The sequence below is a fragment of the Bombina bombina genome, chromosome 4 (genome assembly GCF_027579735.1).
Source record: "Bombina bombina isolate aBomBom1 chromosome 4, aBomBom1.pri, whole genome shotgun sequence".
NCBI classification, from domain to species: domain Eukaryota; kingdom Metazoa; phylum Chordata; class Amphibia; order Anura; family Bombinatoridae; genus Bombina; species Bombina bombina.
Window position 1 is genome coordinate 336067228 of NC_069502.1, and position 288358 is coordinate 336355585.

Consider the following 288358-nt stretch of genomic DNA (forward strand, 5'->3'; position numbering starts at 1 on the left):
AGTAGACTATGCTACACGTTACCCTGAGGCAATACCCATGCGTACTACTTCAGCAAAAGCAATTGCTAAGGAGTTAATGTTAATGTTCAGCCGTGTTGGGATTCCCAAAGAAATATTAACAGACCAAGGCACTCCATTTATGTCGAGAATTACAAAGGAGTTGTGTAATCTTCTTCATATAAAGCATCTGAAAACATCCGTATATCACCCACAAACTGATGGTCTGGTAGAGCGATTTAATAAAACACTAAAGGCTATGCTCAAAAAGGTAATTGATAAAGATGGAAAAAACTGGGATTTCCTTTTGCCTTATTTAATGTTTTCCATCCGAGAGGTCCCTCAAGCTTCTACTGGGTTTTCATCCTTTGAACTTTTGTATGGAAGACACCCCAGAGGGTTGCTAGACATAGCTAAGGAGACTTGGGAACAGGAGTCAACCCCTCACAGAAGTGTGATTGAACATATAACTCAGATGCAGGATCGGATGACAGCCATTATGCCCATAGTTAGAGAACACATGGAAAATGCCCAACAGCACCAGCAGAAGAGCTATAATAGAAATGCCAGGGTTCATGTGTTTAATCCAGGAGACAGAGTACTAGTCCTGGTTCCCACTGTAGAGAAAAAATTTTTGGCAACATGGCATGGGCCATATGAAGTCATTGACAGAGTGGGGGAAGTAAATTACAAAGTAAGACAGCCTGGGAGGCGAAAGGAGGTACAGATTTACCATGTGAATTTACTTAAACCGTGGAAAGAAAGAGAAACACTTGTGGCTATAAAAACAGCACACCTCCCTACAATGGAGGAACATGAACCCGTAGTCAATATCTCAGAAACCCTGACTATCCACCAGAAGAGGGAGGTAACAGACTTCATTAGATTAAATAAAGATGTTTTCTCCTCAGTCCCAGGAAGAACTACGATAATAGAGCATGACATTGTCACTGAACCGGGAAAAAGGATAAATCTAAAGCCATATAGAATACCTGAAGCCCGGAGGGAAGCAATCAAATTGGAAGTAAAGAAAATGCTGGACCTTGGGGTAATTGAAGAATCCCAAAGTGAATAGAGTAGCCCAATTGTGCTTGTACCAAAGCCTGATGGCACAATCAGGTTTTGTAATGATTACCGGAAGCTGAATGCAATATCCAAGTTTGATGCATATCCCATGCCAAGGGTTGATGAACTTGTGGAGATACTCGGGAGAGCCAGGTACCTTACCACATTGGATTTGACCAAGGGTTATTGGCAAGTGATGCTTACAGGACGGGCAAAGGAAAAGACTGCCTTCTCTACTCCAGATGGGCTCTTCCAATACAAGGTGTTACCTTTTGGCCTACATGGTGCTCCAGCAACATTTCAAAGAATGATGGACCGGATCTTAAGGCCACATGCTCATTATGCTGCAGCTTACTTAGATGACGTGGTCATATATAGCGAAGATTGGGAGTCTCACTTGCCAAAAGTGCAAGCTGTCCTTAATTCCATAAGAAATGCCGGTCTGACAGCAAATCCGAGTAAATGTACCATTGGCTTGGAGGAGGCCAAGTATCTTGGCTATTCCATTGGAAGAGGAATAGTAAAGCCACAACTTGCTAAAGTTGAAGCCATAAGGAATTGGCCACGACCTATGACGAAGAAACAGGTAAGAACATTTCTTGGGCTTGTTGGCTACTACAGAAGGTTTATCTCCAACTTTGCTACTATAGCGGGTCCTTTAACTGACCTCACTAAAGCAAAAGCTCCAGTAATAGTGAAATGGTCCTCTGAAGCTGAACAGGCATTTCAAAATCTCAAGGAAGCCATCTGTAGACAACCAGTGTTAGTCACCCCTGATTTTTCAAAGGAGTTTGTTTTACAGACGGATGCCTCTGATGTAGGGCTTGGAGCAGTGCTTTCCCAGGAAAGTCAAAGTGAAGAGCACCCAATACTATACCTGAGCCGTAAACTTCAACCTAGAGAAAAGAACTATTCGATTGTTGAAAAGGAGTGTCTAGCAATTAAATTGGCAGTTTAAACTCTCAAATATTATTTGTTGGGCAGAAAATTTAGACTAGTTACTGATCATGCACCTCTCAAATGGATGAGTCAAAATAAGGATAATAATAGTAGAGTTACACGCTGGTTCCTTAGTTTGCAACCCTATCTCTTCTCAGTAGAACATAGGGCAGGAAGTAAACAGGGTAATGCTGATGGCCTTTCACGTATGCATACGCTTTTGGCCATGGTCGCTCACCCCACTAGGTCTGAGCTGGCGGGGAGGATGTGTGACAGAACCCAAGGCATAGTAATGGAAGGTGTCTATATTCCCTCAAAAGTGCTGCAGTGTGGGGTATGGTCTGACAACCCCAGGGAGAATTGTTATGTTTGTTTGCCACATAGAGAAAACATGTGATTTATTTCTGTGTCCCTGGGGTGGAGTATTTGGAGAGTAGGGTGGGCCAGTTCTCCACCCCGCAGTTTGCAGGTAGCACATTATGTCAAAGTCCAGTCCAGGAATTCTGTCTGACTCAGCTAGCTACTCACCTGCATGTGGTAATTGACAGCAGGTGCTAATAAAATCCCCAGTCAGGGTTTGAGAGGTAGATTTTGCCAGCAGTAAAGGGAAACTGCAAACACTCTCCTGAGAGACTGAGAGGAATTATCTCTAAAGGACAAAGTTTGAAAGGTCTGTGCAATATTACTTTTGTGAAAAGCTACTTAGTGCAGACAGTTGTACTTGTTAGTAAGTGCTCAGTGGAGCAAGCCTCTTTTGTTTTGTTTATGTTTATTTTGCCTGTTTTTTGCCAGACCTGATAATAAACAGACTGTATTTTATAAAGCTACAACCTTGTGTGGTGTTTCCAGCTTTGAGGACTGTGTGTTTCCAAGATCCCAGGTCACAATAGGAATAATTTAGTTAATAATAGTAATATTTATTTAGATTTATTTAAATTATATTTAAGTTAGGGGGTGTTAGGGTTAGGGTTAGACTTAGGTTTAGGGGTTAATTACTTTATTATAGTGGCGGCGGTGTAGGGGGGGGGCAGATTAGGGGTTAATAAATATAATGTAGGTGGCGGTGGGTTCCGGGAGCGGCGGTTTAGGGGTTAAACAATTTATTTAGTTGCGGCAGGGTATGGGATCGGCAGGATAGGGGTTAATAACTTTATGTAGGTGGCGGCGGTATAGGGGGTGGCAGATTAGGGGTTAATAGGTATAATGTCGGTGGCGGCGGGGTCCAGGAGCGGCGGTTTAGGGGTTAATATATTATAGTTGCGGCGGGGTCCGGGAGCTGCGGTTTAGGGGTTAATAAGTATAATGTAGGTGGCGGCGGTGTAGGGGGGGGGCAGATTAGGGGTGTTAGACTCGGGGTACATGTTAGGGTGTTAGGTGTAGACTTTTTTCATAGAAATCAATGGGATATCGGGCAGCAGCGAACATGAGCTTTCGCTGCTGTCAGACTCCCATTGATTCCTATGGCATCCGCCACCTCCAGGGAGGCGGATTGAAAACCAGGTACGCTGGGCCGGAAAAGTGGCGAGCGTACCTGGTAGGATCTTGATAACTTTCAAAAGTAGTCAGATTGTGCCGAACTTGCGTTCGGAACATCTGGAGTGATGCAACCATCGATCTGTGTCGGACTGAGTCCGGCGGATCGTATGTTACGTCACTAAATTCTACTTTTGCCGGTCTCTAGCCTTTGATAACTAAGGCGAATCAGGCTCGCCACAAATACGCTGCGGAATTCCAGCGTATTTGCGGTTGACAGCTTGATAAATAGAGGCCCTAGTGCTGTCCCAGCGAGATTTATCTGATGAGGTTATTAATACTTTGATTCAAGAAACTTGTCACCACACATATTTATCAAAAGATTTGCAAAACTTTTTTTGCCTAATAGGAACATTATACTCCCCTTTATAATTTTTCCCCTTTAATGGTCCCAATGGTCAATTTTTCCTGCTGAAATGAATTTATTTGTTTTTAAGCAGCTCCTTTACCTTTATTTTTTTATTTAAAATATAGTTACCTTTGTCTTTTTTATCCTCATTTATACTGAGAATATGAGTAACACACATTTTCTCTGTAAAAAGCTATATAAACAGAAGACAATTAATCTGCCAGTGTTGAGAAGAGAGAGAGATATTTTGTATCTCTGGTTGTGCTTATTCAACCCCAGCTATAATTAGCATTTTCATACATACCTGCAGAGCGGCAACAACTGACAGCTTCTAAGTTCTAAAAATCCTGTTGTTGGCTAAGAACTGAGAGGCATACAATCAGCACCTTAGGAGTAGTAGTCAGAATAGTAGATTAGTAGTACAACTCTCCACAGGAGAACAATTTTAGCCAGGGCTTGTGGAGAGCTAATTAGAACAATAAAGTAAAGTAAATTACTTTATTGAAAGCAAATGCTGGGTTCCAGCAGCAAGGCTTTTTTTTAATGAAACTGCTTATATAACTGGCTGATATAAGCATGACATAGCCTACCTTTCACAATTAACATGGCATATACATGTTCAAATAATTGCTGCAATTGATTGTTAAATGAAAGTTCAGCTATATAGCCAACATGTATATTTACCATATAATGAGCAACTGTTGGTTGGTTTTCCTTCACTCTCTGTCCCACATAAGATGGTGTGCAGTGTTGCTGCAAAATGTTGTAGTAGCCATGCTGGTTAAGTGTGCCCTCAATTCTGACTATGAAGTCGATCACAATCTTGAGGCATTGAGTGTGGAAGTTTGTCTGATATTGTCAGCATGGGTTTTCAGTGATCACAATCTGCAGATAAAAGGCCTGAACCTCAAAAATGTTTTTCACAAAGTGTGTTCTCTGTTGTTAAGTTTTTGATATTGGCATTGAAAAATAAAATGAAAATGACAAATAAAATTGCAATTAGGCAGGTTTACATATCACATTGATCCCTTTGTACATTGTTTAATTATATTAATAAGTAAAATTGTATTTAGGATAATTTAAAAGGACAATCTAAAATAGAATTTTTATTGTTTTAAAAGATAGATAATCCCTTTATTACATATTCCCCAGTTTTGCATAACCAACACTGCTATATTAAAGTGATGGTAAACCCTAGCATTTGGGAAACGCTAGGATTTACAATCGTAACAAATAAAGGGGACTTTCATTCATGAAGTATAAAATACTTCATTCTGAAAGCCCCTTTATTTGTTATCAGCGTTTGCTGCGCTGAGCTGCTAAAGGCAGCCCACGGCAGAACGCAATTTGGCTGAGAGGTGACGTTTCCACCTCTTAGCCAATAGCCGTGCAGGAAATACAGCTTGGCACCAGGTTTTGTGGCGCCAAGCTGTATTTCCCGCACGGCTATTGGCTAAGAGGTGGAAACGTCACCTCTCAGCCAAATTGCGTTCTGCCGTGGGCTGCCTTTAGCAGCTCAGCGCAGCAAACGCTGATAACAAATAAAGGGGCTTTCAGAATGAAGTATTTTATACTTCATGAATGAAAGTCCCCTTTATTTGTTACGATTGTAAATCCTAGCGTTTCTCAAAAGCTAGGGTTTACCATCACTTTAATACACTTTTTACCTCTGTGATTACCTTGTATCTAAGCATCTTCTGACAGCCCCCTGATCACATGAAATTGTATTTATTATTTATTGACTTGCATTTTAGCCAATTAGTGCTCCTTGGGCGTGAAAACAATGTTATCTATATGGCCCACATGAACTAGCATTCTCCTGTTGTGAAAAGCAAATAAAAAAGCATGGGATTAGAGGCTGTCTGTAGTGGCTTAGAAGCTGGCAGAAATTTAGGTTTTAATGTTATAAAGTATATTAATATAACAATGTTTGTTGTGCAAAGCTTGGGAATGGGTAGTAAAGGCGTTATCTATCTTATTAAACAATAGCAATTATAGTATAGACAGTCCCTTTAAGACATTTGAACAGGAGCATGATGAGTGATGATATAGTGGGCATGTGTGTTTGATTGACTATCTATGTAGAAAGCATTTCTCTGATTTGACTTTAGTCTATAATCAAGAAAACCTGTGCTCATTGGAAGCAGTTATCCTACCAATAATTATCAAACAACAAATTGTGATAAGTCCTTAAAGGGCAGTAAAGATAAATTAAATGTTCATGATTCAGATAGAGCATGCAATGTTAAACAACTTTATAATTTACTACTATTATTTCATTCACTTCTTTCTCTTGATATCCTTTGTTGACAATTATACCTGGGTAGGCACAGGAACAGAAATGCACTACTGGGAGCTAGCTGCTGATTGGTGGCTACAGATATATGCTTCTTGTCATTGGCTCACCCACCGTGTTAAGGGTTGCTGCCTTTTCTTGAAAAAACCCCCACCACCATGCTCATTAGCATAACTTTGCATTAATCATTATACAGCATGCGGAAATAAAGCTGATATGATTGATTTTAAATGATAATTTGATTATAAGTAGATTGTAATACACTTTGACCATGACAATATGTGTATTTCTATATTTAATCTTTATTTCTCTTGTTAAGTGTATCCAGTCCACGGATCATCCATTACTTGTGGGATATTCTCCTTCCCAACAGGAAGTTGCAAGAGGATCACCCACAGCAGAGCTGCTATATAGCTCCTCCCCTCACTGCCATATCCAGTCATTCTCTTGCAACTCTCAACTAAGATGGAGGTCGTAAGAGGACTGTGGTGTTTTATACTTAGTTTATTTCTTCAATCAAAAGTTTGTTATTTTTAAATGGTACTGGAGTGTACTGTTTATCTCAGGCAGTATTTAGAAGAAGAATCTGCCTGCGTTTTCTATGATCTTAGCAGAAGTAACTAAGATCCTTAGCTGTTCTCACATATTCTGAGGAGTGAGGTAACTTCAGAGGGGGAATAGTGTGCAGGTTTTCCTGTAATAAGGTATGTGCAGTTAAAATATTTTTCTAGGGAATGGAATTTGCTAGAAAATGCTGCTGATACCGAAGTAATGTAAGTAAAGCCTTAAATGCAGTGATATCGACTGGTATCAGGCTTATTAATAGAGATACATACTCTTATAAAAGTGTATTTTAAAACGTTTGCTGGCATGTTTAATCGTTTTTTTACATATTTTTGGTGATAAAACTTATTGGGGCCTAGTTTTTTTCCACATGGCTGGCTTGAATTTTGCCTAGAAACAGTTCCCTGAGGCTTCCCACTGTTGTAATATGAGTGGGAGGGGCCTATTTTGGCGTTTTTTTGCACAGCAAAAATTACAGACACAGACATCCAGCTTCTTCCTGCATGATCCAGGACTTCTCTGAAGGGCTCAAAAGGCTTCAAAAGTCGTATTGAGGGAGGTAAAAAGCCACAGTAGAGCTGTGGCAGTTGTTGTGACTGTTTAAAAAACATTTTTGTCATTTGTTATTCCGTTTTTGGTATTAAGGGGTTAATCATCCATTTGCAAGTGGGTGCAATGCTCTGCTAACTTATTACATACACTGTAAAAATTTCGTTAGTGTAACTGCATTTTTTCACTGTTATTTCAAAATTTGGGAAAATTTGTGTTTCTTAAAGGCGCAGTAACGTTTTTTTATATTGCTTCTAAACTTGTTTTAAAGTGTTTTCCAAGCTTGCTAGTCTCATTGCTAGTCTGTTTAAACATGTCTGACACAGAGGAACCTACTTGTTCATTATGTTTGAAAGCCATGGTGGAGCCCCATAGGAGAATGTGTACTAAATGTATTGATTTCACCTTAAACAGTAAAGATCAGTCTTTATCTATAAAAGAATTATCACCAGAGGGTTCTGTCGAGGGGGAAGTTATGCCGACTAACTCTCCCCACGTGTCAGACCCTTCGCCTCCCGCTCAGGGGACGCACGCTAATATGGCGCCAATTACATCAGGGACGCCCATAGCGATTACCTTGCAGGACATGGCTGCAATCATGAATAATACCCTGTCAGAGGTATTATCTAGATTGCCTGAATTAAGAGGCAAGCGTGATAGCTCTGGGGTTAGGAGAGATACAGAGCGTGCAAATGCTGTTAGAGCCATGTCTGATACTGCGTCACAGTATGCAGAACATGAGGACGGAGAGCTTCAGTCTGTGGGTGACATCTCTGACTCGGGGAAACCTGATTCAGAGATTTCTAATTTTCAATTTAAGCTTGAGAACCTCTGTGTATTGCTTGGGGAGGTATTAGCTGCTCTGAATGACTGTAACACAGTTGCAATTCCAGAGAAATTGTGTAGGCTGGATAGATACTATGCGGTGCCAGTGTGTACTGACGTTTTTCCAATACCTAAAAGGCTTACAGAAATTATTAGCAAGGTGTGCCCTTTTCCCCACCTCCTATATTTAGAAAAATGTTTCCAATAGACGCCACTACACGGGACTTATGGCAGACGGTCCCTAAGGTGGAGGGAGCAGTTTCTACTTTAGCAAAGCGTACCACTATCCCAGTTGAGGACAGTTGTGCTTTTTCAGATCCAATGGATAAAAAATTGGAGGGTTACCTTAAGAAAATGTTTATTCAACAAGGTTTTATTTTACAGCCCCTTGCATGCATTGCACCTGTCACTGCTGCGGCGGCATTCTGGTTTGAGGCCCTGGAAGAGGCCATCAAGACAGCTCCATTGAATGAAATTATTGACAAGCTTAGAATGTTAAGCTAGCTAACTCATTTGTTTCTGATGCCATTGTTCATTTGACTAAACTAACGGCTAAGAATTCCGGATTCGCCATCCAGGCGCGTAGGGCGCTATGGCTTAAATCCTGGTCAGCTGACGTGACTTCAAAGTCTAAATTACTCAACATTCCTTTCAAGGGGCAGACCTTATTCGGGCCTGGCTTGAAGGAAATTATTGCTGACATTACTGGAGGCAAGGGTCATACCTTTCCTCAGGACAGGGCCAAATCAAAGGCCAAACAGTCTAATTTTCGTGCCTTTCGAAATTTCAAGGCAGGAGCAGCATCAACTTCCTCCGCTTCAAAACAAGACGGAACTGTTGCTCATTCCAGACAGGCCTGGAAACCTAACCAGTCCTGGAACAAGGGCAAGCAGGCCAGAAAGCCTGCTGCTGCCCCCAAGACAGCGTGAAGGAACGGCCCCCTATCCGGGGGGGCAGACTTTCTCTCTTTGCCCAGGCGTGGGCAAGAGATGTTCAGGATCCCTGGGCATTGGAGATCATATCTCAGGGATATCTTCTGGACTTCAAAGCTTCTCCTCCACAAGGGAGATTTCATCTTTCAAGGTTATCAGCAAACCAGATAAAGAAAAAGGCATTCCTAAGCTGTGTGCAAGACCTCCTAGTAATGGGAGTGATCCATCCAGTTACGCGGACGGAACAAGGACAGGGATTTTATTCAAATCTGTTTGTGGTTCCCAAGAAAGAGGGAACCTTCAGACCAATCTTGGATCTAAAGATCTTAAACAAATTCCTCAGAGTTCCATTATTCAAAATGGAAACTATTCGGACCATCCTACCCATGATCCAAGAGGGTCAGTACATGACCACAGTGGACTTAAAGGATGCCTACCTTCACATACCGATTCACAAAGATCATCATTGGTTCCTAAGGTTTGCCTTTCTAGACAGGCATTACCAATTTGTAGCTCTTCCCTTCGGGTTGGCCACTGCCCCGAGAATTGTTACAAAGGTTCTGGGCTCACTTCTGGCGGTTCTAAGACCGCGAGGCATAGCGGTGGCTCCGTATCTAGACGACATCCTGATATAGGCGTCAAGCTTTCAAATTGCCAAGTCTCATTCAGAGATAGTTCTGGCATTTCTGAGGTCGCATGGGTGGAAAGTGAACGTGGAAAAGAGTTCTCTATCACCACTCACAAGAGTCTCCTTCCTAGGGACTCTTATAGATTCTGTAGAGATGAAAATTTACCTGATGTAGTCCAGGTTATCAAAACTTCTAAATGCTTGCCGTGTCCTTCATTCCATTCCACGCCCGTCTGTGGCTCAGTGCATGGAAGTAATCGGCTTAATGGTAGCGGCAATGGACATAGTGCCATTTGCGCGCCTGCATCTCAGACCGCTGCAATTATGCATGCTAAGTCAGTGGAATGGGGATTACTCAGATTTGTCCCCTCTACTAAATCTGGATCAAGAGACCAGAGATTCTCTTCTCTGGTGGCTTTCTCGGGTCCATCTGTCCAAGGGTATGACCTTTCGCAGGCCAGATTGGACGATTGTAACAACAGATGCCAGCCTTCTAGGTTGGGGCGCAGTCTGGAACTCCCTGAAGGCTCAGGGATCGTGGACTCAGGAGGAGAAACTCCTCCCAATAAATATTCTGGAGTTAAGAGCAATATTCAAGGCTCTTCTAGCTTGGCCTCAGTTAGCAACACTGAGGTTCATCAGATTTCAGTCGGACAACATCACGACTGTGGCTTACATCAACCATCAAGGGGGAACCAGGAGTTCCCTAGCGATGTTAGAAGTCTCAAAGATAATTCGCTGGGCAGAGTCTCACTCTTGCCACCTGTCAGCGATCCACATCCCAGGCGTAGAGAACTGGGAGGCGGATTTTCTAAGTCGTCAGACTTTTCATCCGGGGGAGTGGGAACTCCATCCGGAGGTGTTTGCTCAACTGGTTACGGATCCAGGTCCAGGGACCCGGGAGCAACGCTGATAGATGCTCTAGCAGCTCCTTGGTTCTTCAACCTGGCCTATGTGTTTCCACCGTTTCCTCTGCTCCCTCGACTGATTGCCAAAATCAAACAGGAGAGAGCATCAGTGATTCTGATAGCGCCTGCGTGGCCACGCAGGACCTGGTATGCAGACCTAGTGGACATGTCATCTCTTCCACCATGGACTCTGCCTCTGAGGCAGGACCTTCTAATACAAGGTCCTTTCAATCATCCAAATCTAATTTCTCTGAGACTGACTGCATGGAGATTGAACGCTTGATTCTATCAAGGCGTGGCTTCTCCGAGTCAGTCATTGATACCTTAATACAGGCTCGGAAGCCTGTCACCAGGAAAATCTACCATAAGATACGGCGTAAATATCTTTATTGGTGTGAATTCAAGAGTTACTCATGGAGTAAGGTTAGGATTCCTAGGATATTGTCCTTTCTCCAAGAGGGTTTGGACAAAGGCTTATCAGCTAGTTCTTTAAAAGGGATCTCTGCTCTGTCTATTCTTTTGCACAAGCGTCTGGCAGAAGTTCCAGACGTCCAGGCATTTTGTCAGGCTTTGGTTAGGATTAAGCCTGTGTTTAAAACTGTTGCTCCCCTGTGGAGCTTAAACTTGGTTCTTAAAGTTCTTCAGGGAGTTCCGTTTGAACCCCTTCATTCCATTGATATTAAACTTTTATCTTGGAAAGTTCTGTTTTTGATGGCTATTTCCTCGGCTCGAAGAGTCTCTGAGTTATCTGCCTTACATTGTGATTCTCCTTATCTGATTTTTCATTCAGACAAGATAGTTCTGCGTACCAAACCTGGGTTTTTACCTAAGGTGGTTTCTGACAGGAATATCAATCAAGAGATTGTTGTTCCATCATTGTGTCCTAATCCTTCTTCAAAGAAGGAACGTCTTTTGCATAATCTGGACGTAGTCCGTGCCTTGAAGTTTTACTTACAGGCTACTAAAGATTTTCGTCAAACATCTGCCCTGTTTGTCGTTTACTCTGGACAGAGGAGAGGTCAAAAAGCTTTGGCAACCTCTCTCTTCTTTTGGCTTCGGAGCATAATACGCTTAGCCTATGAGACTGCTGGACAGCAGCCCCCTGAAAGGATTACAGCTCATTCTACTAGAGCTGTGGCTTCCACCTGGGCCTTTAAAAATGAGGCCTCTGTTGAACAGATTTGCAAGGCTACGACTTGGTCTTCGCTTCACACCTTTTCAAAATTTTACAAATTTGACACTTTTGCTTCTTCGGAGGCTGTTTTTGGGAGAAAGGTTCTACAGGCAGTGGTTCCTTCCGTTTAAGTTCCTGCCTTGTCCCTCCCATCATCCGTGTACTTTAGCTTTGGTATTGGTATCCCACAAGTAATGGATGATCTGTGGACTGGATACACTTAACAAGAGAAAACATAATTTATACTTACCTGATAAATTTATTTCTCTTGTAGTGTATCCAGTCCACGGCCCGCCCTGTCCTTTTAAGGCAGGTCTAAATTTTAATTAAACTACAGTCACCACTGCACCCTATGGTTTCTCCTATCTCGTCTTGTTTCGGTCGAATGACTGGATATGGCAGTGAGGGGAGGAGCTATATAGCAGCTCTGCTGTGGGTGATCCTCTTGCAACTTCCTGTTGGGAAGGAGAATATTCCACAAGTAATGGATGATCCGTGGACTGGATACACTACAAGAGAAATAAATTTATCAGGTAACCATAAATTATGTTTTTCAACTTTGACCTGAATCTTATGAATACTAGCCATGTCGGTAAAATTCTGGCTGGGTGTCAACCCTATGTTCAGATATCTCCCACTAGTGCATTCCTGCTCTTTCAACCAAGGATACCAAGAAAATTAAGCACATTTTATAATAGAAGTAAATTGGAAAGCTGTTTAAAATTGTATTTTCTATCTGAATCGTGAAAGAAAACAATTTGGCTTTCATGTCCCTTTAAATGTTCAATGGTGTAACCAGCAACACATTCCCACAAGATCACGCCTCTCCCCATTTATTCATAGTGGGAAAATACTGACATCACCCATTTACCTTCTCTGCGTCTCACGAAGATATAGTGGTTGGAACAAAAAATCTCAAATTTGGACCCATCAGAACAGGACGGATTTCCACTGGTCTGTTGTTCACTACCTGTTTTCCTTGACTTAAATGAGTCTGTCTTTCCTTCTTCTTTGTCACCTTCGGTAGTGTTTTCTTTACATCAATTCGGTCATGATGCCCTGATTCATGCATTCTCCTCTGAACAGTTGATGTTGAGATCTATCTGTCTGCTTGAAGAGTGTATTTGGTTTATGAATCTAATAAGCGTATCCTGTGCAGTGGAGGTAACTCTTGATTTACATTTCCTGTAGCCATTTTCATGAGAGTCTATTTTGATTGGATCGCATTGATTGGCCTTCATTTCTGACAATAGACTTTTGTTTCTTTTTCCTAAGGCATCTACTTATCAAGCCGTCAACTTTTTTGCATTCAACGGCACCAATACGCTCACCTAAGTTCGCCTAACATCGCTGCCGCGGACCTGAATACGTTCTCCAAAGTTACCAAAAAAAGCTGTCAAAAAGCCGCGCACCAAGTACAGTGCGATGAGCAGCGGACTGTTGTTAACTAACAGTCATCAATCTCGCTACTCTTCAGCTTTTTTACAGATTTCTTGGTATACTGTCACTAAACACCCACACTATACTACACTGTTTTACCCCCCATACCGCTGCCCCCGGACCCCGCCGCACCTAAATAAAGTTATTACCCCTAATCTGCCGCTCCCGGAGCCCACCGCGACTCTAATAAATGTATTAACCCCTAAACCACCACTCCCGGAGCCCATCGCCACCTACATTATACAGATTAACCCCTAATCTTCCGCCCCCTATACCGCCACCACCTACATAAAGTTATTAACCCCTATCCTGCTGCTCCCGGACCTCGCCGCAACTAAATAAGGTGTTTAACCCCTAAACCGCCACTCCCGGAGCCCACCGCCACCTACATTATATTTATTAACCCCTAATCTGCCCCCCTACACCACCGCCACCTACATTATATTTATTAACCCCCTACACCGCCCCCACTATGTCGTTGGAAGAAGATGCTCCGCGTCGGATGTCTTGAAGATGCACCCGCTCCACGCCGGATGGATGAAGATAGAAGATGCCGTCTGGATGAAGACTTCTGCCCGTCTGGAGGACCTCTTCTGCCCGGGTTGGATGAAGACTTCTGCCCGGCTTCGTGGAGGACTTCGGCCCGGTTGGGTGAAGACGTCTCAAGGTAGGGTGATCTTCAAGGGGTTAGTGTTTAGTTTTTTTTTAAGGGGGGATTTGGTGGGTTTTAGAGTAGGGTTTGTTGTGTGGGTGGTGGGTTTTAATGTTGGGGGGTGGGTATTGTACTTTTTTTCATGTAAAAGAGCTGATTACTTTGGGGCAATGCCCTGCAAAAGGCCCTTTTAAGGGCTATTCGTAATTTAGTATAGGGTAGGGCTTTTTATTATTTTGGGGGGCTTTTTTATTTTATTAGGGGGATTAGATTTGGTGTAATTAGTTTAAAAAAACTTGTAATTATTTTATTATTTGCTGTAATTTAGTGTTTTTGTTTTTTGTACTTTATATAATTTTATTTAATTTTATTTAATTGTAGTTAATGTAGGTAATTAATTTAATTATAGTGTAGTGTTAGGTGTAATTGTAACTTAGGTTAGGTTGTATTTTACAGGTAAATTTGTATTTATTTTAGCTAGGTAGTTATTAAATAGTTAATAACTATTTAATATCTATTGTACCTAATTAAAATAAATACAAACTTGCCTGTAAAATAAAAATAAACCCTAAGCTAGCTACAATGTAACTATTAGTTATATTGTAGCTATCTTAGGGTATATTTTATAGGTAGTATTTAGTTTTAAATAGGAATAATTTATTTAGATTTATATAATTTATATTTAAGTTAGTGGGTGTTAGGGTTAGACTTAGGTTTAGGGGTTAATACATTTAATATAGTGGCGGCTGTGTGGGGGGGGAGATTAGGGGTTAATAAATGTAATGTAGGTGGCGGCGGTGTAGGGGGGGCAAATTAGGGGTTAATAAGTATAATGTAAGCGGCGGTGGGCTCCGGGAGCGGCGGTTTAGGGGTTAATAAGTTTATTTAGTTGTGGCGGTTTATGGGGTTAATAAGTATAATGTAGGTGGCGGCGGTGTGGGGGGGGCAGATTAGGGGTGTTTAGACTTGGGGTACATGTTAGGGTGTTAGGTGTAGACATTACCATAGGAATCAGTGGGATATCGGGCAGCAGCGAACATAAGCTCTCGCTGCTTTCCGACTCCCATTGATTCCTATGGCATCCGCGGCCTCCAGATAGCTCAGTATGCTAAGGCACTGTGGCTGAGCTCTGTAGCAACCCAAGGGTTGCAGGTTCGATCCCCGGCGAGGTCCACTCAGCCTTTCATCCTTCCGAGGTCGATAAAATGAGTAGCGCCTTGAGACCCTTACGGGTGATTAGCCACGCTTTACAAGTACCCAATACAATATAATACAATACAGGGCGGCGGATTGAAAACCAGGTACGCTAGGCCGGAAAAGTGCCGAGCGTACCTTCTAGTTATTTGATAACTTTCAAAAGTAGTCTGATCTGTAGTGACGTAAGCATTGATCTGTGTCGGACTGAGTCCGGCGGATCGTATGTTACGTCACTAAATTCTACTTTTGTCGGTTTGTAGGGTTTGATAACTAAGGCGAATCAGGCTCGCCACAAATACGCTGCGGAATTCCAGCGTATTTGCGGTTGACGGCTTGATAAATACATGCCTAAGTGTTTATGAGAAAATATTTTTTAAATGATAATTTTATCATTGTCATTAAAGGGACATGAAACTCAATTTTTTTTTTCATGCTTCAGATAGAGCTTGTGATTTTAAACAACTTTCTAATTTACTTCTATGTAATTTGTTTTATTGGTATCCTTTGTTGAAAAGGATACCTAGGTAGACTCAGGTGATGCTGATTGGATGCTGCACATATATGATTCATGTTATTGACTCACCCAGTGTGTTAACTAGCTCCCAGCAGTGCATTGCTGCTTCTTCAACAAAGGATACTTAGAGAGTGAAGAAATTAGAAAATAGAAGTATAATGGAATGTTGTTTAAATTTGTAGTCTCTATCTGAATAATGAAAGAAAAAATGTGTGTTTCAGGTCCCTTTAAACATTATCCACCATTCACTGAAGATCTAAATGGACCTGTTGTGGGGTACATTTCAAAAAACGTATTTTTAGTAAAATTTTAGTTTTGTAACAACGATTATACATAGGCATCAACTTCACATTTTAAATTTGTCTAAAAATAATTTCAGACATTTAATGGGATATGAAACCCAATTTTTTTCTTTTGTGATTCAGATAGAGCTAAATGTAGCCACCAATCAGCAAGTGCTACCCAGGGTACTGAACCAAAAATGGGCCAGCTCCTAAGCTTAGATTCCTGCTTTTTTGAATAAAGATACCAAGAGAATGAAGAAAAATTGGTAATAAGAGTAAATTAGAAAGTTGCCTAAAATGTATTGCTCTATCTGATCCGGGAAAGAAAAAAAATTGGTTTCATATCCCTTTAAGCATAATAATTTAGATCAAAAGGTGTTTAAGGTAAGGCAAGTTTAAACTTTTGATTTGTGCATTAGTAATATCTATATATGTAGCAGTGTGACACACTATTCTGTGTCTGTTCTCCAGGCCACACTATGAAATGGAAACTGTAGACCTCATCTTGTATGATCTGATTACCCAGGCTAATCTGCAACAAATTTTAATTTGTCATATCAGATAATGTAGTCCTGTAAAATTAGAAATACCAAGATGCTATATATTTTTTTTCTAAAGCAGATAATTGAAAAATGTAAAATCTATTATATTATAGGTCAATATTATCTTTTTATGATTGAATAACACCTAATTTACAGTTCACTGGTGCTTTGCGAGGGTTTGTCAAAATACTTTAAAGGGAATAACAGTTCAGTATGACCTCTGAGAGAAAACTATTCAAATAGACTTGTTAAATTATATGGAACTTGAACCAAGACCGCTGGAAAAGGGAGTCATGCAACCTTAGTACTAGATGACACTGAATGTCTTAGGTTTTCAGTTGGTTTCTTCATTCAACTATTAGTCCACATATATTATTAATATTATATTCCATTTTGAGCTATTTCTCTTGTGATGTGTTTATGCTTAAAGGGATATGAAACCCAAAAACTTTCTTTTTTGATCATATTTGCAAAGTTGTATCTAAAGTCACATACTTGGATTTATCTATGATTTAAGTTTATTATTTCAGATATTACTGCTGTTAAAGGTTTCTGCTTCCTCCATCACTAAAAGATCAAGCCAATGTCCTCTCCTAATAGGGGCAAGTATTCTCTTTTTCTTAGTAACGGTGCTAGTAAATCCTCTGAAGTGTGAAGAAAGTTTTACATAGCAGGTTTAAAGGGGTTTGATATTTAAAAAGATATAAAGGTGGAAATGAAACTATATTTTAAAACTGTAGTCTGAAAAAATTTAAATATTTATAATTCAACCTTTATTTCCTTTAAAGTGGTTTCCTCACTTTAGGAAGCGTGTTGAGATTTTTTTCAGGAATCATACATTTAAAATATTTTAGATTCAATCTGGTGCGATCACAAGACTGACCTGGATAATTGTAGACTGGTATGGCACTATTGGGAAGGCTACTCGAAAAGATAGATGCATATGTACTGATCCATGAGTTTCTTCACACTTTATGAAGAACCATATTAGTTTAGCTGGCCAATGACCAGGAGCATTTACACGTCACCAGAAGCATGTGGGTGTATAGCCATTCCTATATACTGTATATCTTACTACTTGCTTGTACAAGTTAGTTCAGCCATTTTGATATTCTAGTCCAAAGTTATGACCGTTAGAAAAGTCAGGTTTATAATGAAGCATTCTGATAAAACTTAAACTGTATGGCTGTCACATATATACAGAGAAAAGTGATTATCTTTGGCTGCCATGTTTCTTGTTCAGAGGAGGATTTCCTGGTACTTTGTGGCTGGACCTTTGTTTTTCAGCAAGATTAGACTAATAGACATCAGTAAAGTTCTCCTCTGTGAGAACCACAGTTGGGCTATTAGAGGCTGCTACCAGGTGGTGACCTTCCAAAGGACAAGCTACTGAGCTGGTGTTCATTCCTGGTTGAGCACTTCTCTCTCTGTATATATAGATGTATAGATATCACAGTTAGGGATTGACTATTTCCCCCTCCCCCCAAGCAATCTGGCCAATAGCAGCTGATTGACTCACATTTATAATATAAAAAGCATTCCCCACTTGCATGCATAATGCTAGTTTAATTTTATTCATGCAAATTACCTTCACATTGCATTCTAATAATAAGATCAATAAATGCACATAACGCATTTCCCACACTTTGGCTCAGACTCGCCAGCTGCAAGGGCCACAGGTAGGATGAGCTGTGAGACGTGGTAGTGCCAGCTGTGACATCACTACATTATGTATGCTCCCACTGACTGCCTATTGAGGTATGGTTTCTGTGACTAGCATTGCATATTGAGCCACACCAAGGGAGTGTAAGTCACAATATATTTAAACAATCCAATATTAAGATCATAGTACTTTTGATACTGCATCATATTTGCAGAGTTTTATCTAAAGTTACATACTTGGTATTATTTATAAATAAAAATTACTTCTATAAACATTTAATATTGAAATTTTAGTGTGTCATAATTTTTTTTTAATAATGATTTTTGAGTGTAGTTACTCTCTTAAGGCCAATAAATTGTTGATCTGGTAAAATATGAACCATGTCTGTGTTCGGTGTTTAGGAATAATACATTATTTGATTGGGATTATATTTAAAAATACATATCAAAGACAATAATTTAAATATTGTTTTGAAATCCTTTGAATATATTTTTGTGCATTCACTGAAATAACATGCCATCTAACCAATGCTTTGGGTAAGTTGTATCCTTATGGATTGCTTTCTCTAAGATCTATCAATCAAATTTCTTTTATATTGTGCTGAATTGATTTCTGATCCACCTTGGACAATTGCAGTTTTCTGATAAGATGCAATTACTGACATCAGTTATTTTAAATTATAAATTTATTTTGGAAGGATATTTCCACTTCAATAGAAAGACTAGGAAATTATAGTCCCTTAGCTTTATAAAATATTAAGAGTTACCCTTTACTGATTAGTGTTTTGCTTATCTAAAATGCAATTAATTCCTTATCCCCCTTCCTTCCATTAAAAACAAATTAACATTGCAGTAGAAAATTACACTACTGGTTTTAGGTAATAGCCTTTCCCAATAGCATATTTAAATTCAATTATTGGTGACAGTGCATAGTAAACTTTTGCATCTCTCAGCTCAAATCCTACAATTTCTAAAAGAAAATGTACAAAATTTGTTCAGCTTTTCACATGCATCTGGTCAGCGCACAAACAAAAACTGTTTACTTTAAACTTGTAATACGAGCGCTACTCGACACGTGCAAAAAGCTTACTTCTAGCGTATTTTAGTGCAAATTTTCCATCATGCGTATGTTTTTAAAAAAAAAATATCAGTATTATTTTTAGCAGACCTTTTTTTTTTTTTTTAAAGCTTACATTATGTACGATCTTACAAGCATGAAGCAATCTTGTGGAATCTACAGTCACTACAGTTTTGTGCGGCATGTGAGGCACAAATTGTAGTATTTGTCTCTTTGTATTGGCCCTTTTCCCATATTGTAGATTGTGATTTAACCCAAATGGTCTTTAAACTTAAGTGCTATTTACAAAAGACATTAGATCACAATAATTTGAACTTCACACCAAGTAATTATTTATATTCCTCCTTTCTTGTATAAAGCGTTAAATGAGTGGTATTTAATCCCTTCCCTTTTGCTAAATTTGCCACCAGAGTTCTCTGTAAATAGTGTGAATTTCAGCAGGATTACTTTGGCACCACAATGCTGCAGTAATGCTTTTGTCCCCAAAATGCAAACTAAGACCACCCTGGTGTTCTGATGAGAATCAAACTGTAAGAGTTTCCCTTTTACACTTCACACTTATATATTTAGATCCCAAATCTGGGTGGTAATCTGTCAAAGCTGTGCTAAAGATACATTTTTCAAAACGTGTTTAAGAATAGTCACAAGCAAGACCCTCATAAACCGTTATATCTTTTTTTAATTTGCAAAGCCGTGTACAGAACATGTAATCTGGTATTATTTGGAAATACTGAGCAGTGCACTGTGGTCAGTTACAGGTGCTGCTAGCATTGGCACAAGGATATAGCTTATCCATATAACTGCTTACTGCCTACTGCTCATGTGTATAAATAACATCTGTTCTTAATTTATATGAGAAATGCAATTTGCAACCTTACCATATAATTATAGAAACCAAACTACTAATTATATCTTTCTTTATACAGATTTAGAAAAACAGTTGGAGACAGCTGAACTGAACTTACAGAACGCGACCAACGAAATTCAACACCACAAGGAAATTTCCATGTAAGTGTATGTATGTATATATATATATATATATATATATATATATATATATATATATATATATATATATATATATATATATATACATATTCATTAAGTTACTCATTGCATTACAAGTATAAGCAACTTTAAAGAAAATACACTTTCTATTGCAAATATCTGTTTACAAACGGCTAGATTACGAGTTTTTTGTTTTGAGCTGTGCGGTGCTAACGAGCAGTTTATGCTCACCGCTCACTTACAGACAGCGCTGGTATTACAGGTTTTTACAACCCAGACAAGAAGTGAGCGTTGAGCAAAATTCTGCTCCTTACCGCACTCCAATACCAGCGCTGCTTACGTTAGCGGTGAGCTGGTGTAACATGCTTGTGCACGATTTCTCCATAGGAATCAACGGGGAGAGCCGGCTGAAAAAAAGTCTAACACCTGCTAAAAAGCAGCATAAAGCTCCTTAACGCAGCCCCATTGATTCCTATGGGGAAATCAAATTTATGTCTACACCTAACACCCTAACATGAACCCTGAGTCTAAACACCCCTAATCTTACACTTATTAACCCCTAATCTGCTGACCCTGACATCGCAGACACCTACATTATAATTATTAACCCCTAATCTGCCACTCCGGACACCGCCACCACCTACATTATACTTATGAACCCCTAATCTGCTGCCCCCAACATCGCCGACACCTAAATTATATTTATTAACCCCTAATCTGCCGTCCCCTATGTTGCCGCCACCTACCTACATTTATTAACCCCTAATCTGCTCTCACCAAAGTCGCCGCCACTATAATAAACATATTAACCCCTAAACCACCGCACTCCCGCCTCGCAAACAGTTAAATATTATTAACCCCTTATCTGCCGGCCCTAACATCGACACCACCTACCTACATTTATTAACCCCTAATCTGCCGCCCCCAACGTCGCCGCCACTATATTAAAGTTATTAACCCCTAAACTTAAGTATAACCCTAAACCTAACAACCCCTAACTTAAATATAATTAAAAGAAATCTAAATAAAATTCCTACCATTAACTAAATCATTCCTATTTAAAACTAAATACTTACCTATAAAATAAACCCTAAAATAGCTACAATATAACTAATAGTTACATTGTAGCTAGCTCAGGGTTTATTTTTATTTTACAGGCAAGTTTGTATTTATTTTAACTAGGTACAATAGTTATTAAATAGTTATTAACTATTTAATAACTACCTAGCTAAAATAAAGAAAAAAGTACCTGTAAAATAAAACCTAACCTAAGTTACAATTACACCTAACACTACACTATAATTAAATATATTAACTAATTTAACAACAATTAAATATGATTAAATAAATCCGGTTCGGCAGATTAGAGGTTAAAAAAATTATTTTAGTGTTTGCAATGTGGGGGGGCCTCGGTTTAGGGGTTAATAGGTAGTTTATGGGTGTTAGTGTACTTTTTAGCACTTTAGTTAAGAGTTTTATGCTACAGCGTTGTAGTGCAAAACTCTTAACTACTGACTTTAAAATGCGGTACCAGTCTTGACAGGAGAGGGTGTACCTCTCACTTTTTGGCAGAGTCGTAATACCGGCGCTATGCAAGTCCCATTGAAAATATAGGATACGCAATTGACGTAAGTGGATTAGCGGTATTTCCGAGTCTGGCCAAAAAAGTGAGCGTTTCACCTGTACCTTCAAGACTCGTAATACCAGCCTAACGCACAACTCGTAATCTAGCTGAAAATGACTTAAAATAATTTAACACTGTTATTTTGTTGCCAAAATTTACAAGATTTTGCAAATCAACAGCAGTACAGGGAAATACCCTTTTAAAAACATGGTGGATTTCCTGTTCCTAATCTCCTTTGCTGTTGCCAGTAAGGGACAGATTTTATGCTCTGATCTAACCAATTACTGTGTATAACTCTGTGTTGCAGGGTGAAACACATGTCACCATAATTGAGTCATTTCTGTCTCTCAGAAGGGAGTACAATGAGTTTTAGAGGTATTTTAAAGTAAAATCAGAAAAATGAAATATTGAATGCATATCAGAATGTTAATTTATTGTAATTAATTAAACATTTATTGACTATTACATTATGAGTTTAATTTGCATTTAAGAAGCAATTTCTCATTTCAAGACCTACCAGCAAATAAGAATGCTTTGCGTAGAGTCAGAGCCTACACTATATCCGACAGTTAGTGGCACCCTATTATATAATACATTTAGAGCAGTGATTCTCATTGCCTTTCTTTACACTGACTCATACGGGTACTGTACTGTATTAAATGTATATTCTGTGATTGTCATTACCCTTGTATTTTGATAGTACCTTCCTTAGGGTAAATTCAAATCTTGCCATTCTGAAATAAAGTGATTGTTAAGAAAGTATTCCAGTTATGTGGGATTCAATACTTTAGATTTAAGAAGTACAAAACACTTCTTTCACCTCTCCACCTCCTCAGAAGTGGCGAGACCATTTGTTCGGGGTGATTGGCATACCCTGCTCTCACGCAATTGCTTCCATCTCCTTGATTAACATGGATCTCATGATCTAATAAAAAAAAAAATTGTCAATCAGTTGACACCTGTTTTCCTGTCATTGTTACATGTAGACCAGGTGGGTTTTAATGTTTGCAGATAAGGGATTAGACATTGCGAGAAGGCTTCTTAACAACTTTTCGTAGGTGCTTGATACAGGAACTCACATAGTGTCCTTATTGTTTGATGCAGAAATGGCATTTAATAGGGTCTAGTGGGACTACCTTAGGAAATTTTAGCAAAACGTGGGAATTCATAGCTCTTGTGCTCAGCTATAGGAGCATTGAACTCAGATTAATTATAAAGCTTTCTGTTTTCCTGAAGTTAAATTTACTAATAGGAAGAAACAGGGATGTCTTCTGTTTCCCCTAGTTTTTAAACTGGTCATGGAGCCAGTTACTCAGCTAACTATGGATAATTCTGACATAAAATTTGGTGCCTTAGGAACCTCTGTACAGAAATATTTTTTTTTGTAGACCATGTGATACTACTCTTCACTTCTCCTGAGGTCACTCTATTGAAAATGTTTATGCTAATTTAACAATTAAATTAATTCAGTCATTATGAAATGGAAATCTGCTCAATAAATGTAGAAGAGGATGACTGATTGAAAGAGACATTAGACATTTAGTTGTCTTACTATCTTTTGACTTTTGTCTGGTTATTACTAATATTATTGAGAGCAATTGAAGACCAGTTAGTTAAGTGGGACTACTAAGAAGTATCTTAAATATGTAGAATTGCAGTGCTGAAAATATATTTTCTCTTGAAAACTGCTTATATTTTATATTAAATTCTAATCTTGGTTCCTAAAGTTCTTCTATACCAGTTTGATGGGTTCTTTTTCAGACCTGCTTGGAAGGGGAAAGAATTGCTCAATCCACCATGCAGAAATTGATTTGATAAAGGGAATTGGGCTTTCCTCATTTGCTTTATTACCACAATGGGGCACAATTGATCAAAATATTGGCATGGGAGCAGTTGGGAAAGCATGGGTTGTAAACGTTTGGAACAGGAATCTTTACATATAGATCTCACTCTTCAAGATTTTTTTGGATCCCAGAACACAGAAAGACAAATTTACAGATTTCAAATAGATTTGTCTTGGGGAGTTGCATGAATTGTTTTGGCACTCGTTTAGACATTCCTTTGGTGTCTCCCCACACCTCTCTAAAATGAGCCATCTGCCCAACCTCATCTACACAATTGTGGATACGCATTAATCTTTGTGGAGAGATCTTGGGTTATTGCAAGTTGATCATCTCTACCAGTGGGCCAACTTTGTTCTTCAGCTACCTTAACCTTACCAAATTATCCTCTAGTCTGGTTAATATTTGAGCACTAAAGACTGACAAGTCTTGTGGGAATTCCCATTGCTTAATCCCAGACTGCCTAATAATTGAGAGGAATAATAGAGGGGGTGGGGTTTCTGATTAAACCGAAGTCATTCTGTTACTCAACCCTTATATGATTACAAACAAACCTTGATAAATTTTGATGTGGAAGTGGGATGTCTGTTAACACTTCCTGTTAATTAGAATCAGCTTAATGAGAGACTAAGAAAGTCTTATACTGTGTGAGTATACTGTAGCTTTACCATAATGCCCCATTGTAGTGACTTTTGATCCTTTTGAAATTTAAATAAAATATATCTGGCACAGATGCCCTTTTGGAGAGAGTTTGAGTCGGCATTCACCTACATATACGTTGGATTCTTCAAAAATGCATGCTCTTTGAAACAATGTAGTCCATCTATGCTCCACTCTGGGTGATCCAGTTTGAATGTACCCTTCCTTGGTGGTGATTTTAATATAGTCAGTGATATTGTGAAGACTCATACTCACTTGCTCATTTATATCCTCCCGGCAGTTAAAGTATGTACGGCTAGGAAGTGGCTGAAGCTGTACTTCCCTCATGCTAGCAGATTACTTCCATAATTGATTAGATATCTAGAATGAAAAATGATTCTATAAGTTTCAAGACAATCTCCAGTTGTATTAGGACACCTGGGTAACGTGGATGGAATTCAAATATGAGTACAATTGTGTGGGGCTGAAGAGGTGATTTGGAGAACAGGAGTACTAGGCCCTACAGTAATTTGTATTTATAATTATTTTATTTGTGGTCTATATTTAGTTAGGCAGTTTTGACTGGCTGTAGGAGACTGCACATATTGCAGTATTAAAATTACATTTCTGAAACAGTAATGTTTTATTGTCCTTTAAAATGTCTGAAGCCATTTGGTATTTTCCAAAGTTTAATAAAGGAAAAGGAAAAAGAAATAGGAGCGCCTAGAAGATGAGGCTAATCCTGCTGCTAATACAGTTTAACCCCTCAGGCCACTAACGCTCTTATTTCTCTATCCCTCTGAATGCGGTCAGAGCCGCTGAGGGGATATTTTAGACTGAAATATGAAATAGGCCTAAATTGGTTTTTAAAGATTCCTGTCACAAACTATTTAGACGATCAAGGCTTCTAACATTGATCGCCATATAGTCATATTTGTTTTTACTACACCCATGCTGAGTTTTTAATTGTTCAATTATATTTTTTTATCATATTGCTATATTTTGCTTACTGTTAGGAGACGTCCCTATATTAATTGTTTATTCATCATTGTTATCAGATTATCGATTGTGCAATTTATTGTTTTGCTTTGTACCATATATTACATTTTGGATTGTACTAACACCTTACGTATATATTTCTTTTACAAGATATACCGAGTCCACGGTTTCATCCTTTACTTGTGGGATATATTCCTCCTGCTAACAGGAAGTGGCAAAGAGCACCACAGCAGAGCTGCTATATAGCTCCTCCCCTAACTCATCCCCCCAGCCATTCTCTTTGCCTATGCTAGCAATAGGAAGGGTAAAGTTTATATGGTGATAAAATGATAGTTTTAGTTTTCTTCAATCAAGAATTTTTTATTTTTAAATGTTACCAGAGTGTACTATTTTTCCTCTGGCAGAACATAGAAGAAGAATTCTGCCTGGAGTCTGATTATCTCAGCAGTTGTAACTGAGGTCCATGTTGTCATTATTTCTGAGGAGACTATGATGTATCAGAACTGACTGACATAATTCCCATAGAGGGGAGGGGTAAGCAGTTATTCTGTTCAGTGAAAGAGGTTATTACTGTGATCCTGTATGGTTTAATGCATGGTGAGACACTGGGGCAGCCTAACGTTTTATTAGCAATCTAACATAGGTTATGGCTGGTGGTTTTTAATTTTTGGGGGTCCACATGGCTAATACTGCACTAGTTTTTAGTGTTTTTTATACCCACATGGCTTGTTTGGGATGTTTTTTCATGCTGCGTTTGAGCTTAACATACATCGTAGTAGATGGGCGCAACCTGTTTTCGCGCCTCAGTTGCACAGTTTCCTTACTCACAGGCAGTAGCATTCGGTTGGGCCCAAATTAATCACTCTTGTACCGGAGTGATTTGGAGTGTCTTCTAACATCCCTGGGGGCAGGTAGGCGCCACAGAGGTGCGGATAAACGTTAATAAGAGTTTTAGTCAAAACGTCATTATCCTTATTAAATAATTTGTTTAACTGTCCTTACTTGGGGTGCAATATCCGGATGCTTTTTAGGGCAGAATTATCTAAAATTGTGCATCTGTGTTTAATTCTTAGCGGTTTTGCAGAACTTTTGCGCTTTTTTAATTTCTTAAAGGCGCAGTACCGTTTTTTTGTTAAACTGTTTTATACTTTCAAATAAAGTGTTTAACTTTTCTGTGGTGTTACATAGCCTGTTCAACATGTCTGACATTGAAGAAAGTCAATGCTCTATGTGTTTAGAAGTCGTCGTGGAACCTCCTCTTACATTGTGCCCCTCTTGTACTGAAAGGGCCCTACACTGTAAAGGTTACATTTTAGGTAATTAAAGTGTGTCTAAAGATGATGTTCACTCTGATATGCCACCTAATTCTTCCCAAGTGTCTCAACCTTTAACGCCCGCAAAAAGTGACGCCAAGTACTTCTAGTGCGTCTAATTCTTTTACTTTGCAAGATATGGCTGCAGTGATGTCTACTACCCTTACAGAGGTATTGTCTAAAGTGCCAGTTTTGCAGGGTAAACGCAGTAGGCCGGGTTCTGATGTAAATGCTGAACCCTCTGATGCCCTAGTGGCTTTTTCCGATACACCCTTACAGTGTTCTGATATGGGGGTCAGGGATTTTATGTCTGAGGGAGAACTTTCAGAATCAGGAAATGTATTACCTCAGATAGATTCGGACGTCTTGTCCTTTAAATTTAAACTGGAACACCTCCATCTGTTGCTCAGGGAGGTTCTGGCGACTCTGGATGATTGTGACCCGATCACGATTCCCCCAGAAAAATTGTGTAAAATGGACAAATATTTGGAAGTACCTACTTAGACAGATGTTTTTCTGGTTCCTAAGAGAATTTCGGAAATTGTTAAGAAGGAATGGGATAGACCAGGTATACCGTTTTCTCCCCCTCCTACTTTTAAGAAAATGTTTCCCATATCTGACACCATGCGGATTTTTGTCAATTGATTCCCAAGGTGGAGGGAGCTATTTCTACTTTAGCTAAACGTACAACTATACCCATTGAGGACAGTTGTGCGTTTAAAGACCCTATGGATAAAAAATTGGAGGGTCTTTTAAAGAAATTTTTTATTCACCAGGGTTTTCTCTTACAGCCTATAGCTTGCATGGTTCCAGTAACTACTGCAGCTGCTTTTTGGTTTGACGCCCTGGAAGAGTCTCTGAAGGTTGAGACACCTTTAGTGGACATTTTAGACAGAATTAAGGCTCTTAAGCTAGCAAATTCTTTTATGACGGATGCTGCTTTTCAACTTGCAAAGTTAGCAGAGAAAAATGCAGGCTTTGCCATTGTAGCATGTAGAGCGTTATGGCTAAAGTCATGGTCGGCTGACGTATCATCTAAATCTAAGCTTTTGACTATTCCCTTCAAGGGTAAGACCCTATTCGGGCCTGAACTGAAGGAAATAATCTCTGACATTACTGGAGGTAAGGGTCACGCCCTACCTCAGGACAAGCCCCTCAAGATGAGGAGTAAACAAAATAATTTTCGTTCCTTTCAAAATTTTAAAGGAACATCCTCTGCTTCTCCTTCCTCCACTAAACAGGAAGGGAACTTTGCGCAATCCAAGGCGGTCTGGAGACCTAGTCAGCCCTGGAATAAAGGTAAACAAGTCAAAAAGCCCGCTGCTGCTACCAAGACAGCATAAAGGGGCAGCCCCCGATCCGGGACCGGATCTAGTAGGGGGCAGACTCTCTTTCTTTGCTCAGGCTTGGGCAAGGGATGTACAGGATCCCTGGGCATTGGAAATTGTGGCCCAGGGGGGTATCAGTTGGATTTCAAAGACTCCCCCCCCCCAAGGGGAAGATTTCATCTTTCACGATTGTCTGTAGACCAGACAAAAAGAGAGGCGTTCTTACGCTGTGTAAAAGACCTCTACACCATGGGTGTAATTTGCCCAGTTCCAGATCGGAAACAAGGGCAGGGGTTCTATTCAAACCTTTTCGTGGTTCCCAAAAAAGAGGGAACCTTCAGACCGATTTTAGATCTCAAGTGTCTAAACAAGTTTCTCAGAGTCCCATCGTTCAAGATGGAGACTATTCGTACAATTCTGCCTATGATCCAGGAGGGTCAATACATGACCACGGTGGACCTGAAGGATGCGTATCTTCACATCCCTATCCACAAGGATCACCATCAGTTCCTGCGATTTGCATTTCAGGACAAACATTATCAGTTTGTGGCCCTGCCCTTCGGGTTGGCCACGGCTCCCAGGATCTTCACAAAGGTTCTAGGGTCTCTTCTAGCGGTTCTCAGGCCGCGAAGCATAGCAGTGGCGCCCTATCTGGACGATATCCTGATTCAGGTGTCGACATTTCATCTGTCCAAATCTCACACGGACATTGTGTTGTCATTTCTGAGAACTCACGGTTGGAAAGTGAATGTAGGAAAGAGTTCACTAGTTCCACAGGCCAGAGTTCCATTCCTAGGAACTCTGATAGACTCAGAAAATATGAAAATATTTCTGACAGAAGTCAGAAAATCAAAGATTCTAAATACTTGCAGGGCTCTGCAGTCCATTCAGCGGCCATCAGTGGCTCAGTGTATGGAAGTCATCGGACTAATGGTAGCGGCAATGGATATCATCCCGTTTGCTCGCTTTCATCTAAGACCACTACAACTGTGCATGCTCAGTCAGTGCGGATTATGCAAATTTATCTCCTCAGATAAATCTGGATAAAGAGACCAGAGACTCTTTTCGGTGGTGGTTGTTGCAGGACAATCTGTCCCAAGGGATGTGCTTCCGCAGACCATCTTGGGTAATAGTAACAACGGACGCCAGTCTTCTGGGCTGGGGTGCAGTTTGGAATTCCCTGAAGGCTCAGGGTGTGTGGACTCAAGCGGAGTCTCAATTACCAACCAATATTCTGGAACTGAGAGTGATATTCAACGCGCTGCTGGTGTGGCCTCAGTTGGCTTCGGCCAAATTCATAAGATTCCAGTTGGACAATACCACGACTGTGGCTTATATCAATCATCGGGGGGAACAAGGAGTTCTCTAGCAATGATAGAATTACCAAAGATAATCCAATGGGCGGAGACTCACTCTTGCCATCTGTCTGCGATCTATATCCCAGGAGTAGAGAACTGGGAGGTGGATTTTCTAAGTCGTCAGACTTTTCATCCAGGGGAGTGGGAACTCCATCCGGAGATGTTTGCAGCCTTGATTCATCAATGGGGCACACCGGAATTGGATCTGATGGCATCTCGACAGAATGCCAAACTTCCACGTTACGGGTCTAGGTCAAGGGATCCCCAGGCTGTACTAATAGATGCTCTAGCAGTACCTTGGTCGTTCAACCTGGCTTATGTGTTTCCACCTTTTCCTCTCCTTCGTGTGATTGCCAGAATCAAACAGGAGAGGGCTTCAGTAATTTTAATAGCGCCTGCGTGGCCACGCAGGACCTGGTATGCAGATCTAGTGGACATGTCATCTCTGCCACCGTGGAGACTGCCATTGAGAAAGGACCTTCTCATTCAAGGTCCGTTCCAACATCCAAATCTAACTTCTCTGCAGCTGACTGCTTGGAGATTGAACGCTTGATTTTATCTAAAGGGGGTTTCTCTGAGCCGGTCATACCCTGATTCAGGCTCGCAAGCCGGTCACTAGAATAATTTACCATAAGATATGGCGTAAATATCTTTATTGGTGTGAATCCAAGGGTTACTCATGGAGTAAGATCAGGCTTCCTAGGATTTTGTCTTTTCTCCAAGAAGGATTGGAGAAGGGATTATCAGCTAGTTCCTTGAAGGGACAAATTTCTGCTTTGTCAATTTTGCTTCACAAGCGTCTGGCAGATGTCCCAGATGTTCAGGCATTTTGTCAGGCTTTAATCAGAATCAAGCCTGTTTTTAAACATTGCTCCGCCATGGAGCTTGAATTTAGTTCTTAATGTTCTTCAAGGGGTACCGTTTGAACCCATGCATTCCATAGATATTAAGCTGTTATCTTGGAAAATTTTATTTTTAGTTGCTATCTCTTCTGCTCGAAGAGTTTCTGAGCTTTCTGCATTGCAATGTGATTCCCCTTATCTTATATTCCATTCTGATAAGGTGGTTTTGCGTACTAAACCTGGATTCCTTCCTAAGGTTGTTTCAAATAAGAATATTAATCAGGAAATTGTTGTTCCTTCTCTGTGTCCTAATCCTTCTTCTAAGAAGGAGCATCTGTTACATAACTTAGATGTGGTTCGTGCTTCGAATTTTTACTTGCAAGCAACCAAGGATTTCCGTCAAACATCTTCTCTGTTTGTTGTTTATTCTGGGAAGCGTAGAGGTCAAAAAGCTACAGCTACCTCTCTTTCTTTTTGGCTGAAAAGCATCATACGTTTGGCATACGAGACTGCTGGACAGCAGCCTCCTGCAAAGATTACGGCTCATTCCACTAGAGCTGTGGCTCTGTTGAACAGATTTGTAAGGCTGCGACTTGGTCCTCCCTTCATACTTTTTCCAAATTTTCCAAATTTTATACTTTTGCTTCTTCTGAGGCTATTTTTGGGAGAAAGGTGCTTCAAGCAGTGGTGCCTTCCGTTTAGGATCCTGTCTTGTCCCTCCCTTTCATCCGTGTTCTAAAGCTTTGGTATTGGTATCCCACAAGTAAAGGATGAAACCATGGACTCGGTATATATCTTGTAAAAGAAAAGGAAATTTATGCTTACCTGATAAATTGATTTCTTTTACGATATACTGAGTCCACGGCCCACCCTGTCATTTTGAGACAGGATTTATTTTTTATATAAACTTCAGTCACCTCTGCACCTTAATGGTTCTTTCCCTTTCTCTTCCTATACCTTTGGTCGAATGACTGGTGGGAGGAGTTAGGGGAGGAGCTATATAGCAGCTCTGCTGTGGTGCTCTTTGCCACTTCATGTTAGCAGTAGGAATATATCCCACAAGTAAAGGATGAAACCGTGGACTCAGTATATCGTAAAAGAAATCAATTTATCAGGTAAGCATAAATTTCCTTTTTATATTAGAACTCCTATCCGGGCTTTTAGCGCTGCTTTACACACTTTTTGCACCATTTTCCAAAGTTGGGACTGACGTACAGATTGTGATGGTCTGAACTTTAAAATAGGCCTATGTTAATCTGTTTGATAAATCTTTTGTCATGACTGCAGTAGAACCCTTTGTGTAAATAAATAAAGTTAGGCACCACTTAGTTGAGTTATGTAATTTGCTATCGAATGCAGAACATTTCCGGCAACTACCATTATTACATTGTCACGTTTTAACTTTATTCTACCTATTTTACTAGAATATCCTTATAGACTCCTGAATATTATTTTCTACTCTATCCCTTTTTACCAGTGCAAAATATATATACTTTTTTTTTTTTGTTGTTCAGCAGTATTTGCTGATAAATACAGTAATTTCATTCTTAGTATTCAATGTGTTCCCAAGATACCTGAAACAAAGTTTCTTTTGTGGATTTTTGTGCTGGCTCTATATTCATAAGTTGAAAGACTAAATACATAACAACCTGCAAATATTTAGAATGCATAGCAACTATTTTTGTAAGGGTAATAAAAATTATGTTTTCATTTGGAAGCATCTTTATTCATTGAACTGGGTTTGTATATTACATTTAAAATTACAATTGCTCAAACCCTAAAGTAATTAATACATTTTTAAATACCAGCATATTATATTATTTTAAAGAAGGTTACAGTTGAAAAATAAATATAACGACAAGAAACATGGTAAAAGTATACATTTTGTAACCAGAGCAAAAAAAAACCAACAAAACAAAAAAATAAGAAAAACTTCTTAATACTAACAGTACTTAGGGTTAAATAACGAGCGGAGTGCAAATTAACATTCCCGCTTGAGTGTTAATTGCGCTAGAATTAAGATTGTTGCGTTTGTATTTTGAGTTTAAAGTAAACTGTTTCCTCTCTAGTGGTAACCTGACGTGCGCAAAAATCCAAAGTTAAAATATTGCGTGCGCGCTCACCTATTCCCCCATAGAAATCAATGAAAGAAAAAAAGTGTGAAAAATTGCGCCACTCTCGCGCAAACCTGATCGCATATTCTCATTTGCGATAACCTAACATGAAAATATGATTATTTCATATTCATATTACATAGCAGAATATGTTCTATTTATTCATAAATACATATATTTCTGCATATATCTGATGTTATTTTAGTACAATATATATCTATACATATATATATAGGTACAGATATATACAGATATATATAGGAATATCTATTTAGAAATACATAGAATATATTCTGCTATGTGCAGAACATTGAAATGGGAAATATTTACAGTAAATAAGTAGTTAAAACCTTTATTAAAAATGAATATTGCATAAATATGCTTTTACATGTTTTCATCTACTTAACGCCAAAGGACTCCAATGCCCTTATATATAAATGTCTATATATGTATACATATATATTTATGTGTTTATATGTGTATATATGTATGTAAATACATGTATACATATATAAATACATATGTGCACATATATATATATTTATATACATCCTTAGACATGTATATTTATGTATCTCTATGTTAAAGCCCCTTGTCTGTCTTTTTATTTTTTAACCTCCTACCTTTGAACCTTGTAACGTTTGTGTGCAATATTATTATTGAATAATTTGTATCAGATAGTGTTATTATGGGTGTAAGTGTACTTTATAATGTATTTTTGATGTGTTTTATGTTTCGCGAAAACAGTTACCTAGAGCTCTGAAGTCACAGTAATCTTTCTAGCGTAAAACGCGATTGCACTTATGCGTTTGCTTTGCTTTACGAGCACTAAACCTGATGAGCGCAAACCCTTGCGACAAACCCCTTTTTTGCTCGGGCACAAACATTTGCGCTCCACTCATAATCTGGCCCTTAGTCAAAGAGAAAAGAAACCCAAAATATTTCTTTCATGATTCAGACAGAGCCTGCATTTTTAAACAACTTTCTAATTTACCATTATATGGCAGCAGTTTTGCAAGAATATTATCCATTTACAAGAGCACTAGTTTCCAGCACTATTTCCTGCCATGTAGGGCTCTAGATGCCTACCTAGGTATCTCTTCAACACAGAATATCATGGGAAAGAAGCAAATTTGTTAATAGAAGTAAATTGGAAACGTTTTATTAAGTAGTATGGTTTTATATCTCTTTAAGCACAAAAAGGAAATGTAAGTGCTCTGTGTAACGTAAAATAATTTTCTTAATTGCACAAAATTTGAAATCATTGATAATAAAATATAGACAGCAGTGTCATATATCTTATGCATTTTGGCTAATTGCTATATCCATAGATGTAATTAGACATCATATAAATAGTATCCCAATCATTTTATTATTAATAAATTATGCCACAACAATTGTGTAAAATAAAGTAAAAGGATATAGTCCCACAGGTTTCTCCAGATTCTTTTGAGTGCTGAGTTAATCCTGGAAATAGACCTCAGGGGGAAAAAGAGATACAGACAATAGTGAAGTCCGTTTTAACAAACCAATGTTTTTATGAGTGGTCAGGTGCTCACACAAACACCTTTGAGCTATAACTTAGCTTAGTGGTTAGGCAGGTTGGTACCAGACCCCTCGCCACACCCTCTTGGTGTAGGTCTTCCAATTAGGCAGAGAAATAACACAGAAAACAAACAATAGTGAAGACCATTTTTTCATAGGGGAATATAGTTTATTGACTGGTACTCACACAACAATGAGCTATAAGTGATTAAACAGGTAGGTATATTTAGCTCCTCAGCTTCCTCCAGATAAAACAGGAACAGTAGCTCATAAGAATAAAATATTTACTAACAATACATAAAATTTACAGGACAAAGGACAATAGTGTGTACAAGCATAACTGCTTATAGCTTCCGCTCAGTAATATTTATCATGAAAATACCACATGCACAATGAACTGAAAAGTGGAATAGCCAAGCAACCCAGCAGCAAAACAGTCCTTACAATGTCCTTAAAAACAGCAACCTCCAATGATTGTTTCACCACTTTCCTAGTGGCTTTTTTAAGGATAATTGCTTGTAACAGCTGTGTTCCTTTTGAAGGTTGTAAGGCAAAATGATTGGATGGTCCTTTCTGATGTCATAATTAACTCCTGTTATGTGATTGGACACAGACCACTCATAAAAACATTGGTTTGTTAAAACTGACTTTACTATTGTCTGTTTCCCTTTTTCCCGTGAGGTCTATTTCCAGGATTAAAGGGACAGGAAACCCAAACATTTTTTTTCATGATTTAGGTAGAACATACAATTTTAAACTACTTTACAGATTATTTCTATTATCAAATTGCTTCATTCTCTTGGTATCATTTGTTGAAGGAGCAGCAATGCCCTACTGATTTCTAACTGAACACATGGGTGAGCCAATGACAATCTGAATGTATGTGTGTGTATATATATATGTAGCCACCAATCAGCAGCTAGAACCTAGGGTTCTTTGCTGCTCCAAAGCTTTCCTAGAAAAACCTTTCAGCAAAGGATAACAAGAAAAGGAAGCAAATTAAATTATAGAAGTAAATTGGAAAGCTGTTTAAATGCGTATTCTCTGTCTAAATAATTAATGTCTAATTATGACTTTACTGTCCCTTTAACCCAGCACTCAAAAGAATCTGGAGGAAATCTCAACCTGTGGGATTGAAGGACTATCTCCTTATTTTATTTTATTTTACACATTTGTTTTGGCATTTTCACTATTTATTTGTGTATAAGTTTATATTTGAGTGTATATATATATATTTTCTAATACTGTTAACTGCACGGAATGGGAACGTATAGCGAGGGCTGTATGTGATAATAAGAAAGACAAAAGAAGACTGGTACATCTATGTAACTTCACCTGTGTTAGGAGGAAAAGCAGTCCGGAGGATTGTCTCGCTCTCAGTGTCTCCCCTGGTATTTCCACAGCCAGCAGCACTATTTCTGTGTACACGTAACAGCCTCGTTCTCGCTAGTGATCTCAGATGCTCTGAGACACCGCAAGGATTGTCTGCTTCAAACATTCAAACATCCGCGGTTACAACCGCACCACGCCATTTAAAAACCGCAGGGTTGTCAGACCTCCCACTCTGTTCGTACAATTTTGCAGCTCCTTATTTTCCAATCTATGTTGCGTTTCTGAAGGAAGCCAGCTTGGTTCTTATGGATGACGTCACCCATTTCTGCTTGCAGTCTCTGAGCTAAGATAGATGTATCTTTTTTCCCCACATCGTTGGTGAAGTGATTACCCAGTGAACAGCTGATTTCACCCTCTAGCGAGTCAGCCGAGCGGCTCTGAAGCTTCGGCTCACCTGTTATTGCACTGCATGTGCAAACATCTTTGTGAGTATTACTCTGAACTGTTAGTTTAGAATCATTTGTAGCCAAGGATCATCTGCACCAGAGCGCCTCTTCTTTTTTTGTTTCTATACAGAACGCAGTCATCTATATATATATATACAGTTCAAGTGAAGGATAAGCACTCTTTAACCCCAGGCTGGGGTAAGCATGTACCAGGGTGCATATGTCAAATATAAACAGTCCAAAGCAAAGACAGCACTCGCTGGATTTAAATAAAAAGTAACTTTTATTGAAGAAAGTTAAAAGCAAAGTCCCATGACGTTTCGGCGTCCACTGATACCTTTGTCAAATGGCATCACCCAGCTTAAGGACCGTTGTGTAATTCTGAAATACGGGAAGCAGAGTTCCTCCCCGGATTTCAGGATTACACAATGGTCCTTAAGACTATGTTTTATGAAATAATAATTATCATTTTTCAGGATAGTTTTGGCCACAGATAAACTCTTTAAATTCTAAACAATCACTGTTAGTCATTTTCCATTGTTTTTTGGCCTCAAAGACTTATTATCAGCTCATTGGAAAAATATAACTCACAATGGCAACATCTAGGAAACCTGTTTGTCAAAAGCGTGGTAAAAATCCCTTTATTTGGTTTAATACTCACATTTCTGTAATGTTCTGTAAGTTATAGTACTTTTGGTTTTGAAAATGGGATTTGTCTTCGAATTCACGCCGCAAAGAAGATCTTATTCTTCAGCATTACGTGTTTTTATTGTCATTCTAGATCAAAATATTATTTTAGCACTGTTTTATGCAAGTCATACATACAAAAGTAATATTACCCTGTTGTTATACGTTGCAGAGTACAGTATTGAAAATATATTTGTATGATTCGTAAACGGTAGAGGGCCCAGCCCATGCATCACAACCGTTACATGATAAACCTTCAGATATGTGACGGGACTTAATAAAGTGGAAGCTGAAAAAATTTCCCTCAAAAAAATAAAAAATGCCAAAACAAGGGGTCACAATCTTAAGTTAGATGGTAGCAGATTCAGGAGAAATGTTAGGAAGCATTTTTTATTTTTTATTTTTTTTTTAACAGAAAGGATAGAGGATTCATGGACTAAACTTCAAATTGAGGTGGTAAACACAAAGACTGTAAAATAATTACAAAATGCCTGGGACATGCATATGGCTATCCAAAGAAAAAAGTAACTTGTAATATGAGTAGACTTGATGGGTCTTTTTGGTTCTTATCTACCATCAAATTCTACATTTCTATGTTTCTATGAGATGATCTATAGGACAGATTGACTTGTATTCTTGAAAAACAGTTTTTTTTAAGATGTAAGGTTGTTGCATTAGTTCTATCCAAAATACAAAACTTTTTCTAAAAGTGTTTTCTGATGGATTAGTGAGAGTTTTCTATACCAGTGGATCTCAAACTTTTCCAGAACGTGGCACTGTGGTCTTAATGCTAGACTCTTTTGTAATTAAAGGGACAGTCAACTCAAGAATTTTAGTTGTATAAAAAGATATAAAATCCCTTTATTACCCATTCCCCAGTTTTGCATAACAACACAGTTATAATAATATACATTTTACCTCTGTAATTACCTTGTATCTAAGCCTCTGCAGACTGCCCCTTATTTCAGTTAATTTGACAGACTTGCATTTTAGCCAATCAGTGCTCACTCCTCTGTAAATTCACGTGCGTGAGCTCAGTCTTATCTGTGTGAAACACATGAAGTAATGCCCTCTAGTGGTGAAAAACTGTCAAAATGCTTTCAGAGGCGGCCTTTAAGGTCTAAGAAATTAGCATATGAACCTCCTAGGTTTAGCTTTCAACTAAGAATACCAAGAGATCAAAGCAAAATTGGTGATAAAAGTAAATTGGAAAGTTTTTTAAAATTAAATGCCCTATTTGAATCATGAAAGTTTTATTTGGACTTGACTGTCCCTTTAACTGTAAATTGATTGTATTTTACAGTTTACACTACGACTATATTCAAATTCTATTACAATATATATTTTTATAAATAACAATAGAAACATTAAACAGCGCTCAAATAATATTGTTCAATAATAATAGAATATTATTATTATTTATTAAAATAAACATATAGGGCCAGATTATAGTAGAAGGCTAAATACATTTTTTGCTCATGCGCTAACTGTGCTGAAAGTAAAAATATATTGGGTCTGAGTTAGCACATGTATTACAAGTTAAAAGAAAAAAGTTAGTGCGAGAGCAAAAGACTGATGCGCCCTAACCTCAGGACTTTGGATACTGATATCACTCTAATTACTCAATGAAATAGGCCCTAGGCCAACACTGTGCCTCACGCCACACCCTTATATTAGTCATACATTATTCTAGGTCAGACTCTCACACAACCATAACCAACCATGTTAACCCATACAGCTTGTGGTACGTGATGATATAATCTTATTACCAGTGGTCATTTTGTGGTGCTTTCGTTTAGCATTTAACTAAACCAATGTAACAAACTAAACCAAGGTTACATACACATTAGGCTGGCAATAGTTTTTATACATATCTAATTGTATAAATAGACAAACGTGTATTTAGTTTCACACCTTAGCTGTCTCGAGGCACAACAATGTGCCATGGCGCAACGCTTGAGAAACTCTTTACAAAGTATTTGAAAACTTTTTTTCAAGTAGGAATGGCTTTGATTCTGAAAATGTAATATCACAGTACAAATTACTGAAAAACTCTTGCAACAGATTTAAATCAAATCCTTTGTTTGGCGAGTCTGATGAAATACTGTTTATCTGTCTTTAAACGCACTGTCATAGACTGCCGTATGTTCAATCAAATTATCATTAGACTTATTCTCTTGTTTACTTCTACTGATTTCATTTATATTTTTTAACATTGCACAGTGATGACAATTTATGCAACACTTCATAGAACAAATATACATTTGTAAATGTAATTTCAACTTTGGAAACAGATGGCATGTAGGGAAAGAAAAGCAGGCCTTAGCGTTTTCTAAAACATTACTAACATAATTATTTCCTTGCAATGTCAAAGGATTATATTAATATAAATTTGGTGTTTTAAGATAACACATCTTATTCTTCCACTGCCTCGAGAATAACCTTCATTTTTTTCTCTAGCTTTTTTTTTTAATTATTCCCTTCATGTTACAGTCAAACATGATTATTTATCAGAGTAAAAAAAATAAAATGTTAAATGTACTGTTCTATTTTATGGAGCCTATTAACTCAAGAAAATGATGTGGTTGTGAAGGTTTTGATAATTATTTTTGATATGTTTGTTTTAGTAAATCATTTAGTACAAAATGCATTACTACACCCTTAAAGGGACACTGAACCCAATTTTTTTATTTCGTGATTCCGATAGAGCATGCAATTTTAATAAGCAACTTTCTAATTTACTCCTATTATAATTTTTTCTTCGTTCTCTTGCTATCTTTATTTGAAAAAGAAGGCATCTAAGCTAAGGAGCCAGACACATTTTGGTTCATACCCTGGAATGCATTTGTTTATTGGAGGGTTTATAGTGGGTTTATTTATCCACCAATCAGCAAGAACAACCCAGGTTGTTCACCAAAAATGGGCCGGCATCTAATTTAAATTCTTGGTTTTCAAATAAAGATACCAAGAGAATGAAGACAATTTGATAATAGGAGTTAATTAGAAAGTTGCTTAACATTGCATGCTCTATCTGAATCATAAAAGAAAAAAAATTGGGTTCAGTGTCCCTTTAAGACAAGTGGCTGGCTTATTTATTTTGCACATATAAATCATTAGGCAGTCAAAAATATGTCCATAAACTAAACTTCCTGGTGTTGCCAAGTCACATGACATGAAAATATGCTCCCTTTTATAAATCATTATAGTATACACTTATTGCACATACAAACTGACAACCTTGTTGGTTACATTGGTTTTCTTGTGTATTTGCATATTATGCACCGTAGTGTTTACCCATGATGAGTATTTTTTAATTGCTAAATCTTATTTAAACAAAAATTAGCAAGATGATTTTCTTATAGTTGTCGATGACCCTTTGTGCAGTACAATGTAACAACCATTCACACTACAACTAGCCCGTACATTTTTTTCAAAACTATGCTTACTATTTCAAATATCTTTATTTTACAGTTTTCTATGTCATTTCTGTTGCCAGTGAGGCAGCCCAAGCAAACTACAGAAGTATGTAGTTTCTCCAACATAGGTGTGTCCGGTCCACGGCGTCATCCTTACTTGTGGGATATTCTCTTCCCCAACAGGAAATGGCAAAGAGCCCAGCAAAGCTGGTCACATGATCCCTCCTAGGCTCCGCCTACCCCAGTCATTCTCTTTGCCGTTGTACAGGCAACATCTCCACGGAGATGGCTTAGAGTTTTTTAGTGTTTAACTGTAGTTTTTATTATTCAATCAAGAGTTTGTTATTTTGAAATAGTGCTGGTATGTACTATTTACTCAGAAACAGAAAAGAGATGAAGATTTCTGTTTGTATGAGGAAAATGATTTTAGCAACCGTAACTAAAATCCATGGCTGTTCCACACAGGACTGTTGAGAGCAATTAACTTCAGTTGGGGGAACAGTGTGCAGTCTCTTGCTGCTTGAGGTATGACACATTCTAACAAGACGATGTAATGCTGGAAGCTGTCATTTTCCCTATGGGATCCGGTAAGCCATGTTTATTACGATCGTAAATAAGGGCTTCACAAGGGCTTATTAAGACTGTAGACTTTTCTGGGCTAAATCGATTCATTATTAACACATATTTAACCTTGAGGAATCATTTTATCTGGGTATTTTGATATAATAATATCGGCAGGCACTGTATTAGACACCTTATTTCTTAGGGGCTTTCCCAAAGCATAAGCAGAGCCTCATTTTCGCGCCGGTGTGGCGCACTTGTTTTTGAGAGGCATGGCATGCAGTCGCATGTGAGAGGAGCTCTGATACTTAGAAAAGACTTTCTGAAGGCGTCATTTGGTATCGTATTCCCCTTTGGGTTTGGTTGGGTCTCAGCAAAGCAGATACCAGGGACTGTAAAGGGGTTAAAGTTTTAAAACGGCTCCGGTTCCGTTATTTTAAGGGTTAAAGCTTCCAAATTTGGTGTGCAATACTTTTAAGGCTTTAAGACACTGTGGTGAAAATTTGGTGAATTTTGAACAATTCCTTCATGTTTTTTCGCAATTGCAGTAATAAAGTGTGTTCAGTTTAAAATTTAAAGTGACAGTAACGGTTTTATTTTAAAACGTTTTTTGTACTTTCTTATCAAGTTTATGCCTGTTTAACATGTCTGAACTACCAGATAGACTGTGTTCTGAATGTGGGGAAGCCAGAATTCCTATTCATTTAAATAAATGTGATTTATGTGATAATGACAATGATGCCCAAGATGATTCCTCAAGTGAGGGGAGTAAGCATGGTACTGCATCATTCCCTCCTTCGTCTACACGAGTCTTGCCCACTCAGGAGGCCCCTAGTACATCTAGCGCGCCAATACTCCTTACTATGCAACAATTAACGGCTGTAATGGATAATTCTGTCAAAAACATTTTAGCCAAAATGAACCCTTGTCAGCGTAAGCGTGGCTGCTCTGTTCTAGTTACTGAAGAGCATGACGACGCTGATATTAATATCTCTGAAGGGCCCCTAACCCAATCTGAGGGGGCCAGGGAGGTTTTGTCTGAGGGAGAAATTACTGATTCAGGGAACATTTCTCAACAGGCTGAACCTGATGTGATTGCATTTAAATTTAAGTTGGAACATCTCCGCATTTTGCTTAAGGAGGTATTATCCACTCTGGATGATTGTGAAAAGTTGGTCATCCCAGAGAAACTATGTAAAATGGACAAGTTCCTAGAGGTGCCGGGGCTCCCAGAAGCTTTTCCTATACCCAAGCGGGTGGCGGACATTGTTAATAAAGAATGGGAAAGGCCCGGTATTCCTTTCGTCCCTCCCCCCATATTTAAAAAATTGTTTCCTATGGTCGACCCCAGAAAGGACTTATGGCAGACAGTCCCCAAGGTCGAGGGAGCGGTTTCTACTTTAAATAAACGCACCACTATACCCATAGAGGATAGTTGTGCTTTCAAAGATCCTATGGATAAAAAATTAGAAGGTTTGCTTAAAAAGATGTTTGTTCAGCAGGGTTACCTTCTACAACCAATTTCATGCATTGTCCCTGTCACTACAGCCGCATGTTTCTGGTTTGATGAACTGATAAAGGCGCTCGATAGTGATTCTCCTCCTTATGAGGAGATTATGGACAGAATCAATGCTCTCAAATTGGCTAATTCTTTCACCCTAGACGCCACTTTGCAATTGGCTAGGTTAGCGGCTAAGAATTCTGGGTTTGCTATTGTGGCGCGCAGAGCGCTTTGGTTGAAATCTTGGTCGGCTGATGCGTCTTCCAAGAACAAGCTACTAAACATTCTTTTCAAGGGGAAAACGCTGTTTGGCCCTGACTTGAAAGAGATTATCTCTGATATCACTGGGGGTAAGGGCCACGCCCTTCCTCAGGATCGGCCTTTCAAGGCAAAAAATAGACCTAATTTTCGTCCCTTTCGTAAAAACGGACCAGCCCAAAGTGCTACGTCCTCTAAGCAAGAGGGTAATACTTCTCAAGCCAAGCCAGCTTGGAGACCAATGCAAGGCTGGAACAAGGGAAAGCAGGCCAAGAAACCTGCCACTGCTACCAAGACAGCATGAAATGTTGGCCCCCGATCCGGGACCGGATCTGGTGGGGGGCAGACTCTCTCTCTTCGCTCAGGCTTGGGCAAGAGATGTTCTGGATCCTTGGGCGCTAGAAATAGTCTCCCAGGGTTATCTTCTGGAATTCAAGGGACTTCCCCCAAGGGGGAGGTTCCACAGGTCTCAGTTGTCTTCAGACCACATAAAAAGACAGGCGTTCTTACATTGTGTAGAAGACCTGTTAAAAATGGGAGTGATTCATCCTGTTCCATTAAGAGAACAAGGGATGGGGTTCTACTCCAATCTGTTCATAGTTCCCAAAAAAGAGGGAACGTTCAGACCAATCTTAGATCTCAAGATCTTAAACAAGTTTCTCAAGGTTCCATCGTTCAAGATGGAAACCATTCGAACTATTCTTCCTTCCATCCAGGAAGGTCAATTCATGACCACGGTGGATTTAAAGGATGCGTATCTACATATTCCTATCCACAAGGAACATCATCGGTTCCTAAGGTTTGCATTCCTGGACAAACATTACCAGTTCGTGGCGCTTCCTTTCGGATTAGCCACTGCTCCAAGGATTTTCACAAAGGTACTAGGGTCCCTTCTAGCGGTGCTAAGACCAAGGGGCATTGCAGTAGTACCTTACCTGGACGACATTCTGATTCAAGCGTCGTCCCTTCCTCAAGTAAAGGCTCACACGGACATCGTCCTGGCCTTTCTCAGATCTCACGGCTGGAAAGTGAACGTGGAAAAGAGTTCTCTATCCCCGTCAACAAGGGTTCCCTTCTTGGGAACAATTATAGACTCCTTAGAAATGAGGATTTTTCTAACAGAGGCCAGAAAAACAAAACTTCTAGACTCTTGTCGGATACTTCATTCCGTTCCTCTTCCTTCCATAGCTCAGTGCATGGAAGTGATCGGGTTGATGGTAGCGGCAATGGACATAGTTCCTTTTGCGCGCATTCATCTAAGACCATTACAACTGTGCATGCTCAGTCAGTGGAATGGGGACTATACAGACTTGTCTCCAAAGATACAAGTAAATCAGAGGACCAGAGACTCACTCCGTTGGTGGCTGTCCCTGGACAACCTGTCACAAGGGATGACATTCCGCAGACCAGAGTGGGTCATTGTCACGACCGACGCCAGTCTGATGGGCTGGGGCGCGGTCTGGGGATCCCTGAAAGCTCAGGGTCTTTGGTCTCGGGAAGAATCTCTTCTACCGATAAATATTCTGGAACTGAGAGCGATATTCAATGCTCTCAAGGCTTGGCCTCAGCTAGCGAGGACCAAGTTCATACGGTTTCAATCAGACAACATGACGACTGTTGCGTACATCAACCATCAGGGGGGAACAAGGAGTTCCCTAGCGATGGAAGAAGTGACCAAAATCATTCTATGGGCGGAGTCTCACTCCTGCCACCTGTCTGCTATCCACATCCCAGGAGTGGAAAATTGGGAAGCGGATTTTCTGAGTCGTCAGACATTGCATCCGGGGGAGTGGGAACTCCATCCGGAAATCTTTGCCCAAGTCACTCAGCTGTGGGGCATTCCAGACATGGATCTAATGGCCTCTCGTCAGAACTTCAAAGTTCCTTGCTACGGGTCCAGATCCAGGGATCCCAAGGCGGCTCTAGTGGATGCACTAGTAGCACCTTGGACCTTCAAACTAGCTTATGTGTTCCCGCCGTTTCCTCTCATCCCCAGGCTGGTAGCCAGGATCAATCAGGAGAGGGCGTCGGTGATCTTGATAGCTCCTGCGTGGCCACGCAGGACTTGGTATGCAGATCTGGTGAATATGTCATCGGCTCCACCTTGGAAGCTACCTTTGAGACGAGACCTTCTTGTTCAGGGTCCGTTCGAACATCCGAATCTGGTTTCACTCCAGCTGACTGCTTGGAGATTGAACGCTTGATTTTATCGAAGCGAGGATTCTCAGATTCTGTTATCGATACTCTTGTTCAGGCCAGAAAGCCTGTAACTCGACAGATTTACCACAAGATTTGGAAAAAATATATCTGTTGGTGTGAATCTAAAGGATTCCCTTGGGACAAGGTTAAGATTCCTAGGATTCTATCCTTCCTTCAAGAAGGATTGGAAAAAGGATTATCTGCAAGTTCCCTGAAGGGACAGATTTCCGCCTTGTCGGTGTTACTTCACAAAAAGCTGGCAGCTGTGCCAGATGTTCAAGCCTTTGTTCAGGCTCTGGTTAGAATCAAGCCTGTTTACAAACCTTTGACTCCTCCCTGGAGTCTCAATTTAGTTCTTTCAGTTCTTCAGGGGGTTCCGTTTGAACCCTTGCATTCCGTTGATATTAAATTATTATCTTGGAAAGTTTTGTTTTTGGTTGCAATTTCTTCTGCTAGAAGAGTTTCAGAATTATCTGCTCTGCAGTGTTCTTCTCCTTATCTGGTGTTCCATGCAGATAAGGTGGTTTTGCGTACTAAACCTGGTTTTCTTCCGAAAGTTGTTTCTAACAAAAACATTAACCAGGAGATTATCGTACCTTCTCTGTGTCCGAAACCAGTTTCAAAGAAGGAACGTTTGTTGCACAATTTGGATGTTGTTCGCGCTCTAAAATTCTATTTAGATGCTACAAAGGATTTTAGACTAACATCTTCCTTGTTTGTTGTTTATTCCGGTAAAAGGAGAGGTCAAAAAGCAACTTCTACCTCTCTCTCTTTTTGGATTAAAAGCATCATCAGATTGGCTTACGAGACTGCCGGACGGCAGCCTCCCGAAAGAATCACAGCTCATTCCACTAGGGCTGTGGCTTCCACATGGGCCTTCAAGAACGAGGCTTCTGTTGATCAGATATGTAGGGCAGCGACTTGGTCTTCACTGCACACTTTTACCAAATTTTACAAGTTTGATACTTTTGCTTCTTCTGAGGCTATTTTTGGGAGAAAGGTTTTGCAAGCCGTGGTGCCTTCCATTTAGGTGACCTGATTTGCTCCCTCCCTTCATCCGTGTCCTAAAGCTTTGGTATTGGTTCCCACAAGTAAGGATGACGCCGTGGACCGGACACACCTATGTTGGAGAAAACAGAATTTATGTTTACCTGATAAATTACTTTCTCCAACGGTGTGTCCGGTCCACGGCCCGCCCTGGTTTTTTTAATCAGGTCTGATATTTTATTTTCTTTAACTACAGTCACCACGGTACCATATGATTTCTCCTATGCAAATATTCCTCCTTAACGTCGGTCGAATGACTGGGGTAGGCGGAGCCTAGGAGGGATCATGTGACCAGCTTTGCTGGGCTCTTTGCCATTTCCTGTTGGGGAAGAGAATATCCCACAAGTAAGGATGACGCCGTGGACCGGACACACCGTTGGAGAAAGTAATTTATCAGGTAAACATAAATTCTGTTTTCTGACAGTTTGGACAGATTACTAGAGGTCGTATCTACTGTATTATAGCAAGTACAGTACATAGTCAAGTAGAGACTTTGTCCAGAGGTCTCTGCATGAAGTATGATTTATTACATTCAAATATTCTAACACATTCGAAGCTACGAAGCACCGTTTCTTTCATCAAATTATTAGCTCCATGAGACTTCACGTGTGAGAATTATACTCCCGTCCACTAGGAGGAGGTAAAATCACCCCTATATACAAAAGCTTAAATTCCTCCCAATCTCCCTGAATCCTCAGTAAAAAAAATTTGCCTCCAAGATGTAGTGAGGTAAATACTGAATTGCTGATCTACTGATTGATGAAAGAGTTTCTCTAACTGATCTGAGGTCCATTTCCCCATCAGAGTGCCTATTCTGGGGAAGACAGGAGTTTTAGCCAGGCAGTGAAATCTTTTTCCTAATGTGAAAATTTCACAGGCCTCAAAGGTCAAATGCAGGTTTATCTGCAAGTCTCCTGGTGTATAGTGCACTGCTTCTTGAGTGATCCTCACCCCTCCCCAGGTGAAATGCTGATTTATCTGCCAATCCCCCAGATTTTAGAATAATATTCCTGAGACTTTTGACACTGTGCTTGCACTGACTTGGATGGGCCTGTCTTCTGGAAGCAGTCATCTGCGGCTGAAGTAAGCACAGTAGATGAAGGTGCTGACAGGTAAGTACTATGCACCTTCCAGGGGCGAAACTACAGCGGGTGCAGGGGTCGCAATTGCGACTGGGCCCCAGCTAAAAAAATAAATAATTTTTTTTTACAATAAAAACTTAGACCTGCCACTGCCTGCACTGATAGCATGCAAGTGTGACATGATGCTTCACTAGTGTCTCTGACTACAGGGGTTAGTGTTTCTGTTTTACCCATTGGTGTTTATGTGTGTGTATGTATGTATGTGACTGTGTGTGTATTTATGCATGTATGTGTGTGTGTGTGTGTATGTTAATGGAACCAGCAAATTACAGACCTTGTTACTACATCATGGGGGGGCGGGGGGTAAACAGTGTCACTATACAGTACCACTATATACAGTACGGGGGGGGGGGGGGGGGCTGGACCATGTCACAGACTACTGTTGTCATTTTATAAAGTACTGGGGCGGGTAGGGGCGGGTAGGGTCAGGCCTGCCATCTCACCGGCAGATTACAGACTGTCACGGACTCACTATATACAGTACTGGTGGGTTAAACAGTGTCACTATATACAGTAATAGGGGGTCAGACCATCTCACAGAGTCTGGCAGGTACAGGTGTACCGTTCACTTTTCTTCCGCGACACGAGCATACCGCAAATCCCCTTACGTCAATTGCGTATCCTATCTTTTTAATGGGATTTTCCTAACGCCGGTATTACGAGTCTTGGAAGAAGTGAGTGGTAGACCCTCTCCTGTCAAGACTTCTACCGCATTTACAAGTCAGTAGTTAAGAGTTTTATGGGCTAACGCCGTAACATAAAACTCTTAACTAAAGTACTAAAAAGTACACTAACACCCATAAACTACCTATTAACCCCTAAACCGAGGCCCCCCCACATCGGAAACACTTTAATAAATATATTAACCCCTAATCTGCTGACCGGACATCGCCGCCACTTTAATAAATATATTAACCCCTAAACCGCCACACTCCCACCTCGCAAACACTAGTTAAATTTTATTAACCCCTAATATGCCGTCCCTAACATCGCCGACACCTACCTAAATTTATTAACCCCTAATCTGCCACCCCCAACGTCGCTGCTACTATATTAAAGGTATTAACCCCTAATCCTAAATCTAACCCTAACCCCCCCTAACTTAAAGGGACAGTACACTGTAAAATTGTTTTAACATAAATGTATTTTAAATGACTTGTTAAACCAACTGCAGAGTATAACATATTTGAGAAATTGCATTTTCGGGTTTATTTGTGTATCTGAAGTAGCTGGTTTTGTGCTTTGAAACCACAGCCTATTACAATGGATTGAGCTTCAGGTAATATCAGATCTCATTATGTTATCACTTTCACGTACACACACTTGCTTCCTTATCTTATATTTGTCTGGAACACCAAAGCTCAATACATAGAGAGAACAATGGAAAATTATCATTTTATTACTTAGCTATCATGCCCCCACTGAGGGTGTAATCTCTTCTGCTGGCTGTGTTTACTTAGGCTTGTCAATAGCATATACACCAGTATCAAAACTTTCAGTATAGGTTGGGAAACCACAAGCTAAATCAGCTATTTCAAATGCTGAAATATGAGTAAAGGAGCTACTTGCAACCAATTTAATACACTCTAGCAGGTAAAAAGGATCATTGGGAATAATGTAAAGGGGAGAAAGTTTTTGGGTGAACTGTCCCTTTAAATATAATTTAAAATAATCTAAATAAAATTATTACAATTAAATAAATTAATCCTATTTAAAACTAAATACTTACCTATAAAATAAACCCTAATGCCCCGCAAAAGGCCCTTTTAAGGGCTATTTGTAATTTAGTATAGGGTAGGAATTTAATTATTGGGGGGGGGGGTTATTTTATTAGGGGAATTAGATTAGGTCTAATTAGTTTAAAAATTTTGTAATTACTTTTTTATTTTCCGTAATTTAGTGTTTGTTGTTTTTCGTACTTTAGTTTATTTAATTTAATTGTATTAAATTGTAGGTAATTTAGTAAATTAATTTAATGATAGTATAGTGTTAGGTGTAATTGTAAGTTAGGTTAGGATTTATTTTACAGGTAAATTTGTACTTATTTTAACTAGGTAGCTATTAAATAGTTAATAACTATTTAATAACTATTGTACCTAGTTAAAATAAATACAAAGTTGCCTGTAAAATAAATATAAACCCTAAGCTAGCTACAATGTAACTATTAGTTATATTGTAGCTAGCTTAGGGTTTATTTTATATGTAAGTATTTAGTTTTAAATAGGATTAATTTATTTAATTGTAGTTATTTTATTTAGATTTATTTAAATTAAATTTAAGTTAGGAGGTGTTAGGGTTAGACTTAGGGGTTAATAACTTTATTATAGTGGTGGCTGTGGTGACATTTTTATCACAGGGATATTGGAATATAGCTCACAGATTTTATAACTGGCAATTCACATAGCTGGTTTATTCAAGTAGTTCTTTTGTCTAGTGTCTGTCTAGAAAGACACACCCAATGGTCTTTTTGAGTGACATTTGATAAGCCACTCCCTTTTGAATTGGGGTATAAAATACTGTAACACCAGAGCCTCTGTCTCTCTTTTTATCCTGGGCATGCTGTAAAGATGGCTGAAACTCTGAAGAAATATGGCTAAGTACATTCCTATGATTATTTTAGCAGTATTGAACAAATTGGGGTTAGTGTAGTAAAGTTGCCCTGTATCTTAAAATGTGGACTGTATCTGTAAAATATATTTATATATATATATATATACCTGTAAATATTATTAACATAGATTGATTCCTAAATAAACTGTTTGGCAAATAATGGAAGCCCTCTCATAGAGTTTATTTCACAATTTATCTGTGTTGGTTTTAGTTGTTTCCCCATAGAGATTTAGTATATTATATTTAGTAGAAAGTAAAGATATTTTAAATTAATAGATAACCACAGTGGCGACGTTGGCGGCGGCAGATTAGGGGTTAATAAATGCAGTTAGGTTGCGGCGACGTTGGGGGGGGCAGATTAGGGGTTAAGAAATATAATGTAGGGTTCGGTGATGTTGGGGGCAGCAGATTAAGGGTTCATAGGGATAATGTAGGTGGGGGCGGTATTTGGAGCAGCAGAGTAGGGGTTAATAATTATAATGCAGTTGTCGGTGATGTCGGGGACGGCAGATTAGGGGTTAATAAGTGTAAGATTAGGGGTATTTAGACTAGGGGTTCATGTTAGGGTGTTTGGTGTAGACATAACTTTTGTTTCCCCATAGGAATCAATGGGGCTGCGTTAGAAGCTGGACGCTGCTTTTTTGCAGGTGTTAGGTTTTTTCAGGCGGCTCAGCCCCATTGTTTCCTATGGGGAAATCGTGCACGAGCACGTTTAGCCAGCTTACCGCTACCGTAAGCAACGCTGGTATTGAGGTGAGATGTGGACCTAAATTTTGCTCTACGCTCACCTTTTTGCGGCTAATGGTGGGTTGATAAAAACCTGTAATACCAGCGTTGTCTTAAGGGTAGCGTTAAAAAGAAAAAAGACTCGTTAGCAACGCACCCCTGTTACCGCAAAACGCGTAATCTAGGCAATAGTTTTCCTGTATGTAAAGAACATTGAAATTTGAAAAAGGTACACTAAATACACAGTAAAACACATTATTAACCCCTTAACGACCAACGACGTATGGGGTACGTCCTGCAAAAAAATGCAGTTAACGACCAAGGACGTACCCCATACGTCGTTGGTCTTTGAAAGCAGTGGAAGCGATCCTGATCACTTCCAACTGCTTTCATGTTATAGCAGTGATGCCTCGATATTGAGGCATCCTGCTATAACATTTTTTAGCCGTCCGATGCAGAGAGAGCCACCCTGTGGCCCTCTCTGCATCGGCCATTGATGGCCATGTTCGTTGGTGGGTGGGAGCTTACCCAGGGAGGCTGGTGGGCGGCCATCGGTGGGAAGGGGGGCGGGATCGAGTGCGGGTGCGCGCGCGTGAACTGGAGCGGGTGCGCGCGCGCGGGTGGGAACCCTACACTATGGAACAATAATGGTACTCGGTGGGAGCACAAGGTTTTACTCGGTGGGAGTGAGTGTGGGCATTTAAATTTTTTTGAGCAATCTGGCAGGGGTTGGGGGGTTGGGGGTTGAGGGAGGGCAGCTACACTACAGAAAATAGTATTTTTTAAAAAATAAATAAAAAAAAACCATATTTGATTTCAAACTGGGCACTGGCAGACAGCTGCCAGTACCCAATATGGCGCAATAAGGCAGAGAGAGAGGGGTTAGAGAGCAGTTTGGGGGGGATCAGGGAGGTTGGGGGCTAAGGGAGGATACTACAGAACAGAATTATTATTTAAAAAAAAACCAACCCAAAAAAAACCTCTTATTTTAGTACTGGCAGACTTACTGCCAGTACTTAAGATGGCAGGGACAATTGTGGGGTGGGGGAGGGAAGAGAGCTGTTTGGGAGGGATCTGGGGGTGTGATGTGTCATGTGGGAGGTTGATACCTACACTAAAGCTAAAATTAACCCTGCAAGCTCCCTAAAAGCTCCCTAATTAACCCCTTCACTGCTGGGCATTATACACGTATGGTGCGCAGCAGCATTTAGCTGCCTTCTAATTACCAAAAAGCAAAGCCAAAGCCATATATGTCTGCTATTTCTGAACAAAGGGGATCCCAGAGAAGCTTTTACAACCATTTATGCCATAATTGCACAAGCTGTTTGTAAATAATTTTAGTGAGAAACCTAAAATTGGGAACATTTTACGTTTTATTTTTATTTGTTCGCATTTGGCGGTGAAATGGTAGCATGAAATATACCAAAATGGGCCTAGATCAATACTTTGGGTTGTCTACTACACTACACTAAAGCTAAAATTAAAACTACAAGCTCCCTACATGCTCCCTAATTAACCCCTTCACTGCTGGGCATAATACACGTGTGGTGCGCAGCGGCATTTAGCGGCCTTCTAAATACCAAAAAGCGATGCCAAAGCCATATATGTCTGCTATTTTTGAACAAAGGGGATCCCAGAGAAACATTTACAACCATGTATGCCATAATTGCACAAGTTGTTTGTAAATAATTTCAATGAGAAACCTAAAGTTTGTGAAAACATTTGTGAAAAAGTGAACATTTTTTTTTATTTGATCGCATTTTGTAGTGAAATGGTGGCATGAAATATACCAAAATGGGCCTAGATCAATACTTTGGGATGTCTTCTAAAAAAATATATATACATGTCAAGGGATATTCAGGGATTCCAGACAGATATCAGGGTTCCAATGTAACTAGCTCTAATTTTGAAAAAAAGTGGTTTGGAAATAGCAAAGTGCTACTTGTATTTATTGCCCTATAACTTGCAAAAAAAGCAAAGAACATGTAAACATTGGGTATTTCTAAACTCAGGACAAAATTTAGAAACTATTTAGCATGGGTGTTTTTTGGTGGTTGTAGATGTGTAACAGATTTTGGGGGTCAAAGTTAGAAAAAGTGTGTTTTTTTCCATTTTTTCCTCATATTTTATAATTTTTTTTATGGTAAATTATAAGATATGATGAAAATAATGGTATCTTTAGAAAGCCCATTTAATGGTGAAAAAAACGGTATATAATATGCGTGGGTACAGTAAATGAGTAACAGGATAATTACAGCTAAACACAAACACCGCAGAAATGTAAAAATAGCCTTGGTCCCAAACGGACAGAAAATGGAAAAGTGCTGTGGTCATTAAGGGGTTAAATATTAATATTGAATAAATATGATTTTTCATGTTTTCTGGTGTTTGACTGCAAAGGACTACAATGTGTATATTTGCTGCAGCAGGAAAGTATGTTAAGGTGTGCTAACCTTTTATATATATATATATATATATATATATATATATATATATATATATATATATATATACGTTGATTGGAGTAGCCGTGTTAGTCCAGAGATTTAGATATCAAAATAACAAGAGTATTGCATTGAGCAATGATACTTTTTTTTATTGGACTAACTATACATTTATAAGTTGACAAGCTTTCGGAAGAGTTCCTTCCTTTATCAAGTCTAAAGCAATAGACAGACTAGTATTGCTTTAGACTTGATAAAGGAAGGAACTCTTCCGAAAGCTTGTCAACTTATAAATGTGTAGTTAGTCCAATAAAAAAAGTATTATTGCTCAATGCAATACTCTTGTTATTTTGATATATATATATATATACATATATATATATATACAGTATATAAATATTGATATATGTGTGTAGATATATGTACACACATGTATGTATGTATATATATATATATATATATATATATATATATATATATATATATAGCGATTTTCTACTTTGGGAACATGTTTGTCCTATATTGGTGATGTTAGCAGAACATTTGACAAAGATGTCATAACGACATCGAAACGTTATGGATGTAATTGCTTTTTAAATCTATGAATTAAAAGTTGTTTTTTACTAAAAGACCAGTGAGTGCCTTCTTGCAAACGAGGAATGGATACAATTTATATGAAGTGCACCCTGGCAGTTGTGGTAATGTAAGACTGTGCTTATCTCTCTTTGGAGGATATATATATATATATATATATATATATACTGTATATATATATATATATATATATATATATATATATATTTATATATACAGTTGTAATCAAAGGTATTCAAACCCATTGCAAATCAGGTTTATTGTCAAAATGTACAGACTTTAAGCTGTTTGCAATGAACAAATCAAACAAAAGCAATTGAAATAGCTCAACACAATGAATGCTTCAAGTGGTTTCCCCAAATTCAACTGAAAATTCAACTTTCAATGAATTCTACAGTCTCAACATTATTCAACCCCTTCATGACAAGCATCCTTAGTACTTAGTAGAGCACCCGTTTGCTGTTATAACTTGCTGCAAATGAGATACATATCCAGACACCAGCTTCTGGCAGTGTTCCTGTGGAATCTTAGCCCATTCCTCATGAGCAATGGCCTCCAGTTCAGTAATATTTTTGGGTTTGCGTGCTGCAACCGCATTCTTAAAATCCTAACAGAGATTTTCTATGCGGTTCAAGTCAGGTGACTATGATAGCCACTGTAGAATCTTCCAGGACTACTTCTGCAAGCAAGCCTTGGTGGAATTTGAGGTATGCTTGGGATCATTGTCCTGTTGGAAGGACCAATGATGCTTCAGCTTCCTCACAGACGGCATGACTTTTTTCCTAGGATTTCCTGATACTTCAATGAATCCATCATTGCCTTTGACACACTGCAAGTTTCCAGTGTCAGAGAATGCAAAGCAGCCCCAGAGCATCGCTGAGCCACCACTATGCTTAACTGTAGGCAACGTGTTCTTTTCAGCATATACTTCATTCTTCTTCCTCCAGACATACAGCTGATCAATTGGGCTGTAATGTTCCAGTTTTGTTTCATCGCGCCACAGAACAGAATCCCAAAACTTACGTGGCTTATTTATAGGATTTCCTTCTTAATACAGGGCGAGTCCACAGCTGCATTCATTACTTGTGGGAAATACAGAACCTGGCTACCAGGAGGAGGCAAAGACACCCCAGCCAAAGGCTTAAATACCTCCCCCACTTCCCTCATCCCCCAGTCATTCTTTGCCTTGTGTCACAGGATATCTCGGATTCTGGAGTGGGCGGAGACTCACAACTGTTCGCTGTCAGTGATCCACATTCCGGGTGTGGACATCTGGGGAGCGGATTTTCTCAGCAGACAATCCTTTAATCCGGGGGAATGGTCTCTCCATCCCGAAGTGTTTTCGGAGATATGCAACAGGTGGGGAACGCCTGAGATAGATCTCATGGCGTCCTGTCTCAATACCAAGCTACCCAGATATGGGTCGAGGTCCAGGGATCCTCAGGCAGAGCTAAAAGATGCATTAGCGGTGCCTTGGAGATTCAATCTAATTTCTCTTTTCCTGCCATTACCACTTCTTCCTTGAGTGGTGGCTCGAATCATACAGGAGCAGGCATCAGTGATACTGATTGCTCCATCGTGGCCGCTAAGGATATGGTTCACGGATCTAGTGGGGATGTCATCATCTCCTTTCTTGAAGGTTACCTTGTCTCAGGGGTCTGCTGGAACAAGGCCCCTTTTCTTTATAAAAATCTAGATTCTCTGAGGCTGACTGTGTGAAGATTGAACGCTTAGTCTTAGCCAAGAGAGGGTTTTCTGAGAGTGTTATTGATACTCTAATTCATACTCGAAAGCCGGTTACCCGTCGCATCTATCATAAGGTGTGGAGGACCTACTTATTCTGGTGTGAAGAGCGTGGTTTGTCCTGGCACAAAGTAAAGGTTGCCAGGATCCTTTCTTTTCTCCAGGAGGGACTGGAGAAGGGCCTCTCAGCTAGTTCCTTGAAGGGACAGATTTCATCCCTGTCTGTTTTACTGCACTAGAGGCTCGCTGAACTTCGGATGTACAGTCTTTCGTTAGCATTCAGTGTCCTCTGTAGCTTGGGTATTGTTTCCCACAAGTAATGAATGCAGCTGTGGACTCTCCCTGTATTAAGAAGGAAAACATAATTATGACAGATAATTTCCTTTCCTTCGATACAGTCCACAACTCCCGCCCCTGTTCTCCGATGGGCGGTCTTAAATTTATTTTGTTTTCTTCTTGCATCCTTTTCACCCTTATATTTCTCTTACTGTTTCCTTGTTCCCTCTGCAGAATGACTGGGGGATGTGTTTGGCTGGGGTGTCTTTGCCTTTTCCTGGTAGCCAGGTTCTGTATTTCCCACAAGTAATGAATGCAGCTGTGGACTCTCCCTGTATTGAAGGAAAGGAAATTATCTGCTAAGTCATAATTTATGTTCTTGAGCATATTGGAGCCAACTTTTCTTGTGCTTTTGGGCCAGTAGTGGTGTATGTCTTGGACTTCTGGCATGGAAACCTTCTGCGTTTAATATGTGCCTTATTGTGCAAATTGAATCCTCAGTGCCTGTTGCCACCAAGTCTTGCTGCAGATCTTTTGTAGTCACTCAAGGGTTTTTCTCAACCTGCCTTCTCATAAATCTGGTTGCAGCCGTTGATGGCTTCCTTTTCCTGCCCCTTCCAGGTAGTGTAACCACTGTTCCTCAAATTTTTTTTATTAAATATATATTTATCTGATAATGTTAAATATATTTATCTATATATATAGTCCCCGATGTCAGAACATATCATCTACCTGATTCGTGGCTGAATCCATTTGAAAAAGGTGCCAGTCAGACACCGAAACGTCATGGGATTTTGTTTACCTGATATGCTTCAATAAAAGCTACGTTTTACTCAGTAAATCCAGTGAGTGCTGTCTTTCTACATATGACTATATATATATATATATATATATATATATATATATATATACAGGTGTATATATATACAGTTGTATGCAAAAGTTTAGGCATCCCTGACAATTTCCATGATTTTCATCTATAAATAATTGGGTGTTTGGATCAGCAATTTCATTTTGAGCTATCAAATAGCTGAAGGACACAGTAATATTTCAGTAGTAAAATGATGTTTATTGGATTAACAGAAAATGTGCAATATGCATCAAAATGAAATCAGACAGGTGCATACATTTGGGCACCCTTGTCATTTTGTTGATTTGAATACCTGTAACTACCTAGCAGTGATTAATTGGAACACACAATTGGTTTGATGAGCCCATTAAGCCTTGAACTTCATAGACAGGAGCATCCAATCATGAGAAAAGGCACTTAAGGTGGCCAATTGCAAGTTGTTGTTGTTCTCTTTGACTCTCCTCTGAAGAGTGGCAACATGGGGGCCTCAAAACTACTCTCAAATGACCTAAAACTAAGATTGTTCAACATTATGGTTTAGGGGAAGGCTACAAAAAGCTATCACAGAGATTTAAGCTGTCAGTGTCCACTGTGAGGAACATAGTGAGGAAATGGAAGACCACAGGCACAGTTCTTGTTAATGCCAGAAGTGGCAGGCCAAGTGAAATATCGGAGAGGCAAAGGATGGTGCGAACGGTCAAAAACAGCCCACAGACCACCTCCAAAGACCTACAACATCATCTTGCTGCAGATGGTGTCATTGTGCATCGTTCAACAATTCAGCGCACTTTGCACAAGGAGAAGCTGTATGGGAGAGTGATGCGGAAGAAGCCTTTTCTGCACACATGCCACAAACAGAGTCGCTTGAGGTATGCAAACGCACATTTGGACAAGCCAGCTTCATTTTGGAAGAAGGTGCTGTGGTCTGATGAAACAAAGATTGAGTTATTTGTCATAACTAGGGGCGTTATGCATGGTGGCAAAAGAATACAGCGTTTCAAGACATACACTTGCTACCCACAGTAAAATTTGGTGGATGTTCCATCATGCTGTGGGGCTGTGTGGCCAGTGCCGGTACTGGGAATCTTGTTAAAGTTGAGGGTTGCATGGATTCCACTCAATATCAGCAGATACTTGAGAATAATGTTGAGGAATCAGTCACAAAAACAAAATTGAAGTTACGCTGGGGCTGGATATTTCAACAAGACAATGACCCAAAACACTGCTCAAAATCTACTCTGGTGAGGCAGAGCTAAGAGCCAAAGGAAATGGACGTCTGTGTGAAGAGCTCCCGGCTCGATTATGGTTAAAGGAATATTTAATGGTCCCTAAACAACCCTATGTTTACTGTGAAGAGACATCCTTGAGGTCTGTCGAAGTTGGGGACACTAGCAAATGCTTATGTGACTTTTTTGGCTTTTTGTGTGACTCGGAGAGGTAGCCATTATGGAGGCCTTGGTCGGATGGGAACTAGCGGTGACGCATCTCCTGCATGATCACTTCGCCAGTTTAACAAAGATACTACATGAGTGTTGCATCGGCACTGTAGTAAGGGATGATAAGCTTGTACAGGCGGAGGACTCGCATATTGCTATTATCCTAGAGAGTGCCGATGCTTCTTTAAACCGGAACAACTTTGTAGACACACCCGATCCTGGGGACCCGTGCTGTCAGGCTAAATCCTTCCAGCGAGTGGATGTTTCTATCTCTCTTTGTGGAGAGAGGTTAAGCCATGCCCTATCCAAGTGCACGGGTTTAGAGGAACTGAGCGACTTCAGTGTGGATTCTGTCCTGTTTACGCCTATTATACAGACACGCTCCTTGAGTTCTGAAAGTATACTGTCTCACCCAAATTGGGATGATGTGGGCACGACAGTCATGGATGGCTGCTCTGTCTGGGACATTTCCCCGGTTTCTTACATGAATAAAGCCGTAGACAATGAGTTGAGACTTTGCCCCTTATCTGACCAAAAGGATGTCGTTATGGTGGGAGCTACCGCAATTATAAATCCCTTCACCCGATCTCAGGACTCAGAAAAATCTATGCTGAGGTTGAACGCATTATCAGGTCACAAAGGGAACTTTCACTGGGATCTTGGAGGTGCGCTCTCACTCGTGGAGCTATTATTCAGGCGCTCTATAACCAGAACTGGGACCCTTATTTTGAGTTTCCAGTGTATTACTTCGAGCTTTCAGTGTATTTCTTTGATAAATGGAGTGGGTAAATATTTCCCTGCTTAAGTGTCTCTGCTGGCCCTGCAAGTCTGTTGCTGCGATAAATTCAGACACCATGTTTTCTCAATTATTCTTATGGGACTTAATCGTTACAAGCTGAATGCAGGACTTACCATGCGCTTCATTATAAGTACTGAGGGGGTGCCAGAATCCCTAACTCACTATTAGCTTTGCTTTGTTACTGTCAGTTTAATTTGCTTGCATTGTGTTTTATATTTTTTGTATGGTCTCCTAGTAATAAGTATATAGTCTCATTACTGATATATATTAAATTATGTATACCTATTTCACATGAGCTACTTCCATAAAATTCATTCATGCTGTAGGAAATGGCTTTAAAGCAATATTCATTGACAGAGGAGGTAATGTCATTCTCCACCACTAGAGGGGAGTTACAGTTGGAGTATGAACCATATTTAAAGAATACACAATGTTCACATACTTATTGAGCAGGGGTTTTACAGCAGTTTTGTATGTGTATGCTAGTAGAAGTTTGATAGCGTATTCTGATAGCTTAACATTAGGCGTCATGTGTATTTCCTCATGGTTTGCTTGCTGTTGGGTGTAGGGCCCACACCCGGCTGGCAAGATTTTTGATTTTTTTTACGCTGGCACATTTCTGCTTGCGTAGCATATATTACAGCTTGGAAGCTGGTACACTTCTACAACAGAGCTAATCCGGCTCGGTTATTGTTTTTTCCCCCTGACCTACACTCCTTATTGTGTATCCTTTATTTGCTGAGTGGTTATACTCTTCAACTTTTAATACAACAAACAAAAAATCCAGCACCTGGAAGTAACAAGGTGTGCACGCTTCAGGAATACTGCACTATACTCCACACAATATAAAGTCACAAAGAAGAAGCAGCACCAACCAGTAGTTTCCAACAGATTTATTCGTGCAATATGCACAGTGAACAGCCAGACCAACAAACAGCAACGTTTCGGACGTTGCTGTTTGTTGGTCTGGCTGTTCACTGTGCATATTGCACAAATAAATCTGTTGGAAATTACTGGTTGGTGCTGCTTCTTCTTTGTGACTTCAACTTTTAATGGTATCAGAGTATGCCGTCAGTCTTATGTAACACTAATAGCAGTTGTTTGGTTGAGGGCTGTAGTTTTATTGAAAGTCTATATAATTGTTAATCCCATCACACACTTAGATACGCCATAATGGGCTAAAATAAGCTTCTAAGATTAGCGGAGAATCTAGGCACACCCTCAGTTTGGTAAACCATAAGACTAATCTCCGCCCCCCCCCTTTCCTTTTTCATCACAACTCACTAATCTATTAGAAATTTTGTATACTGGCATATAGAGTGTCCAATTTGATGATGGATAATAATATTTACATACTTCTCAACAATATAGATTGTACGTTTGTCCATTTCTATATGTCAGTGCTTTTATATTTTATATCCTAGGTATGCGATAATGCTAGTGCATTCCTGTGCGGTTTCCCTTGAAACATACCGCGTTCAAAATAATATTTTCTTTAGATATTTTGTATACTGACGTATAGAATGTTTAGTTTGATGATGGATAATAATATTTGCATATTTCTCAATAATTTAGTTTGTACATTTGTCCACTTTTATATGTCAGTGCTTTTATATTCTATGTTGTTCCAAAATTGAAAAAGTGAGGTTAAGCTTATTCTTTATTTGGTTGGATTATTCTGTGATGAAACAGAAATTACTTCTTGTGTTTAATAATGTGCATATTGTGTTTTTTCTTTTTTCTTCTGTATCCATGCATATTCTGATGTATCACAGTGATGTATTGTGACTTTAACCTCAATAAAAATTATTTAAACAAAAAAAAAATCTACTCTGGGATTTATGCAGAGGAACAAGTACAATGTTCTGGAATGGCCAGTCTAGTCTCCAGACCTGAATATCATTGAAAATCTGTGGGGTGTCCATGCTCGGCAACCATCAAACCTAACTGAACTGGAGATGTTTTGCATAAGGAATGGTCCAAAATACCTTCACCCAGAATCCAGACACTCATTACAAGCTATAGGAAGCGTCTAGAGGCTGTTATTTCTGTTAAAGGAGGTTCTACTAAATATTGATGCAATATTTCTGTTGGGGTGCCCAAATTTTTGCACCTGTCTAATTTCGTTTGGATGCATATTGCACATTTTCTGTTAATCCAATAAACCTCATTTCACTATTGAAATATTACTGTGTCCTTCAGTTATTTGATAGATCAAAATGAAATTGCTGTTCCAAACACCCAATTATTTATAAATGAAAATCATGGAAATTGGCAGGGGTGCCTAAACTTTTGCATACAACTGTGTGTGTGTGTGTGTGTATATATATATATATATATATATATATATATATATATATATATATATATATATATATATATATATATATATATATATATGTGCGTGTGTGTGTGCATTAGAGCCCTTTGCCATTAAGTAGATGAAAACATGTAAAAACATATTTATGCAATATTCATAATTAATAAAGATTTTTATTTACTGTAAATATTTAACATTTTCTAATGCGAAAATGCAATCGTGTTTGCGCACAAGTTGGGTGTAAGGATTATATTAAATTTTTTTTTCTCCATTGATTTCTATGGAGCAATACGTCCACGCGTAAGCGATAATTTAAGTTAGGATTTTTGCACTATTCGAGTTACCGCTTGCGCGAAATAAGTTTTTTGTTTGTTTTTTACTTGTAATACGAATGCAACCCGACTAGTGCATAAAGCTTAACTCTAGCGGAGTTTTCGCGATCACGAAAATAAAAAATACCGCAACACTTGTAATCTAGCCCAAAATGTTTTAGTACACTTCTATTATAAAATATTCCTCATTTTAATTAAAATGTTTGATAAATTTATGATAATTTCTAAGTCCTCTGTAATACTCTTTATACATGTACTATCACAGAGGCCAAGATCAACATTTTCTGATAATGTAGTTGTCCTCAGTGTTTGCACTGATAGAAAGTAGAGGTCTTGTGATTGGCGCTCAATCATGATTTTAGAGCTGACTGTTGAAATTCGCATGCGCACAACTAAGGGACAACTGCGCATGCAGTTGAGGACAAACCTGCATAACATGAAATATACAAATATCTCATTATTGGTATTGCTACAATTAGATGTAATAAAAAATATGTGTTGTCTGCAGTTTAAGGCATTCTTGAGCTTGATAGAAAAGGATATGTAGATAACTTAGGGTTAGGTTTAGGGGTTAATATATTTATTTAGTGTTAGTGATGTGGGAGGCCAGAGGTTTAGAGGTTAATCACTTTAGTATAGTGGCGGCGGCGACGTTGGGGCGGCAGATTAGGGGTTAATAAGTGTAGGTAGGTGGCGGTGATGTCGGGGGCAGCAGATTAGGGGTTAATAAATGTAGGTAGGTGGCGGTTATGTCGGGGGCTGCAGATTAAGGGTTAATAAGTGTAATGTAGGTGGCAGCGTCATTGGGGTGGCAGATTAGGGGTTAATAAATTTATGTATGTGGCGGCGACATTGGGGGCGAAAGATTAGGGGTTAATAAGTGTAATGTAGGTGTCAGCGATGTCGGGGGCGGCAGATTAGGGGTTAATAAGTGTTATGTAGGAGACAGCGATGTCGGGGCGGCAGATTAGGGGTTAATAAGTGTAATGTAGGTGTTGGGGCAGCAGATTAGGGGTGTTTAGACTCAGGGTTTATGTTAGGGTGTTAGGTTTAAACATAAATTTTCTTTCCCCATAGGAATCAATGGTGCTGCGTTACGGAGCTTTACGCTCCATTATTGCAGGTGTTAGGCTTTTTTTAGCCGGCTCTCCCCATTAATGTGCATGGGGAAATCGTGCACAAGCGCGTAAAACCAGCTCAAAGCTGCGCTGGTATTTGTGTGCGGTATGGAGCTCAACGCTGCCATATTGCCCACAAACGCCGTTTTTTTTGCAAACCTGTAATAGCAGCGCTATTAAAGGTGAGCGGTTAAAATAACTTGCAAGTTAGTAGCGAGCCACTCATAACGCAAAACTCGTAATCTGGCCTTAAATTGTTTATGCTTATTGAACATTTTTATTGTACTATCAATTTAAACAGTGACAAAAATAATTAAATGTACTGGCCCTTTAATAACGAATTGAGCCATGTTTGCATCTAATTACTTCAATGCTGTATAGATGATGATAGTAGATGCTTATGTAATTTATTACTAATAATAATATGTTGCTGTCATTCTGGCTTTCAGCAGAGCTCACAGATATTAATTGTCTCCTTAAACAATGCAGAATGTGCTCACTATCGTAAATGGAAAAATGTGAAAATACTGTACGTCCAACATAACAATAGTAAACAACTCTTCTGTCTACAAAAGAACATATGTTGTCTGTTTTCCTTTTTTAAAACTAAATGCTCATTATCTCCATTTGCCATTAACTGGCCTGAGCCTCTCATTACCGTACACCTTTTTGGGTGCCTAAAGCAAAAGCAGGATACAAATCCTGTTTTGTAGTAAACTATTTACTGTAATGATGAAAAACATACTTGCTGTGTAAACCCTTGGTGCTTTTATTTATACCAATTAGAGTTTCCTATAAATATTTCAATATACGAAAAATAATATCCTGCAACTAATGTCAACTATTAACTGAGTACTGGATTGAAGCATAATTTAGATGAAAGTTACTGCTTTGCTGTAACTGCCTACAGTAATGCAAATAAATCCTATTTTCTGGATATACTCTTAGACAGTCCCAGCCGACATAGGCTCAGGAGAGGCTGTTAGTGTAAATACACATAGATTTCCATAGCAACCTCCATGGAGTAGACAATTTATCTCGGTTTACAATGGGAATATTACCTATAGCGGCAGATCTGGCCTGTACTTATTGACATGCCTTGTCCCATGAGTGTAGTCATTTCTTTCCCAGTCAATGATTTATTAAAACAAACATATGCAGTACTTTGCGATAGCTCAATATCTTACATCTACTTTCCAGCCATGCCTTTCTTTAACCACTTGACAGCCAGATAATGCTGCTACAAACTGCATAGCAAAGGAACACAGTCCTCTATGCCAGCAATTGTGTTTTAATATTCTATAGGGCTTTGACCCGAATGGAAACATAAAAATCCCACCCATCATGTTAATTGGTAATTCACTAAATAGCTGGCAGCACTTATGGCAAATGCAGACTTAAATATTAGACAAATTGTGGGCTGTCAAAGATCCACAGGACAGGAAATGAATAATAGAGCATGAAGTGAACACATGTAGTTCACTTGTGCGTCTGGATTCACTGTATCCCTTTACATGATAGTTTAATATGTTGTCTTACAGAAGATTCATTAACAATAGAATACAACAAAGTTTTAACCCAAAGTCTACAGTCTGTTAATTTGAATTATTACAAATTCTCACACAGATGTCCTACAATAGGTGTATTTATATATGTGTAATAATAAATACATGCGTAATTATATAAATGTTATCAGCATTTAGCTATGTTACATCTATGTAGGTGATGACAATAGACTTCAACATAAAAGATTTGTTTGACATCTGTGTATGTCCGTTGCTCGTTAAAAAGCTGCTAGCCTGACCCACCTGGGCCCCATCTGTCATTGGTTCTCTGAAGAAGCTCTAGTTTGGTCAGCTGATTTATGGTAGTGTGGCAGCTCTTTCATTTATTCATGTAGGATCTTCAAATTTGAAATGTGCCTAATGAGACTAACTGACATGGTCCTCAATTCTTTACAGTTTATATAACTGCCTTTGACTATTGTACCTTATCATTATACCTTTGGACCAGATTACGAGTGCCCCGTTAGCAATTATGCACAGTCAAAATGGAGTTTATCGCGGCTGTTTGCACAAGCCGGGTTTACTGCTCATATTACAAGTTGAAAATAAATGCAAACGCGTGAACACAACTGCAATTTACGCTAGAATGATTACCGTGTCCTCAGAGCTCTGGTTAACTGTTTGTGGAACAAAAAAGTGTTACAAAACACATAAAAAATACATTAAAAAGTACAGTTATACTTATAATAACACTATGTAATAAAAATTATTTTTTTTAAAATATTGCACAAAAAAGTTATAAGGGCTCAAAGATATAATGTCTCAGGTGTAAGGAAAAAAAGGCAGGCAAATTGCTTTAACAGAGAGGTATATACATGTCTAAATATGTATATGTTTATATGTGTGTATATATGTATTTATATGTGTATCTGTATTTACCGCTAGCTCTCTCGAACCTCTCCTCTCTTCCATCCTCATCACTCCACAGAGACAACAATTGTCAAGGTTACCAATGACCTACTTACAGCACAATCCAAAGGGCAATTCTCTCTGCTTATTCTCCTTGATCTGTCTGCAGCCTTTGACATTGTTGACCACCCTCTTTTGCTCCAAAACCTCCAATCCTTCAGCATCTGCGACACAGCTCTCTTGTGGCTCTCTTCCTATCTAACCGTACCTTTAGTGTAGCCTTCTCTGGAGCATCATCTGCCCTGTTACCACTTTCTGTTGGGGTACCTCAAGGCTCTGTCCTCAGTCCCCTTCTATTTTCAATCTATACGTCATCATTAGGTTCCTTAATAAAGTCCCACGGGTTTCAATACCCAAATCTACCTCTCTGCACGAGACCTACCTCCCTCCTTACTAACCCGTGTCTCTAACTGTCTTTCTCATATCTCATCTTCGATGTCCTCTCACTACCTTAAGCTAAATCTCTCCAAAACTGAATTCCTTATTCCCCCCCTTCTTCCAAAATCTCATCCCCCTTAATTTTCTATAACTGTTGATAATTCCATCATTACCCCTACCCCGCATGCCTGATGTCTTGGGTTCACACTTGACCTTTCCTTCAATCCTCAAATCCTGTCCTTGGCTAAAGCCTGCCTCTTCCACCTTAAAACATCTCTAAAATTAAACATTTTCTTACACAAGACACAACTAAGATTTTAATCCACTCTCTCATCCTTTCCCGTCTCGACTACTGCAACTCCGTCTTCTCTGGTCTACCTAGCTGCCGCCTAGCTCCATTACAATCCATAATGAATGCCAGGCTCATCTTCCTTACACGTCGCTCTTCATCTGCTGCACCTCCCTGCCAATCCCTTCACTGGCTTCCTCTTGCCTCCAGGATTAAACACAAAATCCTCATGCTGACATATAAAGTCAACTACACTGCTCCCCACTACATTTCAGACCTTGTCTCTAGATACTCTCCCTCTCGCCCCCTTTGCTCTGCTCACGATCTTCTAATCTCCTCCTCTCTTGTTACTTCCTCACATTCCCGTTTACAGGACTTCTCCAGACTGGCCCCCATCCTGTAGAACTCCCTGCCTTGCTCCACAAGACTCTCCCCTAGTTTTAATAGCTTCAAGCACTCCCTAAAGACTCTACTGTTCAGGGATGTATACAACCAACACTAACCTTTCCTAACTCCATCGCTTTCCCATTGAACCCCTTAGAATGTAAGCCTATGAGCCCAGCTGTTTGTAGATCGCCTTCATAAGAGCCGACTACAAAAGTGCAACTCTAGGGAGGGCCCTCTACCCATTTGATCCCTATAAATGTTATCCTGTATATCAACTATGTTTATAGCGCTGCGGAATATGTTGGTGATCTACAAATACCTGTTAATAATAATAATAATAATACAGACATATATACACATATAAACACAAATATACATATGTATATGTATCTATATATATATATATATATAGAAGAAACAAAGGAGAGTTCAGGATACAGTTAGTTGTTAGCTCGAGTCATTTGTCAAAACAAAACAGATTGATGGTAAATGAGGCAGCCTGTGTAACGCTGTAAGCTAAACAGTGATCGATTGTGGAAGGAGGGGTAATACTTGCTCTCACCAAATATCCGCCTGTTGGTACCGCCACCGCCGCACCCCAGGAAGACCGGTCAAGCTGCTTCCTCCACACCTTCTACGAACTTTGCTTCTGAGAACCAGGCTCAGACTTCAGCACACAGGTTCAGGCTTCAACCACAAGACACGCAGGAGACGTCCGTGACGTGTATCAATCTGCTCCTCCAATCCAGAGGGTGCTCCAGTATAAGGTAAAGGGAACCAAATATATATATATATATACAGAGAGAAGTGCACTCACAGGACGAACAACTGGCTCAATACCATTGTTGGCCTGTTCTATGGCGATTTACCACCTGGGTGCAACTTTTTAGCCCATTATTGCTTTTCACAGAGTGGAACTTTCCTGTAGTATATCAGTCTGATCCCGCCTATTACGGTCAGTCCAGCGCCGAAATATCAGGCAATTCCTTTCTGAACAAGAAACACAGCAACCCCAGACGATCGTTTCGGCCTGCATTGGGCCTCGTCAGTGAGGTGTAGCCATATTCCTCTAAGCACACTGAGCAAGGAGTCCACGTCTGGTTGCCCCTTTTTCCCATAGGGAGACTAAATACATACAGAGAGAAGTGCACTCACAGGAACGAACAACTGGCTCAATACCATTGTTAGCCTGTTCTATGGTGATTTACCACCTGGGTGCAACTTTTTAGCCCAGTATTGCTTTTCACAGAGTGGAACTTTCCTGTAGTATATCAGTCTGATCCCGCCTATTACGGTCAGTCCAGCGCCGAAATACCAGGCAATTACTCTCTGAACAAGGAACACAGCAACCCCAGACGATCATTTCGGCCTGCATTGGGCCTCGTCAGTGAGGTGTAGCCATATTCCTCTAAGCACACTGAGCAAGGAGTCCACGTCTGGTTGCACCTTTTTCCCATAGGGAGACTAAATACATACAGAGAGAAGTGCACTCACAGGAACGAACAACTGGCTCAATACCATTGTTAGCCTGTTCTATGGTGATTTACCACCTGGGTGCAACTTTTTAGCCCAGTATTGCTTTTCACAGAGTGGAACTTTCCTGTAGTATATCAGTCTGATCCCGCCTATATATATATATATATATATATATATATATATAGACAGTCACACATATAAGTGCATTGGAGCCCTTTGCAGTTAAGTAGATGAAAACATGTAAAAACATATTTATGCAATATTCTTTTTTAGTAAAGTGTTATATTGTATTTCCAATCTAAAGGGGAGGAGAGTCCACAACTGTTGAGAATTAAGAACCTGGCCACCAGGAGGAAGCAAAGACATGCCAGCCAAAGGTTTGAATACCTCCCCCACCTCCCTCAGTCATTCTTTGCCTTTCGTCACAGGAGGACGGCAGAGAAGTGCTGAAGATCGGAGTAGTCTCTTATGGAGGGTAGTACACTTCGGAATGGGACTGGAGTTTTAAGTAGTCCTGTCAGCCTCTTAGTGAGAGCCTAGGTGAAAGTTAGAGTCCGGAGATGCAGGGAGAGTCTTTCTGCGAACCCATCCTGACCCATAATAACAGCTCCACAAGCAATCAGCGTTGACGAATTTCGCTGCCTGCTTTTTACACTCAAGTCCATGTCAGTAGCGATGCTACTAACCTGCCACACTTGAAGGGCCGTGTTCCTGTTCCATGGCGTAGATTCTGGTAAGATCGTTTCATTTTTATCATATAATTATAACATGGAAGACAGGGTCACAGTGTGACACCTTTTATGTTTTAAGAATCAAAGGCTAATATTCCTGGAAAGGGGATTATTGAACAGGGGGGTTTATACATGATATTGTTTATTGTGTCATTGCTGTGTTATGTGCGAGATGAGGCTCTGGCAATGTATGGAACTTCCAGGTGTCTTACAGGAGTATGGCGCCGCCCTTTTTTGGCGCGTTTTCTCCTTAGGCAGGGGCGGTTCCTGCCGGGCATTCCATGTGACCGGGTGTGGCCATCCAGCTTCCTCTGTTGATCAGCAGTGCAGGAGACGAAACGGTTTCTGTAGCCGGGTCATAGGAGGTGGTGAGTGCCCAGCCATTGAAGGTTATAAAAATGCCTATTTATTAAGTTAATCTAGTCCTTAATATCAGCGCAAACTATGGACGCGCTAGAGAGCTCGCCCTCTTTAACTAGGTCTCATTCCTCTGTTTATTGTGAGGAGGTTCTGGTAGAACAGCCTGCTCAACTATGTTCTGCATGCCTTAATAAAGTTACGACATCTAAGAGCAAACAGAGCCGTCCACATCTCCCTGTCCCATGAGGTGCGTTCCCTGCATCCATCTCCTATTGTACATGCAGCGCCCCAGGGTCCAAACATTACTCCTGCAGGAGAGATTTGTTGGCCGTCAGATTTTAAAGATCAACTGCACACGGGCGGTATTGAAAGTCATTCATGCCTTACCATGTTCTGCTAAGCACGAGCATAGGGCATATCATGGTGGCCAGGCCCAGGGGGTGTCTACGCCTGTGGATATTTCTGAGGCGTTATACGATGACGAGGCCCGCTCCGACTCTTTGAAAGAGGTCCCTTCTGGGTCGAGTCCGTGTCATCTAAACCTGCGGCTGCGGAAGAGCCTGACTTTATGATGGGTAATTTGCGCTTTTTGCTGAAACAAGTGCTTGCTACTCTGGAGGTTCCAGAACCAAAACTTCCAGAAGAACCTGCGATTCCTAAGCTTGATAAGGTATAGGAGGACAGGGTGGTGCCTCAGGCCTTCCCGGTTCCTGTTAAGATGACAAATATTAAGAATGAATGGGAGCGATTAGGTTCTTCCTTTTCCCCTTCTTTTACCTTTAAGAAACTGTTCGCCATCCTGGACTCTCAGCTGGAGCTGTGGGAAACTGTCCCTAAGGTGGATGGTGCTATCTCCATGCTCGTGAAGCGGACAACTATTCCCCTGGAAGCTAGTTCGTCATTTTAAAGAGCCCATGGATAAAAAGTTGGAAAACATGTTAAGGAAAATGTATCAACAGGGTTTGTTTTTCAGCCGGCAGCAGCTGTAGCCGCGGTCGCCAGAACTGCAACATATTGGAGTGAATCCCTGTGTTAAATGGTCGAGGGGGAGACTTCCATCAACGAGATACAGGACAAGATTAAGGCGCTGAAGATCGCCAATTCTTTCATATGTGATGCCAATATGCAAATTATTCACCTGAACGCTAAGGTGTCAGGTTTTTATGTTTTAGCTCGCAGGGCTCGTGGCTAAAGTCGTGGTCTGCGGACATGACCTCTAAGTCGAGGCTATTGTCCCTGCCTTTTCAAGTAAAGATCCTGTTCAGTCCAGGTTTGGATTTGATCATATCCACGGTTACGGGAGGCAAGGGAGCTTTCCTACCACAGGATAAGAAGGCTAAGCCTAAAGGATCTACTTTTCGTCCCTTTTGTGTGGACAAGGCCTAGCGCCAGCAGCCCCCCGCGAAAGCGGACCAATCCAAGGGATCTTGGAAACCGGCTCATTCTTGGACAAGTCTAAGCAGAGCAAGAAGCCCGCCAAGAAAAAATCTGCATGAAGGGGCTGCCCCCGACCGGTCTCCGGACCAAGGTGGGGGGAGATTATCTCTCTTCTCAGAAGCATGGTTGCCGGACATTCAGGATCCTTGGGTTCTGGACGTTGTCACCCAGGGCTACAGGATAGGGTTCAGATCCTATCCGCCCAAGGGACAGATTCCTCCTATCAAACCTGTCTTCAAGACTGGAAAAGAGAAAAGCCTTTCTAGAATGTGTGAGAGATCTCTCCTCTCTAGGTGTCATCGTACCAGTACCCCAAGAAGAAAGGGGTCTAGGGTACTATTCAAATCTTTTTGTGGTTCCAAAGAAGGAGGGCACATTCTGCCCGATTCTGGACCTAAAATGTTTAAACAAGTTTCTGAGTGTTCCATCGTTCAAAATGGAAACAATCAGATCTATTCTGCCCCTAGTTCAAGAGGGACAGTTCATGACAACCATAGTCTTGAAGGAAGATTATCCTTCATGTGGCAATCCACAGGGACCACTTCAAGTTCCTAAGATTTGCGTTTCTGGACCAACACTTCAGTTTGTGGCCCTTCACTTTGGTCTGACGATGGCGCCGAGAGTCTTCATAAAGTATCTGGGGGTGCTACTTGCAGTGGCCAGAGCCAGAGGCATTGCTGTGGCGCCCTATCTGGATGACATCCTAGTCCAGGCACCGTCGCTCAGTCTCGCAGAGGATCATTCGAGGGCTCTTCTTCTTTTGCTCCAATCTCGCGGATGGAAGATCAACTCAGGAAAGAGTTCCTTTATTCCCAGTAACAGGGTGGAGTTCCTGGGTACGATAATAGACTCTATGTCCATGAATATTTTTCTGACAGACCATTGACACAGGAAGATCGCGTCCTCTTGTCTTGCCCTTCAGTCCTCCTCAAGCCCCTCGGTGGCTCAGTGTATGGAGGTGATCGGACTCATGGTTTCCAGCATAGACGTCATTCCATTTGCCAGGTTCCATCTCAGACCTCTTCAATTGTGCATGTTGAGACAGTGAAACAGCGATCATTCAAATCTATCACAGCAGATATCCATGGATGCTTGGACTCGGATCTCCCTCTCGTGGTGGATACGTTCGGAGCAACTGTCCATGAGGACATCCTTCTTGAGATCGTCATGGGAGATTGTGACCACGGACGTGAGTCTGGCAGGATGGGGAGCTGTTTGGAGTGCCAGGATGGCACAAGGAAAATGGTCCCGGGAGGAGTGTCTCCTTCCGATAAATATTCTGGAACTCCGAGTAATCTACAATGCTCTGAAGGCATGGCCTCTTCTGGGGTCGTTCAGCTTCATCAGATTCCAGACCGACAACATTACCTTGGTGGCTTACATCAACCACCAGGGGGGTACGAGGAGTTCCCTAGCTGTGAGGGAGGTGTGTCTGATCTTGGAGTGGGCGGAGTCCCACGACTGCTCGCTCTCAGCGATTCACATTCCAGGTGTGGACAACTGGGAAGCAGACTTTTTCAGCTGCCAATCCTTCCATCCGGGGGAATGGTCTCTTCACCCCGAAGTGTTTGCAGAGATTTTTTCTCAGGTGGGGAATACCGGAGATTGATCTCATGGCGTCCAGACTCAATTGCAAGCTACTCCGATTCGGGTCGAGGTCCAGGGATCCCCAGGCAGAGCTGATAGATGTCTTGGGGGTTCACCCTAGCTTCAATTTTTCCACCGTTACCACTTCTACCTCATGTAGTGGCACGCATCAAACAGGAGCGAGCTTCGGCCATTTTTATTGTTCCATCATGGCCGCGGAGGACGTGGTTTGCGGAATCTGGTGGGGATGTCATCCTCTCCGTTGTGGAGGTTACCCTGTTGCAGGGATCTGCTGGAACAGGGCCCCTTCCAACATCAAAATCTCGATTCTCTGAGGCTGACTGCATGGAGATTGAACGCCTAGTCTTGTCCAAGAGATCCTTTTCGGAAAGTGTGATTGTGATTGATACTCTAATTCAGGCAAGGAAGCCAGTCACTCGTCACATCTACCATAAGGTGTGGAGGACTTTCTTGTCTTGTGAGAAGCATGGATATCCTTGGCATAATATGAAGGTACCCAGAATTCTGTCCTTTCTCCAAGATGGTTTGGAGAAGGGTCTTGCCGCTAGTTCCTTAAAGGGACAGATTTCGACATTGTCAGTCTTGTTGCATAGGAGACTCGCTGAGCTCCCTTTCTTTGGGGTTTCTTCCCAAGGTGGTTTCTAACCATAACATCAATCAGGAAACAGTGGTTCCTTTTTGTGTCCTAACCCTTCTTCCTCTAAGGAGAGGTTACTTCATAATCTGGATGAGGTTCGTGCCCTGAAGTTTTATCTTTAGGCTACAAAGGATTTCAGACAGTCTACATCTCTTTTTGTGGCGTATTCAGGGAAGCGTAAGGGGCAGAAAGCCTCTTCTACTTCTTTGTCCTTTTGGTTGAGGAGCTTGGCCTATGAGACAGCGGGGCATAAGCCTCCTCAGAGGATCACAGCTCATTCAACTAGAGCTGTGGCTTCTTCTTGGGCCTTCAAGAATGAGGCCTCTATGGAGCAAATTTGTAAGGCGGCTACCTTGTCTTCTTTACGCACTTTTACAAGTTGTTCATTGAAAGGATTGGTTCCCTGAAGTACTATCAGAGTCACGTCATAGACTGAGCCGAGTGACATTAACAAAGAAGCTGCTGTTAATGTCACTCGGCTCAGTCTATGACGTGACTCTGATAGTACTTCAGGGAACCAATAATTTCAATGAACAATCATGTGACTTGATCATCCATACACAAGAGGTCACGTGATCAACAAGTAACCAATCACTTCTGCTTTTAATAATGGGGCGTGTCGCCGCTCAGTTTTAAAAGGATTCCTTGCCATAGCAGACGGTAGGATCCTCTGAGAAAGAAGGCTTACATTTGATACACCTTCAAAACGCATCAGGATACACCTGTCTGCTGATATGGAATACACAGGACTTGCTTTCAGTCTGTATATCCAAATCTATAACAGGCTTTTCTCATTAACCAGGACATTGGTCAACTTATAATCTGGATATATCCATACCTATATGTCTTTTGATCACCTCATATGCCATTGAGGTCTTTTAATGTGAGCACCTAAAATCATAATAAATATTTGTGTTTGACACATATATACAGTGTTGTACTATTATTGCTCTACTTTCTGTTTTACATGAGAATTGCCATATGATGGGATATTGCAGCTGCACTCCCCATCTTGAGTTAACTGTCCTGGGTGCTTTGGAAAGATTCTCCATACACTGTGCGACACTTACCTCATATTGATTGGGGGTAAGGAGTGTAAGTAGATACCCTGTGGGGGACTTTTCTTTTCTTTCCTGACACTTTGGACTAATTTATTTGTCTCCTGGACTGAATACATGAGATCTGTTGCACCCTTTGCATAGTGGATTTTAATTTGACAACTTTACAGCATATTTCTCTTATTTTATATTATATTATACTGTATACCCTACAGTATATTTATGTTATATTTATCTGAATGTATGATACCTGTTAAATTTTATTGGTTTCTATACTCAAGTGCATTATATATGAAGTGACATTATATTACAACTATTGTGCAGTCTCTTTCTCACTTATATTTTTGAGAAACTGTGTACAATATCTAATGTGGTTCATTCTATTTCATTTAAATGTACATTATATTAATTGAGACCAAGCTATAACTGCATATAACTGCTGAACACTGGCTACTAATATATGTGATACCTATTTTGTTAGAACTCTAGGGTGCGATCCGATATAGATCGTAGTTTGTGGTGCAAGCGAGGGAACCCCCGCCGCCCGTAGTTTCAGCTTGCAACTCGAGCTATCCAATATACCCCGCCTGCAGTTGCTAAAGTGCCGTAAGTCGGATAAACCAGCCATGTCCAGAAATCTGCGTAAGTACAAATTTCTTGAGTCGCCAGTGACTTACGGCACTTTAGAAACTGCCGGCGCCTACAAAACCTGACTAAGTTATTAAATCTCCCGTACTGTCTAACACGCCTCCCAAACTTAGCCCGACACGTCTAACCCTCTATCCGCTATCTCCCCTCGCTCTCCTAATAAAAAAAAATGTATTAACCCCTAAACCGCCGCTCCCGGACCCCGCCGCCACCTAATAAAGTTATTAACCCCTAAACCGCTGCGCCCAGACCCCGCCGCCACCTAATAAAGTTATTAACCCCTAAACCGCTGTTCCCGGACCCCGCCGCCACCTACATTAACTACCCCCTAATGTGAGCTCCTTACACCGCCGCCACCTATATTAAATAAATTAACCCCTAATCTAATCCCCCTAAAGTAATCACCTCTATTACCAGCCCTTAAAAGGGCCTTTTGCGTGACATTGCCCCAAAGTAACAGCTCTATTGCCAGCCCTTAAAAAGGCTTTTTGCGGGGCATTTCCCCAAAGTAATCGGCACTTTTACCAGCCCTTAAAAGGGCTTTTTGCGGGGCATTGTCACAAAGTAATCAGCTCTTTTGCATCAAATCTAAATCCCCCTACACCACCGCCACCTATAATAAATGTATTACCCCCTAATCTAATCCCCCTACACCGCCGCCACCTATATTAAATAGATTAACCCCTAATCTAATCCCCCTACACCGCCGCCAGCTATATTAACTATATTAACACTAATTATATTAGGGTTAATATAGTTATTATATCATATATATTAACTATATTAACCCTAATTATATTAGGGTTAATATCGTTATTATATTATATATATATTAAGTATAATAACCCTATCTAATTCTAACATCCCTAACTAAATTCTTATTAAAATAAATCTAATTAATATTAATATTATTAATTAAAATATTCCTATTTAAATCTAAATACTTACCTATAAAATTAACCCTAAGATAGCTACAATGTAATTAATAATTACATTGTAGCTATTTTAGGGTTTATATTTATTTTACAGGTAACTTGGTATTTATTTTAACTAGGTACAATAGCTATTAAATAGTTAATAACTATTTAATAGCTACCTTGTTAAAATAATTACCAATTTACCTGTAAGATAAATACACCTACACTATCAATAAATTAAATAAACTACAAATATCTAAACTAAAATACAATTAAATAAACTAAACTAAATTACAAAAAAAACCCACTAAATTACAAAAAATAAAAAAGATTACAAGATTTTTAAGCTAATTACACCTATTCTAAGCCCCTAATAAAATAATAAAGCCCCCCAAAATAAAAAAAAATTCCTACTCTATTCTAAATTAAAAAAAGTTAACAGCTCTATTACCAGCCCTTAAAAGGGCCTTTTGCAGGGCATGCCCCAAAGAAATCAGCTCTTTTGCCTGTAAAAAAAAAAAACACAATACCACCCCCCAACATTACAACCCACCACCCACATACCCCTATTCTAAACCCACCCAAACCCCCCTTAAAAAAACCTAGCACTACCCCCCTGAAGATCTCCCTACCTTGTCTTCATCCGATCCGGGCGATGTCTTCAATCAAGCGGCAGAGAAGAAGTCTTCCAGGAGCTCACATTAGGGGGTATGTAATGTAGCTGGCGACGGTGTAGGGGGATCACATTAGGGGGTTATACTTTTAATGTAGGTGGCGGCGGGGTCCGGGAGCGGCGGTTTAGGGGTTAAATACTTTATTAGGGATTGCGGTTGACAGGTAGATAGACATTGCGCATGTGTTAGGTGTTAGGTTTTGTTTTGTAGTTTAGGGAGTTACGGGGCTCCAATACACAGCGTAAGGCTTACTACGGCTGTAATTTGTGGCGAGGTGAAAATGGAGTAAGATTTCTCAATTTTCGCCACATAAGTCCTTTCTCTGTATATTGGATACCAAAGCGCGGGTTTGGTATACCTGTCTATGGCCTAAAAAACTACAGGCGAGGCAGAAATATACGAGCGTAACTTCTAGGTTACGCCGTATATTGGATACCAAACCCGCGCAAAATTCGGCGTTGCTGGCTTTTGCGGGCGACGCTGCGTATCGGATCGGGCCCCTAATTTGAATTTCAATTGATTGGTGATAGTCAAGTGCGCCCTTAGTTCTATCATCTCTCTTTGTTTCTATATACACATGTGTGTATATCTATACCTATATATAATCATGCATATATAAGTATAAATATATATTGCACCAAAATACCATTATATATATATATATATATATATATATATGTATGTATGTATATATAAATATGTATTTCTCCAACATAGGTGTGTCCGGTCCACGGCGTCATCCTTACTTGTGGGATATTCTCTTCCCCAACAGGAAATGGCAAAGAGCCCAGCAAAGCTGGTCACATGATCCCTCCTAGGCTCCGCCTACCCCAGTCATTCTCTTTGCCGTTGTACAGGCAACATCTCCACGGAGATGGCTTAGAGTTTTTTAGTGTTTAACTGTAGTTTTTATTATTCAATCAAGAGTTTGTTATTTTGAAATAGTGCTGGTATGTACTATTTACTCAGAAACAGAAAAGAGATGAAGATTTCTGTTTGTATGAGGAAAATGATTTTAGCAACCGTCACTAAAATCCATGGCTGTTCCACACAGGACTGTTGAGAGCAATTAACTTCAGTTGGGGGAACAGTGAGCAGTCTCTTGCTGCTTGAGGTATGACACATTCTAACAAGACGATGTAATGCTGGAAGCTGTCATTTTCCCTATGGGATCCGGTAAGCCATGTTTATTACGATCATAAATAAGGGCTTCACAAGGGCTTATTAAGACTGTAGACTTTTTCTGGGCTAAATCGATTCATTATTAACACATATTTAGCCTTGAGGAATCATTTTATCTGGGTATTTTGATATAATAATATCGGCAGGCACTGTTTTAGACACCTTATTCTTTAGGGGCTTTCCCAAAGATAGGCAGAGCCTCATTTTCGCGCCGGTGTTGCGCACTTGTTTTTGAGAGGCATGGCATGCAGTCGCATGTGAGAGGAGCTCTGATACTTAGAAAAGACTTTCTGAAGGCGTCATTTGGTATCGTATTCCCCTTTGGGCTTGGTTGGGTCTCAGCAAAGCAGATACCAGGGACTGTAAAGGGGTTAAAGTTCAAAACGGCTCCGGTTCCGTTATTTTAAGGGTTAAAGCTTCCAAATTTGGTGTGCAATACTTTTAAGGCTTTAAGACACTGTGGTGAAAATTTGGTGAATTTTGAACAATTCCTTCATGTTTTTTCGCAATTGCAGTAATAAAGTGTGTTCAGTTTAAAATTTAAAGTGACAGTAACGGTTTTATTTTAAAACGTTTTTTGTACTTTGTTATCAAGTTTATGCCTGTTTAACATGTCTGAACTACCAGATAGACTGTGTTCTGAATGTGGGGAAGTCAGAATTCCTATTCATTTAAATAAATGTGATTTATGTGACAATGACAATGATGCCCAAGATGATTCCTCAAGTGAGGGGAGTAAGCATGGTACTGCATCATTCCCTCCTTCGTCTACACGAGTCTTGCCCACTCAGGAGGCCCCTAGTACATCTAGCGCGCCAATACTCCTTACTATGCAACAATTAACGGCTGTAATGGATAATTCTGTCAAAAACATTTTAGCCAAAATGAACACTTATCAGCGTAAGCGCGACTGCTCTGTTTTAGATACTGAAGAGCATGACGACGCTGATATTAATGTTTCTGAAGGGCCCCTAACCCAGTCTGATGGGGCCAGGGAGGTTTTGTCTGAGGGAGAAATTACTGATTCAGGGAACATTTCTCAACAAGCTGAACCTGATGTGATTACATTTAAATTTAAGTTGGAACATCTCCGCATTCTGCTTAAGGAGGTACTATCCACTCTGGATGATTGTGACAAGTTGGTCATCCCAGAGAAACTATGTAAAATGGACAAGTTCCTAGAGGTGCCGGGGCTCCCAGAAGCTTTTCCTATACCCAAGCGGGTGGCGGACATTGTTAATAAAGAATGGGAAAGGCCCGGTATTCCTTTCGTCCCTCCCCCCATATTTAAAAAATTGTTTCCTATGGTCGACCCCAGAAAGGACTTATGGCAGACAGTCCCCAAGGTCGAGGGAGCGGTTTCCACTTTAAACAAACGCACCACTATACCCATAGAGGATAGTTGTGCTTTCAAAGATCCTATGGATAAAAAATTAGAAGGTTTGCTTAAAAAGATGTTTGTTCAGCAGGGTTACCTTCTACAACCAATTTCATGCATTGTCCCTGTCGCTACAGCCGCATGTTTCTGGTTCGATGAGCTGATAAAGGCGGTCGTTAGTGATTCTCCTCCTTATGAGGAGATTATGGACAGAATCAATGCTCTCAAATTGGCTAATTCTTTCACCCTAGACGCCACTTTGCAATTGGCTAGGTTAGCGGCTAAGAATTCTGGGTTTGCTATTGTGGCGCGCAGAGCGCTTTGGTTGAAATCTTGGTCGGCTGATGCGTCTTCCAAGAACAAGCTACTTAACATTCCTTTCAAGGGGAAAACGCTGTTTGGCCCTGACTTGAAAGAGATTATCTCTGATATCACTGGGGGTAAGGGCCACGCCCTTCCTCAGGATCGGCCTTTCAAGGCGAAAAATAAACCTAATTTTCGTCCCTTTCGTAGAAACGGACCAGCCCAAAGTGCTACGTCCTCTAAGCAAGAGGGTAATACTTCTCAAGCCAAGCCAGCTTGGAGACCAATGCAAGGCTGGAACAAGGGAAAGCAGGCCAAGAAACCTGCCACTGCTACCAAGACAGCATGAAATGTTGGCCCCCGATCCGGGACCGGATCTGGTGGGGGGCAGACTCTCTCTCTTCGCTCAGGCTTGGGCAAGAGATGTTCTGGATCCTTGGGCGCTAGAAATAGTCTCCCAAGGTTATCTTCTGGAATTCAAGGGACTTCCCCCAAGGGGGAGGTTCCACAGGTCTCAGTTGTCTTCAGACCACATAAAAAGACAGGCATTCTTACATTGTGTAGAAGACCTGTTAAAAATGGGAGTGATTCATCCTGTTCCATTAAGAGAACAAGGGATGGGGTTCTACTCCAATCTGTTCATAGTTCCCAAAAAAGAGGGAACGTTCAGACCAATCTTAGATCTCAAGATCTTAAACAAGTTTCTCAAGGTTCCATCGTTCAAGATGGAAACCATTCGAACTATTCTTCCTTCCATCCAGGAAGGTCAATTCATGACCACGGTGGATTTAAAGGATGCGTATCTACATATTCCTATCCACAAGGAACATCATCGGTTCCTAAGGTTCGCATTCCTGGACAAGCATTACCAGTTCGTGGCGCTTCCTTTCGGATTAGCCACTGCTCCAAGGATTTTCACAAAGGTACTAGGGTCCCTTCTAGCTGTGCTAAGACCAAGGGGCATTGCTGTAGTACCTTACTTGGACGACATTCTGATTCAAGCGTCGTCCCTTCCTCAAGCAAAGGCTCACACGGACATTGTCCTGGCCTTTCTCAGATCTCACGGTTGGAAAGTGAACGTGGAAAAGAGTTCTCTATCTCCGTCAACAAGGGTTCCCTTCTTGGGAACAATAATAGACTCCTTAGAAATGAGGATTTTTCTGACAGAGGCCAGAAAAACAAAACTTCTAGACTCTTGTCGGATACTTCATTCCGTTCCTCTTCCTTCCATAGCTCAGTGCATGGAAGTGATCGGGTTGATGGTAGCGGCAATGGACATAGTTCCTTTTGCGCGCATTCATCTGAGACCATTACAACTGTGCATGCTCAGTCAGTGGAATGGGGACTATACAGACTTGTCTCCGAAGATACAAGTAAATCAGAGGACCAGAGACTCACTCCGTTGGTGGCTGTCCCTGGACAACCTGTCACAAGGGATGACATTCCGCAGACCAGAGTGGGTCATTGTCACGACCGACGCCAGTCTGATGGGCTGGGGCGCGGTCTGGGGATCCCTGAAAGCTCAGGGTCTTTGGTCTCGGGAAGAATCTCTTCTACCGATAAATATTCTGGAACTGAGAGCGATATTCAATGCTCTCAAGGCTTGGCCTCAGCTAGCGAGGGCCAAGTTCATACGGTTTCAATCAGACAACATGACAACTGTTGCGTACATCAACCATCAGGGGGGAACAAGGAGTTCCCTAGCGATGGAAGAAGTGACCAAAATCATTCTATGGGCGGAGTCTCACTCCTGCCACCTGTCTGCTATCCACATCCCAGGAGTGGAAAATTGGGAAGCGGATTTTCTGAGTCGTCAGACATTGCATCCGGGGGAGTGGGAACTCCATCCGGAAATCTTTGCCCAAGTCACTCAGCTGTGGGGCATTCCAGACATGGATCTGATGGCCTCTCGTCAGAACTTCAAAGTTCCTTGCTACGGGTCCAGATCCAGGGATCCCAAGGCGGCTCTAGTGGATGCACTAGTAGCACCTTGGACCTTCAAACTAGCTTATGTGTTCCCGCCGTTTCCTCTCATCCCCAGGCTGGTAGCCAGGATCAATCAGGAGAGGGCGTCGGTGATCTTGATAGCTCCTGCGTGGCCACGCAGGACTTGGTATGCAGATCTGGTGAATATGTCATCGGCTCCACCTTGGAAGCTACCTTTGAGACGAGACCTTCTTGTTCAGGGTCCGTTCGAACATCCGAATCTGGTTTCACTCCAGCTGACTGCTTGGAGATTGAACGCTTGATCTTATCGAAGCGAGGGTTCTCAGATTCTGTTATCGATACTCTTGTTCAGGCCAGAAAGCCTGTAACTCGAAAGATTTACCACAAAATTTGGAAAAAATATATCTGTTGGTGTGAATCTACAGGATTCCCTTGGGACAAGGTTAAGATTCCTAAGATTCTATCCTTCCTTCAAGAAGGATTGGAAAAAGGATTATCTGCAAGTTCCCTGAAGGGACAGATTTCTGCCTTGTCTGTGTTACTTCACAAAAAACTGGCAGCTGTGCCAGATGTTCAAGCCTTTGTTCAGGCTCTGGTTAGAATTAAGCCTGTTTACAAACCTTTGACTCCTCCTTGGAGTCTCAATTTAGTTCTTTCAGTTCTTCAGGGGGTTCCGTTTGAACCCTTACATTCCGTTGATATTAAGTTATTATCTTGGAAAGTTTTGTTTTTAGTTGCTATTTCTTCTGCTAGAAGAGTTTCAGAATTATCTGCTCTGCAGTGTTCTCCTCCTTATCTGGTGTTCCATGCAGATAAGGTGGTTTTACGTACTAAACCTGGTTTTCTTCCAAAAGTTGTTTCTAACAAAAACATTAACCAGGAGATTATCGTACCTTCTCTGTGTCCGAAACCAGTTTCAAAGAAGGAACGTTTGTTGCACAATTTGGATGTTGTTCGCGCTCTAAAATTCTATTTAGATGCTACAAAGGATTTTAGACAAACATCTTCCTTGTTTGTTGTTTATTCCGGTAAAAGGAGAGGTCAAAAAGCAACTTCTACCTCTCTCTCTTTTTGGATTAAAAGCATCATCAGATTGGCTTACGAGACTGCCGGACGGCAGCCTCCCGAAAGAATCACAGCTCATTCCACTAGGGCTGTGGCTTCCACATGGGCCTTCAAGAACGAGGCTTCTGTTGATCAGATATGTAGGGCAGCGACTTGGTCTTCACTGCACACTTTTACCAAATTTTACAAGTTTGATACTTTTGCTTCTTCTGAGGCTATTTTTGGGAGAAAGGTTTTGCAAGCCGTGGTGCCTTCCATTTAGGTGACCTGATTTGCTCCCTCCCTTCATCCGTGTCCTAAAGCTTTGGTATTGGTTCCCACAAGTAAGGATGACGCCGTGGACCGGACACACCTATGTTGGAGAAAACAGAATTTATGTTTACCTGATAAATTACTTTCTCCAACGGTGTGTCCGGTCCACGGCCCGCCCTGGTTTTTTTAATCAGGTCTGATAATTTATTTTCTTTAACTACAGTCACCACGGTACCATATGGTTTCTCCTATGCAAATATTCCTCCTTAACGTCGGTCGAATGACTGGGGTAGGCGGAGCCTAGGAGGGATCATGTGACCAGCTTTGCTGGGCTCTTTGCCATTTCCTGTTGGGGAAGAGAATATCCCACAAGTAAGGATGACGCCGTGGACCGGACACACCGTTGGAGAAAGTAATTTATCAGGTAAACATAAATTCTGTTTTATGAATAAATAGAACATATTCTGCTATGTGAAGAACATTGAAATGGGAAATATTCATATTTTCATGTTGGGTTAACGCACTTGAAAATATGCGATTGGGTTTGCATGTGAGTAGGGTGTGTTTTTCACTTTTTTCTCCATTCACTTCTAAGGGGGAATGCGTTTTTGCACATGCATCGGGTTAGCACACAGCAAAAACTGTTTACTTCTAACTTGTAATACGAGCGCTACCCAACGTGCGCAAGAAGCTTACTTCTAGCATAGTTACCGTTCAAGCAGGAGCATTAAATACCGCTCCACTCGTAATCTGGCCCTTAATGTCAGAGTGCTGTGTAATATGTTGGTGCATAACATAAATGGTACAATAAATTACCACAATACATATACAGTGCTCTATAAAACCCTCTTACTGATGGTCTGCTTCTTAGTCCTGCTCTTCAGACCATGTGACCTAAAACAGCAGTAAGTTCCTTAGAACATCAGGGTGATATAGCAGGTGAGGAAAATCTAAGTAGCTCTCTGCAGCTAAAACTGCACGGAAAGCATAAGGAAATGAGATAAAGGATGAAAATGGGAATTAAAGGGAAAGTCTACTCCAGAATTTTTATTGTTTAAAAGAATATATAATCCCTTTATTATCCATTCCCCAGTTTTGCATAACCAACACTGTTATATTAATATACATTTTACCTCTGTGATGTTATTACCTTGTATCTAAACTTCTTCAAACTGCTCCCTTATCTCAGTGCTATTTTAGCCAATTACTGCTGACTCATCCGTAACTCCACAGGAGTGAGCACAGTGTTATCTACAATCACTTGCAGTGTCTTGCTGTGAAAAACTAATAAAATGCTCTGAGACAAAGGTGGCCTGCAGGGGCTTAGAAACAGGCAGAGCTTTAGAGTGAGTTTATAAGGTTAAAAAGTATATTACAGGTTGAAAACCCATATTACAGCTTTTGTATACAGAAAGGTAATCTTTGTTGTTTTACTTAGAGATTTTTTTAAATTTAAGAACACGAAAATCAAACAAAAGACAGAGAAGATTGTGACTTATAGGCAGGGGGGAAAAAGTATTTTTTAATCATTTTAAATTTAGAAAAATTTTAATTAAAAAAGTTTAGATTTCAGAATTCCGGATTTGGGAAGTTGTACCTGTAATATAACAATTTTGGTTGTGCAAAGCTGGGGAATAGATAGTTATCTGTCTTATTAAACAATAACAATTTTGGAGTAGACTGTCCCTTTAAATAACAAATATGGATTTGATTAATAGAAGACAATATCCCCTGCCCCTTCCCACTAGTACTTGGCTCAATTCTTAACTATTTATTTTTTATCAATCTTTTTATTTTACCATCTAGAACTGCACCAGAGCACAGTGTCAGACAGTTTACTATATTAAAGGGACATGAAACCCATTTTTTTTCTTCTTTCATGATTCAGATAGAGAATACATTTTTAAACAACTTTACAATGTTCTTCTATTATTTAATTTGCTTCCTTCTCTTGTTATCCTTTACTGAAATATGTATCTTGGCAAGCTCAGAGGCAGCAAAGAACCTAGGTTCTAGCTTCTGATTGGTGGCTGCATATATATACTGATTGTCATTGTCTCAACCATGTGTTCAGTTAACCAACAGTAGTGCATTGCTGCTCATTCATAAGGTGTACTAAGATAATGAAACAAATTAGATAATAGAAGTAAATTAGAAAGTTGTTTAAAATTGTATTCTCTATCTGAATCATGAAAGAAAAATTTTGGGTTTCATGTCCCTTTAATGCTAACATGTCATATACATAGGGCATACACTTAGGGCAAGATCTTAATCCTGTAGTTATTTGTGATGCATACCAATTTATCAAATTGTTAAGCTACCAGCAGCTACATAATGACAGCACAAGGTTAATACGGACAGCTATAACTTTCTATGGGAGATGGAAAATTCCATTTGCAAGAACATCTCAATCCTGACACTAACTGTGTCCTAAGCTGTTTTCTTACACCAATCCAAAGCTAGTATGACATCTTTACTACCAGCTGTTACTCTTGAAATGATGAATAGAAGAAGAGACTAAAATACATTTTCATGTCCCATATTTATGGTTATAATAATTAGATATTTTTTCTCTGTGAAAAGGCATAGTGTGCAAAAAGAGACTGCACCCTGAGTGGCACTGGCCTTGTGGACAAGCACGGAAGTTTTTCTAGCTATTGTTCTGTCTCAGTGAGTGCGTCTCTCTATTTTCTTGATTTTATGTAAATTGCTCTTAGGTCTCCCTAAGAGTAAAAGGGGGAAACCAAACGTGGACTCCTTGCACACATGCCCTAGAGATATGCAACTGCACCTCACTGAGGAGGCCCAAGAGAGGCCGAAACATACGTCTGGGGTTTGTTGTTTGTCTTGTTCATAGAAGAATTGCCTGGTATTTCGGTGCTGGACTGTCATTGGGCAGGATCAGACTGATATGCTACAGGATATTTTTTCTCTGTGAAAAGGCAATGTGTGCTAAAAGAACGTGCATCCTGAGTGGCACTGGCTATTGTTCTGTCTCAGTGAGTGCGTCTTTCTATTTTCTTGATTTTATATAATAATTAGATGAAATATATCAGATATTTAAAGAAAATAAAATCATTATTTTTTAATTTCATTTTTGTATGCAATTACATACACTTTGTACTGTAATAGTTAGTTTCTGATGATAACTAATTGTTTTTAAATATTTGTCTTTGTATTATATTATATTTTAAAATGTGTTTTTAATATTAGTGGCTTTGTATGGCTACTTTTTTGATGCAGTTGAACCTTGAACCAGCTTTTGCTTTAAGCGCCAGTCTCAGTTGTGTTACAGTTCAAAAAGGGAAAGTGTGTGTATTTTGGTTGTGAGAGTCTACAAAATCATTATTCGTATGTATGGCCCCCACCAGAGCATACAACTATCCCTCCTACTTCCCCATCCCTCCCAGTAGTTCTTTGCATCACCTAGGAGCAGGCAGAGATAGAGGAGCTCTGCAAGATTCATTTCTTATTGAAATCCTCAATGAATAGTTTCTGGAAGAGAGGGTTAGGCGAGGTATAGCTGATCATGTAAATCTCTTCTTTAGAGTATTGTGAATCAGCAGGCCATGGGGGTCTCTGGGAAGTTCCCAAGCCACCTCCCTGTGAGACAGTGGTCCTATTCTGTCAGTTATCGTGTAGACTGGTGTTCTATGATACTTATGTACAGTGAACCTGCTGGAGGGTAATCCTCTTTGATGACAGACTGGTAAGTTTCATTAAGGCTCGACCCTGTACTCTTTCACCATTATAAAGGCTAGTTACATTACATGGGTAAGACAATTTGTGCATGGTTTGTTCATCAGGAACTTCATCAGTATCTCAGATATGCCTTTCTAAACAAGCATTTCCAGTTTAGGGCTCTGCCTTTTGGTCTAGCTACTGCTACATTGGTCTTTACCAAGGTGCTGGGGGCTCTGCTAGCAGTGGTCAAATTGCAGGGCATTGTGGTTGCTCCGTACTTGGACGATATATTGGTTCAATATCTCCACAGTTAGCGGCCACTCACATATAGAAGTTACTTTGGTATCTTCATAGTCACGGCTGGAATTTAAATCCGGAAAAGAGTTCCCTCACTCCTCATACGAGAGTGAGTTTTCTAGGAGTCATTATAGACTAAATGGCTATGAAGATTTTCCTGACAGAGCAGCACAAGTTATCCATCGGTGGAACAGTTTATGGAGGAAGTGGGTCTTATGGTGGCAGCATCAGATTTAATTTGCTCGCTTTGATTTATGACCTCTACAGTTCTCCATGCTAAGTCAATGGAATGGGGATTATTCAGACCTGTCTCAGGTGATAGATCTTGATCCTGTCACCAGGGATTCTCTCTCTTGGCAGATGTCACCCAAAACCATAGGGTATGAGCTTCCTTCCCCCATTCTGGGAGATTATAACCATGGATACAAGTCCGGTTGGGGGGCTGTATGGGGCATTTGGAGAGCTCAGGGTGTATGGCCCTCACAGGACGTGACTCTTCCCATAAACGTCCTAGAGCTCAGAGCCATCTTCAGTGCCTTACAGGCGTGGCCCCAGCTGAGTTCGCTCCATTCTAATTGATTTCAGTCAGACAGTTTCACCACGTGGCATACATAAATCATCAAGGGGGGACCCACAACTCATTGGCAATGCAGGAAGTGGCACTCATCTTATCCCGGGCAGAGAGTCACCAATGCCTGAGTTGTAAGGGTTTTCACTCCACCTGAGTGGTCCCTTAATCAGAAAGTCTTCAACAAGATTTTACTTTGGTGGGGGTCTCCAGATATAGACCTCATGTTGTCTCACCTCAATTTCAAACTTCTGATCAAGATCACCGATCAAGATCACTGCCACATTAGCAATGTCTTGGGATTATAAGCTAGTTTATCTGATTCCCCGGATTGTGTTTCTTTCACAAATTGTAGCACGGATCAAACAGGAGAAGGTATCCGCCATTCTTATAGCCTCTGCATGGCCACACAGGACTTGGTACGCAGATCTCATAAGGATGTCATCTGCTTCTCCATGGCGTTCTCTTCAGAGATCAGACCTTCTAGCTCAAGGTCCATTTTTTTAACAAAATAATAGGAGCTCTAAAGCTAACTGCCTGGAGTTCGAACAATTAGTTTTAGCTCAGAAAGGTTTTTTTGAGTCTGGAATTGATACTCTTATAAAAGCATGCAAACCTGTCACCAGACCCATTTATCATAAGGTGTGGAGGGTTTACTTGTCCTGGTGTGCTGAGCGCAGATTCTTGTGGCATTGGGTGAGAATTCTGAATATTCTTCTACTGTTCCTACAGGAGGAACTAGATAAGTGTCTCTCAGCTAGTTCTATTAAGGGACAGATCTCTGCTCTTTCTGTTTTTTTTTGCATAGAAAGTTGTCACGATTGCCAGATGTTCAATCTTTTGTTCAAGCCCTGATACAAATCAGGCCAGTTTTCAAACCTATTGCTCCTCTTTGGAGTCTTAATTTAGTTCTTAGAGTTTTACAGCAGTCGCCATTTGAGCCTTCCTTAGATATTAAGTTGCTGTCTTGGAAGGTGCTATTTTGTTGGCGATCTATTCTACTCAGAAAGTTTCAGAATTGTCCGCTTTTGCATGTGACACACATTATCTGGTATTGCACCAGGATAAGACCATGTAAAGAACTAAATACGGTTTCCTGCCTTAGGTGATGTCTGCGGAAAACATAAATCAGAAGATTATTGTGCTGTCCTTTTGTCCTAATCCCTGTTCTTCTAAGGAGAGATTATTACACAGTCTGGATGTCGTTAGGGCATTAAAGTTCTAACTCCATGCTACCAAGGATTTTCACAATCATCTAGCCTGTTTGTGCTGTTTTCTGGTAAACTCAAGGGATAAAATGCTACTACTGTTTTATTTTCTTCTTGGCTATGGACCCTCATTCGCATGGCTTACTTGGAGGTGGGTCAGCAACCTCCTGCCTGTATCACTGCTCACTCCACTCATTCTGTCTCCACGTCTTGGGCGTTTAACAATGAGGCTTTCGCTAGAGAAGATCCGCAAGGCTGCTACCTGGTCTTCTCTGCGTACATTCACAAACTTTTAGCAGTTTATTGTTTTTGCCTTAGCTGGGGCATCTTTTGGCAGAAAGGTTATTCAGGCAAATGGCTGATTGCCTCACTTTTCAATCCCACCCAAATTCTTTGTGGATTACATATCTTGGGTATAGATTTAAGGATTTTGTGGACTCTCACTACCATTAGAAAGAAAAAAAAAATGTATTCTTACCTGATAAATTATTTTCTTTTTTGGTAGTGAGAGTCCACAAACCCACCCTGTTATTAGGTGGAGGCAGTCCTAGTTAGCACCTCTTTCCAAATTATTTTCTTTTTTGGTAGTGAGAGTCCACAAACCCACTCTGTTATTAGGTTGAGGCAGTCCTAGTTAGCACCTCTTTCTCCTTTTATCTCAATTACTTTTCCCTATTCTCAGCTGTGAGACTACTGGGAGGGAAGGGAAAGTAGGAGGGATAGTTGAATGCTCTTGTTGGGGTGTCTTTGCCTCCTCCTGGTGGCCAGGTGATGTATTCCCATATGAAAGAATAAGGATTTTGTGGACTCTCACTACCAAGAAAGAAAAACATTTATCAGGTGAGAATACATTTTTTTACTTATTTATACTACCATTAAAAGAAGCTCTCATAGTATAGTCAAAATGTAACTTTATCAAAACAACAAAAAGTGCAAAACTTCTCAAATTTATAATAGAGTATCAACTCATCAACAGTGCCAAGCTAAATTTGAGAAGTTGACACGTAAATTCATTTTTGACAACACTTAATTGCAGAAGACCTGTGAGTGCTTCTTTTAATGGTAGTTTACTTAGATGAAAGGAACTGGCTTATGAAAAATATTTTTGAATACAAAAAGTTATGATTCTGCCTTTATGAGGCTATTGTTGCAGACCCATAGCTCATATTCATTATAAGGCTTAGCAAGACAAATTAAATTCATCCAAAAAAGGCTGCATTTATTTTGATGAGTTATATATATCAGGACTGAGGTCTTGCCCTAAGTGTATAACACATTTTCTTACACTAAGAGGTGGGTGTTGTATCTGCCTGAACCCCCATCTTTTCTGTATGAAGAGGCTTGACCAAACCTGGGCTCACCAGAATAAAAATATTTTCATAGCTATTTGGTTGTGTCTGCATTTCTGTAAATTGACATAGATTATGCACCTTACAAAAATACACAGGTCATGAAGTGCTTTTATGAGTACACTTTCTTGACAATATTGAGTAAGCAGAACTAATTTCCTTCTAACAAGCTCAATAATATGAGCTAATTTAGTAATTATGTGTATTTACTGTAACTTCACGTGTGGAAACCCATCATGAAAGCATTCATGCACGTCAGACAAGTTAAGTTTCAAGACTATTGCAGTTTCCTGGTTCAACAACTGTATTTAGCATCTAAAAACACAGTCAGTAGCATAATTATACCCTTGAGGGTTTAATGAAAAATGAAAAAGCTTATGTTGCCTTTAGCAGAATGAGAAGTCTTTTAGTGACCTTTCAGTTTCACCCATAAAGTAGCTGTTTTTTAAATGACTGTAGAGAAATCAAAGCATTGAACGCATTTTTGATTGATTTGACTGCAATTTGTTAGCTATATTTTATAGATATGGTAATCAGATCAGATCTCTGGTTAATTTTCTAAATGTGCCCCAAATGCCCCCAAAATACAGTGTACTGTATTGTATTTTATTAAAAAAATAAAGACAGCAGCATCATTATTTTTTAATAAAATAGCTTCACTTGGCAGTATTTTGGGGCTAAAGTTGGTGGGAGTGGGGTGCATTTACATTACTGTGTGTTCCCAGTAAACATATATGTATATGCTTCTATAGTATACATATATATTTATGTGTATATACATATATATATATATATATGTATATAACCATATACATATATATTTAAATGTGCTGCCATCGCTGCACTACTTAGGTTCTGATGCCGTCTCCCATTGGACCCTATGGAAGCTCGCTCTCATATGTTCGCTTTGCTGACAACTTGTAATACCAGCGTACATTAGCGTGCCGTGGTATTACACAGCTAAGAGCAAATATCACTTTTATAAAAGCGATATTTAGCACTCCACTTGTAATCTGGCCCTAAATAAATCCTAGATAGTCTGAGAATAACATGTAGATGCATTTTTTAAAGTTTCATTAGTTGTTTAAATAGTGACAAAATAAGTGTAAAGTTTTAATGTCTATAAAATAACGGGGACTGCCATGTTGTAACTTAGATTACTTTCTCTACTGTGGCCAATTAGGGACAGTTATAAATAGGTCACTAGAGTGTGCAACCAATGGCTATGTGCAATATAACAATGTTCTGCAATTCCATTTCTAACAGGAAATGAAAAGCTCACAATTTCAGAATGCAATTACAGGAAAAGGGGACAAAATAAATAACTGAAGTATATTGTAGAGTTTTTTAGATATACACAATTGATTAATTTATATTAACATCCCTTTAATTTGTGTAATTCTCTTTAGGCTTTTATGACCCTGTATCATACAGTACATACCAGGGCATAATGTTTATGGAAAGTGCCTATGTATGTCACAAACAGGCTTCCTTACTCTCTGCTGAACTGCAATATCATTAGAAATACCATTACATTAAAGGGATATGAAACCCATTTTTTTGAAATTTCAGTTCAATCAACTTTCTAATTTACTCCTATTATCAATGTTTATTCTTTCTTGTGCTATCTTTATTTGAAAAGCAGGAATGTAAGTGGCTCCTAAACTTACATTCCTGCTTTTTCAAATAAAGATATCAAGAGAACGAATAAAAAATGATAATAGGAGTGAATTAGAAAGTTGCTTAAAATTGCATGCTCTATCTGAATCATGAATCATCATAATTGGGTTTAATATCCATTTAAATGAATGTTAGAATGCTGTACAAACATTCGAAATTCGAAACAAACAAACAATTTTAAAATCTATGCTCTACCTGAATTATAAAAGAAAAATTAAAATGTGAGAGAGTTTGCAGCTGGCCAAGCTAGAGGAAAGCAGAAACCAACAAAGTATCTGCTCTTTTTAGCCTGCAAAATATTCATCTAAAGACCCTGGGAATTTTTACATAGCTGCTGAAAATCCTGCCAAGTGAAAGTATATCTTATCTTATCTGATGTGATAGCTAATAAGTGAGAGCAAACAGTTGCACTGTGTAATCTAGTTAATCACTTCTTAAGATATATTTCTTTCATGTAATTGGCAAGAGTCCATGAGCTAGTGACGTATGGGATATACAATCCTGCCAGGAGGGGCAAAGTTTCCCAAACCTCAAAATGCCTATAAATACACCCCTCACCACACCCACAATTCAGTTTTACAAACTTTGCCTCCTATGGAGGTGGTGAAGTAAGTTTGTGCTAAGATTTCTACGTTGATATGCGCTTCTCAGCATTTTTTAAGCCTGATTCCTCTCAGAGTACAGTGAATGTCAGAGGTATGTGCAGGGAGTATCACCTATTGAATGCAATGGTTTTCCTCATGGGGATCCATTTCATAGGTTCTCTGTTATCGGTTGTAGAGATTCATCTCCTACCTCCCTTTTCAGATCGACGATATACTCTCATATTCCATTACCTCTACTAATTACCGTTTCAGTACTGGTTTGGCTATCTGCTATATGTGGATGGGTGTCTTTTGGTAAGTATGTTTTCATTACTTAAGACACTCTCAGCTATGGTTTGGCACTTTATGTATTTATATTAAGTTCTAAATATATGTATTGTACTTATATTTGCCATGATTCAGGTTTTCAGTATATTTCCTTTTTGCAGACTGTCCGTTTCATATCTTGGAAATGCTTTTTTATGAAAATGTATTTCTTACCTGGGGTATAGTCTCTTTTTCAAATTGACTGTCTTTTAAATTCGCGGGCAGAATTAGGCTCGTGAGGGCGCAAAATGCCAACGTTTATTGCGTCATTCTTGGCACAACATTTTTTGGCGCAAAGTTACGTTCTTGACGCAAATTCGTCATTTCCAACGTCTTAGTTGACGCCGAGTCCTTCACAAGGTTGCGTCATCTATGACACGAGTGTGTCGTTTTCGATTTATGTCGCGAGTGTATCGTTTAAAGATCCTTTAGATAGGAAACTTGAATCTTATATAAGGTAAGCTTATTTATATTCAGGTCATCTTCTTAGGCCTGCAATTTCTTTGGCTGATGTTGTAGCTGCTTCAACTTTTTAGTTGGAAACTTTAGCGCAACAAGTATCGGATCATGATTTGTCTAGCATTGCTAAGTTGATTCAACATGCTAATCATTTCCTTTGTGATGCCATTTTTTATATCGTCAAAATAGATGTTAGACATATGTCTTTAGCTATTTTAGCTAGAAGAGCTTTGTGGCTTAAATCTTGGAATGCTGATATGACTTCTAAGTCCAGATTGCTTTCTCTTTCTTTCCAAGGTAATAAATTATTTGGTTCTCAGTTGGATTCAATAATTTCAACTGTCACTGGGGGGAAGGGAGTTTTTTTGCCTCAGTATAAAAAACCTAAAGGTAAATCTAAAGCTTCTAATCGTTTTAGTTCCTTTCGACATAATAAGGAACAGAAATCTAATCCTTCCCCAAAGGAATCTGTTTCCAATAGGAAGCCTTTGTCATATTGGAATAAATCCAAACCATTTAAGAGATCAAAGCCAGCCCCCAAGTCAGCATGAAGGTGCGGCCCTCATTCCAGCTCAGCTGGTAGGGGGCAGATTAAAATTTTTCAAAGATGTTTGGATCAATTCGGTCCAAAATCATTGGATTCAGAGTATTGTTTTTCAGGGGTACAGAATAGGATTTAGAGTAAGACCACCTGTGAGAAGATTTTTTTCTCTCACGCATTCCAGCGAACCCAGTAAAAGCTCAGGCTTTCATGAAGTGTGTTTCAGACCTGGAGTTATGAGGGGTAATCATGCCAGTTCCATTTCAGGAACAGGGCCTGGGGTTTTATTCAAATCTATTCATTGTCCCAAAGAAAGAAAATTAATTCAGACCAGTTTTGGATCTAAAGATTTTGAATCGATATGTAAGAGTACCAACTTTCAAGATGATGACTATAAGGACTATTCTGCCTTTTGTTCAGCAAGGGCATTATATGTCCACAATAGACTTACAGGATGCATATCTTCATATTCCGATTCATCCGGATCACTATCAGTTCCTGAGATTCTCTTTTCTAGACAAGCATTACCAATTTGTTGCTCTTCCTTTTGGCCTAGAAACAGCTCCAAGAATCTTTTCAAAGGTTCTCGGTGCCCTACTCTCTGTATTCAGAGGGCGGGGTATTGCGGTGTTTCCTTATTTGGACGATATCTTGGTACTCGCTCAGTCTTTGATTCACGTGCAGAATGTAACTAGTGTTGTTTCTTTAAAGACATGGTTGGAGGATCCATTTACCAAAAAGTTCTTTGATTCCTCAGACAAAGGTAACCGTTTTAGGTTTCCAGATAGATTCAGTGTCCATGACTTTGTCTCTAACAGACAAGAGATGTTTGAAATTGGTTGCAGCCTGTCGGAATCTTCAGTCTCAGTCATTCCCTTCAGTAGCTATGTGCCTGGAAGTTTTAGGTCTCATGAATGCAGCATCGGACGCGATCCCCTTTGCTCATTTTCATATGAGACCTCTCCAGCTTTGTATGCTGAACAAATGGTGCAGGGATTATACAAGGTTATCACAATTAATATCCTTAAATCCCAATGTTCGACTTTCTCTGACTTGGTGGTTAGATCACCATCGTATAATTTTAGGGACCTCTTTCGTTCGTCCAACCTGGACTGTGATCACAACAGATGCGAGTTTTTCAGGTTGGGGAGCTGTTTGGGGATCTTTGACAGCACAAGGGGTTTGGAAATCTCAAGAGGCGAGATTACCAATCAATATTTTGCAATTCTCAGGGCTCTTCAGTTTTGGCCTCAGTTGAAGAGAGAACCTTTCATTTGTTTTCAGACAGACAATATCACAACTGTGGCATATGTCAATCATCTGGGTGGGACTCACAGTCCTCAAGCTATGAAAGAAGTATCTCGGATACTTGTTTCGGCGGTATCCAGCTCCTAATTTCTGCTGTTCATATCCCAGGTATAGACAATTGGGAAGCGGATTATCTCAGTCGTCAGAAATAAATCTGATGGCTTCTCATCTAAACAAAAAAACTTCCCAGGTACCTGTCCAGGTCCAGGGATCCTCAGGTGGAAGCAGTGGATGCGTTGACACTTCCTTGGTGTTATCAACCGGCTTATATATTCCTGCCTCTAGTTCTTCTTCCAAGAGTGATCTCCAAAATCATCATGGAGCAATCGTTTGTGTTGCTGGTGGCTCCAGCATGGCCCCAGGTTTTAGTATGCGCATCTTGTTCGGATGTCCAGTTGCCAACCTTGGCTACTTCCATTAAGGCCAGACCTTCTATCTCAAGGTCTGTTTTTTCCATCAGGATCTCAAATCATTAAATTTGAAGGTATGGAAATTGAACGCTTAGTCATAGAGGTTTATCTAACTCAGTGATTAATACTATGTCGCAGGCTCGTAAATCTGTTTCTAGAAAGATTTATTATCGAGTTTGGAAGACTTACATTTCTTCTTAAAGACACAATGAGTCCACAGATCATCTTCATTACTTATGGGATTTTCACCTCCTGGTCAGCAGGAGGAGGCAAAGAGCTCCACAACAGAGCTGTTAAATAGCTCCTCCCTTCCCTCCCACTCCAGTCATTCTCTTTGCCTACGTTAGTGATAGGAAGAGGTAAAGTGAGGTGTTAGATTAGATTCTTCTATCAAGAGTTTATTATTTTTAAAGTGGTGCCAGAGTGTGCTGCTTTGTTCTAGGGTGTAGCCGTAGTCCATATCAGTCTCTACAGTAGAGCTTTTGGTGGCTTTAAAGCAATGTGAACTTGTTGGACATAATTCTCACTGCGCCTCCCATACTGATGCTGCCCTGACTAAAAGAAAACCTTAGTGATATTTACTCAGGACTTTCGTTTGTTTCGAGGTCCATGGGAGGGAGAGGACCTCTTAAACCTGAGGACTGCCTTGCTGCCAGAGTTTGGGCACTTTGTAAAAAAAAAAATTCATTTCACCTCAATGAACTTGGACTCAGATTTCCCTAGTGCTATTAGGGGGAAAGATGGTAGTAAGGAAGCAGGCACTAGCATGTTTTACTTAACTGTGCAAATTCGTATGCTTTATGACATGTGGAATATCAGTGAGATTGTCTTTCTAGCATAGAGAATACAGACCTGGTGGAGATGTTGTCTCTACCTCCTTGGAGGCTTCTGTTTCGAAAAGACCTTTTGATTCAGGGACCCTTCATTTATCCAAATCTAGATTCTCTGAAGCTCTCTGCTTGGGGATTGAACGATTGATTCTAGCCAAGCGAGGTTTTCAGACTCACAAGCCTGTTACTAGGGAAATTTATCACATGATTTGGTGTAGATACCTTTATTGGTGTGAATCCAAGGGCTACTCTTGGAGTAGAGTTAGGATTCATAGGATTTTGTCGTTTCTCCAGGAAGGATTGGAGAAAGGATTATCTACAAGTTCTTTAAAGGGTCAAATTTTCCGCATTGTCTATCCTGTTACACAAGCGTCTTGCTGATGTCCCTGATGTTCAGTCTTTTTGTCAGGCCATAACCAGAACAGGCCTGGGTTTTAGACCAGTTACTCCTCCATGGAGTCTTAATTTAGTTTTCAAAGTTCTTCAAGGGGTTCCGTTTGAACCTATGCATTCCTTAGATAACAAGTTGTTATCTTGGAAGGTTTTGTTTCTGGTAACAATTTCTTCTGCTCGCAGAGTGTCTGAGCTTTCAGTCTTTCAATGTGAGCCACCTTACCTTATTTTTCATGCGGATAAGGTTGTCTTACGTACGAAATTTGGATTTCTCTCCAAGGTTGTTTCTGATAGGAACATTAATCAGGAGATTGTTGTACCTTCTTTGTGTCCTAATCCTTCTTCTAAGAAGGAGAGGCTCTTATACAGTTTGGATGTGGTTCGTTCTTTAAAGTTCTATTTACAGGCGACTAAAGTCTTTCGCCAGTCTTGCTCTTTGTTTGTGGTATTTTCAGGCAAACTTAGGGGACATAAAACTACAGCTGTTTCTCTTTCTTTTTGCCTAAAGAGTATTATACGTTTGGCGTACGAGACTGCTGGACAGCAGCCTCCTGAATGGATTGTGGCTCATTCCACTAGGGCTGTTGCTTCATCATGGGCATTCAAAAATGAAGCTTCTGTGGAACAGATTTGCAAGGCTGCAACTTGGTTTTCTCTTCACACTTTTACAAAGTTTTACAAATTTGATTATTTTGCCTCGGCTGAGGCTGCTTTTGGAAGAAAGGTTCTTCATGCAGTGGTGCCTTTCATTTAGGTATCCTGTCTTGTCTCTCCCGTATCATCCGTGTACTCTAGCTTGGGTATTGGATCCCATAAGTAATGAAGATGATCCGTGGACTCATCGTGTCTTTAAGAAGAAAAGAAAATTTATGCTTACCTGATAAATTTATTTCTTCTTAGACACGATGAGTCCACGGCCCGCCCTGTCCTTTTAAGACAGGATGTTATTTATTATAAACTTCAGTCACCTCTGCACCTTGGCTTTTCATTTCTCTTCCTAACTTCAGTCGAATGACTGGAGTGGGAGGGGAGGGTGGAGCTATTTAACAGCTCTGCTGTGGTGCTCTTTGCCTCCTCCTGCAGACCAGGAGGTGAATATCCTATAAGTAATGAAGATGATTCGTGGACTCATCGTGTCTAAGAAGAAATACATTAATCAGGTAAGCATAAATTTTCTTTTCATGGTGTTTTTCTCATAAATTCTCTTGGCATTCTTTTAGAATTCCTAGAATTTTATAGTTTCTTCAGGATGGTTTGGATAAAGGTTTGTCTGCAAGTTCCTTGAAAGGACAAATCTCTGCTCTTTCTGTTTTATTCCACAGGAAAATTGCTAAACTTCCTGATATTCATTGATTTGTACAGGCTTTGGTTCGTATCAAGCCTGTCATTAAATCAATCTCTCCTCCTTGGAGTCTTAATTTGATTTTAAAGGCTTTACAGGCTCCTCCATTTGAGCCTATGCATTCTTTGGACATTAAACTACTTTCCTGGAAAGTGTTGTTGCTTTTGGCCATCTCTTCTGCTAGAAGAGTTTCTGAATTATCCGCTCTCTCTTGTGAATCTCCTTTTCTGAATTTTCATCAGGATAAGGCAGTTTTGCGGACTTCATTTAAATTCTTACCTAAGGTTGTGAATTCTAACAACATTAATAGAGAAATTGTTGTCCCTTCTTTGTGTCCTAATCCTAAGAATTCTTTGGAGAGATCTTTACATTCTTTGGATGTGGTGAGAGCTCTGAAATATGTTGAAGCCACTAAAGATTTCAGGAAGACTTCTAGTCTAGTCTAGTCTATTTGTTATCTTTTCTGGTTCCAGGAAAGGTCAGAAGGCTTCTGTCATTTCTTTGGCATCGTGGTTAAAGCTTTTGATTCATCAAGCTTATTTGTAGTTGCGTAAAGCCCCGCCTCAGAGAATTACAGCTCATTCTACTAGATCAGTTTCCACTTCTTGGGCTTTTAAGAATGAAGCTTCAGTTGATCAGATTTGCAAAGCAGCAACTTGGTCTTCTTTGAATACATTTACTAAATTCTACCATTTTGATGTGTTTGCTTCTTCGGAAGCAGTTTTTGGTAGGAAAGTTCTTCAGGCAGCTGTTTCAGTTTGATTCTTCTGCTTATGATTTAAGTTTTTATTTTTATTTTTTGAGAATAAACTTATATTTGGCTTGTGGATTTATTTTCTCCTACATTGGTCTGTCCGGTCCACGGCTTCATCCTTACTTGTGAGAATATTCTCTTCCCTAACAGGAAATGGCAAAGAGAGCACAGCAAAAGCTGTCCATATAGCTCCCCCTCTGGCTCCGCCCCCCAGTCATTCTCTTTGCCGCTCTGAACAAGTAGCATCTCCACGGGGATGGTAAAGAGTATGTGGTGTTAGTTGTAGTTTTTTATTTCTTCTATCAAGAGTTTGTTGTTTTAAAATAATGCCGGTTTTTACTAAAACAGAAAGTGATGAAGAGTTCTGTTTAAAGAGGAGTATGATTTTAGCAGCAGTAACTAAAATCCATTGCTGTTCCCACGCAGGACTGTTGAGACCAGAGAACTTCAGTTGGGGGGAACAGTTTGCAGACTTTTCTGCTCAAGGAATGACTAGTCTCTTTTCTAACAAGACATAGTAATGCTAGAAGACTGTCATTTCCCTTAGGGGATCGGTAAGCCATTTTCTTAGACTCATAACAGAATGAAGGCTTATAAATGGGCTATATACTGGTTGACACTATTGTGGGCTAATCGATTGATTTATATAATATTTATATGTGTTTTGGAACTGGGAAACACTTTTGGGAACGTTTTTATTACGCCTGGCAGTTGTTTAGACACCTAATCTAGTCAGGAAGGCCCCTTCACTCTGGTATGCAGAGGGAGGAGGCCTCATTTTCTCGCCTTAGTTGCGCAGTTACTTCTGGAAGCAGTGCATGCAGCTTCATGTGAGAGGATCCTGTGGCCATAAAAACGATTCTAGAAGGCTTATTTCTGTGGTGAATAACCCCCAAGGAAAGGTAAAGCTGCAGCAAAGGCTGTGGCTGGGACTGTAGTGGGTTTAAACTGGTAAATTGAACAATTAGCTCCGGTTTGCTCATTTAAGGGGTTACAGACTTGAAAATTGGTGTGCAATACTTTCAAAGCATTAAGACACTAGGGTGCAAATTTTGTAAAGATCGGATATTTCCTTCATAGTTTTGCAAACATTCAGAAATAAAGTGTACTCTTTTTATTATTTAAAGAGACAGTAACGGTTTTGTTTAAAAACGGTTTTATTGCATTAATAGCCTGCCTAAGTCTGTCTAACATGTCTGTACTTTCAGATAAAATATGTTCTTTGTGTATGGAGGCCAAGGTGGTTCCCCCTTTAAATGTATGTGAAAATTGTGCCACGGCGTCCAAACAAAGTAAGGACAGTACTGTCACATTTAATAAGGTTGCCCAAGATGATTCTTCAAGTGAAGGTAGTGGGGATAGTTCATCATCCTCTCCTTCTGTGTCAACACCAGTTATGCCCGCGCAGGCGACACCTAGTACATCTAGCGCGCCAATGCTTGTTACTATGCAGCAATTAACGTCAGTAATGGATAATTCTATAGCTAATCTTTTATCCAAAATGCCAGCATTTGCCAGAAAGCGTGATTGCTCAGTTTTAAATACAGAGGATGAGCAAGTGTGCGCTGACGATAATTTATCTGTTATACCCTCACACCAGTCTGAATTGGCAGTGAGGGAGGGGCTGTCTGAGGGAGAAATTTCTGATTCAGGAAAAGTTTCTCAGCAGGCAGAACCTGATATCGTGACGTTTATATTTAAGTTAGAACATCTCCGCGCCCTGCTTAAGGAGGTGCTAACCACTCTTGACGATTGCGACTCTTTGGTGATTCCAGAGAAATTGTGTAAAATGGACAAATTCCTTGAGGTCCCTGTGCACGCTGATGCCTTTCCGATACCCAAGAGGGTGGCGGACATAGTGAACAAGGAGTGGGAGAAGCCAGGTATACCTTTTGTCCCACCTCCTATATTTAAGAAAATGTTCCCCGTTGTCGACCCCAGAAGGGACACATGGCAAACAGTCCCTAAGGTTGAGGGGGCAGTTTCTACATTGGCTAAGCGCACGACTATTCCCATTGAGGACAGTTGTGCTTTCAAAGATCCTATGGATAAAAAATTGGAAGGATTGCTAAAAAAGATATTTGTTCAGCAAGGATTCCTTCTCCAGCCAATTTCGTGCATTATTCCTGTCACAACAGCGGCGTCTTTTTGGTTCTAGGCACTAGAAAATTCGCTCAATAAGGAGACTCCATATGAGGAAGTCATGGACAGAATTCACGCACTAAAGTTGGCTAATTCCTTTATTTTAGATGCCGCTTTGCAATTGGCAAAATTAGCAGCGAAAAATTCAGGTTTTGCAATTGTGGCGCGCAGAGCGCTTTGGCTAAAATCTTGGTCGGCGGATGTGTCGTTCAAGAAAAAACTGCTTAATATTCCTTTCAAGGGTAAGACCCTTTTTGGGCCAGAATTGAAGGAGATTATTTCAGACATCACTGGGGGAAAGGGCCATGCCCTCCCACAGGATAGGCCTTTCAAGGCTAAGAACAAATCTAATTTTCGTTCCTTTCGCAATTTCAGGAACGGACCGTCTCCTAACTCTGCAGCCTCTAGACAAGAGGGTAACGCTTCCCAGTCTAAACCAGCATGGAAACCAATGCAAGGCTGGAACAAGGGTAAACAGGCCAAGAAGCCTGCTGCTGCTACCAAGACAGCATGAAGGGGTAGCCCCCGATCCGGGACCGGATCTAGTAGGGGGCAGACTTTCTCTCTTTGCTCAGGCTTGGGCAAGAGATGTTCAGGATCCCTGGGCACTAGAAATAGTCTCTCAGGGTTATCTTCTAGAGTTCAAGGAACTTCCTCCAAGGGGAAGGTTCCACATGTCTCGCTTATCTTCAGACCAGATAAAGAGACAGGCATTCTTACATTGCGTAAGAGACCTATTAAAGATGGGAGTGATACACCCAGTTCCGACAGCGGAACAAGGTCTGGGGTTTTACTCAAACCTGTTTGTAGTTCCCAAAAAAGAGGGAACTTTCAGGCCAATTCTGGATTTAAAATTCTAAACAAATTCCTCAGAGTTCCATCATTCAAAATGGAAACCATTCGAACGATTTTACCAACAATCCAGGAGGGTCAATTCATGACTACCGTGGACTTAAAGGATGCGTATCTACATATCCCTATCCACAAAGATCATCATCAGTTCCTAAGGTTCGCCTTTCTGGACAAACATTACCAGTTCGTGGCTCTTCCGTTTGGTTTAGCCACTGCTCCCAGAATTTTTACAAAGGTGCTAGGGTCCCTACTAGCGGTTCTAAGACCGAGGGGCATTGCAGTAGCACCTTACTTGGACGACATCCTAATCCAAGCGTCGTCCCTTTCCAGATCAAGGGCTCATACAGACATTGTATTAGCCTTTCTCAGGTCTCACGGGTGGAAGGTGAACGTAGAAAAGAGTTCCCTGTCCCCGTCTACAAGGGTTCCCTTTCTGGGAACAATAATAGATTCTGTAGAAATGAAGATCTTTCTGACAGAGGTCAGAAAATTAAAACTTCTAAATGCTTGTCAAGTTCTTCATTCTATTCCTCAGCCTTCCATAGCTCAGTGCATGGAGGTAATAGGACTAATGGTTGCAGCAATGGACGTGGTTCCCTTTGCTCGAATTCATCTAAGACCATTACAACTGTGCATGCTCAAACAGTGGAATGGGGATTATGCCGACTTGTCTCCTCAGATTCAAGTAGACCAATTAACCGGAGACTCACTCCGTTGGTTGTTGACTCAAGATCACCTGTCTCAGGGAATGAGTTTCCGCAGACCAGAGTGGGTCATTGTCACAACCGACGCCAGTCTTTTAGGCTGGGGTGCGGTCTGAGACTCCCTGAAAGCTCAGGGTCTATGGTCTCGGGAAGAGTCTCTTCTCCCGATAAACATTCTGGAACTGAGAGCGATATTCAATGGCTTGGCCTCAACTAGCGAAGGCCAGATTCATAAGATTTCAGTCGGACAACATGACGACTGTAGCGTACATCAATCATCAGGGGGGAACAAAGAGTTCCTTGGCGATGAGAGAGGTATCCAAGATCATCAAATGGGCGGAGGATCACTCCTGCCATCTATCTGCAATTCACATCCCAGGAGTAGACAACTGGGAGGCGGATTATTTGAGTCGTCAGACTTTCCATCCGGGGGAGTGCGAACTCCACCCGGAGGTCTTTGCCCAGTTAACTCAACTATGGGGCACTCCAGACATGGATCTGATGGTGTCTCGTCAGAACTTCAAGGTTCCTCGCTACGGGTCCAGATCCAGGGATCCCAAGGCGACACTAGTGGATGCATTGGTGGCGCCTTGGTCGTTCAACCTAGCTTATGTGTTTCCACCGTTTCCTCTCCTTCCCAGGCTTGTAGCCAGGATCAAACAGGAGAAGGCCTCAGTGATTCTGATAGCTCCTGCGTGGCCACGCAGGACTTGGTATGCAGACCTGGTGAATATGTCATCGGCTCCACCATGGAAGCTACCTTTGAGACAGGATCTTCTAGTACAAGGTCCATTCGAACATCCAAATCTAGTCTCTCTGCAACTGACTGCTTGGAATTTGATCGCTTGATTTTATCTAAGCGTGGGTTTTCAGATTCAGTTATAGATACTCTGGTCCAAGCCAGAAAACCTGTGACTAGGAAAATTTACCATAAGATATGGAAAAAATATATCTGTTGGTGCAAATCCAAGGGATTCTCTTGGAGTAAAATTAAAATTCCTAGGATACTCTCCTTTCTCCAAGAGGGTTTGGATAAAGGGTTGTCAGCGAGTTCTCTAAAAGGACAGATATCTGCTCTGTCTGTTGAACTTATGTGTCCAATTATAAGACTATACATTTTCTAGTGGACTTTTAAACTGGGACATTTTATTTAATGAGGACATTTTATTTAATGAGGTACCATTATCCATTACTATATACCATTGTTCATTTGTTTTTAAAAAATCTTTTTAAATTGGGTATACACAATTTTTAATCATATTAGCGCCCTCTGGTGTTACATGCACTTGTTATAGGAGTCTGATTCACTTTACTTTCATAGTATATGTGTTGAGAGGTGCAGCTGTAGTTTTATTATATATATCAGACTGTTAATTATCATTTGTCTGTAAAGGGTTTTTTATATATTTTTTTCGTGTGAAGCCCATATTCATATGGGTTTCTTTGACTAGAGATATTCCTTCTAATTGCACTTTAGCGCCCTCTAGTGATTGTACATCACACATATTTAGTCAGAATCAAGCCTGTCTACAGACCCATGACTCCTCCATGGAGTCTAAACTTAGTTCTTTCAGTTCTTCAAGGGGTTCCGTTTGAACCTTTACATTCCATAGATATTAAGTTACTATCTTGGAAAGTTCTGTTTTTGGTTGCTATTTCTTCTGCTAGAAGAGTTTCTGAATTGTCTGCTTTGCAGTGTTCTTCACCCTATCTGATATTCCATACAGATAAGGTTGTTTTGCGTACCAAACCTGGTTTTCTTCCTAAAGTGGTTTCCAACAGGAATATTAACCAGGAAATAGTTGTTCCCTCTCTGTGTCCGAATCCAGTTTCAAAGAAGGAACGTTTGTTACACAATTTAGATGTGGTCCGTGCTTTAAAATTCTATTTAGAAGCAACAAAGGATTTCAGACAGACTTCATCTTTGTTTGTCGTTTATTCTGGTAAGAGGAGAGGGCAGAAAGCTACTGCTACCTCTCTTTCTTTTTGGCTGAAAAGCATCATCCGATTGGCTTATGAGACTGTCGGACGGCAGCCTCCTGAACGAAATACAGCTCACTCTACTAGAGCTGTGGCTTCCACATGGGCCTTCAAGAACGAGGCTTCTGTTGATCAGATCTGTAAGGCAGCGACTTGGTCTTCTCTGCATACTTTTGCCAAATTTTACAAATTCGATACTTATGCTTCTTCGGAGGCTATTTTTGGGAGAAAGGTTTTGCAAGCCGTGGTGCCTTCCGTTTAGGTAACCTGACTTGTTCCCTCCCTTCATCCGTGTCCTAAAGCTTTGGTATTGGTTCCCACAAGTAAGGATGAAGCCGTGGACCGGACACACCTATGTAGGAGAAAACAGAATTTATGCTTACCTGATAAATTTCTTTCTCCTACGGTGTGTCCGGTCCACGGCCCGCCCTGGCTTTTTAGTCAGGTTTCAAATTTTTTATTTCTGTACACTACAGTCACCACGGCACCCTATAGTTTCTCCTTTTTCTCCTAACCGTCGGTCGAATGACTGGGGGGCCGAGCCAGAGGGGGAGCTATATGGACAGCTTTTGCTGTGCTCTCTTTGCCATTTCCTGTTAGGGAAGAGAATATTCCCACAAGTAAGGATGAAGCCGTGGACTGGACACACCGTAGGAGAAAGAAATTTATCAGGTAAGCATAAATTCTGTTTTTTTCAGGGAAATGGCTGTTTTTATTTTGTCCCTCCCTCTCTAGTGACTTTTGGGTATTGCTATCCCATACGTCACTAGCTCATGGACTCTTGCCAATTACATGAAAGAAAACATAATTTATGTAAGAACTTACCTGATAAATTAATTTCTTTCATATTGGCAAGAGTCCATGAGGCCCACCATTTTTTATGGTGGTTATGATTTTTTTGTATAAAGCACAATTATTTCCAATTTACTTTGTTGATGCTTTTTACTCCTTTCTTTATCACCCCACTTCTTGGCTATTCGTTAAAGTGAATTGTGGGTGTGGTGAGGGGTGTATTTATAGGCATTTTGAGGTTTGGGAAACTTTGCCCCTCCTGGTAGGATTGTATATCCCATACGTCACTAGCTCATGGACTCTTGCCAATATGAAAGAAATGAATTTATCAGGTAAGTTCTTACATAAATTATGTTATTTGTTGTGCAATATATTGGAAAAAAGTGCAAAGGTGTATAATTAAAAACACAATAATTATGCCCATTCATTTTATGTAAAATATATGGGTCACATTAAAAAAGCCAGGTTATATAGACAAAATAGTATACACATAATCAATATATTGTACACATTTAAATTGAGCTTTTCTTCCCTGACCTGGGTGTGTTGAGTTGTCACTCAGGTCAAATTAAACTTTCATGATTCAGATAGAGCATGTCATTTTAAACATTTTCCATTTACTTCCATTAAAAAAAAGGGAACAGTCGTTTTATATTTACACTTTTTGAGTCACCAGCTCCTACTGAGCATGTGCAAGAATTCACTGACTATACGTATATACATTTGTTTTTGGCTGATCACATGGTACAGAGGTAGTTGAAATAGACACAACTTTGAAATTTGTTAGAAAACAATCTACTACTCATTTGAAGTTCTATGGTATTGTCTTGTTATCATGCATTTGTTGATTATGCAAATCTACTGTATTTACTGGTCTTTTAAAGGTTTGAGAATATTTAGGCATTTCTTTTGGCAGTTTTACTCTTGCTAACTGAGCGCTTTATCTTGTTGTATAAGGATTGTCTATGTATGATTTACACTGTAACTGCTATATCTAATCATCTTTCTTCTTATGTTTTATAAGAGCTAATTTCTGATATCAAGGTCCTTTATCTGCTTTATAATTAGTGCCTTAATCTTCATATTAAAGGGACATTATACAGTTACACTCATTTTTTCTTTGCATAAATGTTTTGTAGATGATCTATTTATATAGCCCATAAAGTTTTATTTTAAAATAAATGTATAGTTTTGCTTATTTTTAAATAACATTGCTCTGATTTTCAGACTCCTAACCAAGCCCCAAAGTTTTATGTGAATACTGTCAGCTACCTTCTCCAGCTTGCTGCTGTTTGTGTAAAGGGTCTTTTCATATGCAAAAGAAGGGGGAGGGGGGGAGTGTCTTATTTGCCACTTGCAGTGGGCTTTCCAGCTACCTTTTCAACAGAGCCAAACTGACAGCTTCTAAGTAAGTTTTTAAACAGTTTTATACTGGATATTTATATCATTATCTGTGCATCTTATTCTTTATAGTAGTGTTTATTACATGCAGTTATATGAAAATGAGTGTATACTGTCCCTTTAAAGGGAAAACAGCTGTGTATTTGCATAAATCCTTTTCATATCTAGACGTTATACATGTTGCCTTCTCAAGAACTTGTTTAGTTATATTATATTGTATGTAAATCATTTAATAATAAATGTGCTCAAATATAGTTCCGTATATCATTATGTTTATATTATTATTAAATACAGAGTGAAATCAACAGAAGTTAGTGACTGCCAGACACAGCTAAGAAGACTTCAGTATGAGAAGGAAAAGAATGAAGCAAGGTAGTGTTATTATACTTTATCCCGCTGAGAGGTAAGGCGCTGGTGCGAAGTGACAAGTAACAACAAGACACCAGTATTTCATGTGGAAAAATCTAAAGTTTTGATCGTGCTATTTTATTACAAGTGGGATTGCAGAAACTTTTATGTGAATATAAAACACATCATTAAATGGTCCTCTAACTATCAGACAAGGACACTGCAATGAAAGTTAAAGCTTTATGTCATTTTTTTTGTAAAATTAAGTACTTGATATAGAAACATCCTTTTTAGTCTAGCAATTTATGAGATATTTTGAGGTGAAAATGGCAGAATTTGGTCAGGTATTGAATGTGAGGGATAAACTCGTTTACATAATAGTGAATTATATGACCAGTATTTGAAAAGAAAGGTGTTTAGATATTGGATAAACAGGTGCAGACAGACAAGGGGCTCTGTTTCAGTTGAGTTAGCATTTAGGATGAAATAATGGTGGCACAAGCAATTACAGACATTAATATGTCTGGTGCAGGAAGGTAAGTTTTTAGTGTCCTCGGCACATACATTATGTCCACAAGATTTGATGAGATTACCTAAGAAAAGATGTGTAGATTGAAAATAAATTCTGAACCTTGTGATACCTAAACAAAAAGGGGTAAAGTGACAGAGGATGTGCTAGAGGAGGATACTTTAAAGGGACAGAAATATTAAAGGTACAGTTAAATAGGTAAGAAAGCACAATAGAGTTGTGCCAAAGGAGTAAAGAGCCAGTGGCTGATCAGGTTGAAAACAGTAGTTAGATCCATTTCTATTAGCAGGAAAAAGTCAGAGAAGGCAACGAGTAGAGGAAGTGTTGGGCATAGAGGAGGGTGCAGGAGAGAATATTTTTAGAAAAGGCAGAGATATAGAAAGATATAAGGCCATGATGGTATTTAAAAATTATGTTAGGATCAAAACTTTTTAATTTTATTCTTGAAAATAAAGGCAGATAATGAAAAGACTTGCAGGTGATGAAGCAGTCTGTTGGAAGGGTGGGAAGCCAGCAAAAACTAAACTGCTTTAGTCAAGGAGTGATATTATAGCTAAGTGAATTTTAGTTGTGTCTCTGAAAAGGCCAGCAATTGGATGTGCAGAGTTACAAGTTATGAATCATCCCCATCCAGCTACCACCCTATTTCCCTTCTCCCCCTTGTCTCAAAACTTTTGGAAAGGCTCATATATATACATTTATCACATTTCTTCACATTAAACTCCCTCCTTGATCCATTGCAATCTGGATTTTTCCCGCAACACTCCACAGAAACTGCAATTATTAAGGTTATTAATGACCTAATTACAGCAAAGTCAAAAGGCCACTTTTCTTTGTTTATCCTTCTTTATCTGTCTGCAGCCTTTGACACTGTTGACCACCACCTCTTGCTCCAAACTCTCCCATCTTTCTGGATCTGTGACACAGGTCTCTTGTGGCTCTCCTCTTACCTGTCTAACCGAACCTTTAGTGTTACCTTCTCTGGCACATCCTTTAACCCTTTGCCACTTACTGTGGTGGTACCACAAGGTTCTGTCCTTGTTCCCCTTCTCTTCTCAATTTATATACCATCCTTAGGTTACTTAATACAGTCCCATGGGTTTCAATCCCATTTGTATGCTTATTGATACCCAAATCTACATCTCTGCACCAGACCTATCCCCTTCCTTACTAAATTGTGTCACTAACTGTCTTTCTAATATTTCATCCTGGATGTCATCTCACTACCTTAAGCTAAATCTCTCCAAAACTGAGCACCTTATTTCCCCCTTCTTCCAAATTCCCTACCCCCCAACTTTCTCTAACTGTTAATAATAACATCATAACCCCATATGCCTGACGTCTTGGGTTCACACTTGATTTAGATCTCTCTTTCCCCATATCCAATCCTCCTCCTTAAAAACATCTCCAAAATGTGTCACTTCCTCACACAAGACACGACTAAGACTTAAATACATTCTCTTATCATTTCCTGCCTTGACTATTGCAACTGGATCATCTCCAGCCTCCCTAGCTGCCGTCTATCTCCCTTACAATCCATAATAAATGCCTCTGCCAGGCTGATCTTCCTTACACATCACTCCTCATCTGCTGCACCTCACTGCCAGTCTCTTCACTGCCTTCCTCTAACCTCCAGAATAAAACATAAAATCCTGTCTTTTAAAGCTCTCAATAACACTGCTCCACTCTATATCTCCAACCTAGTCTCCAGATACTTTCCCTCCTGTCCCCTTCGCTCTGCTTATGAACTCCTTCTCTCTTCCTCACTTGTTACCTCTTCACATTCCCGTCTACTAGACTTCTCAAGACTGGCCGCTATTTTGTGGAACTCTCTGCCTCGCTTTACATGATTCTCCCCTAGTTTTCAAACTGTCAAGCCCTCCTTAAAGAGTCTACTGTTCAGGGATGCATATAATATACACTAACATTTTCCTCTCTTGGTTCCTCTCTTCCTTTTAGCTATCCCCTTGAACCCCCTTAGAATATAAGCCTATGAGCCTAGCTGCTTTTTAGATTACCTTCATGAGAGATTATTTACAACAGTAAAACTCTTGGCAGGACCCTCCATTCCTTTGTCGCCCATAATTTTCACCTTGCATATTAGACCCATGTCTTTAGCGCTGCGGAATCTGTTGGCACTCTTCAAATAACTGATAATAATAATAATGTGTGCGTGTTTGTGTGTGTGTGCATGTGTATAACTGTGTATGTGTTTGTGCGTGTATAAGTGTGTCTGTTTGTGTATGTGTGTGCATGTGTATAAGTGTGTCTCTGTGTGTGTGTGTGTGTGTCTGTATGTGTGTGTGCATAAGTGTGTCTGTGTATATGTGTGTGTGTCTCTATGCTTGTGCGTGTGTATAAGTGTGTCTGTGTATATGTGTGTCTCTTTGCGTGTGTATAAGTGTTTCTGTGTATATATGTGTAAGTATGTCTGTATGTGTGTGAGTGAGTAAATGTGTGTCTATATGCATGTGTGTATGTATAAGTGTGTCTTTATGTGTGTCTGCGTATGAGCTTAACTTGCAATATATTTACCATCATCATCAGGTGCCACCTAGATAGCATAACTTTTATATTATGATTAATAAAACATTAATTAGCTTAATTATTCTTGCATACATTTTGCAACTGGCTTTGATAACACACACACGTGTTTTATTTTTGCCTCTAACTGGATAATGTAGTATAATAATCAGAATAAGACAGCTACAGAAACATTTCAGTAATAACCACTTTATTATCATAATCCAATTTCCCTCCATAAACCTCAGTTAATTTCTTTTAGACTTGCCAAAGAATTAAGAGAAAGAGAAGATTCTCTGGCACAAATGCAACAAACCATCAGACAGTTACACGAAGAAATCAGTGAAAAAGAAAGAAGGGAAGAATGCATTAAAAGAAAAGATAAGTTACTGGAGAATGAGCTGGAAACAATGAAGGAAGTTCTTAACCAGACACAAGAAGAAACTGTCACTTTAAAACAGGAAAGGTGCTGATTTATCTGGATCCTTTTGCCTATGTGGTTTATCACAATCAGTAATGATCTCACCATCTGTAACCTAATTACTGTTACTGATTTGACCAGTGCTGACCAATTTTTTTATGTAGTAAGTCACATTTGTGTAGACTCAGCACCACAGCAGACACATAGGACTAGATAACAAGTGAGCCAGTAATCACTTCTTTCTCTAATATTGCCATTCATTTAAAGTGCTAATGCTAAACAAAATTATACAAACCCCCAGTTATTGGGGCTGACAAGGTTTCATTGTGTTGTCTCTATTTGGGTGTTAGGTTCAGTGGAGTGTCTGGTAGCTAAAAGGTTAATTGTAGGTGCTTACATTATAGCTAATTTGGTGTGAAATTCACAGTCTGATTTAATTGCATTAGAAGTATGGAGGATAAGGTGAGAAGTCACAGGTTTACTTAGTACAATATATAGTAATCTTATACCCAAATTAATTCATAATCATAAGTCAAAGGTTTACATTTTCTGCTGGATGTCCAGGGGAGTAACAGTTTCATTGTGGTAATAAAGTTGTATATTTAGTTTGTGCTGCCCTAGGCATTGTAAAATTCAATGACCCATGCCTCCCACTACCAACAATTTTAGCTCATGATTTACTCATATATTTCTCACAGCCAGCAGCAAGCAACACATGGGGGAGCGGTTTTGAACATAAACTACACAACCAGGGGTCATCGCTTTCTAACACATTTAATAAATGTTTGGAGAACATAGGTGTGGGCATCATGTCAAAGAACTAACCCCAAATACTTCTGCCCTAGACTCAGGTCTAGTTGACATAGGCCAAAATACACCGCTGTGGCAGGGGTGTCATGATAAGAATTAGAGTAACAGGGAAGGGTCAGTTTAGTAGGGAATGGTCTGGAAGATCACAAAATCTTTCCAATAGATAAGGATGATGCTTATACATTTATAGGTACCAGTACCTACTGAGTGCAGCAGGTTTTTTCCTTTCGTTGAAATTTGGGTCAAATGGTCCATAAACCGTGGTCATAATCAACAACTCTCCAACTATTTGTTTTGTGGCCTAAGAGCGATTAAAATCATTGAAAACTATCAGTTGCACAGCCCTGGTTTCGACACAGTAATATTAAGATTATATGGTTGATATTTTCATAATATAAGCACTTTTCCAATCCATTAGAATTTAATCAATAGACATAGTGAATACAAACTTGATAGTCATTCAGAAATCTAATAATGAAAACAAAAAGTAATGTTCAAGCACTGTGTATGTCTATAGGAGAAAATTATACACAATAACTGACAATGATATCAGTATATAGGTGAAAAGTATCCTAAGGTGGATAAAATTAATATATGTCTGTTTCCTTAAAAAAAAATTGTAGTGTCCAAGAAAAAGTAGATATTACTGCACACTAATTTCAATATTTTCCTCTTGGTGATGTTTTTCCCTTCAAATAATAACTTCTTGTTTAAACCACTAAACATCATACAAAGATACTCAAACAAAAAGGAACTGTAACTTAGCTCCAAGTAAAAGTACTTTGGTTATTTCCTCAGAGAACATAGGCCAAGGAAGCTGGGTTCTTTTTAACAAACAGTTTGTGGTGAATGCATTTTTTAAGTATGATTGGTGGCTAAATACATTTTTATGATCTCTGATACGAAGACTGCATGATATAAATACAGGTAGATGCAATCGCCAAGTTCACATTGAGGGGTGATGTTTTGGTAACATTAGGGTTGATCGCAATTCTTTAGAAAAGTGTATCTAATGATTTTTATACAAAGTTCACCATTAAAGTCTATGGTGATTTTTGTAGATAAATAATTTGATAAGATTTTCTAATGGATTGTGATTTACCCCATTGTTTTCTTATTGTGTATTCTTACAAACATGCATAATGGGCTAAAGCATCCATTTACCTGTTAGTGGTAGTTACCATAAACATCTATAGTTGAATATTTAACAGCAAAGCTTGGTTTAATTTTTGGGTGGAAAACATTTCAAGAGGGTTTTCACAAACTTTCACAGAAGCAAATAATGCTATGATGAAACCTAATGTGTTTGAATGCAATACTTTTTGCACAATCTAATTTCACATCCATTTTTTTTTAAAGTGCAAACTAACACAATCATAAATGTTTAAGAAAAGTTTAGGAACCTATTATATTAATCTAGTAAACCAAATTTTATATGTTAGATGACCATTCATGAAGGAAATGTTTACAAATCTGTTTTGTAGATTCATAGAGTTCTATCATGACAATTTGTAGGAAAAAAACAGTTTAAGATTACTTAATTTATGCTTATGCTCTTGTAATTTACAAAAAGGGTAATTGATTCATGGAATAAGCTTGCATTTGAGGTGATATAGACCAGCAGTCGCCAACCAGTGGTCCACGAAAAGATGTTGGTGGTCCTTGACACCATCAAGCAGGAATTAATCTCCTCTTTTGGTGCCACCCCCGTCACGCTGCAACTCCCTACAGTGCCTGGCTGGACATCAGTGAAAACTGACGGAGGAGTTAAATTACAATCTTCCTACGCACATTGCGTAGTACTGCGCAACTTGCGTAGCTAGATTGTATTTTTAACTCCTTACCCCCGACGCACTGCTCAGAGGAAGATGCTTCCATTCTAAAGCCAGCATAGGTTGGTATAATCTTGGCTTGAAATAGTGGAATTAAAGTATATAAAAAAAGAAAATCTTAGAAACAAAAATTCTCTCTCATATTTTATTTATTTTCTTCACTTTACCTGTCTCTTTGTAGTAGTTTTCCTAATTCCTTCAGATGGACTTACATCACTGTTTGTCCCCTCCATCTTCTTTTTTAAAATTAAATATTAATTATTTTTCATTCTAATAATTTCCCCACGCACAAACCCATTCCACCTGAATGCCAGTAATTGCCATCCAGCAGATCAGCCATATCCCACCAGTATTATAGTAATTGCCAGTAACATCAGTCATGCTTAGCTTACATCCATATTGAGAGCTTTCTGATATAAACTTAATTTATTACTCCAATGTCAATTTATGACTCCAATAATTTCTAACTGGGGAGGTAACTTGTAAGTCTTGTGGTCCTTTTAAACATAATTCTTTTTTTCCCACTTTCTGCCTCTCTGTTTCCAGCTCAAAAGTTGGCACTCACCCTTCATCTGTCATTTGGAAGTATTCTCTCAGTTCTGTCATTCAGTTAGTTAATTCCAAAAAATAATTCTTAAAAATGTGTAAATATATACATAATGTAAACTTAGCTATGGTTATACTAGTGATGTACACACACACCCCTAGTGACACCACTGTATGTCACATGTCAGTTGCTGCAAAGAATGACCCTATAGGCAATGTAGAATACACATATCACCTGTGACCCATATACTTCAAACACAATAAAACTACGATAAAGCAAGCAGATCCTAAAACAAACATATACTATTAACAAGAAAAAAGCAAGTATCATAAATCATCATATAGTATAATTAGCAATAGTCATAGGACTGTGTAACCAATTATATGTCAGGACACCAAAATCGTGTCTACCTGCACACACTAGTCAAACGAGCAAACTAAATGCTATTAAATGTTAATACATCATTGCTAATACATTACGATATAAACCTCTGACACTTTCTAATTTGTTCAGGAAACCCTAGTGACATCTAAACTTAAGTTGTCACACACTAAGCAGTTTGAAACTTACGAATCAGAGCTAATTTGGAGCATATAATCCCATGGAGGAAGCCATATGTACGAAATCTTAATGCTACCAAATCGAAATTTAAACGCCAAGTATCGTGATAATATCCAGAAAGCAACTGGATATATCTATATAGTAACAGGAGAGGTACCTAAATATATATATATACATACATACATACACACATTATAGAGGTTTGCACCTTTAAAAAAAATTCATGTTAGTGGTCCACGGGATTCAAAATTGCCAGTTTAGTGGTCCCTGAGGTTCGAAAGGTTGGCGACCCCTGGTATAGACAAACACTGTGGGGGAGGTCAAGAATGCCTGGGATAAGCACAAGGCTATCCTACAATCTAATTAGTTATAGGAAATGTGATCAGACTTGATGGGTCTATGGTTCCTATCTGCTGTCACAATGGATGTCTATATGTTTCTACTCTGCCGTGAGCATAGTTAATAGGGATTGTTCCTTTCTTTCAGAGAGCTGACAATTGTTTCATATCAGAACACATTTGAGCAGCTGCAAGAAGCCCTCAGACAGAAGATGCAGAGTGAAGATGGCTGGAAGGCAAAGGTAACACTGCTGAGCACAGCTTGTTTAGTTATTTTTTTACTATGTTTGTATGTATAGTGTGCTAAAATATCCAGATCTGTGCACCATTCTGTGGTTTCTCAGGTCCCAGCTTGTCCACCTCAAATGCTGATTATTTATTCTGTCTACAAATGTAAACTCTGACATGATATCACCATGATTACCCCTCATGTAGACAAACAAACTGTTTGCAGGTGAAACAAATAAAACATTGCATCAGCTGCTATGGCCTCAGTTGAGACATGAAGAGGCCATTCATAGCTCATACTACTGTGATACTATATAATGGTAACTGAACTCACTTCTTTTCATCAGAGGTGGAGGTATAATTCATCACTGTCATATTACCAGGAGTCTAACATGACAGATTCACCTTTTCAAGTTTTATGCATTTTTCTGTAGATAGTATTAAACCAAACAAAGTATATATACTGCAATACTTAGTGTATTCATCTCAATGTTGTTGGTTTTCTATTTATTTATTTTAAAGATAAAACTAATGAATTCGCTTACAGTATTTGGCTTTTCCACCTTAAAGGGACAGTCTAGTCAAAACTAAACTTTCATGATTCAGATAGGGCATGCAATTTTAAACAACTTTCCAATTTACTTTTATCATCAAATTTGCTTTGTTCCCTTGGTGGTATTTTTGAAAAGCTAAACCTAAGTAGGCTCAAACTGATTTCTAAACGTTGAAAACCGCCTCTTAGCTCAGAGTATTTTGAAAGTTTTTCACAGTTAGACAGTGTTAGTTCATGTGTGTCATATAGATAACATTGTGCTCACTCCCGTGAAGTTATTTAGGAGTCTTCACTAATTGACTACACTGCATGTCTGTCAAAAGCACGTAGGTAAGGAGGCTGTCTGCAGAGGCTTAGATACAAGGTAATCACAGAGGTAAAAAGTATATTAATATAACTGTGTTGGTTATGCAAAAACGGAGAATGGGTAATAAAGGGATTATCTATCTTTTTAAATAAGAAAAATTTTGGTATACACTGTCCCTTTAACTGGAAGTGAATTTTATAAATGAACCACCCTTTCTATAAGTGTTTGCTGCAGATCGCTTGTGAGCCTACCTTTGATCTGATATAGATATTATATATTAAAATTACTTTTATCCTAGAAATATACTAGAACGTTGAAATATTATAATATGTCTCTCTCTCCCTCCTCTGAGTTATGCATATTAATTTCATGAAGTCTTTAAGCTTTATTTTTTCAGACCATATGCCATTTTAGCACTCATCCCTGAATAATTTGTAGTTATTTATATCCATATGAAGGTATGGTCTCTAAAACTTTACATTGTATTCAGAAGAAGTTCTAACAGGTGAACTATAAATATATTGTTATTTCAGACACCAATAACCTTTTCCTATACAACCAAACACCCCACTCGTTTTACCTGCTGCACTACTGCATTGTTTACTAAACTCTGAATCATCTACAATAATAATTTCCAAGTACTGTTTTGCTTTGTTACTATCAGTGAAGTGTTATTGAGTCTCTAATAATTTGGGGGTTTTGTATCCTCATAATTTTGCACTTTGTGGTGTTAAATGTTAGATCCCACACATTTGCTAAATTATACAGTTTTTTTTAATATCACTACACATTTGTTCTACCCCTCCTGGAACACCATCTCTGCTATAGAATGTTTTATCTACAAAATTGCATATCATCCTTATTAATATAACCAATTAATATGTTAAACAAAACAAGCCCAAAATATAACCACATGAGGCACACCACTAGCATTGCTTTCTTCTTTGAATGCATTGTTATCTATCCATAAGCCAACGTTCTACCCACTTAGGCCTAGATTACAAGTGGAGCAGTAAAGTTAGTGTGGACACGATATAGCAATATCGCGACTGCGCTAACTTACGATCATATTACAATTGTAAAGAAAATGTGATCACTAAAACTCAATTGTATTTTGCACTCAAACTTTTTGCACAACTTTAAAGCTCACTTAAAGGGTTTGATCTAAAAAAGTTGTATTAAACAAAACAATAATATTCCGACCTACACTGTTAACCCCATACACTATATAACCCCTAAACAGCACAACCCCATTGCAATTAACCCACTATATAAAAAAGCACTATACTAAAACTAAATTACCCTAAAAAAAACTATCCCACCTAAAAAACCCTATCCTAAAACTAGGTAACCCCCCCCCCCCCCGCACACACAAAAAAAACCTCGTTTTAACTCAACATCTTGAATCCGTCTCTTTAGGGGTGCAGTGGCAGGTCGACTGCAGCAGGGGGACCATGGCGTCAGTCCTCTTCTTAGAAAAAACTTTCATTCTATTGGCTGATTTGAATTGGAAAATCATCCAATAGAAATTCAAGGACACCACTATCAAAGGGGGGAACCTACATTCACACTTCAGTGTGCTGCAGGGACACAATGAAGATGGATCGGGTGGAAGAAAAGTAGAGGACCATCGGAGAGGACCACCTCAGAGACCCCCATGGAAGAAGAGGACCCCTGCCGCCATGGAAGAAGAGAACTGCCTCCGCCAAGGACCCCCTGCTGCTGTGCACCCGCCGCTGCACCCTAAGGAGCCGGATTCAAGATGATGAGTTAAAACCTGTGATTCTAGCCTTAGGTTTTTTGGGGGGTATTTTTGGTATATGGGCTTTTTTCTTAAGGATAGGGTTTTTTCAATAATAGTTTTTTTTTATTTAAGAAAGGTTTTTATGGTGGGGGGTTACTTTAGTTTTTTTTAGATGGGCTTTTTAAATTTTTAAGGTACTTTAGTTTTTTTATAGGGCTTTTTTTATTTTTGTGTAATTATTTTTCATTATCATTTTTTTGTAATTAGGGGGTCTTAGGTTTGGGGTCTTGAGTGGTTAGCTGTTAGGGGGTTAATGGTGTAGGGGTTAATTTTGATGACATGGTGTTTTAGGGGCTAATAGATAATGGGGTTAGTTGCAATGGGGGTTGTGACGGTTTAGGGGTTTAATAGTGTAGATGGTAAGTTGTCATGGGGTTGTGGCAGTTTAGGAGTTAATAGAGTAGGGGGTTAATTGCGATTGGGGTTGTGACAGTTTAGGGGTTAATAAAGTTAGGGGACTTATTGTGATAGAGGTTAGCATGCGACTATAGGTGTTTGTTTTTGTTTTTTTCATTTGCTGTTTCGTTGAAGTCTATGGGGCAATTGCGATATCTGAAGTCTAGCTTTTTGCGCACGTAGTGTTTTTCCTTTCAACTTGTAATGTGTGTGCCACCCGACGCACGCAAATAGCTAACTTCTAGCAAAGTGTATGATTGAACAGAAGCAGTAATAAGCCCTCCACTTCTAATAAAGTTCCTAAAGGGCAATTAAAGTCAATATTTTACATTTGTATAGTATATGTCTACAATTGAGCACTGCAAAATATCTGCATGTAAATTATATGTTTAAAACTACATGTAAAATACCTTTTTGTTTTTTTTGCTGCCTCAGCATTAGACAAGGAATATAACCTTTGAAAGCTATCTTGGAATTGTTACTTTATCTCCTCTGCTAACTTCTGTGACCAATTGAGGACTGATACCATGGAACTGGGTACAGGTTCTGAATTCTGTCGGATACGCTCTTGTTAGAGTTGTGCAAATGAAAAAAATATTGGCTTTGATTACAAGTTGAAAGTAAAGTTTTCTCGGGCAGGCACAAATGTTATCAGAGTAGCAAGTAAACCGTGTTTTCCTTTAAGAAGTTACGAGAAATCTACCAGTACAGGAATTTGCATGGATTTTACCGTTCTACAGTGTGAAATTACAGTAACAAGATACGTGTGTGAAATTAACCTTTCCACTTCCAAATGAGTAGCACAACTTGTAAATGAATTATTTATATGTTTGGGCTGGGGCATTATGGGTATTCAGTGCATGTGCAGATTTGTTATTTATATGCATTGTACAGTAAAATTGTTCATTATACATTTCTCAAACTTCTGTTATTGTAAAAAATGTGTTTTTTAATTTTACAGCAGTGGACTTTTAAACATTTTCTCATACTGTAAAACGTGTTTTTTAAAATGACATTTTTACAATTGAAACTAATGAGCTGCTTCATTCTCGCAAATCTGTAAGTTCTCACTGTACAGAATGGGATCCTGAAAGTTAACCCATTCCGTACAGTGAGAGCTTACAGATCCACGTTTTCATGTTATTATTTAAGCCTTATGTTTTTAGTTGCATTGATTGCCACCAGAATGGTTTCATTTTTCTTTTTACAAACATGGCTAATACAGTTCTACTGTAGCATCTAAAAGGGGGACATTATTAAAATGTCCCCATTGTTCCTGTGCTTGTTCCCTTAAGCAACTTGGGACTTTTAAAAATAAAAATAAATCCAGGGTATTTTACAATGTAAGAAAAATCTAACATATAAAGGGCCAGATTATAAGTACGCAAATACCACCAGTAGTAAACTTTTAATGCACACGCAGTTGAAAGTAAAATGTTTGTGGGTGAACAAAAGCTGACGCACACTAACAAAAATACATAGAACATTTACCCCTGTGTGAAGAACATTGAAATGTTAAATATTTACAGTACATACATAAGATAGTAGAACACATTAAATATAACAAATGAATAAAAATATATATTTTTTGTTTTTAGGTATTTGAGTGGTAAGGGCTTCAAAATATACATACTTATGTATACACGTGTGTATATACATATAAACATAAATACACATGTATATGTATGAATAAATACATTAAAGCCCTTTCCATTCAAATACCTGGTCACATACCATATATTTTTTATCCCTTTTTTAATATTTATGTGAATCATTTTTATTAGTGAAGATATGAGGGTAACTGTTAATTTTAATGTATGCCCAGTCACAGACAAATTGCAGTATTTTTGTGGGGGACAGCTCTCAACCCTACATAAGAATCATAGTGCCATGACTCAGTTACAGAGTTATTATAGATTTTATTTCAGGGAAATATGGGCCTTGGTACACATTGCACTATCCCCTGTTTATTAAACTGTAGACTGACCAGATTCACAGGCAGATAGATCAACAAAAAACAAGGCTCTATTTCAGTTTAAATGGAGTGATAGCAAAAATGCTAAAAATTCTCTGGTCTTTTGGGCAAGTTTTTTCTCTGAAATTCAAAAAAATTAAAAGTGCTTGCTTTATCTGAATCGTGAAAAAAACGATTTTGGGTTTCATGTCATTTTTGGGTTTCATGTTCCTTTAAGTTGCATGGGTGAACCTGCACTGCAATGGCTCCAAAGTTTAATTTAGCAGCTCTATAAAAAAAAGAATATTTCTAGCAGTATATCTGTTTACTTTGGATTAGTTTATACATTGGCCTCTAGTTATCAAGCCGTCAACCTCAAATACGCTGGAATTCCGCAGCGTATTTGTGGCAAAGCTGATTCGCCTAAGTTATCAAGCCCTACACACTGGCAAAAGTAGAATTTTGTGACGTAAGCTACGATCCGCCGGACTCAGTCCGACACAGATCGATTCTTACGTCACTCCAGATGTTCCGAACGCAAGTTCGGCACAATCTGACTACTTTTGGAAGTTATCAAATGACTAGCAGGTACGATCGGCACTTTTCCGGCCCAGCGTACCTGGTTTTCAATCCGCCGCCCTGGATGTGGCGGATCCCATAGGAATCAATGGGAGTCTGACCATAGCGAAAGTTCATGTTCGCTGCTGCCCGATATCCCATTGATTCGTATGGTAGATGTCTGCACCTAGCACCCTAACATGTACCCCGAGTCTAAACACCCCTAATCTGCCCCCCCTACACCGCAGCCACCTAAATAAAGTTATTACCCCCTAAACCGCCGCTTCGGGACCCCGCCGCAACTATAATAAATAAATTAACCTCTAAACCGCCGCTCCCGGACCCTGCCACCACCTACATTATACCTGTTAAACCCTAATCTGCCCCCCTACACCGCCGCCACCTATAATAAACATTTTAACCCCTAAACCGCTGCTCCCGGAGCCCACCGCCACTCTAATAAACTTATTAACCCCTAAACCGCCGCTCCCGGACCCCGCCGCCACCTATATTAAACTTATTAACCCCTAATCTGCCCCCCCCCTACACCGTCGCCATCTATAATAAATTTATTAACCCCTATCCTGCCCCCCCTATACCGCTGCCATCTATATTAAACTAATTAACCCCTAAACCTAAGTCTAACACTAACCCTAACACCCCCCTAACTTAAATATTATTTTAATAAATCTAAATAAAAATTACTCTTATTAACTAAATTAATCCTATTTAAAACTAAATACTTACCTATAAAATAAACCCTAATATAGCTACAATATAACTAATAATTATATTGTAGCTATTTTAGGATTTATTTTTATTTTACAGGCAAATTTAAATTTATTTTAACTAGGTACAATAGTTATTAAATAGTTATTAACTATTTAATAGCTACCTAGATAAAATAAAGACAAATTTACCTGTAAAATAAAAACTAACCTAAGTTACAATTACACCTAACACTGCACTATCATTAAATAAATTATTCCTATTTAAAACTAAATGCTTACCTGTAAAATAAACCCTAAGATAGCTACAATGTAATTAATAATTACATTGTAGCTATTTTAGGATTTATATTTATTTTACAGGTAACTTTGTATTTATTTTAACTAGGTACAATAGTTATTAAATAGTTATTAACTATTTAATAACTACCTAGCTAAAAGAAATACAAAATTACCTGTAAAATAAATCCTAACCTAAGTTACAATTAAACCTAACACTACACTATCATTAAATTAATTAAATAAATTACTAGCCAATACCTACAATTAAATACAATTAAATAAACTAAACTAAATTACAAAAAAAGAAACACTAAATTACAGAAAATAAAAAAATATTACAAGAATTTTAAACTAATTACACCTAATAAAATAAAAAAATAAAAAATAATAAAAGTCCCTACCCTATTCTACATTAAAAAGTAATCAGCTCTTTTACCAGCCCTTAAAAGGGCTTTTTGCGGGGCATGCCAAAGTAATCAACTCTTTTGCCTGTAAAAAAAATACAACCCCCCCAACATTAAAACCCACCACCCACATACCCCTACTCTAACCCACCCAACCCCCCTTAAATAAACCTAACACTACCCCCCTGAAGATCTCCCTACCTTGAGTCGTCTTTACCCAGCCGGGCCGAAGTCTTCATCCGATGGGGCAGAAGAGGACATCCAGACCGGCAGAAGTCTTCATCCTATCCGGGCAGAAGAGGACATCCGGACAGGCAGACATCTTCATCCAAGCGGCATCTTCTATCTTCATCCATCCAACGAGGAGCGGCTCCATCTTCAAGACCTCCGGCGCGGAACATCCTTCTTCACCGACGACTACCCGACGAATGAAGGTTCCTTTAAGTGGCGTCATCCAAGATGGCGTCCCTCGAATTCCGATTGGCTGATAGGATTCTATCAGCTAATCGGAATTAAGGTAGGAAAAATCTGATTGGCTGATGCTATCAGCCAATCAGATTGAAGTTCAATCCGATTGGCTCATTGGATCAGCAGGATAGGGGTTAATAAATTTATTATAGGTGGCGGCGGTATAGGGGGGCAGGATAGGGGTAAATAGGTATTATGTAGGTGGCGGAGGGGTCTGGGAGTGGCGGTTTAGGGGTTAATACATTTATTATAGTTGCGGCAGGGTCCGGGAGCGGCGGTTTAGGGGTTAATACATTTATTATACTTTCTGCGGGGTCTAGGAGTGGCGGTTTAGGGGTTAATAACTTTATTTAGTTGCGGGGGGCTCCGGGGGCGGCGGTATAGGGGGTAGAACAATATAGTATAGTGTGGGTGCTTAGTGACAGCTTATCAATAAAGCTGTAGAAAAGCCGAAGAGCAGCGAGATCGGATGAGTGATAACTATCACAGTTCGCTGCTCATCGCCCCGTACTTGGTGCGCAGCTTTTTGACAGCTTTTTTGATAACTTTTGCGAACGTATTCAGGTCCGCGGCGGTGATGTGAGGCGAGCGTATTGAGCCCGGCGAAGGCAGGTACATTTGGAGCTTCATAACTAGAGGCCATTGTCTACTCGTATTATTCAGTTTATTCCTCTTTAGGAGATATATTTTAAAATAAATCAAACAACAAACTGCCCTAGGACAAAGTATCTAATTCTTTGTGTTACTTAGGCCTAACTATATAAAACTGAAGTCCAGGAAAGGTGAATTTAGACATTTGTCCTTGCATAAAACAATTTTAGTAGACATTTATCAACATTACAGCTCATACTGTGCCCTGTTTTACATAAACATGTTGTACTCCATTTTTTCTATCTGTCAACTTGCACCCTTTGATTTTTTTTTATATTTTTGTGGCACTTCCTTCATTTCCTGTCATTAGAGCGGCAGTAAGTCATGTAAGCAATGCTTTCCCTTATGTAAATGAGGAAATACTGCTCATCTACTGGCACAAAACTGCACTATGTCTCTTAACAAAGAGACCTTAGTGTTCTAAAAGCTTACATCTGGTTTTCCTCATAGATACACATTAAATATATCACCCATACATAACTTTTATTATCATTATTATTATTTTATTTATTTTTGCAGGAGGGATTCTGCTCTCTTCTAAACCAATAGCTAACAGGGTACCACACTTTCTCAAATCAATTATTTTTAAGCAGAGACATGAATGTCTCCTATCTCTTATATGTAGTGTGTGGCCACATAATTGGTGACAGAAAAGTACAGCTTTTATAGTGTGTACAAATTTCTAAGTCTAGAAAAACAGTGACGCACTACTCAACTTGAAATGCACAGACATCACATAAGCAAGGAATATTATTATGGTTCATTTACAGCTCATGAATGGTGGTTTATTTTCTATTAAAAAAATACAAGAATGTATATTGGCAGGAGTATTAATACCAAATACAATACAAATGCTCAGTTAACGGATTGCTAAATGCCGTAATATATGCCCAGCATAGGAGTTGGACTTTATTTCACATGATATAAGCCAACCTGCAGTGCAGTCATTTTTACTGCTTGTAGCTTGTTTGTGTCTCTCACTGCAGAAGATATTCAGGGCCATACACAATACACTGTAGTTTCCCATCAGTATTAATGGAACCAGAAACTTGTATTTCCCATAGCACTGATTAGTAAATATGAATGCAGTTTTGATGTTCTCTGTTGTACAGTGATTTTTCTGATCATGCAGCTGGCTCTCAGGTTTTGCACATGGGAATACATCATGTTAGAACAGAAAACACAGGAAGCACAATTAGTTTTAGTCCTATTGCTCAGTGGACTGTCATTTCACAGACTATTGTTCACAGTCACCTGTCCTAGAGTATATCAGTCTCATATCAGGAATCCAGCACATTACCCATCTGATGCTCTGTCATAAAGACTTGCTCATATTCTTGTATAATTGTATGCTTATCCCTAAAGTCAAAATTAAACTTTCATGATTCAGATAGAGCATACAATTTTAAACTACTTTCTGATTCACTTCCATTATCTAAATGTGCTCAATGTTTTTATACTCACACCTTCTGAGGCACCAGCACCTACTGAGCATGTGCAAGAATTCACAGTATATAAGTATACGCATGTTGGCTGTCACATGATGCAAGGGGAAGGAAAATGTAACCAACTTTGAAATTTGTCAGCAAAAATAAATAAATGTACTAATTGAAATTCAAACTATGTGCTTTTGCATTGTCTTTTTGTTATGCATTTGTTTATTATGCTACTGTAATGTGTTTAAAGGGACACTCTACACCAGAATTTGTATTGTTTAAAAAAATAGATAATCCCTTAATTACACATTCCCCAGTTTTGCATAACCGACAAAGTTATATTAATATACGTTTTACCTCTGTGATTACCTTGTATCTAAGTCTCTGCAGACTGCCCCCTTATTTCAGTTCTTTTGACAGACTTGCATTTTAGCCAATCAGTGCTGACTCATAAATAACCCCACGGGAGTAAGCTCAATGTTATCTATATGGCACACATTAACTAGTGCTGTCTAGGTGTGAATAACTGTCAAAATGCACTTAAGTAAGAGGCATCCTTCAAAGGCTTGCATAAGAGCCTACCTTGGTTTAGCTTTCAACAAAGAATACAAAGAGAACAAAGCACATTTAATGATAAAAGTAAATTGAGAAGTTATTTAACATTGCATGCACTATCTGGATGAAACTTGAAAGTTGACTATACTGGTTTTATTGGTCCTATAACACAAATTTGTCTTTTCACATTATACATTTTTAGAAATACAGAAAACAAAGATGCCAGATGTGTGTATTGTTGTCATAAAGGATTGGGAAATTTAAAGGGGCATAAAAGAGAAAAAAAACAAAATGCCTTAAAGGGATACTAAACCCAATTTTTTTCTTTAATGATTCAGATAGAGCATGCAATTTTAAGTAACTTTCTAATTTGCTCTATCTAAATCATGAAAGAAAAATCCTATCATTTTTTTAAACGCTGTCCCTGACCCTCCCAGTATTTCTTTGCCTTGTATAAGAGTAGGAGGTGTTACGAATTTTATTCAATAATTACAGGGATATTAATCACAATATTTGTCAACTGATATCCTATTACAGCGATTGGTCTAGAGGTGGAAATGTCACCTCATTAGAGAAAACAATGTGCCTTGAGTGACTGGAGAAGTTAACGAAATACTTGCCCTACAGATAGGTTGAGTTTAACAGACATTTTTTAGGAAACGATGACAGAAACTAATGTTTATTTTTAGTGAAGGTAAATCCAACACTCAAGTCAAAATAAAAGTTTATGATTCAGAAAGAGCATGCAGTTTTAAGACACTTTCCAATTTACTTCCATTTTTATATTAACACTTTCTGGGAAATAAGATCCTACTGAGCATGTGCACAAGCTCACAGGGTATACATATACTAGTCTGTGATTAGCTGATATCTGTCACATGATACAGGGGGCAGGAAAACGGGGAAAAAAATAAATTTGTCAGAAAAAAATCTACTGTGCATTTGAAATGAGTAGGTGAGCAGGTGTTAATTCATTGTTCGAAATGAGTAGGTGTTAAACCATTGTCTTTTTATTATGTAATTGTTAATTATGCAATTGTACTGCATTGAGTGGTCCTTTAAGGAAGTTGAGTAGATTTTAGGGATTCAGGAACCTAAACCTGCTGAGGATAAGACTTTGAAGCAATTAGATATGATCTTCAAATCTAAATCAGTTGAGGTTTTTTCAGTTCCTGTTCTGATCACGGAAATCATTTCCAAGAAATAGTGTCTGAGGGTATTGCTTGTGCTGCGGGCTCAGCATTTCTTTGGTGTGATTCTTTATCTGATTTTGTTTCAGAAGAATCATCCTTAGAGGATATTCAGGAACGCATTTGTGATTTGATAATTCAACTAATCTGCCTTAATTAAAAAAATATGTCTTTGGCTGTCCTCGCATTCTAACGTTGGCTTTCAATGGAAAGATCTTATTTGGTCCAGGTCTAGATTCTATTATTTCCACAGTCACAGGTGGCAAGGGAGCCTTTTTACCTCTAGATAAAAAATCTAGATGGGCTCCTTTCATCAATCTACAAATCCTCTTCCTCTCAAAAAAACAGATTCCTCCAAATCTACTTGGAAGGCCAATCCAGTCTGGAATAAGTCTAAGCAAGAAAAGAAGTCTTATAGTTAGTTGTAGTAGGTGGCGCAAAACAAGTTGCTATTCCCAATGTGTCTTACTGTAAATATGTGTGATAATATGTGGGCTCAATATATGTTAATGTTTTGATGAGTCCTAATTTTATATTCTCTTTTGGAAAAAATGGATGTCGAAACTATTTAAGAAATAAATATGATCCTTTATTTGATTATGGTAAATTTACCCAATAGTAGTGATGCTAAAAGTACAGTTAAACAAAAATTATTACAATTCCTTCAAAGTTTAAAAATGACACCGGTGTCTCTATGTATAAAAATGTACATAATATATAAAAAATATAAAAAATAAATTAAATTAAAATAATAACGTTGAAATCTTATAATTTATACAGTTTTGGGTTTATCACAAGTTGTAATTTCTAACAGAATGTTTGTAGATGCAATTTTATAGTGGATAAAACAATAGTTGCTGTATAGTTCATATAGGATACTTTGTTTCAAGTTCAGCTATGCAATTGAGATCTTATCTTAGGCAACTATATATCAAATGTAGAGGTATGTTGGTGCGATTTTTATCACACTATAATATAAGTATACAAATTAGTACCTTGAAGTGTATCTGTTTGATATCACTTTTGTGAGATAATTGCGGTTAAATAAACGCCGCTATGCCAGTGTTTTGATTAAGTTTCAAGATCAAGCTGGTGGCAGTTCTATATGAGCTGCTGGCGGTTAAATAAATGCCGCTTTGGTTTCCTCTTATTAGGTGGGCTTATCTGTTTGCTGCGAGAAAATTCACTTTTATATAAGTGTTTGGGTAGTTGTCGTGGCCGCTCACTTACCTTATCCTTTGTCGGTCAGTGACCGATCGCGCTCTTAAGGGTTTCTTGGTGGGATCTTCGTTGCGGTTAAGTGCTAACCGTTTGCTGATGTTTTTTAAGTATCTCCGTTTTTTCTATTCTGTGGCTTGTCTGTCGGTCAGTGACCGATCACGATGGTATGGTTGTTGGATAACCTCCTGATGTGGAATTTTTGCGTGCCTTTCCGGTCTGTTGTTCCCAGGTTTCTTAGATGTCGGTCAGTGACCGATCTGGGTGCTGAAATGTGGTTGTTGGGATAAGTAGAAAGTTTGTAGGATAAGTAGAAAAAGGATTTCTAGTTATCAATGTGATCTTTGCGGTTAAATATATGCCGCTCAGTGGGAACTTGAATATTTCAACTGGGTATAGCTGGTATTCACTTTGTCTTCTCAAATCCTGTGCAGGTGTGCTCTGGTATCAACATGTTTCGGCTGGACTGCCTTTTTCAAGATCCACTGGCGTAACAGCGTTTATTTAACGGCAATTATCTCACAAAAGTGATATCAAACAGATACACTTCAAGGTACTAATTTGTATACTTATATTATAGTGTGATAAAAATCGCACCAACATACCTCTACATTTGACATATAGTTGCCTAAGATAAGATCTCAGTTGCATAGCTGAACTTGAAACAAAGTATCCTATATGAACTATACAGCAACTATTGTTTTATCCACTATAAAATTGTATCTACAAACATTCTGTTAGAAATTACAACTTGTGATAAACCCAAAACTGTATAAATTATAAGATTTCAACGTTATTATTTTAATTTAATTTATTTTTTATATTTTTTATATATTATGTACATTTTTATACATAGAGACACCGGTGTCATTTTTAAACTTTGAAGGAATTGTAATAATTTTTGTTTAACTGTACTTTTAGCATCACTACTATTGGGTAAATTTACCATAATCAAATAAAGGATCATATTTATTTCTTAAATAGTTTCGACATCCATTTTTTCCAAAAGAGAATATAAAATAAGGACTCATCAAAACATTAACATATATTGAGCCCACATATTATCACACATATTTATAGTAAGACACATTGGGAATAGCAACTTGTTTTGCGCCACCTACTACAACTAACTATAACTCTTTAAACTTTGGGATAAAGTTTACTTCAGGTGTGCTAGATTCCCCACCAGCTAGACAGTCTAAACCTACCAAACATTCAAGAAAAGAAGTCTGCTCCCAATGCAAAATCTGCATGAAGGTGCAGCCCCCGATCCAGACTCCTTGCTTATAGGGGGCAGGTTAAGCCTTTTTTAGTAGGCCTGTTCTTAGTCTGTTAAAAAAATCATTTCTTTTGGGTACAAGATAGGGTTTTGGTCGAGGCCTCCTAGAGAGATGTTCATCCTGCCTCATGTCTCAAAGAGAATAGAAAAACAAGTAGCATTCCTTCAGTTTGTTTGGGATCTGGAGGACATGGGAGTTATTACTCCTGTCCAATGTCAGAACACAGAAGGGTATTTTATTCCACCCTTTTTATAGTCCACAAAGAATGAGGGCACGTGCAGATTCATTTTGGATCTGAAAACCTTAAATAGGTTCTTGAGGGATCACTCTTTCAAGATAGAAACTCTAAGATCTATTATTTCTTTAGTTCTCCAGGGTCAATTCATGACAACTATAGACTTGAAGAATGCTTACCTGCACATACTGTACCTATTCCTATCAAGGTGGCTTGAAATAGGCAAGGGTGTGTGGCCGAAATGAGCATGCTTTGACTCTTTTTTTAAGTGTTACAATATTTTTCCATAATTTCATGACTGTCCATATTTCGTAAGAATCTTAGCTCTTCCCTTTTTAAGTTTGTAGTAAACTCTCGTCGACAGTGACACAGGGGAGACAGTGAAAGTGACACTGGCTGCATGGTTATCTGATACAACGCTCGCATTTTAAGTTTTTTAGTAAATGTAATTGGAGGGGGAGGCGAGGTCACCTTATATACTAGTTCTGCACATGTGGGGACTTTTGTTAGTTTATCTTTTCACAGGTATTCCTGATTGAAAGTGCTTTGGCATCTGAAAAGAACAATCGATCTCCTCTTTCAGTGCACAAAATATTTCTTTCATACAAGTGGTGAGAATCCATGATCCTTTACTCCTGGGAATTACTCTTCCATACCGCTAGGAGGAGGCAAAGATTTCCAAACCACAAGAACTCTATAAAACCCCTCCCACCTCACTGACAACTAAGTGTTGTCTTCGCCTCTGGTTGAGGAGGTTGAAGAGTGAAGATTTGCATTTGATTGTTCAGTGACAGGAGTTCTCAGACTGAGTTGAGGCGCCTTTCCCTCAGATTACAGTGATTGTTGGAGGAATGTATTTGGAGTATTGTTAGTGGCATGTATTTCACCTACTGGAATTTAGTAACAAGCCTTTCCACGGATGTCGTAGGGACTTGTCCTTTGCCTCCTTCTGCTGGTTCGTGGATATACTTTTATTCCAGATCCTCTGCTGTTATGTTTCAGCATTGGTTTTGGCTTCCTATTGATTTTTTCCCGTAGCAAAGTGCCTATTGATAAGTACTTTATTTTTTAAATTTTATATTTAGCACTCTAAGCCTGTTAGGTTATTCTTATATATATTTATTACCTTGGAACAGTTATATAATTGTTAGATATTTCCCCTTTATTATTTAGTGTTTAAAATTTTGCATCATGTTTTCGGCTGCGTACATTTTTGTATGCTTAAAGATGACACCAGTTTGAAGCGCGCCTCATTTCTTATGTACGCTATTTAGATAACAGGTGATCTTTAAAACTACCGCATCTCTCTTTATATTTTTTGAATTTATAAATTTTTATGAATTATTTTCAGAAGGGGTATGTGCTTCCTTTTTCTTTAAAAATTTTTTGTAATGGGGATATTACCATTTAACTGTATGTTTGTTTCTTCTGCACTTAACTTCTGTGTAATTTACTTGCAGTTATGGAGCCTTGTGCAGAAGCTGATTTGTGTTAAGTGTTTATATTGTTTATAAGATGAGGTTTTAATCTCAGGCTAATATATGCAATACATGTATTAATAGTCTAATGCATTCTGACCTACCTAATGATGCTCTTGCTTCTAAGGGTGTTACTACTCCTTCTATTTGTTTTTACAGGATAATCCTACTGAATCCTGTAATGAAGGATTTTATACAGTCTTCTGTGTCTGAAATGTTGTTGGAAATTCCTCCTTCAAATAAGCGTAAAAGGTTAGGTAAGAATTTAACTTCTATTAGCTCTAAGCCTACTGGGGTTAATGTTTCTAGTCATGAAGCTGCTGTGTCCTCAGAAGAAGAACTTTAGTTCTGTTGACCAGGGGTCTACTTTTACTTTAGAGATTAAGGTCCTAAAGTAGATGGGGATAAGCCAGTTTATTGTTTCAATCCTGTTTTTATTTCTATGGGGGTTTTTTTCTATGGTTAAATCCAATTATATATTTCCTATCCGGATATGTTCTGTGAGATTATTCCAGAGATTGGAGCCAGGTATTTTTAATCCTTCTGCAAGGTTAAAATTTATCTTTTCTCTTGTTAGGTGTATCCAGTCCACGGATCATCCATTACTTGTGGGATATTCTCCTTCCCAACAGGAAGTTGCAAGAGGATCACCTACAGCAGAGCTGCTATATAGCTCCTCCCCTAACTGCCATATCCAGTCATTCTCTTGCAAGCTCTCAACATAGCTGGAGGTAGTTAGAGGAAAGTGGTAAAATATAGTTAGTTTTTTCTTCAATCAAAAGTTTATTGTTTTTAAATGGTACCGGAGTGTACTATTTTATCTCAGGCAGCATTTAGAAGAAGAATCTGCCTGCATTTTTCTATGATCTTAGCAGAAGTAACTAAGATCCACTGCCGTTCTCACATATGTCTGAGGAGTGAGGTAACTTCAGAGGGAGAATGGCATGCAGGGTATCCTGCAATATGGTATGTGCAGTTAAGTTTTTCTAGGGATGGAATTTGCTAGAAAATGCTGCTGATACCGGATTAATGTAAGTTAAAGCCTAAATACAGTGATTTAATAGCAACTAGTATCAGGCTTGCTATCAGAGGTATATACTCTGATTAATGTGCAATATAAAATGTTTGCTGGCATGTTTAATCGTTTTTATATATGCTTTGGTGATAAAACTTATTGGGGCCTAGTTTTTTCCACATGGCTGGCTTTATTTTTGCCTAGAAACAGTTTCCTGAGGCTTTCCACTGTTATAGTATAAAAGTTACAGTTGGTGCAGTTAAAATTACAAACTGTGACATTCAGCTTCCCTCAGCAGTCCCCTGCATGCTATAGGACATCTCTGAAGGGCTCAAAAGGCTTCAAAAGTAGGAGCTGTGGCAGTTGTTATGACTGTTTAAAAAACATATTTTTCATTTTGTTAATCTGTTTTTTGTATTAAGGGGTTAATCATCCATTTGCAAGTGGGTGCATTGCTCTGCTAACTTGTTACATACACTGTAAAAAAAATGTTAGTTTAACTGCCTTTTTTCACTGTTATTTCAAATTTTGGCAAAATTTGTTTCTCTTAAAGGCACAGTAACTTTTTTTTTTTTTTATATTGCTTGTTAACTTGATTTAAAGTGTTTTCCAAGCTTGCTAGTCTCATTGCTAGTCTGTATAAACATGTCTGACATAGAGGAAACTCCTTGTTCATTATGTTTAAAAGCCATGGTGGAACCCCATATGAGAATGTGTACTAAATGTATTGATTTCACTTTAAACAATAAAGATCAGCTGTTATCTTTAAAATAATTATCACCAGAGGATTCTGACGAGGGGGAAGTTATGCCGACTAACTCTCCCCACGTGTCGGACCCTTTGACTCCCGCTCAAGGGACTCACGCTAAAATAGCGCCAAGTACATCAAAGACGCCCATAGCGATTACTTTGCAGGACATGGCGGCAATCATGGATAATACCCTGTCAGCGGTATTAGCCAGACTGCCTGAATTCAGAGGAAAGCGCAATAGCTCTGGGGTTAGATGTAATACAGAGCGCGCAGATGTTTTAAGGCCCATGTCTGATACTGAGTCACAATATGCAGAAGCTGAGAAAGAGCTTCAGTCTGTGGGTGACGTCTCTGACTCGGGGAAACCTGATTCAGATATGTCTACTTTTAAATTTATACTTGAGAACCTCCAGGTGTTGCTTGGAGAGGTTTTAGCTGCTCTGAATGACTGTGACACAATTGCAGTGCCAGAGTAATTGTGTAGACTGGATAAATACTACACGGTGCCGGTGTGTACTGACGTTTTTCCAATACCTAAAAGGTTTACAGAAATTATTACTAAGGAGACCCGGTGTGCCGTTTTCCCCCCCTCCTATTTTTAGAAAAATGTTTCCAATAGACGCCACCACACGGGACTTATGTCAGACGGTCCCTAAGGTGGAGGGAGCAGTTTCTACTTTAGCAAAGCGTACCACTATCCCTGTCGAGGACAGTTGTGCTTTTTCAGATCCAATGGATAAAAAATTAGAAGGTTACCTTAAGAAAATGTTTATTCAACAAGGTTTTATCTTGCAACCCCTTGCCTGCATTGCTCCTGTCACTGCTGCTGCGGCGTTCTGGTTTGAGTCTCTGGAAGAGGCCTTTCAGACAGCTACTCCATTGACTGAAATACTTGACAAGCTTAGAACACTTAAGCTAGCTAATTCTTTTGTTTCTGATGCCATTGTTCATTTGACTAAACTAACGGCTAAGAATTCTGGATTCGCCATCCAGGCGCGTAGGGCGCTATGGCTTAAATCTTGGTCAGCTGACGTGACTTCAAAGTCTAAATTACTTAACATTCCCTTCAAGGGGCAGACCCTATTCGGGCCTGGTTTGAAGGAAATTATTGCTGACATTACTGGAGGTTTTTTCTATAGTTAAATCCAATTATATATTTCCTATCCGGATATGTTCTGTGAGATTATTCCAGAGATTGGAGCCAGGTATTTACTGTATTTTTAATCCTTCTGCAAGGTTAAAATTTATCTTTACATACCTCTATTTCCTTTGGGAGTTAGAACCCTTCAAAAGGAGGGTTTTTTTGTTTTTGCCTTCATGGACGTCAAAAAGGAGGGTTTTTTAAGCAGGTTATCATTTTAGATCAGTAGTATCTATTACTGACATTGCTGTTGCTTCTTTTTGTTTAATAATCTTTTTGGGCAGTTTTCTTTCAATTCTTTACACTTTTTTTGGCAAATGTGCTTATGCTTTAATTAAGTATTATGTTAAAGCATGTCTTTGGCAGTAATTTCTATTTTTTTTTTTCTTTTTTGTTAAGTCTTGGTTTGCTGCTATGGTTTCTAAATCCAGACATTTATCTTTCCTTCCTAAGATATGGAGAGTCCACGGCTCCTAACTGTTGAGAAATGCCTGTAGGAGGCAAAGACACCCCAGCCAAAGGCTTAAATATTCCTCCCACTTTCTCATCACCCCAGTCATTCTTTGCCTGTCATCATGATAGGAGGGGGCAGAGAAGTGTCAGAAGATTCGGAGAGTCCTGAAGAGTCCTGAAAAAAGGGTATATGCCTTTCAAGATAGGACTGGAGTTTTAAGTAGTCATGTCAACCTCTCAGTGAGAGTATTGATGAAAGTTAGAGTCTGGAGATGCAGAGAAAGTTTTTCTGCAAAACCATCCAGACTACTGCTAACAGCTCCTAAGCAATCAGTGTTGACGAGTTTCACTGCCTGCTTTCTCTCACTCAAGTCCATGTCAGGAGTGCTGCTATAAGACTGTCACACTTGAGAGGCTATATTCTGTTCCACAGCATGGTGTTGCACATCTCCTATCAACTTGCTGTACTTTTCATAGAATGTGGTCTATGTTCATTTCCTCCATTCCGTCTGAGACTTGAACCTGAGGAGAGCGTTTCCTCTGTTAACTGTTTGGGTCTAGGAGGTGGTGAGTGCACCAGCCATTGGGAGTATTTAAAGAAAGAAAAAAAAACATGCAGTTCACCGTAGCACATCTAATCCTCCATCCGGAGGGGGCCTTCTTTCTGCGGACTTTGCCGCGCAGTTACAAACGGCGGTGTCTGTGGCCTTCGCTCTAACAAACGCAATAGAAAGGTTAAACATACCTCTCCTGACCTGGAGTCATCTAAATATTTATCGGATTTAGCTATTATGTCCCAGCTATCCGATGATGAGTTAACCTCTGTAGCTTCAGACACACTTTCTGTGTCGGAGTCCTTAGCACTAGCATTTTTTATTAAAGGAGGTTCTATCTACGTTAGAGGTTCCAGAGGCCGCGCTGCCTGAAGAATCTATAATACCTAAATTAGACAGAGTTTACGAATACAGGAAAGTTCCTTTGACTTTTCCTGTGTCGTTTAAAATGGCAAACATTTTTAACAATGAATGGGAAAGAATTGGATCTTCCTTTTCCCCCTCGTCTACTTTTAAAAAGTTGTTCCCGGTCCCAGACTTTCAACTGGATTTGTGGGGCTCAACTCCTAAGGTCGATGGTGCTATCTCTACGCTTGCTAAACGTACTACTATACCTCTTAAGGATAGTTCTTCATTCAGAGAGCCGATGGATAAGAAAATAAAAACCTTTCTGAAAAAGATGTTTCAACATACAGGATTTTTATTTCAACCGGAAGCTGCAGTTGCCGCGGTTGCCGGAGCAGCTACCTACCGGTGCGTCTCTTTGTTGGAACTCATTGAGGTGGAGTCTCCCCTCAAGGATATTTAAGACAGAATTAAAGCTCTGAGAATTGCTAATTCTTTTATCTGTGATGCGAACATGCAAATTATTCACCTAAATGCAAAGGCCTCTGGCTTTGTGGTCCAAGCCCGCCGGGCGCTCTGGTTGAAGTCTTAGTCTGCGGATATGACTTCTAAGTCCAGACTTCTTTCTCTTCCCTTCAAGGGAAAGATTTTATTTGGTTCAGACCTGGAATCCATTATTTCTACGGTTACTGGAGGCAAGGGTGCCTTCCTACCGCAAGATAAGAAGAACAAGTCTAAGGGACGACAATCTTCTAATTTTCGCTCCTTGCTTTCTGACGAATTCCAACAACAACAATTTTCCTCCAAGCCCGAGCAACCCAAGAGTACTTGGAAGCCGGCTCAGTCCTGGAATAAGTCCAAGCAGAATAAGAAGCCCACCAAAAACAAATCGGCATGAAGGGGCAGCTCCCAATCCAAGATCAGATCATGTAGGAGCAGACTGTCTCTTTTTTCAGACGCTTGGTTCAGGGACGTACAGGATCCGTGGGTCCTGGAGGTCGTACTCAGGGATACAAGATAGGCTTCAAATCTCATCCACCCAGGGGCAGATTCCTACTCTTGAACCTGTCTACAGACCAGAAAAGAGGGATGCCTTTCTAGGGTGAGTTTGAGACATATCCTCCTTAGGAGTCCCGGTGCCTATAAAATACGAGGTTTGGAGGTTTTTTTTTCAAACCTTTTTGTGGTCCCAAAGAAGGAGGGAACTTTCCACCCAATTCTGGACCTAAAGTGCTTAAATATTTTTCTCAGTGTCCCTTCTTTCAAGATGGAGACGATAAGGTCCATCCTTCCTTTAGTTCAGGAAGGCCAGTTTATGACCACTATAGATCTGAAGGACGCTTAACTTCATGTTCCAATCCACAGGGAACACTTTTAGTTCCTGAGGTTTACATTCATGACCAGTTCATTGCCCTTCCGTTTGGCCTAGCTACTGCTCCAAGAAACCTTACAAAGGTTCTGGGGGCTCTTCTAGCCATTGCCAGAACTCAGGGTATTACAGTAGCCCCATACTTGGACGATATTCTGGTGCAAGCACCATCTTGTCGTCTTATGGAAGAACACTCGGAGTCCCTTCTTAGTCTTCTTTGATCACATGGATGGAAGATAACTTGGAAAAGAGTTATCCCAAGTACCAGGGTGGAATTCCTGGGTACTATAATAGACTCCATATCTATGAGGATATTTCTAACAGACCAGAGATGTTGCAAGCTAACTTCAGCATGTCTTGCCCTCTGGACCTCCTTGAATCCTTCTGTGGCTCAGTGTATGTAGGCGATTGGTCTCATGGTGTCCTGCATGGGCATCATTCCTTTTGCTAGGTTCAGTCTCAGATCTTTACATCTGTGCATGCTGAGACAGTGGAATGGCAATCATTCTGATCTGTCTCTACAGATTGCATTATACAGCCGGTCGAGAGAATCGATCTATTGGTGACTCTGTCCAGATCATCTGTCCCGAGGGACGTGCTTCTTAAGACCATCCTGGGAGATTGTGACTACGGACACAAGCCTATCCGGATGGGTAGCTGTTTGGGGTGCCAGGAAGGCACAGTGGTTGTGGACTCAGGAGGAGTCCTCCCTCCTGATCAATTTTGGAACTACTGGCAATCTTGAATGCCTTGAAGGCTTGGCCACTTCTGGGTCCGTCCCAGATTCCAATCAGACAATATATCCTCGATGGCTTACATCAAACATCAGGGGGGACGAGAAGTTCCTTAGTAATGAAGGAAGTATCTCAGATTCTGGAGTTGGCGGAGGCCGACAGCTGTTCGCTGTCAGCGATCCACAACTGGGTAGCGGATTTTCTCAGCAGGCAATCCTTCCACCCAGGGGAATAGTCTCTCCATCCCAAGGTGTTTGCAGAGATATGCAGCAAGTGGGGGACGCCGGAGATAGATCTCATGGCGTCCCATCTCAATACCAAGCTACCCTGGTACTGGTCGAGGTTCGAGGGATCCCCAAGCGGATCTAATAGATGCACTAGCAATGCCCTTGAGGTTCAAACGCATATATCTTTTTCATCCATTACCGCTTCTACCTTGAGTAGTGGCCTGCATCAAGCAGGAGCCGGTATCAGTAATCCTGATTGCTCCATTGTAGCTGCGAATTACGTGGTTTGCGGATCTAGTGGGGATGTCCTCATCTCCTCCGTGGAAGTTACCTTGTCGCATAGACCTGCTGTTACAAGGTCCATTTGTTCATCAAAACTAGATTCTCTGAGGCTGACTGCGTGGAGATTGAACCCTTAGTCTTAGCAAAGAGAAGTTTCTCTGAGAGAGTCATTGATACTCTTATTCATGCTTGTAAACCAGTTACTTAGCGTATCTACCACAAAGGGTGGAGGACCTACTTATTCTGGTGTGAAGAGCGTGGTTTTTCCTGGCACAGAGTTAAGGTTGCCAGGATCTTATCTTTTCTCCAGGATGGACTGGATAAGGGCTTTTCTGCTAGTTCCCTGAGAGGACAGATTTTGGCCCTGTTGGTTTTATTGCACAAGAGGCTGTCTGAGCTTCCAGATGTGCAGTCCTTTGTTAAAGGGACACTGTACCCAAAAATTTTCTTTCTTGATTCAGATTGAGCATGAAATTTTAAGTAACTTTCTAATTTACTCCTATTATCAAATTTTCTTCTTTATCTTGGTATCTTTATTTGAAATGCAAGAATGTAAGTTTAGATGCCGGCCCATTTTTGGTGAACAACCTGGGTTGTCCTTGATGATTGGTGGATAAATTCATCCACCAACAAAAAAGTGCTGTCCAGAGTACTAAAACCAAAAAAAAGCTTAGATGCCTTCTTTTTCAAATAATGATAGCAAGAGAACGAAGAAAAATTGATAATAGGAGTAAATTAGAAAGTTGCTTAAAATTGCATGCTCTTTCTGAATTACAAAAGAATTTTTTTGGGTACAGTGTCCCTTTAAGGCTCTGATTAGGATCAGACCTGTGTTAAGATCTGGGGCTCCTCATTGGAGTCTAAATCCTGTTCTTCGTGTTTTGCAACAGGCTCCGTTTGAGCCTCTGCATTCCATTGACATTAAATTGTTATCTTGAAGGTTCTCTTTTTAATGGCTATTGCCTCTGTGCGCAGAGTTTCTGAGATCTCTGCTTTGCAATGTGAGTTCCCTTATCTTATTTTTCATGCAGATAATGCAGTTTTACGTACTAAATTAGGTTTTCTTCCTAAAGTTGTGTCAGATCTCAACATCAATCAAGAGATTGTGGTTCCTTCCTTGTGTCCTAATCCTTCTTCATCGAAGGAATGTTTACTTTACCATTTGGATGTGATTCGCACCTTAAAGTTCTTTCTTCAGGCTACTAAAGAGTTTAGACAATCTTCCTCTTTGTTTGTTGTCTATTCGGGGAAGCGTAAGGGGCAGAAGGCTACTTCGACTTCCCTATCTTTTTGGTTAAGGCGTGTCATCCGCTTAGCTTACAAGACAGCGGGAAATCATCCTCCTGAGAGGATAACGGCTCATTCCACTAGAGCAGTGGCTTCCTCTTGGGCCCTTAAGAACAAGGCCTCTATGGATTAGATCCTTCTTACATACCTGTTCTAATTTTTACTAGTTTGATGTTTTTGCTTTGGCTGAAGCAGCTTTCGGGAGAAAAGTTTTGCAGGCTGTGGTGCCCTCAGAATCGGGTCCACCTCTTCCTTTTTGTTCCCTCCCGTTATTCATTCAGTGTCCTCTGGAGCTTGGGTATAATTTTCCCAACAGTAAGGAATGAAGCCGTGGACTCTCCCTATCTTAGAGAGAAAAACATAATTTATGCTTACCAGATAAATTCCTTTCCTTCTGGATAGGGAGAGTCCATGGCCCTCGCCCATTTTTTCTTGTCTAAGGGGGGCCCCCTATTATTTATCTTATTCTTCTGGCACCATTTATACCCTGATATTTCTCCTACTTTTCCTTGTTTCCTCGGCAGAATGACTGCCGAGTGTCTGGAGTGTCTTTGCCTCCTTCTGGTGGCCAGGTGTTTTATTTCCCAACAGTAAGGAATAAAGCCGTGGACTCTCCCTATCCGGAAGGAAAGGAATTTACTGTATCTGGTAAGCATAAATTATGTTTTTTCTTTTCAGGGAAATATGTTATTTGGCTCTGGTTTGGATTCTATTATCTCTAATGGGATGGAAGGTAAAGGAGCTCAGGACTAGAAGATTAAGGGTAAATTTGAATCTCCTAATCGTTTTGTTCCTTTCCTCAGAATAGGACAGATATCCAGTTCCTTCTTTCAGAAGCTGGTTCTTTGTGTTTTGTCTGGAAGCCAAGTTCTAACTGGAACATGTCTGAGCAGTCCAACTAATCTTCTCCTTATTTCAGTTTGCTCTTTTTACAGAGAATCTGGTTGGGGGCAGGTTAAGCTTCTTTCTGAAAGTTTGGTTTCAGTCTGCTCAGGATCCCTGGTTTTTTAATATAGTCTCCAAGGGTTAATGAATATGTCTCAGAAAGAGGCATTCAAGGGAATGTTTTTTTCTGTCCTATATTTTGTGAATTCCTGTGAAGGCTCAGACTTTTTTTAGTCAGTTTTAGATCTTGAATTTATGGAAGTGATTGTACCTGTTCCTTATTTGGTACATGAAATGGGGTTTTATTCTAGCTGCTTCTATATTCCTTTATAGAAAGGAATTTTCAGACCAGTTCTGGATCTGAAGGCTCTGATCTAATCTTTTAGCATTTTTATTTTCTAAATAGTGACTATTTGGATTTTTCTGCCTTTTATTTTGCAAAGTCAGTTTATGTCCATAACAGTTTCCTAGGTTTGCCTTTCTGGTCTAGCATTTTTTATTTGTTGCTTTACAATCTGGGTTCAGCTCCCAGAATATCTTCCTAGGTCTTTTTATTCAGCAGATTCTCTCACCATCAAACTGTTGTTTTCTTTAGCATCATGCTTATAAGAAAATTCCAAAGAGCTCGCTGGTTTCTCAAACTAAGGCCTAAATTTAGACTTTTGTCGGTAAAGACCCACGTAGCTAACGCTGCTTTTTTTCCCAACGCACCGTTCCAACAACGCTGGTATTTAGAGTTGTCTGAGGGGCTGCGTTAGGCTCAAAAAAGGGTGCGTTGAGCCTAATTTAGCTCCACTTCAACCCTCAATACCAGCGTTGCTTACGGTAGCGGTAAGCAGCTAAAACGTGCTCGTGCACGATATCCCCATAGGAAACAATGGGGCAGTTTGGGCTGAAAAAAAACCTAACACCTGCAAAAAAGCAGCGTTCAGCTCCTAACGCAGCCTCATTGTTTCCTATGGGGAAACACTCTCTAAGTCTGCACCTAACACCCTAACATGAACCCCGAGTCTAAACACCCCTAACCTTACACTTATTAACCCCTAATCTGCCGCCCCCGCTATCGCTGACACCTGCATTATATTATTAACCCCTAATCTGCCGCTCCGGACACCGCCGCAACCTACATTATCCCTATGAACCCCTAATCTGCTGCCCCTAACACCGTCGACCCCTATATTATATTTATTAACCCCTAATCTGCCCCCCCCCCCAATGTTGCCGCTACCTTACCTACACTTATTAACCCCTAATTTGCCGACCGGACCTCGCCACCACTATAATAAATGTATTAACCCCTAAACCGCCGCACTCCTGCCTCGCAAACACTATAATAAATAGTATTAACCCCTAATCTGCCCTTCCTAACATCGCCGCCACCTACCTAGAATTATTAACCCCTAATCTCCCGCCCGCACCGTCGCCGCTACTATAATAAAGTTATTAACCCCTAAACCTAACTCTAACCCTAACACCCCCTAACATAAATATAATTTAAATGAAACAAAATAATATTCCTAAAATTAACTAAATTATTCCTATTTAAAACTTACCTATAAAATAAACCCTAAGATAGCTACAATATAACTAATAATTACATTGTAGCTATTTTAGGATTTATATTTATTTTACAGGCAACTTTGTATTTATTTTAACTAGGTACAATAGCTATTAAATAGTTAAGAACTATTTAATAGCTACCTAGTTAAAATAATTACAAAATTACATGTAAAATAAATCCTAACCTAAGTTACAATTAAGCCTAACACTACACTATCATAAAATTAATTAAATAAATTACCTACAATTGCCTAAAATAAAATACAATAAAATAATCTATTCTATAATACACAAAAAAAGCCCTTTTAAGGGCTGGAAAAAGAGCTGGTTACTTGGTAATTTAGAATAGAGTAGGGCATTTTTTTATTTTGGGGGGCTTTATTATTTTATTAGGGGGCTTAGATTAGGTATAATTAGTTTAAACTTCTTGTAATTCTTTTTTATTTTTTGTAATTTAGTGTTTGTTTTTAATTATAAATTAGTTTATTTTATTGTATTTTAATTTAGCTAATTGTAGGTAATTTATTTAATTAATTTAATGATAGTGTAGTATTAGGTTTAATTGTTACTTAGGTTAGGATTTATTTTACAGGTAATTTTGTACTTATTTTAACTAGGTAGCTATTAAATAGTTCTTAACTATTTAATAGCTATTGTACCTAGTTAAAATAAATACAAAGTTGCCTGTAAAATAAATATAAATCCTAAAATAGCTACAATGTAATTATTAATTATATTGTAGCTATATTAGGGTTTATTTTATAGGTAAGTATTTAGTTTTAAATAGGAATAATTTAGTTCATTTTAGGAATATTATTTCGTTTAATTTAAATTATATTTATGTTAGGGGGGTGTTAGGGTTAGGGTTAGACTTAGGTTTAGGGGTTAATACATTTATTATAGTAGCGGCGACGTTGCGGGCGGAAGATTAGAGATTAATAATTGTAGGTAGGTGGCGGCGATGTTAGGGAGGGCAGATTAGGGGTTAATACTATTTATTCTAGTGTTTGCGAGGCGGGAGTGCGGCGGTTTAGGGGTTAATACATTTATTATAGTGGTGGCGAGGTCCGGTCGGCAGATTAGGGGTTAATAAGTGTTGGTAAGGTAGCGTCGACGTTGGGGGGGGCAGATTAGGGGTTAATAAATATTATATAGGTGTCGGCGATGTTAGGGGCAGCAGATTAGGGGTTCATAGCTATAATATAGGTGGCAGCGGTGTCCGGTCGGTAGATTAGGGGTTATAAAATGTTATTATAGTGGCGGCGATGTGGGTTGGCCTCGGTTTAGGGGTACATAGGTAGTTTATGGGTGTTAGTGTACTTTGTAGCACAGTAGTTAAGAGCTTTATATACTGGCGTTAGCCCATAAAGCTCTTAACTACTGACTTTTTTTGGCGGTAGGAGTCTTGTCGGTAGAGGCTCTACCGCTCACTTCTCCCAAGACTCCAAATGCCAGGGTTAGGCAAATCCCATACAAAAGATAGGATACGCAATTGGCGTAAGGGGATCTGCGGTAGCCTGGAGTCGCGGTAAGGAAGTGAGCGTTAGACCCTTTCCTGGCTGACTCTAAATACCAGCGGGCGGTAAAAAGCAGCGTTAGGACCCCTTAAAGCTGCTTTTGACGGCTAACGCCAAACTCTAAATCTAGGCGTAAGATTGTTGTTTCTCAAATTTAGTTTGCATGAATCCTTCTTGACGAGTTTTAAGGAGAGTGAAGCCAGTGTCCATCTCTTCTAAACCTTCTTTCTTTTCCCTCAGTTGCTCTTTCCATGGAGGTGTTAGGTTACATGTTGATGGCATCAGATGCTATGGCATTTGCTCGCTTTATCATGAAGCCTCTTCATCTTTATATGCTTCAGCAGTGATGCAGGGGTCTTATTCTTCTATTTCAAGAATGTATCTAGATTTCAGATTGAGCCATTCTCTTTCTTGGTCACTGTATCATCAGCTTTTCTTTCCAATGGCACGGAGAGTCCACTAATCCATTCTAATTACTAGTGGGAATTCAACTCCTGGCCACCAGGAGGAGACAAAGAACACCCCAGCAAAGCTTCAAGTATCCCTCCTACTTCCCATAATCCCCCAGTCATTCTTTGCCTTCGTATATCCAGGAGGTGTGTGTCACGTGTCTGAAAATGTCCAGTATGTCAATCTGAGAGCAGTATGTAACTTCAAATGATAGGTACTGAATCCAGATTAATTACATGTAGCTACCAGGTTACTGAACAAAATTATCTGCAGAGGCAATTATTGTATTGTGACAGTAGAGATAACAACTAATTCCTTTAGTATGTAGTTATCCCCCCTGTCTTTTTATAGCCAAGCTTACAGTGTCAATTCTTATAACATATGAGTGACTAAATGCTTACTTGGCATGGTGACCATTACATCTTAGGTGAAATACTTAAAGGGCCAGTCAATACAGTAGATTTGCATAGTCAACAAACAAGTGCATGATAAGTAGACAATGCAATAGCACTTAGTCTGAACTTCAAATGAGTAGTAGATTTTTTTTAAATAAATTGCAAAGTTATGTCTATTTCCACTCCCCCTGTATCATGTGACAGCCATCAGCCTATCACAAATGCATATAAGTATATGCTGTGAATTCTTGCACATGCTCAGTAGCAGTTGGTGACTCAAAAATTGTAAATATAAAAGACTGTGCACGTTTTGTTAATGGAAGTAAATTGGAAAGTTGTTTAAAAGTGCATGTTCTATCGGAATCATGAAGTCTAATTTTGACTTGAGTGTCCCTTTAAACTTTATACACAAGAAACCAGTCTTATAAGCTTGTTGACAGTAAAGTAATTGCAGCAAGTAAGTGCTTCTTGTTATAGCAATGTATGATATAAACATGTACATACGACCTGGTTATGGTTCAGAGTCCAGAGATTCAACCAGCTGAACGTGCAGAGTTGTACAGAAGCAGAGAGAAGCGGTGAGAAGGAAAATGGCGAGACCGCTATGCTGCAGCTACAGGGAACAGCGTGACGCTAACGGCAGTAGCTGATGACGTCAGTGGCTTCAAGCTAGGATCGCTGTCAGGAGGATTCCTGTTGTAAGTGCTGACAGTCCAGAGTAGAACTGAGAGATGTGCTGGATGAATCAGATTATTTATTGCAGACAAACTGTTCGTAAGAGCTTGGGCAAGAGTTGCGACTTGAGACCTGCAGAATGAGACAGGCAACAAACATTAATCCAGCAAAGTATGCTGAAAGGAAGGAACCTTATATAGCTGAAAGTGAGGCTGATAGCACCTTAAAGGTATAGTGTAGGAAATCCTGACAGTGTGCGAAGATGGTGCTCTGAAGAAAGTTGATTTTTAATCCTTTAATGGGCAGTTTCCCTGCAAGCAAGGATTGGGGTATTGCTGTCTCCATGTAATCCTCTTGAGTAAGAGTTATGGTGGCTATTAGCTGTTGGAGGTCGGCAGGGTAGTCCTTGCTTCTCCTTCAACATTTTATGCTAACCCCTATCTGGAAAACCAGGGTTGGTTACTCTGCTGTTCCTTTTCTCTTCAGGTCCCTGTCAGAAGTCATCTAGATCTGTGAGACCTGAGATGCTGTGCCTGCCCTGCAGCTGAAGCTCCAAAGGTAAGTGCTTTTTCCTTCTAGGTGAGAAGGCTTAAAGTAAATGTAAATTTTGATGCAAAAGTGCCCGGTTTTTAAAAATTTGATTAAAAACAGGGGCACTTTAATTCATCAAAATTTACATTTCACTTGTGTTGTGAAAATATACTTACCTTTTAAACTTGACAGCCGCTTCAGCTTCCTCCGCCCGTCGCAAAGCCTCTTCCTGGGTCTAAAATGAGGAACCCGGCTTCCTCCAATCACGGCTTCGAATCAGACACTGATTCCCCCGGTGGGGAAGCCGTGATTGGAGGATGACCAATCCATCATTTCTGATGTCAGGAATGGCTTTGCGACGACCGGGAGAAGCTGGAGGGGCTGTCAAGTTTAAAAGTATTTTTTCACAACGAGTGAAATGTAAATTTTGATGAATTAAAGTGCCCCTGTTTTTAATTAAATTTTTAAAAACCAGGCACTTTAGCATCAAAATTTACATTCACTTTAAGCACATTAGGGGTTAATCCCCTCCTGTAAAGATACTGTAAATAAGTCTCTTCATTGTTGGGATTTAGTTTTGGGCAGCATATGCTGGGTTCTGTTATGATTTGGGCTTAATATGTTTTAATATTGAGCTAGGACTGAGGCTGTCAGGGTCATAAGAGGCTTATAGAGGGACTTCTTATTATTTTTTTCTTGGACATGTAAGATAGTGCTTGTGCTTTTCCTTACTAATGTGGCTCTCTTATTTTGAGGGGTTTGAGATTTTCAGCGCAGCGTCTTTGCACGCTTTCAACGTGTATCGCAGTTAAAAAAAAAATCTTTTTGTGGTTATGTGACGTACGCATTTCTCTTTCCGCTATCGGCTTCAGCAACGGCTTTGAGGGCTTTCGTCTGTGGGACCTCATCGGCGTTTCTCTCTGAAAGCCGTGTAGTTTGTGGAGCTATAAAGAGATCTTTAGTCTTCTCTCCTATATCAATTCTTCTGACATTATTGACGATCTAGCAGGAGGTGGTTAGATGCTTCAACAACGACTTGTGGATAGAGGTGCCGTTTTAGCCCTACAGCACTATGCTTCTCTTTAAGCTGTGAGATTTACTGCTGTATTTACTTTTTATTTTATTGGTTAATCCTTCATCTTTTTTTGGGTTTTGTTGTTTTGGCATACCTAAGGGGTTTTTCACTATGGAAAAGGAAAATGAATTAGCTTCTAATTTTGACAAATGTCTATATTGTCTAGAAGTACAACTTCCTGTACAACTTTGCTCCACATGTTTGGGAAATATGTTGCAATCTAAAAATATGGTATCTGCAAATGCTAAAAAATGAACCCTTCTGAGCCCTCTGCTTCTCAGGATTTTATTGCTCTAGACATGCCTCAACTTTCTTCTCAGTCACCGTCCTTAACCAATACACAAACAGTACCCTGCGGTTCTACTCAGTCTGCACCTGGGGGGGTATTTTTACCAGGTGATTTTGCTGCGCAGCTTACTTCAGCTGTTTCTGCGGCTTTGAGTGCTTTTTCTATTACCTATTTCCTAGGTAAAAGGAAAAGAAAATCTAAAAATATTTCCTCTAAGTCAGGTATATCGTCAAAAGCCAAGGCGGCTTTGGTCAGTTTATCCCAATTATCTGAGGATGACAATTCTTCAGCAACCTCTGAGGGAGAAATCTCTGAAACAGAGTCTGCTGCAGTTAGTACCGTAAACTCAGAGGAGGTTAGTTTTAGATTTAATCTTGAGCACCTCCGTTTACTTCTTAAAGAGGTCCTAGCTACTTTGGAGGATTCAGAACCTACGACTTCTGAGACTCCCAAGGTTACTAAACTGAACAAGGTTTTTGATGTCAAACCTAAATCTAGTATTTCCTGTTCTGGATCGTATGTCAGACATTATTTTTTAGGAATGGGAGAAACCTTTTACCCCATCTCCTGTTTTTAAGAAGATGTACCCTGTAGCCGATTCTGTGCGGGAACTTTGGCGTACTGCTCCTAAGGTGGATGGAGCTATATCCACATCAGATAAAATAACTATGATTCCTCTAGAGGATAGTACTTCTTTCAAAAACCCTATGGACAGGAAACTGGAGGGGTACTTAAGAAAATGTTTTCTTCACCAAGCGCTACTATGGCAACCAGTTGCTAGTATGGGAGCGGTTGCAGGTGTGGCCTCATATTGGTGTGACTCCTTATCTGAACTAATTTTGGAGGAGACCCAAGGCAGGATCAAGGCTCTAAAACTGTCTAATACCTTAATTTGTAATGTCAGCATGCAAGTAGTATGTCTGAGTGCTAAGACTTCCAGTCTTGCCATTCTATCTCGCAGAGCCTTGTGGCTAAAGTCCTGGTCTGCAGACATGGTTTCAAAATCTAGACTTTTGTCTCTTCCTTTTAAAGGGAAGACCTTGTTCGGTCCAGGTCTGGCTGACCCAGGATAAGAAGTTTAGACCAAAGGGTCGCCAGATTTCTAATTTTTATTCTTTTCGCAATTTCAATGGACAAAAAAACCTCTCCTTCCAAACCAGAACAGACCAAGCCCTCATGGAGATCCAACCAACCTTGGAATAAGGGTAAGCAATCCAAGAAGCCCTTCTCTGAGAACAAATCAGCATGAAGGGATGGCCCCCGATCCGAGAATAGATCAAGTTGGGGGCAGACTCTCCTTTTTTCAAGAAGCTTGGATTTGTGATGTTCCCGATCCTTGAGCAGTGTAGGTAGTTACTCAGGGTTACAAGATAGGTTTTTAAATCTCGCCCTCCGAGAGGCAGATTTCTGCTGTCAAGATTATCAGCAAACCAGGAAAAAGGAGAGGCATTCATTAAACTGCATCAGGGATCTCTCTTCTCTATGAGTGATCATTCCTGTTCCTCTGGCAGAACAGGGTCGAAGATTCTATTCCAACCTATTTGTGTTTCCCTAAGAAGGAGGGAACCTTTCGACCTATTCTAGACCTGAAGTGCCTCAACAAATTCCTGAGAGTTATAGAGACTATTCATTCTATTCTCCCCCTAGTTCAGGAGGGTCATTACATGACCACCATCGACCTGAAGGACACTTACCTTCATGTTCCTATCCACAAGGATCATTTTCAATTCTTAAAGGGACATTATACACTCATTTTTTCTTTGCATAAATGTTTTGTAGATGATCTATTTATAAAGCCCATAAAGTTTTTTTTAAATAAATGTATAGTTTTGCTTATTTTTAAATAACATTGCTCTGATTTTCAGACTCCTAACCAAGCCCCAAAGTTTTATGAGAATACTGTCAGCTACCTACTCCAGCTTGCTCTTGTTTGTGTAAAGGGTCTTTTCATATGCAAAAGAAGGGGGAGGATGGAATGTCTTATTTCCCACTTGCAGTGGGCTTTCCAGCTACCTTTTCAACAGAGCTAAACTGACAGCTTCTAAGTAAGTTTTTAAACTGTTTTATACTGGATTTTTATATCAGTATCTGTGCATCTTATTCTTTATAGTAGTGTCTATTACATGCAGTTATATGAAAATGAGTGTATACTGTCCCTTTAAGGTTTGCCTTCCTGGACAAACACTTACAATTTGTAGCCCTGCCTTTCGGCCTAGTGACAGCTCCCCGAAGATTCTAGGGGCTCTTTTGGCAGTGGTCAGATCTCAAGGAATAGCGGTGGCACCATACCTGGACGATATCTTGGTTCAGACGCAATCTTTTAATTTAGCAAAATCTAATACGGCTTCTCTGTTGTTGATTCTCCGCTCTCACGCCTGGAAGGTGAATCTGGACAAGAGTTCCTTGATACCAGATACCAGGATCTGTTTTTGGGGACGATCATAGACTCGATCTCGATTAAATATTTCTTAACAGAAGTCAGAAAGGCCAAACTACTTTCTGCTGTCTTTCTCTTCAGTCATCTGTCCGACTCTCGGTGGCACAGTGTATGGAAGTTATTGGTCTCATGGTGGCTTCCAATGGTCAAGATTCCTTTTGCTTGTTTCCATCTGAGAACTCTACATTTATGCATGTCAGACAATGGAATGGAGACCACTCAGACCTTTCTCATAATATAGCCCTAGACTTCCTGATGAAAGACTCTCTGTCCTGATGGCTCTCCCAGGACCATCTGTCCCAAGGTATATGCTTCTTGAGACCTTTCTTGGAGATTGTGATTACGGATGCCAGCCTTTCAGGCTGGGGAGTAGTTTGGGGGTCTCTAAGAGCTCAGGGAACCTGGACTCAGTCGGTCCTTCCAATAAATATCTTAGAATTGAGAGTGATCTTCAATGCCCTGATAGCTTGGTCTCAAATGAGTTCAATCCGGTTTATCAGATTTCAATCGGACAACATAAATTTCAATCGGACAAGGAGTTCCTTAGCAATGAGGCAGATGTCTCGCATGCTTCGGTGGGCGGAGTCTCACAACTGCCATCATTTCTGCCATTCACATCCCAGGTGTGGACAACTGGGAAGCAGATTACCTGAGCAGGCAGACGTTTCACCCAGGGGAGTGGGCTCTTCATCCAGAGGTATTTTCAATGATAACCCTCAGGTGGGGGGTTCCGTAATTGGACCTGATGGCGTCTCGTCTTAACGCCAAGCTTCCCAGATACAAATCCAGATCAAGGGATCCACAAGCAATTCTGGTGGATGCTCTAGTGGTTCCTTGGGATTTCGGTCTCATTTACCTGTTTCCACCTTTTGCCCTCCTACCTCAGGAGCGGGCTTCGTTGATTTTAATTGCTCCGGCTTGGCCTCGCAAACTTTGGTTTGCGGACCTGGTAAAGATGTTCTCCTCTCCCCCGTGGAAATTACCGCTGAGGAAGGACCTTCTACTTCAGGGTCCTTTTTTCATCCAAATCTAGATTCTCTAAAGCTGGCTGCTTGGAGATTGAATGTCTAGTCTTATCTAGATGAGATTTTTCGGAAAAGGTTATTGACACCTCAATCCAGGCTCGTAAGCCAGTTACTCACAAAATTTTCTATAAGGTTTGGCACACATACCTTTACTGGTGCAAATCTCAGGGTTTTTCTTGGTGTTAATTGAGGGTACCCCGTATCTTGTCTTTTCTCCAGGAGGGTCTGGAGAAGGGTTTGTCAGTCAGTTCCCTTAAAGGTCAGATTTTCGCCCTTTCTGTCCTGCCACATAAGCATTTGGCCGACTTACCAGATGTTCAGTCTTTTGTTCGGGCCCTGGTCAGAATCAGGCCTGTTTTCAAACCTGTTGCTCCTTCTTGGAGTCTTAATCTTGTTCTTCTGGTTCTGCAGCAGGCTCCGTTTGAGCCTATGCATTCTATTGATATTAAATTGTTGTCTTTGAAAGTTTAATTTTTGTTAACTATTTCTTCTGCTCGTAGAGTCTCAGAACTTTCTGCTATACAGTGTGATCCCCCTTATATTATTTTCCAAAGTTGGTTTTGGACCACAATATCAATCAGGAAATTCTGGTCCCTTCTTTGTGTCCTAATCCTTCTTCTCAAAAAGAAAGTCTGTTACACAACCTGGATGTGGTTCGTGCTCTAAAATTCTATCTTTAGGCTACTAAGGAATTTCATTAATCTTCTGCCCTTTTTGTAGTATTTGCTGGCAAACATAATTGACAGAAGGCCACGTCAACTACCCTTTCTTTTTGTTTGAGGAGTGTCCTTCGGTTGGCTTATGAGACAGCTGGACAACGACCTCCTGAGAGGATTACGGCTCATTCAACTAGGGCTGTGTCTTCTTCCTGGTCCTTTAAGAACGAGGCTTCTGTGGAGCAAATTTGCAAGGCGGCCACTTGGTCCTTGTTACATACATTTTCCAAATTTTCCAAATTAGTTGTTTTTTCCTCAGCTGAGGCTTCCTTTGGGAGAAAGGTTCTTCAAGCGGTGGTGCCCTCAGTTTCGGTCCGCCTGTTTTGTTTCTTTGTCCCTTTTCTATTCTGTGTCCTCTAGCTTGGGTATTGGTATTGGTATTTAGAATTAATTTGCTTTCTGATAAATTCTTTTCTTTCCTGGCATGGAGAGTCCACGACCCACCCTTATCTAAATTCAAGACGGTTTTTCTTTTTTGTTTGTCACCTCTATACCCTTTGTGTCCTCTTCTCTTTCCGTATTGCCTCGGCTATATGACTGGGGGAATATGGGAAGTGGGAGGGATACTTGAAGCTTTGATGGGGTGTTCTTTGCCTCTTCCTGGTGACTAGGAGTTGAATTCCCACTAGTAATTAGAATGGATTTGTGGACTCTCCATGCCAGGAAAGAAAATAATTATCAGGTAAGCATAAAGTTTTTTTTTTCACAGGGGACTTTCTTTTGTTCATCATACTGGATTTGTATTCTTTACAGATGTCTTTCAGGATATGGGGCCAGAGGTTTTTTTGATTTCCTCTGTGGCGAAGTTTCCTTTTTATAACTGTGCAATTTTCAGAGTCCTTCAGAGTTGGTCTCTGTTTGTAAGGGAATCTTATCTCCAATCATCAAGGAGGAACTCTCAGTTTCCTGACCATCGGAAGTATCTTGAAGTCAATTGTTACAGTGGGTATAGAAAAGAATCACTCCCCTTGAAAATAATCACATTTTGTTGCTTTGCAGCCTCAAATAAAGACAGACACATGGCTAGATTACGAATTTTGCGTTAAGCTGAAAAAGCAGAGTTAACAGGTCCTAACGCTGCTTTTTCACTACCGCTGCTATTACGAGTCTTGCAGGTTTAGGGGCACCGCACACTTCTTTGGCCTTACTGCAAAACGACTTACGTAAACTTCGTAAACCCTTTTTTCTATGGGATTTCCATAGCGCCGGTATTACGAGTCTGTCCTGGGAGGCCAAAAAGTGAGCGGTACACCCTCTACCTCCAAGATTCCTAATGCATTCTAAAGTCAGTAGTTAAGAGTTTTATGGTACAACGCCGTAACATAAAACTCATAACTAAAGTGCTAAAAAGTACACTAACACCCATAAACTACCTATTAACCCCTAAACCGAGGCCCTCCCGCATCGCAAGCACTATAATAACATTTTTAACCCATAATCTGCCGCTCCGGACATCGCTGCCACTATAATAAACATATTAACCCCTAAACCGCCGCACTCCCACCTTGCAAACACTAGTTAAATATTATTAACCCCTAATCTGCCGCCCCTAACATCGCCGCCACCTACATTATACTTATTAACCCCTAATCTGCCGTCCCCGTCACCGACAATATATTAAATGTATTAACCCCTAAATCTAAGTCTAACCCTAACACCCCCTAACTTAAATATAATTTAAATAAATCTAAAGAAAATTACTATAATTAACTAAATTATTCCTGTTTAAAACTTAATACTTACCTATAAAATAAACCCTAAGATAGCTACAATATAACTAATAGTTACATTGTAGCTAGCTTAGGGTTTATTTTAAAGGCAAGTTTGTATTTATTTTAACTAGGTAGAATAGTTATTAAATAGTTATTATATTAAGTTAATATTAACTATTAAGTTAATATTAACTATTTAATAACTACCTAGCTAAAATAAATACAAATTGACCTGTAAAATAAAACCTAACCTAAGTTACACTAACACCTAACACTACACTACAATTAAATAAATTAACTAAATTAAATTCAATTCAGTAAAGTAACTTAATTAAATACAATTAAATAAATTAAATTAAATTAGCTAAATCACAAAAAAAACACTAAATTACAGAAAATAAAAAACAAATTACAGATCTTTATACCTAATTCAAGCTCAATCCTATTGGCTGATTGGATCAGCCAATAGGATTGAAGTTAAATCCTATTGGCTGATTGCATCAGCCAATAGGATTTTTTCTACCTTAATTCTGATTGGCTGATAGAATTCTATCAGCCAATCGGAATCTAAGGGACGCCATCTTGGATGATGTCACTTAAAGAGATATTCATTATGAAGAAGCTGTTGTTTGAAGAGGATGCTTCACGTTGGATGTCTTGAAGATGGACCCGCTCCGCGCCGGAAGGATTAAGATAGAAAATGACGTCTGGATGAAGACTTCTGCCCTTCTGGAGGACCACTTCTGCTGGCTTCGTTGAGGACATCTTGCAGCTTGGATGAAGACTTCTCCCGGTTAGTGTTAGGATTTTTTTAAGGGTGTATTGGGTGGGTTTATTTTTTAGATTAGGGCTTTGGGCCTGCAAAAGAGCTAAATGCCCTTTTAAGGGCAATGCCCATCCAAATGCCCTTTTCAGGTCAATGAGGAGCTTAGGTTTTTTTAGTTAGTATTTTATTTGGGGGATTGGTTGTGTGGGTGGTGGGTTTTACTGTTGGGGGGGTTGTTTTATTTTTTTTTACAGGTAAAAGAGCTGATTACTTTGGGGCAATGCCCCGCAAAAGGCCCTTTTAAGGGCTATTGATAGTTTAGTTTAGGCTAGGGTTTTTTTGTTTTTGTTTTTTATTTTGATAGGGCTATTAGATTAGGTGTAATTAGTTTAAAGATCTTTAATTTGTTTTTATTTTCTGTAATTTAGTGTTTGTTTTTGTGATTTAGCTAATTATTTAATTTAGTTAATTTATTTAATTGTAGTGTAGTGTTAGGTGTTATTGTAACTTAGGTTAGGTTTTATTTTACAGGTCAATTTGTATTTATTTTAGCTAGGTAGTTATTAAATAGTTAATAACTATTTAGTAACAATTCTACCTAGTTAAAATAAATACAAACTTGCCTGTAAAATAAAAATAAACCCTAAGCTAGCTTCAATGTAACTATTAGTTATATTGTAGCTAGCTTAGGGTTTATTTTATAGGTAAGTATTTAGTTTTAAATAGGAATAATTTAGTTAATGATAGAAATTTTATTTAGATTTATTTTAATTATTTTTCAATTAGTAGGTGTTAGGGTTAGACTTAGGTTTAGGGGTTAATACATTTAATATAGTGGCGGTGACGTTGGGGCGGCAGATTAGGGGTTAATAAGTGTAGGTAGGTTGCGGTGACATTGGGGGCGGCAGATTAGGGGTTAATAAATATAATGTAGGTGGCGGCGATGTTGGGGGCAGCAGATTAGGGGTTCATAAGTATAATGTAGGTGGCGGCGGTTTTTCTGGAGCGGCAGATTAGGGGTTAATAAGTATGTCGGTGTCTGCGATATCGGTGGCAGCAGATTAGGGGTTAATAAATGTAAAATTAGGGGTGTTTAGACTCGGGGTTCATGTTAGGGTGTTAGGTGTAAACATAAAATGTGTTTCCCCATAGGAATCAATGGGGCTGCGTTATAGATATCTATAATGCAAAGTTATCGTAAAATTCAGGAGTGTAAAATCAATCAACATAGACTATTATTATTTCAGGATTTCTCTGCAGAAACCTCCGCCAAAAGAAGAATAATGGCCCCATTCTGTACCAAATTTATTAACGCTAAATTCGAGATTAGTCTACCCGACAAAAATTATAATTAACGTGAATGGTATTCCTTGAGTAGTTACGGAAGCTGAGGCTGCACAATCATTATGTAAAGAGCTTAAACTAAGCTAGAAGGAAAATAATCTTAGTATTTTTGGTCTATGTCGCCATAAATATGAATGGCGTCTGGAGTTTATGAATGGTGTATCGCTACTCCCCCACCCATCTCCTGGCGAAGTTTTGCTCTCATGCTTTGTCCTTTTTCTAGTCTTACAAAATGAATACAAATAAACTAAATTTTTTATCCTGGAACGTGGGTGGGATAACATCACCTATAAAAGGAAAGTCAATAATAAAATATTTAAATTCCTTTAACCCACAAATTATCTTCTTGCAAGAGACGCATTTAAAACCGGAGGAAGCATTAAAATCTAAATGGGTGGGAAATATAATATGTTCACCATATTGTGGGCGGAAAAGGGGAGTAGCGATTTTATTCAACAAGAGTTTGCAGTGTGACATTCTCTCCCAAATTATAGATCAGAATGGGAGATATTTTATTTTAGAACTATTAATTCATGAAGTAAAAATGGTCTTATGCAACGTATACTGCCCTAATAAACCAGATAGAGTATTTTGGGATAATTTGAAGTCTAAATTGATGTATTTTAGTAACCAGAAAATTATTATGGGCGGAGACTTCAATATAGCGCCCAGGCCCCGATTGGACAGGTTCAAATGTATAAATAAATGTGAATAGGGGAAAAATAGGATTCTTTCTAATTTTATGACAGATCTAAGGCTAACAGATATATGGCGTGCACAATTCCCGGATGTAAAAGCGTATACATGCGAATCAAAAACATTTAGTACACTTTCGCGTATAGATCTTTTTCTGGTCTCAGAATATGCATTAAACCAAGTCGTTAGTGCAGATATTAAGGATATTGTCATTACAGACCATGCGGTTATTTCATTGTTGATAAAGACTGGACCAGACTTTGGCCCTAATTTTTCTAGGCTCTCTTTTCCTTCTTATTTAATAAATAACCTACAGTTTACCAATTGGTTGACTGACAAATGGAACGAGTATAAGTATAATAATAATGCATATTTGGTCAAACCTGAAATTTTTTGGGAAGCATTTAAGGCTTTTATTAGGGGTGAAATAAGAGCATATTTATGTAAATGGAGAAAGAAAAGCAAAGCCAGAGAAATTAAGTTAACGAACCAAGTCAGAAATGCTTATGAATCGTATATAAAAAACCCTTGTTAAATTAGCCTTGGACAAATACTCTGAAAAAAAAGGAAAGGGATTTATTTATTAAACATAAGACTATACAAGAAGATTTAAAATCGAGAGCAAAATACTGCGGGAATTATGGAAGATCGGCTAGATATCTCTCAATCTTGACCAAAAATCAACAAAGCAGTAAAAGAATCCATAAAATCAGACTGGTAGGTAAAAGTGCCACTAATCCTATGGAAATAAAAGAAGCTTTTTATGAATTTTATAAGAAGATCTATAAGGGGGAAGAAATTAATATACAGAATAAACAAAGCTTTTGGAATAACCTTAATGTTCCTAAGATCTCTGAACAAGATTTAGAATTATTAAATCTGCCAATTACTTTGTGAGATAAGGGTAGATCTGTATATTAGTGTATACTCATCAATAACTGTTTATTTGCAAGCCTTGGGTGTATGTCTAACAGTATATATTACTGTGTATTCCTCCTTTGTTTTCTTTGCGTGCCCCCCCAGAGCAATATTAGCTTTTATATTTTAAATCTGTTTATTTAATTAACATTGATGGTTCCCTTATCATTATCACTATCTCTTCTAACTCTAGTTAATGGGTCCGACAGTGGCCCTTTCATTCTTTTCCCCTCCAGCCCCCTTGTTAATCTTTCTTAGTGAACAGCGGTCCAAGAGAGGCCGGTATATCTCAATATGGGGAGCTACGTATTTAGCAGCCCTACTTTATAAAGGGGTATATTACTGATAAAATTTGAGGTCCCAACCATGAGGTCCACAAGTGGTCTCATTTGCACCAGGTAGTCCTCTGTAAATGTCATTATCCTATAAGGTATGGGGTCCATGAGAGACCTCTTGAATGGAATAGAGGACTTAACTTTTCTTATTGGCATGTCTTTTCTTTTTAAATTGTATTGGTTTTTACAGCTAATATTTAATTTACTAATTCTTACCATGTAGTCAGAAGATATTGCTCGCTGCATATGCATTTCTAATATGCAATTTGGGTTATACATTTTTGTTGTAAAAGTTAGTGTTTCTTACATATGATTTTCTTTCGAATCTGTGATTCCTAACATGTACCCTGTAACTGTATAATGCTGTAATAATTTACTATGTATGCCAAAAACTTTGCCTCAATAAAAAACTTAAAAAAAAAAAAAAAATCTGCCAATTACAGTGGAAGAAGTGACAAAGCAGATTAAAATAGCCAAAACCTATAAAGCCCCCGGTCCGGATCAACTTCCGATTGAATTATATAAAAGTCTTCAAGAGCACATCCCAGGCACTTTTTTGAATCTTTTTAATTTATATTACATTAAAAACAAAAATCCCTCTAGTTACTTCTCGGCGTCAACTATTACTCTGATACATAAAAAGAATAAAGATCCAGAAAACTTGTCCGCATATAGACCAATATCTTTATTAAATTGCGATTATAACATTTTTATGTCTATTATAGCAAATAGATTGAAAACTCATATAGGGAATTTAATCCATCCAGATCAAGCTGGGTTTATGCCAGGTAGAAATGTATCTAAAATTATTCGCCGGGTCTTGATGGTTTTAGAAGTTTTCTGGACTGAAAATAAGGGCAAAGAACACCGAAAGAGATCTATTTTGGCTCTACTAGCGATTGATGCCGAAAGGGCATTTGATCTCATCAACTGTGATCATTTATTTTCCTCGCTAGCGAGTTTTGGATTTAAGGGGAATGTTTTAAATATGATACATGCAATTTATCAAAACCCAATTTCTAATCTGTTAATTAATTCTGAACTCTCTCAAGATATCATTCTAGAAAAAGTCACACGCCAGGGCTGTCCCCTTTCACCCCTCTTGTTCAACCTGGCGCTAGAGCCTTTTGCGATTAAATTGAGACAAGAATTATCCAGGATAATGGTTGGTAAGGTGAAAATAGTTCTCACTCTATATGCGGATGATCTACTTTTATTTTTTAACTTATCTGACCACTCAATGCAGCATTTTTTGACCTTGGCAAAACAATTTGGGTCCTTTTCAGGCTATAAAATTAATCCAGAAAACTCCGAAATTTTATGGATCACTCAAAATGAGCCCCCAAGTTTTAGATATCCGTTTAAATCAGTGGATTCAATAAATTATCTAGGGATTAAAATACACAAGGACCCCACTGCCTGGTATAACTTAAATTTTACTTCTTATTTTTGTAAATATAAGAGAGGTAGACAAGTGGATGTCGCTTCCAATTTCACTTTCAGCTCGGGTTGTCTTGGTTAAGACTATTTTTTTTCCACAACTATTATATTTACTGCAAAATCTTCCGTTTTTGATTAAGAGCAAAGACATATTGTTGTTTAATGGTATTACAGCAGGGTTTGTATGGAAGCAAAAGCATAGACGGATATCCACACATAATCTTTCTCTGCATACGTACGTAGGAGGCCTGGCATTGCCAAACCTTAGATATTATAATCTAGTTACGCAAAGTAAATATATCTTAGATTGGATTACAGAAAAAGAGTATTCAACCAACTTGTACTTAGAGACGGGAATTGTGACCCCATATTTACTGAAGGCTTTGATCCATCTAAATAAGAAGGATTTACCTAAACGGTTGGCCCGGATGGGGACGTTGTTGAATCCTATTTTGGCATGGCATAAACTATGTGATAAATTAAACATTAAGTGGAAATGTTCTTAATATCTCCCAATTTGTGGTAATCCAAACTTCCCAAGCGGAATCTCCTCTAGAACTTTCAAGGATTGGTCTAATAAAGGTCTCCAGGATGTGATTCAAATTAGGGATGATACGTTAGATATGGCTAAGTCATTTGTGGACCTGCAGAAAAGTACAGGATCCATAAACATAGCTTTTTTGCATATTTACAGCTGAGACATATGTATGGGAAATTATGGGAGGACAATAAATCAGACTGGAAGTTGGGAGATATCAATTCTGCAATTAATGTTTACAAACAGGGTAATATGTCCATCTCTTTTATGTACAATTTGTTACTTACTAAGGCTGGCCAGATACGTCTAGAGGAGTTACTAAAGAAATGGAAAATAAATCTTCCCCTTATTACCTCTGAAGAGATCGAGGATAGTTTTAGATTAGTGCAAAAAGCAACTAGCATAATTTCATGGAGAGAATCGCACTGCAAACTTTTTAATATGGTATATGTCACTCCTGCACAGCTTAAAAAATGGTACCTAACTGATAATAATATTTGTTTGAAATGTGGTAACCCGAATGCAGATATTATGCATTGTTTTTGGAGATGCCCAAAAATCAAACAATTCTGGAATAAGGTAAACTTTTGGCTATCCCTAAGTTTAGACAATCAATTTACAATAAGTTCTCAAGAGATTTTCTTTATGTGTAATTATGCAAAAAATAAACAATATAAGACAATCAACACACTGATCCTAGCCGGCCGTAATTTTATTTTGTTAAACTGGAAATCCGGCAGGTCTCTGTCTTTTCAAACTTATAAAGCTTTAATTGCGGACACTATTATTATGGAACAATATTCCAGTGACATCTACTTAGAGGGGAAATTGGAGAAGTATCTTCAAAAATGGCTGGGCATAATGAAAACTTACCCCATGCCATTGCAACAACAATTTATATCCATAATAAAAAAAAACTTTTTTTGATATTTGGATGCAGTCAGGTAGATTGCCCACTACCCCTGTTAGTAGTAAGGTTCTGGCGGGGTTCCTTAGAGGGGAGGAAGGACAGGAGGGGGGAGGGGGTGCTTTTTTTTCTGTGATGTGTACGGCTGTATGGAAGTTCTGTCTAATTCTCTCTCTTTTTTTTTTTTCTTCTCTTTATCTCTTTATCTCTACCAACAGTGGTTAAAACTATTGTGAATTTGAAGTAAATCCACTAGAAACGTTGATGCCCCTCCCAGGTGTTTGGGGATAGGTCTAATACTTGTATGATCTATTTTTGTTTTGAATCATTATAATTTTTGTTTTCCGTTGATGTAAAGTTTAATTTAACACATTGTAGGAGAAGTAAATATGTTTTTCTTATTAATGTAATTGTTATAACGCAAAATATTGTTTCTTTCTGTCTCATACTAATTACCCTGCGTGGTGAAATAAGTATGTGATTTAATTTTCACTATGTCATAAAATGTAGTGGCAACGCTGTTGGTTCATAAAAAAATAATAAAAAATAAAAAAGTTTTATGCTGCTTTTTTGCAGGTGTTAGACCTTTTCTCAGCCGGCTCTCCCCATTGATGTCTATGGGGAAATCGTGCACGAGCACATACGAACAGCTCACCGCTGACTTAAGCAGCGCTGATATTGAAGTGCGGTATGGAGCTCAATTTTGCTCTACGCTCACTTCTTGCCTTTTAACGCCGGGTTTGTAAAAACCTGTAATACCAGCGCTGTAGGTAAGTGAGCGGTGAGAAAAAAACTTTCAAGGGGGGTGATTATCTTCAATACCCTCTGCATTTAAGTTCTGCTGTTCATATTCCTGAAGTGAACACCCGGGAAACAGTTTTTTTCAGTTGTTAGTATTGGCATCCAGGAGAGGGGTCTCTTCATTGTGTTATCTTCTATCAGATAGTTGATCTTTTGGGTCTACCAGAGATAGATCTTATGGCCTTTTGTTTCATTCTCTGACTTTCTAGGTACTGTGTGAGGTCCATGGATCCTCAAGCAGTGTTTGTGGTTGCCTAGGTAGTCCTTTCGACTAACATGGTTTTTTTTTTCTCCTCTGGTTATTTTTCCAGGGTGGTTGCCTAATCAGTCTTGAGGGAGCGTCTATGATTCTATTTGCTCCAATTTGGGCTCGCATTTTTTGTTTTGCAATTATAGTTCAGATGTTCAGTTGCCCTTTTTGGGTTTCTTCCTTTGCATTTCCTGGTGGCATGGAGACTGAATGAATAGTTCTTAAGCAGAGAGGGTTCTCTGATTCTTTTATTGAGTCTCTGATACAGGTTTGTGAGTCTGTATTCAGGAAAGTTTTTTTATAAGGTTTAGAGGACTTTTATTTCTTGATGTAATCATCTTGATTTGTTCCTGGCATTCTTTTCAGTATTCCTAGGATTTTTTTTTCTTTCAGTTTTTGCAGGATGGTTTGGATAAGGGTTTATTAGCCAGTTCTTTTTAAAGGGTCAGATTTCTGCTCTTTCAGTTCTTTCCCTTTAGAAGATTGCTAATCTTCCAGATATTCATAGCTTTGTTCTAGCTTTGGCTAGAGTTAAGTCCATTGTTAAACCAAATTTCTCCTTTTTGGAGTCTTATTTTGGTTTTGATGATTTTGCAGGCTTCTCTTTTTGAGCCTATGCATTAGGTTTTCTAAGTCATCTGCTCTTTTATGGAATTTTCCTTATTGTATTTTTGTAGGATAAAGCAGTTTCTTAGGACTAGATTTGTTTTCTTTCCTAGTGTTGTATCTTCAGACAGGAATCTGTTGTTAAGGCGTAAAAGTATTATATTGACGCTACTATAGTTTTCAGACAAACTTCTAGTTTGTTTGTGTTCTTTACAGGTTACAGAAAATGGCAGTAAACTTCTTCCATTTCTTTGTCTTCTTGGTTGAGACGTATAATCCATAAGGCTTTCTTGGAGGTAGGTTAGCCTCCACCTTAATGGATTACTTGGTTATTTTTCCATTGCATGTTTTTTGCCCTTTTTGGGAGTTTATTGATGTTTTAGATTTAGTTTCCAGTGAAAAAAGATGTTTCTTAAACCCCACCCTTTATGTTTTATTACTCGTGGACTCCACTGCATATGTATTTGTTCCCAGGAGTAATGGGTTGTGGACTCTCACCACCTGTACAAAAGAAAATATCATTTATGCTTACCTGATAAATTCCTTTCTTTCATGGTGGTCCACGAGACCCCACTCTGTGTTTTTCTGGTGTTCTTTTTTTTTTATAGAGTTCATGGGTTTTTCGGAATCTTTGCCTCCTCCTAGTGGTAGGGAAAAGTAATTCCCAGGAAAAATGGATTTTAGACTCCCACCACCATGAAAGAAATTAATTTATCAGGTAAGCTATCCTATACGATCGGGCTGATCTACAACCCTGCTAATTGGCCGCAAATCTGCAGGTGGCGGCATTAAACAAGCAGTTCACCAGAACTGCTTGTGCAATGATAAATGCAGACAGCTTATGCTGTCTGCATTTATCGATGTGCGTCAGACATGATATACGCTACATCCGCTCGCACTTTCATAAATCGGCCCCAAAATCTTCAAAGGAGAGATTACTGCACAATCTTCCTGTGGTCAGGTCAATTAAATTCTATTTAGAGGCTACTAAGGATTTGCCATAGTCTTTAAACTTTGGTCTTGTTTTCAGGCAAACATAAGGGTCACAATGCCATTTTTGTTTCTTTAGCTTCATGGTTAAAGAGTACACAGACAGGGCCAGATTGGGCCGCTGGGATACCAGGAAAAATCCCGATGGGTCGGCAGGGGCAGTGACAAACCACTGAATTAGACGAGGCACAGAAGGCTCAAATCATCTACCCGAACTGTACTCTGGGAGTTTTAAGTGTAAATTGCCTATTTGTCGCTATTACTAAATCGTGTTCCCTTTAGACAGTAGATATTAGTACCAGGGCCGTCCGCGCTTCCTGCAAATAGTTTTGCCCAGGGACCTGCGTGATATGCTTCCCCCCGTTATGACATAACACTGTGCAGAGAATTCTCTCAGGCGATCTTTCTGGATACCTTATTGGGAGTTCAGAGGTAATGATGCTGGGGTTCTTCGGCTTTTCCAACATGGCGGCGCCCAGTGATAGTGTGAGCTGCGAGGATTTCGCGGAGTTACTAGTTTCAGATTAGATCATCACAATTGCGATATAGAGGGGACCGAGGGTTTGGGTAGGATAAGTGGTCAGAGGATGTGAAGGGTGCCCGTGTGGCTCTGTCTCATAACTGTACTGCGGGGAACGTCTGTGGTAATTGAAACGTCCCTTAGTGAGTTGCCCTACTTTGACCTGGTGACAATACCTAATCATTATGAGTAATATCCAGCTACTGAGTTATATATTATGTATTTGTGTAGTTTATTATTACTGCTGCTGGTAAAACGTTACTGACACAGTGTGAGGTTGTGTCATTGACCACAGTACAGTAACACTCTAGTATTATATAATAATGTTGTATTCTTCATGAAGCTTTTAGGGACATAAACATTCTGATGTGACAATTGGCCATTTTTTTTATTTTTATGAATCATAGAAATGTTATAATTTAAGTGGCACCAATATTTCATCTAATATGGTGTCATTTTTGGTAAGCCGGAGGGGGCGGGGCTGAGCCAGAGGGGGGCGGGGCAGGGCCAGGCCATACAAATTTCCAGGTCTGGTCTGATTTCCCAGTCCGGCCCTGTTCACAGAGCTTACTTGGAGGCGGGGCAATCACCACCTTTACGTATTTTAGCACATTCAACTCGTTCTATATCTACTTTTTGGGCCTTCAGAATGAGGCTTCAGTAGAACAAATTTGCAAGGCTTCAACTTGGTCTTTGCATACTTTCACTAAAGTTTATCATTTTGATGTGTTTGCCTCGGCAGAGGCAGGTTTTAACAAACAGGTTCTTCAGGCTGTGGTTCCTAGTAAATAGGTATCTGCCTTTCATTTTTACTTTTTTGTCCCACCTATTTTTTTCGTGGATTCCACAGCTTGGGTATTATTTTCCAACAATAAGAAATTGTGGAATCTCACCACCTTAAGAAAGAAAACATAATTTAATTATCTGATAAATTCCTTTCTTTCTTGGTGGTGAAAGTCCATTTTATTATTCTTGACTATACGTAATACTGGGAGGGTCAGGGAAGTAGGAGGGATATTAAAGCTATTAGTGTATGGTGTCTTTGCCTCCTCCTGGTGGCCAGGTGATGAATTCCCAACAGTAAGGGATTGTGGACTCTCACCACCAAGGGCTTGTGGTCTCTCACCACCAAGAAAGAAAAGAATTTAACAGGCAAGAATAAATTATGTTTATATAAAAATGTCAGCTTTAAATGATCTTAAAACATTCATATTGTATGCATATACACTCACTGGCCACTTTATTAGTTAAACCTGTTCAATTGCTTGGTACCACAAATTGCTAACCAGCCAATCACATGGCAGCCACTTAATGCCTTTCGGCATCTAGACGTGGTGAAGATGACTTGCTGAAGTTGAAACCGAGCATCAGAATAGGGATAAAAGGGGATTTAAGTGACTTTGAACGTGGCATGGTTGTTGGTGCCAAACAGGCTGGTCTGAGTATTTAAAAAACTTCTGATCTACTGGGATTTTCACGGACAACCATCTCTAAGGTTTACAGAGAATGCTCCGAAAAAGAGAAAATATCCAGTGAGCGGCAGTTGTGTGGACGAAAATGCCTTGTTGATGTCAGAGGTCAGAGGAGAATGGGCAGACTGGTTCGAGATTATAGAAAGGCAACAGTAACTCAAATAACCACTTGTTACAACCAAGGTATGCAGAATACCATCTCTGAACGCACAACACGTCAAACCTTGATGCAGATGGGCTACAGCAGCAGAAGACCACACAGGGCGCCACTCCTGACAGCTAAAAACAGGAAACAGGCTAAAATTTGCACAGGCTCACCAAAATTTGACAATAGAAGATTGGAAAAACGTTGCCTGGTCTAATGAGTCTCAATTTCATCTGCGACATTCAGATGGTAGGGTCAGAATTTGGCATAAACAACATAAAAGCATGAATCCATCCTTTCTTGTATTAATGGTTCAGGGTGGTGGTGGTGGTGTAATGGTCTGGGGTATATTTTCTTGGCACACTTTGGGCCCCTTAGTACCAATTGAGCATTGTTTAAATGCCACGGCCTACCTGAGTATTGTTGCTGACCATGTCCATCCCTTTATGACTACAGTGTACCCATCTTCTGATGGCTAGTTCCAGCAGGATAATGCACCATGTCACAAAGCTCAAGTCATCTCAAATTGGTTTCTTGAACATGACAATGAGTTCACTGTACTCCAATGGCTTCCACAGTCACCAGATCTCAATCCAGTAAAGCACCTTTATGATGTGGTGGAACGGGAGATTCCCATCAGGGATGTGCAGCCGACAAATCTGCAGCAACTGCTTGATGCTATCATGTCAATATGGACCAAAATGTTTCCAACACCTTGTTGAATCTATACCATGAAGAATTGAGGCAGTTCTCTGGGCAAAATTGGGTCCAACCCGGTTCTAGCAAGGTGTAACTAATAAAGTGGCCGGTGAGTGTATATGACAATGCAGTGCATAAATAAAAAAAATAATAATAATTATGTCCCTTTCCCCAAGGCAGAACACTATGCGATCTGCGTTCTTATCGCAGAAACTGAAGGGTCTCTGCAGAAAGAACGGCATTTAAAAAACATTTTGGCCTTCAGGTGTCACTGTTTCGTTCTATCTCAATAGAAATATTTGCTACGTTCCTCTCTTTTTAATTTCCTTCCATTTCCTGAACTCCAGTGCGGTACAGGTAAGTCAGGGCTTAACAAATGTATTCTAGGAATGTAGGAGGCAACCAAAATACTTAGACAGATTATTTTTTTTGTTCTTTAATAAGTGTGTGTGTGTTTATGTTGTCTGTGTGTGTATATGTTGTGTGTTGTTTGTATGTTGTGTGTGTATGTTGTGTGTGTGTATATGGTGTGTGTGTGTGTGTATATGGTGTGTGTGTGTGTATATGGTGTGTGTGTGTATACAGTGTGTGTGTGTGTGTGTATATGTTTGTGTGTGTGTATGTGGTATGTGTGTGTATATGGTGTGTGTGTATGGTGTGTATGTAATGTGTGTGTGTGTATATGTTGTGTGTGTGTATATATATATGGTGTGTGTGTGTGTGTATATATATATATATATATATATATATATATGGTGTGTGTGTGTATATGTATGGTATGTGGGTGTGTGTATATGGGGTGTGGGTGTGTATATGTTGTGTGTGTATATACTGTATATATGGTGTGTGTGTATGTGTATATGTTTGTGTGTGTGTGTATGTGGTGTGTTTGTTGTGTGTGTATATATGGTGTGTGTGGTGTGTGTGTATATGGTGTGTGTGTATATGTTGTTTGTGTGTGTGTGTATGTTGTGTGTGTATATTTTGTGTGTGTGTATGGTGTGTATGTTGTGGGTGGGTGTATGTTGTGTTTGTATGTTTTGTGTGTGTTTATGTGGTGTGTGTGTGTGTATATGGTGTGTGTGTGTATATGTTGTGTGTGTATGGTGTATGGGTGTGTATGGTGTATGCATGTGTGTGTGTATAATGTGGGTGGGTGTGTGTGTATGGTGTGTGTGTGTATATGGTGTATACACAGGCTGTACATGAACCTGTCCTCATGCACACCGAACAAACACAGCAACACCAGCTTCTTAAAGACACTGCAGAAAAATTTTCACAAAAAAAAATCTCATCGCAGAAAATGAAAACAAGTTCTGCCTCTGGGTTCCCTTTAATGTCTGCTCCAGAGCAGCAATGCACTTTTGCACTAGAGCTGAAAATAGCTGGTGATTGGTGACTGCTCATGTATGCCTCTTGTCATTGGCTCACTGGCTGTGTTCAGTTATTGACCAGTTACTGCTCAGTAGCTAACTTTAAATATGTGTTTAATCATTTTTCAAGTGTTAAACACATAGGTATATGCTATCTGCAGTGCAATAAAAAATGCTATAACAAATTAGAACATGTTCTTATTGTACGTTTATGTATCTTTAAATCTACTTTGGAGTGCAATCTCTTTTACTAAGTGGAAGCATGTGCTATTGTAGAATCCCAGAGCGCACTAAAGTTCTGATTTCAGCTTCTCATAAGAACGGTAGACATTTTTTCTCACGGTATTAGAAACACTTCCTCACTATGTTATAAATAATGCAGAGTTCACTTCTACATTATTAATGTTGGAGATGCATTATCTCTTCCGTGCCTGGTATCACAAGATAACTGTGTTAGAAAAATAATGCCACCTGTATTTTTTCACAGGGACTGCTTACTTCCTTTCAAAGCAAAGAAGTATTATGACTTGTCAAGTCAACACCAGAATTTGTATTGTTTAAAAGATAGATAATCCCTTTATTGCCCATTCCCCAGTTTTGCATAACCAACACAGTTATAATAATACACATTTTACCTCTGCACCCTTATTTTAGTTATTTTGACAGACTTGCATCTTAGCCAATAAGGGTTGACTCCTAGATAACTTCAAGTGCGTGAGCTCAATGACACATGAACTAACGCCCTCCAGTGGTGAAAACTGTCAAAATGCATTCAGATTAGAGGCGGCCTTCAAGGTCTAAGAAATTAGCATATGAACCTCCTAGGTTTAGCTTTCAACTAAGAATACCAAGAGAACAAAGCAAAATTGGTGATAAAAGTAAATTGGAAAGTTGCTTATAATTACATGCCCTATCTGAATCATAAAAGTTCATTTTGGACTTGACTGTCCTTTTAACATAAAAATATAATTGGACACTAATGTAAAATAAAAGGCAATATCATGAACAAACCTCAGCATGTGTAAGCTAGTGTGATTTTTATTTTTTTATTTAAAGGGACATGAAACCCAATTTTTTTCTTTCATAACTCAGACAGAGCATACAATTTTAAAAAGGTTTCTAATTTACTTCTATTATCAGATTTGTTTCGTCCTCATGCTATTCTTTGTTGAAGAGATATCTAGATAGGTAGCGTGCACATGTCTGAAGCACTGCTCTGACTAATGTTGGAAAACTGCTGCCATATAGTAGTGCAGACATGTACACACTCCCGAGATTACATTCCTGCTTTTCAACAAAGTAAACAGAAAACTTGGTAATAGAAGTAAATTGGAAAGTTGTTTAAAATTGTATTCTCTATCTGAATCGTGAAATAACATTTATAGCTTTTATGTGGACAGTACACACCTTGCAATTGTAATATAAAATGCTTAATTATATGTCATTTATCAAGCTTGCAATATCATTTACTTATTTAGTTTGCACCATTTTTATATCATTATTGTATAATTCGGAGTCTCAAATGCACACTGCATAATTCACAAGCTGAGCCCTGCTACATATCTGTCCCTAACTGTCCTCAGATGGGATGATAAGATACGATCTGCAAAACAATGGAGAATTTGCTAGCATAATGACAGCGGCCAGGCTTGGCTGATTAGTTATTCTAGAGCAAGACAACAGAAATTGTAATTAAAACTTTGCGTATGAAAGAGCTCTTTTTATTAATCTTAAAATTATTTTTGCATGGAAAAAAATATGTTAAAGCTGTTTATTTTTGTAATGAAGCTAAGAGGAACTGGAATATGAGCAGGACAATCACTTTATTGCTGGACACAGATCACAAGAATATACACAACAAATCTTACAAAACAAACTATAATGCATTTTATGATGCAACAAAGAAAAGAAAAAAGAGAAATATTTTGTGTCCATTTAACCCCCCCATTTATCATTTAAGGGTGGATGGTCATCTAGACTCATTTAAGAAAAATCATTAGAGTGTTTTTTTGTTGGATTTTGTAGAAAAAAGTAAATACGTACTGGGATACTCCGCTAATGTCCCAGTGTGCGGAACAGTCATATTATGCTATTATATTAATTCAGCGCTGAACCAGAGCAGATTAAACAGATATACCCTATAATTAGTGGGTATGTATTCTCTGCAATGCTGAACAGCTATAAAAATACACAATTAATTACTCAGAGTCAATATATGGATAAGCAGTGTCAGGCAGTTAAAAGGGTGAAAGACTAAACAATACAGTTTTCTGAATTCACGATCAACAGGTTTCCATTCCAACATTCAGTTTCTTCATGGATGTCATTATAGTTACAGATCCACTCCTCATCCCCAGCATACACTCCCTGCAACATACTGAATTGAGACTTTCTGGTTTGACAAAATAAATTAAATTCTGCACCTGTCTGCAGTGTTCTCACTCCCTGGCTCTGTAGCTAACTCTTAATGAAATGTCTGTTTTAATAAAATTAAATGTTTAGTTAGTCAACCTTAAGTAACCATATTTGACAAAAGTATTATTATCATTATACAGAACACAGCTGCCCATATTTTCATGTAACAAGTATTGAGAGCATGATTATGTGTTTTTTTATGTGTTTTTCCTAACAGTTAGAAGCTGAGTTGGAAAATGAACGTCATAAATACTTGTTGAGACTTGAGGAAAGAGAAAATAAGTTGAAGGAAGAAACAAACATTGAACTAGATATTGAAAGGCAAAAGCATGAAGAACTAATAAGGAAATTCCAAAAGCAGCAAGTGGAACTGGATGAGAAGGTTGGTTGTTTGCTGCTATGTTGCAGAAGGCCTGAAACCTATAAAGCACTCTTGGTGGTCTATAGGACCTAGAATACATTGATCATGCATATTCTGGGGATTATCAGAATATATGACATTGTGATTCCTTTTTACATCTGTTTTGTTAAAGCTCTAATATTTCAGTGTATAAGAATCATTACTCTATGGTAGCCAATTGGCTTGTTCTCAGTTGCGTGCTAGAAGGGAATCAAAGTGACCTTTAACATATTTAAAGGAAATTTAATGCAATACATTTGAAACTTTGCAGTTCATTTGTGCTACTGCTTTCTTGTAAGTTTATGAACAGCTATTTAATACCTTCACCCCATCCAATCCTTGTGTATGGACCACTACTCCAACCCCCTCCACCAGGGTCGCCAATAGAAATTTTGGGGCTCCTTAACCATTAATCAGCACCCCCCCATTTACATGTACAATTTTTGACCAAGTGACTAAAACGTATATGCACTTTATTCTTAAGAGTAGTCAAACTTGGAAATGTTGTAAAGGTAGTAACATACAGTCAAAGAAACACACAGACACACTCATACACTGAAACACACACTCACACATAAGGATTCACATATAGACACTCAGACACGCAAAAAAAAAACACACAAACACACTCAGACACAGACACTCAGCACTTGTTTACATTGACCTGACAAGTAATGAGGTAGACTACCGTTTTGTCAAAAGAAAAAGGAGATTTACAAGGCAAAATATTGAGTTCTGATTATCTTTTTTTCAAGTAAGATGCTAACTATAACATGACAACAGCATGCAGTGGCTGAAAGGAAGGGCCCTGAACTGCCTAAACAATAATTTAAAGGTTAAATGTTGGATTGGTGACTTTCAGAAAGGTCTCATTAGTCTCAAAGTCTGTAGAAAGATGTAAATAATCAGTAGTAAGGTCAAAATGTCCTAAAAAGGAACAGACAATGGACACACACACAAACTCAAACACAAACTTGCACATACACCCAAGGAAACACCCACAGAGACAGCTTCAGAAAACACACAAAGACATACACACTCACAGACACCCACATAAAACACACAAAGACACCCACACATACACAGAGAAACACCCACAGAAAGCACACAAAGACACACACACATACACAGAGAGAGACCCACAGAAAAAAAAAAGACATATACACATACACACCCTCACTGAGACATCCACAGAAAACACACAGACATACACACACCCTTACAGAGACACCCACAGACATACATACACACAAGCGCACAGAGAAATCCACAGAAAACACACAAACACATACACGCCCACCCTCACAGAGGCATACACAGAAAATACACAAAGACATACGCACACACCCTCACAGAGACATCCACAGAAAATGCACAAAGACATACGCACACACCCTTACAGATCCACAGAAGGAGGCAGCACCTTGCAAAATAAAAATGTCTTTATTTCCACATACTGGAACAAAACAGTGACATTTCGGGTATGGAACCCTTAATCATTGAATGATTAAGGGTTCCATACCCGAAACGTCACTGTTTTGTTCCAGTATGTGGAAATAAAGACATTTTTATATTGCAAGGTGCTGCCTCCTTCTGTGGATTTGTTGAGATTAAGGGATTACAGCACCCTTCTTGGCCTGCACCTGACAGTGGAGCTGAGCTACAAAGTGTTTTAGTACACCCTTACAGAGATATCCACAGAAAATGCACAAAAACAGACACACACACCCTCACAGAGACATTCACAGAAAATGCATAAAAACAGACACACACACACACCCTCACAGAGAGACCCACAGAAAAAAAATACATACACACTCATAGAGACACCAACAAAAGCACAAAGACATAAACACACAGAAACACTCACAGGAGGTAACATTTCTACACACCTACCATTTGTGTATTGAGGAGGAAACATTTCTGCATGGTTTTAAATATAGAATTTCTACAAGTCTGTCTCACACTGTGCATAATGGTTTAGTGCACACTCAGAAATCCTCTCAAATGCTAATGCTTTACTCCTTGTAATGACATTTCCTGCGCTCAATAGAATTCTGCTGTAGTGCCCTCTTTTTATAAATACTAGTTGTGCTTGCCTCATGGGGCCCCCCTGGCCCAGTGGGCCTAACAGGAGTCACCACTTCCCCCCCTGCCCTCTACTAAAGAATATATTGCAACAAACCTCAAGTGGGTGGCACAGCCAATCATATGTGGTACCACCTGCCCCATAGGCTCAAACATGAGCACTGTCTGGCTTCTATGATATAAACAGTAAATCGTAAGCAAACAGCTTGAAACATGTTTGTCATTCACTGTTTGCTTTTGTGTTTTACATTATAGCAGAGCAGCATAGTTTGAATCTATGGTGTTAGTGATACAGCATCTGATTGACTATACGGCCTGCCTTATGTTGGCTAAAAAATTCTACAATGCAGATATTTGTGGGCATGACAGGTAAGCACAGACATGAAAGTTGAAAAAAGTAAGGAAGTGCATGTTTAAACTTACCAGCAGCACAAAATGTCTGAAATGCTTCAGATGCACTTCAGACATTTTTTACCTTTAATGTCCTATTGAATAAAATCTATTCAAATATGTTTTTTTAGGGGTTTAAGTTTTATGGATTGAAGTATTTTTGATGTACACAATATACCTTTTAACATGTGTAAGTAAGAAATTAGCTGCCCTTATTAAGCTTGCTAATATCCATTCTCCGTTCAGGGCTGTTGCAGTGCTTTCAGTAAAAACACAAATCAACCATGACTGCATCTCAGCCCTAGTCAAAAAGGATGATCTTCCTGGAGTCATTCTAAAGTAATCAATGTCTCAAGACAAGTCATCAGAAGCCATCCTGCAGTATGCCCGCACACCAAAATATTTAAATGAAATGACTCGTTTACTGGCTGTTCATGCTTGTGAAGCAATCAGTAAGGTAATAATCTGCTAATCATTTTGAAGTCATCACCCAGAATTTTGTTCCTTGGCTGATGACTTTACGAGACTGATGATGTCTTATTATGTGCAAATGAATTCTAAAGTAGTTTGATGATCATCAAATGACTCCAGGATGATCTCTAAAGTAATAATGTTTATCTTGGGAGAGTAGTGTTTAATACATATTCACAACATCTAAAAATGTAAAACTGCATGTACTCTAAAAGCTCATAGCATGTCCCTTGAGGAAGTTTTCATCAGCAGTTGTACTGTCATTCATATCTGGAATATTCACCACAAGGATCCCCACTCAGCTACCTCATCTTCCTCCTTACAGTAAGCATGCTCCCCTCTGAGGTATTCAGGTATAAAAGCCCATATGGAACAAAACTCCTGTGTAATATACTGGTTATTCACATTGCTCATCATTCTAAAATACTAATAGAAATGGATGCTTAGTCTACTTAGTTTACTGTTTCGCTTTATTCTTAATATAATAAATATTGTAACAATGGGATATAAATGCCTTATTTAGATACCTTGTAACAGTCATATTTTATTCCAGTATATAGCAATGGTTATAAAAACAAGAATTAAAATGTCACATATTATTTTACAAGCTGCTAAACCTTGATGAATAGGGAGTCTGTAATAAATGAAACATGGAACAAAATGCTAATTTATGAAGACAGTAAATATATCTTTATATTTCTATTAAGGTTGTAAAAATATAGACTAAGATCTAATCTAATGTAAATATCCATAACACCTCCCATTAATCTTTAATCAATTCCCTACTACTCCAAGAATTTTGCATATAGTTCCAAATCTCAGAAATTCAAAATATGTTCTTTTGTATTGATTATGACTTTACAAATTCCTAGCCACTAAAATTCAAATTCAAGATTTTCAGTGCTATTCTTTAGGTCATTTTGTGCTGCCTATATGAGGAATGGCATGTCATGCATGCATAAAGTGCTCATCAAGTAGTTAATATACACATTGATATTATAAGTCATTTGATTATATTTTGATAAAATGTAAGTACCTGCAGTGACTTATTTACATCATTTGCATACTGAAAGATAAAAAAATTTTTAAAGGGACACAAAACCTTTTTTTTTTTCTTCCATGATTCAGACAGAGCATGCAATTTAAAGCAAATTTCTAATTTACTCTTATTATAAAATTGTCGTCATTCTCTTGCTATCTTTATTTGAAAAAGCAAGAATGGTAAGCTTAGGAGCCAGCACATTTTTGGTTCAGTGCATCGGTAGCGCGTGCTGATTGGTGGCATTCCTGCTTTTTCAATTAAATGCAGCAAGAGAACAAAAAAAAAGTATAATAGGAGTAAATTCGAAAGTTGCTTAAAATTGCCTGTTTTTATCTAAATCACGAAATAAAAAAATTGGGTTTTGTGTCCCTTTAAATCAGGATTGCTTGATAGCTTTAGTAACAACGAAGGTAAAGTAAATAAGATTTACATATTTGGCAAATTAATCAACACCCTTCATGTAGAGTAAAATAATAATAGTAATTTTGAAACTAACTGTAAAAGTTCTGTAATGTTATGTAACTTGCAGAAGTTTGATTATAGTTTCAGTTTTATTGTTATTCAGATTACCATACAACATCCAAAAATAAGGTTTTCCCCTTTTCAACACAATTAGTCATTTGAAGATCACTAGTTATAATTAAGGTATTGCCAAAAAACTTTTTCCATTTCTGCATCTAAATTCCAGATAAAGAAGCCATTCATATAATACCCATAATAATAACGACCTGTAGTTTGCATATAGCCATTCCACATACCTGGAGCAAATAGCCTCAAAATTAAATATGATTAATGAAGACCTTATTAAATAGCTCTTAAGCCTAAATCATGAAGTATTGAAGTATATAATTATAAATGGAGTGAAAACGTTTGTGCGCAAGTGATAAGGGGTTTCTACGGGTTTTTACGCTGGTCTGGCTTACCGTTGGAGTTGAAAGTAATCGCGATCACTTGAGCGCAATCGCGATTTATGCTAGAATGATAACTGCAACTTCAGAGCTCTGGTTAATGGTTTTGCAAAACTAAATAGCAGTTAAAAACACATAAAAAATACATTACAAAATACAATTACAACTAAAAATTATTCACAAAAAATATTGCACAAAAAAGTTATAAGGCTCAAAGATATGAGATCTCAGGTGTTAGGGGGGGAAAAGGAACAAAGGGCTTTAACATTGAGATACATACATATATAGGTATGTGTATATATATATATATATATATATATATATATTATATACAGTATGTCTATTTATGTGTACATAAGTATTTACAGATGTATATACACATATAAAACCATAAATACATATGTACTTGCAGTCAAGTAGATGAAAACAAGTAAAATCATATTAATACAAAATTCATATTTAATAGTGTTATATTTACAGTTAATACACATGATATCACATTACAATGTTCTGCAGAATAGCAGAATATATTCTAAGTATTTGTAAATAGATATTTATATATATATATATATATATATATATATATATATATATATATATATATATATACAGTATCTCACAAAAGTGAGTACACCCTCACATTTTTGTAAATATTTTATTATATCTTTTCATGTGACAACACTGAAGAAATTACACTTTGCTACAATGTATAGTAGTGAATGTACAGCCTGTATAACAGTATAAATTTGCTGTCCCCTCAAAATAACTCAACACACAGTCATTAATGTCTAAACTGTTGGCAACAAAAGTGAGTACACCCCTAAGTGGAAATATTCAAATTGGACCCAATTAGCCATTTTCCCTCCCCGGTGTCATGTGACTCGTTAGTGTTACAAGGTCTCAGATGTGAATGGGGAGCAGTTGTGTTAAATTTGGTGTTATCTCTCTCACACTTTCTCATACTGGTCACTGGAAGTTCAACATGGCACCTCAAAGAACTATCTGAGGATCTGAAAAAAAGAATTGTTGCTTTACATAAAGATGGCCTAGGCTATAAGAAGATTGCCAAGACTCTGAAACTGAGCTGCAGCAAGGTGGGCAAGACCATACAGCTGTTTCACAGGACAGGTTCCACTCAGAACAAGCCTCGCCATGGTCGACCAAAGAAGCACGTGCTCAGCATCATAGCCAGAGGTTGTGTTTGGGAAATAGACGTATAAATGCTGCCAGCATTGCTGCAGAGGTTGAAGGGGTGGGGGGTCAGCCTGTCAGTGCTCCGACCATACGCCACAGACTGCATCAAATTGGTCTGCATGGCTGTTGTCCCAGAAGGAAGCCTCTTCTAAAGAGCATGCACAAGAAAGCCTGCAAATAGTTTGCTGAAGACAAGCAGACTAAGGACATAGATTATTGGAACCATGTCCTGTGGTCTGATGAGACCAAGATAAACTTATTTGGTTCAGATGGTGTCAAGCATGTGTGGCGGCAACCAGGTGAGGAGTACAAATACAAGTGTGCCTTGCCTACAGTAAATACAGTAAAGCATGGTGGTGGGAGTGTCATGGTCTGGCCCTGCATAAGTGCTGCCAGCACTGGGGAGCTAGAGTTCCTTGAGGAAACCATGAATGCTAACATGTACTGTGACATACTGAAGTAGAGACTGGGCCGCAGGGCAGTATTCCAACATGATAACGACCCCAAACACACCTCCAAGACGACCACTGCCTTGCTAAAGAAGCTGAGGGTAAAGGTGATGGACTGGCCAAGCATGTCTCCAGATCTAAACCCTATTGAGCATCTGTAGGGCATCCTCAAATGGAAGGTGGGGCAGCGCAAGGTCTCTAACATCCACCAGCTCTGTGATGGTGTCATGGAGTAGTGGAAGAGGACTTCAGAGGCAACCTGTGAAGCTCTGGTGAACTCCATGCCCAAGAGGGTTAAGGTAGTGCTGGAAAATAATGGTGGCCACACAAAATATTGACACTTTGGGCCCAATTTGGACTTTTCCACATAGGGGTGTACTCACTTTTGTTGCCAACGGTTTAGACATTAATGGCTGTGTATTGAGTTACTTTGAGGGGAAAGCAAATTTACACTTTTATACAGGCTGTACACTCACTACTTTACATTGTAGCAAATGGTAATTTCTTCAGTGTTGTCACATGAAAAGATAATAATAATATAATAAAATATTTACAAAAATGTGAGGGATGTACTCACTTTTGTGAGATACTGTATATCTGTATGTATCTATAGCTATATATAATTATCTATATATAAATAGTTGTAAATATATATTTTCTTCTTAAATGGAAAGAGTCCACAGCTGCATTCATTACTTTTGGGAAATAAGAACCTGGCCACCAGGAGGAGGCAAAGACACCCCAGCCAAAGGCTTAAATACTCCTCCCACTCCCCTCATCCCCCAGTCATTCTTTGCCTTTCATCCCAGGAGGTTGGCAGAGAAGTGTCAGAATTGAATTTGTCTCTTATGGAGGGTAGTACTCTTCGACATGGGACAGGAGTTTTAAGTAATCCTGTCAGTCTCTCAGTGAGGGCTTGGATAAAAGTTAGACCATCCCGACTCATTTTAACAGCTCCTCAAGCAATCAGCGTTGTCGAACTTTGCTCCGCTGCCTGCTTTCTTCTCTCAAGTCCATGGCGGAAGGCGATGGTACTATCAGTCACACTTGAAGGGCCGTGTTCCTGTTCCACAGCGTAGATTCCGGTAAGATCGTTTCATTTTCTTTCTTCGGGAATGTACTGTTCTAATGTTTTCCCGAGAGGCTACCACCTTGCGGGACTAACTTAACATAATGGTCTCAGTCAGTCTCCTTTAGTATCTTGGAATCAAGGGTTAATATCTCCTGAGGGGGGTTATTGGACGGGGGGGTAATCATGTTTGTTATGTGATTCAATCTGCTTATGTGTAGTGGCTGGAACATAAAGGCCTTGGGAAGTGACGCAACCTTATGGTTGGGCGTGCTTTTTTGGACTATATGGTTTACCTTCTGGCCGAGCGTGATTACGTTTCGTCCTCCATTTCCGCATTCCTGACCGTGTGGCGATGGAGAAATTCTAGTTCGCAGTGGTCTGGTTCATAGGAGGTGGTGAGTGTCCCAGCCATTGTGGGTGTCAGGTGCCATTTTGTTTTGTCTTAAAATAGTCCATATTGGCATATTCTCTATCCAGTTATGGAGGATTTTCATGCTGAGACTATTCTAATTTCAGACTCAGTTACGGAGGATTCTGATACTGAGACTGTTCTAATTTCAGATTCTTCGTCCGGAGAAAAATCCGGATTGGCCTCGATGACGCATGTCAATCAGTTATGTTCGGTGTGCCTGGTTCCTCAGGCTCGGGGAATCAAGGGTCAGCTGAGCCATCCCCCTCTGGGTGCCCTGTCCTCCCAGAGGCGAGTTCCCTACTGCTCCATACTTCTACACATGTGGGTAACCCAGATTATGATTATTCCTCCACGCAGGGCGGCTTGTTCCCCAGGAGGTTGCAGCACGTTTTCGCTTCCACATATTCTTGGCGATTATTCATCTGCAGAGTCCAGGCGTTTATGCACAATTGTGCTTGTGCCCTATTGTCCCGGGTCTGCCGCCTTGGGGAGGGCCTGTACAGTTCCCTGCAGGTGTAACTGTCCCTGAGTGTTGTGCCTTTCATTACAGAGTGGTGCGCCTTCGTGTCCTACTCAGACATGTTTTTCAGTTATTAAATGATCCTATCCTTCTCGGATACAGGAATTTTCAGTCTGCTACGAATGGTGCACCTCATTAGACATGTGGGGATGACGTAATCTCCTGACTGTTCTTTTTTGGAAGATTAAGGCTTCGTTTGGCTGGTCCTGCGGTAGGCCTGTTTTCTTATTGGGCGTTAACATACGGGTTGCCTTATATTTTCTTTTTATCCGATTAGGATGTCTTTTAATTTGTTTATATTTTCTTTCGGGAATTTTAAACTGGGATCAATACTATCTTTTACTTCTGCGTGTTTTTGGGGACATGTTAGTCCTATGTTTCTGTTTTCCCTTCTTCCCCTCTGAGGGAGGATTTATGCAGCTTGACAGTTAGGACCTGGGGGCAGGCTGGTCCTGTTGGGTTCGGTTCTGTCTTGTGGCTGTTCAGACACGTGGCGCTGTTCTGATTGACTGGTCCGGTCGAGGTGCCGAGTGCTCATTTTATCATTTGCTTTACATTCAACTAAGCATTCTAGAGGACCTGTGGGTCTACAAGGCGGGAAGGATTTTCTCAGTCCTTATAGCCTTCAATTTGGATGACAGGGTCAGTGGAGTTTCTGCTGCGTCATTCTCTCTGGTGTCTGGTATTGTCGGACCCTAGAGTTCCTCCCCCACGTGGTGGAGAGTTAGAGGGCTTAGCGCCTTCTTACCGCCGAGTGGGTGGTTTGGCCTTTTTCTTTTGAGACTCGGGGATTGTCCTTTGGACTTGTTCCTCAGCAGCTAGTAGTTTGAAGGGTAGTTCGGCTACCTTGCAGCAGTTAGGTTGCAGATTGTAACCAGCTCCAGCTATTGCACATCGACTGTGTACTGTCTAGCTGTTTTTATGAGACTTTTTGGTCTTCCTTTGTGATCTCCACTTTAGGTCTCCTTTTAGGGCCCTGGGAGATGTTTGTTCCCTGTTAGGGACACTGGGCGTGGTCTCCTCCGGAACTGGGGTTGGTTTGTGCTCCTTTCTCCCTGTGATCATCCGCTTGTACAGAGTTGATGTGAAGACCAGCCTTTGCTCGAGTAGTTTTGACCTCAAGGTATCCCCTTGCCTTATTGTCGTGAGGCTGCTGGTGAGTCTAGAAGCTCTAGCGTCGTCGTACGACTTTTTCCGCCTTGGCTTTTTTGGAGAGTAGGACTTCGGCAAGGGGTGGTCTCTTCCTTAGGTCAGAACTTGCCAGTTTTTCTCGTTATCCGGGTTGATCTGGATATTGCATTAGTATCCCCTGTGGTCTGGGTTGTTATTCAGACGGGGTGTTAAGTTTGCGGGTATTGTTTGTCTAAACAATTGGGGATTCGAACCTTTTCTCCCTGGTGCTTCCGGTTGCTGAGTTTCATTCAGCATTTTCCCTTGTGAATCCCATTGTGGGTTGTTACCGGACCTCTAGGCTCCAGGGTTGGCTCTGGGTACCCCAGTTCCTGGAAACTTGGCCTATGTCCTTTTACTCAGATTACTTGACCTGGTCTTAGTTGGCCAGGTTTTCTGAGTATCATGGCTTGTTGGGCTTGTGTTGCACCTTAGGCGGTTTCCCTTGGTCAGCTTGCTGTAGTATCCATTGAATTCACTGGACTTGCAGCATCACTGCTGCTACTGTTGCACGTTGGTTGCGTGTTAGCAGACTAGTTTTTAGGGGAATCCCTTCAACAGGGCTTCTGAGTTCGGGATTGATGTCTCCTTTAACCTATGATTCGTGGCTTGTGGAAGGTGCTGCCTTTTAGCATTCTCCCCTTCTTGGGTGAGAGCCTAGTCTCCTTTTTATGGAGATGGAGTCCTTTTCTTAAGGCTTACCCTGGTTCAGGAGATGGGACCTGGGAGTTTCCCTAGCTGAGAGGGATATTCTCTCTTGGTTGTTACGTGCCATTTGGAATCTTGCTGGCTCCGTGTCAAGACTAAGTTGGACCTTTTTGCTACATCCTTTGGGTCTACGGTCTGTTGTCTGTTCTAAGAAGTCAGGTTGCACCTGTGCTCTGTTAGATTGGCTGTGGCCATTCTCCGCTCGTTTTTGGGCTGGTTTTGGAGTTCTTTTGTTCCCCTGTTTCAGACCTGCTGTTACTGGGGCTGGCCCGGCTGGGAGTGGGTTCTGAGAGTTGTTGTCATCTCCAGGATCTAGGTGGGCATAGTAGCTAGCTAGCTCCCTAAGCTTACAAGCAGAGGGTCTAGGATTGCTCCACCTCGGGTTCTGGGTGTCACTTCTCTATCTTGGGGGACCTCGTGGAGGTTATGATTCCCCCTTTGGGATAGGTCTGGCGGCTTGGATTGCCTAGAGTGTGCCCTCTGTCTGGGAGTTGTCTTTTGCAATCTGCTTTTATGCTGGCCGCTTTTGCTCTCAGCAAGTATTCTCTGTGTCATCCTAAGGATGGCGGCGTTTTCTTGACTCAGGGTTTTTCGTCTGGGTCTGTTACACGTTTTGTTTGTAATGGAATACTTCAGTGTTCCAAGTTTGGACTATGTGAGGACTCCGTCTTCTGTTGTCTTTTGGTGCTTTTGCACGACTTTTGATACCTCCGTTTTTTCCTGGTCTAGGAGTAGTCTTCCCTTGTCTGTCGGGACCCATTTGGGCCCTTGTGAGCTGGGCTCGCTTTGGGGGATTTTCCTTTATGGATTGTGACCTTTCGTTTTTTTTCCTTCGGTTCTCCTGATCCTATCCCTTTGGGAGTTTTGGCTGGTGTTCCCTTCTTTAGTGAAGGGTGAGTGGTGAGGGACTGACTGTTGGGCGACGGTGTCTCCTGGAGGCCTGTTGGCTCAGTTGAGTCCGATTTTGTGGTCTCTAGCTAGACTCTGGACTACCTACGGGTCATTGTCCTCTGGGCTTTTTCTTTTAAAGTTTTCTCAGCTTCGGACGAAGCTGGCTTTTTTGTGGGCAGTGGTTTCAGGCTTGGGGCCCTCAGATTGGGCCGTCTATTTTACCCTTCCGTCTTGGCATTCAGTGTCCTCTATAGCTTGGGTATTGTTTTCCAAAACGTAATGAATGCAGCTGTGGACTTTTTCCATTTAAGAAGAAAAACATAAATTATGCTTACCTGATAATTTTCTTTTCTTCTGATGGAAAGAGTCCACAGCTCCCCACCCATAATTTTTTATGGGGTGTGTCCTTATTTTATTCTTCAGGCTCCTTGCACCCTGATATTTCTTCTACTGTTCCTTGTCCCTCAGCAGAATGACTAGGGGATGAGGGGAGTGAGAGGAGTATTTAAGCCTTTGGCTGGGGTGTCTTTGCCTCCTCCTGGTGGCCAGGTTCTTATTTCCCAAAAGTAATGAATGCAGCTGTGGACAGTTTACTTTTAACTCATAGTACGAGCGCAACCCGACGAGCGCAAAAAGCTTACTTCTAGAACAATTAACTTGGGAGTGTTAATTAGTGCTTCGCTTGTAATCTGGCCCTCAAACTTTTATTGTGCAGTTTTCTCTTGCTTCCACTTATATTGCTTTCTCTATAATATCAACAGCATACATACCGCTAGATGTTCTTGCGTATAAGATTGTCATTGTAATGCCTGTTCTAATGTATGCTTCTCACATATTATTTGAAGAGTCTTTAGCTATATACTTTGCAAGTAGCCAGCCCAAAAATGTATTCTTCAGCCTCTTCTCATCAGGGCTTTTTCTTTCTCTGTTTAAAAGATGTAAATCCTGGTTGATCAGTTAGCTTAACCAAGCAGGATTGGATTTCGGTTCACTGTTAAAATTGAATAGCTCTATCTTCTAATTTGGAGATGGGTTAGTGAGATTAGGTTTAACAGCAGTGCAAAGGGAAGTGTTACCAGGGAATTCAACTGCATTATAAGCTAATTAAAAGGGACAGTTAACACCTTGTAATTACAAGAGATTTCTGTTGTGTTGCAGCAGAATAACATATTAGCCAAGTCTAAACAAATTAACATCCTTTTTACGGCAATTATTTATCAATAGCAAAACTAAACACACCCTTTGCCTTATTTGGAGGAGCCAATCTGGGCTTTAGTCTGCAGACAACAAGGCTGACCATGGTCATAATCTAGTTTATTGTTTGGCAACTGTTATCAGCTAAAACCAATTGGGGAATGTATGTAGCAGGGTTAGCCTTGATATGTCAGCAGGTTGCATTTTAGGTTCTGAGAATTAGAAAATCCTGAATTGTAAGAGTTAAATTGCATGAAAAGTGGGCAAAATTAATGGATATTGCAATTTTTATATAAAATTCTCAGGCAGTTTCATTTCTATTTGAGGAAAATAGTAGATTTAGGTGGGGATGTTAGTACATGACAGAAATCAGCAATATGTGCTTGATCAGTAACTTCCAGGTATAAGGCAGACTTTCTGCACTTACGGACTATAAGACATTAAGGAAATATCTTGTAATTTGTTTTTATTTTCTGAAATTTAGTTGGTTTTTTTTTGTAATGTAGGTAATTGTATTTCATTTATTTAATTGTATTTAATTTAGGGAATTTATTTAATTGTAGTGTAAGGTTAGGTGTTAGTGTAACTTAGGTTAGGTTTTATTTTACAGGTAAATTTGTATTTATTTTAGCTAGGTAGTTAGTAAATAGTTAATAACTATTTAGTAACTATTCTATCTAGTTAAAATAAATACAAACTTGCCTGTAAAATAAAAATAAACCCTAAGCTAGATACAATGTAACTATTAGTTATATTGTAGCTATCTTAGGGTTTATTTTATAGGTGCTTAGGGTTTATTTTATATGTAAGTATTTAGTTTTAAATAGGAATTATTTAGTTATTAATAGTAAGTTTTCTTTAGATTTATTTTAATTATATTTAAGTTAGGGGCTGTTAGGGTTAGACTTAGCTTTAGGGGTTAATAAATTTAGTATAGTGGCGGTGACGTTGGGGGCGGCAGACTAGTGTTTGTGAGGCGAGAGTGCGGCGGTTTAGCGGTTAATATGTTTATTCTAGTGGCAGCAATGTCCAGAGAGGCAGATTAGGGGTTAATAAGTATAATGCAGGTGTTGGTGATGTCGGGGGTGGCAGATTTGGGGTTAATAAGTGTAAGATTAGGTGTGTTTAGACTCTGGGTTCATGTTAGAGTGTTAGGTGTAAACATAAATTTAGTTTCCCCATAGGAATCAATGGGGCTCCGTTACTGAGCTTTACGCTGCTTTATTGCAGGTGTTAGACTTTTTCTCAGCCGGCTCTCCCCATTGATGTATATTGGGAAATTGTGCACGAGCACGTACAACCAGCTCACCGCTGACTTAAGCAGCACTGGTATTGGAGTGCAGTATGGAGCACAATTTTGCTCAACGCCCACTTCTTGCCTTTTAACGCCAGGTTTGTAAAAACTTGTAATACCAGCGCTGTAGGAAAGTGAGCAGAGACAATAACGTGCAAGTTAGTACCGCACCCCTCATAACGCAAAACTCGTAATCTAGCCGATAGTTCTTTATTAAATATGAATATTGCATAAATATGTTTTATCATGTTTTCATCTACTCAACGGCAAAGGGCTCCAATGCACTTAAATATATATCTACACACATATAGGCATATATATATATATATATATATATATATATATATATATGTGTGTCTATATGTGTGTATATATGTCTGTAAATACATATATACACATATAAATACATTAATATATATGTACACACACACACATATATATATATATATATATATACTGTATATATATATATATATATATACTGTACATACATATATATTTTTAGACATGTATAGTATGTATCTCGCAATGTTAAAGTCCTTTTGTGGCTTTTTTTTTTCTAACACCTGAGATCTCAAATCTTTGATCCCTTAGAACTTTTGTGTGCAATATTGTTTTTTTTTTTAAATAATTTTTATTACACAGTGTTAATATGAAAGTAACTGTACTTTGTAATGTATTTTTGAAGTGCTTTGTGCAACTTTTTAGTTTCGGAAAACAGTTAACCACAGCACAAACAATCCCGATAACGCTAGCGCAATAGTTTGTGCCTCACTTATAATCTAGCCCTAAATGAGCAGAATCCGTGCTAAGCTACAGAGGACTTCCTCTTTCTTCTACGTCACATGTGTGCGATGCATTATCATATACATATATATGTGTGTAAAGTCCAACCTGGTTTAGCACTCTCGAGGTTACCACTGCTGGCCAGGGTGCAAAGCAAATGTATCAATAAAGTCCCAAAGAAAGCCAGGACTCTCTGGTATTAAGAGCAATCAAATCTCTGTATTGCAAATAGTACTACTATATATTTATATGTGTGTGTGTGTGTGTGTATATATATAAATGTCTATATGTGGGAGGGCACTCACAGGACTTGTATTGAAGTAAAGAACAGTGCAATTTTATTTCCAAATTAGTTTCACATTCATTTTAAATGTCAACGTTTTGACCCATTTATGATATTTATAAAGATCCAGAGTCTCTGAGGTAAAACTATTTCCGGGCAATCTTATAACAGTTACAATAGCTTCCAATCTTCCCAAATCTTCATTCAGAGTGCCCTCCCACATCTAGACATTTCTACGTATTTATATGAGGACAGCACCCGGACCGTGATTACACCTATGTGGAAGCAGTGCTGGGCTACCGGCTACGTATTATATATATATATATATATATATATATATATATATATATCTGTGTGTATATATATATATATATATATATATATATATATATATACAGGTGGCCCTCGATTTATAACGGTTCAATTTTCACCGTTTCAGAATAACAACCTTTTTTTTCAGTCATGTGACTGCTATTGAAAAGCAGTGCATTGATTAAAATAGCCAGTAGGTGGAGCTGTCCGCTTGTGTTGCAGCAAAGATATACAAGCCAAGCAAGCTAAAATGAATCAGTATAACTAGACCTGAGCTATCAAGCAGCTTTCATAGGAACAAGATCTTCCGGTCTATAAATCAGTCCAGATTGGAATGCATAGAAAGAATTGTTTGCAGAAAAATGCAAGTAAAGTCTGTGTTGTGTGATTATTTTATTAGGTTTATAATGCTGTTTAGCAAATGTTTTTGTTCATTTAACTAAGTTTAATGATATATTCTGTGTTGTGTGATTTATTAGGTTTATAATGCTGTTTAGCAAATGTTTTCGTTCATTTAACTTAGTTTAATTATATATTCTATGTTGTGTGATTATTTTATTAGGTTTATAATGCTCTTTAGCATTTAAAGTCTTCATTTCAAAGCTTTAATAATAATGTATTGGGTATTACTTATGACAATTTTGAGAGGGGCCTGGAACCTAACTCCCTCACTTCCTATTGACTTACATTATAAACTGGGTTTCAATTTACCACGGTTTCGATTTACAACCATTCCTTCTGGAACCTAACCCCGGCATAAACTGAGGGATATCTGTATATTTATGTATATATATATATATATATATATATATATATATATATATATATATATATATATATATATATATATATAAACATTGCAGAAATACTGGGTTCTGCATTTCATCAGTTCTTTAAAGTTGCAGTTTTGACAATAACAAATCAACAGTAAGTTGTTTAAAAAACAGGAAGAAGGAAAGTGATATATAGGAAGCATCTGCATAAGAGATGAGTGAGAGATGCACAGAAAGTGTGACCATTAATAAAAAGGAAATAGACTGGTCCATATATTCTGGAAGGGATTGGACTGGACTCTCCGATGACTCCATCTTCTGATAATCTCTTAAAACCACTCCTCTTGTCCTTTAGGTGATGGGCTTAGTAGAATACATGAATCTAGAACACAAGGGTTAAAAAAAAAGGGAGATACAAAACAAAGAGAGGAAACAGAGATATGTAACAAATCTGCTGGTTTCTTATGATCATCCCTACTTTATATTGTAACAACATTTTCTGTGATCTCTTATGTGCAATAATATCAGGTGGTTTATAAAATGCAGCAACATATGTATATTTATCAGAATCTGAAAACCTTAAATTCTTCATGAGAGAAAAATACACTATATAAATCATTGCAGACTTCTATCACTGTCTATGTTCAGTTTTAGCAGTCATTTGTATTATTAACAAACTCTAGTGATTATATTCTTTATCAAGTCATATGACTGTTGAGTAATGTATCCTGAGTCTGCTATTTTTTATGTTTTTATGTTTAGATTGAGTATTATAAAACACTTTTATTTTTTCACATAAATGAATTTTTGCCCATTGAATATATTTACGCATTTCGTTTGGAGATTTTTACTGAACTAAAAGGACTGTGTATTGTGATTTTTGTCTCCCCTTTAATGTATTCCCAATGATGTATTTTACCTGCTGGATTATATTAAATGTTTAAAAATGACTGCTTTAAATTTATTTTGTAATTTGAAAAAGTTACTGTATTGTTGTATCCCTACCTGTACTGACAATTTTCAGGTATAGAAAATCTGTGTAAAGACATTTACGAGAGAGACAGAGAGAAGTACTAAAATATGAATTTCCATATATGAGTGTATACAGTGAGTGATAAGATGAAAACTTTGCATATATAGAGAAATAAGATAATGAGATCTGATCTCCCTGCTAACGCAGACCATTTAATTGGAATGTGATTTAAATGAGCAAAATCATATATTTCATACACCAAAATAAACACAAAGGAGTAATTTACATTTTATACTCTGCAGCTGTTATAATGTCATTAGAAATACATTAAAGAGAAACCAATTTTACAGTACAGTCCCTTTAATAACTGCTATATCATAAGGGTATATGATTTACGTGGCTTATTTAAACCCTTTAACAAGAAGGTAAGGCAATAATTCGTTTGTAACCCACCCCTAGATCCCTATGCTGATCGCCAAGGCCCGTGAAGAGCTACAAACAGAGATACGTATTTTGGAGAAGAAGTTACTAGAGACTCAAGCAAGACTTACAGACAAAGACTTAGCAAAGGAGTCAGAAATAAGAAATCTCAAAAAGATAATTTCTGATTTGGAATCTCGTCTTAAAAAAGAGCAATGCAAAAATAACTCCGTTTTGGAAGAAACAAGGAAAGACGCGTTTGCAAAGTCAGAGGAACGAAAGGAGTTAACGCAACAAATAGCTGGGCTAAGACATCAGCTTGACCAGGCTAATCAGGAAGTAAGTGTTGCACTATAACCGTCACAAACCCAGAGGCACCGTTAGTTATTTTAAGGGCCATAAAACCCCAATTTGTCTTTCATTACTCAGAACATGCTATTTTAAACAACTTTTGTAATTTACTTCTATTGTCAAATTTTCTTTGTTTACTTGTTATCCTTTTTTGAAAAGCAGAAAAGTAAGCACATTAGTAAGAGCACTAGATGGTAGCACTATTTCCTGTCATGTAGTTCTCCAGACATGCACACGCTACCTATATAGATAGCTTTTCAACAAAGAATAGCATGAGAGCGAAGAAAATATGATCATATAAGTAAATTAAACACTTTTTTCTGATTGGATTCTTTAACTGAATCATGAAAGAAAAAAATTGGGTTTCATGTCCTTTTAAGAAAAAAGGGTACAGTGCTGTAGAAGGGAAAAGGTGCAATAAAAAATTCCTGTAGATAGTTTATAAAATAATAATATTACCACACACAAAACTATTTCAGGTTTGTTTTCACTCTGTACAAATAAACACACAAAATAAATACAAACATATGTGTCATGTATTCTGTATGCTACCAGCCAGTCAGGGGCATGGTGCACTCTACTTAAAGGGACATTGCAGTGTTCAATTCTTCTTTTTTAGAGTGTGTAATTTTATTACTACCAACCCTGTAAGTCTATGTGCTAAGTGGTTAAACGCATAATTAAAGTACTGCTCAGGAGCCAAAGAGAACTGCTGGTCCCTAGCAGACACAGCTACTGAGCAAATTATCATCAGCGGTCACATGACCTAGCCAACTACAAACGATGATGGAAAATATTGCCCCACTATTACCTCAGTATGTCAGTTTATTTCACGTAACGTTTTCTGACAGGAAGTAGGAACTTATATCAGAAATAACTGAATAGCAGCACTATTACTTGACTATTAGCTGACACCTTGAAATAGGTTTAGATTTATAAAATGCACTGTTGTTTCCACTTATTTGCTTAATTGCTTAAAGAGACAGTAAACACTTTGTAATTACAAGCCATTTCTGTTGTGTTGCTATAGAATAACATATCAGCCAAGTCTTAAAGGGACTTGAAACCCCAAATGTTTCTTTCGTGATTCAGGTAGAGAATACTATTTTAAACAACATTCCAATTTACTTCTATTTTCTAATTTGCTTCATTCTTTAGATATCCTTTGTTGAAGAAATAGCAATGCACATAGGTGAGCCAATGATGAGGTATCTATGTGCAGCCACCAATCAGCAGCTACTAAGCCTATCTAGATATGTTTTTTAACAAAGGATATGAAGAGAATGAAACTAATTAGATAATAGAAGCAAATTGGAAAGTTGTTTAAAATTGTATTCTCTATCTGTATAATGAAATAAAAAAATTAGTTTCATGTCCCTTTAATTTTTTTTAAAACAAATTAACATCCTTTTCAGTGAAAATAAAAATTCCTTTGTAAGAAAATAACAAAATTGATGTACAGATGGCACCTTTAATAGCTACTGATAGTGGATACCATTGCAAGCTTTCAGGACACTGAGGTCCCTTTGTCAGACATTCTGATGTACAAATGAAGCTCAGTCATATTTATATACAGTTTACAGGGTAAGGCAGTAAGGTATATGCATTTAAAATGACAAATGTAAAGTATAAACTTTTGCTGTGCTGTAGCTGTAAGGCCAGAGCCTTGGGAAATGTTTCACAGGGATGTGTGAAGTGTTTGTGAATCTTGGACATGATTACATAGATATGCAAAACAAAGTGGTAAACACACTGGGGCCCATTTATCAAGCTCCGTATGGAGCTTGTGAGCCGGTGTTTCTGGCGAGTCTTCAGACTCGCCAGAAACACAAGTTATGAAGCAGCGGTCTAACATCGCAGGCGGACAGACATCGCCGGAATTCAACCCGATCGAGTACGATCAGGTTTATTGACACCCCGCTGCTGGCGGCCGATTGGCCGCGAGTCTGCAGGGGGCGGCGTTGCACCAGCAGCTCTTGTGAGCTGCTGGTGCAATGCTGAATATGAAGAGCGTATTGCTCTCTGTATTCAGCAAAGTCTGGCGTACCTGATCCGCACTGTCGGATCAGGTCCGCCAGACTTTGATAAATTGGGGCCACTGAGTGCAGGATCACATTTTATCTTAAGTGTGAAGAGACTGTCTGTCTCCACTGTGTGTGAGGGGGTGTCCTTTTTCTGCAATTATTTTTCATTATTCAAACTTCACTCACCATTTACCTTATTTGGAAGAGCCAATCTGGGCTTTAGTCCACAGACAACAAGGTCATAAAGTTAGTTTAAAATGCAATGTTTTGGAGTTATCTGATAAAGCCATTTAGGGACAGATATATAGGGCTCGATTTATCAAGCTAAGGCGGACATATATGCCCCTGTCTACCCCAGCTGTCAATCTCCCCTGTCGGATGAGACCAGAGAGATTTAAATTCCCCACCTAAGAGATCTGATGACGGCTGCTTCATAAATACTGACTGCAGGTTCTCTTGTAAGAACGTAGGGGGCTTGATAAATCAAGCCCATATTAGGGTTAGCCTTGAGAAGTCAGAAGGGGGCTTTGCAAGTTCTGGGAATAAGAAATTGCTTGATTTTCAAAATTAAAAATGAAAATATATTGCAAATCTCAATGTGTTTACTGTCCCTTTAATCAAAGTAATGTTTTGATGTAGTGTATTCAGTGTACTCTCTTAGGTGACATCAACCCATTTCTGCTTTTCAGAATGAATTGCTTAAGGAAACCGTACGTATGGAGTGTGAAGAACGCTATGAGCTGACTGAAGCCTTAACACAAGCAAAAGAGCAACTGCTGGAACAAAAGCGACTCAGTGGAAATTTTCCATCACCACAAAGATCATTTATTTCAGACAGATCAATGTCTTCACAGGCAGTGACCAATGCAGGTCAGAAAAGCATTATGAGTCTTTCTTCTAGTAAAGAATCAAAAATAACAGGTGTTCCTGGAAATTCTGGATCTGTTTTCACCTCCCAATGCAGAAAGAGCAGTAGCACTAGTTTGCCTGCATTGCTTTCCCAGCAACCATCAAACTTACGAAACAGGACATCTTCAGTCAGTGATGCAAAGAAAAAAATTACTGCGGTTCTGCGAAGCCATTTAACCCAACCTTGACATGTAAAACTGATGTTTGTAGTTTTCACTGATTTTCTATGAATATTTTTGTAATGTTATATTTGCTACACAGTCCGGGAGTTCAAAAAGTAAATATTCACACTGTTAACCCAAAACAAATACGCTTCATTTGTTAAATATTTAACATTTAGTGATAGAAAACATTGCGCCATTCCTCTGCCCGCATCTCATACTTTATTTAGCTGAGCAATAACAAATCTGGCTTCATCCAATCGTTGCGTGGCCCACTTGACGTCCAGCACTGTAGGGGGTGGTGCTACTTCAGTTAGGGTGGATGTGGCAGGGATGAAGCGGGTAAGGGGAGCAAGTGGTTAAAAAAATGCACAGTAACATTTTTAGTTGAGAATTTCCAACCTCATTGTTGCTGCACTCAGTAAATGATTAATTATCAGATGGCTCCAGATGTCCACTCATGGAAAAAACTGTTCTCATGTGATGTGTTGGCTAAAAATGAGTAACAACGAGTCTTGAGAAATCTTCCATTGCTAATTATAAAATGTTATTGTTGAGTCACCTGAAGAGTGTGCTGAAATAAAAATGGACTTTAACACAGACAATGATAGAGAGGGACAGAAAACCCTCATCAGACCACAATAACATGATCAATAATACAATTAACTGGATTGGAATCAAGGCCAATGTTAAATTGTTTGCTACACTCTTTAAAGGGATATGCAACCCACATTTGTTCTTTCATGATTCATATAGGGCATGCAATTTTAAATAACATGTATCTTTTATTGATATGTATACCTTGGTAGGCTCAGAAGCTGCTGATTGGTGGCTGCAGATGAATGCCTCTTGTCATTGGCTTTCAGCTAGCTCCCAGTAGTGCATTACTGCTCCTTCAACAAAGGATACCAAAATAATTAAGCAAATTAGAAAATAGAATTAAATTGGAAAGTGGTGTAAAATTATATGAACTATGTGAATCATGAAATAAAATGTGTGGGTTTTATGTCCCTTTAAATTTACTTTCTCTTTCCCCTCCTCTCCTACCTTTTCTCTTTAGTTGCTTACTAGTTTTTGCACAGTTATACCTTGAGTGACTTTTCTTTCATATAGGTGGCGAGAGTCGACGAGCTGTTACGTATGGGATATACATTCCTACCAGGAGGAGGCAAAGTTTCCCAAACCTCAAAAGCCTCTAAATACCCCTCCCACCTCAGATATACCTCAGTTTTTAAACTTGGTTGAAGCATGATGATGTGCTTGTTTCTTCAATGAAAGGTGCTTTAGAGCATTTTGAAGCCCGGTTCCCCTCAGAGTACAGTGCTTGTCAGAGGGAAGTGAAGGGAGTACTACCTTACGAGACCATGTTTTCTTCTCACAGGAAATCTTTTCATGGGTTCTCTGTAAATTTGATTGCAGGGATTCATCTTCTACTTCTATTTACAGATCAACGTTATACTCCTATTTCATTACCTCTGCTGATATGTTTCAGTACTGGTTTGGCTGTCTGCTTTCAGTGGGCGAGTGTCTATGGGTAAATATATTTTTTATTTTTTATCTCACAGCTATGGGTTGGACACTTTTAGCTATGTTTATGAGTTTAACTATGTGTATGTATGGCCCAGGGACAGATTCTTACTATTCCCCTTGCTTGTTATTTTTTCGCACCCAAATAATTTCTCTTGCAAACACGAGCTCAAGCCACCGCATCTTTATGCAACAGTTTGGCGCGAAAAATGGTTTTCAACATATACGCATCAAATTTGAAGCATCTTTATGTGTCAAGCTCACAGCATCGTATTTTCGCACCATTTATTTGTTTTATGCGTCACTATTGGTGCATGAGTATCGCGCACGCCATGACGCATCATAGATTCATCTTTTAACACACTCATTTTTTTCAATGTAAATTTGCATTTGAACTTTACGCAAACTGACATTAACTGCTTTCCTAAGCCTTATACTTAGCACTTTTAACGTCCTTGCAATGCTACATAAAGAAGGCAATTTGTTTCCTTTCCTCAAAAGGGGTGATAATAGTATTATTGCATTTATTTTATTTTTGCCAATATGGAGCAGCCCCAAAGTTTACCATAAGAACTGAGTCTGTTAAACACCTTAGCTAAGTGTGCTCATTGTAAAACAACTGAAGCCGCTTCTTCAGCTCATTTATGTGACTCATGCTTAGATTACCTATCGCGTGTCAATCAATCTAATTATGTTTCTATGCGTACTGATGCGCCTACTGTTTCTTCTTTACAGATGGATGCAGATGGCGTACCCCCAGCAACAAAACAGTTTATTGCTACTGCCATTTAAAAGGCCCTAGCTGCACTACCGCCTTCAAATAAATGGAAAAGTAAGTTCAAATTTTAACTTCTACTAGTAATATTAGTACTGATTAACAAAATACTGAAGTATCTTTGATTGATGAGGTATCCTCTAAAAGTGAGGCTCCCTCATCTGACGTAGAACCTGACAGTACTTCTTTTAAAGACCCTTTAGATAGAAAACTTGAATCTTATCTATGAAGGGCATATTTAATACTGGCTATATACTTAGACCAGCTATTTCTAATCCTTCAGTCTCTCTCATTCCCTTCAGTGGCTATGTGTATGGAAGTACTAGGCCTCATGATTGCAGCATCAGACGCAATCCATTTTGCTCATTTTCAAATGAGACCTCTTCAACTTTGCATGCTGCCCCAATGGTGCAAGGATTATACTCAAATATCACAACAGATTTTCTTAGATCCCAAAACACAACTTTCTCTGACTTGGTACTTAAACCACCATTCTATTCTTCAGGGGGCTTCCTTTGCTCATCCTACCTGGTCTGTAATCACCACAGATCCAAGTCTTACAGGTTGTGTAGCTTTCTGGGGGTCTCTGACATCACAAGGAGTTTGGAATCCTTGCAAAACTATGTTACCAATCAATATTTTGGTACTCCATGCTCTCTTCAGGGCTGTTTAGGCTTGGCCTCTTTTGAGGAAGGAGCCTTTTCTCTGTTTTCAGACAATGTCACGACAGTGGTCTATGTCAATCTTCAAGGGGGAACTCAAAGTTCCCAAACCATGATATAGGTATCTCAAATCCTTTCTTGGCCAGAAACCAATTCTTTCCTCATCACTGTGATTTACATACCAGGTGTAGACAACTTGAAGGCAGATTACCTCAGTTGTCAATCTCTACATCCAGTAGAGTGGTCTCTCCACCAAAATGTATTCTATCAGATTGTACAACTATGGGGCCTACCAGAAATAGATCTGATGGCCTCTCATTTTAACAACAAACTTCCCAGTTACCTTATGAGGTCCAGGGATCTTCAGGCAGAGGTGTTGGATGCTCTAGCAGTGTCCTGGTCTTACCAGCCTGCTTATATATTTCCCCCTCTGGTCCTGCTTACCAGAGTCATTTTAAAAATCAAAATGGAACAGTCATTTGTAATCCTGGTAGCCCCAGTGTAGCCTCACAGGATTTGATATGCTGATCTGGTCCAAATGTCAAGTTGCCCACCATGGCCTCTTCCTCTAAGGCCAGACCTTCTGTCTCAAGATCCCTTCTTCCATCCAGATCTAAAGTCTCTAAACTTGATGGCATGGAAATTGAACGCTTAGTTCTCAGTCATAGAGGGTTTTCTGACTATCACAAAGTTTGGAAAACTTATATTTCGTGGTGTTCTACCCATGATTATTCCTGGCATTATTTAAGAATTTCTAGGATTCTTCAGTTTCTTCACGGTTGAGATAAAGGTTTATCTGCCAGTACTTTGAAAGGACAAATTTATGCCCTTTCTGTAATGTTTCAAAGAAAAATTGCTAATCTTCCTGATATTTATTGTTTTGTTCAGGCTTTAATCCGGTTTAAACTTTTTATGAGGCCTATTTCACCTCATTGGAGTCTTAACCTAGTATTAAAAATCTTACAGGTTCCACCTTTTGAGCCTACGCATACTTTGGAAATTAAACAACTTTCTTGGAAAGTGTTGCTTCTTTTGGCTATCTCCTCTACTAGAAGAGTCTCTGAATTGTCTGCTCTCTCTTGTGAGTCTCCTTATCTGATTTTCTATCAAGATAAAGTTGGTTTGCGAACGTCTTTACAATTTTTACCTAAAGTTGTTAACTCACACAATATTAATTGGGAAATTATCGTTCCCTCCTTGTGTCATAATCCCAAAAATGCTACTGAAAAAGATTTGTATTCTTTGGATGTTGTCAGAGCATTGAAATATTATGTTGCTGCTACTAAGGATTTCAGACAGACTTCTAGTCTGTTTGTTCTTTTTTTCTGGTCCTAAAAAAGGCCAGAAGGCCTCAGCTATTTCTTTAGGCTCTAGGTTGAAACTTTTGGTTCACAAAGCTTATTTGGAGGCGGGTCAGCCTCCGCCACAGAGAATTGCATCTAATTCTACTAGATTGGTTGCCACATCTTGGGCTTTCAAGAATGAGGCTTCAGTTGATCAAATTTGCAAGCAGCCACTTGGTCTTCTCTGCATACCTTTACTACATTTTACCATTTGGATGTTTTTGCTTCGTCAGAAGCACCTTTTGGTAGAAAGGTCCTTCAGGCAGTTGTCTCAGTTTGACCATTGTGCCAATAGTTTGAGTTTTGTTTTGTCATAAAAGACATTATTTTGAATTTTGGATTTAATTTCTTAGCGAAAAAAGCTGTTTTTAATGTATCCCTCCCTTTCTTGTTTCTTGTAGACTTCCACATCATGGGTATTATATCCCATACGTAACAGCCTCGTGGACTCTGGCCACCTATATGAAAGTAAACATAATTTATGTTAGAACCTGATAAATTAACTCTTTGAGTGCTAAGCATTTTCCCACCTGGGTGCTAAGCTGGATTTTAGGGTTTTTTATTTTTTAAATATATTTTTTTTCAGATCCCCAAGACTTACACAATTGGATAGGTTAGGTGATTACCTTTCCAACGGTGGGTCTTGGGGGTCTGTAGCTGCGTAGATGCCTGAAATACAGGCTTCTAAGCAGCATGCCCCATTTCCCTATACTATCTATTGTAAATTTTCAATAAAGTTGCGCTGTGACATCATTGTGCGTGATGTCACCATGCAAAACGTGAAGCCCTGGCGATGCCTGTCACTATGCAGGCCCGATCGCCGGGGTAGGAGCGGGTGGGAGTCCCCAAAACTCACTCAAGGTGGGAGAGTGCTAGCGACGGCTCTGAGCCGCCGTTAGCACCAGAGTGGGAAACTCTGCAACGGCTCAGAGCCGTCATTCGCACTCAAGGGGTTAATTTCTTTCATGGTGGCGAGAGTCCACAAGTCCCCACCAATTTGGGGTTATCTTTTTTCCTGATCCTCTTTATTGGCTTTTACTCCTTAAACACCTCACCACTTGGCTGTTTGTAAAACTGGGGTATGTGTGAGGTGGGCAGGGTATTTATAGGCTTTTGAGGTTTGGGAAACGTTGCCTCCTTCTGGTAGGGATGTATATCCCATCTGTAACAGCTCACTGACTCTCGCCACCATGAAAGAAATTAATTTATCAGGTAAGTTCTCACATAAATTATGTTTTTTCCATGTATGACACAAATAGCACAATTTGAATACACAACTTCCTGCACAACAATGAAAACTCACAAATCACATTTTGGATAAAGTACAGAGACAATGATATTGTTTAGAAAATCTTGGTTCTTGTGTTTTTGAGGTACTTTGTCAGATACATGTTATCTGGTACCTAATAAATTATACCTAAATGTGCATTTCTAAGTCAATAATAAACTTGAATATATATGTTTTTTTTTTGCAGTTGCAGCTTCAAGAACATATGTATAGATGATATATTATAATTATTATATGATATTTTATTTGGATAACAATTTAAAAGAACATTCAATTCAGAAATGAATTATCCATAAAATGTTTAATTATTTATTTTGCCTGCTTCATCCATAATTTAAATCTTAAAATGGAAGGTTTTCTAGTGTCACAAGAAAACTATAGTGTATCTGTGGAATTAAGAACCATTCTCCCCATACATTCTGCACAGTAATCACTTGCTATGTACAGAAGCATTGTGCATATCTTTCTTAAAGGGACAGAAAGTCAAAATTAAACTTTCATAATTCAGATAGAGCATGCGATTTTATACAACATTTAATTTTTTTCAATTATCTACTTTGCCATACCTCCCAACATTTCAAAATTCAAAAGAGGGACAGACGCCCCCCTCCCCTCCCGCGGCAAAAGTGGGATATGTGGCAGGCAGAAGCAGGGATGGAGCTTAAAAAAATATCATAAGACCAGAGTAATATAAATAAAATTCTAAATAAAATCATATCTTGTAATACTCTTAGGCAGCAAATCAAACACAAGCTCAAACCACTGGTATAGCTATGTGAGTTCTGTATTTAATTAGTCTTTGCAGAGACAGTGCTAAATAGTTTTATCTTAATAATTGGACATTTAATAATAGATTCTTTAAAACTGCTCTGTGCATTCCCCATTAATATTCTAGATTCTGGCCTTTAAAGGGACAGTCAACACCAGAATTTTTGTTGTTTAAAAAGAAAGATAATCCCTTTATTACCCATTCCCCAGTTTTGCACAACCAACACAGTTATATTATTATACTTTTTACAAATGTAATTATCTTGTATCTAAGCTTCTGCTGACTGCCCCTTATTTCAGTTCTTTTGACAGACATGCAGTTTAGCCAATCAGTGCTCAGTCCTAGGTCACTTTACGTGCATGAGCTCAATGTTATCTATATAGAAACATGTGAACTAATGCCCTCTAGTGGTCAAAATGTATTCAGATTAGAGGCAGTCTTCAAGGTCTAAGAAATTAGCACATGAACCTCCTAGTTTTAGCTTTCAACTTAATTAAGTAAAAATAAGATTTTACTTAAAGGGCCAGTAAACCCACAAAATAATGTTATATAATTCTGCACATAGTGCAGAATTATATAACATTAGCTTAGCGCCAGCTTTCTACCTGAAAGGATTTCAGAGAAATTTCCCTACGAAAATTACTTTTACAGTACGCCACTCCTGGGCACACTGTCTATTCACAGCCAGCCCAATCGCGCCATTAAACTCAATGTAGCTCGCTCACGCTCTGGTCTGGTAGCAGGAGCAAGCTACATTGAGTTTAATGGTGAGATTGGGCCGGCTGTGAATAGACAGCATGCCCGATGCACTTAGGGAAAACAAACAGACCCGCTCAGTAGAGCCAGGAGCGGCGTACTGTAGTAAAGTAGTTTTTGTAGGAAAATTTCTGTGAAATCTTTTCAGGTAGAAAGCTGGTGCTAAACTGATGATATATAATTTTGCACTATGTGCAGAATTATAGAACATTATTTTGTGGGTTTACTGGCACTTTAACTCTCATGAGATTTTATAGTAAACTTCCTTAAACTGAATAGGGAAATAACATGAGTGTGCACGAGGCTCACTCCCTTGCCTGTACCGGGACAGACACACTGATTTGCTGCTTAAAGTCTTTTGCAATGGAGTTTGAATACTTAGGACATTTTGAGGTAAAATATATTTCTTTTTTACATAGAGATGTTCAGGTGATATTTTCTAGTCAGCTTTTTACAGCTATGCAGCTATGCTGCCCTTTAAACTGTTCACAGCAAACAATAAGATAAGATAAACAACACTTAGGAGGTTTTTACGGCATTGAAAAAGATTTTTTGACTCATCACAGTCACAAACTGCAAGATCAGCTCCATTTTACTTAAAGGGACAGTCAAGTCAAAATTAAACTTTTATGATTCAGATAGGACATACAATTTTAAACAACTTTCCAATTGACTTTGTTCTCCTTTCTATTTTTTGTTGAATGCTAAACTAGGTAGGCTCAAACTGATTTCTAAGCCATTGAAGGCCTCCTTTTTTCATTTTGACAGTTTTTCACAGCTAGACAGCGCTAGTTTATGTGTGCTATATAGATAACATTGTGCTCACTCCTGTGGAGTCAGCACTTATCGCCTGAAATGCAAATCTGTCAAAAGAACTGAGATAAGGGGCAGCCTGCAGAGACTTAGATACAAGGCAATCACTGAGGTAAAAAGTTTTTTAATATAACAGTGTTGGTTGTGCAAAACTGGGGAATTTGTAATAAAGAGATTATCTTTTAAAACAAAAACATAGACTGTCCCTTTAATGCAGCTGCATCCATCTTGTAATCGTTAACTTCTGTCTGCCTAACTAAAGCAAATTCCTCTGTGAAATATACTGGCATCAGAAAAGTGCCTTCAAACATTACTAAGCAAACAAATGAAGATAAAGGAAAAAAACTCTATATGTATGTATATACTGTATATTTGTGTATATATATATATATATATATATATATATATATATGTGTGTGTGTGTGTGTGTTTACTCTATATAAATATATATATATGTGTGTGTGTGTGTGTGTTTACTCTATATAAATATATATATATATATATATATATATGTGTGTGTGTGTGTGTGTGTGCTTACTCTATATAAATATATATATATATATATATATATATATATATGTGTGTGTGTTTACTCTCTCTCTCTCTCTCTCTCTCTCTCTCTATATATATATATATATATATATATATATATATTAATATATACAGGGAGTGCAGAATTATTAGGCAAGTTGTATTTTTGAGGATTAATTTTATTATTGAACAACAACCATGTTCTCAATGAACCCAAAAAACTCATTAATATCAAAGCTGAATAGTTTTGGAAGTAGTTTTTAGTTTGTTTTTAGTTATAGCTATTTTAGGGGGATATCTGTGTGTGCAGGTGACTATTACTGTGCATAATTATTAGGCAACTTAACAAAAAACAAATATATACCCATTTCAATTATTTATTTTTACCAGTGAAACCAATATAACATCTCAACATTCACAAATATACATTTCTGACATTCAAAAACAAATCAGTGACCAATATAGCCACCTTTCTTTGCAAGGACACTCAAAAGCCTGCCATCCATGGATTCTGTCAGTGTTTTGATCTGTTCACCATCAACATTGCGTGCAGCAGCAACCACAGCCTCCCACACACTGTTCAGAGAGGTGTACTGTTTTCCCTCCTTGTAAATCTCACATTTGATGATGGACCACAGGTTCTCAATGGGGTTCAGATCAGGTGAACAAGGAGGCCATGTCATTAGATTTTCTTCTTTTATACCCTTTCTTGCCAGCCACGCTGTGGAGTACTTGGACGCGTGTGATGGAGCATTGTCCTGCATGAAAATCATGTTTTTCTTGAAGGATGCAGACTTCTTCCTGTACCACTGCTTGAAGAAGGTGTCTTCCAGAAACTGGCAGTAGGACTGGGAGTTGAGCTTGACTCCATCCTCAACCCGAAAAGGCCCCACAAGCTCATCTTTGATGATACCAGCCCAAACCAGTACTCCACCTCCACCTTGCTGGCTTCTGAGTCGGACTGGAGCTCTCTGCCCTTTACCAATCCAGCCACGGGCCCATCCATCTGGCCCATCAAGACTCACTCTCATTTCATCAGTCCATAAAACCTTAGAAAAATCAGTCTTGAGATATTTCTTGGCCCAGTCTTGACGTTTCAGCTTGTGTGTCTTGTTCAGTGGTGGTCGTCTTTCAGCCTTTCTTACCTTGGCCATGTCTCTGAGTATTGCACACCTTGTGCTTTTGGGCACTCCAGTGATGTTGCAGCTCTGAAATTTGGCCAAACTGGTGGCATCTTGGCAGCTGCATGCTTGACTTTTCTCAGTTCATGGGCAGTTATTTTGCGCCTTGGTTTTTCCACACGCTTCTTGCGACCCTGTTGACTATTTTGAATGAAACGCTTGATTGTTCGATGATCACGCTTCAGAAGCTTTGCAATTTTAAGAGTGCTGCATCCCTCTGCAAGATATCTCACTATTTTTGACTTTTCTGAGCCTGTCAAGTCCTTCTTTTGACCCATTTTGCCAAAGGAAAGGAAGTTGCCTAATAATTATGCACACCTGATATAGGGTGTTGATGTCATTAGACCACACCCCTTCTCATTATAGAGATGCACATCACCTAATATGCTTAATTGGTAGTAGGCTTTCGAGCCTATACAGCTTGGAGTAAGACAACATGCATAAAGAGGATGATGTGGTCAAAATACTAATTTGCCTAATAATTCTGCACTCCCTGTATATATGTGTGTTTACTATATATATATATATATATATATATATATATATATATATATATATATATATATATATATATATGTGTGTGTGTGTGTCTGTGTGTTTACTCTATATAAATATATATATATATGTGTGTGTGTGTGTTTACTCTCTATAAATATATATATATATATATATATATATATATAAAACTGTCCACTGTAACATATTCACAAAAGAAAACTTGAAAACTAAAGACAACCTCAGCTTTGAAATGGTGAGACTTAAAGTGACAGGAACCCCCAAAAAGAACAAAGCACATTTGAAAATAGAAGTTAATGTAAAAGTGACTTAAAATTACATGCTGGCTCTGAATCATGCAAGTTTAATTTTGACTTCCTATAAGATACTTCACAAGGGTAAAAGAGCCATTATGACTTCCACATACTAGGACTAGGGGTAAATTTACCTTCCTTGCAGGTGGACAGATTTGCAAACAGTGAACCACTTGGATTTATTGTGCAATGCAGCCTCTTGCTCCGGTTCAATGTCAACCCCCCCCCAATGAGCAAGTGTCAGGGAGATTGATCTTGTCACTTCTAACGTGGCTGAGAGGTAAAAAAAAGCTATTTTTGCTTCTTAAATATGTAGAGCAGGTTTTGCTTATGTGAACAGTTAAAGGGACAGTCTACACCAGAATTTTTATTGTTTTAAAAGATAGATAACCCCTTTATTACCCATTTCCCAGTTTTGCATAACCAACACAGTTATAATAATATACTTTTAACCTCTGTGATTATCTTGTATCTAAGCCTCTGCAAACTGCCCCTTTTTTCAGTTCTTTTGGCAGACTTGCAGTCTAGCCAATCAGTGCCTGCTCCCAGATATCTTCACGTGCACGAGCACAGTGTTATCTATATGAAATATGTGAACTAACACCCTCTAGTGGTGGAAAAACTATTAAAATGCAATCTGAAAGAGGTGGGCTTCAAGATCTAAGAAATCAGCATATGAACCTCCTAGGTTAAGCTTTCAACTAAGAATACCAAGAAAATAAAGCAAAATTGGTGATAAAAGTAAATTGGAAAATTGTTTAAAATTACATGCCCTATCTGAATCATGAAAGTTTATTTTGGCCTAGACTGTCCCTTTAAAGGGACATAGGAGATTTATCAAAAGACGAATGTCCCAATTGGTTGCAGGTTCGCTCATTTGAACTGGCGACTGATATTTATGAAGCAGCGTAAAAAAATGATAGTGAAATTAACAAGAAATGTATAAAGCAGATACATAGGAATCTATTTTGCACCAGCTGACAGGGACAACTTAAAAAAAAAATTGGTTTATACAGTAAAGAAACATCCATAAAAAGCATCAATACATTTTGAGATATTCTCTTTTAGATGTAACAAATAGAAATCAGTGCTGTTGTTGTTCATACAAGATATATGTTTATAATAAACAAAAAAGTGCGCTAAAAAGCAACTACATCAGCCAGAAATGGAAGTACAAATTAATTAATTTATTAAGGACAATACAGTAATATCTTTCCTCTATGCAGATAAATCCAGTCTTAACAAACACAATCACACTTTTCCATTCATACAGAAAAAATAAATGGTAGACCACCGGTGGTATAAAAATGCTAAAAATTCTAAAAAAACTCCTTAGAGGACGAACTCAGTCCAAAGGAAATATAAAATCAATCTTCATAGAAACTACCTCTTAAACAAATAGCAGCTTAAATGTTAAATCTTGAAGTATGTCTCTATGAACCACAGTAGATGTTTACATCGGTTTAAAGTTGAATGCCACTTATTAATTTCCACAATGTGGTACTTTTGGAGGGATACTTATCTCAAAATGACCCTACAAACATTCCTCTTAAAGCAGTTTTGCAGTGTTCTAAGGGATGTGGAGCCTTTAATTCCCCCGGTACAAGACAACTGTTTTTGGTACGTTTACCTTATTGTAGTTGGTGTACTTTAGGTGCCATTAAGGTTTCTTACCACATTTTCCCCTTGTTTATGTGATACAACTGCGGGATCTGCAGCATTCAGCTGTTGGCGTTCTCTCTGCAGTTTAAATCGACCACTTCCGTGTGTAGCGTCACGTGTTACCCTTCTACCAATCAAATTGCTGTATAGTCGATCAGGCAAAATTTCAGCGTGTGTCCTCCCAAGTATATATCAGAGCTCTCTGTTTTTGGGCTAAAGCAATATCCAGGTGCGTCTACATGTTTCAGCCAATCGAGGGCCTTTATCTAGATGACCTGGTCTCTCTTTATTGCGTCTTTTATACTTTTTCTTATAGCCTTCTTTCCTAACATCTGTTTTTCTCTCTGCCGGAATTACTCCTCCTTTTGGTATCTGGGATCTCTTGACTCCCCCTGGTGGGACGAGGACTCCATCTGCTGATTGTATCACCACTGGGTCTACTGGACGACCGGTTGGTTCCGGACTGCCTATACTGCACATTAGTGCTTTTTACCACGTGAGTAGGATTCCTAATATCTACTATCATCCTTTGTGTAATAGTCTGATTTGCACTATGTGGCGCCCTCTATCTTCTCCGTTCTAGATCATCATTTCCTGTGTCGTGGTGTGACACTCTAGAGGAGCTGCCTCCAGCCTTGGATCATTGTTTTGAGATTGAACCAAATCATATTAGCAGGACATCCTTATTCGATTATATATCTTTGGACTTTCCACTTAATCCTCCTGTTTACATTTGTATTTCTGTTTATGTATGTTAACCAGCATATGTGTCAGGTCTGTGATTATATATATTATATGTAAATTTGAACTATCTGCACCACAAAGCTACACATATACTAATGATTAAGATATATATGTGCCTTGTATTGTGACTATTGAAGCCAATTGCACATTTTTTACTCATTTTTGCACATCCCATTTGGTGATATTTTTTGTATGACCTTTTAATTTATATATATATATATAGATCTTATCATCACAGGTACCTGTTTGGCTCTGGTTGCCATCTGTGTACAGCTTGTCTATTAGGAGTTTTCTGCTGCAATTTGGCTTTTTGATTGGTTCTAAGCCATGTCAATCCTAATTTCTTCTTTCCTGTCTTGTTATTTTCTTAATGGATACTTAACGTTGTTTCAAAATATTGTATCCAATTACAATATAACTTCCTGAGGTATATTTTAACATTTTATTTAAAAAATATATATAAAAACATTTATATCTATTTGCCATTTTTACCAATTTATCTGTTTTCTAGGGAGGTTTCATACATACAAAATCATACAGGCATCAAAAGATTGTACTTTCAAATAAAATAAAATAAAAATTAAATCTATTTAACCAGTATGGAGAATTATAGTATATAGTACCATAATTCTTTAACCCTTCTCATCATTATTACCCAGTGAACAGATGGATTGTACTAGGTACAACTGGGTTCAACTCACTACTATTTTCAATTGTGTAGTGATATACATTATATGTATAAGCAGAGTCCAGCTCACTTATATGTTTCATATGGCCACATAGCTTTATTAAGACACATGTAACACCTAACAGGTAAATAGATCATAAAAGTGTTGAACATGCATATGTATATTCTTAGGTGTCATATTGGGGACATATTCACTAAGCATATGTATTCTTAGGAGTTATATTATGGAAGAGAATAATAAAGATTCTGGAAATATAAAAAGAGTATTTTTCATTTTGTGTGTAAGTTAGACCTAGTAAGATTAAACATAGCCTAGATTACTTGACAAAAGTATTACATAAATGGGTTAAGATCTAGTTCTGCATTGAGATCTTCGGGTGTCAGACTGCCGAGTGCCAAATTCAAATATAAGTTGGGCTTCTTGATATAGTAATTTCTTTTCATAATTTCCACCCCTCCAATCCTTTTCTACCCTTTTTATACCCCAGAATTGAAAATCTTTTACATCACTATTGTGTTTCTCTTTAAATTGTTTTGACAGAAGATGTCCTTCAAAGCCTCTTTTTATGTTGTTCATGTTCTCCCTAATTCTATCACGTAATATTTGCTGGGTTTGTCCTAGGTACTGCTTTTTACAAAAACATTGGATTAAATAAATGATTCCTTTACTTGAACATCTGATCATGTCAGTGATATTATATTTAAACTCTCTGGTATTAGATGTTATTTCTTTTTTTATTTGTACTATGTTTGCATGAGATACATGAATAGCAGGGAAAACAACCTTTTACTGGATTTCCTCGTAGATCATGTTGTTTCCCTTTCTTTTTATTTTTATTAAACTCACTAGGTGCCAGCCAATTTTGAAGATTTTCAGCTTTTTTACAGATAATATCTGGATATTCTTTTACTTGATCAACAAGTATGTGATCCCTTCTGATTAGGTGCCAATGTTTGTTTAAGATTGACTTTATACACCTATGTTGTTCACTATATTTAGCTATGAATGGGATGAAGAGTTTTTCTTCTTCTTCATGTTTAGTTTTAGGTTTTGGGGACATCAGATCTACTCTATTTAAGGTCTCAATTTGATCTATCAATTCATCCAGTTGAACTTCGTCATATCCCCTGTCTATGAATTTATCTTTTAGTACTATAGCTTGTTCTTCCAGAGAGCTACAATTCGTTCTGTTTCTCATCAGTTGTCCTTTTAGTATATTTGATACCCATTTGTCTATGTGACAACTTTCAATATGAATGTAGTTATTTGAATCAACCTTTTTGAAATAAGTTCTAGTTTGAATATTTAGTTCTATTATGTCAACCTCAATGTCTAGGGAGTGGATTTTGTATTTGCTCACATCCCTTGTAAACTTTAAACCTAGATTATTGCAGTTCATATCCTCTAGGAATAGGTATAATAATTCACTGTCACCTTTCCAAATTATAAAGATATCATCAATGAACCTTTCGAATAGTACCAAGTTCGCGCTCCAGGGGCCATCCTCAATATTTGTCTCTTCAAAGAAGCCCATAAATGATAGTGAAATTAACAAGAAATGTTTAAAGCAGATACATAGGAATCTATTTTGCACCAGCTGACAGGGACAACTTCAACAACAAAAAAATTGATTTATACAGTAAAGAAACATCCATAAAAAGCATCAATACATTTTGAGATATTCTCTTTTAGATGTAACAAATAGAAATCAGTGCCGTTGTTGTTCATACAAGATATATGTTGAACTGGGAAACTAAAGTTCCAAATGAGATAAAATAATGCAGGGTTTGCCACCCTTGAAAACCTATTGAAAAGTCTAGTGAAGACTATGGTTGGCCGCTGGAGTTGCCACCTTCAGAAAAAAATACCAACCATACTCATTAGCATAAATGTATCAGATTCCAGCACACTTAGATAACCAAGATAAAACCTTAATTTTTAAAATGTATTCTTTATTTTATACATTCATTTACAGCTAAAAAAAATACCAGACATGTCGGTAAAATACCAGCTGGGTGTGTCTGAGGGCGTGTCAGAGATTTTCATAACCTGATGTGCGTCATGGAGTAAAAGTTTCTCATATTGCAAAAATAAATTTAAAATTTTTTTTATCACTTCCCCTTTTAACTGGATACGAAAGTCATAATTTTACTTTTGTGATTTAGATAGAGATATTTATTTTGTTCTCTTGGTATCCTTTGTTTAAAAGCATACCTAGGTAGACTCAGAAGCAGCAATGCACTACTGGGAGCAAGCTGCTGATTGGTGGCTGCACATATAGGCCTCACTAGATGGGATCAGCTAGATCTCAGAAGGGCATTGCTGTTCTGAAGCTGAACACTAACTATGGCCTAGATTTAGAGTTCTGCGTTAGTTTTAAAAAGCAGCGTTAAGGGGTTCTAACGCTGCTTTTTAACACCCGCTGGTATTTAGAGTCAGGCAGGAAAGGGTCTACCGCTTACTTTCTTTCCGCAACTCGAGGCTACCGCAGACCCCCTTACGTCAATTGCGTATCCTATCTTTTCTATGGGATTTGCCTAACGCTGGTATTACGAGTCTTGGAAGAAGTGAGCGGTACAGCCTCTACCGACAAGACTCCAACCGCAAAAAAAAGTCAGTAGTTAAGAGTTTTATGGGCTAACGCGGGAACATAAAGCTCTTAACTACTGTGCTATAAAGTACACTAACACCCATAAACTACCTATGAACCCCTAAACCGAGGCCCCCCACATCGCAAACCCTATAATACATTTTTTAACCCCTAATCTGCCGCTCCGGACACCGCCCCAACCTACATTATACCTATGAACCCCTAATCTGCTGCCCCTAACATCGCCGACACCTATATTATATTTATTACCCCCTAATCTGCCCCCCCAACGTCGCAGCCACCTACCTACACTTATTAACCCCTAATCTTTCGACCGGACATCGCCGCCACTATAATAAATGTATTAACCCCTAAACCGCCGCACTCCCGCCTCGCAAATACTATAATAAATTTTATTAACCCCTAATCTGCCCTCCCTAACATCGCTGCCACCTACCTACAATTATTAACCCCTAATTTGCCGCCCCCAACGTCGCCGCTACTATAATAAAGTTATTAACCCCTAAACCTAAGTCTAACCCTAACATGCCCCTAACTTAAATATAATTTTAATTAAACAAACTAAATTTACTATCATTAAATAAATGAATCCTATTTAAAGATAAATACTTACCTATAAAATAAACCCTAATATAGCTACAATATAACTTATAGTTACATTGTAGCTATTTTAGGATTTATATTTATTTTACAGGCAACTTTGTATTTATTTTAACTAGGTACAATAGCTATTAAATAGTTAATAACTATTTAATAGCTACCTAGTTAAAATAATTACAAAATGACCTGTAAAATCTAACCTAAATTACAAATACACCTAACACTACACTATCAATAAATTAATTAAATAAATGACCTACAATTATCTAAACTAGAGTATATCAAGGAGTGTTACCAGCGCTCAGTTGTTCCACCGAAAGGAATATTATGATCTGATGTGGGTACTATATATAGATTTCTACACCTGTCTAAAAAGTGTAATGTGGGATCTGTATGTTCCCTGTAAAATCTTTAGACTTTATGGGTGTAGATATTGTGCAGCATGAATATACGATTCAGTGTACCCCTGACACTGATAGAAAAATAGCATAAAAGAGAATATATATTGAATGAAATTCAGCGCTACAAATACAACAAATGTGATTGTATATAAATGATCATATGTCAAATATATATATATAATGATAGATGTCTCTAAAGCGGTATAGGCAAATGTCCTGGATCACAAAAATGCAATGCAAAAGTGATGGGATAAGATCAGTTAAATAAATAAGTTCATAGTCCTGTTTGCATGATGAGCAATGATTGGCAATAGTTAATAAATAACTGCGACAATGGCACTGAGAGACAAGTAATATTCCCTTACCAGAGGGTACCTCAATCATATGAGGTAATGTTTGCGCATTTGGTTAAATCTCTCCGGTCTGTCTTGGTTTTCCCTCCGGCTTTAGAAGGTATCTTGGTCCTTTTGTTTCTTGCAGGCTTGTGTATGGTACTTTCAACCTTGAAACTTCCTGGTCTTTGGTATAGCTGCCTTGGTGTCTCACCGCAGTATGGTAGTCCAATCTGGATCTTGGCTCTCATCGTGTTGGATGAAGTATGCCAAAGAAAGAGAAAGAGTACATAGTGTAATACTGTATAGATAAAATTTTATTACAAACAATACAGGAATAGGAAATGCACTCACATGAGTCAACCTCAATCAATATGAGGTAAGTAAAGGTAAGTAGATATATTTTTTTATACACCTTAAGCAGGTGTTGCTTCCTTGCAACTGTGAGGTTGATACGTGATAGCAGATAGTAAATGGTTCCCAATGGTCTCCTAATATATCCCAAAGGTACCTTTGTAGTAAAGTTCGCTTGGTGATAGTTACAGTTCACTAAGTGATAACCACAGTAAGTAGAGAAATGGTAAAAGGATTCCTACTGGTTCTCAAACCTGCTGCTGAAGTAATTAAAGCAGCTGCATTCTCTGCTAGACTGAATAGTGTCTGTCTTAAAACATGATATCTTTACACCTGATATCCAATAAAAACAAGTGATGTGATAGAAATGCAATCCTGAAACATTCAGAAGCACCAATACCTAAGTGTTACTTGCTATATTCTGATAGCTAAAGTAACTATATTGTCATGGCGTTTCTGGGTAAGACATGTATAGACAAATGATGTATTTAGAAAGTATACGCCACCTAGTGTAACCTGATTGGCGGCTTGCTATGTATAGTGAATGCTGTGTGTAGCCAATGATATGTATATATATCTCAGGCTAGTTGCGATGTTGTTTATCTGAAATACTGGTGTAAATGAAGCGGAGTAAGTGCGTTACAATGTGCCGCTTATTTTTGTCAGATGGACATGCCTGAGGAATTTCGTCAGAGTCCGCTGAAGGTGACTGTTCAAATAACAGCAGTTTAGGAAAAAAGAGCAAAGCCACACTTTCAAAATCTTGTCCTTACGCGTTTCGAAGCTTGGAAGGTGCTTCTTCATTAGAGGAAAGTTGTCAACTTTCCGATCAGCCAATAAAATTGTTCCGATCAGCCAATAAAATGCGAGGTCAATCCGATTGGCTGATCCAATCAGCCAATCGGATTGAACTTCAATCTGATTGGCTTATTGCATCAGCCAATCAGATTTTTCCTACCTTAGAATCCTATCAGCCAATCAGAATTCGAGGGACGCCATCTTGGATGACGTCATTTAAAGGAACCTTCAATCGGCCTTAGGACATCATACGAAGAGGATGGCTCCGCGTCGGATGGATTCAAGATGACTCCGCTCCGCTCCAGTTGATTGAAGATTGAAGATGCCGCTTGGATGAAGACATCTGCCGCTTGGAGGACCTCTGCTGCCCCGATCGGATGAAGACTTCTGCCGCTCCGGATATCCACTTCTGGCCCATCGGTGCCTGGCTGGGTGAACACGGCTCCAGGTAGGGTGATCTTCAGGGGGTGTAGTGTTAGGTTTTTTAAGGGGAGATCGGGTGGGTTTTAGAGTAGGGGTATGTGGGTGGTGGGTTGTAATGTTGGGGGGTATTGTATTTTTATTTACAGGTAAAAGAGCTGATTACTTTGGGGCAATGCCCCGCAAAAAGCCCTTTTAAGGGCTGGTAAACAAGCTGATTACTTTTTAGAATAGGGTAGGGCATTTTATTATTTTGGGGACATTTTTATTTTATTAGGGGGCTTAGATTAGGTGTAATTAGTTTAAACTTCTTGTAATATTTTTTTATTTTTTGTAATTTAGTGTTTGGTTTTTTTTGTACTATAGTTTAGTTTATTTAATTGTATTTTAGTTTAGATAATTGTAGGTAATTTATTTAATTAATTTATTGATAGTGTAGTGTTAGGTTTAATTGTAACTTAGGTTAGGATTTATTTTACAGGTAATTTTGTAATAATTTTAACTAGGTAGCTATTAAATAGTTCTTAACTATTTAATAGCTATTGTACCTAGTTAAAATAAATACGAAGTTGCCTGTAAAATAAATATAAATCCTAAAATAGCTACAATGTAACTATTAGTTATATTGTAGCTATATTAGGGTTTATTTTATAGGTAAGTATTTAGTTTTAAATAGGATTAATTTATTTAATGATAGTAAATTTAGTTAGTTTAATTTAAGTTATATTTAAGTTAGGGGGGTGTTAGGGTTAGGGTTAGACTTAGGTTTAGGGGTTAATAACTTTATTATTGTAGCAGCGACGTTGGGGGCGGCAGATTAGGGGTTAATAATTGTAGGTAGGTGGCGGCGATATTAGGGAGGGCAGATTAGGGGTTAATAAAATGTATTATATTGTTTGCGAGGCGGGAGTGCGGCGGTTTAGGGGTTAATACATTTATTATAGTGGCGGCGATGTCTGGTCGGAAGATTAGGGGTTAATAAGTGTAGGTAGGTGGCTGCGACGTTGGGGGGGCAGATTAGGGGGTAATAAATATACTATAGGTTTCGGCGATGTTAGGGACAGCAGATTAGAGGTTCATAGGGATAATGTAGGTTGCGGCGGTGTCCGGAGCGGCAGATTAGGGGTTAATAATAAAATGCAGGTGTCAGCGATAGCTGGGGCGGCAGATTAGGGGTTAATAAGTGTAAGGTTAGGGGTGTTTAGACTCGGGGTTCATGTTAGGGTGTTAGGTGTAGACTTAGAGAGTGTTTCCCCATAGGAAACAATGGGGCTGCGTTAGGAGCTGAACGCTGCTTTTTTGCAGGTGTTAGGTTTTTTTCAGCCAGCTCAGCCCCATTGTTTCCTATAGGGATATCGTGCACGTGCAAGTTTTTCCAGCTTACCGCTACCGTAAGCAACGCTGGTATTGAGGGTTGAAGTGGAGCTAAATTATGCTCAACGCTCCCTTTTCTGAGGCTAACGCAGCCATTCAGACAACTCGTAATACCAGCGTTGGCTTAAGGTTGCGCTGGAAAAAAAAGCCTTGTTAGCACCGCAGGTCTTTACCGACAAAACTCTAAATCTAGGCGTATGTGTTTACCCCGTGTGTGTGTAATGGTGCAATAATAAAATGCTCTATCATGTTACAGTATATTGTTTTTGCATTTGTATGTCCATAACAGACAATGTACAATTGCATTCCCCTTAAAACAGTATAAAATATTTAATTTGCCAGTAATGATTTTCCAGTCCAGACATGAAGCACTTTCTACTAAGAACTTATTTTATATTCTGTAAATTTGTCCATGGCCTTTAAATATCCAATGTGATTTATCTTTTTCACAGTCACATAATGTACATTTGTTATATATAAAATTACACCACATCTGGATGTATTGTTCAATCATAAGAAGTTTGTGTTCCTGTTTAACATAATACATCAGTGTTCTTTGTGTGCACATAAGTTAATGCTTACAGTGCTTTAAATACTATTAAAAAGGAGTCTGACAAGCGTGTCAAGTGTAAAAAAAAAGACACACCTAAAGACTCAAGCTCAGTGAATTGCATAAAGAAGGTTTTAACGTTTTAGTAGTAGCTATAAAAAAAACTTCTAATATATTTTAAACAATAGTAGGGGTCAAAAGTACAGAGGAATTTTCCAAGCTTTGTATTAATGCGCTGTAACAAAATATCACTCTGTAGTCATCCATCTAAATATTAGATAACTTATTGCCCAAGATAGATATGGTGTTGGGGCAGGTTGGTGCTACATGGAACTACAAAGAAAACACACATTAGATGTCTGTGATAATGCTGTAACAGAGTATAGATAGCCCTTTCTAACATGACCTCAGAGCGAACGGTTTACTTGCAAATCAAATTTACCCTGAAGGTGTTCCTGCAGAAAGTTATTGCAACAGTGGTCTCTATGGAAACCAAAGTTAGTTTTGCAAAGTTCTTAGGACTTCAAAAGGGGAAAGAATACGTTTCCGGGGTTGAGTATTTTCTTATTTTGTTAATGTGAATATTGCTCTGCTAGCAGATGCTGTCTGCATTGCCAAGTGTGCTTTATGGTATTGATCACAAATTACTAACAGTGGAAGAATCCTGTGTTTTCCTTTATCATGTTGATTTAAAATCAACAAATTTTCTGTTGTCGTTTTAATAAAAAAATATATATTTTATGCGCTATATTGCTACACAAAGTGACATGATTTCAGTACATTTAAATAAGGCCTTGTTTTTTAAGTTAATTAGGGTTTAGGGTTACCAGCTGTTCACCACAAAAATACTGGACATTCTCTAGTTGATTTGGCCCAATGGTAGCTGAGGTCATACAGTCCCCGTCCCCCCCAAAATCATTGACTATTAATCCAACCTTATATATTTTTCACAGTTGAGCAGACATTTTACCCCATGGCTGCCAGTGAAGTGACATTGAAATCAACCATTTTACCTCTTCAGCCGCTGCACCACACAAACAGTAGTGATTTAACCCCCTTTACTGTCACATTTCTTTGTGCTCAGTACGTTTAATGCATTGAGGCATAGGAGTCCTTTTACTTGTACCTAAAATCCATGAACTTTACAAAAAATATAAAATATTTTTGTGAAGATTTTAAATACTGGTCATCTGGCAAACCTGTAAGGGTCTGGAAGTATGATGAAATATATAACATGAACTCTACCAATATTGTACTCCCAGCGTTTAGCGTATGATTAAACCCTATGAGGCTGATTTATCAAATGTCTGTCGGACCTGATCCAACAGTGCGGATCAGGTCCGACAGACATCGCTGAATGCGGAGAGCAATACGCTCTCCGTATTCAGCATTGCACCAGCAGCTCAAAAGAGCTGCTGGTGCAACGCCGCCCTCGCAGACTCGCGGCCAATCGGCCGCCAGCAAGGGGTTGTCAATCAACCCCAGATTGTACTAGATCGGATTGAATTGTGGCAATTCCTGTCTGCCTCATCAGAGCAGGCGGACAGGGTTATGGAGCAGCGTTTTTTAGACCGCTGCTTCATAACTGCTGTTTCTGGCGAGTCTGAAGACTCGTCAAAAACACGGGCCCACAAGCTCCATACGGAGCTTGATAAATGGGCCTCTTTAGCTCCTTGATAAATGGTACCTAGCTAACCCTAAAAGAGGACAAATTGTTTAAGCAAAATACAAGGAGCACCTAAAGCAAGGCAAAGGTTAAGAGAGTAAGAAAATACCTGTAAGTAGGTTATATTTAAAAACTAATACATTTATTCAAAAAACATACATTTATCATGGATCCATGTTACAAAATCATTCAAAGTCATTAAAAAGTGGCTAAAAATATATAAGTTGCTGTCAAAATAGAAACCGATAAAATCCTGATAAAGGATTCAACTGATGTTAGTGTTATGTCCAAAACCACGTGGTTGGTATCAAAAGTCCAAACGGCAGGATAGCTAATGTTCTCCTCGTGATGCACCTGTGGGTGAATTATATAGTGGTGTTATCCATATGTGAAATATCCAATGGTAATAAAACGGGTGCCAAATTAATGTCCTCAAAAGTGATGGAAAAAGTGGTGGAAAAAACACAGAAAAAGGTTGATTGTAAAAATAAAAAATCTGAAAAATATAAAAAAATAAAATAAAAATGTATATAAAATATGTATAAAAGATGTGAAAAATGGTAAGAATAATAAAAATGATACAAATGCAAAAAAAACATCCAAAAACAGAGATTACATGTTCATAAGCTGTGAGACAGAAACTGTGAATCAGATAAAATTGACAAGTGATCACTCCTATGAAAGAGTAAATTATAAAAAAACGTTGGGGAAGATCCAGGTTTGGTTAAAATTTCCCTTAAAGAGCTTTGTCCTTATACCTGTGAACAAAGAAAATACTATAGTAGAATATTGCTATAGATAGTGGAAAATATCAGAGCTAAGCTTACCATATGTGTCAACACGTTTCGGCCTTGTAATAGGCCTTTATCAAGACTAGAGTATGGTATACTATGGAAGCTTTACTTATACTGAAAGGTGTCCAATCGTGTGGCTGTTATTTTCGCGCCAAAATGGCCTGTTGCATGTGTTAATGTCTTAATCATTACAGCATACGTTTGTGCTGTTAGCCGGAAGTGATGACACACAGTTGTAACCTTAATAAAACTAAGACATAATCATGAATTGGGACATAAGAAACCGGAAGTGATCACGCATAGGTGACATCACTTCCATCCCAGGAGGTTGGCAGAGACGTGTCAGAATTTTTAATTTTTGTTTTTGTCTCTTATGGAGGGTAGTACTTTTCGGAATGGGACAGCAGTTTTAAGTAGTCCTGTCCATCTCTCAGTGAGGGCCTGGATGAAAGTTAGAGTCCAGAGATGCAGGAATTTTCTTTCTGCAAAACCATCCTGACTCAGATTAACAGCTCCTCAAGCAATCAGCGTTGTCAAACTTCGCTCCGCTGCCTGCTTTCCTCTCTCAAGTCCATGGCAGAGGCGATGCTACTATTCGTCACACTTGAAGGGCCGTGTTCCTGTTCCACAGCGTTGATTCTGGTAAGATCGTTTCATTTTACTTTATTCAATATACTGTAACGTGATTGTTCCTGTGAAAGCACCTCGCAGGTTTAACTTATAACATAAGAGTCTCAGTGAGCCTCTGTTAGATCTTAGAATCAAGGGTTAATATCTCCTGAAGGGGGGTTATTTAACAGGGGGATTATAATCATGTTTGTTATGTAATTCATGTGTAGTGTGATAGGAGCGCCTAAAGGTGGATTCCTGCTGCTAAAAAAGTTCTTCCCTCAAAGAGAACTAAATGGTGGATAAGAAGAAAAAATGGGGTTTATTTAGCAGCGCTAAAAAAAGCTAGGAAATGATGATACCAATCTAATTTATGTTTTATACAATCTATTTTATTTAAAAATTCTTATAACACATAAAAACAACAGCAAATGCTTTTCCTAATTAATAAAGGGACGTCTCCCTTATACAACACTTATAAAAACAGACTAGAACCATATAATCCTAGAATTTCAGGTATAAAGGAATTAATTCTATAGATAACATATGGCAAGCAACAAATTTCTAAGATAAATGGTGAATTAAATATTTAAAAGGCACAAATGTATCAATCCTAATAGCTTTACAGTTCTTCAGTAACAAATTCAGTTATAAAGTTACACAGTTACTTTCCTTGGACATATAATTGGCTCAGGTGTGCTGGATAGTTAAAAAGGCAAAAAACAGCCAATATTCTGATTTAGGTGCCAAAGCAATCGTGGTTAATGGAAATGGTTAATTTAACAGATGAATACCTTGATGTCTTTAAAGTTCAGTTTGCGTGTTTTAAAAAACGTAGTGCAAATTAGTGTAGAGGTACCTTAATCTGTCCTGGTTGCAACCGCTGATTATCTTCACTGTGAGGGATTCACAGACTGTTTGTTCCTGGTGCTTCTGATAAGTCACCTGACCTTCTCTTTGATTCAGAGGTCAGGGGTGATGATCCGTTCTGGTGATGTAGTTATCCTTTTTTTTGTTTTCCTTTCTTCTTATAGCCCAAATATTGTTTTCATCTGGGTTCCCTCAGACTTCTTAAGGTTTGAAGAAATCTTTGGTCAGTGTTTAGCAGTAACACCGTATTCCCTGAAGTTACCAAAGGTAGATTTTAACTTGCAGGGTCAGGAGAAAAGTTTAAAGTTGCAGGGTCACACAGCTTTGTGACAGTAGTAAATGAAGTTTAGTAGAGTGTAGCAGGTCCCATTCAACGCGTTTCACCCTTCTGGGCTTCATCCTGCTTATGTGTGAGGTTTATGGGCTTGTGGTTTGGAACTTTGAGGCCTTTGGAAGTGACGCAGCCTTTTGGGCTGAGCGAGCTTTTTGGACTGTACTGTTCACCCTGTGTCCGGGCATGGTTACGCTCTGTTCCCATTTCCGCATTCCCGACTGTGTGGCGACTGAGATAGTCTAGTCCGCAGGGGTCTGGTCATAGGAGGTGGTGAGTGCCCCAGCCATTGGTTGGTGGTGTCAGGTGCTGTTTTTTTGCTTTTTACTTTTATAGTCCATATTGATATATCCTCTTTTTAGTTATGGGGGATTCTGATGCTGAGACTGTACTCATTTCAGATTCAGTTACAGAGGATTTTGATACCGAGACGATTATATTATCTTATTCAGATTCTGTGTCCGGTGACGAATCTGGTTTAGCCTCGGTGACTCCTGTCAACCAGTCTGGTTCCGTAGGCCATATGAGAGCACCCGGTTCATCGGGCTTGGGGAATCAGGGATCTGCTGAGCTGTCTGCCTCTGGGGGCCTTGTCTCCCAGGGAGCGAGTTCCCTACCAATTCTCCCTCCTAAACATGCGGGCAACCCAGTTTATAGTTCCTCCACGCAGGGTGGTGTGTTCCCCCCGGAGCTTGCCGCACGTTTTTGCCTTCAGATAATGTTGGCGCTTGCTCGTCTTCATAGTCCAGATGTTTCTTTGAGAATGTGCTTGTGCCCTATTGTCCCGGGTATTCCATCTTGGGGTGGGCCTCCGCAGTATCCTGAGGGTTCTGTTCCGGAGTGTTGTGCTTTTTGTTACCGGATTGCGCACCTTTGCGTATTGCTCAGACATCTGTTAGAGTCACTGAATGACCCTATAGTTCATAGATATGGGAATTTTCAGTCTGATGGTCCGAATGGTACAACTCGTTAGACATATGGGGATGAGGTCATCTCCTATTGTCTTTATTTTGAGTTCTTTCCCAGTTTTTGTAAGATGGGGCTCCGTTTGGCTGGTCCTACGGGTAGGCCCGTGTCTTTCTTGGGCATTAACCTTTGGGTTGCCTTATATTTTATTTTGTATCCGTTGGATGTCTTTTATTTGTTTTTTGTTTCCTTCGGGAACCATCTAGGATTGATACTCTTTGTTACTTCTGCGGAAGTTGTTTGGACATGTTAGTCCTATGTTTAAAAATGTCTGTTTCGTTTTCCCTATGAGGGAAAGTTTATGAAGCTTGCTGGTTAGGATCCCTGGTACAGGCTGGTCCTGTCGGGTTCGTTCAGTCTTGCGGCTGTTCAGACACGTGGCGCTGTTCTGCTGAGCTAGTTCGGTAGAAGCGCTGAGTGCTCAGGTTATCATTGTTTTTTAGGTTCCACTAAGCATTTGAGAAGAACCGGTGGGTTCGTGAGGCAGGAAGGATTATCTCAGTTCTTATAGCCTTCCTGTCATAGAGGACTGGGCAGGGGAGGGTTCTGCTGCGTCACTCTATCTGACGTCTGATTTCATCAGATCCTAGAGTTCCTCCTCCATGTGTGGGAGTGTTGATGGGCTTAGGCCCCGTTACCGCTGTTTGAGTGGTTTGGCCTTCAGTTTTAGGCCTCTGGATGGTCCTGTTGGGACTTGATCATACAGCTGTATGGATAGCTGTCCAGCATGCGGAAGGTTTTGCATTGGAAGCCTATTGCAGCTCTCGGCACCTTGTAAGCTGTTTCTAGTGTACCTTTTTGGGATCGGTGACCTGGATAATGGTTGATACCTGTGGGGACTTTGTTTAGCTCGGGGTTTCCCGGAGCTGGGAAGGTTTAGCACCTTTCTCTTCCCTGTGTCCTCTGCCTATGTGGAGGTGATGGGGAGACTAGCCCTGCTAGTAGGGTTTTTGTGGACCTCAAAGTTTTCCTTCTTTTGTCCTGAGGCTTGAGAGGTCCATTCATACAAATTCTAGTCCTGCTCCTTGGAGCGTTGGACTATGACTAGGGGTAGTTCCTTCCTTTAGTCGGGCCTTTCGATTTCCCCTCGCTATCTGGATATGTGTCCATTTCCCTTTTCTGGCTTTTGGCCAGTTGGAATGTTTAGTTCCGGGTAAGGTTTCCTGAACTATTAGGCACCCAGACCTGTTTTTCTCCCTGAAATTTCCACTTTCTGAGGCTTCGCTCCTTCTTCCTGACCCAGTCTTGGTTTGTTTTGGAATCTTGGATCTCAGGGTTGGTCGGGGTGTTCCACGACAGTGGGAACTTGGGCTTTGTCCTTGCTCCATCTACCTGACCGGGTCAGGGTTGGCCTGGTTTTAGGAGTTTTTCTTACTCTTTACAACAGAGTAACCCATGTCATCTTTTTGTTAACTGTGTGGCTTGCGCCTCATAGGTTGTGTGTTTTCTACCCAGCTGCTGGCGTTGGCTTTCAATTTCTGGTGCGCCTTAAGGTTGCATTTCCCTGGTCAGTTTGCCAGTGTGTTCGTGGATTCTCGGCTCTGCAGGGGATGGGTCGGCTGTGCCTCTGTTTGGCGAAGCTACCTGTAGGTGGCTTTGGGCCTTGAGGACAATTTTTGCCCTTCCGGCTTCTTCCCCTTTTCTTAGGGGATATTCTCACTCCTATGGAAATGGAGTCCTTTCTTAGGGCTTCTCCTGGTCGGGAAGTAGAGGGTGGAATTGGTTCCACCTGGGGTCTTGCTGGCTCCAAGTCAGGCTGTGGGGCCTTATTTGGATGTATCCTTCATTCTATGGCCTTGTCTGTTTTCAGAGTCAAGTTATACTTGTACTCTGGGTAGATGGCTGTACCATCTTTTCGCTCGTTCCTGTACCAGTTTCGGGATTCTTTTGTTCCCTGTATTGGTTCACTGTGGCTGGGTTGGTCCAGCTGGGTGTGGGTCTACAGATCAGAATGCTGAGCAGTCTATGGGTTGCAGTCTCTTCTGGATGTGTGAGCTTATTGAGTTTTTCCTTATAGCTCAGTTTCCTAGGAGATGGATTTTCCTTTCTCCTTGCTTCTTTGACAGGAGAGGCTTTACTCTTCCTTCGGGTTCTGAGGGTATACTCTCCTTCTCGGGGGGGTCTCAATGGAGGTTTTATGTTCCCCTTTTTTAGGGACCTATGTGTAGGTCCGGCGGCTTAGATTGCCTGGAGCGTGCCCTCTGTCGGGGGGCTGATTTATGTGATCTGTCTTCTTGATGACTGCTTCTTTTCCATGCAAGCTTCCTCTGGGCTGTCCTGTTATGGACTCTGTGTTCTCAATCTTGGGGTTTCGCCTGGGGCTATTACACGCTTTCATGGTCAAATCCTTTAGTATTCTATGGACAGGCACTGGGAGGATTTTGCCTCTTTATTTGCATTCCATGCTTGCAGGATGTTGAGGAGACGTCTTTTTTGTCTCCATACCCGGTATTATCCCGGGTTTTGCTTGTATCGGCGAGGCCTCCTTTTCTGTTTGGGTCTCTGTGAGCGGGGCCCACTCTTGGAGGTGTTTTTTTCTTATGTTCAGGGACCTTGCTGTTTTCTCAGTCCTCCTTTGCCTTGTCCCCTTGAGGTTTTATGCTGGTTTTTCCTTCATTTGTGAGGGATGTGTGGTGGGGGACTGTGTTTTGGGTGACGGTGTCTCTTGGTGGCCTGTCGGCTCAGTCGAGTCCGTTTTGCAGTCTCTGGTTTGGCTCTGGACTAGCTGCGAGTCAGTGTCACTGGGGCTTTTCCTTTAATATAGAATAAAGGGATTTTCTCGGTTTCAGTCGAAGTGGGATTTTTTATTGGGTAGAGGTTTAGGCCTGGTGCCCTCAGAATGAGCCGCCTATTGTACCCTCCCGTCTTGGCATTCAGTGTCCTCTATAGCTTGGGTATTGTTTTCCCAAAAGTAATGAATGCAGCTGTGGACTCTTTCCATATAAGAAGAAAAACATAAATTATGCTTACCTAATAATTTTCTTTTCTTCTGATGGAAAGAGTCCACAGCTCCCCACCCGTTATTTTATGTGGGGCGTCTTTATATTCTTCTGGCACCATTTCACCCTGGTATTTCTTCTACTGTTCCTTGTTCCTCGGCAGAATGACTGGGGGATGAGGGGAGTGGGAGGAGTATTTAAGCCTTTGGCTGGGGTGTCTTTGCCTCCTCCTGGTGGCCAGGTTCTTATTTCCCAAAAGTAATGAATGCAGCTGTGGACTCTTTCCATCAGAAGAAAAGGAAATTATCAGGTAAGCATAATTTATGTTTTTTTCTCCCATTTTCAAACATCAACCAATCATAGACTAGTATACGTATACCCTATGAGCTTGTGCACATGCTCAGTAGGATCTTGTTTCACAGAAAGTGTGAATATAAAGACTGTGCAAAATGTGATAATGGAAGTAAATTGGAAAGTATGGATGTTAGCAGTTAAATATCTTAAGTCTCATTGTGATATTTTAAATGCAACTCTGAATGAAAGGCTATTGGGAATAAGGTAAACATGTATGAACTCTGCATAGCATCTTTTAATCATTTTTAAACGCGTATAATATTGATTCCTATTCTGGTTCCCATAAATATATTCCAATGTGTTCATAGATATTAACTAATAAAAAAATAATTCAGAAATTTATATTAATTTTATTGTCTTAGCATATTTGATTGTGGGTTTAGTTTAAAGAAAGATTGTTAAATATATTAAGTTATAACCCTGCCATATACTCACATATTATTTGGAGAGTACTGCTAAGATTCTTATAAATATACTGACAAGATGCAGGGAGAGTCTTTCTGCGAACGCATCCAGACTCATATTAACAGCTCCTAAGTAATCAGTGTTGACGAGTTTTACTGCCTGCTTCCATCACTCAAGTCCATGTCAGGAGCGATGCTATAACACTGTCAAACTTGAGAGGCTGTGTTTTTGTTCCACGGCATAGATTCAGGTAAGATCGTTTAATATTTTTTTTTTACACATATGATAACGCAAGAAGACAGGGTCACAGTGTGGCTCCTTTTATCTGTATGGAATCAAGGGTTAATATCTCCTGAGGGGGGTAATTGAACAGTGGGGATTAATCACATAAGTTTATTTGATTATGCTGTGACATTTGTAAGATCCGGCTCAGGCTCAGGCAGATGTTGGAACGTTCAGGGTTTTTTTTTTTTACTTTCGTTTTGGGAGCTGCGCAGCCTGAAAGACTTGGAGCGCTTTTTTACTAGTATAGCAGGGATGGTCTTGCATTGCGCACCACATGCCCGGGTGTGGGCACACTTATTACCTCTTTCCTGACCGTGCGGTTTACCGGAGAAGAAGCGGTTTCTCTGTTGGGCTTGGGTCATAGGAGGTGGTGAGTGTCCCAGCCATTGGGGGTATAAAGATGCCGTTTTTTCTTGTTAATCTATAGTATGCTTTATAAGTGCAAGCTATGGAGGATTCTGATGTGTTAGAGGGTACTCCCTCTTTACCTAAGTCTAATACCTGTCAATATTGTGAGGAGGCCGCGGTATACCCGCCCGCTCAACTATGTTCCACATTCCTTGATAAAGTAATCATGTCAAAGAAGGTTAATATGTTTGATACCACTGAGCCGTCCGCCTATTCTCTGTCCCGTGAGGTGCGCACCCTACAGTCATCTCCAAATACACATGCAGCTTCCCGTAGTACTCCTAATTCTCCATCTGGAGGGGGCCTTTTACCGCCAGAAATTACTGAGCAGTTACAAACGGCAGTGTCTGCGGCCTTTAGTGCTTTACCTCGCCCTGCTAAGCTCAAGCGAAAGTTCAAATATTGCTATCCTTCCCAGGGGTCATCTACTAGCTTATTGGATTTATCTGATACAAGATTATCCGATGATGAAGGCGCCTCTGATACTTCAGAGGGCGCTCTTTCTGGGTCGCAATCTGCTGCCTCTAAACCTCCAGTTGCGGAGGAACTAGACTTTAGATTTACGATTGAGCATTTACGCTTTCTGTTGAAGTAAGTTTTGGCTACGTTAGAGGTTCCAGAGCCCAAATAGCCCTAGGAACCTTTCATTCCTAAATTAGATAAGATCTAGGGCTGAAACAACTAATCGACTGAATCGATAATAATCGATCGATTATTTGGTCAGTTGATTAGTTGGGTTGCTTGCAGCATGTAGCGTACATGTGTGTAGAGTGAGGAAGACGCTCCGTGGGACAGTTCACTTCGCTCGCACTGCGCTGTTGTAAGGTAGGTCTCCCCCCGGTTATTTAACTTAGTTGTTTACTTGCTTAATACACATGCAGGCTGCAGCGTGTCAGATCGGTCCTGTAAGAGTGCGGCCGTTTGTTGGGAAGGGCTGTATAGATGGGGCATCAGTGACTTATCCTGCACACTCAAGCCATCTCAGTGCTATCAAGGTAAAGGCTTCATGGTGCCTGCAGATGCTGGTCACTAAGTTAGCACACAAGTTCGCAACATTTTTCCTATGTTTAGGCCTAAGCTTTTAACACAGTGTGTGCCTTTCCCTCTCACACAGCTCTTTATCTTAGGAGCTAAAAAGAGGCCGTGCGGCTGTGTGTTGGGAAGGGCTTTGTGGGCAGGGGCATCAGGGACAGTTACCATTAATTTATTCCAGCACTTAAGAAGCCTTCTTAGGGCATACTGGAAGTTACCTTTTTTGTTTAAAATAAAATAAATATATATTGGACTACTTGGCTATTTGTATATAGCAGTTCCTGTTGATTATACTTACAACCCAATAAAATGTGCTTAGCTTTTAGAGAGAGAGGACCAAGAGTCCTTAATTTATTTCTCACCATTTACTTGCAGAGACCAATACTTAGAGTAGAGAAAATCAGAAAATTGAAAAGGAACATTTTAGTACCTCTCTGTTTATGTTACAACCCCACTGGGAGCATAATCATGATGACACCCAATGTAAACCTAAACTATTTTTAAAATAATTTGGGGAAAAATAAGTCATTTTAGTTTTTGATTCTCTGGAACCGGCAGCGGAGAGAGAGGTTAAAGGGACATTATACACTCATTTTTTCTTTGCATAAATGTTTTGTAGATGATCTATTTATATAGCCCATAAAGTTTTTTTTTTTTAAATAAATGTATAGTTTTGCTTATTTTTAAATAACATTGCTCTGATTTTCAGACTCCTAACCAAGCCCCAAAGTTTTATGTGAATACCGTCAGCTACCTTCTCCAGGTTGCTCCTGTTTGTGTAAAGGGTCTTTCATATGCAAACGAAGGGGGAGGGGGGGAGTGTCTTATTTGCCACTTGCAGTGGGCTTTCCAGCTACCTTTGCAATAGAGCCAAACTGACAGCTTCTAAGTAAGTTTTTAAACAATTTTATACTGGATTTTTATATCAGTATCTGTGCATCTTATTCTTTATAGTAGTGTCTATTACATGCAGTTATATGAAAATGAGTGTATACTGTCCCTTTAAGCTTGAAACCAGTCCACATCTGCTCTAATAATATTTTTATTTATTTTTTGTGTTTTTTTATACATATTTTTTAAATCGATTAATCGAAAAAATAATCAACCAACTAATCGATTATGAAAATAATCGTTAGTTGCAGCCTTAATAAGGTCTACGAGGACAGGGTTGTACCACAAACTTTCCCGGTTCCTGTAAAAATGGCGGACATTATTAAGAATGAATGGGAAATGATTGGTTCTTCATTTTCGCATTCTTCTTCATTTAAGAAATTGTTCCCGGTCCCGGACTCTCAATTGGAGTTGTGGGATTCCATCCCCAATGTGTATGGCGCTATCTCCACGCTTGCTAAATGCACTACTATCCCGCTTGAGGATAGTTCATCGTTTAAAGAGCCCACAGATAAGAAGATAGAAACTCTGTTAAGAAAGATGTTTCAACATACGGGATATTTGTTTCAACCGGCAGCGGCTGTTGCTGCGGTTGCTGGAGCAGCTACCTACTGGTGCGACTCCTTATCTGAGTTGATCGAGGTGGAAGGTCCCCTTGACGTGATCCAGGAAATAATTAAGGCCTTAAGGGTGGCTAATTCTTTTATTTGTGATGCAAATATGCAAATTATTCACCTGAATGCTAAGGCTTCAGGTTTTTCTGTTCAAACCCGTAGGGAACTCTGGCTGATGTCCTGGTCAGCGGACATGACTTCTAAGTCCAGAATTCTTTCCCTCCCATTTAAGGGAAAGATTCTATTTGGTCCAGGCCTGGACTCAATTATCTCCATGGTTACTGGAGGCAAAGATGCCTTTTTACTGCAGGATAAGAAGAACAAACCTAAGTGACAAGGTCCTAATTTTCATTCCTTTCGTTCGGATAAATCCCAACGTCAGCAGCCCTCCGCAAAGCCCAAGCAATCAAAGGGGACTTGGAAGCTGGCTCAGTCCTGGAATAAATCCAAGCAGAGCAAGAAGCCCGTTGAGACAAAGTCGGCATGAAGGAGCGGCCCCCGATCTGGATCTTGTAGGGGGCAGACTGTTGCTCTTTTCAGATGCTTGGTTTGGGGACGTGCAAGACCCGTGGCTCCTGGAGGTCATCACTCAGGGATACAAGATAGGTTTCAAGTCTCATCCACCCAGGGGCAGATTCCTCCTCTCAAACCTGTCTTCAAGGCCAAAAAGAAGAGAAGCCTTTCTGGGGTGTGTGAGGAATCTCTCCTTCTTAGGAGTCATTGTCCCGGTACCTCTCATAGAAAGAGGTCTGGGGTACTATTCAAACCTTTTTGTGGTCCCAATGAAGGAGGGAACTTTCTGCCCAATTCTGGACCTAAAGTGCTTAAACAAATTTCTGTCCCCTCGTTCAAGATGGAGATGATAAGGTCCATCCTTTCCTTAGTTCAGGAAGGACAGTTCATGACCACTATAGATCTGAAGGATGCTTACCTTCACGTTCCAATACAAGGAACACTTCAAGTTCCTAAGGTTTGCTTTCCTGGACCAGCACTTCCAATTTATTGCACTTCCATTTGGTCTAGCTACTGCTCCAAGAGTATTTATGAAGGTTCTAGGGGCTCTTCTTGCAGGGGCCAGAACCAGAGGTATAGCAGTAGCTCCATACTTGGATGATATTCTGGTTCAAGCACACCATCCTGTCGTCTGGCAGAAGACCTTTCGAAATCTCTTCTGTTTTTTCTTCTATCTCATGGATAGAAGATAAACTTAGAAAATAGTTCTATTATTCCCAGAACCAGGGTGGAATTCCTGGGTACTATAATAGACTCCATATCCATGAGGATATTCCTTACAGATCAGAGACGTTACAAGCTAACTTCTGTTTGTCTGGACAACCGGTCGATAGAATCGCTCTCCTGGTGGCTCTGTCTAGATCACCTGTCCCATGGGACATCCTTCTTGAGACCATCCTGGGAGATTGTGACTACGGATGCAAGTTTATCAGGATTGAGAGCTGTGTGGGGTGCCAGGAAGGCACAGGGCCTGTGGACTCGAGAGGAATCCCTCCTCCTGATCAATATTTTGGAACTTTAAGCGATCTTCAATGCTCTGAAGGCTTGGCCTCTTCTGGGTTCATCCTAGTTTATCAGATTCCAATCAGACATCATAACCTCGGTGGCTTACATCAACCATCAGGGGGGAATAAGGAGCCTCCCTAGCAATGAGGGAAGTATCTCGGATTTTGGAGTGGGCAGTGGCCCACAACTGCTCGCTGTCAGCGATCCACATTCCGGGTGTGTACAACTGGGAAGCGGATTTCCTCAGTAGACAATCCTTTCATCCGGGAGAATGGTCTCTACATCCTGAGGTGTTTGCGGAGATTTGCAACAAGTGGGGGACGCCGGAGATAGATCTCATGACGTCCCAGCTCAATTCTAAGCTACCCAGATATGGGTCGCAGTTCAGGGATCCTCAGACAGAGCTAATAGATGCATTAGCAGTGCCTTGGAGGTTCAATCTATTTTACATTTTCCCGCCGTTACAACTTCTTCCTCGTGTAGTGGCCCGCATCAAGCAGGAGCAGGCATCAGTGATACTGATTGCTCCATCATGGCCGCAAAGGATGTGTTTCATCCTCTCCGTGGAAGTTACCTTGTCACAGGGATCTGCTGAAACAGGGTCCTTTTGTTCATCACAATCTAGATTCTCTGAGGCTGAATGTGTGGAGATTGAACGCTTAGTATTAGCCAAGAGAGGTTTCTTTGAGAGGGTTATTGACACTCTCATTCAGGCTTGGAAGCCTGTTACTCGTCACATCTATCATAAGGTTTTGAGAGATTACTTATTCTGATGTGAACAGCGTGGTTTGGCTTGGCATAAGGTTAAGGGTGCCAGGATTCTTTCATTTCTCCAGGAGGGTCAAGAGCCTTTCTGCCAGTTCCCTGAGGGGACAGATTTCGGCCCTTTCTGTTTTGCTGCATAAGAGGCTCGCAGAGCTCCCTGATGTGCAATCTTTCGTTAAGGCTCTGATTAGGATCTAACACTCCACCTTGGAGTTTGAATCTTGTTCTTAAGTTTTTACAACGGGCTCCGTGTGAGCCTATGCATTCGGTTGACATCAAATTGTTGTCCTGGTTCTTTTTCTTTTGGCTATTGCATCGGCACATAGCGTTTCTAAAATGGCTGCCTTGCAATGTGAACCTCCTTATCTGGTGTTCCACACTGATAAGGCTGTCCTTCATACCCGCTTGGGTTTTCTACCTATGGTGGTGTCTGATCGTAACATCAATCAGGAGATTGTGGTTCCTTCCTTATGTCCTAATCCTTCTTCTTTGAAGTAACGTTTACTTCATAATCTGGATGTGGTTCGAGCTTTGAAGTTTTATCTTCAAGCTACTAAGGATTTTGGGCAAACTTCTTCCTTGTTTGTTAGCTATTCTGGGAAGCGGAAGGGTCTGAAGGCTTCTTCGACTTCCTTATCTTTTTGGTTGAGGAGTGTTATACGCTTAGTTTACGAGTCAGCGGGACTTAAACCTCCTCAGAGGATTACGGCTCATTCCACTAGAGCGGTGGCTTCCTCTTGGGCCTTTAAGAACGAGGCCTCTATGGATCAGATTTGTAAGGTGGCTACCTGGTCCTCCCTACATACTTTTTCAAAATTCTACAAATTTGACGTTTTTGCTCCAGCTAAAGCAGCTTTTGGGAGAAAGGTTTTACAGGCTGTGGTGCCCTCAGATTAGGGTCTGCCTTTCCTTTACCCCTCTCATTATTATTCAGTTTCCTCTAGAGCTTGGGTATTGTTTACCCAATAGTAAGGAATGATGCCATGGACTCTCCTCATATTAAGAAGGAAAACATAAATTATGCTTACCTGATAATTTAATTTACTTCTGTATGAGGAGCGTCCACGGCCCCCATCCGTATACTCCGATGGGCGGACCAAAATGTGTTTTTTTTCTCTTCCGGCACCATTTATACCCTAATTTATATTTATATTTCTCCTACTGTTCCTTGTTCCCTTGGCAGAATGACTGGGATATGAGGGAAGTAGTCAGAGTATTTAAGACTTTGGCTGGGGTGTCTTTGCCTCCTCCTGGTGGCCAGGTTCAGTATTTCTGAAAGGAAATGATGCCGTGGACTCTCCTCATACAGAAGGAAATTAAATTATCAGGTAAGCATAATTTATGTTTTTGTTATCCTGTTGTATTGGTGTGACATAACAAGCCAAAACAGAAAAAAAATTGCCATTTGAAATATTGGCACATTGATGACCACATGTTCAGGGTTTGTGAAATATGCCTGGAAGCTGTTACCAGGGAAGCACAAAAGTGCGTATAATATGGATGTGCACAAAAAAACAGGGAGACACTGAGGCCTAGTTATCAACGTGTCAACTTACCTGCCTTCGCCGGCCCAATACGCCCGCCTAAGCTCGCCTACCATCTCCGCCGCGGACCTGCAAAATTTCGCCTAAGTTATCAATAAATCTGTCAAAAAGCCGCGCACCAAGTACAGGGCGATGAGCAGCGGACTGTGAGAGCTATCACTCATCCGATCTCGCTGCTCTTCGGCTTTTTGACAGCTTTATTGCTAGCCTGTCACTAAGCACCCACACTAAACTACACTGTTCTACCCCCTATACCAGCGCCCCGGGAGCCCCCCGCAACTCAATAAAGTTATTAACCCCTAAACCGCCGCTCCTAGACCCCGCCGCAACTCTTATAATTGTATTAACCCCTAAACCGCCGCTCCCGGACACCGCCGCCACCTACATTATACCTAGTAACCCCTATCCTGCCCCCCCATACCGTCGCCACCTATAATAAAGTTATTAACCCCTATCCTGCTGATCCCGGACCTCGCCGCAACTAAATAAATAGTTTAACCCCTAAACCGCCGCTCCCGGACCCCGCCGCAACCTATATTAAACTTATTAACCCCTAATCTGCCCCCCTTACACCGTCGCCACCTATAATAAATTTATTAACCCCTATCCTGCCCCCCCTACACTGCCGCCACTGTAATAAAATTATTAACCCCTAAACCTAAGTCTAACACTAACCCTAACACCCCTCAACTTAAATATTAATTAAATAAATCTAAATAATATTTCTATTATTAACTAAATTAATCCTATTTAAAACTAAATACTTACCTATAAAATAAACCCTAATATAGCTACAATATAAATAATAATTATATTGTAGCTATCTTAGGATTTATTTTTATTTTACAGGTAACTTTCAATTTATTTTAACTAGGTACAATAGCTATTAAATAGTTATTAACTATTTAATAGCTTACCTAGCTAAAATAAAGAGAAATTTACCTGTAAAATAAATCCTAACCTAAGTTACAATTACACCTAACACTACACTATACTTTAATAAATTATTTCTATTTAAAACTAAATACTTACCTGTAAAATAAACCCTAAGATCGCTACAATGTAATTAATAATTACATTGTAGCTATTTTAGGATTTATATTTATTTTACAGGTAACTTTGTATTTATTTTAGCTAGTTAGAATAGTTATTAAATAGTTATTAACTATTTAGTAACTACCTAGCTAAAAGAAATACAAAATTACCTGTAAAATAAATCCTAACCTAAGTTACAATTAAACCTAACACTACACTATCATTACATTAATTAAATAAATTAAATACAAATAACTACAATTAAATACAATTACATAAACTAACTAAAGTACAAAAAATAAAAAAGCTAAGTTACAAAAAATAAAAAAAATAAGTTACAAACATTTAAAAAATATTACAATTTTAAGCTAATTACACCTAATCTAAGCCCCCTAATAAAATAACAAAGCCCCCCAAAATAAAAAAATGCCCTACCCTATTCTACATTAAAAAAGTTCAAAGCTCTTTTACCTTACCAGCCCTTAAAAGGGCCTTTTGCGGGGCATGCCCCAAAGAAAACTGCTCTTTTGCCTGTAAAAGAAAAATACCCCCCCAACATTAAAACCCACCACCCACATACCCCTAATCTAACCCAAACCCCCCTTAAAAAAACCTAACACTACCCTGAAGTGAACTGAAGATCATCCTACCTTGAGTTGTCTTCAGCCAGCCGACCCACCGATGGAACCGAAGAGGAGATCCGGAGCGGCAGAAGTGATCCTCCAAGGGGCGCTGAAGAAGTCTTCCATCCGATGAAGTCATCATCCAGGCGGCGCTGAATAAGTCTGCCATCCGGGCGATGTCATCTTCCAAGCGGCGCTGAAGAAGTCTTCCAAGCGGGGTCTTCAATCTTCTTTCTTCAGGATCCATCTTCATCCCGCTGACGCAGAACATCCTTCTTCCCCGACGGACTAACGACAAATGAAGGCTCCTTTAAGGGACGTCATCCAAGATGGCGTCCCTTCAATTCCGATTGGCTGCTAGGATTCTATCAGCCAATCGGAATTAAGGTAGGAAAAATCTGATTGGCTGATTGAATCAGCCAATCAGATTGAGCTTGCATTCTATTGGCTGATCGGAACAGCCAATAGAATGCAAGCTCAATCTGATTGGGTGATTGGATCAGCCAATCGGATTGAACTTCAATCTGATTGGCTGATTCAATCAGCCAATCAGATTTTTCCTACCTTAATTCCGATTGGCTGATAGAATCCTATCAGCCAATGGGAATTGAAGGGACGCCATCTTGGATGACGTCCCTTAAAGGAGCCTTCATTCGTCGTTAGTCCGTCTGGGAAGAAGGATGTTCTGCGTCAGCGGGATGAAGATGGATCCTGAAGAAAGAAGATTGAAGACCCCGCTTGGAAGACTTCTTCAGCGCCGCTTGGAAGATGACATCGCCCGGATGGAAGACTTCTTCAGCGCCGCCTGGATGATGACTTCATCGGATGGAAGACTTCTTCAGCGCCCCTTGGAGGATCACTTCTGCAGCTCCGGATCTCCTCTTCGGTTCCATCGGTGGGTCGGATGGCTGAAGACAACTCAAGGTAGGATGATCTTCAGGGGGGTAGTGTTAGGTTTTTTTAAGGGGGGTTTGGGTTAGATTAGGGGTATGTGGGTGGTGGGTTTTAATGTTGGGGGGGGTTGTATTTTTCTTTTACAGGCAAAAGAGCAGTTTTCTTTGCGACATGCCCCGTAAAAGGCCCTTTTAAGGGCTGGTAAGGTAAAAGAGCTTTGAACTTTTTAATTTAGAATAGGGTAGGGAATTTTTTATTTTGGGGGGCTTTGTTATTTTATTAGGGGGCTTAGATTAGGTGTAATTAGCTTAAAATTGTAATATTTTTTAAATGTTTGTAACTTATTTTTTTTATTTTTTGTAACTTAGCTTTTTTTTTATTTTTTGTAGTTTAGTTAGTTTATGTAATTGTATTTAATTTATTTAATTAATTTAATGATAGTGTAGTGTTAGGTTTAATTGTAACTTAGGTTAGGATTTATTTTACAGGTAATTTTGTATTTCTTTTAGCTTGGTAGTTATTAAATAGTTAATAACTATTTAATAACTATTCTAACTAGCTAAAATAAATACAAAGTTACCTGTAAAATAAATATAAATCCTAAAATAGCTACAATGTAATTATTAATTACATTGTAGCTTTCTTAGGGTTTATTTTACAGGTAAGTATTTAGTTTTAAATAGAAATAATTTATTAAAGTATAGTGTAGTGTTAGGTGTAATTGTAACTTAGGTTAGGATTTATTTTACAGGTAAATTTCTCTTTATTTTAGCTAGGTAAGCTATTAAATAGTTAATAACTATTTAATAGCTATTGTACCTAGTTTAAAATAAATTGAAATTTGCCTGTAAAATAAATATAAATCCTAAGATAGCTACAATATAATTATTATTTATATTGTAGCTATATTAGGGTTTATTTTAAAGGTATTTAGTTTTAAATAGGATTAATTTAGTTAATAATAGAAATATTATTTAGATTTATTTAATTAATATTTAAGTTGGGGGTGTTAGGGTTAGACTTAGGTTTAGGGGTTAATACATATATTATAGTTGCAGCGGGGTCAGGAAGCGGCGGTTTAGGGGTTAACATATTTATTATAGCTTGCGGTGGGCTCCGGGAGCGGCGGTTTAGGGGGTAATAACTTTATTTCGTTTCGGCAGTGTAGGGGGGCAGATTAGGGGTGTTTAGACTCGGGGTAAATGTTAGGGTATTAGGTGTAGACAGCTCCCATAGGAATCAATGGGATGTCTGGCAGCAGCGAACATGAACTTTCGCTATGGTCAGACTCCCATTGATTCCTATGGGTCCGCCGCCTCCAGGGAGGCCGATTGAAAACCAGGTACGCTGGGCCGGAAAAGTGCCGAGCGTACCTGCTAGTTTTTTGATAACTAGCAAAAGTAGTCAGATTGTGCCGCACTTGTGTGCGGAACATTTGGATTTTGGAGTGACGTAAGAATCGATCTGTGTCGGACTGAGTTCGGCGGATCGAAGCTTACGTCACTAAACTCTACTTTTGCCGGTCTCTAGCCTTTGATAACTAAGGCGAATCAGCCTCGCCACAAATACGCTGCGCAATTCCAGCGTATTTGAGGTTGACGGCTTGATAACTACCCCCCACTGTCTTATAGCAGCTTATATTTAATGCAGTGTATATCTCCAGCTCATAGGTGCTTCAGAAAACCGGCATCCCAGTGTCCAGCCCCATTCACATTTAGGCACACCAATCCATTAACACCTTCAATGCCAGCATATAGTTATTGCCCTTTGTTAATGCTTTATTAATAAAGTTGCAGGAACTACAGTAACATTCACCCAACACCATGCTAGGTGCCTTCATGCTAGAGTAGCTTGATGAGGAAAAAATAAACTGTAAATGGGAATCCAAATAAAATACTAGAGGCAATTCATTCAACAGGAACTGTGCAAAAAAAAAAAAAAAAAAAGCATCTCTTCGGGCATGACTGCAAATACTGTGGGAGAGAGTAAGACAGCTGCTTACATTCATTTATCCTTTCTTGCTCTGTGAGCTGACAATTTACATATCTCAGTAAGGCAGTCTGTGCTGAATTCAATATAAAGCCAGGAAGTCTGCATGCGATTTGAACTGCTTTCCATAGAAAGTATTGGGGCTCATTAGACAGTACCTTTTCTCATGGATCAATAGTTTGCAGTACACAACTGCTAAAAGGTGTCTGAAGCAGATTTAATGATGCTAATGTATTTTAAGTGGTGTATTTATCTCAGGATATTCTCTTCTTTCCAGTGACAGGTGTAATTCCCTTATGTTTGATGTAAAGATGAGAATTGGTTAACCCATCTGACACTAAAATTAAAATAAGAAAAGAAAATAGCTCTTAAAACTTAGCCTCTCTCTTTCTCTCTGAACAAAAATACATCCATAGCCACACACACACGGCTCCTCATTAAAAATAGCTGCTGTGATGCATTGTGACACTGGCCTTCCACATTTTAATTGTCATGGAAAGAAAGGTCTTCAAGGAGGATTCCTCTGTTGTTGCTATCAATTACTTCATATTTCTAACCCTTGGGGTTTCTGCACACTAATTCCCTAATTATACCTTTTTCACTCTTATATTTCATATTCTGCGCATTTTATCATTCTAGTTATAGTTATTTACACCTTGTAAATGCAAATCTTGTTACAGAATTGTGAATCTCAGCAAACAAAAGGAATATTTTCACTTGAAGAGAAGTAGGAGTGACATTGAATAATATTTTAATATAAACAGATCCTGGTGAAGATGAAACACTACACTGCTTACATTTCCTCGCATTAGCACCTTTACATTAGCAGCTACTCTGTTTATTGTGTGGCGCAGTGACAAATCTATTAGGTCCTCCCTGTCCTTATCTGCCTTCAGATGACTATTATCTTATGCTTTAAAGGGACATTCCGGTCAAAATTGTAAATGCTTTTAGATGAATTATATTTTTGAATAGAAACACATTTGCAATATACATGTAGTGGCAGAAATTATTCTAGTATAAATTATCACTGTTTTAGTGTTAGCATTTTTCTCTGCACATGCATGTGAAGCATAGCTAGGTATTCTCAGTGCACCAGCATTTTAAATACTACAGTTGCTCACAGAGCAAGTGGGGCTTGTATCATGTCAGCAATTAACAAATTGTGTCATCACCATGTAATACCAGCACCTTAGGCTCTATGAGCAAGTGCTATGTTTAAAATGCTGGTGCACGGTGCATACGTAAATACTTTGTAATGTATATTACAAAAATGCTTGTATTCAAAACTGAAAAACATCCATGTTGATTTCAAATTTGACTGGAATGTCCCTTTAAGTCTTAGTTTTCTCATTTCATTAAAGGGCTAATCTAGTGTAAAATTAAAGGGCTAGATTACTAATGGAGCGCTTAAAGGGACACTGAACCCAAATTTTTTCTTCTGTGATTCAGATAGAGCATACAATTTAAAGCAACTTTCTAATTTACTCCTATTATCAACTTTTGCTATCTTTATTTGAAAAGGAAGGCATCTAAGCGTTTTTTTTTTTTGTTCAGTACTATGGACAGCAATTTTTTATTGGTGGATGAATTTATCCACCAATCAGCAAGGACAACCCAGGTTGTTCACCAAAAATGGGCCGGCATTTAAACTTACATTCTTGCATTTCAAATAAAGATACCAAGAGAATTAAGAAAAATTTATAATAGGAGTAAATTAGAAAGTTGCTTAAAATTTCATGCTCTATCTGAATCACGAAACAAAAAATTTGGGTTCAGTGTCCCTTTAATTATAGTGCTCCCGCAAATGGGAACATTTACCCGTTTGCAGGAGCGCAATAATTAACCAGCCATTACTAGTGGCTGGTTATTGTGACCGTGAGCTTGCTGTAGCAATTAGCGTTCAGAGAATTAACTAGAGATTGCTTGCACACAAGTAAGCGCTCCACTTGTAATCTCGCCCAAAATGTTCAATTTCATATGAGCACTTAATTTTAAAACAGATTTTGCTTTAATATGTTCTTAACTCATTCAAAAGGTTAATAGTAGAAGTTGCACTGCTAGAACACTGCCATTTTGCGAACGATAAGGATATAGGCAGTGATTGGAGCATATGCATGTTTGTCTGTTCCTGATTTGCTCACCAGTTGTAACCACATCTGGAGTGGCACGTGAGCACAACTCATAACTGTCTAACAAAATAGAACATTTTATTTGTTTTACTGTATTTGCCAAGAGTTAGTGTTTTGTTCTTCAAACTTTGTACGTTGGGTTTATTTTTCTTTACCATAGTATACAGCAGGTAATAAAAACATGAGACTGGAAATGGAGAAGAGGGATATAGAGAATAACAAATATTGCCTACATTTGCAAGGAAAGTTATAATGTACAACCTCTAGCAACAATCCAAGATCAAAATAGCAGCCAGTGTAAGAAAATCTCTGCATGTGAATTATTATATTGGCAGTTTGTAGACACATTATGGTCTAGATTAGTGCAGTGTAATTGATAGCAACATCTCAAAGAAAATTGTTAATCAAAGCATCTTAGCCTGGCAAATAATGTTTTAGTGCATCATATTGTTTTAATGGATAGAGCAGAGAATGCTAAGTTATTTATCAGGAGGTTATATTATTCCTCTTCCGTGTAATGGTTCTTTTCAGGTGGACACAGTGACCACTCGCTAGGTCTGTGCTAGGGCAGTTGCAAACATAATCCCTTTACATATTATAAACCCTGGTATTTTATAGAGATATTAGTGATATCCCTATAATTAGGGGGTCCTTCGATCCTATTGACTGCATATTGCTACAGCACCAGTACATATCACATTAACTCTCTTATGGTGACCATTCATGATCACATGACTGCAGCATCAGCCCACTCTACAACATGTTGCCTTATTGGACTTTCCTGCCATAAGAAAACATAAAGCCCTTTTCCATCCAACTAACCCCCTACAGCACAGATCCAACCACCACCTTATTTTCCCTTAAACTTTGGAACCTTCCCTAGCACTCAATGGCTTCCCTCCTTTCTTAAAACCTATCATACCCAAAGTTAAAAAAAAAAATATATATATATATATATATAATGTACACTACACTATAAGCCTTATGCCTTTTTGTATTACAAATCAAACAGCTGTTAAGCTATTAAAAGGACATGAAATACCAAAGTTTTCTTTCATGATTCAGTTAGAGCATACCATTTTAAATAACTTTCCAACATACATCTATTATCAAATTTACAGCTAGATTATGAGTTTTGAGCACTATAGAGAAATTAACAAATGCAACAAAAGTTACGTTATTTAATTTTCTATAGCGCTGCTATTACAAGTTCTCAAACAAACGCCTTTTCCATGCGATATGGTTGCGTTGAGCTCCAGCATTCGAATTAGCCAATAGAATGAGAGCTGCTTAAATCCTATTGGCTGATTTGAATAGCCAATAAGATTTTAGCAGCCCTAATTCCTATTGGCTGATTCAAATGGCAGATAAGGGTGTAGGCCTAGTTATTTTAGATAGCACTAAGTATAAGATAGAAGCTGAGAGATTGTTAAGCGATAGGAAAACCTATATGAAACTTGATATGGACCCAACCAATAAATTCAGGGCAAAGCTGGACAAGATTTTAAATAAGGGCAAAGAAAAAGGGATTTTGACTGATAAAGAATATTTATATATTAAACCCCAACATCCTAGGATTCCTATATTTTATTTCCTACCCAAAGTCCACAAAAGTCTTACCAATCCACCGGGGAGACCTATAGTCTCAGGGATAGACTCAATAACGGCCAATCTATCAGAATACGTGGATAAGTTCCTACAAAAATATGTGGTACAATTAGACTCATATCTAAAGGATTCAACCAGCGTATTGAGAATACTTGAAGGGATTAAGTGGGAGAAAGACTTCGTGATGGCCACTTGTGATGTATCATCACTTTACACCAATATCAAGCATAGTTTAGGATTGGAGGCAGTTGAGGGATATCTGACTAAAGATAACACGATAGTGGAAGAACAGAGGAATTTTATTTTAGAAATTATAAGCTTTATTTTAGAACACAACTATTTTTCATTCGATGGAAAGTATTTCCTACAAATCGAGGGGACAGCGATGGGCACGAGATTCGCACTGAGTTACGCAAATTTGTTTATGGGGGATTGGGAGCATAGGTTCCTCCGTTTTGCGGAGCTCGGTGTGAATCTCGTGCTTTTCAAAAGATATATAGATGACATTTTGATCATCTGGCAGGGTAGTGAAGATTCCCTTAAATAATTGTTCCAAACTATGAACAACAATGATAGGGGCTTAACTTTTACGTATGAAATTAGCAGGGAGTCAATTAATTTTTTAGATTTAGAGATAGTGGTAAATGAGGAGGAATTAATAACTAGAACGCACTTTAAACCGACGGACTCCAATAACTATATCCACGCAAACAGCTGTCACTTTTTTAAGTGGAAGGAAAACATACCGGTAGGACAATGCCTGAGAATTAGAAAGAATTGCACAAGAATTGAGGATTTTAATGAACAGGTAACAATATTGGAGGAAAGGTTTAAGGAAAGGGGCTATAAAGAGAATAATATAAAGAATGCTGTAACAAGGGTAAGGACCACCAACAGGGACTCACTGCTAGAATATAAAAGAAAGGAAGATCAAAGAAAGGATACATTGGATATACCATTTGTGAACACATATAGTGAGGATCATGTATTAATGAAGAAGATTCTGAGAAAGCACTGGCACTTGTTGAGAAATGACCCAGTTATTGGGGACAAATTGCCAGTTTACCCTAGGATAGTTTACAAAAAAACTAAGAACTTGAAATTGCTGCTAGCACCCAGTGAGTTTAGAAGGCAGGGAAAAAATAAAAATAAAAAGGACTTGGATTTGAGGGGGGAAGAAGTCAGGGGTTTCTTTCCCTGTGCAACATGCAAAGCATGTAGATGTGGGTCAAAAAAGAAAAAGGTTCCAATTCCGGGCACGAATAGAGAGTTTACTATAAAGGACACCATAAGATGTATTAATAAAGGGGTTGTGTATATGTTACAGTGCTCATGCAATCTGTTTTACATTGGAGAGACAACCAGAATGCTCAGGGATCGGATTAGGGAGCATATCTGGAACATAGAAAAGGGGAAATTGGAAACCCACCTATACACACATTTTAGAGAAATCCACATGAACAACATTAAAGAACTAAAATACTGGGGATTGTGTGTAGTGCGAAATAACTGGAGGGGGGGGGGGACTTTGAAAATAGATTAGTCAAAAGGGAAGCAGAATTAATCTATGAGTTTAACACTTTGGGGGGTAGTTATCAAGCCGTCAACCTCAAATACGCTGGAATTCTGCAGCGTATTTGTGGCGAGGCTGATTCGCCTTAGTTATCAAAGGCTTCAGACCGGCAAAAGTAGAATTTTGTGACGTAAACTTTGATCCGCCGGACTCCGTCCGACACAGATCGATTCTTACGTCACTCCAGATGTTCCGCACGCGGCACAATCTCACTACTTTTGCTAGTTATCAAAAAACTAGCAGGTACGCTCGGCACTTTTACGGCCCAGCGTACCTGGTTTTCAAACCGCCAGCCTGGAGGCGGCGGATCCCATAGGAATCAATGGGAGTCTGACCATAGCGAAAGTACAAGTTCGCTGCTGCCAGACATCCCATTCATTCCTATGGGAGCTGTCTACACCTAACACCCTAACATGTACCCCGAGTCTAAACACCACTAATCTGCCCCCCCTACACCGCCGCAACTAAATAAATGTATTACCCCCTAAACCGCCGCTCCCGGAGCCCACCGCAAGCTACTCTATACATATTAACCCCTAAACCGCCGCTCCCGGAGCCCACCGCAAGCTACTCTATACATATTAACCCCTAAACAGCCGCTCCCGGAGCCCACCGCCAACTACATTATACCTAGTAACCCCTATCCTGCCCCCCCTATACCGCCGCCCTCTATAATAAATGTATTAACCCCTATCCTGCCGATCCCGCACCTCGCCGCAACTAAATAAATAGTTTAACCCCTAAACCGCCGCTCCCGGACCCCCGCAACCTTTAATAAATTTATTAACCCCTATCCTGCCCCCCCCCCTACACCGTCGCCACCTATAATAAATTTATTAACCCCTATCCTGCCCCCCACTACACCGCCGCCACTGTAATAAAATTATTAACCCCTAAACCTAAGTCTAACACTAACCCTAACACCCCCTAACTAAAATATTAATTAAATAAATCTAAATAATATTTCTATTATTAACTAAGTTAATCCTATTTAAAACTAAATATTTACCTTTAAAATAAACCCTAATATAGCTACAATATAAATAATAATTATATTGTAGCTATCTTAAGATTTATTTTTATTTTACAGGTACCTTTCAATTTATTTTAACTAGGTACAATAGCTATTAAATAGTTATTAACTATTTAATAGCTTACCTAGCTAAAATAAAGAGAAATTTACCTGTAAAATAAAAACTAACCTAAGTTACAATTACACCTAACACTACACTATACTTTAATAAATTATTCCTATTTAAAACTAAATACTTACCTGTAAAATAAACCCTAAGATAGCTACAATATAATTAATAATTACATTGTAGCTATCTTAGGATTTATATTTATTTTACAGGTAACTTTGTATTTATTTTAGCTAGTTAGAATAGTTATTAAATAGTTATTAACTATTTAAAAACTACCTAGCTAAAAGAAATACAAAATTACCTGTAAAATAAATCCTAACCTAATTTACAATTAAACCTAACACTACACTATCATTAAATAAATTAAATAAACTACCTACAAATAACTACAATTAAATACAATTACATAAACTAACTAAAGTACAAAAAATAAAAAAGCTAAGTTACAAAAAAATAAAAAAAAGTTACAAACATTTAAAAACATATTACAACAATTTTAAGCTACTTACACCTAATCTAAGCCCCCTAATAAAATAACAAACCCCCCCAAAATAAAAAAATGCCCTACCCTATTCTACATTAAAAAAGTTCAAAGCTCTTTTACCTTACCAGCCCTTAAAAGGGCCTTTTGTGGGGGCATGCCCCAAAGTTCAGCTCTTTTGCCTGTAAAAGAAAAATACAACCCCCCAAACATTAAAACCCACCACCCACATACCCCTAATCTAACCCAAACCCCCCTTAAAATAACCTAACACTAATCCCCTGAAGATCATCCTACCTTTAGTTGTCTTCACTCAGCCGAGCCACCGATGGAACTGAAGAGGACATCCGGACCCGCAGAAGTTATCCTCCAAGGGGCGCTGAAGAAATCTTCCATCCGATGAAGTGATCCTCCAAGCGGCGCTGAAGAAATCTTCCATCCGGGCGAGGTCATCTTCCAAGAGGCGCTGAAGAAGTCTTCTATCCGGACGAGGTCATCGTCGAAGCCGGGTCTTGAATCTTCATCCCGCCGACGCGGAACATCCTCCTTTCCCGACGAACTACGAATGAAGGCTCCTTTAAGGGACGTCATCCAAGATGGCGTCCCTTCAATTCCGATTGGCTGATAGGATTCTATCAGCCAATCGGAATTAAGGTAGGAAAAATCTGATTGGCTGATGAAATCAGCCAATCAGATTCAAGTTCAATCCGATTGGCTGATCCAATCAGCCAATCAGATTGAGCTCGCATTCTATTGGCTGTTCCGATCAGCCAATAGAATGCAAGCTCAATCTGATTGGCTGATTGGATCAGCCAATCTGATTGAACTTGAATCTGATTGGCTGATTCCATCAGCCAATCAGATTTTTCCTACCTTAATTCCGATTGGCTGATAGAATCCTATCAGCCAATTGGAATTGAAGGGACACCATCTTGGATGACGTCCCTTAAAGGAGCCTTCATTCGTCGGTAGTTCGTCGGGAAAGGAGGATGTTCCGCGTCGGCGGGATGAAGATTCAAGACCCGGCTTCGACGATGACCTCGCCCGGATAGAAGACTTCTTCAGCGCCTCTTGGAAGATGACCTCGCCCGGATGGAAGATTTCTTCAGCGCCGCTTGGAGGATCACTTCATCGGATGGAAGATTTCTTCAGCGCCCCTTGGAGGATAACTTCTGCCGGTCCGGATGTCCTCTTCAGTTCCATCGGTGGCTCGGCTGAGTGAAGACAACTAAAGGTAGGATGATCTTCAGGGGATTAGTGTTAGGTTATTTTAAGGGGGGTTCGGGTTAGATTAGGGGTATGTGGGTGGTGGGTTTTAATGTTGAGGGGGGTTGTATTTTTCTTTTACAGGCAAAAGAGCTGAACTTTGGGGCATGCCCACACAAAAGGCCCTTTTAAGGGCTGGTAAGGTAAAAGAGCTTTGAACTTTTTTAATGTAGAATAGGGTAGGGCATTTTTTTTATTTTGGGGGGTTTGTTATTTTATTAGGGGGCTTAGATTAGGTGTAAGTAGCTTAAAATTGTTGTAATATGTTTTTAAATGTTTGTAACTTTTTTTTTTTGTAACTTAGCTTTTTTTATTTTTTGTACTTTAGTTAGTTTATGTAATTGTATTTAATTGTAGTTATTTGTAGGTAGTTTATTTAATTTAATGACAGTGTAGTGTTAGGTTTAATTGTAAATTAGGTTAGGATTTATTTTACAGGTAATTTTGTATTTCTTTTAGCTAGGTAGTTATTAAATAGTTAATAACTATTTAATAACTATTCTAACTAGCTAAAATAAATACAAAGTTACCTGTAAAATAAATATAAATCCTAAAATAGCTACAATGTAATTATTAATTACATTGCAGCTATCTTAGGGTTTATTTTACAGGTAAGTATTTAGTTTTAAATAGGAATAATTTATTAAAGTATAGTGTAGTGTTAGGTGTAATTGTAACTTAGGTTAGTTTTTATTTTACAGGTAAATTTCTCTTTATTTTAGCTAGGTAAGCTATTAGATAGTTAATAACTATTTAATAGCTATTGTACCTAGTTAAAATAAATTGAAATTTGCCTGTAAAATAAAAATTAATCCTAAGATAGCTACAATATAATTATTATTTATATTGTAGCTATATTAGGGTTTATTTTACAGGTAAGTATTTAGTTTTAAATAGGATTAACTTAGTTAATAAGAGAAATATTATTTAGATTTATTTAATTAATATTTAAGCTAGAGGAGTGTTAGGATTAGTGTTAGACTTAGGTTTAGGGGTTAATAATTTTATAACAGTGGCGGCGGTGTAGTGGGGGCAGGATAGGGGATAATAAATTTAATATAGGGAGCGGCGGTTTAGGGGTTAAACTATTTATTTATTTGCGGCGAGGTGCGGGATCAGCAGGATAGGGGTTAATAACTTTATTATAGAGGGCGACGGTATAGGGGGGGCAGGATAGGGGTTACTAGGTATTATGTAGGTGGCAGCGGTGTCCGGGAGCGGCGGTTTAGGGGTTAATACATTTATAAGACTTGTGGCAGGGTCTAGGAGCGGCGGTTTAGGGGTTAGTAACTTTATTTAGTTGCGGGGGGCTCCGGGGGCGCCGGTATAGGGGTTAGAGCAGTGTAGTTTAGTGTGGGTGCTTAGTGACAGGCTAGCAAGAAAGCTGTCAAACAGCCGAAGAGCAGCGAGATCAGATGAGTGATAACTCTCACAGTCCGCTGCTCATCGCCCCGCGGCTTTTTGACAGCTTTTTTTGATAACTTAGGCGTATTTTTTCAGGTCCGCGGCGGCGAAGGTAGGCGAGCTTAGGCGGGCGTATTGGGCCGGCGAAGGCAGGAAAGTAGACACGTTGATAACTACCCCCCTTTGCATCCGTTGGGTTTGAATTCAGAGTTGGAATTAGCCCCCTTTTTAACTTAGGGATTTATTATCTTTAGTACCCTACATTTTAGCATTTTTGGCTTTTTTCAGCATTTTAGTTTAGAGTTCTTCCTTGTGGATCTTTAACCTGATATTTTAGAGAGTAATAACTAGTATTAAGATTGTAGAGCAGGGAATCATTTAGATAGGAATGTAGGGCTTGGTTTGTTTGAGCTAGGTTCTATTTATATTCTATGTGATTTTCATGTTTTAAATTTTAAATTTTATATGCATTAGTTGTTTTGGATGTCATCTAAAGTGGGATAAATCTTGGCCTTAGGTTGACCACGCAATATTTCATCAATATTTCATCTGAATTTTTCTATTTTCCCTGTTTGTCATGTATTTTCTCCTTATATTGTTTTATAAATTGCAGTCTTATGTATTATCACAATTGTATTATTTTTAAGGATTTTTAAGGAGTTTTTAACGTTATTTGATTATATGGAAACGAGTTTTTAAACACTAGAGATCTGGCTTGGGATTTGGTGTGAAAATTTACGAACATAGAATGACATGTGAGGTGTTTTGATTCCCCCCCAGGAAATAGTTACCTGCGGAAAGGTGTTGTAGCAATAGCGAATCACCTGTGCAGAGAGTGGATTTAAGGGCAAAGGTTGCAGGAAGTAGCATCTTGAAAAAGACCCAGAAGGGGTTGAAACGCGTAGAGGACTTACCTGCTATTGTTTGCGATTTTTTGGAGGACCGAAGCTGAAGTGAACTCTCTGTACCCTGGCGTACAGAGGACATCCTGTGGAAACAAACACTTGCGCAAGTGGTCACCTAGGATCCGGAACCAGGTGACGTCACTCACAGGATTTTCGCTGAGCAGACATCTAAAGGAGCAGCCGGAGTGTCGGGCCAGGTAAGGAGATCGCTGGCAGACACTTGTAAGAAGGTAGGAGAGCCTCCCGGCTAAGTTATAAATACTTGATTGCCTATTAACTAAGAGAACATTAAGGAAGGAGCTCTATACCATCGTGGGCTTTTATTTGTGACCAAAAAAGACTGGGGATATAACGGCACCATTCAGAAACATTAACATTTATATCTTTGGATTTACAATAATTATACCCACATTGTCATTCCGGACCATTTTCTTTGGGGGATCCCCTTGAACTACTAACACCAAGATTAGAACACAGTCATTATAGGTGTTCTCCGCCAGCCACATTTGATTTGGGGAATCTGAGGGGTTATGTATAGTGTGTATGTTTAAACCGGTTTTACTTTATTTTATGTATGATTGATTGTTATATGGATTGTTTGTGTCAACCTTTTATGCATTGACTTATTAAATATCACATCTGTGTTTTACTAAATATTGTCACTTGATCATTGATTGCACTTTGATATACTGCATTTATTTCACTTTGATTTTTCACTTGGATAAATTGTTTTTATATATATATGTTCGTAGATACTTTCCTTTATTTTTAATTATCACCGATTTTTTTATCACAGATTTTGCACATAAATAGTATTTTAACGTATCCCTTAAGGGTCATTGGGATTTTTGGATTTTTAATTTTTTGAATGTTTTAACTGGTCACGATACAGTAAATTTTACATTTATTTATATCTATATATCCTACGGCTCTATAGCGCCTCCTATATCCACTGATTTTAGATTCTTAATTCTCTATTGTCTAGGGAGGAGACAATAACCTTTAGTGAGGCTAAGTAGGTTTTTGGTCTAGCGCTATACCCTATCCGTACCAGCCAATAGGAATGCAAGGGACACCATCTTGGATGACGTCACTTGCATTGATGTTCCTATTTACGGCGGATGAAGAGGATGTTCTGCGCCAGATGTCTTCAGGACGGACTCGCCCCGCGGCGGCTAGATGAAGGTCGAAGAGGCTGCCTGGATGAAGACTTCTTGCCGCATGGATGAGGACTTTGTCGGCTGGATGAAGATAGAAGAGACCGCCTGGATGAAGACTTCTTGCCGCATGGATGAGGACTTTGCCGGCTGGATGGATCCTTTAAACAGGACTTCAACAACTGTAAGTGGATCGTCTTGGGGATAGTGTTAGGTTTTTTTAAGCGTTTTTTGGGTGTTTTTTTTTTTAGTTTTATGGTCTGGGAGTTAAAGAGCTAAATGCCCTTTTAAGGGCAATGTCCATACAAATGCTCTTTTCAGGGCAATGGTTAGCTTAGGTTATTTTAGAGCTAGGGTTTTTATTGGGGGGGGGGGTTGGTTGTGGGGGTGGTGGGTTTTACTGTTGGGGGGGTGTTTGTATTTTTTTCCAGGTAAAAGAGCTGATATCTTTGGGGTAATGCCCCACAAAAGGCCCTTTTAAGGGCCATTGGTAGTTTATTGTAGGCTAGGTTTTTTTTCTTTTGGGTGGGCTTTTTTTTATAGGGCTATTAGATTAGGTGTAATTCTTTTTTATTTTTGATAATCTGTTTGTTATTTTTCATAATTGGGTGGGGGGTGGTTTGTAATTTAGTTAGTTTTTATTTTTTGTAGGTAGATACTTTTTGTAATTTTTAGAGTAGTGTTAGAATTTTTTATTGGTAGTTTAGTTTATTTAATTGGTAGTTAGATTAATTTTAGTTTAATAATTATAATAGTTTAAAATATTTTTTTTTAATTTGACAGGTAAGTTTTAATTTAATTTAAGATAGGGAAATTGTAATTTGAATATAAGGTTAGGGGGTGCATTAGGTTTAGGGGTTATTAGTTTATTTTGTTGTGGGGGGCTTGAGGTTTAGGGGTTAATAGGTTTATTATAGCGGCGGTGTGGGCGGACGGCAGATTAGGGGTTAATAATATTTAAATAGTGTTTTTGATGCGGGAGGGCGGAGGTTTAGGGGTTAATAACTTTAGTATAGTGGTGACGATGTCGAAGATCGGTTTGAATAGGGGTTAATAATTTTTAGAAGTGGCGGGAGCAGCAGATTAGGGTTAACACATTTATTATATTGTTTGCAATGCGGAAGGGCCTTGGTTTAGGGGTTAATAGGTAGTTTATGGGTGTTTAGTGTGCTTTGTAGCAGTTTAGTTATGAGTCTTATGTTACAGCTTTGTAACGTAAAACTCATAACTACTGACTTTAGATGACGGTACGGATCTTGTGGTTTTAGGCTGTAACGCTCACTTTTTAGCCTCACCGCAAAACTCGTAATAGCAGCGCTATGGGAATCACATGAAAATACGTCATTTTTACGTGAGCGGGACTGACGTTGCAGTACAGGCTAAAAGGTGTGCGGTACACCTATACCGACAAGACTTGTAATAGCTGCGGTGCTGTTTTAACGCTGAAAATACCATATTTTCAGCGTTACAGGCCGCAACGCAAAACTTGTAATCTAGCTGTTAGTTAATATAATATAATATTACAGTTGTCTTTTTGACATACAATAATTTTAAGAGCCATGGATTAAATATATTTTAAGCATCACAGCTAGCTGTTAAGTAAGTAAAAAACATAGCTCAAAACCATATTTTTAAGCTATGATCATTGTACACAACTAAAATACTGTCACTAATATGTTACAAAATGTCATCAAAATGAAGTGCTCAGGCATTTAAAATATGTACTTTTTAAAACGACGCAAAATGATATAAAATTGGTAATTGTCCACATGACATGATCAAAGTGATGTGTAATATCTGAATATACATTAAAATTGTGTATACGTTACTGAGTGCTTTTCTTAAATTAAAGGGACATTAAAATCAAATGAAAAACTTTCATGATTCAAATAATTCATGCAATTATTAAAACATTCCAATTTACTTCCATTGTTAAAGGGACAGTCAACCATCGAATTGTTATTGTTTTAAAAGATAGATAATCCCTTTATTACTCATTCCCCAGTTTTGCATAACCAACACAGTTATATTAATATACTTTTTACCTCTGTGATTACCTTGTATCTAGGAACCTTCTTCCAGCCCCCTGATCACATGACTGTGACTGTTTATTATCTATTGTCTTAAATTTAGCATTGCTTTGTGCTAGATCTTAAATAACTTTCTGTGCCTGAACACAGTGTTATCTATATGGCCCACGTGTACTTTCTGTGTCTTTGTGTTGAAAAGAGATTTAAAAAGCCTGTGATAAGAGGCAGCCCTCAAAGGCTTAGAAATTAGCATATGAGCCTACCTATGTTTAGTTTAAACTAAGAATACCAAGAGAAAAAAAGCAAATTTGATGTTAAAAGTAAATTGGAAAGTCGATTAAAATTAAAAGTCCTATCTGAATAATGAAAGTTTAATTTATACTTGACTGTCCCTTTAAATTGTGCACCTTCTTTTTATAGACACACTTTCTGGGGCATAAGCTCCTTGTACGTGTGTGCAAGAGTCCACAAATGAATTACTGTTATTGCATTGGCTTTTAATAATGATTTTGTTAATGGTGCATTTCTACTATATTTAATTGTCCTTTCATTCAAATGTACATTATAAATACGTAAGTGTAACAAATGTCAAGGGAAATATTAATTCTACCATTTTGTATGTCAATAATAGTCATTCCCATTCCTGGTTACAGTCTGGTTTCTATGGCAGAGTTGCTATCAGGCCCAGAACTCTTCACACTTCTCATACTGTTCCTGTCCCTACAGAAGTTATATCTCACGTGAGTTACACAAAAGGAGAACAGCAGCAGGTTTAAGCCAAGAGTTACCTTGGTGAGGCTAGCAATGTCTTGTTTTTTTTAAATACAGTATGTATTTCTATCGATGTTTTGTACTGCATAATGTACTAATAAAGAGAACTGCTTTTAAATTATCCACTATATTTCTTTGTTTCTAATTCTAAAAGTAACTTTGTGCATGCTTTATATTTGGACATGGTTTTATATTTTTGCAGAAGAAGTTGTTAGGGATCTGCTTCTAAATTGAGGCCTGGAGTCTTACGGCTAGATTTAGAGTTCTGCGGCCAAAGGGGTGCGTTAGCTACGCGTGCTTTTTTCCCCCCGCACCTTTTAAATACCGCTGGTATTTAGAGTTCACAGAATGGCTGCGTTAGGCTCCAAAAAGGGAGCGTAGAGCATATTTACCACCACTGCAACTCTAAATGCCAGCGTTGCTTACGGGCGCTGCCAGCTTAAAAAAACGTGCTTGTGCACAATTCCCCCATAGGAAACAATGGAGCTGTTTGAGCTGAAAAAAAATACCTGCAAAAAAGCAGCGTTCAGCTCCTAACGCAGCTACATTGTTTCCTATGGGGAAACACTTCCTAAGTCTGCACCTAACACCCTAACATGTACCCCGAGCCTAAACACCCCTAACCTTACACTTATTAACCCCTAATCTGCTGCCCCTGCTATCGCTGACCCCTGCACTTTATTATTAACCCCTAATCTGCCGCTCCATACACCACCGCAAGCTACATTATAGCTATGTACCCCTAATCTGCTGCCCCTAACACCGCCGACCCCTATATTATATTTATTAACCCCTAATATGATGCCCCGCTATCGCTGACCCCCGCATTTTATTATTAACCCCTAATCTGCCGACCGCACACCGCTGCCACCTACGTTATCCCTATGAACCCCTAATCTGCTGCCCCTAACACCGCCAACCCCTATATTATATTTATTAACCCCTAATATGCCACCCCCAACGTCGCCGCTACCTACCTACACTTATTAACCCCTAATCTGCCGACCGGACCGCGCCGCTATTATAATAAAGTTATTAACCCCTAATCCGCCTCACTCCCGCCTCAATAACCCTATAATAAATAGTATTAACCCCTAATCTGCCCTCCCTAACATCGCCGACACCTAACTTCAAGTATTAACCCCTAATCTGCCGATCGGAGCTCACCACTACTCTAATAAATTTTTTAACCCCTAAAGCTAATTCTAACCCTAACCCTAACACCCCCCTAAATTAAATATAATTTTATTCTAACAAAATAAATTAACTCTTATTAAATAAATTATTCCTATTTAAATCTAAATACTTACCTGTAAAATAAACCCTAATATAGCTACAATATAAATTATAATTATATTGTAGCTATTTTAGGATTAATATTTATTTTACAGGCAACTTTGTATTTATTTTAACCAGGTACAATAGCTATTAAATAGTTAATAACTATTTAATAGTTACCTAGGTAAAATAATTACAAAATTACCTGTAAAATAAATCCTAACCTAAGTTACAATTAAACCTAACACTACACTATCAATAAATTAATTAAATAAAATACCTACAATTATCTACAATTAAACCTAACACTACACTATCAATAAATTACTTAAATAAAATACCTACAATTATCTACAATTAAACCTAACACTACACTATCAATAAATTAATTAAATACAATACCTACAAATAAATACAATTAAATAAACTAACTAAAGTACAAAAAATAAAAAAGAACTAAGTTACAAAAAATAAAAAAATATTTACAATAATTAGAAAAATATTACAACAATTTTAAACTAATTACACCTACTCTAAGCCCCCTAATAAAATAACAAAGCCCCCCAAAATAAAAAAATGCCCTACCCTATTCTAAAATTAAAATAGAAAAGCTATTTTACCTTACCAGCTCTTTTGCCTGTAAAAAAAAAACATACAATACCCCCCCCCCCAACATTACAACCCACCACCCACATACCCCTAATCTAACCCAAACCCCCCTTAAATAAACCTAACACTAAGCCCCTGAAGATCTCCCTACCTTGTCTTCACCACACCGGGTCCCGATCTGTCCAGAAGAGCCTCCGATGTCTTGATCCAAGCCCAAGCGGGGGGCTGAAGAGTGACGTCCATCCTCGGGCTGAAGTCTGGATCCAAGCGGCGGCTGAAGAAATCCATCATCGGGCTGAAGTCTTGATCCAAGCGGGCGCTGAAGAAGTCCATCATCGGGATGAAGTCTTCTATGAAGCAGCATCTTCAATCTTCTTTCTTCCGGAGCCATCATCTTCCAGCTGACGCGTAACATCCTCTTCTACCGACGCCTACTCGCCGACTGATGGTTCCTTTAAATGACGTCATCCAAGATGGCGTCTGTCAAATTCCGATTGGCTGATAGGATTCTATCAGCCAAACGGAATTAAGGTAGGAAAATTCTGATTGGCTGATGGAATCAGCCAATCAGATTCAAGTTCAATCCGATTGGCTGATCCGATCAGCCAATCAGATTGAGCTCGCTTGGGCTTGGATCAAGACATCGGAGGCTCTTCTGGACAGATTGGGACCCGGCGTGGTGAAGACAAGGTGGGGAGATCTTCAGGGGCTTAGTGTTAGGTTTATTTAAGGGGGGTTTGGGTTAGATTAGGGGTATGTGGGTGGTGGGTTGTAATGTTGGGGGGGGTATTGTATGTTTTTTTTTTACAGGCAAAAGAGCTGAATTCTTTGGGGCATGCCCCGCAAAGGGCCCTTTTCAGGGCTGGTAAGGTAAAAGAGCTTTTCTATTTTAATTTTAGAATAGGGTAGGGCATTTTTTTATTTTGGGGGGCTTTGTTATTTTATTAGGGGGCTTAGAGTAGGTGTATTAGTATTAGTGTATTAGTTTAAAATTGTTGTAATATTTTTCTAATGTTTGTAAATATTTTTTTATTTTTTGTAACTTAGTTCTTTTTTATTTTTTGTACTTTAGTTAGTTTATTTAATTGTATTTATTTGTAGGTATTGTATTTAATTAATTTATTGATAGTGTAGTGTTAGGTTTAATTGTAGATAATTGTAGGTAGTTTATTTAATTTATTTATTGATAGTGTAGTGTTAGGTTTAATTGTAACTTAGGTTAGGATTTATTTTACAGGTAATTTTGTAATTATTTTAACTAGGTAACTATTAAATAGTTATTAACTATTTAATAGCTATTGTACCTGGTTAAAATAAATACAAAGTTGCCTGTAAAATAAATATTAATCCTAAAATAGCTACAATATAATTATAATTTATATTGTAGCTATATTAGGGTTTATTTTACAGGTAAGTATTTATCTTTAAATAGGAATAATTTTTTTAATAAGAGTTAATTTATTTTGTTAGAATAAAATTATATTTAACTTAGGGGGGTGTTAGGGTTAGGGTTAGAATTAGCTTTAGGGGTTAAAACATTTATTAGAGTAGTGGTGAGCTCCGATCGGCAGATTAGGGGTTAATACTTGAAGTTAGGTGTCGGCGATGTTAGGGAGGGCAGATTAGGGGTTAATACTATTTATTATAGGGTTATTGTGGCGGGAGTGAGGCGGATTAGGGGTTAATAACTTTATTATAATAGCGGCACGGTCCAGTCGGCAGATTAGGGGTTAATAAGTGTAGGTAGGTAGCGGCGACATTGGGGGCGGCATATTAGGGGTTAATAAATATAATATAGGAGTCGGCGGTGTTAGGGGCAGCAGATTAGGGGTTCATAGGGATAACGTAGGTGGCAGCGGTGTGCGGTCGGCAGATTAGGGGTTAAAAAATTTTAATAGAGTGGCAGCGATGTGGGGGGACCTCGGTTTAGGGGTACATAGGTAGTTTATGGGTGTTAGTGTACTTTAGAGCACAGTAGTTAAGAGCTTTATAAACCGGCGTTAGCCCAGAAAGCTCTTAACTACTGACTTTTTTCTGCGGCTTGAGTTTTGTCGTTCGTGTCGCTCACTTCAGCCAAGACTCTAAATACCGGCGTTAGGAAGATCCCATTGAAAAGATAGGATATGCAAATGGCGTAGGGGGATCTGCGATATGGAAAAGTTGTGGCTGCAAAGTGAGCGTTAGACCCTTTCCTGACTGACTCCAAATACCAGAGGGCGGTAAAAACCACCGTTAGGAGCCTCTAACGCTGGTTTTGACGGCTACCGCCCAACTCTAAATCTAGCCGTTAATGTTTAGCTTCTTAAAGTACTGTTAGAGAGACATATACCTACAGGTCTGATGTGTGGCCAGATTCATGTCCCTAGCAACCATTTTCAAAAGCTACCTGCTAAAAGAACTGATGTTTGTAAATGTAGCTTCTTATATATGTTGCTAAGGGAATGCTTTCTGTCTGAGGCCTGTTGTCTGGGTTTCTGGCACATACATCTGACCAAAAGGTACATGTTTACACATGGATGGGGACATGATCCTGATATTAGGTCTGAACGTTTGGGCATAAAACTAAGAGTTAGTGAACAGGTATTTTCTGATTTAAGGGCTCATTTTTAAAAAAAAATTTTTAGCACAGTGTTTCTCAACCGCAGTCCTCAAATACCCCCAACAGGCCAGGTTTTTATTACAGCTGAAATATAGGTGATATAATCAGTTGATAGGTTAGGGCAGGTTAGTAACCATGGTTACTGATCAGCCGATTATTTAATCTGTGCTCGGTTGAGAAACATTGTTCTAGCATCTTAAAAAGTGGTTGCATGAGACATATACTGTATCTTGTGTTTTGTCCTGTGTGTTTGGCATGTAGAAAACTGCAAACTACCACCCCATATCACTGCTCCCGCTAGCTTCAAAAATCCTTGAAAAACTAGTTTTTGATCGCCTAATCCACTTCCAATCCTCCAACTCATTGCTCGAACCCCTGCAATCTGGCTTCCATTCCCAACACTTAACTGAGACTGCCCTCACCAAGGTTGCTATTGATCTCCTTTCTGCTAAAAACAATGGCTACTACTCTATACTCATCTTACTTGACCTTTCTGCTGCCTTTGACACTGTTGACCATCCCCTCCTCCTACGGACTCTCAGCTCTCTTGGGCCCTGTGACACTGCCCTCTCCTGGATTCACTCATCTCTCTAATAGGTCCTTTTCTGTCTCATTTGCTGGTGACTCCTCCTCTCTATTGCCTCTGTCTTTTGGATTACCTCAAGGCTCTGCCCTGGGTCCTCTACTCTTCTCTGTTTACACTTCTTCACTAGGTAAACTTATCAACAGCTATGGCTTCACCGATCACCTCTATGCTGATGATACCCAGATCTACCTATCCACCCCTGCACTCTCTCCTTCTGTCAATTCTCACATCAGCGACTGCTTATCTGGCATTTCCTCATAGATGGCCTCTCACCACTTAAAAATAAACATGTCCAAGAACGAACTACTTCTAATCCCCCCCTCTAACTCTATTCCAGTTTCTAATTTTTCTATCACTGTTGGCGTCACCACTATCTCCTCATCACTCCAAGTCTGCTGCCTTGGAGTCACACTTGACTCAAATCTGTTCTTCATTCCCCACATCCAAATACTCTCTTCATCCTGCTTCATCCACCTACGCAATATCTCCAAAATGTGTCAGTTTCTGAGCGCTGATGTCACGCTCAGCTGCTGGGAAGCTCTGCAGTCCTCTCTGTGTGCTTGATTGACAGGTGTCTGAGCCACCCCTTCCTGATGATATCACAACCAGGCTTTTTATTCTTGGCTTCCTGTTTCTCCAGTGCCAGTTTGTTTGTTAACTTTTTGGCTTCTGATAGGATTTTGCTGAGGAATCTCTCTAACTGCTGCTTTTCTGTTGCCAATCTCTTCAAGGATTTACTATGCTGGATTAACCTTCAACCTCCTGATTACCTGTCTCCAAACAATGCAAGTACTGTTTGTTTTGTGAAACTTTCAAACTTCCTGTTTACCTGCTGCAAACCCTGCATATTCAGACTACTCTGTGTACTGCCAAACTATTCAAATACTGTTATTTCTGTGAAACCTTCAATCTGCATGTTTACCTGTTTCCAAACTCTGCAAATACAATTATTCAGTGTAAACCTTCAGACTGCTTGATATCCTGTTGCCAATCTCAACAAGTACTGATTAATCTGTGTTAACCTTCAAACTACCAGCTTACCTGTTGCTATCTCTGCAAGTTCTGACAACACAGTGTTAACCTTCAAACTACCTGATTACATCTTGTTAATTCTGTAAGTTCTGACTACACAGTGTTTACCCTCAAACTGCCTGATTACCTGTTGCATACTCTGCAAAGACTGTCTACACAGTGTTAACTCTCAAACTGCCTGATTACCTGTTGCATACTCTGCAAAGACTGTCTACTCAGTGTTAACCCTCAAACTGCCTGATTACCTGTTGCATACTCTGCAAAGACTGTCTACACAGTGTTAACCTTCAGACTGCCTAATAACAAATGACCTACTCCTGCATTATTAACTGTTTCCTGTTTTACCCTTATTCTGTCTGAGTATAAGTGGACTATCCCTGCTCTCCTGATACTGTGGAAGACATTTCCTGAAACCAGTTCCTTATTGAGAAGTCTATCTGGCTGATATCATGAATTACTTTGTCACAGGCTAACCCTGCTCCATATCGTGAGTACTTTGTTTTTTGGAGGTTGTCGTGGGGTCACGTCCTGGATTAAACTCAGAGTGCAAGGGTGTTGTTTAAGTTCGCCCTAGCATTTGGGTCTTCTTCTGGACATTTCCTAACCTGACAACTGAAACTACCAAACAGCTAATCCACTCCCTGGTAATTTCCTGCCTTGACTACTGTAATAAACTTGTAACTGGTCTCCCTCTCTCCCGCCTCTCTCCCCTTCAATCCATCCTAAATGCATCTGCCAGGCTAATCCACCTCTCCTGATGCTCTGTTTCTGCTGCACCTCTCTGTGAGTCCCTTCACTGGCTCCCCATTCACAGCAGAGTCAAATTCAAAATTCTTAACAATTGCCCTCATCTACCTCCTCACTAATATCATTCTCTCCTTTGCAGTCCCCACCTCCTGTCTCCCATCCTCCTACCCATCAAGATTGTAAGTTCCCACAGGAATAGGGCCCTCAATTCCCCCTGTATTTGTCTGTAAAATTTTGTCTTTTATTGTATTTTTTCTCCGTTGTACTTTTATCTTTGTACCCATGGGCAGCACTGCAGAATCTGTTGGTGCTTTATAAATAAATAATAAAATAATAAATGAGGTTTCTTGGACAATGTATCTATTCTAAAGGATCTTGTTTAGATTATGTAATGTCTTAAAATGATGGTTCTGTGGAAATGCATTTTATTTAAGATTCGCTTTGGACAGGGAAAACCCCCTGTTTCTTAGTTTTTCACATTTACCCAATGCAAAATAAGAAAACATTATCTTCCAGTTACATTGTATACATAGTTTGGAAGCTTAACTAATTCAAAGAGCCGCATATCTAAAGTTTTGGAATGTGATAGAAAAGGAAGCCAACAATCACACAAGCTGAATACAATTTGTTTGCATAGCAAAATCTGACGAATTAGAATGAAGTAATCAACCGTAAAAGCTCCTTTTCTTGCTAGTCAAAAAAATACATTCTGCAGTATTTGCTTAAAATTTGTTTGTTGTTGTTTAAATCAAATTTTATTTAATTTTGTAATATTTAAACAATTGCAAAACTATTATATCATCACATAACAGTGAAATATATTTTAGTATGTAGAGACTAAACCTCTTCTCCCATTATTCTTAGGAAATCCAAAGGGAGGAGCTTTTTCAACATCTCCAGTTTTCAGGATTTGCTAAGTCCTTGATATACAAAACTTAACAAGAAGGAACATAGTATTAAAGGTTAATGAAAATAATACATCAACATATAGGAACTCTTAATTTATGATTCATTATGAAAAGAGAAAGGGGAAGAAGAAAACATTTTAAAAGAAATATATATTTGAGGGAGTGAGAAGAAAATAAAAATAAAGTCGTTCAGAGTCTTCTACTCAGACCAAATTAATGTTCTTATTTTTAGTTCCCCCATATTTTTAGTTCCCCCTAAATTCAATATTTGCACATTTTTTACTACCTCCCTCCTGGTCTCCCTTCATCCTCCTAAATATAACTGAATCTACGATTACGTCTCTCTTCCCAATAAATCCAACGTTCCCAAACAGCCAACTCTTCAGCTCTGTTATCCAAGAAACTTGAAACTTATTTGGACCTCAGATGAAAGTATTTAATTTTTTTGAATATAATTTCATAGCTAGGTATTGATATCTTCCAAAAATTTGTAATACATAAATCTATTGCAGTACATATTAGAGCAATAAGTTTTTATAGATGTTTGCTCAGATTCTTATAAGGGAAATGTAATAGGGCTTGCTGTGGAGTAAGACAATAATCCAGTTCCAAAATCTCACTAATAATGGTTTCCTTCTATTTTTGGTTTAGCCATGGACAGGAACACCACACATGAAAATATGTACCTATATCACCACAACCTCTAAAAATATTGGAGTGTAAATTACTATATACATTATATTGTGAGGTCTGACTGGGCTCATATACCACTGAAAAGACCCTTTCATATAATTTTCTTTTAGGTTAGCAAAATAAGTAAATGCTATTCCTTTACGTAATTCTGTGACCCATTTTGACATTGGTGTTGTAACCTGTAGATCAATTTTCCATTTAGTCATAAATTTCAATTTATGTGAATCTTTAAGTACAGCATATTAAACTTGCCCAGAAATGTCACCTTTAACTCTGGATTTTGTCAAGCATAAAAATTCAAGGTATGAAGAAGGACCAATGAAATGTCTAATTACTTTCATTAATTTAGAAGTTAGTTGTAAGTAATGAAACCAAGAATGACTCTGATTTTTTTGATATTGAGCATAAGTTAGCAACTGATTTCCCCTTATTACATTGGCAATTCTATAAAAGCCTTTATTTGCCCAAATATTATCAACCTCGCTACTAACTGCAGGCATTAAAGCCAATGGTGAGTAGCTTTAGAGAATCTTCCCAAACGAGAGAATGGGGCCAATTTAACAAATGTCGGACGGACATGATCCACTGTAGCATACGCTGTCGGCATTTAACATTGCACAAGCATTTCTAGTGAAATGCTTGTGCAATGCAGGGGGTGTCAATTATCCCGATAGTATCTGATTGGGATGATTGCTGTCCGCCACCTCAGAGGTGGCTGACGAGTTAAGGAGCAGCGGTCTTACGACCACTGCTTCTTAACTTATGTTTCCGGCATGGGAACAGCTGCATTCACAGCATGTTAAATTGGCCCCAATATCTCAGTTGTTTCATTCCATATTTTAACACTGTGAGAAATTGAGAAATAAATCTGCCACCTAGATGTCCTATGGGTCTCTGCTGACCATAAAAGTTGATAGATTGGAGAAATTCCAATCATTTCACTTTCTAACATCACTAAAGCTGTTGTTTGAGCTAATCTTGCTGACAAATAAGAACGAAGATCTGGAACTCGTATTCCCCTCTGATCTATGAGTGATCATTGTCTTTGTATTGCTGATACATCTCAGGTGTGTTCTTCAGTAATGTTGGTGTATTTGTTAGCACAAAAAACAGTGGGCTACTGGGAAGTGTGTACTTATATAGCACTCAACAACATTTAGCATGAGAATGCAATATCATCAGTGTGAAGATTGCAACATGGTAAACATCCGGAGCGAAGGAGTTAAAATTTAACTTTTATTGGTTCTACAAAATAAAGATACAAATGGTGACATAAAAACACAAAGGTCTATTCTCCAATACTTCCGGAAGGAATAGATATAAGTATTAAATTCAAAATGATTGCTTGCTAGTGCATAATTTAAACGGCTCTGAACGCAGTGACAAACTGCCCCAATGTAACATTAAATTACCCCTCTTTTCATAAGTCTAATGCTATGGCAACACCATAGGTCAGCCAACTTCAATTAAGTATTACCAGTTAGTGACAAATATTTATAACAAGTATGACGGAGAAGCCGATGCTAAGTTAAAACATATGGTAGAGTAAGGAGAGAGACTGGTATGTCCCTACTCCCCCTAACATGTTTCGCATTACTGCTTTTTCAAACAGGGGCTTTTTCCACTGTGCTGGGCACACTAACAGTAAAAATCGTGAAACATTTACCCCTCTACACATATATATATCCACCACCCTCAGCTTAATTGGGCATTATTTTTTAACATTAACAGTGGAATATGAGTAATAGGTGTATGTCCCCCAGCGTGACCCTATTTCTTTAGATTTTTTGACAAGTGCAATTAATCGAGCAGTGTATTTGACAGTGCCAATCTCATACATTGGGTCATACTATAAACCATACTTAACTTTCATTTGGCTACAGTGAGTGAGTATTGGAGAATAGACCTTTGTGTTTTTATGTCACCATTTGTATCATTATTTTGTAGAACCAATAAAAGTTAAGTTTTAACCCCTTCTCTCTGGATGTTTACCATGTTGCAATCTCCACACTGATGATATTGCATTCTCATGCTAAATGTTGTTGAGTGCTATATAAGTACACACTTGCCAGTAGCCCGCTGGTTTTTGTGCTAACAGTCTCTTTTTGTGTACAGCACCAGCCTCACAAATTATCTAGTCACAGTCCTATTATCAAACTATGCAAATAGGATTTTTATTCTGATGTGTTTTGGCAACAACATATGTAGTGCCATCGTTGTTTCTCTTTTCTTTTTGCGTGTTACGTATTGTAATTATGAATATTAATAATTAATAGCAGTATAAAATTATTGTCAGCTATATCTCAAAATTAATATGGCAGAATCTTGTCAATACACTTCAGTAAGATGCTAAATCTCTGTAGTGTATCCCAAAATAAACACTATTAAAATATCTATAAAATTGACAACAAAATTATTTTTAAAAATGAATATTTAATCTCAACATAAAATATTCCTAAAATCTGAACAGTTCATCTTTATTTACACATTGATTATACTTATGTTACTTTTGTAGTAACTGAATATCACCTATGACCAGTTATATCTATTAATTTATCAATACAATATTAAAATATGAAGCAGGCTATAGAGATATTTAGATTAATTACTATTCAATGGATATTGTCTATTATCCCATGAATGGACTAAATACTTCTATAAATTAACCTTAACTCAAAATGAATCACTTATTAAATATCACACATGAATTATACTAGAGCAATTTTTAACATTAACCCAATGTCAAAATATGGATTAATGATTTAACAACACTTGATTAACAAAATATATCCCAATGTTATAATAAGAATTCTAGCTCAAATTCAATAAGTCTAATGGAATTTGCTGAAGATGATTATTTAACAACTAGCCAAAAATAGCCTTATATCACTTCAAATAATCAACCAGAGAGATTTATATATTATCAATACAATAGCCAATTTATGTGCGATTCTTAAGAGATTTCACAGTAAATAAGAAAATTATTTTATAAGTATGGACTGCAAAACCCCTCTTCCTAATAATAAGGTTACTTAGCACTAGTATATCTAATATATGAAGTACACTGGTCTATTTAATACTAGCGTTGCAACTATAAAGTACCTCTTTAAATACCAGCTTCAATTAAACTACAGCTTTAAAACACTAAAAATATAACAACATCAAACCGCTTAATACATTACCAGCAAACCAATTTGAGAGTTCAAAATTCAGATATTTCTATTGTCATACGTGGGGAAATATTGCACCAACTTTGGAAGAGAAATTAGCACAATAATCTCTTATCCAGAAAGAGGGTCCCAACAGGATTTGTTTTATAAATGACTGTGTACGCACACTCTCGTCCCTCTGTAAAAATGGCAGCTTTGCAGAATTGCAACAAGGTGAACAGGTAAGGCTCAGTCAATAAGTCAACAAAAAGCAGCAGCAAGGGGCCCTTCTCTCTCTGTGCAAGGAGTTTTTGTCTGAGACCAAACTCCTCCCCATTTCTTGATTCATTCAATAGAATCTCGATACACCCTTTGAGCTGGAGCTCACCTCTCATAGGTTACTGGGAATTGACACTTAGTAATTCAATCTCCCTTTGATTGAATTTCTCTGGCTGTAATTCTCACATTAGACACCGGGGGCACAATAACCAACGGAATGTAGTTTCATTAGTAAATACTACATACAGAAAAATATATTTTCTCATGTATGTTTAAAGTGTTCATTTAATACACTTATAATTTCTAGCTCTATAAACTATTTGGTCAATTTGATATGTATTTCAATACCAGACGGGGTATTCTGATAGCTCTCTAATATATATATATATATATGTATAGTACACGTAATATGAATATACCTATCTGACGTATGCTTCCATACAATTCTACTTATATCTTAAAAGATGTACTTAAAAATCATATTTCCATATTTCATACATCCCTACACTTAGAATTCTGTTGGAACCAATATCACTATAGATAAATATATATTTATATTATTTAATTTAATAGGAATACATTGTATATCTGTGGATATCACTTTAATATTGAGTGCATAAAACTATACGATACAATTCATAGCACAAATTACATAGGCATTGTCCATTTCAGAATATAGAACCTTGTATACTTTCTAAATATCATTTGTCAATCAGAGATGTTTGAAAAACAAAGACAAATATTGTTGAGCATACATTTTAAATAGGGCAATACAGCTGTTTATTTAATACATTGTGTATCTGTAGCTATCACTTCATATTTAATATATTAGATAAACCTTAGACACATCTCCCACATGCTTTAAATATACATTTACACATTGCTGAGGTTCAAATGAAACATCTGAACATTTATAATATAGGTTATAGGTTATTTAAATGTCTCCGCTAGATAGTATATTATGTATTAGGACTTGAAAGGACTTTGTGATTTACCATTTGATTACCATATAAGTGTTAATTTACTATCTTCCTGAGGATTTTGAGCATTATTAAACTAAAGTACAGACCCAGCGTCTCCCTCACCCCAGGGGATGGTGATCTTGGGAAAATGTTTCTCAGGGAAATTTAATTTACAGATTTCAATCTGGGAAAACCACACAACAAAAACTCTATTAAACTGACCTCTTCTCTGAGACCGTGATCAATGGTTCTTGTGATGTGACATTATCTCTATTTAAACAAATGTTTGTTTTGGACTCTCATACATCAGGTTTATTAGAAGTGTGTCTTAATCAGTAAGGGGGGTCTGTTATGTGTATCTGATCACAGCAGGCAGTCTGAATAAACATACTTTCTTTCTGTGTACTGTGACAGACTAGGCTTGTGCTGGGTATCTGAGTTTTCAGTGGGTCACCCATCTCAGTCATTGATAGAGAGAACTGTATCGTTTACAGATATCAAGACATTTTTATATAACACTGAAATATTACATATATTATATGTTGATCTATATATATATATATATATATATATATATATATATATCAATAGAATATCACTCACCAATACCCTGGCATTATTAATTTGTGGTTCCTTTTGTTCCAAATAAAGGACAGGATATCAGATTGTAGTTTTTGTATATTTTTACATGGACCTGAATAGTTAGGGAGCGAAACAGTTTCAGTAAAATTGTAATTTTGCTTACCATTATCCTACCATAAAAAGAAATGTTATATTTACTCCACTTTTCCATGTCTTTTCTCAGTTTGGTCAATAATGGAGTATATTTCAAGTTATATAATTTGCTAGGGTAATCAGGAATATCTATCACTAAGTATTTAATAGCTTTATTGGCCCAATGAAAGTCAATATGTCCAGGTAAATTTGTCCCTATAGCTTCACATTTATCACAATTTATTTTGTATCACGACAATAGACCAAATCTATCTATTAGTTTATATACTATTGGTAAGGACAAAAGAGGTTTTGTGAGCGTGAGGATCACATTGTTTGCAAACAATGTGATTTGGTAGGTTTTCTTTCCTACTGTAATAAATTAAATATTGGAATCTAATCTCAGTCAGGAGGCTAATGGTTCAATGCTAAGTGTAAATAATATAGGAGACAAAGAATAGCTTTCCCTTGTCGCATTTTTAATATTGATAATGCTCAATTGATATCCTGCTACCCTAGTAAATGCTGTTGGATGAGAATAAATAGACAATAGCTTTAAGAAAAGCTCTCTTAATACCGAAAGCTTGAAATACCTGAAACATATATAACCAGGAAACCCTATTGAACGCCCTCTCTGCATCCAATGATAAAAACAGGGAGACGTTCCCTCTCTGAAGAGATCAATTTTGGTAAATAATTATTTAATCTAGCAGCTAATATTTTTGTGAACAATTTAATATCTTGATTGATCGAGGAAATAGGTCTAAAATTTTTACAGTGCAATTTAGCTTTACCTAGTTTAGGGATGACTGTTATTTGGGCAGTTAACATATACTTGGGGATTTCGCCCCCTTCCATAACACGATCAAGAAAGAACTCCTAGGGCCATATTACAAGTGAAGTGGTATTTAACTCTCCTTCTCGCGCACTAACTCCACTAGAAGTAAGCTTTTTGCTTGCGTCGCTTATATTACAAATTAAAAGGTAAACGTTTTTGCTTGCAATAACAATAATATTTCCCAATTGAAGTCAATGGAGCAACATACTCACAACCCCCGATTGCGTTTTCTCAAGTGCATTAACAGACATGAAAATATGAATATTTCACATTCAAATGTTCCTCACATAGCAGGATATGTTCTATTTATTCATAAAAACATATTTCTAAAAATATCTGATGTATTTTTACTAAAATATATATCTTTACCTATACATATATATATTTCTTTCATGTAATTAGCAAGAGTCCATGAGCTAGTGACGTATGGGATATACATTCCTACCAGGAGGGGCAAAGTTTCCCAAACCTTAAAATGCCTATAAATACACCCCTCACCACACCCACAATTCAGTTTTACAAACTTTGCCTCCCATGGAGGTGGTGAAGTAAGTTTGTGCTAGATTCTTCGTTGATATGCGCTCCGCAGCAGGCTGGAGCCCGGTTTTCCTCTCAGCGTGCAGTGAATGTCAGAGGGATGTGAAGAGAGTATTGCCTATTTGAATTCAATGATCTCCTTCTACGGGGTCTATTTCATAGGGTCTCTGTTATCGGTCGTAGAGATTCATCTCTTACCTCCCTTTTCAGATCGACGATATACTCTAATATATACCATTTCCTCTACTGATTCTTGTTTCAGTACTGGTTTGGCTTTCTACTACATGTAGATGAGTGTCCTGGGGTAAGTAAGTCTTATTTTTGTGACATTCTAAGCTATGGTTGGGCACTTTTATATAAAGTTCTAAATATTTGTGTTTAAACATTTATTTGCCTTGATTCAGGATGTTCAGCGTTCCTTATTTCAGACAGTCAGTTTCATATTTGGGATAATGCATATGAATAAATCAATTTTTTCTTACCTTAAAATTTGACTTTTTTCCTGTGGGTTGTTAGGCTCGCGGGGGCTGAAAATGCTTCATTTTATTGCGTCATTCTTGGCGCAGACTTTCTTGGCGCAAACATTTTCTTGTCATTTCCGGCGTCATACGTGTCGCCGGAAGTTGCGTCATTTTTTTTGACGTTTTTGCGCCAAAAAATGTCGGCGTTACCGGATGTGGCGCCATTTTTTGCGCCAAAGGCATTTAGGCGCCAAATAATGTGGGCGGCTTTTTTGGCGCTAAAAAATTTGAGTGTCATTGTTGTCTCCACAATATTTAAGTCTCATTGTTTATTGCTTCTGGTTGCTAGAAGCTTGTTCATTGGCATTTTTTCCCTTTCCTGAAACTGTCATTTAAGGAATTTGATCAATTTTGCTTTATATGTTGTTTTTTCTATTACATATTGCAAGATGTCTCAGATAGACCCTGAATCAGAAGCCACTTCTGGAAAAACGCTTAACTGAGTTTCAGTTCTACCAAAGCTAAGTTCATTTATTTTAAATGTTATAAATGTTTATCTTTAGCTATGGTTTTTAATAAGTTATTATGATATACTTTTACATGCAGAATCCAATAGTATTTATGCTTTATATATTGCCATTCTTACATCTTATGTACAAGAAATATTTAGAAATATTTTTCTGATTCTATTTTAAAGGCTTTGTCTGACTTCGTGCCTTCTAATAAAAAATATTTAGGTCTTTTTCACTTCTTTTTTAATTATTGAAGTTTCAAATGACCAACAACATACTGATTTATCCTTCTTTGATGATGTTTTTTCTCTTTCAGAATTTTCTTCATCAGATATTGACACTAACAAATCTACTTTTTTATTATTTTTTTATTAAAGTACATTTGTTCTTTGTTGAAAAGGTGTTGATTATTTTGGATATTAATGTAACTAGTTCTTTAAGACTAGCTGACACTATTTCTGCCTATTTATTCTTCTATGCTTTCAGAGGTTTTCTTTCCAATTCCCCATACTAGGGAATGGAATAGGCTGAGAATTTTCTTTTATTCCTTCTTCAAAGGTTTTAAACTATATTCTTTGCCAGCAGTTAAATTCAATTTGGAGGGTTCTCCAATTTTTTGGGGCTATCTCTACTCCTACTAATTATGCTATTGTTTCTATAGCAAAATAGTATTTATTTTCCTTTAGATGGTTGTATCTTATTTATGGAAAATTATTTAGTTTCAGATACTTTTCTTGGTCCTGTGATTTATTTGGATTTTGCAATTGCTTCATTTTTGTTCTGTTTACTTTAAGATCATGTATCAGATTATGATTTATTTTAGCATTGTTAAGGGACAACATTTACTAGACTAGGTGCTGTTGCATTTGTCTTGTTATTTTGCATTTATTGATTATGCAAGTCCACTGTATTGACTGTTCCTTTAAAATGAACTATCATGCTAATAATTTCATTTGTGTCTTCATTTTATTGAATATTTTCGCAAATGAGGGTTAATCTATGTCTTTAGCTATTTTAGCTAGAAGAATTTTGTGATTTTTATAAAATCCATATTTCTTTTGTTCTAAGATAATCAATTATTTGTTTTATAATTGGATTCAATTCTTAACTGTTACTCTGGGCTTCAAGATTGAGTTCTAAGACTAAAACTTTAAGCTTATACTAGTTTGGTTGTTCTTATTAAGGAACGAATTCCTGAATTCTTTCCAAAGTAACATGTTTATAATTGGAAATTTTTCAGTTCGAAATCAGCTCCCTAATATTGCGATGTACGTGCCGTATTCCAGCTTGGCTGGCAAGGGGCAGGTTAAGACTTTTTTGAAATTTATTTGGTTCTATTCGGTCCAAATTTCTTTGAATTTATTCCAGTAAGGCTAACACTTTCTTTAAGTGTGTTTCGGTCCTATATATTTTGGGTACTGTTGAAGCATGGCTGGGCACCCATGAGGTTCAAGCGCTGCTCAGACCTGGAATCTTCTGGGGTATTTCTTCCAGTTCCATTTTTGGGAACTAGGTTTTGGAGTTTTATTCAAACTATTCTGCCTTTTGGTCAGTGATAGCATTATTTGTTTTCATTAGATACAATAAATGCATATTTTCATTTTTCTGTTTTCATTCAGATTATTTTCTGAGGATGCGGAATCTCATATTATTCACTTTGCTCTTCAGGACATAGTTAGAGGATCTTTTTTTCAAAAGCTCTTGATTCCTCACACAAGGGTCACCTTTTTTAGGTTTCCAGATATTTGTGTCTCTGTCTTTGTCTCTATCAGACAAGGGACAATTTTATTGTGTTCCGTTTGTCGGTACCTTTAGTCTCTATTATTTCTTTCAGTTGCTATATATGCATAGACGTTTTAGGTCTTATGGCCACAGCATTGGATTTAATTCCCTTTGCTCATTTTCAATAGAAAGAACCTTTTCAGTCTTTTATGCTGAATTATGGTGCAGGGATTCTAGGATTTCGCATTTTAAATCTTCGAATCCTAATATTTATCTCTCTTGATTTGGTGGTTAAGATCACCATCATTTAGTTCTACAGGTCTCTTCGTTTCTTTCAACCTGGACCATGATCTCTACAGATGCGAGTCTTTTTGGTTGGGAGGCTGTCTGAGGATCTCTGTCAGCACAAGGGGTTTGGAAATCTCAGGAGGCGAGATTACCATTTGATATTTTAGAACTCCGTGCTTTCTCAGAGTTTTTTTCAGTTTGTTTCTTTTTGAAGAAGAGACGTTTAATGTTTTTCAAACAATATCACTACTATGGTGTATGTCAATCATCAGAGTAGGACTATCAGTCCTTAGGTTGTGACAGAAGTGTCTCGGATATTAACTTGGGCTAAATCATGCTCCTATCTAAATTCTGTGGTTTTTATCCCAGGTATAGATATTTGGGAAGCGGATTATCTCTGTTAATCAAGCTTTTCTTCCGGGAGCATGGTCTCTCTTACCCAGATATGTTTTTCATCTCATCTGAATAGAGAACTTCCCAGGGGCCTATTAAGGACCGGGATTCTTCAGGCGGAAGTAGTGTATGCATTGACATTTCTTTGGAATTATCTTTTTGCCTATTTCTTTCCGCCTCTAGTTCTTCTTCCAAAATTCTTATGGAGTATTTGTTTGTTATGCTGGTAGCTCCAGCATGGCCTCTCAGGTTTTGGTATACGAATCTCATTCGGATGGCCAGTTGCCAACGTTGGACACCTCCGTTTAAACCAGACCTTTTCTTTCTCAAGGCCATTTTTTCCATCAGGATCTCAAATCATTAATTTTGAAGGGATGGAGATTGAACGCTTGGTTTTTAGTCATAGAGGTTTTTCTGACTCATTGATTAATACTATGTTTCAGGCTCATAAATCTGTCTTTAGAAAGATTTATATTGAGTCTGGAAGACCTACTTTTCTTGGCATTCTTTTAAAATTCATAGAATTTTATTATTTTTTCAGGTTGGTTTGGATAAGGTTTTGTCTTCAGTTCTTTGTTAGGACAAATCTCTACTCTTTCTGTTCTTTTTTCACAGAAAGATTGCTAATCATCCTGATATTCATTGTGTTGTACAGGCTTTGGTCCATATCAAGCCTGTCATTAATTCAATCTCTCCTCTTTGGAGTCTCAGTTTGGTGCTGAGGGCTTTACAGGCTCCTCCGTTTGAAACTATGCATTTTCTGTACATTAAATTACTTTCTTGGAAAAGTATTGTTCCTTTTGGTTATTTCTTCTACTAGAAGAGTGTTTGAGTTATCTGCTCTTTTTTGTGAATATCCTTTTCTGATTTTTCATCAGGATAAGGCAGTGTTACTTCCTGATATTCATCATTTTTTTCAGGTTTTGATTGGTATCAAACCTGTCATTAAGCCAATTTCTCCTCCTTGGAGTCTTAATTGGGTTCTGAAGGTTTTTCAGGCTCTTCTATTTTGAGCATATGCTTGCTCTGGATATTCATTACTTTCATGGAAAGTATTGTTCTTTTTGGACATCTCTTCAGTTAGAACAGTTTTTGAATTATCTGTTCTTTTTTGTGAATCTCCTTGTACTGATTTTTCATCAGGATAAGGTGTTTTTTTGCTGTCCTCATTTCAATTTTCACCTAAGTTGTGAATTCTAACAACATTCATGGAGGAATTATTGTCTTTTCCTTGTGTCCTAATCCTACGAATTCTTTGGTAAGATTCTTACATTCTTTAGGATGTGGTAAGAGTTTTGAAATATTATGTTGAAACTACTCAGATTTCAGACAGACTTCTATTCTATTTGTTATCTTTTCTGGTTTTAGGAAGGTCAGAAGGCTTCTGCCATTTCTTTGGCATCTTGGTTAAGCTTTTGATTCATTATGCTTATTTGGAGTCGGATTATTTCCCGTTTCAGAGGATTACGGCTCATTCTACTAGGTCAGTTTCTACTTCCTGGGCTTTTTTTAAGAATGAAGCTTCTGTTGATCAAATTTGTAAAGCAATGACTTGGTCTTCTTTGCATACTTTTACTAAATTCTACCATTTTGATGTTTTCTCTTCTTTAAAAGCAGTTTTTTGGTAGAATAGTACTTCAGGCAGCTGTTTCAGTTTGATTCTTCTGCTTATAAATATTAAAATTGAAACTTTTGATTTGGGTAGTGGATTATTTTTTCAGCGGAATTGGCTGTCTTTATTTTATTCCTCCCTCTCTAGTGACTCTTGCGTGGAAGTTCCACATCTTGGGTATTTATATCCCATACGTCATTAGCTCATGGACTCTTGCTAATTACATGAAAGAAAACATAATTTATGTAAGAACTTACCTGATAAATTCATTTCTTTCATATTAGCAAGAGTCCATGAGGCCCACCCTTTTTTTGTGGTGGTTATGATTTTTTTGTATAAAGCACAATTATTCCAATTCCTTATTTTTTTGATGCTTTCGCTCATTTCTTATCACCCCACTTCTTGGCTATTCGTTAAACTGAATTGTGGGTGTGGTGAGGGGTGTATTTATAGGCATTTTAAGGTTTGGGAAACTTTGCCCCTCCTGGTAGGAATGTATATCCCATACGTCACTAGCTCATGGACTCTTGCTAATATGAAAGAAATGAATTTATCAGGTAAGTTCTTACATAAATTATGTTATTTTTTTCATGTAATTGGCAAGAGTCCAGGAGCTAGTGACATATGGGATATACAATCCTACCAGGAGGGGCAAAGTTTCCCAAACCTCAAAATGCCTATAAATACACCCCTCACCACACCCACAATTCAGTTTTACAAACTTTGCCTCCTATGGAGGTGGTGAAGTAAGTTTGTGCTTGATTTTCTACGTTGATATGCGCTTCTCAGCATTTTTAAGCCCAATTCCTCTCAGAGTACAGTGAATGTCAGAGGGATGTGAAGGGAATATCATCTATTGAATGCATAGGTTCTCTGTTATCGGTCATAGAGATTCATCTCCTACCTCCCTTTTTCAGATCAACGATATACTCTCATATTCCATTACCTATACTGATAACAGTTTCAGTACTGGTTTGGCTGTCTGCTATATGTGGATGGGTGTTTTCGGTAAGTATGTTTTTATTTCTTAAGACACCTCAGCTATGGTTTGGCACTTTATGTATTAATATAAAGTTCTAAATATATGTATTGTACTTATTTTTGCCATGAGTCAGGTTTATGTATATTTACTTTTGCAGACTATTCAGTTTCATATTTGGGAAAAAAACATATTTGGGAAAATATTTTTCTTACCTGGGGTTTAGTCTTTTTTTTCAAATTGACTGCTTTTTCATTAAATGTTTGCGGGCAAAATTAGGCTTGCGAGGCGCAAAATGCTGATGTTTATTGCGTCATTCTTGGAGCAAAGGTAAGTCCAGTGACGCAAGTTCATCATTTCCGGTGTTTTAGTTGACGCCGAGTTCCTTGCACAAGGTTGCGTCTGCAATGACTCCAGTGTGTCATTTCCGGATGTTGTTAGCGCCCAAAAAGTTCATTTTGCGTTTTGCATCATACTTGGCGCCAAATAATTTCATTATTTAAAACCCCATTCCTATGTGCCTCTTGCCTTTCTCTATGTCAGAGGGCTATGCTGTTTGCATTTTTCCCCATTCCTGAAACTGCCATATAAGGAAATTGATCATTTTGCTTTATATGTTTTTTTTCTCTTACATTTGCAAGATGTCTCAATCTGATCCTGTCTCAGAAACCACTGTTGGAACCCTTCTGCCTGATAACAGTTCTACCAAAGCTACGTATATCTGTTGTAAATTTGTGGAGATTATATCGCCAGCTTTGGTATGTAATAGTTGTCATGATAAGCTTTTACATGCAGATAATGTATCCATCAGTAATAGTACAATGCCTGTTGTTCCTTCAACATCTAATGTACATGATATCCCTGTCAATATAAAAGATTTTATTGCTGATGCGATTCAGAAGGCTTTGTCTACTATCCCGCCTTCTAATAAATGTAAAAGGTCTTTTGAAACTTCTCATAAAGTTGATGAAGTTTCAAATGACCGACAACATATTGAATTATCCTCCTCTGATGAGGATCTATCTGATTCAGAAGATCCTACCTCAGATATTGACACTGACAAATCTACTTATTTATTTAAAATGGAGTATATTCGTTTCTTGTTAAAAGAGGTGTTGATTACGTTGGATATTGAGGAAACTAGTCCTCTTGATACTAAAACTAGTAAACGTTTAAACTCTGTTTATAAACCTCCTGTGGTTACTCAAGAAGTTTTCCCAGTTCCTAATGCTATTTCTGATATGATTTCTAAGGAATGGAATAGGCCTGGTACTTCTTTTATCCCTTCTTCAAGGTTTAAAAAATTGTATTCTTTGCCAGCAGTTAGTTTGGAGTTTTGGAAAAAGATCCCCAGAGTTGATGGGGCTATTTCTACTCTTGCCAAACGTACTACTATTCTTATGGAAGACAGTACTTTCTTTAAGGACCGTTTAGATAGGAAACTTGAATCTTATCTAAGGAAAGCCATTTCTATGGCTGATGTTGCAGCTGCATCAACTTTTTGGTTGGAAAGGTTAGCGCAACAGGAAACAGATCCTGATTTGTCTAGCATTGTTCGCTTGCTTCAACATGCTAATCATTTTATCTGTGATGCCATTTTTGATATTTTAGCTAGAAGAGCTTTGTGGCTCAAATATTGGAATGCTGACATGGTATCTAAATCTAGATTACTATCTCTTTCTTTCCAAGATAATAATTTATTTGGTTCTCAGTTGGATTCAATTATTTCAACTGTCACTGGGGGGAAGGAAGTTTTTTGCCTCAGGATAAAAGACCTAAGGGTAAATCTAAATCTTCTAACCGTTTTCATTCCTTTCGACAAAATAAGGAACAGAAACCCAATTCTTCCCCCAAAGAATCTGGTTCCGATTGGAAACCTTCTTCAAGTTGGAAAAAAAACAAGCCTTTAAAAAACCAAAGCCAGCCCCAAGTCTGCATGAAGGTGCGGCCCTCATTCCAGCTCAGCTGGTAGGGGGCAGATTAAGATTCTTCTAAAGTATTTGGGCAGATTATGTCCAAAATCAATGGATTCTGAGTATTGTCTCTCAAGGGTACCGAAAAGGATTCAGAGTAAGACCTCCTGTGAGAAGATTTTTTCTCTCATGCATCCCAGCAAATCCAATAAAGGCTCAGGCTTTTTTGAAGTGTGTTTCAGACCTGGAGCTTTCAGGGGTAATCATACCAGTTCCGTTTCAGGAACAGGGTTTGGGGTTTTATTCAAATCTATTCATTGTTCCAAAGAAAGAAAATTCATTCAGGCCAGTTCTGGATCTGAAAATTTTGAATCATTTTGTAAGAATGCCAACTTTCAAAATGGTGACTATAAGGATTATTCTGCCTTTTGTTCAGCAAGGTCATTATATGTCCACAATAGACTTACAGGATGCATATCTTCATATTCCGATTCATCCAGACCACTATCAGTTTCTGAGACTCTCTTTTCTAGACAAGCATTACCAATTTGCTGCTCTTCCATTTGGCATAGCGACAGCTCCAAGAATCTTTTCAAAGGTTCTCGGTGCCCTACTCTCTGTAATCAGAGAACGGGCTATTGCTGCGTTTCCTTATTTGGACAATATCTTGGTACTAGCTCAGTCTTTACATTCTGCAGAATCTCACACAAATCAACTTGTGTTGTTTCTTCAAGGACATGGTTGGAGGATCAATTTACCAAAAAGTTCATTGATTCCTCAGACAAGGTCACCTTTTTAGGTTTCCAGATAGATTCAGTGTCCATGACTTTGTCTCTAACAGACAAGAGACGATTAAAATTGGTTTCAGCTTGTCAGAGCCTTCAGTCTCAATCATTCCCTTCAGTAGCTATGTGCATGGAAGTTTTAGGTCTCATGACTGCAGCATCGGACGCAATCCCCTTTGCTCATTTTCATATGAGACCTCTCCAGCTTTGTATGCTGAATCTATGGTGCAGGGATTATACAAAGATATCACAATTAATATCCTTAAACCCTAATGTTTGACTCTCTCTGACTTGGTGGTTAGATCACCATTGTATAGTTCAAGGGGCCTCTTTTGTTCGTCCAACCTGGACTGTGATCACAACAGATGCAAGTCTTTCAGGTTAGGGAGCTGTCTGAGGATCTCTGACAGCACAAGGGGTTTGGAAATCTCAAGAGGCGAGGTTACTAATCAATATTTTAGAACTCTTTGCTTTTTTCATGGCTCTTCAGGGTTGGCCTCTGTTGAAGAGAGAACCGTTCATTTGTTTTCAGACAGACAATATCACAACTGTGGCATATGTCAATCATCAGGGTGGGACTCACAGTCCCAAGCTATGAAAAAAGTATCTTGGATACTTTCTTGGGCGGAATCCAGCTCCTGTCTAATTTCTGTGGTTCCCGGGTGTAGACAATTGGTAAGCGGATTATCTCAGCCGTCAGACTTTACATCCGGGGGAGTGGTCGCTCCATCCAGATGTGTTTTTTCAGATTGTTCAGGTCCAGGGATCCTCAGGCGGAGGCGGTGGATGCATTAGCAGTTCCTTGGTGTTACCAACCTGCTTATATCTTCTCGCCTCTAGTTCTTCTTACAAGAGTGATTTCCAAGATCATCATGGAACAATCATTTGTTTTGCTGGTAGCTCCAGCATGGCCTCACAGGTTTTGGTATGCGGATCTTGTTCGGATGTCCAGTTGCCAACCTTGGCCACTTCCTTTAAGACCAGACCTTCTGTCTCAAGGTCCGTTTTTCCATCAGGATCTCAAATCATTAAATTTGAAGGTATAGAAATTAAACACCTAGTGCTTAGTCATAGAGGGTTCTCTGACTCAGTGATTAATACTATGTTACAGGCTCGTAAATCTGTTTCTAGGAAGATTTATTATCGACTTATATTTCATGGTGTTCTTCTCATAAATTCTCCTGGCATTCTTTTAGAATTCCTAGAATTTTACAGTTCTTCAGGATGGTTTGGATAAAGGTTTGTCTGCAAGTTCCTTGAAGGGACCAATCTCTGTTCTTTATGTTTCATTTCATAGAAAGATTGCTAAGCTTCCTGATATTCACTGTTTTGTACAGGCTTTGGTCCGTATCAAGCCTGTCATTAAATCAATTTCTCCTCCTTGGAGTCTTAATTTGGTTTTGAAGGCTTTACAGGCTTCTCCTTTTGAGCCTATACATTCTTTGGACATTAAACTACTTTCTTGGAAAGTGTTGTTCCTTTTGGCAATCTAGAAGAGTTTTGGAATTATCTGCTCTTTCTTGTGAATCTCCTTTTTTGATTTTCCATCAGGATAAGGCAGTTTTGCAGACTTCATTTAAATGTCTACCTAAGGTTGTGAATTCTAACAACATTAATAGAGAAATTGTTGTTCCTTCTTTGTGACCTAATCCTAAGAATTATTTGGAGAGATCCTTACATTCTTTGGATGTTGTAAGAGCTTTGAAATATTATGTTGAAGCTACTAAAGATTTCAGGAAGACTTCTAGTCTATTTGTTGTCTTTTCTGGCTCTAGGAAAGGTCAGAAGGCTTCTGCCATTTCCTTGGCATCTTGGTTAAAGCTTTTGATTCATCAGGCTTATTTGGAGTCGGGTCAGGCCCCGCCTCAGAGAATTACAGCTTATTCTACTAGATCAGTCTCCACTTCGTGGGCTTTTAAGAATGAAGCTTCAGTTGATCAGATTTGCAAAGCAGCAACTTGGTCTTCTTTGCATACATTTTATAAATTCTACCGTTTTTATGTATTTGCTTCCTCGGAAGCAGTTTTTGGTAGAAAAGTTCTTCATGCAACTGTTTCAGTTTGATTCTTTTGCTTATGTTTAAGTTTTTTCTTTTCATTTATGAGAATAAACTTATATTTTGGGTTGTGGATTAATTTTTTCAGCGGAAAATGGCTGTTATTATTTTTATCCCTCCCTCTCTAGTGACTCTTCTGTGGAGTTCCACATCTTGGGTATTACTATCCCATATGTCACTAGTTCATGGACTCTTGCCAATTACATGAAAGAAAACATAATTTATGTAAGAACTTACCTGATAAATTAATTTCTTTCACATTGGCAAGAGTTCATGAGACCCATCCTTTTTATGGTGGTTAGGATTTTTTGTATAAAGCACAATTATTTCCAATTCCTTTTTTTGATGATTTTTACTCCTTTCTTTATCACCCCACTGCTTGGGTTGGCTATTCGTTAAACTGAATTGTGGGTGTGGTGAGGGGTGTATTTATAGGCATTTTGAGGTTTGGGAAACTTTGCCCCTCCTGGTAGGATTGTATATCTCATATGTCACTAGCTCATGGACTCTTGCCAATATGTGTGTGTATATATATATATATATATATATATATATATATATATATATATATATATATATATATATATATATATAAAATGAAATATCTGTTTAAAAATACATAGAACATGTTCTGCTATGTGCAGAACATTGGAATGTGAAATATTTACAGTAAATACACAGTATAACAGTTTGTTAAATATGAATATTGCATACATATGCTTTTTTGTGTTTTCATCTACTTTACTGCAAATGGCTCCAATGCACATATATATATATATATATATATATATATATATATATATATGTGTGCGTGTATGTGTGTGTGTGTGTGTGTTTATATGTGTATGTATTCTGTAAATACATATATACACATATAAATACATAAATGCATATGCGCACACATATAAACATTTATTTATACCGGTATATATATAGACATGTATATTTATTTATCTCAATGTTAAAGCCCTTTTCCTGCCTTTTTTTTCTAACACCTGAGACCTCATATCTTTCAGCCCTTATAACTTTTTGTTCAATTGTTTTAAAACATTTTTATTAGATAGTCTTACTATGAGTGTAACTGTACTTTTAACTGTATTTTTTATGTTTGTGACATATTTTAGTTTGCGAAACAGTTAACCAGAACTCTGAGGGCACGCTATCCCAACGCACGTTAACTTCAATTGCGTCGCTGATATTTTATAGAATAGGCTAGAAAATCCATCTAGACCTAGAGCTTTAAATATTTATTTTTATAGTATTACGTTACATTAATATAATGAGTTAGGGTGTGACAGACACATAAATAATAAGCCAGCGGTATTATATGAATTTTAAAATATGTCAAGCATATCCTAAATAAAGAAAACAGATTAACAAATTACTTATTGCTTAGAGCCTTCTTCTAATTTGCCTAATGCAAATGTTATCAGTTGTATGATTTAAGGGGGAAGACTATATTGTAATGAACACAGCATGCTGTCTACTGTAAAATTATTTTCTCCTTAATATGTTTCCAATGACTTATAGCAACTACAGTACAGAGTATATACCTGTAATGTATGGGACATTTGTCCTTTAGGTTTATTTTGTATATAAAATAGTTTCTGCTAGTTTACACCATAAACTATTCAAATTGACTGAGTTTTCTGGGAGTGCAGAAATCCTTATCTTTTTTTCCCTGTCTATATACACTATGATCTCCTTATCTTATATCTGTCTGTTTCCACACAAAAAATAATTGCAATTTAAAATGAACATTTTAATACAAATATCTCCCAGACCCCACTGGGAGTGTAAATTCTTCTGAACCTTTTTGTTTCCATAGATTTAAAGGGACAGTCTACACCAGAATTTTTATTGTTTAAAAAGATCGATAATCCCTTTATTACCCATTCCCTAGTTTTGCACAACCAACACAGTTATATAAATACACTATTTACCTCTGTGATTACCTTGTATATAATCCTCTGCAAACTGCCGACTTATTTCAGTTCTTTTGACAGACATCCATTTTAGCCAATCAGAGCTGGCTCACCTGAACTCCACATGTGAGAGCACAGTGTTATCTATATGACACACACACAAACTAACACCCTCTAGTGGTGAACAACTGTAAAAATGCCCTGAGGGAAGAGGCGGCCTTCAAGGGCTTAGAAATTAGCATATGAACCTCCTAGGTTTAGGTTTCAACTAAGAATACCAAGAGAACAAAGGAAAATTGGTGATAAAAGTTTAAAATTACATTCTTTATCTGTATCATGAAAGTTTATTTTGGACTAGACTGTCCCTTTAATATAACGAGTACTTAAGTACTGCAATTTTCAGTATAGGTGGCGATATAACAGGCAAAGTAGCTATTTCTAATGACAAAATAAATGTAAAGGAACTAATTGTAAACAATCACTCCAACACACTCATACAGGTAAAATTAATCTTTGCAAACTCATTAAAGGGTCAAACATTTTGCAGTACACTGGTCTCTTTAATCATGCCAGCATTTGAGAACAAATAAATCCACTTTTATTTAATTTTTTTAGATAGGAATGTACATTTCTTTAGAATGTTTAAACTCTTAGGCCTAGATTTGGAGTTCGGCGGTAGCCGTCAAAACCAGCGTTAGAGGCTCCTAACGCTGGTTTTGGCCGCCCTCTGGTATTTGGAGTCAGTGATTAAAGGGTCTAACGCTCACTTTTCAGCCGCGACTTTTCCATACCGCAGATCCCCTTACGCCATTTGCGTATCCTATCTTTTCAATGGGATCTTTCTAACTCCGGTATTTAGAGTCGTTTCTGAAGTGAGCGTTAGAGCTCTAACGACAAAACTCCAGCCGCCTGAAAATAGCAGGAGTTAAGAGCTTTCTGGCTAACGCCGGTTCATAAAGCTCTTAACTACTGTACCCTAAAGTACACTAACACCCATAAACTACCTATGTACCCCTAAACCGAGCTCCCCCCACATCGCCGCCACTCTATTTAAATTTTTAACCCCTAATCTGCCGACCGCCACCTACGTTATACTTATGTACCCCTAATCTGCTGCCCCTAACCCCGCCGACCCCTGTATTATATTTATTAACCCCTAACCTGCCCCCCACAACGTCGCCGCCAGCTACTTAAAATAATTAACCCCTAATCTTCCGACCGCAAAGCGCCGCCACCTACGTTATCCCTATGTACCCCTAATCTGCTACCCCTAACACCGCCGACCCCTATATTATATTTATTAACCCCTAATCTGCCCCCCTCAACGTCGCCGACACCTGCCTACACTTATTAACCCCTAATCTGCCGAGCGGACCTGAGCGCTACTATAATAAAGTTATTAACCCCTAATCCGCCTCACTAACCCTATCATAAATAGTATTAACCCCTAATCTGCCCTCCCTAACATCGCCGACACCTACCTTCAATTATTAACCCCTAATCTGCCGAGCGGAGCTCACCGCTATTCTAATAAATGTATTAACCCCTAAAGCTAAGTCTAACCCTAACACTAACACCCCCCTAACTTAAATATAATTTTAATCTAACGAAATAAATTAACTCTTATTAAATAAATGATTCCTATTTAAATCTAAATACTTACCTGTAAAATAAATCCTAATATAGCTACAATATAAATTATAATTACATTGTAGCTATTTTAGGATTAATATTTATTTTACAGGCAACTTTGTAATTATTTTAACCAGGTACAATAGCTATTAAATAGTTAAGAACTATTTAATAGTTACCTAGTTAAAATAATAACAAATTTACCTGTAAAATAAATCCTAACCTAAGATATAATTAAACCTAACACTACCCTATCAATAAAATAATTAAATAAACTACCTACAATTACCTACAATTAACCTAACACTACACTATCAATAAATTAATTAAACACAATTGCTACAAATAAATACAATTAAATAAACTAGCTAAAGTACAAAAAATAAAAAAGAACTAAGTTACAAAAAATAAAAAAATATTTACAAACATAAGAAAAATATTACAACAATTTTAAACTAATTACACCTACTCTAAGCCCCCTAATAAAATAACAAAGCCCCCCAAAATAAAAAATTCCCTACCCTATTCTAAATTAAAAAAGTTACAAGCTCTTTTACCTTACCAGCCCTGAACAGGGCCCTTTGCGGGGCATGCCCCAAGAATTTCAAGTCTTTTGCCTGTAAAAGAATAAATACAATACCCCCCCCAACATTACAACCCACCACCCACATACCCCTAATCTAACCCAAACCCCCCTTAAATAAACCTAACACTAAGCCCCTGAAGATCTTCCTACCTTGTCTTCACCATCCAGGTATCACCGATCCGTCCTGGCTCCAACATCTTCATCCAACCCAAGCGGGGGTTGGCGATCCATCATCCGGTGCTGAAGAGGTCCAGAAGAGGCTCCAAAGTCTTCCTCCTATCCGGCAAGAAGAGGACATCCGGACCGGCAAACATCTTCTCCAAGCGGCATCTTCGATCTTCTTCCATCCGGTGCGGAGCGGGTCCATCTTGAAGCAGGCGACGCGGATCCATCCTCTTCTTCCGTTGTCTCCCGACTAATGACGGTTCCTTTAAGGGACGTCATCCAATATGGCGTCCCTCGAATTCCGATTGGCTGATAGGATTCTATCAGCCAATCGGAATTAAGGTAGGAATTTTCTGATTGGCTGATGGAATCAGCCAATCAGAATCAAGTTCAATCCGATTGGCTGATCCAATCAGCCAATCAGATTGAGCTCGCATTCTATTGGCTGTTCCGATCAGCCAATAGAATGCGAGCTCAATCTGATTGGCTGATTGGATCAGCCAATCGGATTGAACTAGATTCTGATTGGCTGATTCCATCAGCCAATCAGAAAATTCCTACCTTAATTCCGATTGGCTGATAGAATCCTATCAGCCAATCGGAATTCGAGGGACGCCATCTTGGATGACGTCCCTTAAAGGAACAGTCATTCGTCGTTCAGTCGTCGGTCCGGATGGATGTTCCGCGCTGGAGGTCTTCAGGATCCTGCCGCTTCGCTCCGGATGGAAGACCATAGAAGATGCCGCCTGTATGATGACTTCAATCGGATGGAAGATCCTCTTCTGCCCCGCTTGGATGAAGACTTTGACCGGATCATGGACCTCTTCAGCCCCCCGCTTGGGCTTGGATCAGGACATCGGAGGAGCTCTTCAGGACGGATCGGTGAACCTGGATGGTGAAGACAAGGTAGGAAGATCTTCAGGGGCTTAGTGTTAGGTTTATTTAAGGGGGGTTTGTGTTAGATTAGGGGTATGTGGGTGGTGGGTTGTAATGTTGGGGGGGCGGTATTGTATTTATTCTTTTACAGGCAAAAGAGCTGAAATTCTTGGGGCATGCCCCGCAAAGGGCCCTGTTCAGGGCTGGTAAGGTAAAAGAGCTTGTAACTTTTTTAATTTAGAATAGGGTAGGGAATTTTTTATTTTGGGGGTGTTTGTTATTTTATTAGGGGGCTTAGAGTAGGTGTAATTAGTTTAAAATTGTTGTAATAATTTTCTTATGTTTGTAAATATTTTTTTATTTTTTGTAACTTAGTTCTTTTTTATTTTTTGTACTTTAGCTAGTTTATTTAATTGTATTTATTTGTAGGAATTGTGTTTAATTAATTTATTGATAGTGTAGTGTTAGGTTAATTGTAGGTAAATGTAGGTAGTTTATTTAATTATTTTATTGATAGGGTAGTGTTAGGTTTAATTATATCTTAGGTTAGGATTTATTTTACAGGTAAATTTGTTATTATTTTAACTAGGTAACTATTAAATAGTTCTTAACTATTTAATAGCTATTGTACCTGGTTAAAATAATTACAAAGTTGCCTGTAAAATAAATATTAATCCTAAAATAGCTATAATATAATTATAATTTATATTGTAGCTATATTAGGATTTATTTTACAGGTAAGTATTTAGCTTTAAATAGGAATAATTTATTTAATAAGAGTTAATTTATTTCGTTAGATGTAAATTATATTTAAGTTAGGGGGGTGTTAGTGTTAGGGTTAGACTTAGCTTTAGGGGTTAATACATTTATTAGAATAGCGGTGAGGTCCGCTCGGCAGATTAGGGGTTAATAATTGAAGGTAGGTGTCGGCGATGTTAGGGAGGGCAGATTAGGGGTTAATACTATTTATGATAGGGTTAGTGAGGCGGGTTAGGGGTTAATAACTTTATTATAGTAGCGGTGCGGTCCGCTCGGCAGATTAGGGGTTAATAAGTGTAGGCAGGTGTCGGCGACGTTGAGGGGGGCAGATTAGGGGTTAATAAATATAATATAGGGGTCAGCGATGTTAGGGCAGCAGATTAGGGGTACATAGGGATAACGTAGGTTGCGGCGGTTTACGGAGCGGCAGATTAGGGGTTAAAAAAAATATGCAGGGGTCAGCGATAGTGGGGGCGGCAGAATAGGGGTTAATAAGTGTAAGGTTAGGGGTGTTTAGACTCGGGGTACATGTTAGAGTGTTAGGTGCAGACGTAGGAAGTGTTTCCCCATAGGAAACAATGGGGCTGCGTTAGGAGCTGAACGCTGCTTTTTTGCAGGTGTTAGGTTTTTTTTCAGCTCAAACAGCCCCATTGTTTCCTATGGGAGAATCGTGCACGAGCACGTTTTTGAGGCTGGCCGCGTCCGTAAGCAACTCTGGTATCGAGAGTTGCATTTGCGGAAAAAATGCTCTACGCTCCTTTTTTGGAGCCTAACGCAGCATTTGTTTGAACTCTCGATACCAGAGTTAAATTTATGGTGCGGCCAGAAAAAAGCCCGCGGAGCGTTAACAGCCCTTTTACCGCCAAACTCCAAATCTAGGCCTTAATTTGGCCATGTACATGAAAGAAGGAATGAGTTCAAAACTATTTTTTTCTTAGCTATATAATAGCAGCCTTTTTTAATAGAACACCATCTGTTCAGTGTGAAACATAAGTACTCATGGTTTTAACCATATTTATTGGTAGAACATAGGTTTAAGCAGGGTCATGGAGACTTCTCTAGCTTACACCAAGTCTGACTCTATCCCCAGATTCCACCACACACTGCAAGTTTTGTAAACTTAGAAATGACTGAATGTGCTGAGTTCTTACTATCAGTTGTTTTGTTTCTTGTTGTTACTTTGTTGCTATGTATAAATGATCATATCCAGGGGCTGGTTAGTAACAGATGCCTACTGGCACTAGCATTTATAACAGTAGGCAGGTGTGACACAGAGATAGCATTCATTGGTGTTTTATAATGCTGCTGAATAACTATATGTGAAAACTGAACAATTTCTATCTATTTTCCACATACTGGCAGAGAATAAAAGTTAAAGGTGATAAAATATATTATGTACCAGTATAAAGATAAGACGTCTACTGAGCGAACAAAATACATCACAATAAATAGAACAGAAATGTATGAACCAGTTATTATTATTATGGCTAAAATGAGTTAAAATAGAGAAACTCAGTGAAACTATGGGAAGACATTGTATACGACAGAAAATAAGTAATTATCACATGTTCTATCAATAATACAAAACGTAAGCACATTAATTACCAGTAAAGATCAATTGTATTTGTGTGTATGTAGTTTAAGCTCAAATGAAAGTTCCATTAAAAGCCTCTTTCTAATTTATTACAAACATTTAAAATTTGAACACATGCAAAGTAATGAATTAATTCCATTAGTTTAAGTGCAATATATACTTTAAATAACAAATGTTTCGAGGGGAAATGAACTGAAAACCTTGTTAACACGTCCGCTGTGTACATTTTAAAAGGTTCAGTACACTTCAGTATGAGCTTCATTTATTTTAGTCTGTTTTATGTCACTATTTTTTTTTAACAAGACTCAGTGTCAATGTGTACCCTTACTTATGTACTCCACATGACTCGCACAGCACTCTACAGACTCGCACAGCACTTTACAAGTAAATGATAATAATTCATTGATGATGATCAGATTGTTCTAGAAAGAAATTTTTCTCACAAACAACATGTGTATACTGTACATATGATGAATACATACATAAAGTGCTCAGATATGAGACTTTACTTACTTTAAGTTTTATATTTTTGTTTGTTGCAGAATATGTAGAAACACAATTTAAAGGGACATGCCCAAATTAATATAAAAAAGTCTACACACCCTTGTGAAACTGCTGTTTTTTATGTCTTTACATTTCAAAAACCTGCATTGTAAATGTCAGACTTTTTTCCATCTGTAATTTGAACTTCCAACAGCAAAATATCCAGAGCAAAAGAACCCTGTAAGAGAGCTGTTTGAGATGAATCAAGTAGGCATAAAGAGGTGGAAGGGTTATCTCTACACTACAACTAAAATTAACCTTACAAACTACCTGATTAACCCCTTCACTGCTGGGAATTTCAGAAGTGTGTTGTGCAGCTTTAATTAATGGCCTTCTAATTGCCAAAAATTACAGAGAAGCTTTTACAACCATTTGTTTTATGACTGCAGTAGTTGTGTGTAAATAATTTCACTGAGAACCCCGAATTTTGTGAAAAAGTTAATAATATGATATCATTTGGCTGTGAAAGGTGGCATGAAATATACCAAAAATGGGCCTAGTTCAATAATGTTGGTTGTCTACTAAAAAAATATATATATATTGTTTAGATAGGTAAATAAATTGAATTTATTTCAACACATTTGGACAGTTTCTGTTCAAAATCAGTGGATTCACAATATTCTTTTCTTAGGGGTATCGAATAGGTTTCAGAATAAAATCTTCCCATGGGAAGATTCTGTCCCATGTTACAAAAAAACCCTGTGAAAGCTCAGGTTTTTAAGAAATGTGTTTCAGATTTAGCGTTTTCAGGGGTGATGGTTCCAGTTCCTCTGCAGGAACGGAGTTTGGGTTTCTATTCAAATCTATTCATTGTCCCAAAGAAAGAATTTGTTCAGACTAATCCAGGATCTGAAATTTTTAAAACGTTTTAAGATGGTGACTATAGAGACTATTCTGCTTTTCTGTTTAGCAAGGTCACTTTATGTCCACAATAGACTTACAGGACGCTTATTTTCACATTCCAATTCATTCAGACCACTATTGTTTTCTGAGATTCTCTTTTCTAGATAAGCATTACCAATTTGTCGCTTGTCCTTTTGGGCTAGCGACAGCTCAGAGATTCTTTTCAAAGATTCTTGGTGCCCCTCTATCTGTAATCAGAGAGCAGCGTATTGTGGTGTTTCCATATTTGGATGATATTTTGGTACTAGCTTCAATCTTTTCATTTAGCAGAATCTCAACAATCTCACACAACAACTAGTGTAGTTTCTTCAAGACATGGTTGGAGTATCAATTTAAAATAGAGTTTCTTGATTCCTTAGACAAGGGTCACCTTTTTAGATTTCCAGATAAGATGAAGGGGGATATTTATCAAGCCGTCAACTGCAAATACGCTGGAATTCCACAGCGTAATTGTGGCGAGCTTGATCCGACCTAGTTATCAAAGCCTACAGACTGGCAAAAGTTGAAATCTGTGACGTAACATACGATCCGCCGGTCTCAATCTGACACAGATCGATGCTTACGTCATTACAGATGTTCCGAGTACACTTTTTAAAAGTTATCAAATAGTTAACAGGTAAGCTCGTGGCTATTGCGGCCCAGCGTATCTGGTTTTCAATCCGCCACCCTGGAGGCCGCGGATGCCATAGGAATCAATGGGAGTCTGAAAGCACCGAAAGCTTATGTTCGATGCTGCCAGATATCCCATTGATTTCTATGGTAGAAAACCAGTTACGTTTACACCTAACACCCCTTACATAAGCCCCGAGTCTAAACACCCCTAATCTGCCGCCCCCGACATCACCGCAACCTAAATAAAAGTATAAACCCTATCCCGCCGCTCCCCAACCCCGCCGCAACCTAAAAACGTATTAACCCCTAAACTCTAAACTCCCACATCACTACCATTAACTAAACCTATTAACCCCTAAACCGCCAGCCCCCCACATCGCCATAAACTAAATTAAACTAGTAACCCCTAAACCTAACAACCTGCCTTACATTCAAATGACAACATCCCTATCTTTAAATAAATTTAAACTTACCTGTAGAATTAAAATAAACTAATTCTAAACTATTAATTAACCTACCCTAACTATTATACTAAAATTACATTAAACTACCAATTAAATTAACTATATTACATATTAAAAAACTCTAACCCTACTCAAATGATTTAAATATACTATTTAACCTTATTAAACATTACTAAATTACAAAAAAAAATCAACGCTAAGTTACAAAAAATAAAAAACACTAAATTACGAAAAATAACAAACCACATTATCAAAAATAAAAAAGAATTACACCTAATCTAATAGCCCTATCAAAATAAAAAAGGCCCCCCAAAATAAAAAAAACCCTAGCCTACAATATACTACTTAAAAGGGCCTTTTGCGGAGCATTGCCCCAAAGAAATCAGCTCTTTTACCTGTAATAAAAATACAAACAGCCCCCAACAGTAAAACCCACCACCCACCCAACCAAACCCCCCAAATACAAACCCTATCTAAAAAACCTAAGCTCCCCATTGCCCTGAAAAGGGCATTTGAATGGGCATTGCCCTTAAAAGGGCATTTAGCTCTTTTACCTGCCCAGACCCTACTACTACAAACCCACCCAAAAAAACCTTAAAAAAACCTAACACTAACCCCCGATGATCCACTTACAGGTTTTGAAGTTTCGCTTGAAGGATCCATCCAGCCGGCAAGAAGTCTTCATCCGGGCGGGAAGAAGTCTTCATCCGGGCGGGAAGAAGTCTTCATCCGGGCAGGGGTTTTTATTTTGGGTTGGGCTTTTTTTATTTTGATAGGGCTATTAGATTAGGTGTAATTCTTTTTTATTTTTGATAATGTGTTTTTTTTTTTCTTCGTAATATAGTGTTTTTTATTTTTTGCAACGTAGCGTTTTTTTTGTTTGTAATTTAGTAATGTTTAATAGTATATTTAAATAATTTGAGTAGGGTTAGGGTTTTTTAATATGTAATATAGTTAAGTTAATTGGTAGTTTAATGCAATTTTAGTATAATAGTTAGGGTAGGTTAATAGTTTAAAATTAGTTTATTTTAATTCTACAGGTAAGTTTAAATTTATTTTAAGATAGGGATGTTGTAATTTTAATGTAAAGTTAGTGGGTTGTTAGGTTTAGGGGTTAATAGCTTAATTTAGTTTATGACGATGTGGGGGGCTGGCGGTTTAGGGGTTAATAGGTTTAGTTAATGGTAGTGATGTGGGATGGTTAATACGTTTATTTAGTGGCGGCGGGGTCCGGGAACGGCGGGATAGGGGTTAATACATTTTAATAAGGTTGCGGTGGTGTCGGGGAGTGGCGGGATAGAGGTTAATAACTTTACTAAAGTGGCAGCGGGGTCCGGGAGCGGCGGGATAGGGGTTAAACATCTTAGTATAGTGGCGGCTTTTAGTGACAGGGTATAAATAAAGTTGGTAAAAAGCCAAATAGACGCGGCATCGATGACTGTTAGTTAACAACAGTCCAATGCTCATCGCCCCGTACTCGGTGCGTGGCTTTTTTTTATAAATATGGAGGTCGTATTCAGTTCTGCGGCCGCGATGTTAGGCGAGCGTATTGGTGCCGGCGAATGCAGCATAGTTGAGGCTTTGATAAATATCCCCCTTAGTGTCTATGATTTTTTCTCTGATAGACTAGAGATGAATTAAGTTAATTTTAGTTTGTCTAAACCTTCAGTCTCTATTATTTCCTTTAGTGGTTATGTGCATAGAAGTTTTAGGTCTCATGACTGCAGCATCAGGTGTGATCCTCTTTGCTCGTTTTCCTTTGAGGCCTCTATAGTTTTGCATGTTGCACCATAGGTGCAGGGATTATTTTCAGATATCACAACTGATACACTTAAAACACTCTTTTCTCTCTGATTTGGTGGTTGGACTATCACCTTATTGTTCAGGGGGCCTCATTTGTTTGTCCTTCCTGGACTGTATTCTCAACAGATGCAAGTTTTTCAGGTGGGGTAGCTGTCTGAGAGTCTCTGACAGCACTAGGGTTTTGGAAACCTCAGGAGGCGAGGTTACCAATCAATATTTTAGAACTCCATGCTATTTTCAGGGCTCTTTAGGCGTGGCCTCTATTGAAGAGACAACTTTTACATTTGTTTTTTTAACAGACAATATCACAACAGTGGCATATGTCAATCATCAAGGAGGGACTGGCAGTCCTTCAGCAATGAAGAAAGTATCTTGGACGGAATCCAACTCTTGTCTAATTTCTGCGATTCATATCTGTCCGGGTTTTTTCCCTGCTTTGTTTGCCATGTGCTGCTGGCAGCCATTTTACTCACCTCTCTTGCTGACTCTGGTGCATAGTGTGTGATGCTGCTCATTTCCTGCATGCCCTTTTATGGTCAGACTGGTGTACATCATCCATGTGAGATAGGTTGCAGTCTCAGAATTGTGATGTCATCACTTATTATTTAAAGGGCCTCTGTTCAGTATGCTTTGCCCTTGTGTTGTCTCAGACCTGTTTGTGAGAGTTCCTGTTCCTGTGTATTACCTGGCTGTCTGACATCCCTCCTGGTTCCTGATCCCTGGCTTGTTCCTGACTCTGCTGTTCTCCTTGTTCCTGATTCCGGCTTGTCTGACTACTGGCTTTGGCTCTTGACTTGGCTCGTCTGACTACCAGCTCTGGTTTTGACTCCTGGCTTGTTATTTGACTTGTGGACTTTTTATTATTTTTTGCTATTAATAATTAATCTGATTCCTGGCACCCTGACATTATCCCAGGTGTAGACAATTGGGAAGGGGGTTATCTCAGCCGTCAGGCTTTATATCTGGGGGAGTGCTCTCCATCCAGATGTGTTTTTTCATCTTGCACAGATGTGGGGTCTTCCAGAAATTGATCTGATGGCCTCTCATCTAAAAAATCTTATTTCTCATAGAAAAAATCCTATTGTCTGATGCAATCAGCCAATAGGATTGAGCTGGCATTCTATTGGCTGATTGGAACAGCCAATAGAATGCCAGCTCAATCCTATTGGCTGATCCTATTGGCTTCCAATAGGATTTTTTCTACCTTAATTCCGATTGGCTGATAGAATTCTACACCATATTGGATGATTTTTTCTACCTTAATTCCGATTGGCTGATAGAAGGGATGCCATATTGGATGACGTCACTTAAAGGAACCGTCATTTAGTAAGAAGACTTTGTTGGAAGAGGATGCTCCGCGCCGGATGTCTTGAAGATGGACCCGCTCCGCGCCGGATGCCGTCTGGATGTAGACTTCTGCCCGTCTGGAAGACCACTTCACCCGGCTTGGATGAAAACTTCTCCCGGCTTGGATGAAGACTTCTCCCGGCTTCGTTGAGGACTTCGGCCCGGTTGGATGAAGACTTCTCCCGGTAAGGTGATCTTCAAGGGGTTAGGGTTAGGTTTTTTTAAGGGGGTATTGGGTGGGTTTTAGAGTAGGGTTGGTTGTGTGGGTGGTGGGTTTTAATGTTGGGGGGATTTGTAATTTTTCTACAGGTAAAAGAGCTGATTACTTTGGGGCAATGCCCCGCACAAGGCCTTTTTAAGGGCTATTTGTAATTTAGGGTAGGGCTTTTTTTATTTTGGGGGCTTTTTTATTTTGTTAGGGGGATTAGATTAGGTGTAATTAGTTTAAAAATCTTGTAATTTGTTTATTATTTTCTGTAATTTAGTGGGGGGGTTTTGTACTTTAGATAATTTTATTTAATTGTATTTAATTTAGGGAATTAATTTAATTATAGTGTAGTGTTAGGTGTTAGTGTAATTTAGGTTAGGTTTTATTTTACAGGTAAATTTATCTTTATTTTAACTAGGTAGTTATTAAATAGTTAATAAATTTAGAATAGTGGCGGCGACGTTGGGGGAGCAGATTAGGGGTTAATAAATGTAGATAGGTGGCGGCGATGTTAGGGATGGCAGATTAGGGGTTAATATTTAACTAATGTTTGGGAATCGGGATTGCGGCAGTTTAGGGGTTAATATGTTTATTATAGTGGCGGCGACGTTGGAGGCGGCAGATTAGGGGTTAAGAAGTGTAGGTAGGTTCCGGCAACATTGGGGAAGGCAGATTAGGGGTTAATAAATATAATGTAGGTGTCAGCGATGTTGGGGGCAGCAGATTAGGGGTTCATAAGTATAATGTAGGTGGCGGCGGTGTCCGGAGCAGCATATTAGGGGTTAATAATATAATGTAGGTTGCAGCGATGTCGGGAGTGGCAGATTAGGGGTTAATAACTGTAAGATTAGGGGTGTTTAGACTCGGGGTTCATGTTAGGGTGTTAGGTGTAGACATAAATTTTATTTCCCCATAGGAATCAATGGGGCTGCGTTAGGGAGTTTTACACTGCTTTTTTGCAGGTGTTAGACTTTTTTCAGACGGCTCTCCCCGTTGATTCCTATGGGGAAATCGTGCACGTTACACCAGCTCACCGCAACGTAAGCAGCGCTGGTATTGGAGTGCGATAATGAGCAAAATTTTGCTCAATGCTCACTTCTTGTCTGGTTTGTAAATACCCGTAATACCAGCGCTGTCTGTAAGTGAGCGGTGAGCATAAACTGCTCATTTGGCACCGCACAGCCTCTAACGCAAAACTCGTAATCTAGGTGGTTATTTATCTGGCTTTTTGGTTGAGACTTTTGATTCACAAAGCTTATTTGGAGGTGGGGCAGTCTCCGCCTCAGAGAATTGCAGCTCATTCTACTAGATCAGTTGCCACTTTTTGGACTCTCAAGAATGAAGCTTCAATTGATCAAATTTGCAAAGCAACAACTTGGTCTTCTTTGCATACTTTTTCTAAATGTTACCATTTTTATGTGTTTGCTTCTTCCGAAGCAGCCTTTTGGTATTCAAAAGATATTCACCGAGATTACAAGTTGTGTGCTAAACCCGGTGCGTAAATAACGCTAAAACTTTTGTGGTACCGCACTTTCCATAGCACTGCCAGTACAAGTTGAAAAAAAACCCTTCTTTTGTTGTGCGGTATTGTGTGTTTAGCTCCATACCGCACAAAAGCCAAGTCCTGACTTGACGTGTTCGCGTACGTTTTCCCCCATCGACATCAGTGGAGAAAAACCTAAGAACTGCGATTGCGGAATGGTGATCACTATAACGCAATCCCCATTGATGTCTATGGAGACAAGAAAGTTTTGTTATAAATCTAACAGCCTAACATAAACCCCTAGTCTAAATACCCCTAATCCACCACCCCCCGACATCGCCAACACTACAATAAAACTAGTAAACCCTAATCCACTGCCCTTGACATAGCCAACACTAGAATTAAACTATTAACCCCTAATCTACCGCCCCCCCCCCACATTATCAACACTACAATAAACCTATTTACCCCTAATCCGCCACCCACCTGCATCGTTAACACCTAAATAAAGCTATTAACCCCTAATCCGCTGCACCCTCGCATCGCAAATACTAAACTAAACCTATTACCCCCTAACCGCTAAACACCCACATCGCAACAAACTAAATTAAACTATTAACTCCTAAACCTAACACCCCCTAACTTTAAATTACATACAAAGAGAGAATCGCCCTACCAGGAACGAACAACAGCTAATCAGCTAGTTCTATGGCGATTTACCACCCGGAAGCAGCCTCTTTTAGGCCTAGATTTGGAGTTTGGCGGTAGATGGGCTGTTAACGCTCCGCGGGCTTTTTTCTGGCCGCAGCATAAAATTAACTCTGGTATCGAGAGTTCAAAAAAATGCTGCGTTAGGCTCCAAAAAAGGAGCGTAGAGCATTTTTACCGCAAATGCAACTCTCGATACCAGAGTTGCTTACGGACGCGGCCAGCCTCAAAAACGTGCTCGTGCACGATTCTCCCATAGGAAACAATGGGGCTGTTTGAGCTGTAAAAAAACCTAACACCTGCAAAAAAGCAGCGTTCAGCTCCTAACGCAGCCCCATTGTTTCCTATAGGGAAACACTTCCTACGTCTGCACCTAACACTCTAACATGTACCCCGAGTCTAAACACCCCTAACCTTACACTTATTAACCCCTAATCTGCCGTCCCCGCTATCGCTGACCCCTGCATATCATTTTTAACCCCTAATCTTCCGCTCCGTACACCGCCGCAACCTACGTTATCCCTATGTACCCCTAATCTGCTGCCCCTAACACCGCCGACCCCTATATTATATTTATTAACCCCTAATCTGCCCCCCTCAACGTCGCCGACACCTGCCTACACTTATTAACCCCTAATCTGCCGAGCGGACCTGAGCGCTACTATAATAAAGTTATTAACCCCTAATCCGCCTCACTAACCCTATAATAAATAGTATTAACCCCTAATCTGCCCTCCCTAACATCGCCGACACCTAACTTCAATTATTAACCCCTAATCTGACGACCGGAGCTCATCGCTACTATAATAAATGGATTAACCCCTAAAGCTAAGTCTAACCCTAAAGCTAACACCCCCCTAAATTAAATATAATTTACATCTAACGAAATTAATTAACTCTTATTAAATAAATTATTCCTATTTAAAGCTAAATACTTACCTGTAAAATAAACCCTAATATAGCTACAATATAAATTATAATTATATTATAGCTATTTTAGGATTAATATTTATTTTACAGGCAACTTTGTATTTATTTTAACCAGGTACAATAGCTATTAAATAGTTAAGAACTATTTAATAGTTACCTAGTTAAAATAATAACAAAATTACCTGTAAAATAAGTCCTAACCTAAGTTATAATTAAACCTAACACTACCCTATCAATAAATTAATTAAATAAAATACCTACAATTACCTACAATAAAACCTAACACTACACTATCAATAAATAAATTAAATACAATTTCTACAAATAACTACAATTACATAAACTAACTAAAGTACAAAAAATAAAAAAGAACTAAGTTACAAAAAATAAAAAAATATTTACAAACATAAGAAAAATATTACAACAATTTTAAACTAATTACACCTACTCTAAGCCCCCTAATAAAATAACAAAGACCCCCAAAATAAAAAAATGCCCTACCCTATTCTAAATTAATAGAGTTAAAAGCTCTTTTACCTTACCAGCCCTGAACAGGGCCCTTTGCGGGGCATGCCCCAAGAAAATCAGCTCTTTTGCCTGTAAAAAAAAACATACAATACCCCCCCCCAACATTACAACCCACCACCCACATACCCCTAATCTAACCCAAACCCCCCTTAAATAAACCTAACACTAAGCCCCTGAAGATCTTCCTACCTTGTCTTCACCATCCAGGTATCACCGATCCGTCCTGGCATCCGGTGCTGAAGAGGTCCAGAAGAGGCTCCAAAGAAGAGGACATCCGGACCGGCAAACATCTTCTCCAAGCGGCATCTTCGATCTTCTTCCATCCGGTGCGGAGCGGGTCCATCTTGAATCAGCCGACGCGGATCCATCCTCTTCTTTCTGTGTCTCCCGACGAATGACTGTTCCTTTAAGGGACGTCATCCAAGATGGCGTCCCTCGAATTCCGATTGGTTGATAGGATTCTATCAGCCAATCGGAATTAAGGTAGGAATTTTCTGATTGGCTGATGGAATCAGCCAATCAGAATCAAGTTCAATCCGATTGGCTGATCCAATCAGCCAATCAGATTGAGCTCGCATTCTATTGGCTGTTCCGATCAGAAGATGTTTGCCGGTCCGGATGTCCTCTTCTTGCCGGATAGGAGGAAGACTTTGGAGCCTCTTCTGGACCTCTTCAGCACCGGATGCCAGGACGGATCGGTGATACCTGGATGGTGAAGACAAGGTAGGAAGATCTTCAGGGGCTTAGTGTTAGGTTTATTTAAGGGGGGTTTGGGTTAGATTAGGGGTATGTGGGTGGTGGGTTGTAATGTTGGGGGGGGTATTGTATGTTTTTTTTTACAGGCAAAAGAGCTGATTTTCTTGGGGCATGCCCCGCAAAGGGCCCTGTTCAGGGCTGGTAAGGTAAAAGAGCTTTTAACTCTATTAATTTAGAATAGGGTAGGGCATTTTTTTATTTTGGGGGTCTTTGTTATTTTATTAGGGGGCTTAGAGTAGGTGTAATTAGTTTAAAATTGTTGTAATATTTTTCTTATGTTTGTAAATATTTCTTTATTTCTTGTAACTTAGTTCTTTTTTATTTTTTGTACTTTAGTTAGTTTATGTAATTGTAGTTATTTGTAGAAATTGTATTTAATTTATTTATTGATAGTGTAGTGTTAGGTTTTATTGTAGGTAATTGTAGGTATTTTATTTAATTAATTTATTGATAGGGTAGTGTTAGGTTTATTATAACTTAGGTTAGGACTTATTTTACAGGTAATTTTGTTATTATTTTAACTAGGTAACTATTAAATAGTTCTTAACTATTTAATAGCTATTGTACCTGGTTAAAATAATTACCAAGTTGCCTGTAAAATAAATATTAATCCTAAAATAGCTACAATATAATTATAATACAGGTAAGTATTTAGCTTTAAATAGGAATAATTTATTTAATAAGAGTTAATGAATTTCGTTAGATTAAAATTATATTTAACTTAGGGGGGTGTTAGTGTTAGGGTTAGACTTAGCTTTAGGGGTTAATCCATTTATTATAGTAGCGGTGAGCTCCGGTCGTCAGATTAGGGGTTAATAATTGAAGTTAGGTGTCGGCGATGTTAGGGAGGGCAGATTAGGGGTTAATACTATTTATGATAGGGTTAGTGAGGCGGATTAGGGGTTAATAACTTTATTATAGTAGCGCTCAGGTCCGCTCGACAGATTAGGGGTTAATAAGTGTAGGCAGGTGTCGGCGACGTTGTGGGGGGCAGGTTAGGGGTTAATAAATATAATACAGGGGTCGGCGGGGTTAGGGGCAGCAGATTAGGGGTACATAAGTATAACGTAGGTGGCGGTCGGCAGATTAGGGGTTAAAAAATGTTAATCGAGTGGCGGCGATGTGGGGGGACCTCGGTTTAGGGGTACATAGGTAGTTTATGGGTGTTAGTGTACTTTAGGGTACAGTAGTTAAGAGCTTTATGAACCGGCGTTAGCCCAGAAAGCTCTTAACTCCTGCTATTTTCCGGCGGCTGGAGTTTTGTCGTTAGATGTCTAACGCTCACTTCAGAAACGACTCTAAATACCGGTGTTAGAAAGATCCCATTGAAAAGATAGGATACGCAATTGACGTAAGGGGATCTGCGGTATGGAAATGTCGCGGCTGAAAAGTGAGCGTTAGACCCTATTTTGAGTGACTCCAAATACCGGCGGTAGCCTAAAACCAGCGTTAGGAGCCTCTAACGCTGGTTTTCACGGCTACCGCCGAACTCTAAATCTAGGCCTTAGTGTGCTTTTCACAGAGGAAAACTTTCCTTAAGTATATCAGTCTGATCCCGTCAAGTAAGGTCAATCCAGCCCCAGAATACCAGGCAACTCTCCACTGAACAAGCAACATGACAACCCCAGACAATCGTTTCGGCCTCCTATGGGCCTCGTCAGAGAGTAGATAATAGAAGTTAATCCGTTAAATAAAAATAATACAGGTATTCAGTATTATTATCACTATCTATTCTCTTAACTGTTTAACGTTATAAGAACTATTTAATAGTCAGAGGATCTTGAAGCTATAAGAGAGCGCAGGAATATCTGATAGTATAACTTCTAGCTATTATTTGCATTTGAACTTTTGTGACTTAAAAATGACCTCTTTTTTCCTCAAAAAATTGACAGATATACATCTGCACCTTTCCATTGGGATTATGGCAGTATGGCAATGCTGCCATTTCAACTGGTTCATGTAGCCATCAAACGAATGTGAAATTTATCAGTGTGCAAGCACGATTTAGTATATGTTAATATAGTCATAGTATATAAATAA

General features: G+C 38.8%; 1 protein-coding gene across 1 annotated transcript; it reads left to right on the top strand.

The window, feature by feature from the left end:
- Window positions 1-18009: 18009 nt before the first annotated feature.
- Window positions 18010-186968, top strand: LOC128657437 (cingulin). Its single transcript, XM_053711789.1, has 8 exons — window positions 18010-18067; window positions 20055-20136; window positions 104677-104754; window positions 108045-108248; window positions 112440-112533; window positions 165874-166038; window positions 183446-183745; window positions 186471-186968. Exons 1-8 carry the CDS (start codon window positions 18010-18012, stop codon window positions 186876-186878), a joined length of 1389 nt encoding a protein of 462 aa, XP_053567764.1. The 3' UTR covers window positions 186879-186968.
- The last annotated feature ends 101390 nt before the right edge of the window (window positions 186969-288358 follow it).

What these genes read in the sequence shown, in the direction of transcription:
- LOC128657437 (XM_053711789.1), top strand. Translation starts at nt 18,010, where the DNA reads ATGCACATAACGCATTTCCCACACTTTGGCTCAGACTCGCCAGCTGCA. An exon ending in GTCACTTTAAAACAGGAAAG is followed by an intron (nt 108,249 to 112,439) that starts GTGCTGATTTAT and finishes CCTTTCTTTCAG; the next exon opens with AGAGCTGACAATTGTTTCAT. An exon ending in TTGACCAGGCTAATCAGGAA is followed by an intron (nt 183,746 to 186,470) that starts GTAAGTGTTGCA and finishes TCTGCTTTTCAG; the next exon opens with AATGAATTGCTTAAGGAAAC.